The following is a 277,518-nucleotide window of genomic DNA, read 5'->3' on the forward strand; positions in this document are numbered from 1 at the left end:
GTAGAAAATGGCAGCAATCATTGACCTCATCTCGAGAGAGAATATACATTGGGGAAATGCAAGTCCTCTGCAGCTATTCTATGTTCAGATCCACCAAACTTTATGCTCAAAGTTCAGATCCAACAACTACAAAACAAACACCAACGTTAAAGCAACACACAAACTGGAGAAACCAACCGTCTCTGCATGACGTGGCGCCAATGTGGCAATCCGACACTCTCTCTTACCATCTCGGATGAACTTGCCATGTCAGTGATGCTCACATTGTGTTGCCATGCATCTGTGGTGTTTGCAATGCCAAGAAATTGGATTGGAAAAAACTATTAAAATTGTTTTTGGAAGGAACTGCAGGAACAGGCAGTTCTTGGACGCCCATGGATTCCATTTTGCCTCAAATGATTGAGCAGGAGGAGTAAATAACTAGAGGCCAAGTTTTTCTATGGCTCCTTGATTAAACAAGTACATAGGCTTGTACTATATTAGCTCATAAGATGCCCTAATCTACTACTATTTATTACTGTATATTCCTAGAAGATCTGTTCCATCGTACAGTTGGTTGTAATTGTCCCTTGAGCAATTTATAATCAAGAACCGTGTCAAATTCACTTTCACCTACTTGCTTGTCCAGTTTTTCGACGGGTAGTTGCTGCGAACATAGCCTTAATTTTTCCCTGAGAAAAAAAATGGAGTCTTCAATTTGGACAGTGGTAGCAGTAGCTGGCAATGCGAGTTTGCAAGCTAAGATGGTAGATTCTTGGCAATATATTGTAGAACACGGTTCAGAATACTTCAGATCATCTGTAGACTATAGTGTTGTTCAGATATTCATCAGTAACACGTTTTCGAAATCGACAAAATCCAGTTCTTTTTTAGTTTTTGATCAGCACAAAAATTTGCCAATCTCTAGTTTCATTTTCATTTGAAATCAGGATCTATTCATGCTTTACTGATTTATAAACCAAGATTACAATCGAAATGCAGAGACAGTTACAAAATGAATTACCATTGTCTGCCCTTGCTTCAGAAAGACATTTCTTCTGGAATACGCAATAGTTTTGCACCTCATTATTCTTCAGAAGAGAAGAATTTACATTGCTCAAGACTGACATTTCCTTTCCCCAATTGTTAATCGTGCAGTCGTATATATACAGTTCGTGAATTCGAGATTGTGACCACAAGCAAAATATACTACTCTACTTCAGTTTGCAAATTAGTATTTGTCAGTACAGTCGACGACTTGTTTAACGTCCTGATGCATGTGACTGCTGCAGCGATCCCGATGCAGATTAGAATAAAGATGCAGTGATTAACTAGAATAATGTGAGCTCTGATTGGGAACAGTTTTGATTGGGCCAAAGATCTGTTTATTCTATTGTCAGTTCGTTTGTTTATTCGACTCTGGCTCTGCATTCCGTTGACAAAAGAATGTATAGATGGTGCCTTGAGGGACAAATATTCAAATGAAGGCAACTTGTGAGTTTTGAAATTATTGGCAAGAAACTCATTGCAGTTTCGGCGTAGGAAACTAATACAGCTAAACTTGGTTTGAACGCGCAGTTCACATTTGTTTTCTAGAGAGGAAATTAGATGCTCAAAGCCACTTGAAAATAGTTTAGTCATGATCTTGCAGGTGTGAAATGATTTGGGGGAACAAGAACATATCTGAAGTAAAATGATTGTGCCCGTAGAGAACAATGTCGTGGTAAAATGTGATCCCTTATCATTGCAACTTGGACAATTTGATTTTCCTTCTAACTTATTCTTTTCAGAACATTATAAACTAGGCTGAGGTTCGCTGAAGCCAAAACGCTGCATTTCTGCTGGAACAAAGGTAATTGTAATATCGATCAAGCTCTGTTTTCTCTTTATAATAACAGTTTCAAGTAATTGTGTGAGAGGACCATGTTCATACCAGCTACTTCACCGATTTTTTTTTTTAAAAAAAGATAATGACTTCACCGAATTATTATCGTGAATTATTTGACCAACTCTTCTAAAATATGTTTTCTTAAAAACAAAATCTCTCATATATTGCTGAGACTATTTATTCTAAATTATTTGTTAAGTTTATTTCTCAAAATATTTAATATATTTGTACGATGAAGTAGATAATCCACGATATTAATCTAATCAATAGTCTGTCTCATTTTTTTTTGAAAACATAATCTATCTCATTTGTTGTACTATTTTCTTAGCTTATGGAGTCATGGGAGCCGTGAGATTGAATCTTCATGGGGTTAACCCGTGGTCTGCTAGCTAAGTAGTACAATTGTGTTACAAACTCATTACAATTCAGATTCTAGATTTATGGCTTCATCTTTTCGCTTATACTTAAGCTTATCAGCCAAAATTTAAATTTTCAACTTTAAATTTTGAGGTCTTTTCATCGAAGTTTATTTTCTAGACTTTGCTTTTAGATCGCTAAGAACACGTATATACAAGTTTTATTTATAAATTATTTTTCGTTTGCAAATAGTATGCCGCTTCGGCGGTTAATGTTGGCGTTCACCAATTGTATCGATGTAGACTTTAGTGTGTTGCATGACTGTGCTTTGCGGGGTGGTATCTGATGCCTCCGATAATATTTGAGTATGGATGCGTCATGCGTGTGCACCTAGATGTAGTTTCTTTAAAAGAAAAGCCTACATGGGCTTTCTATTCCTGATAATAGGAGTAATATTGGCAGCTCTCTGAATCTCAACATAATGCATGCACGAAAATGCAGATCTCTTTAATGAAAACAAGGAACTGATAAGAAGATGGTGAAATGTTAGGCAGATCTAATTATCCACGAGGATAAACCTGAAACGGATGTGAGCCATTGAATTCTAAAGAAATCGATGGTCCTTTTCTAAATGCTACTTTTGGCTAAACAATTAGGCAATAGGTTTGCCAAAAACCATCAATTTTCTGTTGTTCAGAAGTAATGGTAGACAATTAAGCTGATGCTATATTCTGTGGTCTAGTATTTTAGTGCCTATAAGGATGCATAAATGACTATTGCCTAGTGCCTATTATCGTGCATGTACAAATTTGGCATACAATACCTAATTTTCTCATATACAAATAGACCCTGCATTTTGCATTTCACTTCAGATCTGCAATAACTAATAAATACAAAACGGAAGGAAAAGCATAGATTTGGCTCATCCTTTATGAAAGTACTTGTAGGGGCATGTAGCTTGTGCATAATACAATTAACTTGGATGTCTGCAGTGTGCTTGAGGGATAAGACTGCCGGTGTTTTACAACACCATTCTTCTTCATTTCCATTCTATTTCTTATTTTATTATCTAAAAAAAATTCTATTTCTTATTTTATGTAATACATAAATCACATCTTGAAGTACTTTGAGGTATGTGTATGTTAGTCCAATTTACTTTTTTCTTAAAGAGATTTGAAATAACCTTGAAGGCATGATGTGGTTTTCTAAGGAAAATTGACAATATAACACGAAAGTTCTACTTGGAACAAAGAAATGAAAAACACGGAATTAGGATATGGTGTAAAGTGGAAACTAAGGAATTCAATCCAAGCGAATGGTGAAATTTGAGTTGTTTGGATGAGTGAAAAAAAATCTAGGAAAGAGATAGATGCAGAGCCATGAATGACGCAAAGGAAAAGTTCCTTTGGCTCACATTGGATGTTTTCTTTCCCAAAAAAAAATGTAGAATTGCTACATTTTCAAAGGAATTCAACAACATTTCCTTTGCCCCAAACAAACCTATATTAAAAAAAAGATAATTCCAAAGGAATGCAAACCTCCGAAATTACTTAAAAGATACCTTGTTCCAAACAAAACTTAAGTTTGTGTGTATTTGCTCTTTTGCCATCAAGTAGTTTAGGAACGATGTTGTTTCGTTAGACGAAAGGCCATACTTTTTCTCTCTCTTATTCTATATTTCTTTCTTATTATCTTCTCCCACTCTCTTCTCTTCTTTCTTCGTTGCATCTGAAGTCAATTGTCATTTGAATACACTGCTGGCCACAATCTCCTCTTTCATTGCTCAAGCTAACCCTTGACAATGGACAACCCCCGTTGCTCAAGCTCATCGGTGGCCTAGCCCTTCCTCTACTCGAGCTTACGGTCGATTGCACCTTCTCTTCTATTTGAGCTCACTGCTAGCTAACATTTCCTCGTCTCGATCTCGCTAACCATAAGAGCATTAAAGAGGAAGCTAGGAGAGTGAGGGCTAAAATATAGGGAAAGGTGTGCAAAACTGCACATTGTCTTATAAACGCTACATCATTGCATTGTACATGATATAGAACAATGTATCTTCAGAACGAATGCGATGGCTCCGTTTTTCTCCTACAGATAGAAGATTTATTACCAACGTACTCTTCCATCTAGGGATGAAAACGGTATCAGAAACTCTCGACTGACCAAGGATCATTTGTGCATAAAACGGTATTTTTCAATCCTGGCCACATATAAATTTCTTTCAATGTTGTAGTACAATCTCTGAAACAATTAATTTAATAAATATAATAAAAATAACGACCAATCAAGAATCATTTCTTAAAAATTAATATCACTTCTAACCGTTTTCGTCCCCCTACTCCCACAAAGAGATCCGTCTGACTAACGTAGGACAGTGACATGTACACCAACTAGTCGTGAAGACCACATATCAACCACTCAGTGTCAGATGCCAAAATATTTCTCTCTACGCTCACTCTAGAAGAAACTCATCTAACATACTGCCCTCTAACATGGATCACTAACATATGGGCACACAAGTTATAGCATCTATATGTCATCTACTCAAAATCAGAGAGCAGTAAGTTAGACAATCTTTTTGCCTCCCATCCTAATCCCCTCCATCTCGGATTGAAATCCTTTGCCTTCAAAGGCACTGTGCCTTTGTCACTTACAGGCGACATATCGGTGATAAAGGTACCTACCTTTGACGGTAGAGGAGCCTGATCCCTCCATCTCCACCAGACGTTAGAGCTCGGTCACCGTGCCCGGAATTTACCACCACCCGTTAGAGCAAGTTTAATAGTATAGCTAACTACTAGCTCCAAATCGAGTCATTGTAATAGCCAATTCATACAATAGTTGCTTACTATATTATTAATACCTGGTCCCACCTATCATACACACGTTACGTCTTAGAGTCCATGCTGTAGCTGGCTACAGATCTGTATCCCGCTGCTCTTCTCTCTTTTTTTTTATTTCTTTAAAATATATTTATAGCTGGCTTATAGCCTGCTACTGTACCTGTTATTATGGCGGGTAGAAGTGGAAGTGGAAGTGGAAGCGGAAGAGACCCACCCCCGACCTTAAAAGGCACCGGGGGCAGTGTCCGCAGTCTGGAAAAACAGCTTCTTCTCCCCTCTAACCCAAAAAGGCTGAACCTCCACCTTCACCGCCTCCGCCTCTTTGACCTCCTCCTCCGCCATTGCCGACCACCCCAAGCTCTCTCCCCCCTACAGGAGCCAAGAGAAGGGGCACCGTGCCGTTTCTTGGACGGCGGCGGCGATGGACGGCGGCAGGGTCGGGGGCGACTACATTTCCAGCCTCCTCAGCTCCTCCCCCCGGCTCGACTTCGGCGTGCCGGTGCTGGACGCCGTCGTGGCGCCGGGAGGCGGCGGCGGCGGCGGGGACTGCGGCCTCGACAAGCTCTGCGGCGACCCGGGGTTCGCGGAGCGCGCCGCGCGGCTGTCCAGCTTCAACAACGGCGGCGGCGGTGTTGGGCAGCGGTACGGCGGCGCGGGGGCGGGGCTCTTCGGGATGCCTCCTCCGGCTCCCGGCGACTTCGCCGGAGGTGGCTCCAGGGAGGCGTCCTCCGTGTCCGACCCCGCCTCCTCGGCGATGAAGGACGCCGCCGCCAATGCCAAGAAGAGGAAGTACACGGCGGCGGCGGCCGCCGCCGCCAAGGGCAAAGGCAAGGAGCCTCCGGTGAGCGAGCTCCACGTCTCTGTGAATTCTGCTTGTGGTGTCACTAGCTTTACTTACCTCTTGCTCATGTCACTGACACTGAATGGATTCGCGAATTCTCCGGGTTCAGGTTGGGGAAGAGAAGGAATCAGATGGCAAGAGGTGCAAGACGGGCAATGGCGAGAAGGAGAGCTCGGTGAAGCCGAAGGCGGAGCAGGCCGGGAGCGACAGCTCCGTCGAGGACGGCGGCGGTGGCGGGCAGAAGCAAGGGAAGGGGAAGAATGCCAAGCCGGTGGAGCCACCCAAGGACTATGTCCATGTCCGGGCGAGGCGAGGCCAAGCCACTGACAGCCACAGCCTCGCTGAGAGGGTACAATTCTGTTCATGATGCTGTCGAATTCGCTCGATTTTCGACCCGGTTCGATCAAATTCTTCCGCGGTTTGTGCTGAATTGTGTGTTTGTTACATTTGGTTAGGTCAGAAGAGAGAGGATCAGCCAGAGGATGAAGGTTCTCCAGGACCTGGTTCCAGGATGCAACAAGGTATATCGACTAACTAGTGATTTCAGGATGAGAATCTGTAGAAGAAAAAGAGCAAGTGTTTGCCAGCAAAGTTTGTAGAAGTTTTGTAGTTTTGACGCGCCTAAATGTTGTCTTGAATTGCAGGTAATTGGCAAGGCACTCATGCTTGATGAGATCATAAACTACGTGCAATCGCTTCAACGGCAAGTTGAGGTAATAGTCATAAACATGCGTGCTGAAACTGTTACATGCCATGGAATGCGGAACTCGAAATTCTGACCAATTTTGCTGTATTTACTTTTTTCGCTTCAGTTCCTGTCCATGAAGCTAGCAACTGTGAATCCACTTGATTTCAGTAACCTGCCTACTCTGCTGCAGAAAGATGTGAGCTTGAATCATCTCCTGCTTGTCATACCTTCGTGATGCGCTCAATGACTTGTTAATTACTCACATTTTCCATGATACAATTCAGATGTTCCAAGCATGCGGCCCTTCAGCGAGCTCGGTTTTCTCATTAGAAAGCTCCAATTCTGCTTTTCCGTTTGCCGAACAAGGAGATGTTTTCCAACAGTTTGCTCAAAACAGCATGGAAAGCCAGTGCACCCTGAATCAGTTGGACCTGGCTCTATCTCAGGCTACAAATGCTGCACAGTATGCTTTTCAGGATGGAACAGCCGGCGCAAACTTGCAGGTGATTATTCGCGCCTAAACTACTTATCATCCAAGTAACTTAACCAAGAATCATTAGAAATAGCATCCTAACAATATAGCTGGTGTACTTCTCTCAGCAAAGGAACTTCTGGGAGGATGATCTCCAAAGTGTTTTCCATATTGAGAATGGACAGAGCCAGGAGAATGGGGTTTCAGCACCAAACTTCCATGGTTGGTAAAACTAACTGATAATTCTCTGCTCAATTTTGCATACCTTGGCTAATAACATTTCACTGACGACTCGCGAATCATTGAATCGCCACAGGTCAGCTGCAAGCAGGCCACATGAAAATGGAGTTCTAACCTGCTTAGGCCACACTGATCAAGGAAAAGAATGACAATCTGTACATAGGGAAGAGACCCAAGTGCAAAACTCCCATTGGCAAAGCTAGTGAAGCTCTCTGAACTCTTGAAGCTAACAGTCATCATTAGGCTCTTAAGAGAGGATATTTATTAATCATAGTCTGCCTGTAGGGCGATGTGATTCTTTTGGTACCTACTATTTGAGATGATTATATTTTGATATAACCGTAACAAATTAAAATAGTTAATTTGTGTATAAAGATATGGTGCAGATATTACAAAGCACCCTCTTCTTCTTCTTTCTGATTATGTATGAGCTGGATGGATGGAACCATGTATTACCACTGTTGCATTTTGTCTATGATGATAGTTATCCTCACCTTATCACTGATGGTCCTGCATTTCATTGCCTGTCCCCATCATTTTTCCATTCGAACTTAGCTACAGTTTGACATTATTTTTCTAGATCTGATATTATATTCCGTTGCTTAACTGAACTACAGATGTAGATCAGCGTGGGGCCCATACAGTCAGTCACATTGCTTTAGGTCGAATTTGCTCATTAAGAGATTAGTTATGCATGCAAAAAATATGTAGATTAACCACAAGAAAGGCAATTAGGGTTCCATCTCAATAACAAAAAAAAAATTAGTATTAGATTTTTTCCGTACAAAATGATTTCGACTGTCTAGTGTCTACGTAGTCAAATGACTTTCTCGGCGGTAGGTTATGCGTCGCTATTCGGCGATACCTGGCTGGATCTCATTATGCAATGGCATTATTTACGATTAGCTGCCAATGCATGCAGGAGGAACGGGATTTTAGACAGGTTTTTGTGGTCAGGGAGCTCATTTCAAAGGTAATGCTAAAAATAAATCACGATGAAGAAAAAAAACTCTCAAAAATCAACTTTAAGATGATGCAAGATTTGTTTTTTAACGATTCGCACTAGACAGTGCGACGTTTATATTGATAGAGCAGAAAAAAATTTATAAAATTATAACCCTAAAATAAGGTATACATAGTCATATCTCTATACAATTACTAGTCATAACAAAAGCAGAGTCGTCCTCCTACCTTCCTGTATATAGCACATCGCCGCAAGAAAAAAGTTACCAGAGAAAAAAAAAGAAAACCTGGTTAATTTGAGAAAAAAATACCTGAGAAAAACAAGAAAGGGAAAATGTTTCTTAAAACGATCATGTGCTTTTAAAATAGATTACAAATTCACAACCAACCCATTCTCTATGGGCACGGACATATTTACTAGTCTTTTTTTTTAAAAAAAAAGGAATTCTGATTGTCACACTCGTTGAGAGTACAATCATGATCTGAACATGTCACGACGAGCAATATATATTTCTTCAAGAATAAACGTGATGATTACTACTCGCAAAAATTGAAATGCTTTTAAGTTATAGTCGTGTCCGGATCAATATGTACGGCTTCCTTGCACCGGCAAGCATAGAGGCTAAGCTCCTCTGCAAATGGTGTTCCACGCTCGTGTCAGCATCAAGGGTCGGTTTTTTTTTTGTTGTCTTTGTCCAACCTCATGTGCCCAATCTCCTCGAGATACCTTAAAAAAAAGGCAATTAAGCTTATGTATTTCCCCTACTAATCCTCCGGGATTAGGTTTCGCGTCACCCTCGTATCCATCTTGTACCTTAATAACAACGGTGGTGTAAAGAAATAAGAATTATTTTCGCCAAACGCCGTATTTAATATATAAGTGAGTATTCGAACCTGGGAAAATAACAGTCACTTTGCCCTGTTTCTTAGTCTCATATAGTGGAGAGCGCCACCTAACCGTCCATGTATGTTTGATCCTACTAGTTTTTTTCAACTTACTCATCAGATTATTGACAGGGATTATTTGCTCTACACTAGTGAAAATACGATTTTTTAGGAAAATTTTCTTATTGTATTGTTTAGGTCACCTATCCTATGTTAAGTTATTTGTAGGTTTATTTCTTAAATCCTCCATTTTCAAATAACTAATATTGGGCACTATTCATCTTTTTTTTTTTTGCGAGGGAGGCACTATTCATCTTTAATTTATTGTTCTAAAAAACATTACAGATACTAAAAAAACACCATATAATCAAACTGTATGTTGTCTTGAATATAAACATGATCTCATTCATCGTAGTCTAATCATTTATGGGTAATTAATGATAAGAGTTGAAACATTGACGGTTATTAAAAAAAATTGGGATACTCCCTCCGTCCCAAATTAGATATTGTTTTGACTTTTTTTTTACTTGCAACGTTTGACCATTCATCTTATTTAAAAAATTAGTGCAAATATAAAAAATGATAAGTTATACTGAAAGTATTTTTGATAACAAAGCAAGTCACATACAAAATAAAAAATAATTCCATAATCTTTTGAATAAGACGAATGGTAAATTGTTACAAATAAAAATTCAAAACTATAAGTATTTTGGAACGGAGGTAGTAATAAATAGTCCGTAGCAACAATTCGGTGAATATAATTCCTCGTATTAAGTAATATCCTCCGTCCCAAAATATAAATGATTCTAGGTGAATGTGACATATCCTAATATCCTCCATCTTATATCTTGGAACCGATAGAGTAGTAGTTAATTAATATAACTATTAATGGACACTAGCCGAACATGCCGTCAAAGATTGATCTCACTGAAACTCTGAAAGCCGTAGCTTGAAGCTACTAGCAAAATTCAGGATCGATCTGTCACTCAGGGTGTGTTTCTCAGGGTGGTGTGTTTAGTTCACGTTAAAATTGAAAGTTTGATTGAAATTGGAATAATGTGATAGAAAAGTTGAAAGTTTATGTGTGTATAAAAGTTTTAATGTAATGAAAAAGTTGGAAGTTTGAAGAAAAAGTTTAGATATAAACTCGGCCTCACTTCACTCCACAGCAATTCACCATCCATCAGCATCAAACTACTACTGCCACACAAAATGTAAGTAGGAGTAACTAGCTAGGCAAGATGGAGGCACTAGGAATCTTATCACAGGTTAATTACTATCGCTGAGTGAAGACTTTACACTCCAACGAATCATGAAAGGCTTGATGAAGCTGTACCTGATCTGTACGGTTGATTTGGGAAGGGTTCTTTTTTTTCTTTTAATTTTAATTTTAGCCATGGATGGAGCTGGAAATGCATGGCGATGGAGAGACGCGTCGTTATCCTGCTCGACATTCTGAAGGTTAGACGTCGCTGTGAGGCGCCAAACTCTGCACCAATTTATCATGCAGAGGCGAAAGCTGCCGGACAGTGGCGTGATCAATGCTGCTGCCTGCCCATTTTTCTGAATTTTTCTTCTTCTCATCTTCTTCTTGTTCTTCTTGTTAATTCCCTGATCTGATGAGGTTTGGTTGGTTGGTTGCATGGAGATGGGAGACTGATTATAAGACGAAGCAGGTGATGGATGATGTAGCGAGCAGTGCTGTGCAGGAGAAAATGTTGGTTTCTGTTTCTGTTCTTTAGCTGTGGCCTGTTCGACGCTTCTGCTTACTCTGTTTCAGGGTTTGAAGTCACAGAGACCATCCAATTGTTAGGGGAAATGTATCATAGACATCACATTTTTTATGAAAACTTGTGAACTTTTTTATACTCCTTACGTTTTTAAATATATGATGTTGTTGATTTTTGAATATAACATTTGAACATTCATTTTATTTAAAATCCATCTGTTATTAAATATATGATGCAGTTGACTTTTGAATATAATACTTGAACATTCGTTACATTTAAAATTTTAGTATGAATATATAAAAAAATATAAACCATGCTTAAAGGTTCTTTAATGCTAAAATAGTCCACGACAAAATAAATGATACTTATATAATGGTCCGAATAAGATAAAAGGTTAAATGCAATGTCTAAAAGTCAACAACGTTACATATTTAAAATGGAGGGAGTAGAAGTTTTTGGAAAAAAAATAAAAAAAATTCACACATGTAGGGGGATATATGCAATAATTTATTTCAAATTATTTGAGAACTTCTATATCGTGGTTTTCATATTATCCACCTAGCTATGGTTCCCATCGTATATTTACCCCCACGTTTTGTGTCAAGCGTGTAGACCTAGTTCCTTTACGGTAAAATTGCTTATTTACCGTATCCAGATAATTAATGACAACTAGACTCATGGACAACATGTCATATTATCACACACACTTATGTGGAAAACAAGAAAAATGCCATCCACTTAATTATGAGGGGCAAATCAAAAGCCAAGATAAAAAGAAAGTCACCGTAAATTGCCCATCCTCATCTTTTTATTTCTCACGTAATAGAGATGCCAAAACTCATAGACATTAAGCAAGAAAAACTTATAGTACCATATCAAACTGAATATAAAAAGACATTTTCAAAGGAACACATCATCTCCTAGCTCGCTATCAAGATTTAAGCCCTGACAGACATAACGATACACTCGTACCTTTGTCAGTACAGTAACAAAGAAGCTGCCTCTAGTGTGCAAAAATTTCAACTCTCTTTTCGCACTCATCTCATCTACTACTTTACTCTCTCCGTTCCAAAAAAAACTCTACTTCTAGAGTTTAAATTTTCTCCCAAAAAAATCAACTTCTACGATCATATCTAACCTCGGTATATAAAACGATAAGTTTTCTCCCTTTAATACCCTTTACCTACCTATTAACATTACTACTTTTCTAATAATGAGGGGTATTTTGGTCATTCTTATTCTTCACTAATCCCTCCTTGGGATGCTAGGAATGGTTTTTTTTGGAACGGAGGGAGTAGAATTATAAAAACATTCTACTCCTTCAGTTTAAATAATATAAGGATTTTTAGGTTATTTAGTAAATGTTAATGTTACATCAAAAGATTTTTTTAAAAATAATGATTGTCAAATTTTGAATTTTGGATGGTGTAGATTTCATTTCGATTCGAAATTTGATTGGCTTAAAATTATTGAAATGATAGAAATCGTGGAAAATCAAGAAAAAAAATACTTTTATATTATAGTCTAAAACTTAAATACAAGAAATCCTTATATTTGAAAATGGAACTAAGGAGCAGTAGCAAAAGCAGTACTTAACACAGCCCATTGCCTTTTGCCTAGAGTCCAAGACATACATGTCAGAGATCTCCCATTATTTTCTCGAGGAGTACTGAATTCGTGCAAAGATTTATCACAAGTCAATGAGCCAGCTGCTTTCTGCCGGAAACATGCAACCAAGAAAGGCAACCAAAGAAACCAAACCTTGGGCTGTGCTTAGTTCAGTGCAAAGTTTAGATTTTGGTTAAAATTAGAGATGATGTGATTGAAAAATTATGTGTGTATGACAGGTTGACGTGATGGAAAAAGACTAAAGTTTGGATCCAAACTTTACATCAAAACACAGCTACGTGAAGCGCATCGCCGGTGCTCGCACCGCCATTCGAATATCGGCACAAGCATCACATGATATGCTCATCTCGACCCCAACAACAACAATAACCAACTAGAAGAAGCTACTGGCAAGCATGTGTACGTCTCGGTTGAGCTGGAGCCTGGAGCAGAGCTTGCACTCAGCTCGTACGCACGTACGATCGATCGGTCTCTCGTAATTTTGTCCATGGATGGATCTAGAGAGAGATCGATCACCAGTAGCTGCATGTATGTCTGCTAGCTTTGTTGCCTACTCCCTCCTTTTTTAAATATTTGACGCCGTTGATTTTATTAAACATATTTGACCGTTCGTTTTATCCAAAAACTTTTGTGAAATATATAAAACTATATGTATACATAAAAATATATTTAACAATAAATCAAATGATAGGAAAAGAATTAATAATTACTTAAATTTTTTGAATAAGACGAACGGTTAAATATTTTTAAAAAAGTCAACGGCATCAAACATTTTGGGATGAAGAGAGTATATCCCAATTAGGTTCACACTTTTAGAGCAGTACTGATGTTGGCATCAACATCCTCCACTCGAGAATGCCTTTGTCAGATTCTCGCTAATTGATTAATTCGTGTAAAATTCCTGTATTCTAAAGACGGCCGTAGTATGTGTTTATAAGGATGCATGCATGTATGTATATTGGGATCACCTACTTTTCCGTTGACCAAAAATACATATAAAAGTCAGATCATGCCAAGCTAGATTCGTGCAGTTAGTAACATCTCTCCCACCTTAATTGCCTTATTCTCTCTTTCTCCCCTCATTCCTTACACGACGTGTGATGCTTGACGGAACCCCCGCCTCCCTGCTCTCCGGTACCGGAAGCCACCAGCAAACCCTGCCCGACCGGCCTCCTTCCTCCTTCCGGTTCCTCCTTGCTATGCCCAAGCAGCAGCAAGGTGTTCCTCTCCTGTCCGTTTTCCTCACCTTTGGTGGTTTGCGCCACCACCTCCTCGACTCTCTAACCATTGTAGATCTAACATCCTCACTGTCGGTCACGCCTACCACCCTCCTACTACCCCATGGCTCTAGCACCAACGCCGTTGTATAACCACTCACCGTCCATGTCTGCCGTCCAAGGACATCCCTATAAAGTTACCCTTACCACCTCCCAAGTCTCAACCCCAACCATACTAATCGATCGATCGCATGCGCATGCACATCTCCTAGCCTTGTTGCCTATCCTAATTAAGTTCACACTTCTGATGTTGCCTAAACAATATCCACTCGAAATACATTTGTCGGATTCGTATATTGATTAATTCATGTAAAATTCATGCGCTCTAAAGGCGGGCCTCTTTCACTCTCATGCATTTAAAAGGATATACATGGTTTACTTTATTTGGTCAAACATCTAAAACTATGACTATCAATAATTTGCAAATATTTAGTATGTAAACATAGTTATCAATTTCTTTATAACTAATTTTATAATATTATAATTTTGGTAGATACCATATGTCATATCGATCCTAATGAAAATACGCCAAAGACAAGATAAAATTAACAATGTCGCACATTTAAAAACAGAGATGATATATAATGGCAATTGCATCAAGCTTTATTTGTTTGTGAATTAATCCGGGCGTCGGCGGCTGCTGTCGACGGGCCGGCCGGGTTGGATTGAAAGCGACGACGGCGACGGCAACCGGATTGGCCATGGAAATGGATGGATCATGCATGGATGCTCATGCTCCTGCAGGTATAGCAGTAGCAATCCCCAGCATGCAGATGATCCAAAACGGTCGTCGATCGGTCCATGCACTCAGACGCAGCACACAGCACTGTTGCATGCATCATATTAACAATTGAGCTGGTGAAGAATGAATGGATGAAGAGATTTGCTCATGTCCAGCAAAAAGTATCTCGAGGTACCGATATCTGATGGTACCAAATCGTTTCCGATCGTTGGACCTAAATGGGTAGGATGGGTATTGTTAGATCCAACGATCATATCCTGCCCAAATAGATTTAACAATCAGAAATGATTTGGTACCGTGAGATAGCTATACCTCGAGATACTTTTTTTTGGACCGGAGTAAATCTCATAAATGAATAATATATCGGCTGCTAGATCTGAGAGGGTATGGCCCTCATGCATTTCTCATCACTCTCTGATCGATGAGATGGTGATGATAATCCATCAAGAATTCAATTGAACCCCATGCATTGCAATTGCCTCATCATCATCTCATATATAGCCATCTTGATCCCAATGGATGATTGATTGATTGTTTGATCCCAAGAGAATCTGGTCCTATCTGGAACACAACATTTTTTCTGTTTTGCTAGCTAGCCCATCTGTAGGGAACTAAGGATTGAACTGTTTTGTGTGAAAATCATTTAAACCATCGGAAACGACCAAATAGGATTCACCACATATATTTTTTTCGCTGCATAGGACTTTCCTAAGGCTCACCAAATTATTGTGAACCGTCCATTGCACACACTGATCCAAACTAGACTTATAGGCTCCATTCGTTCGTTCTGCTTCCCAACACGAATAGTGCGCACAGAAAATATAGCGGTCCATTAATACATAATTAATTAATATTAGCTTTTTTAAAAAAAAATAGATCAACATGATTTTTTAAGCAACTTTTGTATATAAACTTTTTATAAAAAAACGCACCATTTATCAGTTTGAAAAGCGTGCGTGCGGAAAAGGAGATGGGAGAGTTGGAAACTGGCTGAACGAACGCAGTACCCAGAAATCCAACATAGAAATTTCAGCAATGGCGGCTTGGAGAGATTCAGACTAGTCCAGAAATCCAGTTGCTGCAAGTCTAAACGGTAATTAATAATCACAAGACTGGACCAGTGAAGAAATTAAATTGATTACAGGAAAAAGGCCAGCTGAGGATAATTCGGAAGAACCCGGATGAAGTGGCTGCAATCAGGGCATGCATTAGGGGATCGAGCTGAGCTAGCACCAATCCCCATCGTGGCCATGCTTGATGTGTCCAACCACGCAAAAGGATCGGAAAAGAGAAGAAAACGAAGGGGAAAAAACTCAAAAAGAGAGGAAAAAAAACCCAAAAAAACGGGATGGATCGAAGGTATAATCATTGTGAGTTGCAATGATCGACTGCGAATTTGGCTGTTAGGTTGGCCGTCGCCATCGAACCGATTCGATCGGTTCTTCTTCCCTGCTGATGACAGCATGCGATGCATCTAACTAACTAATTGTCTTCCTCTTCTACTCTGTCTGTGCCCAAAGTAAGACAATATTTTGGTGGAATCCTGAGATGCCACAGCTAGCTAATTCTCATTTGGAAGGTTCTTTGCTAGCTACACTCTTTGCAAAGCCATGGATTTTTTGTCTTAGCGCGCGCAGATCGCTATAAACAGTCACTGACAGATAGGTCCAGATATTGAAGTATTACTTTAAGATGATCCGGAGTTGAGAGTGATATGTATGTGTGATTTAAAGGGATTGTTATGCTAAAATATCAGCTCTTTAAGTGCTATTGTATATATGGTCCACAAGGGGCATTGATGCCATGTTAAAGAGTTAAAAGGGCAGTGGGGTAGCCAATTGGCAGCTTATCTACTGGCAGCATAATTAAGCTTGCATTAACCTGGCCTGTGGGGCTAGTGCCAACTATAGTTCCTGTGATGCCATGGCCCATGGACCAAGTGCGGACGCCATGGGAGATCAAGCAAGTGACCTACCAAGATGATGATGCCCTTATCCACTAGTGCTAGCTAGGGATGTATGGCTTCCCTATTGCTCTTGTAAAAATGGTATTTGGATCCGGTGCAGTTGGTAGTGTCGATGCAACTTATGCAGTCCACTGCTAGCTGTTAGATCCGAAACCGAGGATCAAGATGCATCTGAGTACTGTAAATCACTATTGCAAGAATTGTTGAGCACTTATAAATCGATATGTAGCTAATGATATGGTTCGTTCATCAAGAAAATGGAGGGCTGCCATTGCGTGCAGTAGCTTAAATTGTAGTTGCTATTCAAACTGCAGGTGATCCCAATCCGAAAAATGGGAGTCAGGACCAATATATATATATATATATATATATATATATATATATATATATATATATATATATATATATATGTTATTTTGGTGAACCTCTATTATTATTATTATTATATTTTTTTCCCTTTTTTTTGTGTGTGTTTGAGTTCAATGGATCATTTTGGTGATGATGCCCTTATCCGCTAGGATTGGGGTTGAGTGGTGCCTCTATTGATCACACAAAAATAGGAGCAAAATGACTCTTTTTTTGTGTGTTTGAGTCGAATGGATTGGAATCATGTCGATATCTATTTAAGGTAGTTGTTCACTCTGTACGTAATTTATATATAGTTATGTGGTTCAAAGTTTCAAGATCTATGATTATTCATGCCTGATAGGTGTCCTGTCTCCCATGTCTTTGGGGTGCTGAGAGTGCCCCTTAGCTTCCCCACGAGGGTTATGCATGGGTCGGTCTTCTCTCCTTTTTCTTTTTGTTAATGATGCTATGATTACCATCATTGTGATCTATGTTGTCTGAATCATAGATGTGTCCTTTTTCTGGCCTTGAAAATTCATACTACTCCCTAATATAATGTATGATGCGCATGCGAGACATTAGCAAGACTTCAGTTATTTGATTCTTTTTCTTTAACATTTTGTTTTGTTATATCAAATGTGTGAATTGAAGCCACAAAACTTCATGTCCACATTCATGGTTCAATCAATTAGGCACGTAAAAACGACATCCATGCATACCAAAAATTTGTTCCGTAAAAATAACTTAGCATATATCCAAAATGACTTGTATTTTGTTACCAGATTATGCGTCCTCATCCTTTGGAAGAACCGCTTCAAAATAACCGGCCCTAAAGTTTTCAGCCTTAGGACGTCTTTAAGACCGAGACACACAATGGCTATAAGATGGAAACACACAAGCATACGTTTTCTTTTTACTTATACCAAATGCTATCATGTTTATGTCCATTCTTGACATTAAGCTAGGGCCCACCAAGAAAAAAGAATTGATATTCATCATATTAGCATGAAGATTCAATACCAACATCCATAAACATATTCTCTTGTGAGTCCGTCTTCCAAGGCATAAAATTGAATTACAAATATTAAATTTTGGAAAAGGCTACACATACAAACTTTTTCTTTCTAAATTCTTACTAACACTAATGTGTCATGCTATGAGTGCATCTAGATTTTTTATAACTTCTATATACTTAAATCAAATGGTTGAGATGATTGTTAGCAAAAGTTTAATAAGAAAATTTAGTATATGTAGTAGTGCTCTTAAATTTTTGCTTAAGGTTATCTTTACATGTATATTGGAGAGTCCCAGCATGATATTGAATTAGGCCCCGTTCAATTCAACTTATTAGCTGATTAGTTGATAAGTTGATACAAAGATTACTTAAATATTAAAATAAAGTTAACAAATGCTTATAAGATAAAATAAAAGCATGTTAAAATCGTACTATTTAGAAACGTGACAAGTATAATCCATACCTCCATTAGCTTAAAAAAACAGTGCCTTAAAAATTACAGCGTGAATTGAACAAGACATTGAAAATCAGTGGGCTATGCGCTACCGTTAGACTTGTCTACCGGAGATATATGCAACCATATGCATATGCCCACAATATTGCAGTGGGCGCACACTTGTACAAACACAATTGGCGATCGATTGGCACACACCACTCTAGCTTGCAATTAGCATGCATGCATTTGACACATCCCCCACGCATGTCTCAAGGAACAACCTACCACTACTCTACCTAGCTAGCTTGTACTTGTGCTATACTCCATTATTATTATTACTACCATCTAATGCGCTAAGGATGAGAAGATATAATAACTGAATTTGAAAGTGATGCATCATGTTAAATTCTCTGGTATGGCGTCTCAGTCCATTGCACCACATTTCCTCCCCTACCTTGGTGTCACAATTTTACCTCTAGCTAGGTAGGTAGGGGCACTCCTATATACAGAGCTTGGGACCATGACCATCTTCAAGGAACCCCCGCCCATTGGATCGCAAACGTGGCACAGGGATGACATATTCAAAAGGTTGTTATTATATACTCCATTCGTCTCAAAATAAATTGGCTTTTAAAGTTTAAAATTTGTTTTAAAACAAATTGAACCACAAATCAAGAAGTTCTATGTATCTCTACCGATCCACCAAACTACATTTTCTATTAATGAAATGTGCTTTAATCTTTTTTACTACTAGAGCCTTCTTAGGCTGCGAGGAATCTATATATTTCAGGACGGACATAATAAATACGCATATAGAACATGTGTTTAGTCATGAGCCACACTTTCACATCTTCTTTTTGGTCATTGTGCCATTTGTGAGACTAGTAGTGGGGCGAAGCTAAGCTAGGGTTAGGTAGAGAGGGGCGTATACGTGCGTGCATGCATATGAGCATGAGCTAATTAACTCTCCTCGATCATTTGCTTAATTTCGGTGTTGTATGCATGTAATGGTCCATATCGACAATCCGGCCGGTTCAGTACTATGTCATGTGTGTCCAGGCCAAGGAAATATTTTTACAGAAAAGATAGCAACATTGCTAGCATCGCGTGCGACTACGTACGCTTGACTCGTCTGCAGGTACATGTACGTTTGGTTGGTTGGTTGGTTGATGCGGCCACGCGCATGTGAGATCCCTCCCCCTCTCCATGTACACTTGTTTGATACTACCTCCATATTTTAATGTTTTACAATTCGTCTTATTTAAAAAAATTATATAATTATTATTTATTTTATCATGACTTGATTCATCATCAAATATTCTTTAAGCATGACATAAATATTTTCATATTTGCATAAAATTTTTGAATAAAACGAATGGTCAAACGCGTTGGTTGAAAAGTCAACGGCGTCATACATTAAAATACGGAGGGAGTACTATTACTATTCCCTCCATCCTAAAATATAAACATTTTTAGCATAGTGACAAGTTAAATATTTTTAACTTTGATTATTAATAAAAAAATAAAAAAGATTAATCACATAAAATTGATGTTACTAGATTTGTTATTAAACAAACTATCATAATATGCAACCCATTTTATTTAAAACATCTTATTTTTATAGATATTGTTGGTCAAAGTAGCATCTCGGAGACCATGTTAGGGTCTAAAAAAGCTTATATTTTGATATGGATGGAGTACTTTATATCAGCTTTGATCCTGCTAGGGAAAGATACATTATTTCCGGTTGACAACCCATTTTAAGCCCATTTGTATGATCGAGACGTACAATCCCGAACTAAAAATAGGTATTTTTAGTCTAGGTTAAAATAACCGGGACTAAAAATCATCTTTGAGTACCGGTACTAAAGATTTCTTTTTCACTGCATTTTTTTATGACCACTCTTTTTTTAAAGAAAAGTTTATGTGTAATTAAAAAAAGAGTAAATTGTAATTTGCACCAGGACATATAATTTACGCTAGGTTGAACATGTACTTTCACTTTTCATTTTGCACCAGGACATATTGAAATAGGTTTCGCTTTATACCAAGTTACTTCATAATTAATTAAAATCGAAGGGAGATCTTATAAAATATGATTAGAATTCTATAAATATTCTTGAAACTAGCTACACAGTTATTAAAAAAATAAAATTAAATGGAGGAAAATTACAATTGGATGAGAAATGTAGATAGTCAGTAACATTGAATGGTGTAGAGTTACAATTGATTAGAAAGAGATCGTTAGTGAATAAGTTAATTATATTTTAAAACAAATTTTAAAAACTAAAAATTGTTATATTTTAGAACGATATTTTAGGATAGAGGGGAGAACTTAGATAGATCTGCTCAGCTGTGACGCCAGGGTGGTCGTCATCTATCCGATCTTGACGTAGGTGCCAACCGCGTCGAGACGGCGACCGGAGCGCGCGTGGAAGCCGAGGATCTTGCCGCCGCCGCCGCCGGCGGCCGGGAGGTCGAACGCGACGCCGTCCTCATGGCCGAACGGGCCGTACGCCCGCATGTTGCTGACGAAGGTGAGCGACCTGACGACGAGGTCGCCGTCGAGTCGGCCGTAGTGCCCCGCCACGCTCGTCAAGTACTCGCCCGGCTGCAAGCTTATCTGGGGAGAAAAATGAAAAACAGAGAGAAAGTTCCATCACGAATTTGAGTGAGATCAGATTGTTTCGAAATACAACATCAAACTCTTCAAATTTTGAGTATCAGTGTCGGCAACTATTCTAATTAGTAATTAACATAGTGGCTCGTATAGACATATATTAGTATTGACATTAGTGATCAAGATTACATGAGAAAAATGTGTCAACGTCTCAAAGACTGGAGTACTTGTTTATTGTTACCAAAACACTAAACCACAATTTATAGGTGTTAAGTGAGTATCCAGCTAGTAAGAATATGAAAAATGCTTATAGTTTCGAAACTAAAATAAAGTTTTAAATTATTTTGGGAGCTAAAGATTCTCGGATTAATTAGATGCAGCTACCAAAAGAACTACAAAAAGAGAGTTAATTATCATCCGGATACAACAATGTCCTCCTTCCATATTCTAGCACTACAACGGAACGGTGGTAATTAAGAATTTAGGGCTCTGTTTCAGGTTCGTTTTAACTTTGGTCAAAATCAAACGGTTTCGATCAATTTAAAAATTTATAGACAAATATAGTAATATTTATAATATTAAAATTAGATTCATCAAATCAATAATTGAATATATTTTCATAATAAATTTGTCTTGGATTGAAAATGTTACTAATTTTTTTTACAAACTTAGACAAACTTAAAACAGTTTGACTTTGACAAACGTTTTATAACCTGAAACGGGGTAATTAACAACAAAATTATAGTACAATTAAGATCGTGTATACCTTCTCCATTCTATAAAAAATAAACTTCTAGCTTTCACATTCATAATCCAAAGTTCCACGATTTTTTTAAGGATAAATGAAGTAGAGTAATGTAGTACCTCGGAAAGTGTGCCACCAGGGCCGCCCCACAGGTCGGTCCACTCCTCGTGGCCGTTGCGCTCGTACAGGACGGACATGGCGTCCACGGCGGCGCCGTGCCGAACGGCCACCCTCACCACGCGACCCACGCCGCGCATGTCCATGTCCCTCGCACCGCCACCGTCGCCGCCGCACGGCCCCATCCTCACCACCACCGCCGACGACGACCCGCCACCCCCACCCTTCTGCATCTGATCAATCCGTCGGTCACCGGAGCTGGAGACGACGATGCATGCAATGTTTCGCATCCTGCATGATCGAACGAAGATCAGTATGTATACACACAGGAGAGCCAGACATGCGATGGAGTTCGTGGAATCATAGAAGAAGTCAACTAGGGTTCGTGCTTGGCACTACTTGTACCATTTCGTATGCACGTTTGTTTGTTTGTTTGTTTGTTAATTGTGTTTGCATTTTGTATATATAGGTATGTGTTGGGAGGAGGAAGGACAGGACAGGACAGGCAATGCCATCTTGTTGACAGGCTAGCTGTCCAACCATTTTCTTATCCATTTCTTGAATTTATCCATCTCACGTTTAATCACTCCCTTTGTTCTATATTTTACATGCGTTTTAATCAGACATTTATAGTGAACTTTTAAATAATTTGAATGGTCAAACGCAATAAAACTCTACAACTCATATATATTTCCAAATGAAAGTAATATTATTGGTCCTATAGCTCTCCAATGCAATTAAGGAGTGATTAAAATGTTGATTATGACGAATACTCTGCTTTGTGCTCCAATCGGCCCACCCTGGTATATGGCCCAAGCCCGCAACACAACAACAACAGTCCATCCTTTCCAGGCCCGTGAATCGACGGCCCACGCATTTTTCAGCCCATTTGCTCCAATCCTAGAAATAAAAACAAAACTGAAATTTTCCCCCAAACAAATACTGAAGACTCATACACACCAGTTTATTTTATCTACTCGTATATACGGCACTACACACATACAATCGCAAGTACGGTCTTTTTAACATACGTAAAAAAAAGTTAGGAATAAGTTAATCCATGAACTACACAAAATTCATAGAAAAAACTGACTCAACACAAGAGGTGTCCTGTATCCACCGATTTCAAGTATGAACAGTGAAATATAGTTGTGAGGGAAGATACAAAAGGCTAGCACACTTTTGCAAGAAATTGACAAAGTTGGGGATCATGAATTTTTCAGGTAACAGCACAAAGCAGTCCTCTCAACTATTCATTACCAGCAACTATTCTTCTCTCACTTTGTATCTCAGTGTCACAGTGTGTACCAGAGTAACCAAACCAAAAAACAATTTGGATTACAAGTTTACAGATAATAATAATAATATTAATGAACAAAAAACCTTCATATCACAGTGAATCCAATAATAATAATGTACTAAAACCCCTAGCAACATCCAAACCGGTTTGACTGTTTCTGATCATCCTTCGAATCACCCTCAATGCTTACCCTATTGAGGGATAGCTCCGCCTTGTAGGAGTCCGAATTCAAGATCTTCCTGCTCACGTTGCTGTAGATCTCCTTGATTACGATCTCGAAAGCTGTCCTCACGTTTGTCGAGTCCAGAGCAGAGGTCTCCATGAAGAACAGCCCTTCAGCTTCAGCAAGTGCTTTGCCTTCCTCTACCGGCACTTCACGGATATTATCCAGATCACACTTGTTGCCCACCAACATCTTGGCTACCGTCGTGTCCGAATGTGCTGCATTGAATATAAGAACAGTTATTCGCTACTCCAGCCAAAAAATACATTTCTACATATGAATGAAAAGAAGCTATATTCAGATAGAAAAATCTTGTGGAACAAATGCAACAGCACACAACCATAAGTGCAACTCATGACTTCTTGTGAGTGGGTGGTGAGCATGCATGGAACAAAGCTGTAAAAGCATCAAACAAGAGAAGACAATAGCTGTAGCACTATAATACTATATGCGTCTGTCACTCTGATGGCAAGAAACCAAAGCTTATGCACGACACATTATTATGAGTGCATAGTAAGTTGCTTCCAGAAAACAGTGAGTATTACTTGCTTTGGAATTATTAATTAGAGCTCTTTTGAGTCCTCCCTTGAAGTCTACCAAAAAAGGAAGAGATTCTTCGGAACAGAGAACAGAACATATATATAGTACAATATTAATTCCTGACGAACAATATTAGACTTCTTCAGTAAGCAAATCGATAACAGATAATCAAGGATATCCTTAGTAGTTTAAAGGGTGCAATAAAGTAGCATCCAAAAAAATCATAAGGGAGCATACATAGACAAACATAGCATCATCTTGAGCGCTCATAAGATAACTTACTAGGCTACAAGTTTATGATCAAGATACATAGAACCAAAATTTCACTACATGTAAGGTTGTATGTATGTTCACGAGCCAGTGAAGGACACTACAGAAGGATAGATGCCGACTGAGAAAATACAGGAAGAAACACACAAGTAATGTGCAGTTTGACAAAATTGTGTTCTGGAGTATTCTGAAATTTCTTACAGTGAATAAAAAAAACTAGCACACAACATGAATTATTACAATGTATCATCCTGAGGTTCATTGCATTACTAGCTGACTGTTGGTTAGGCCACAGTTTGTAATTTGGATACATTTTGTACCTGCCTCATAAATTGCATTAGTACTGTAGTTTTGCTTTACACAAAACTTTACCTTTCCAGATAAGAGTCATGCATCCTACATAAAGGATACATAAAAGGGAAGGACCTAGACAGTACATTACTGCATTTATTCCATGTTGGTTCCAAGTTCCAGCACAAAAGGCTAAATTTTTGCCTCCAACAAGAGGAAAGACGGAACCAAAAGGTTCCCAACACAAGCACAAAGGTCGTGTGCCGAACTGCCGATTTATCAAAGTAGAGTACTAATAGTGACTGAGATCATGATCTTATCTGTAAATCCTATTGTGAGTTGTGACTAAGAAAATCGGTATCCAACTATCCATGATTCATGCTGCTTCAACCATATTGACAAAACTTAATCGGAATAACCGGAGGACATATATCACTCATAGGGTCAAGGCATTTCTAGCAGGGTCAATATTGCACGAACCAAGACAGCAATTACTACGCTTAACATCTCAAGCACTGATGAACCAACTGAAGTTAATCAGCTTCCTCACTTCATAAATCTGCAAACCTACCTTGGACACCCAAATAATTTGGTACCAAAAAAAATTGTCTACAATCACTACACTCCCAAATCAGTAAATCGCATAATCACACCACACCCTCATAGTGGTCCTCGCATTCATTCCTGGAACATTCCCCCACACACCACTGCTGCCTAAGCATCAAGATTCAGATCCAGATTCAGACCAGGTCCTGCAATCCGTCCGGTGTGTAGCGACACTCCTATCCCCAAAACAACCCATGCAAATCACTATCTAGTAGGAACCCAAAAATGGTGCTCCCTTTGTTCGCAAATTTGACAGTGAATTGTTAACTAACACTAGTACAGCTCCCTTTCGAAGAACAACGAAATTAACAAAAAAGAATCAATCAGATCTATCCATACGCGTGGTTGGCAAAATAGCAGTGAGAGAACAGGTTGAGTTAAAAAAAATAAAAAATGTTGAAGGAGGAGGAGGAGGAGGAGTGTATACTGTTGAGTTCTTGGAGCCAGCGGCCGACGTTGTCGAAGGTGGAGCGGCGGGAGATGTCGTAGACGAGGAGGGCGCCGAAGGCGCCGCGGTAGTAGGCGGAGGTGACGGCGCGGAAGCGCTCCTGGCCGGCGGTGTCCCAGATCTGGGCCTTGACGTCCTTGCCGTCGATGTCCATGCTCTGCGTCTGGAACTCGACGCCGATGGTGGCCTTGGAGTGGAGATTGAACTCGTTGCGGGCGTAGCGGGACAGCAGGTTGCTCTTCCCCACCGCGCTGTCCCCGATGATCACCACCTTGAACAGGTACTCCTCCGTCTCCCCCTCCGACTCGTCCCCCATCCCTCCCTCCCCTCCGGAATGCGAATGAGCTCGAGCTCGCCGCGGCGAGGCTTTTGACCGAACACGAGCGCTGCTGCTCTCGCGGCGAGAGGTAGTGAGGTGGTGGGAGAAGCAGAGGAGGTGAGTGGGAGGCGAGTGGGACGCACGCACGGGTGGAAGACGGCGAGGCGGGTGAGGCTGACAGGTGGGGCCCACTGCGTTGTGAGGTTGGCGGTGGGGCCGGGGTGTCGGTGACGCGGAGGGGTGGGGGGTGAGGAGGATGACGGGTGGGGTCACCGGGTTGGGAGGAGGTAGTGCGCGCACGCCAAGCTTCTTTCTGGCTGCTTTGTTGAGTTGGCGCCTCGTCGTCGTTATCGTGCCGACCAGACCAACGCGGCGACCGCGGGCCGCGGCGAAGACAGCTCGTCTCCCTCGCCGCCGGCCGCGTCAAAGGCCACTTCGTTGTATTAATATTACATAATATTTTTGTGTTTTTTAAAATATTACATAATAAATAAAATATTTAATTGATGGGTTGAAACAACTCATACAATGTAATGTATTGTTTTGTTTGTATTGTTTCGTAAGTAGTACTTTTAAGGGATAAATTGTAAAACTCATTTTATCTAGACGAAATGTTCTTGTCATGTTATAAAAAATGCTAACATAGCATCTTATTTAATAGGAAAAATTTGCCACAGGACACGCAAAAAACATGTAATTGGCTGAGAGACACCGTTAAAATGTGACACGGCTGATAGACACTACAAAAACGTGTAATTGGCTATAGGACACCGGTCGCATTATTTTATTATTTCTGGTTCAAAAGAGGTGAGATATTTTTCTAAATGCCCAGATTGCCCCTTTTCTTTCCTTCTTTAAACACCAGTGGGTCCCATATGTCATAGACAGTGTAGGTTTAATCTAATTTTTAATAGGTTTTTAACCACCTGGCCTCACGCATCATGGACTAATTTGTACCTAATTAATAGGGTGATTACTATTTGCTAATCATAAGTGGGGCCCACATTGCTCTCCTATCCTTCTTCTTCCTCACACACGCGGCGGAGCGGAGGAACGGCGCGCGAGCAGCGCGACGGCCCGAGTAGGACGGTCGGTGTCGACGGGTTCCTCAGCGGCGGCGGCTTCAGCCTGATGCTGTGGAAGCACGGCCTCGCCTCCGACCTCGTCGTCGATGCCAACATGGTGAACGCCGAGGGGGAGGCTCCTCAACAGGGCCGCCATGGGGGAGGGCCTCTTCTGGGCCATCCGAGGCGGCAGCGGCGGGAACTTCTCCGCGTCGTATTGCAGAACCAGAACGCGCAGTTCGAGTCCCTGTACCTCGGTAATCGGCACACGCCTTGGCCTCGTCGCCGCCATGGCCGACACCTTCCCAGAGCTCGGGGTGACGGCGAGCGACTGCATCGAGATGATGTGGATCCAGTCCGTGCTCTACTTCGCGTTCTACGGCACGGGGAAGCCATTGGAGATGCTCCTGGATAGGGGCACTAGCAAGCCGGACAAGTACTTGAAGGCCAAGTCCGACTCCGTACGTCCAAGAACATGCCCAGCCAAGTCTGGGAGACCACCTGGAGCTGGCTCCTCAAGGACGGTGCTGGGCTGCTCATCCTCGACCCCTACGGCGGCGAGATGGTCCACGTCGCGCCAGTGGTGATGCCGTTCCCGCACCGGCAGGCGCTCTACAACATCCAGTACTATGGGTTCTGGTCGAAGAGCGGGGCGGCGACGGAGAAGCACATGGGCTGGATCAGAGGGCTCTACGGTGAGCTGGAGCCGTACGTGTCCAAGAACCCTAGGGGCGGCGCAGTAGCCATCGCCGCCGTCACAGGATCTCTCGCCGTCTGCCGCTCCTGGCGCGGGGGAATATGGCTGCGGGGGAATATGGCTCCAGGGGCAATCTTGTCATTTTGAAAATTTTCCACCTCTTTTGACCCGGAAATAATAAAATAATGCGACCGGTATCCTACGGCCAATTGCACGTTTTTTGTAGTGTCCATCAGCCGTGTCACGTTTTCACGGTGGCTCTCAGCCAATTACACGTTTTTTGCGTGTTCTGCCTATTTAATAGGCCCTTTGTTTCATAATGTAAGTCAAATTTTTCCTATTTAATACTCCATTCGTTTCATAATGTAAGTCTTTCTAGCATTGTACACATTCATATAGATATTAATGTATCTTTTTTTATAAAAGGGTTTTTTTTTTACCCGGCCTCTACATCCAACTGGATATATACGGCCATTGAAATAGGAAACTTAGTCCCGCAAACAACCCAATCTGAAATTCGCTCCTTTGGAGATTTGAACTCAGGACCTTGGGGTACTACTCAGGTCACTGCAACCACTAGGCTACATGCCCTTTCGTGGATGTTAATGTATCTAGTCACACATGTGTTAACATCTATATGAATGTGTGTTAACATTTATTTGAATGTGGACAATGGTAGAAAGTCTTATATTATGAAACGGAGGAAGTAGGAAAGAAACTCTTATTGAAAGTGGTCATACCTTCATCTGCAGGTAGCTAGGGGTCTCTCTCTATTCCATAAAATACTTAATCCTAGCTACAAATCTATACTTTCTATATAGTTGATATCCACTAACAATTATTAGAAGCTAAATCTCAACATGCAAGCATGCCACATCATCACCCACTAGCAATTACTATTCTAGCCTATTTTAATCCATACAAGCATGATACATAATCTACAATATTATATTATAGAGATCAACAAGTATGTGTCAAATCATCTTCCTCACATTATTTTCTCAACATTTCAACTATCATCATTTCTACAATATTTAACATATATTTATCCATGAATCCCGCAGCAAAGCGCGGGGTATCACCTAGTTTCAATATATGCGTGTATAGATTCATAGCTAGGATTGATTTTTTATTAACTTTTTTTTATTTGATGGAGCAGTATTTGACAGGGCTCAAACTCCTAAATCTACATCTACGTCATTTCAATACAATTACTTAATTTCCTTTTCAGCTGAAGCTAAGATCATTCTGTTAGATTCTAACTTAAAAAAAAAGGGTGAAGTTGGAGTTGAGGGGCCTATTTGATAGAGCTCTAACTTCTAAATTTAGTTTCAGGAATTGGGTCTAGAATAGGGTTATGGAGTAGCCTAAATCCAACTCCACCTTTCTAGTTTATATTGTGAGAATGCTCCACCCAACTCCGCTTTCATTTTAAATAGAGCTGAAACTGTTTGGCTAGAGCTAGAGCCGGAGCTGTAGATGTGCCAAACAGGTCCGAAGTTTTTAAAAAATATTCTGATTTCTGGGTTTATTGCTCGCTCACATGTATGTCAGTGAGAGATAAGTTGGGAAATTCTAAATTTTATTACATGGAGAAGATATGTAACTAGATGAACATATTATATATTGCAGGAATCTGGATGTTCAAAGCGTGATTAATTGTCTTATCGACCACAATTATTCAAGAACCGAACCACACGACATGCACGACGTCCAAACTAAATTAAGTGCCATGGCATTAGCATGCACAAACTTTTATTAAAACCACACCCGGGGCGGCCTCCATCGATCGGTCGATCACAACAACAATTACGCATGCATATGCTAGCTAGTTAATCAGAACTTAGAGGTGGCAGATGCATCTGTAGTGGTAGGCGCTGTTCATGGGATCGCCGGCGTCGACGGGGACTTCCTGCACGCTGCACCGGCGGCGGCAGCCGCGGCACTCGTTGTAGGTGCACGTCGGAGCCCTCGACCCGATCGCCATCCTCCTCGCCGCCGCCGCCGCCGACGCCCGGCTGCTCCCGCCTCCCCGTGCTTCTCCTTCTGATGATGATGATATCTCAGTTTGGGCCTAACAAGAAACATGGCAAGAACACAAAGTCAATTAAACTGAAGCAACTCACCTAAGGCTATTCGACCTTTAACATCATCTTCGTCACATTGGTATGCATCTTTTACTTCTTATTATCTTATATATATAGATCCTATTTTGAAGAAGCTTAAAATTCTTAGAAACTACCAGTCGGTAGTCAGTTTCTAAGAATCTAAACAATCTTGGTTTCTTAGCTTCTAGTTTTTAGTTCTTTTTTTTTCTCTAACCTTATATTTCCATATATTTTATCAAAATCTAAGTGAGAATATAAACTGTTTGAAGACCTAGAGACTTTTGAAGAAGATGCAGTGGTTAGAAGCTCTCCATGACATATATAGCCATGTATACTCGATCATGGAGCTACAGCTAGCTTGCTTTAGATTAGATGCATCAGAGAGATCGAGCTAGCAGAAGTTACGTACGGGCAGACGTACACTTGTTACCACCGGTACTTCTTCTGTCGTCGACGGCGAGAGTACCCGAGCAGCAGCAGCTAAAACGACACCAACTTCTGTACAAAAGCATTCGAGGAATCGAGGGATCAAGAACGCGATCGAGAAACATTGATTCATTTGTCAACGATACATATATAAGCCTGCAAATTAACTTCAAATACTCACGAATTATATATACCTGCAGTAATCACAAGAGTGGCAACGATCAGGAGAAGAAAGTACAGCAACATCTTCAGTTTATTCGTTCCTGGCTCAGCGGCCATTTTGCTATTCCAACCTGCCCTTTTTTTTTTCTAGCAATACACACACACGTAGGCAAAATCAACAAGAAGAGATCGAGAGATGCTAAGCTTCCTGCAATATAAACGTACAGATATGAATCATGGACTCTTATATATATATAGGTGCATCTCATATAGATACAGTTGTCTGAAGATGTGATCAGAGGAAAAAGGATATGAGATGATGCATGAATGCATGGAAATGTGGCATCAATCGGCGACAGAGAAGGCCGATGCATAGTGCACGATTTGTACGTAGTACGATTCTAGCGGATTCCTGAAATTACGTCGCAGGCGTGCAGCAACAGTATCCTTTGGATGCTTTTGGTTCTCTGAACCTTTTTCACCTTACCTTTCATTTAGATCGATGGCCGAATGAGAAGAACAGACAGCTGGAAAGTAATTTCTACTCCCTCCATCCCATAATATAACAATATAGGACCGGCTGTCCAAATTCGTTGTACTATAAAATGTCTCATCCGGTCCTAGTTTGTTATATTATGGAACGGAGGGAGTAGCTTTTGATTCACAGGGTAGTGGGATATGTATAGAATAATTGAGTAATGTCTGCTGCTCTCCGTCGTAAAATGTAAGAACTTAGAATCGGATAAGAAATATTTTAATACTATAAATATTGATAGTAGTAATACTATGATGTAAATAGTAGTAGTATTAGGATGTCTAGACACGTAGTAATATGATGTATTCTATTTTATCCTAGTTTTTTATATTTTAAGACGAACATAGTATTTTTTTTATAAGATAAAAATTGGTTCCATTGTAAAAAAATGAGAACCATACAAGGTCTATATAAACCAACCCTACGAATAGACTAAGATCATGTCCTTTTCTTCAACTTTCTCATTTTCTATTAACGCATTTTTCAAAACTGTTAAACGGTACGTTCTTTTTTAAAAAAAGTCTATATAAAATTTGTTTGAAAATTCAAATAAAACCATTTTCAAGTTATGTCTCTATAATTTATTTCTTTGATATGATCGTTTTTATTCTATATTAACTTTAAAAAAACAACTCTCCATCTTTGCTAGATCTCAAGTGTCCGAAAAATTGTAAAATTGCAATCACCTAAAAAATATATCAAATTATCATGTATAAATCTAGAAAAAATAGAGAAATGATCACACTTAAATGCAAATTAGTAGTAATTGATCGAGTAAATTGCATCAGCGATACACGAACTTATCAGGTAGGTGCAATCTAGTACATAAACTTATAAAACACTTATTTTGATGTATGAATTTGTCTAGTACGTGCAAACCAAAACCAAAATGGCACGACAAGGCTGATTCTTCAAAGTTGAACATTACAAATTATTACATGACATGCTTGGTGCACGTATGGCAGAATGGTTATATTTATAAATTTGCTTTCTACTTTATCTTACTTTGTTTCTATTCCTTGCATCGTTACTCGATTTTTTATCTCTTTCTTCATGCAATCAATATGTCTTATTATATGTTTTGCTAAACAGATCTTTATCTACGTGATATTTTTGTGAGACACATGTTTACATAGCATTCAAATCAATAACAAAAACAGTAAAATTAACCTTGCCGTACGATTTTGGTCTTGTTGGCATGCACCAAACAAGTTCATGCAACAGATTGCATTCACTTGACAAGTTCGTGTACTACTGATGTAATTTTTTCCCCCATAAATTTGATAAAATCTAACGAATTTTGATTAAGAAAAAAGTTGAAGGATTTATAATATGAAACAGAGGGAGCACTAAGTAATTAAACGCAGCGACGGAATTTTGCATGATAAAATTAACGATGTCAAGTACTATTTGCGTATAATGGTTAGCCACCTTGTGTGTCAAGCTGCCATAAACACCCCCCAATCCCCATCAACGATCTTTGGAAGAATCCAGCGTCATGTATATAATAAAAAAAGATTGGAATATATATATGGTGGTTTGGACGACAAATTGAAACGCTGAGATACAACACAACGATATGTTTCATAGATCTTGCAGTACTGTGTATACACATGCCCAGCTCGGACCCAAGAGAATCTATCAAGCACGTCTTCCCTGCACATATAATGCCGTGAGAGTGTGGCTCCACTGTTTTCCTTTTTCGATCATATACATGACATACATCTAGCTAAAGTGCGCCTTCGTTCTAATTTAACAAACGTTTATATAAGACGAACCTTACTTAATTTAAAAGCAGTCTCTCACGTGCACACATATGTAAATTAATATGGACATAGATTTAACTATGATGAATGATTAATACAGTTATTTACATACCAAGCTCGTCAGTTCCATTCCAGTGAACATTCTGGGTTGGATCTTGGAATTAAACTTTCATGTACGAGCTGATACGGCCATATGGGTGTACTATTATGTGCTTCAATATACAATATTTTTACATTAATTATATCTAGAAGTGGTAATAATAGGAGCAAAACGTTAAATGATTTTGCTTCCTGATCGATATTGAGGATCGACAAAGTCACCACACTATCGGTGGATATGTTACCTATCATTAAAATATATATATATATATATATTGTAACCATAAATACGAGCACATATTTAAAGTTTAGAACTTAAACCTGGATAGGTAAGTTTGAACATAGAGAAGATAAGCAATTAAAAGCTAAGCTCATTTTGCTTACACCCTAAATTTAATGATGGCCGCCAAACACTCCAGCTTTTTATCTAGCTAGATCCTGAAAAGTTATAGTTGTGAAATTTAGAAAATAAACTAGAAGTTAAAAGCCAGTATTTTTAGACTCTCAAGCAATCAAATATTTATCAGAATTTTAAGCTTCCTTAAACAAATAAGCTATATACATGTTGGTGACTCGTCAAACAACAAATCAACAATCGCAAGGCTCCAAGCGTGAGCTAGCTGTACTCCTATAGTCCATTATAATTATACATACTGCAGCTGCGCCGCGTGTTGATCATGTGGGTCCACGCCGTCACAGAGAAAAGCTGTAGAACGTTGCAGATGTTTTTTTGGCAACACTAGTCATACACGTCGTCGCAGTGTTGTTGACTCTAGCTATAGGCCGGAGTACTCCCCATCTGCAAGCATATGGCGCGAAGATCGCGACCAAAGCGCGCCCTCATCTGCAGCGTATCTTTGCATGCCGCTGTTCATCAACAGCAAACACACAACACACGCTGTTCGTTTTTTCACTTCTTAAAATTTCCACGTACTTACTACCGTGCATCGATCGATCCGTGTCAAGTCAAGTGAAACAAAACCAGGGCTCCCTGCTGCAACGTGATGAGGCCGGCCCTAGCTCAGCAGGGGCGGCACAGTTCTGGCATCGACAAGAAGAAACCAACAATGAGAAAGCTCCAAAGACCAAAGCTAGCTGCTATAGCTTGCTTGATCCAATCGGCAGGGACGACGACGACCATGACTCGGATGCCTGTAACACAGGGGTGGCGATCTAGCATGAAAATTAAGGACGGGATTTCAAGCCTGTATTGCTCACGCGAGAATCATGAGTCCCCGTGAAGTTCTCACTAAATCTTTTCTTTTCCTTGCTATACGCAAATGAAAACACGGGCTATAGTTTTATCTAATTTATTTAGATATATTGTTATTTCTGGTTAGATCTGTCATTGGTCGCATGGTAGAGGTGCTCAGGTAAATAAGCCATAGACGCAGTGATGAGCCGAGCAACAGTGTAGCAGCAGCTAGCCAGGCAACTGGGGCCGACCTACCTTGCAGGCGAGCGAGCAGCGGCGATGGCCAGCGACGACATACGTGCTTGGCCGGCTTCTGCAACGACGACGGTCGCGGGGAGCAATAATTGTGGGGAGAGGCAGGCATACGACTGTACGAGCAGAGAGAGAGAGACCCGGAGATCTGAGCAAATGCCGGGTGTGGCATTCGAATTACTACAGTAATATGCATATGTGTCATTGACATATGTGGGTTTCATGTGTTTTAGTCCTATAAGTAAGTGACACCTACCAAGTACTATATATACAGTACAATATAGGATTTATATCAATTACACACGAAACATATATTTTTTTCGTCTCGAAAATAAACAAACTTTATAAGAGCGGTGACACATGTGTACATGAAACTTAACCTTTTTTTAAAAAAAATATACATGCAACTTTGCTAGCTTTGTCTCGATGCGTCGACGGCCCTTGATTCCCTGACCAATCGTGCTGTGCAGCTGGATGCAATGCCTGCCTTTTACGGCATGTACAACAATAGGAATAAGTTTACTTTTTGATCCGCTAAAGTCATCGAAATATAATCCGTAGCCCTAAACCACAAAACCAGATATCTCGACCCCCAACTCTTAAAACCGGTGCAATTTGACTCCCTCGGCGGTTTTGAAGGGCGGTTTCGCTGATGTGGCACCTACATGGCAGTATTGACTCGGTCTTCTTTTCACGTGGCGTTGACGTGGCGCTCAGGTAGCATTAGAAATAAAAAATATGTGTAGGGCCTATTTGTCATCCACAAAAAAAAAAGGGTGGGACCCACTAACATGTGGGGCCCACATAAACCACTCCTCATCCTTCTCTTTCTCTTCAGCGAGCGGCGCCCGAGGGACGGGGCCTAGCGGCGGCAGCAGCCGGCGGGCAGCGGCGGGCGACGGCGGCAGGCGACAGCATGGGCGAGGCCAGGCTGCTGCTCGCCATCATCGGCTTCTTGGTCCTTCCCGTCATCTGGAGCATCCCGGAGACGCTGATCACGGCGGAGCTGGGCGCCATGTTCCCGGAGAACGGCGGGTACATCGTGTGGGTGGCGTCGGCGCTCGGCCCGTACTGGGGGTTCCAGCAGGGGTGGATGAAGTGGCTGAGCGGCGTCATCGACAACGTCCTCTACCCCGTCCTCTTCTTGGACTACCTCAAGTCCGGCGTCCCGGCGCTCGGCAGAGGCGCGACGAGGGCGTTCGCTGTCGTTGGCCTGATGGCCGTGCTGACATTGCTGAGTTATCGGGGGCTCACCGTCGTCGGATGGGTGGCGATCTGCCTGGGCGTCTTCTCCCTCCTCCCTTTTTTCGTCATGGGGCTCATTGCTCTCCCCAGGCTCCGGCCGGCGAGGTGGCTTGTGATCGACCTCCACAATGTCGATTGGAATCTGTACCTGAACACCCTGTTCTGGAACCTCAACTACTGGGATTCAATCAGCACGTTGGCCGGCGAGGTGAAGAATCCCGGCAAGACGCTGCCCAAGGCGCTGTTCTAAGCGGTCATCTTCGTGGTGGTCGCTTACCTGTACCCTCTCCTCGCCGGGACAGGAGCCGTCTCGCTAGACAGGGGGCAGTGGACAGACGGCTACTTAGCGGACATCGCGAAGCTGCTCGGCGACACGTGGCTGATGTGGTGGGTGCAGTCGACGGCGGCGCTGTCGAACATGGGCATGTTCGTGGCGGAGATGAGCAACGACTCGTACCTGCTGGGCATGGCGGAGCATGGCATGCTCCCTCGCCTGCCCGCCCTCTCGCCGCCGCTGCCGCAGCCTGCTTCTCCTGCCCGCCGCCGTTCCCCTCGTACTCCCACTGCCACGAGCCTCCGTCGCCCTCGCCCGCCCGCCCTCCCACCGCCGCCGCCGTCGCTCGCCGAAGATTGAGAGAGGGAGGTAGGATGAGGAGTGGTTTATGTGGGCGCCACATATCAGTGGGTCCCACCCATACTTTTGGTGGATGACAAATGGGTCCCACACATATTTCTTATTTCTAATGCTACTTGAGCGCCACGTCAACGCCATGTGGAAAGAAGACCGAATCAATACTGCCACATATGCGCCATGTCAGCGAACCCCTCCTCCAAAACCGTCGAGGGAGTCAAATTACACCGGTTTTTAAGAGTTTGGAGTTCGAGATATCCGGTTTTGTGGTTTAGGGTAAGGGATTAGATTTCGATGACTTTTGAAGGTCTCAAAGTGAACTTATTCCACAACAATAAGGCCAGATCGTCCAGCTGTTAATCTGTTAGACAGGCCGATAGACTTATACGGCCCATCAACCAAACTGTTCGAAGCCCATATAAGCCTACTAGCCCATTTAAGCTTCTCAGCTAATGGGCCCAATCCTAACCTTACACCGCCGCCGCCCACTTCGATCCATGCCGCCGCCCGCCGCCGCCGCCGCGTTGCTGCGCCGCGTCGGACTTGGCCTCGGCGCCGGCGTCGGCGTACGCGGCCTGGCCACGCTGCCCGATGCCGCGCAGCCGCAGCACCCGACCTCCAAGGACGCCTACTTCGCGGCGGTGCACCACCTCTCCACCGTCGTGCGCCGCGACTTCTACCTGGAGCGCACCCTCAACCGCCTCCGCCTCCCGTCCCCGTTCCCGTCGGACCTCGCGCTCCGCGTCATCCGCGCCGCCGCCCCCGCGGAGCCGCTCCACGCCGCGCGCTTCCTCGCCTGGCTCCGCGCCAAGCCCTCCTTCGCCGCCTCCGCCGACCACTTCGACGCGCTGCTCCTCCCGCTCGCCCGCGCCCGCCTCTTCACCCATCTCTGGTCCCTCGCCGCCGACATGCGCGCCCTCGGCCTCCCGCTCTCCCCCTCCACCTTCTCCGCCGTCATCTCCTCCTACGGCCAATCCCGCCTCACCGACCAGGCCGTCGAGGTGTTCAACCGCCTCCCGCGATTCGGCTGCCCGCAGACCACCCAGGTCTACAACGCCCTCCTCGACGCGCTCTGCGCCAACGGCAGCTTCGCCGGCGCGTACAAGCTGCTCCGCCGCATGGCGCGCAAGGGCGTGGCCCCCGACCGCGCCACCTTCAGCACCCTCGTCGACGCCTGGTGCGCCGCGGGGAAGCTCCGGGAGGCGCAGGCGTTCCTCGACGACATGGCGGAGCGCGGGTTCCACCCGCCGGTGCGCGGGAGGGATCTCCTCGTCGACGGCCTCGTCCGCGCCGGTCGCCTCGAGGAGGCCAAGGCCTTCGCGCTCCGGATGACCAAGGAGGGCGTCCTCCCCGATGTGGCCACATTCAACTCGCTCGCCGAGGCGCTTTGCAGCTCTGGAGATGTGGAATTCGCCGTGGCGCTTCTCGCCGATGCATCCAGCCGCGGCCTGTGCCCGGACATCTCCACCTACAAGGTGATGATACCAGCTGTGGCCAAGGCTGGCCGAATTGATGAGGCATTTCGGTTGTTCTATGCAGCTCTTGAGGATGGCCACCGGCCATTCCCCAGCCTGTATGCAGCGATTATCAAGGCGCTCTGTAAGGCGGGGCGATTCGCCGATGCTTTCGCATTTTTCGGTGATATGAAGTCGAAGGGGCACCCGCCAAATCGTCCTGTGTATGTGATGCTTGTTAAAATGTGTGTGAGAGGCGGTCGGTTCGTGGAGGCTGCAAACTACCTTGTTGAGATGAGTGAAGCTGGATTCGCTCCTCGTGCTCCGACCTTTAATTCTGTAGTTGACGGGTTGCGGCATTGTGGGAAGCATGATCTAGCTCAGAGGATGGAGCAGCTTGAGATGTCGATGAATGGGAATTGAATGGATTACGAACTGTATCCAGTTCTCTTTTTCCATTGGGCCTTGCAAATGGCATGGCAGTGCTCCTGGATTTCCAGGTATGATTGGAATATTGTTATTTCCTCTTCTTTTGATTGTATGTCTTGCCATAAGAAATGCTGTTGGAGCATGTCTAATATGCCTGTGATGTGCTGATGTGTTTGCTATATTTTGTAGTAAGGCCGCGGTTAACCTCACTAATCTGTTAGAAATTGTGTAGTGAAGGCAAACAGGATGACAGATTTGTGGTTGCATGCACAATAGATTTTAAATTTCTTATGTCCTGACACCTGAGGATGTTCAGCAGCATACTGGAACAAGTTCTTTTGCTATTTACTTAAACACCAGTTCTTGGCTTCTTGAAAATTCATGTGTCTTGAAACTGGGAACAAGTCACCACATATTATATTAGAGAACCTAGCTTAATGTTGTCAAAACCCCAGATGCATTTTTTTATACTAATTGAGATGCAATGTACTCCTACGTTTTGCATAGTATTTAAGGTAGACAGACTAGATAAGAATGGTAATATACTTCAGTGATGAGTTGCAATGCCACCACTAAAAATAAGCTCCATATTTAGAAATTCTTTAAATTCTGCGTGTTGCCATAAGTGAATCCTATGCCGTTGGATCATGCCTAATATGCCTGTGATGTGTTTGCAATATTTTGTACTAAGGCCACACTTGGCTTCAGCTAATCTGTTAAAGTCGTGTAGTGAAGGCAAACAGAATGAATAATCTAAGGTTTGTGGTCATGCCCACAGTGGGATTTAAAATTTTCATGTCCTTAGGATGTTCAGCAGCGCAGTGGAAGTGTGGAACTAGTGCTTTTCCTATTCAAGTTAACACCAGTTCTGGACTTGTCGAAAATTATTAGAGAACCTGGGAACAGGTCACCTTGTATTATTATTAGAGAACCCAGTTTAATCCAGATGCATTTTTATATCTAATTAAGATTCAATGTACTATATAGTATTTAAGGTAGACAGACTTGAGAAGGATATGGTGTTGTATTTCACTGTTGAGTTGCAATGCCTCTACTAAAAATAAGCTCCATATTTAGAATTCTTGGTTGCTTTAATTTCCCTTATTGCTGAATACATGATATTGTAGAAGGTCTCATGCCGTAATTGGTTCATGCATCTCTTGCACTGCATCATCAGCACTCTTTGTTGGAACTGAGAATGAAATTGCCCACTATAAATCAACATAGTCCATGAAATGGTGTTTTCTTTTGAAATCATTACAGATGTTGTGTTCTTTGTACAATATTGTGCATAGCTCCTAAATGCTGCTAAACTTTCTATTATGTTGTTGGCAGGATCTCAGGTTGGGCTTGATGAGGACTCCATAATTATCTGCAATCGATGGGGATGTTTGAATGTTGCACTTTGCTCGTGCCGTTTAGAATATTCTTACATTTGGATGTTCTAGAGCTAAACATAATCACGAGAATTGTGATGCTTCTATGGAATTGATCCTGCATCCAATAGGATAACACTGTAAATGAATCGATCAGACTGGCAGCAAGTCATAGAAAAGGGTGAATTCCTTATTGTACCAAAATTTTCATTTGGTTGCTGTTGTCTTGTGCATTAATGTAATTTTCACAATCTTGTAAGGAAGTGAGGTGAGTGTGGACTATGAGGAATTGTTGATGTAAACAGCGAAGCATAATCCTTGTGAACTGTGATTATCATTGGTTGCACTAAATAGCAGATTTAGGCATGCCTTCAAAACTGGGAAGTAGAGAGTGGGCTAAAGTAGGCACTAGGCAGTACTGGAATGTGGATACTGGATGTCTGGATGTTGAAGAAGGTGCAATCAGAACCCAAGATGTAAATGATGCAGTGAAGAGTGATGCTGACGATCTTGTTTTGTTCCCTTTTTCTTTTTCTCTTTTCTTTTTTACTTTCAGTTATTCTTTATGCTTGGTAATCAGGTCTTAAAGGTACCCTACTGTTTCTTACTACCAAATGTTAGAGAAACTGATTTTGCATGTATACTAATCAGCTCAACTTTGGAGTTACCACTATACCTCTTACACTGTGTTTCATCATATTCTAATCTTAGCTGCAATCTCAATGCCTTAATGCTTATCATAAGGCAACATTACATTGACTCCTTTGGAACTGTTCCTTACAAAAATTCTTGCAAAAAATACTTCACATTTACTCCTTTCGAAACTGTTCCTTATCGAAACTCTTGCAAAGTTTAGTATGACCTTAACCGAGGCACCTACAAACCGGGCACCTGATTTTTTTTTTCAAAAATAGGGCGCTGTTTCACCAAGTAGATCGAATATGTTTCACTAAATAGATCAAAAATGTTTCAGTCTCCCAGGTCAAAAAAAAATATTTCAGTCTTTTAAAAAGTTGAAACACAACCAAATCACCTCATGAAACATTTTGCTACAACGTATGAAATGTTGTTTCACCTTATATAAAAACAATGTTTTAGCAAATAGCGAAAGAATGTTTCAATTCTTAAAAAAAGTGAAAACATACGATTTGAAGCCATTCCAACACTTAAATTCCGTGTACATCAACAACCAACGTGTCCATCAAGATGAAAATATTAAATAATATCAAAATCCATTACATGATTCATACACAGTGAAACATCATGAGTACACTAGCTGAAACACTATTGGTGAAAAAAATATAAAACATATCCTTTTAATAGGGCATTTTCGTTGTATCCGGACGGTTGTTGCAACGGGACGCGCGTGGTGGGGGCAGCGCGGGAGCCACGGCGTGGGGGCACCCAATTTTTTTTTTTTTTTTTGCGTGCATCAGGCGCCCGACGCTGAGGATTTTCCGACCCTAACCAACACATTTCAGCCCATATTTTCAGCGGCTGCTCAGTTAATCAAAAATATTTGATGCGATATTTAAAGAAGTGATTAATCGGAAACAATTTATTAATTGATGCTTTGCTTGATTACTTGAGTCAGATCCAGAAGCATCCATCCATCCATCATCCATCCGGGCCGTTCGCTTTCCGTTTTTATTTTCCTCCTCGGAACACTCTAGAAGCCCACCACCTGATTCTCTCACATCCATTTAAACCCTCCTCCTCCTCATCATCATCGCCTCGTGCTCCTCTCGAACCTTCCAAAGTCCAAACCCTAGTGGTGACCTCGCCTCGGCCTCGAAACCCTAGCCGCAGATCTCGCCTCTCCTTGCCCCGCGCCATGGACGACGACTTCGAGATGCCGCCGCCCGGCGCCGACGACGACTTGATGATGGGGGAGGACGGGATGGGTGACTTCGGCGGCGCCGACGGGCCGCCGCTGAAGGTCGGAGAGGAGAAGGAGATCGGGAAGCAGGGTCTCAGGAAGAAGCTGCTCAAGGAGGGCGAGGGGTGGGAGACCCCCGAGGTCGGCGACGAGGTCGAAGGTATTGCGTGGTTCCTCGCCTCCTCCTCCTCCTCAAATCGTGGAGTTGATCCAACCAGTGCCTTGCGTGTTGGGGTTTAGAACTTTAGATGTGTTCGTTGTGGGATGCAGAGTTAGTTTTGGACTTTGGCGTGCCATGCGTTGGGGTTTATGGGATATTTGGATGCGGAATTAGTGCTAAATTTAGGTGGAATTTGGTGTTATCTTCATTGCTTGGTCTTATGATGATGTCGATTTCGAGTTAGATTGGGACATCTGCTTAGTGTTTATAATCTGATCATGTGTTTTGGTTTTGCTAGCTTTGCAACAGTGCGAGTTTATATTTAGGTGAAATTTGGTGCCATCTTCACCACTTGTCTGATCGATCTCATGTTCATTTCGAGCTAGATTGGAACATTAATCTAGTTTACTGTTTAATCTGATTACGCATTTTGCTTTTGCTAGTTACACTTACACCGCGACATTATTGTGAGTTTATGTTGGCAGAGAGAGTATAAATTCTGTTGCAATTGCTTGTACGGTTGTGTGACCTTACAGTTTCGGGGAGATGGTTTCTGAAGGAGGGATGGTTGTGGCATACCTACAATGTTAATGTTGTTGCTGATGTATGGTTTTTTTTAGGGAAAAACTAAATGCCTGTATTATTTACTGTTTAACAACTTTATTGTTCCATGATGATAGCGGATTGATTTATAGATCAGATTTATCCTGTCATTAGTGTTTATCTTATAATTTGTGTAACTGAATCGGACTGAACCTTTCTTCTATGTTTCAGTACACTACACTGGCACACTGCTTGATGGAAAGAAGTTTGATTCAAGCCGTGACCGTGGGACACCCTTCAAGTTTAAGTTGGGACAAGGTACAATTCCTTCTCCATTCTGCCTTCTTACTTTTTGATGCACATCTCATAGCCAATGTGATCGCAACTTGTGCCAATCACCATTTCGTGCAAATTTTTGGGCGTGTTTTCAGTCATCTATTCATATTTCTGTTTACATGCTTCTAGTTTTGATGTCTAGTCTTTTGATATGTTATTCTTCTCAAATAAAAATGACTGTATTACAGATACCTCTGAGATAAGGGCTCTTAATACCTAGTTCGTTTTTCACTGGGAAGTAAAACCGTGATTGTTTCCAGTCCCGGAGCATGTTTAATGGCCCTGTGGCTGATATCACCCAGTGATGCTCAACTGTAACACTGCACTGATCACTTTAGTCTGTCAATTGCTGGTGCTATTACAATTTTGGGGATCAGCTTTTTCATTAGGTAGAGAATGTAGCAGCAGTGGTGTTTAACTTGTTGACCTTACTAGAGGTTGAATGGACTGTTTCTGTTTAAAAAATTGCTCTAAATTAATTCAGAGACCAATATTGTTTTATTCTCAGTATAGACCCACATACCATTTCACAAGTTTTTTTTTTCTCTGCTATGTGCTTGTGATGGGATTGCAAAATCTATTTTTCTGTTAAATGCTCACCAGCTATTTCTTGAACTTGTATCCAGGTCAAGTGATAAAAGGTTGGGATCTAGGTATCAAGACCATGAAGAAAGGCGAAAATTCTGTTTTCACCATTCCTCCTGATTTGGCCTATGGTGAATCTGGTTCACCTCCAACTATTCCAGCCAGTGCCACACTGCAGTTTGATGTTGAGTTGCTTTCTTGGACAAGTGTCAAGGACATTTGCCAAGATGGTGGTATATTCAAGAAGATACTGAAGGAGGGAGAAAAATGGGAGAACCCAAAAGATCTTGATGAAGTATTTGGTAATATTTGCTAATTGAAACATATTGCTATCTTATATATTGCCCTGTAGCTGACCCTTTGCATTGCTGTAGTGAAATATGAGGCTCGGCTTGAGGATGGCACTGTTATATCAAAGTCTGAGGGCGCTGAATTTACTGTTAAAGATGGTGATTACCCATAATCTCCTTGTCAACATTTCCTGTTCATTATTGAGCAATCAGCTGCTTGCTAACGAAATAAAGTTTGGTTCCAGGTTTCTTCTGCCCTGCGCTGGCGAAAGCTGTCAAAACCATGAAAAAAGCAGAGAAAGTGCTCCTTACAGTTAAGCCACAATGTAAGCTTCTTTGGTTTCACACCTTTTCCATGGTTTTCCATCTCTTCCTTCGAGTTGATTGAAAAGATTTAAAACTTTGTAATGGCAGATGGATTTGGTGAGAATGGTAGACCAGCAGCTGGTGAGGAAGGTGCTGTGCCACCAAATGCCACTCTTCTTGTTAATCTTGAGTTGGTTTCATGGAAAACAGTCACAGAAATAGGTGATGATAAGAAAATCTTGAAGAAAGTTCTGACGGAGGGTACAGGGTATGAGCGGCCCAATGAAGGTGCAGTTGTTAAAGGTATGCCAAAGCGTGATGCTTACTGATCTTACTATTTTCTTTCCTATATGTCAGATAGAGGTCAACAGTATCTGATTACTACCTGTAATGACAAAGTTGCATTTACTGTTGACAGTCAAAATAACTGGAAAACTTCAGGATGGTACAATATTTACAAAGAAGGGGCATGATGAACCAGAGCCATTTGAATTCAAGACTGATGAAGGTGCTTTGTCAACTTCCTCTATGCTGGCCATACACTTTTAAGTTCAAACAAATAATGTTTACTCTGATAAGTAGTAACAACTTGTTCCCTTTTGATTTACTTTCCTTCCAGAGGAGGTCATTGATGGTATTGACCGTGCTGTGCTAAACATGAAGAATGGCGAGGTTGCTCTTGTAACAATTCCTCCTGAATACGCATTTGGTTCTACTGAGTCAAAGCAGGATCTCGCTGTAGTTCCACCAAACAGCACTGTGATTTATGAGGTCGAGCTTGTATCATTTGTGAAGGTGTGCTTCTCTTTATGCTATATATTTGTTTGCATTTCTTTTAGTTGCTATGATGAGTGCACAGGAAAACCAATTATTATTCATGGTACACAGGATAAAGAATCATGGGACTTGAACAATACCGAGAAGATTGAGACTGCTGGGGCAAAGAAAGAAGAGGGGAATGCATTGTTCAAGCTGGGCAAATATGTCAGGGCTTCAAAGCGTTATGAGAAGGTATGGCATGCTTCTTTTGTTGAACACTTGTTCAAATAACTAAATCTTTTGTCAAGATTTTCTTTGTTTTCATAATCCCTTACTGACTGATGATCTATCTATTTTATTCCAGGCTGCAAAATTCATTGAGTATGACAGCTCATTTAGCGAAGATGAGAAGAAACAATCCAAGCAACTGAAGGTTACCTGCAACTTGAACAATGCTGCCTGCAAGCTGAAGCTGAAAGATTACAAGCAAGCTGAGAAGCTTTGCACCAAGGTATATTCAGTTCTTCCTGCAAAAGACCCATTTGTTATGTGTTTTGGTAAACCAAGGTAACATTCTGGTGTTTGTTGCCAGGTTCTGGAACTTGACAGCCAAAATGTCAAGGCTTTATACAGGAGGGCCCAAGCTTACATGCAACTTGCTGACCTAGAGTTAGCAGAGGTGGATATTAAGAAGGCACTTGAAATTGATCCTGATAACAGGCAAGTTTTGTATATGCGTCTCCCCAAGGGAGGCATACTAGTTTTAGTAGTCACTCCATTTTGAAACTGATCTTGTCACTGCTTATCTTCAGGGATGTGAAGTTGACATACAAGAACCTCAAGGAAAAGGTCAAGGAGTACAACAAGAAGGATGCCAAATTCTACAGCAATATGTTCGCCAAGATGACCAAGCAGCCAGCCGAAGACGGCGTAAGCAGCTCGTCCCATCTTAATTGCGAAACTCTGAAGCTCTATACTTTTCACAACCCTCAAGTCTGTTCTAATTCGGTTTTCTTCTGATTCGCAGAAAGCTGGATCTGGAGCTGAATCGAAGCAAGGATCGGAACCTGTTACTGCTGCCTAAGGACAGGACACTCACGACATATCTTAGATTTTGTGTGCTGGCTAATCTTTGTTCTAGTGGTGCACTGATGAGAAACGTTACTTCCCAAGTTGTCGGGCGATGATGATTCTTGTTGAGATTTTCAAATTGCAATCCATATTTGAACCAATCTCGTCAAGTTTCTAGTGTCTTTCTGGATGAATGTTACAACCATACGCCATGTCGGGTCCAGTTTGCCACGAAAGATCAAGAGAGCATTAGCTGAGATGTGAACTAGAAGTGCAGATGTCTAATGCGAGATATCAATGCAGTTGCGCAACATTAGATCACCAAAGACAGCTACGTATAAACTGACACTGCTTTAATACTTGCATGAAATGCAGAGGTAGAATAGCATGTAGCGTGCATAAACAAAATGCAATTCTTCTTAGTCCACGAGCAAAATGGGTAAAAAAAAAAAACGAAACAAGAATGTGGCACACTAAAGATTTAATTCATATATAACATCATCGATCGATCAACTCATGGAGGGGCAGCAAATGAAGGGCACCCACTGTTGCTTCTTCCCCTTAGGCTTCTTCTCCACCGGTAACCTCGCCGGAGAGTTCCAATCCTGCTGCTGCCCTGAAACCGCCGCTTTGGGAGAGCCTGGCTTCGCGGGAGAGCCGCCGTCTCTCGACACCCGCCGCCGGAACGACAGCACGCGATCCTTGGTGCTCGGCTTCTTCGACTCCTTGGTTTCCGCGGCCTTCTCGGAGAGGAGGGACTTCAGTGAGACGTGGTTCTTGTCTGAATTCACGATCACTTCCTTGTCGGCGATCTCCTCCTTGTCCTCCTCCTTAGGATCGTCGACCACCGTGCCGACCGTCTCCTCCTCCTCCTTCGGCTTCGTTTCTTCAGCGTCATCTGTGCTGGGTGGCGCGTCGGTTTTGCCAGGAGGAGGATCTGCAGCGGTTTCTGCGTCCTGTTCCTTGTCTCCAGCACCGTTTATGATCTGCGGCGTGTTGCTTTCGCTCGGATCATCTCCTTTGAGATCATCATCCGTGCTGACGGTCGCCTCATGCTTCTGTTCTTCAGCATCATCTGCGCTCCGTGGCACATCAATTTTGCCAGCAGCGGGATCTGCAGCGACCTTCGCATCCTGTTTCTTGCTTTCAGCACCGTCTGTGATATGTAGCGTGCTGCTCTCATGAGAAGTAAGGTCTGTTGCGATATCTTCACTCTGCACTTCCTCTTCAACATTGTCTGCAGGTTCTGAAGTAAGATCTTTGTTCATCTTCTTTTCGACATTATCGGTGGTGTGTACTAATATTACACTTTCCTCATGAGTATTCGTGCCTGAAGTTACTTCATCACCGTGGTTCTGTTCTTCAACGCCGCCACTAGTGCTTACCATATCAGTTTTGTTGGATGTAGGGTCTGACATAGTCTCCTCAGTCTTCTCCTTAACACTGAATTCGCCATGCGGCACAGTAATATCATCGGAACTAGGGCCAACAGAGAGTTCTTCACTCTGCTTCTGGTCATCATTAGTGGCGCTCGATATCGTGTTGATATGAGAAGTGGGCGCTACAGCGATTTCTTCCTTCTGCTTCATTTCTTCAACATTTTCCATGGCATTCACTGCATTGGCCTCATAAGCAGTATGGTATGTGCTAGTTTCTACATCAAGCTTGCTTAATTCAAGGCTACTTGGCAAGTTTGCCACTTCAATCTCAACTGAAGGGTCTGCAATGGTTTCTCTATTGCTCTGCTTTTCTTCAACATTTTCTAGGCTGCTTGCCACATTTATCTCATCTGCAGTGTCCACATTAACATCAGTCAGTTTTGTTTCTTCAACGCCCCTGCTGCTTATCTCATGGATCTTGTTACAGGAAGAATTGCTATCGAATTCTTCAATCTGTTCCTTTTCTTCAACATTACATGTGCTCTGTACAGCAGTGATATTGTGAGAACTAGCTTCTGCAATAATTTCTTCATTCTGCGTATCTTCTTCAAAATCACGAGTACCACGCACTGTATTAGGCTCTTGATAATCATTATATGCAGCAATATCTTCAACATGTGGAATTTCCTCAACATCTATGCCATGCACCTCATTTACCTCATCGGAAGTAAGGTTTACATTTGGATTTCTTTCATCAATACCATCCTTACTACTTACTTTATCGATCTCATGAGAAGTAGAGGATGTGCTAACCTCTGCTAGATCAACTTGAGGTGGCATGGGAGTGATATCAATTGTTTGCCTGATACTATCCTGTATGTCATCGCCCACTGTCAAATGAGGTGAACAAACATTCTTTGAAAGGTTAACAGCAGTAATATTTTCATCAGCATGTCCAACTGCACTTGACAAAGTTTTGATGCCCACATCTGAAAAATGATCATGAAATTTCAGGACGTAAACAAGGAACATATGGGACATACAATAACTGCGAGGTACAGATGGACATGTTCCCAGAGATCTCAAATTTAAGGCAGAAGAAGTTGTTAATTCTACCTAACATAGACAACTTTTACATAAGAAAGGGGGCACCATGATTGCCTATATATACCAAGGCACCATGAGCTGGCATGCCATAAAATTCAAGAAATGATTTTGGTAATCTGGATAATAAGAGTGTGACATTGGCCATGTTGGTGTATTTAGGCTAAGCATTTTCACAACTGTTACTGCTATGAGCATAACGAGTAACATAAAGACTGTCTGATAGCCAAAATAGACTAAATCAACTAAATAAAAGAATCTCCGCAAACATAGAACAAAAGGACAGCAGTCAAAACTCAAATCCTCACCTGCATCAGTACAATGAAGTCCTTCAGCAATATCCATCTCCTTGGGGATTACCAACTGATCTGGCGTCAGAGAGGCACAATCAGCTTGATGCCGGGGTTTGTCAATGCCTGATGCCTCTGAATGGCTACCACCACTAGCAAGTTGGAATAAATCATTACTACTAGTTTCGTCTAGGCATACATGCTTCTCAATACAAGACATCTTATCCTCAAGTAAATTGACAGGTTCCTTGGTTGAACTAGAAACATGGTCCACTGAGTTAGTAAACATAACTTCACTTTGCTCCATGGATGACACAGTTTCTTTGCAGGGGATTTGCTCTTTGGAAACCACATTAGAATCATTGACTAATCGATCTTCCTCCACTGCCTTTGGTCTCTCCACACAGGACAAATCATCCTTATTGTTTCCAATAGTAAACATAACTTCACTTTGCTCCATGGATGACACAGTTTCTTCGCAGGGGATTTGCTCTTTGGAAACCACATTAGAATCATTGACTGATCGATCTTCCTCCACTGCCTTTGGTCTCTCCACACCGGAGAAATCATCCTCATTGTTTCCAATACCATCTTTACTTAATCCAGTAACTGTTTCTAGAGACATCACACTTGACTTATTGATTTCATCTGCAGAGAACTCTGAGCTCAATCTTGCACCATCTCCATGCTCAGGCACCAGACAAGAAGTGCTACCCATACACTGATCAGAACTAACAGCTGACTCAGAGTGATGCCCATCTTCAAGATGTGGTACATTTTCGGTTAACCGCGTAACGACTCCACTCTGAATCTCATCATTCTCAGTTCCACTGGCCTTAGAGTCGTTTCCAGAAGGAGGGATGTGGTCACCACTGACGACACAATCTTCCGTGCATTTACTGAGGCCGACTTGAACCTCACTAACATGAGGAGGAGAAGAAGAACGCTCTGAAAGAAGACAACCAACCCAATGAGCACATGTATATGCCGTGAGAGTTGTACTATAGTGCCCAATGTATACAAAGAAGTTATACGCACTTGCGAAAGCAAAACGCATTCAAGAATGCGTAGGGGAGTACGTATGTAGCACAATGAATGTTTACATTGATGCAGGACTTTATGCGAGTGAAGTTAAGCTACCAGCACGGAATGGGGACAATTTTGCAAGATGGTGAAAATCCTACGACTAGTACTACTAAAGTATACAGAACTACACTAAGCAACAAGAAACAAGCTGAACCAGCCTCACTGATTAAACTGATTAATGAAGTACTATTCCGCCAAGATCAATGCACAGTTCGGGAGTTAAATATATAAAAAAACACTAAGCCATGCCAAATCATCACTAATCCAACAGAACATTAGCCTAACCCTGAAGATGACAAGAACACCCCACATGCTCTGAACATTTGCATATGGTAATAAAAAATTTCACCACAGACCTCAATTCCAGCCTCAGCAACAACAGTACAATTTCACTGATTGATGGAAGTTGTTGTCAATAAAAACATAATTGGGAATCAAACAACAAACCCTTCACAAATCGAATCTCTACCAAAATTTTCCTTTTCAGAAACCAACAAAAACAAAGGAGAAAAAACAAGAATATTCAGGGGGGGGGGGGGGGAGCAAAATATCCAGAAAGAACCTGCATTGCCATCGTCATCCGCTACATTCCCAACCTCCCGCGCAGATCCGGGCAAGACGCCACCGGAATCCGCCGCCACCGCGCTCGCGCCATCTCCCACATCTCCTCCTCCTCCTCCTCCTCCTCCCGCCGCCGCCTCTTCACCGTCATCTGGAAAACGCAAAACCGCATCAATCACCCGCGAACGACGGCGGCGGCGGCAGCAGTTCTTGCTTTGTACCTCGCAGCAGCAGCAGCCTCTTCCCGTCGCCCTCCTCCACGGCGGCGTGGGCAGCGGCGGCGGTGGGGGACGGCGACGACGGGTTGCCGCAGTTCTTGCGGTGCGCACGCCGCTGCTTCGCGCTGGGGTGCGCGTTCGGGTACTGGTACCCGCACAGGTGGCACACCATGTGGTTCCCTCCTCCTCCTCCTCCGCTCGCCCCCTCCCCTCCTCCTCCTCCTCCTGCAGCGCGCACAAACCAAACACACAACCACCACGCCATTAGAGACAAACAGACACATCCACACAGAGAGAGAGAGAGAGAGAGAGAGAGAGAGAGAGAGATTGAACCAAAACTTCACAATGCGGACAGCACGGGATGCTCACCGGCGGCGGCGGCGCCTCTGCTCTTGTGGGCGCCGCTCTCCATGGGCGGCGAGAGCTCGAAGCTTTTCTCAGTGGTCGGCAATGGCGAGAGCGAGGAGAGAGTGAGGAGTTCGCTTTGGTGAAGACGACACGAGAGGAGCCCCGGCACTGCGTTAACTCCATCCACCCCCGTGCCGGAGAAAGTGACACGTGGGGCCCACGGGGCCCACCATAAGTGGGCCCCACTTGTCAGCGGGAAAGTTACCGAGGAGGGGGGGATAAGGCCCCCACGGCCCCACCACCACCTCGCTTTTGGTCGTTTTCGTGATGCTGCGGTCTGCGTGGGGTGAGATCTGGGCCGTCGGTTGGTTGGTTGATCGATCGATGGACGGAGATGCGGGCGTCAAAAAGGCGGTAACAAACCAACCAACCAAGTAACCAACCCGTCAAGATTCTTTCACCGGTGACGGTGGGGCCCACGTGACAGGCAGCCAAAAGAGAGAGAGAGAGAGAGAGAGAGAGAGAGAAGGGAGGATCCTTTGCTCCGGCCGATTTGGTTAGGTAGCCTGTGTGACTGTGTCCTGCTTTGTGTTTTGTCTCGTGATTTTGCATTCTTCGTATCTAAAAACAAAATAGGGCAACCAAATAATTAGAAGAATTTATGGGCCTGTTTGGGGAGTTTAAAATTCTGAGAAGTAATTGGTTGATAACCAGCTTCTGAGAATCTGAAAAAGCTGGGTTTTCTGGCTTATGACTTATAGTTTATTTTATGGATTCTACGATTATAATTTCTTAGAATTTGGACTAAAAATTGGGCTGTTTAAAGGAGCTTCTAATTCTAGGAGAAATTGCTCCAGCTAGAAGCTTCCCTATAGTCACACGTTTGCCACCTCACTTTCACTATCAAGTGCGTCTCACATTCTTTGTATTTGGAAATCATACGCATACAAAAATTTGAAAATCTGATGTGGTATATTATAACTGAATCTTGATTTTCAACCAACCATTAATTGAATTCAATGGTTAAATTATTTTTTTACCAAGAGTTTAATAAAGATTCTTTAAAAGGTGCATTATGACATTACTCTTTCGCAACCATTAATGACCAAAAAGGGTTAACTTCGGATAAAATTTGTCAACCTTTTAGTTTAAATTTGACCGGTTCGAGTGGTTTCTAAATTTGCAAGTGCAATAATTGAGCGGTTATCGTCGCATTTGCGAACCCTGCTCGCCATCCGGGCCGTTGGATATCAAACAGCCAACGATCGAGGGCCGTCGGATCGGGGCCCTACAAAGCGTGCATCAGATCACTCTCCATGTGATTGGGGAGGAAACATGGGGACAGCCATTGGAGCCGGCAAGGACAGCTTGAGTCTTGTCACGTTGCAACAGCTCACGACAAAGTTTCTTCAGAGATTGTTTGGCCATGTTTGTTAAGTACAAAAAAATTGTTTGATTGATTTGCCTACTCTTCCAACCAACGAACGGTCACCCACAATTTCGTTTTTGATGCTACGCTTTTGTAGTTTTGTTTATGTTATTTTGGTTGTGTCAAAGTTGCGTATCAACTAGGTTTCCCTTACATACGGTTATTGTCCGGTTACTTTGCTAAGCAAAGCAGACTTAAGCTGTGTTCTTTTGGGTTGTTCTCAACTAATCTACATCGTTTTCTACTAGCACACTTTTCAAACTACTAAACGGTATGTTTTTTACAAAAATAAATTATAGGAAAATTGCTTAAATAATTATATTAATCCATTTTTTAAGTTAGTTTTAGCTAATATTTAATTAATTATGCGATAATAAGCTATTTTGTTTTTCGTGCCGGAGGGATAGGCTCCCAACAGGCACAAACTAGCACAACCTTACTCCTCTTTTCTTATTATAAGAGGATTGAGGAGAATTGTTTAATCCCATCAATAAGAGGATTGAGCAAAATTTAGAGAGGAATAATTCCACATTAATTTCCATCAGTCACACTAATCTTTTTCTCTTGGGGATTAACCGAACAATGTCTAAGGGTAATCCTGGTATCTACCAAACAAGCAGAACTTGAATCCAAGTGAATGACGTATAATTAAAGCTACTCATTTTGGGTTTTGAACTAACATTTTCTTTTACCTTTTGAGGAGAAAGATGAGGAAACAAAATTTAACTTGGTTAAAAAAAGTTATAAAAAAACTTGGTTAAAAACTGGATCAATTTGAAGCTGATCAATCACAGGTGATTCTTTGCTTGCTTCAGAGGCATGTAGAACAATTAATCTGAGGTCATATAGGCAATGACCTTCATTCCTCCTAATCCAGTCATCGTGCTCTGTCAATCTTCTTTTGCATATAACTAATCCAAAGAACTAATGAACTTGCAAGATCCATGGCCTGCAAAACACACCCTTGTTACTACATTAGCAACCAATCATTAACCAGTAAGGATGTAAACGGAAGATAAATATCTTGCCGGGATATTATATTCTATTATCTAAAAAAAATATCTTGCCGGTCTTTTTTCCCTTTTCTCTAGAGGACAAAAAAATTGTTCATGGAAATAGCAGATCTAGTCGTACCATAGTTGACAATGACATAAGAGCATACGAGTGAAAGACTGAAGATAAAATTTCTATACATTTTGCTTCTGAGCACAGTTTAGAGCTGAAACTCTGAATTCCACCAAGCTAGGAACTGCGCGATCACATTGCAGGTTAACAAATGGTTTTGCATGTTTACTTCTGAGTGCAAAGGCTGACATGCATATAAATTGTAAGTTGTTGGGTAGACACTTTATCTAACAAGAGAAAAGTCCAGGAGTTTTCCAGCTAGCTTAATAAGATGGTGGTCTAAACGATATCACTCCTTCTAATTATTTGATATTAGGTCCTTTCCTAACGTTCGCGTTTTTTTTCACTTTTATCTAACAAGCTAATGCACTAATGCATGAGCGCCAGCAATTAGATTGATCTCATTGAAGGCGGAAAGACGTTGAAATCATTAATTAGCAGAGCTTTGCAGCAGATACTTTCCACTGACAGGAAATTAGGAATAGGCAGGGTTTCAAGAATAATGTGCAAGGCAAATTGGATCACACTAAAACTAAACTAAAATGCTAAAATCAATTGATAGACTGTTGGCCGTTTCGATCAATTGGAAATCCATCATAGTTAGTTTTTGGGCATGCCCTTTGCAAAATTAAAAATACAAGCATACATTTGCAGGTTGCAAGTTGGCCACATTCCAACAAGAATTTATGAATGAAGCAGTGGATGGCACGGCATTAATATACAGTACATGATAATAAACATGTAGCTATCTATATATTAGTTGAAAGCAACAGCCACTAATTATATGATTCTGTTAGATTGATGCAGCTGTGCTCATCCCAGCTTCCAACATCCCAGTGAAGAGTGATGGGCCCCGGAGGCTCAACTATATTTGTTTCTTAGCCTCAAGATCCATAATTTTTATTTTATGATACTGCAATTGGTCCTTACGTTTTGCAGAAGGCATTAACACATTAAAACCTTCTCCTCACTAATAAACACCGAATTTAACCTACTTCATCGACTAACCATAATGAGCACAAATCTAAAACAGTAATGCCAATCTAACTAGCAAATCACCAACTTGAAGATTAGCTTAAACAGCAACCAATATCAATATAGCAATCACCAATTTCTATAGATTAGTTTGCTTGTTTTGAATAACACAAATGGATAATTAATAACTTTGACTTTTTTCATAGTCAAACTTCTTTATGTTTGAGGAATTTTATAGAAAATTTTAACAACATTTAAAACACCGAATTAGCATCATTAAATGTAACATTGAATATATAATGATAATATATTTGCTTTATGTTTGAAATGCTGCTATATTTTTTTATACAAATCTAACTTCAAAAAAGTTTAGCTAAAAAAATTCAAAACGATTTATAACACGAAGAGGGAGCAGTAACTTACTTGGATCTTTGGTGGTCTTCTCTGCAAGGCCGTTGAAGTAGCAGGTGCCACCAGCTTTCCTGAACAGCTGCCAATACGCATTGAACGCGTAGCTCGCGTGCGCGGCGAGCGTGTCCGGCTGGTTGCACTCGCCGCCGGCCTCGATGGCGGCGCACGTCCCGCTCCGCTGCCGGCACGCGTACTCCACGGCGGCCGTCACCGCCGTCTCGTTCGCCGCCTCGCCGCCGCCGGCAAGAACGCACCACACGGGCGTCCCGTCCTGGACCGGCGCCGGCGGCGTGGGCGCCAGCGGCGGGTACGACGCCGCCGGCCGCCGCCCGGCGAGGTCCACCTCGTAGACCCACGTCGCGTTCGGGTAGTAGAGACCCCAGTGCCGCTCGGTGCCCGGCCCCGGCTTGCGGTTCTCGTTGTAGAGGGAGAAGAGGAACACCGGTATCTCGGCTCCCGGCCGCGCCGGCGTGCCGGGGTTCTTGGCCATCCGCGCGGCGAGGTTGCGGTTGTAGGTGGCGGCGTTGTGGACGTTCGCGCCGAGCTCGTCCGCGTCGCCGGCGGTCGGCCACCCGGTCTCCGAGACCGCCAGCTTCACGTTCCCGTACCCGAGCCTCGCCATGGCGGCGACGACCGCGTCGAGCATTTGGTCGAACAGGTTGGTGTATGTGAGGCCCGTGCCCGGGTCGACGTAGTGGGTGCTCGCCTCGCCCTGGAACAGGGCGTAGTCCAGCGAGATGGAGCGGTGGTTCGCCGCCCAGGCGAAGTACGGGTAGGCGTCGACGAAGTAGTACGAGCCCGTGGCGTTCAGGAACTCGAGCAGCGGCCGCACGACGGCGCCGGCGATGTCGTCGCGGAACGCGCCGGCGGACGGCGGGTAGGAGGCACCGAGCGCGTCCATGGCGAGCGTCGTCCCGACCTTGACACGGCCGAGACCGCGCGCGGAGAGCGCGCGGCGGAGGTTGGCCATCGCCGGCACGAGGCTGGGCCACGCGGTCCCCGCGGTGGCGCGGTCGGAGAGCACCTCGTTCCCGACGAGCAGGCACACCACCCGCGCCGCCGGGATGTGCGGCGCGAGGTTGCGCGCCACCCACTCGTCCGCGGCGGCGGGCGACGCCGCCGCGGCGAGCGACGGGATGGCGTCGTTCGGCACCGTGACGGACACCGGCACGCCCGTCCCGGCGAGCGCGCGCAGGATGTCCGCGTTCGCGTCGTAGATCCTCACCGCCCCCGCGCCCGCCGCGCGGAGGAGCTCGACGGAGCGCGCCGCCGTGGGGAGGTCGTCGGCGACCGTGCCGTAGTTGACGCCGAGTCCGCCCCACCCGCGCGCCACTGCAATGCAAAGCAACAGAAGCCATTAGGCATTAGCTCAACGCCATGAAATCGTCGAGGCGCGAGGTGAGGTGATCATCACCATGGCAATGGCACGACATGGCGACGGCGAGGAGGAAGGCGGCGGCGGCGGCGGCGAGGGAGGAAGAAGACATCTCTGCTTTTTTTAAAAAAATTATTTTTTTTCTTTTCTTTTCCGTGTTTTGTTAAGTTGTTATGATTTTATTGGTAGGTTGTTGATCACTTCGGTCTGAGGATTTTTAGGAAGAGATAGTTTTAGATAAGCTTTGAATTCAAAACGAAACAAAATTTAGCAAAAAATATGGGAGAGATTCAATTACAGGCACGTAACCTTGCAGGCTAATTTGAATTTGGGCTTGCAGAGACCGGCCCAATAGAGTGTGTGCTGGATTTTAATGCTTGTTCGAAGCTTTCCGATTTTATTGGAGTTTCACATGAATCAATTCATATATCACAGAATCAGAAATCACATCGATAAACATCTCCAGAAGTCCAGACACTCCATCGTGGAATCTTGTTCAGATAATCACAGTATTTATGTAGAAAGGATAGTAAGATACAGAAATGCAAAAATAAGCGTTTGTTACTCCTGCAAATTGCAAGTGAACAGAACAATCTCAAGCTAAGCTGTTCTTTAATCAGAAGAACAGGATATGAACAAGCAGAGTTTCAAGATATTTTGCGGCGCCGGTTTCGCTTTCTTACCTCGCTATAGATTCTGTGAAAGATCAAATTACATGACCCAAAAATTGTAGAGCAATGCAGGAGTAACACTCTCAGCTGAGAAGTTGTTTGATGTATAACACTCTGATCTTCGATCTTCGTTAGGCGATGCAATGGGAATTTAGAATTATTTTGAATGACCTCATGTGTACAGCCAGCAGGAAGCAAACCGAACAGGCGAGTTCCAGATCACATCACAAAATCTGGAAGTTTTTCGCCATGTGCATCATGATGGGAGTACCACATTATTATAGGGGAACAACGTAAGGCAAGGCAACTACGTCTGCAGAATCGATCAGTCGCGCTTCAGCCCAGACTCGGGGTGATTCTGCAGCCTCCAATATCTCTGATTTCCAGTCAACACTACCCCTGGACAATAGCCAGCTTTGATCAATGCACTTAGACCAGTCATCCATTGCTGGTATAGAGTACACTTGGCCCAGATACTTGGCATCAGGATGAGGCAGTTTCGGAGAGACTTGGCTACTTCCATGGTTGGATGAAGAAACCGAAGTTTTCGGTTCCTTGAGATGATGAGAACCAGTGACGCCGTTATTGTAGCATTCCTTGCTATCTTGAAATCTATCTGCCTTATAAGTATTCGTCCCAACAGGTGAACTAGGTCCACTCCCTTGAGAATAGTCCAATATTTCACCATTTGTACGAGGATCAGTAGGAGATATCCTTGGCAACTTATTCATTCGCATACTATGCTCTGCCACTGCCAACATATTGTGAGAGTAAATGGAATTAAAATAATATCTAGTGGACTATTCAAACATACTATTATGTGTCAAACATCAAATGATTCAGTTATCGATAACAAGAAAAGAAATGCTCTTTGGGCACTCTTAAGGAAGAGGATCTTACCAAGTAGAGAACTGTTAGCCTCGGCATCTTTCCTTTTCTTGACATCATCAGAAGTGAACTCCTCATTAAGTTGACCCAACTGCCGCTGCAAACCATCTATCTTATTCTTGCTTGCGCCAAGAGAATCAAGTTCTTTGCGTTCCTGCTTACTTACAACAACTTTTCCCACCTTTTCTTTCTCTTCAATTCTGTCTTTAGTCTTTCTTTCATTTGCAAGCCGATCCCTATCTTTGTCTTCAACATACTTGTGATCATTACTTTTCAGCTCTTTAGTCTTTCCCTTCCTTTTAACTGCTCCAGCTTTACTGCGTACTGATTGCCGATCCATTCTGATCTGGAAATCGCTATTATTTCCATTCCTGATCTCCATCAGCCCTCTGGGGCTCATGCTGTCACTATTTCTAGAAGGAAAATGGGAAGAAACCACTGGATCTTGGCCCACTTGTTCTGTTCTCAGCAAGGAATTTGGACTTGGTGTAACTACGCCATTTGGAGCCCTCTCTGCACCTGATACAACCGTGGTAATAGTACTTGTACCTTCAGTATTTCTTTGTGGTCGGTCCATTCTGTTATGACTGTGCTTTCTATTTGTATTCGAGTGCTTTTCGGCAGATCCAACTTGAAGGCTCCTCCCATTCTGTAATCGAGGTTTAGACCCAAGGCTAGCACAGTCATAAGCAACACTATATTTCTTCTCTATCATCTCATGATTGAGATGTGTGGGTTGTCTGGATTTCTCAATCACACTGCTCAAAGATCTTTTCTTCCCTTTAGAACCTGCAGAACCAAAGCTTTTGGTACTAGGGAGCAACTTGCCAGTACTACTGCTTGTGTGGTTTGCATGACCTTCTTGATCTAGGATTTGGGTAACCAACTCATTTGCAGGTTTAATATCTTTGACAGCTTCGTGTTGTATTTTTTCTTTAAGCCTTCCATTGTCGAGATCTGCATTCCTCAGAGTTGCTTTTTCCAAAGTTTGATTTGTGTATCTATCATCATCCTTGTTCTTTCTCTTATCTTTGTGCTTCTCTCTTTTGTGTTTCTTGCTGTGCTTATCTTTCCTACGATCGCTATTCTTTTCTTTTCTTTCTCGTCCTCTCCTTTCCTTACTTTCCTTTTTGTGCTTCTTCTCCTTGTGTTTTCCCTGGAAAAAACGTGGTGCATATTCAACATTGATTGACATATAGCAGAAGAAATAAACATGAAATTCACATGTTTACCGAAAACCATTTTCCTAGTAACCAGTTAATCATAATTTTTATCATTAATGAAGGAACCTAAATCGGAATGCACATAGTATACCAGGTTTGGTGGTGGATGATATGGCAATACATAAATATAAAACAGAATTTAATATCTAAACCAAGATCCACAGAGGGAACTTACTCCAAGTAGAATGCATTTCAGAGAAAATATACACACTTTAGTAAAAGCCTACCCAGTTAAGTGAGAAACTAAAAAAAGGCAATGGAAGCACAAACATGTTTTTTTCAAATACGACAATAAGAACATTGTAAATACAGAAGCATATCTGAGGTAAAAACAACATGGTAAAAGGTTTATCATAATATATACTAGCCAACATATCGACAGAAAGCTGTGAAAACAAATGATATATAAGGAAACATCCATGAGAGAATCATCACTGGAAACAAAGGTGGCACAGGTATTTTGCTCCTGTTGGTTTGTGATATTAAAAGAAGCATAGCTGTGAGTACACTTCAACTATTATTTTAGCCTCTGGTGAAACTGGGGAGATGCTACTTTTCTGCTGAATTTAAATTGCAATATTACGTTTTCTTTTTGAAAAACAGTTCTAATGCTTAGTAACAAGTTAATAATGGGTCGTTTTGGATTGAAGCCAAAACGTGACCCTACCAAAATTTTGGTAACTTTAATAGTAAACATGCTAGTTGGATTGAAGCCAAACAATTGGTAGCGCCCACGCTCAATTTGGCTACATTCTAGAATCTTCTTCACTCTCATACTAAATTTTGGCTTTATATTGGTATTAAACCAAACATAGATTAGCTAACTTTGCCCTACCAAAAAATTGGTAGTGCCAAAATTTGCCTAGATTTTGGTACCAATTAATTGGTAGGGTAGAGAACCAAATAGGCCCTAAGTACCCAGTAAGTGGCTTTACAGTGGAACCTTTTCATATGAGCAAAGAATAAAAATTGACTAAATCTAGAAATGCTAACTACTCATAGATGCAAACATTTGTCAAAGCAATGTTCATAAAAATGGCAAATCTATTTAACAGGTAATCTATGGCTCCAACAGATGGAGAATATGGATCGTTTTGGATTGAAGCCAAAACGTGACCCTACCAAAATTTTGGTAACTTTAATAGTAAACATGCTAGTTTGGATTGAAGCCAAACAATTGGTAGTGCCCACGCTCAATTTGGCTACATTTTAGAATCTTCTTCACTCTCATACTAAATTTTGGCTTTATATTGGTATTAAGGGCTTGTTTGGTTTAGTACCCTACCAATATATTGGTAGTGCCAAACTCTAGGCAAGCTTTGGCACTACCAATATTTTGGTAGGGTAGAATTGTAAATGAGTGTCTTTGGATTGATGCCAATTGAGAGCCAAATTTCAAATTATGGTGAAGAACATTCTAGAATTGTGCCAAATTGAGTATAGGCATTACCAAATATTTGGCTTTAAACCAAATCATCACATTTACTATTTAAACTACCAAAACATTGGTATGGCAACATTTTGGTATCAAACCAAAACGGCCCTAAACCAAACATAGATTAGCTAACTTTGCCCTACCAAAAAATTGGTAGTGCCAAAATTTGCCTAGATTTTGGTACTACCAATTAATTGGTAGGGTAGAGAACCAAATAGGCCCTATATTCCCTATTTTCTTGTTTAAAGGGCACTCATACACTGCCTAGTTACTCTACCATGTACTAGCAGCATTTAGTTTGGGCAAGAACAGGGCCATTTCTGCAAGTGATTTGAAAGGCACAAAATCATATGCACCTTCTTTAGCAGATCATTATGCTCACTCCTAGGCTTCGCCTCATACCCAGGCGGCGGGAATGGGAAACACCTGGACATTGTGCCCCTCCTGGAAGATCAATCACAAAACTGAATCCCCAGCAAAGCAGCTCAACAGATTCTCCCAACAAATGCTTGAATTCTTTCTCATGCAACATATCCCCTCTCTAGCATATCATCCCCAGCGCCGGCAACTGCGCGAGGCCGGTGCGCCGTAACCCCGATTTCCAAACACTCAGATGCACAAATCAATCCTCAAAACACAAAATACTATATCTAGACCTAAACAAAAAAATCTCCCGATTCTGTGACTGCTTGGAGCGATCCAGCTCTCAGAAACACCAGATTGCTCTTGATTACTCTCTAATTTGAGGAGAATCCAAGTGGTGGCATGAACAGTACGTGCAATCCTCTTCCATCTGCTCACTCCCCACCACCGATCCCCAACCACAGCCACAGCAGATGAAACTGAAACCCCGGCACGGCACCGCCGCGATCTGAGTCGCTGCAATCTCCACCGGCGCCGCCGACCGCAGCAGTGGCGCCGGAGACGCAGCGCATCAACACCACCGCCGCCGCCGCCGAAGCTTCCGGAAAAAAAAAGTATCGGGCACCGGAAACCCTCACAAACTGCTTCCTCTCGATCTTGAACCAAAACCTACTAGGAAGAGGCCCCCCGATCTAGCGAATCTTTGGCACTCCACGCCTCCAATCCGTCGTCGTGGTCAGTGGCGGATTCTTCCAAGAACTCCCAGAAAAATTTCCCAAGAACGCGAACTCGATCAGCGGGATTTCGCCTATCTCTCTCGGTCCTGAGACTTTCCTCTTCGCTTCTTCTCTCGCTCTCTTTGGGGATTGGTTGGTTACTTCGCCGCAGCGAAAACCTGCGAGTGCGAGGCGGCGACGCAGGAGGAGGAGGAGGAGGAGGTGAGGTGTACTACTTGCTACAGCTGCTGCTGCTGGAGGAGGAGACGTGGAGGAAGCGGACGAACACCATGTTTGGGTTACAGGTGTCGAGCTACCACTGCAGTGATTCATCATCCTTCCGCCATTCGGTTTGTTGCATGGTAGACTGTAGACTGGATGTTTTATGGAGTTGTTTTATACAGTAGCCCTCTATAAAAAGTTATTTTATAAATAAATTTTTAGAAAAAAATATTTTACAAATAGACTCTTTTCTTAGGCTGTGTTCTTTCCTTCGAGTTCCCAGCCCCTCTCCCTCGTTTTCCGCGCGCACGCTTTTCAAACTGCTAAATGGTGTGTTTTTTGTAAAAAGTTTCTATATGAAGGTTGCTTAAAAAATAAATTTATCTATTTTTTAAAAAAAATTAGCTAATACTTAATTAATTATGCAATAATGTGTGTTTCGTTTTGCGCGCCGGGAGGAGGAACGCAGCCTTAGCCTCTCGCAGTGCAAACTATGGGACCCATACCCCTAACACAAAAAATTGGTCCAAAGACAGTCACCCTACAGTGCAAGCACCCATATGTATGTGGCTTAATTGAATGGAGACACAAATGAAGAAAATAAAGCCCACAGTGGGCGTGACCCTAGGGCGAGCAGCCGGTGGAGCGCAAGGAAATTTATTTCCTCACCTACCCCTCTAGAGCTTCTCTCTTCCTCGCCCTTCTTTCTCGACCTCTTCTCCTTCTCCGCTCCATCTCGTCGCCTACCTCTCCTCCCGGGGCGGTGGGAGGCGTCCCCTGTGGTGGCGGCTGGCGCGGCGACGGGAGGCGTCCCCGGCTCGTGCTGATGCCGCTCGCTCGCCGAAGGAGGTCGGTCACCAGCTACATCGGGCTCACTGGCGTGCGGGCGAGGGAGTAGGACGTCGGTGTCCGTGGCAACAGCGTGAGGTGTCCCCGACGGCGGCTGCTGCTGGCGCAGTGTGGCGGCGAGCAGCCGGAGCGTGGGGCAGCTTAGCGTTGGATCTGGCCAGGGTCGGCGGGAGTGGACGGCGCGACGCCGACGGGCGGCCGGCGGCGGGAGCGGACGGCTTCTCCACCTCGCTGATTTCCCCCTTCCTTTTCTCTACCAAATGACTCAGAGAAATTTTGTTGCTTTGCTTTTCTCTACCAAATCTGTGGTGGGCGTTTGGGGGGATTTTCCTGCGCATTTGGGGGGATTTTTGTTCATCGATGATTTCTTTGGAGGGCGATTTGGGGTTTTCTACAGGTGGATTCGGCGCGAGGGCACGGGGCAGCGAAGAAATGCCCACAGCGCGCGTGCCTCCCTTTTCCCCGGCCGCTCGCGCCCTCGCTGCAACGAAGTATTGCGCCGCTTAGGTAGGGGACGGGAAACCTAGCAAAGGCGCGGTCCCTCCCTCCACGTCGACCAAAAACTGAGCTGGCGCAACGAGGTTCCGCGCCAGCTCAGTGCACTATGAGAGGCCTTAGTGTAATGTTATTGACGCCGAGATTTAATGTCTCGTTGATATCCTCGTTCTCCTGAGATATGTTATTGATGTGAAAAGGGATTGATACCAGTGATAGATTTGTTTGTAAATGGATCTGAGAATGATTAGAATGTAAATATTTTTTTCTTACATGAACGCAGAGCAATATTTTTTTTTGAGGGATTATTTGTAAGTTTTAGGAAGGACTAAAGTATAAAAGAACCCAGTCGGTGTAGACTTGTCGCTGCTACGGACGAATGACCGTACGATTTAGGACGACGACGAAGGCGGCGCCACGCGGAATAAGTTCACTTTGGGTCCCTCTATTTGTCGCCTGATTTTCGTCCCTTGACCGTAAAACCGGTACGACTCGTCCCTCAACTTACTAAAACCAGGTAAATGAGATCCCTCGGCGGTTTTGAATGCGGTTTTAGCTGACGTGACGCTTACGTGGCTTGTCTGACTAGGTCTTCGTTCCATGTGGCATTGACGTGGCGCTTACGTTTTAATTATATCTCGGAAAAATAATAAAAAGCGTGGTCCCACATGTCAGCTGTACACACACCTCTCTTCTTCCCTCTCCCTTCTCTCTCTTCTTCCTTTCCCCTCTCTCTCTCCTTCCCGGGCTGCCGACGGCGTGGGTGGGCCGCGGAGCAGGCGAGCTCCGGCGGCGGCGGCGGGCGTGGTCGGTGCCGCCCCCGACCGGAGCGCCGCGGAAAGCGCGGCGTTGGCGGCGGGTGACCGGAGAAGTGCGCACGCCGGGCGGTCGGAGTCGGCGAGCGCCGCGACGTCGGAATCGGCCAAACCAACCCTTCCTCCTCCCCAAAAATACCCTCTCTCTCTCTCTCTCTCTTCGCCCCAAATCCCCCACCGCCTCCCCCACCTCCTAACCCTCCTCCTCCTCGTCGTTGCCGCCGTCGGCGTCGCCGAGTCGGCTTCCGAAGCGGACGCCATCCACGACCTGGCCAAGTCGGTCCCGGCCCTAGGGTGGGATGGCGACAACGTGTGCAGCTTTGAGGGTGTCACCTGCGAGCGGGGCGGGTCGGGGAAGGTGACGGAGCTCAACCTCGCCGACAGGGCGCTCGCCGGCACGCTCTCCTCGCTCACCGCGCTGCAGCTCCAGGGGAACGCGCTCGCCGGCGCCGTCCCTTCCCTCTCCGGGATGGCCTCCCTCACCCGCCTCGCCCTCGACGGCAACGCCTTCACCTCCCTACCACCCGACTTCCTCCTTGGCCTCACCTCACTGCAGTATCTCAGCGTCATCGCCAACTGCTCCTCCCTCGAAACCTTCTTTGCCTCCAACGCGCTTCGGTCAGGGGGCGGCGCCGACCACGCTCGCCGCCGCATCCCGCCGCTGCCGCCGGAGCTCGCCTGCTCCGCCGCCCACCCGCGCCGTCGGCAGCCCGGGAAGGAGAGAAAGAGAGAGGGGAAAGGAAGAAGTGAGAGAAGGGAGAGGGAAGAAGAGAGGTGTGAGGTTGACATGTGGGGCCCACGTGGGCCCCACCATTTATAAAATATTTTTGTGTACAGCTGACATGTGGGACCACGCTTTTTATTATTTTTCCGAGATATAATTGACACGTAAGCGCCACGTCAATGCCACGTGGGACGAAGACTGGTCAAACAAGCCACGTAAGGACCACGTCAGTCAAAACCGTCGAGGGACCTTGTTTACCCGGTTTTCGTAAGTTGAGGGACGGGTCGTACCCGGTTTTGCGGTCAAAGCAAGGGACGTAAATCGGACTGGGCGACAAATAGAGGGACCCAAAGTGAACTTATTGCGCGCCACGCTAATACCATGGAGGCCCAAACCCAATCTGGGCCGTCAAATCAGCCACGGTCAGGCCCAGCCGGCCCATCTCCACCTTGCAATCGTGCCAAGGCCTCGTCACCGCGGCGGCGGCGCCTCCGGCGTACGGACACCTGGTGATGATGATGATGATCTCAGGTGAAAACGACGGTGAGCCACAGCACTGAGCCTTACTTTCTCACAGTCAACTCCTCTCACTACCAGTAGTGGCTTCTGACTGATCAGTGAGTGACTGAGTTAGTGAGTGACAGATATCAAGGCTGCATCTTCCAAGAATCATGGCCACCAAAAGGTCTCCTGATTGCGTTGACATATGCTCTGTGATTCATGATCTCGCTTCGTTTTCAAGGGACAGAAACATGAATAACCAATGCAGATTCAGACATTCAGTAGAGGCCAGTTAGGACATACAGAACAGGCTGTGATGGTAGATGAGTTTGGTTATGTGTTCAAAGGAGGGAAAATTTGGCTTGGCTTGGCTTTGCTGGCCTCTGCTAACTACCAAGTGTGTGACAGTTGAGATCTCATTAACTCCCCAGGTTTTCCTCCAGAGATTCAGAGTGCAGAAGTAGATGCATCATGTTCATTGTTTTCAATTTACAGTTAGGATGGACAGCACAATCTCACGGAGTCAATTTTGATTCAGAGTTGGGAGATCTGGGAGGTCGGTCTGACTGATCACTTTGCTTTTTATTTCATTGGCTAAATGTACTCCATTGTACAGACGAACCATCATTGTTTCAGAGATTAGGGTTCAAGAGAAAAAAAACCTGAAAAAAAATATTACTGTCATGTTTCAGAAAAAAGAAATCGTCCTGCAGGAAAACACACTCATTTTAGCTCCGTAATTGACAGATGGGGCTGAACTCTGAAGTCTGAAGTCATGAACGTCTAGAAGAAGTCATTGCAACGTGGCTTATCTTTACAAAAGAAAAAAAAAGATGAAAAAAAAAAAGAGAAGATAGCAAGACAGCAAAAGCGAAAGGTAAAATGGAAGGTGGCTCATCTAGATAGTTAAAACTGTAGATGATGAATTAGGATATCCTTTTTCATCAGACAGTGGTGTCCCTTGATCCAAGATCGATCAGGGAAAGCGAAAGGTTGAGCCTGCCCATTCCTGCACCGATCGATGCATGGCTTGAAACTTGTGATCGAGATAATGGTACAAGATGAGTGAGCAAGAGAGCATAGGTGTACTACAATATCACCAAAAGAAAAGGCTCCAAATCTTAGCTTTTGCCACTGTCCACTCAACTAGTGCAGGTCCAAATGGTGATCTTGGAAGCTGGAATCCTGAAATTAGCTAATAAAAAAGCATTAAAGCTTTAGAAAAGCAACTCCTAGTACGATGTTTCTTTTCTGAAAGATATGTAGTTTGCAACTAGGCTTCTCGGATACAGAGAGGATGCGATCAAAGATGTACGAGTCATTTTCAGTTAACATATGAGATTCATCCTGCCCAGCAAATGGTTAAGAAAAGAAAAGGTGAGCTTTGAATGCTGTTTGGAAGGCACAGGTAGTGGTACTGTAGTAGCAGCAGTACAGACAGAGTTAAATCCATTAACCAATTCTTTGATGATCAATGGGTCAGGGAGCTGGCCACAATTTCACAATCTGGCTCCATATGTACAGTGCCGAGGTACAGACAACCAATTTATCACATGAGATTTAGGATGAACAGCACATGAGGGAAATCAATTTAGACTGGATGCAGTTAAAGGAAAAGACAAGCAACAATCTCAGCAGTACATAAGTTGTCTCCTACCTGTGAAAAAGGGTCAGAAATTTGCAAGTGGTGAGGCACAAAGGGGACCAAAGTCTGGATGAGGTCAATATTTGCCTAACCTTATGCTTATACTAGTCAATGACTGGCTAATTTCTCCAGCTCACCTTGTCCATGGGGACCAAGCTTATGATACAGTAACAGCCAGGCTAGATCGGTAGTACCAATCCGGTGAGCAATGCAGTTCAAGAGGTGATACTAGATATTTATTGGCCTTATTGAGTAGTTTAGTTGAAATGTGATAGGTTATAGAAGTAATGCTGTAATAAAAACAGGACCCTTTTTGACATGAAGCAGGTGAATAACATGTTCAGTTACTTCAACTAATAAAGTGATTGTCCTGGAGCACAATGCCAAACCTGAACTTTTTTTATTAGTATTTTTAAGGATGGCAAGCATCAGGTCCAAATTGTCTCCCTGGCCAGCTGCTGATAGATATTCCATTTTTCATATGCTGAAAAAGATGTGCAGGCAGGCAGATTTTGTTCTTCATCATCACCACAGCTCATCAGACTTTCAGAGGGCTCCATGTAGTTTTTTTGTGCATAATGTATTATTCTCTGTGGTCCTATCTTGCTAGCCATGCCCAATGCATTTCTCTTCACACTTCACAGGATTGCCTCAGCATGACATGAACACATTAGCTAAGCTTATCTAAGATCAATGGTGTGAACTGTGAAGGCAGGAGTGGACAAGAGCAAATTGGGTTAAGCAGGAATCCAATGTGTACACACGTTGCAGCAATCTTCCACTCACACTTCCCCCTTATGAATTCAGAATTCACACTAATGCATCAGTCAGAATGTTAAATATAGATAGTGAAGGCTGTGTTTAGTTCACACCAAAATTGGAAGTTTGATTGAAATTAGAACGATATGACGAAAAAGTTGAAAGTTTATGTGTGTAGAAAAATTTTGATGTGACGGAAAAGTTAGAAGTTTGAAGAAAAACTTTGGAACTAAACACGGCCGAAATGAACATACAAAACAGCTTGAAGCTCAAGAATTACTGTATTTGGTAGGAGATTTTTGATGATGGACACATCATCAGGAGTTGCTTTCTGAACAGCATGAACTGGGGGCTGCATCACTGTAGTCAGTCACTGTACCAAAATGCTCAATGCTCCCTTCAACCTTTCATGGATGCTATCTAAAAAGCAGCAGCATCGATTCCCAAACGATTGTATTCCATTCCATCACCAACTATCCAATTCCACTACCAATCTCTCACAGATAGTGCCAGAGAAATCAGAAGCAAGTCACACACACACAGAATTCACAAACACTCCACATGCAGTAAGATGCTCTGGTTCAGAGAACAGTGCCCAAAACTGGACAGGTTTTATAAATGCAGAAAGAAATCGCAGCAAAGTCCACCGCCAAAATTTAAAGTATATATATAATTTTTTTTATGGCAGCCTGAAGCTGCTTGGATTTACACCCACTACAGCATCTTGTGTTCTTGTTGCTGGCATGATCATTCAGGAATAACACCAAATGAGACCAAATGAACAAGAACAAGATGGTAATTAACTGAAAAGAATAAGTTCAGAGGAAAATATTCTAAACCAGAAGGATTCCAGTGACATCATCTTTCTTCTGCCCTGGCTCCTTCCTTTTTTTGCTCTGTCATCTTATCTATACTCCAGTCCATTTCTTTTTCTCTCTACTAGCCATGGATTTTGCTTAAGCAGCATAAGCAAAATTCAGCATGGTTGATTGCATCCATCATGGAGAAACAAAGCAGCAATCTTTTAAACAAATTAGCACTGAAAAAAGTTGCAGGACGAGTGCTAGCCTCCAAGGACAATTGGGTGGACACGTCACGACGCGGCGGACATGGCCATGGATTTCCTCTTGCCCTTGGCGATCTTGGCCGTGTCGAGCTTGTAGTAGTGGACGAACCAGTCGACGAAGCGGCGGAGGCCGGCGTCGAGGGGGGTCGCCGGGCGGTAGCCGAAGTCGCGCGCGGCGTGGCTGACGTTGGCGTGGGTGAACGGCACGTCGCCATTGCTGGGCATGGTGACGACGCGCTTGTTCGCCTTCCTGCCTAGGAGCTTCTCGAGGATGGCGACCATGCGGGTGACCGGCACCGGCGAGGTGTTGCCGAGGTTGTAGACGCGGAGCGGCGCCGGGCCGCGCTTCTTGCCGGACTTGGTGCCGGTGCTCTCGCCGGCCGTGTCGAGCGCGCCGAGGCAGCCCTTGACGACGTCGTCGATGTAGGTGAAGTCGCGGCGCGCGTCGGCGCCGTCGGCGGTGCGGAACAGCGTGATGGGCTCGCCGGCGACGATGCTGCGGGCGAAGGAGAAGTAGGCCATGTCGGGGCGGCCCCACGGCCCGTACACGGTGAAGAAGCGGAGGCCGGTGATGGAGAGGCCGTAGATGTGGTTGTACGCGTGGGCGATGGCCTCGCCGGCCTTCTTGGTCGCCGCGTACAGCGACGCCGGCCGGTCGGTGCGGTGCTCCTCGGAGAAGGGCGCGTCGGTGTTGAGCCCGTACACCGACGACGAGGACGCCCACACGATCGCCGGCTGCGGGTCGGCGTGCTTGGCGGCGACCTCGAAGACGCTGACGAGGCCGGCGACGTTGGACGCGACGTACGTCTGCGGCGCGCGCATCGCGTAGCGCACCCCGGCCTGCGCGGCGAGGTGGAGCACGTGCGTGAAGCGCGCCGCGTCGAACAGCCGCTCCAGCAGCGCGGCGTCGTTGATGTCGGCGTCGAGCACGGCGACGCCGCGCGACGCCAGCAGTCGCTGCCGCGCCCGCTTCAGGGACGGGTCGTAGTAGGAGTTGAAGTTGTCGAGCCCCACCACGCCGTCCCCGCGCGCCCGGAGCGCCAGCGAGCAGTGCGCGCCGACGAACCCGGCGGCGCCCGTCACCAGCACCGACAAGCCCCCGTCCCTCCTCGGCGCCGCGCTCCTCCTCACCTCCTTCTCCCACGCCGCGCCCCCATACGCCACCGCCGCCGACGACCCAAGCAAGCTCCGGTGCGACGACCGCGACGCCGCCCTGTGCTTCCCGTTCGCGGCGGCGGCGGCGGCGGAGGAGAGGTGGAAGGAGTGGGACAGCAGCGACGGGTAGTGCACGGTGAAGAGGCAGACGAGGCAGAGCGTCGCCAGGATGGTTGCCCGGAACAGCAGGTGCGACGACGCCGACAGGAGCTTGCCGCTCGCCACCCGGCGCACCATCAGCGCCCCGCCACCACCGCCCCCCAGCTTCACCCCCTTCGCCGCCGCGTCCACCACGCCGGAGTGCGGCATCATCTGCTGCTGCTGCTGCTGCTGCTGTTTGCTGCCAAGGTGTTCGACCGCGTGCGCGAGAGTGGGAGAGTGAGAGTGGAGTGAGGTGAGTGAGAGGTGGTGGCTATAATAACACGCGGCGTGGTGGGCAGCGGGCGGAGGAGGCGCGGGAGGGACCGCGGATTTGGGTCGTTTTACCGGCAAAACAAGCTGAGTTTGGGTGCAGCGGCGATGCAACCGTGTGTGCGTGTGGGTTGGGGGAGACGCGCAGCTGCGGCGTGCGGGCGTGTCAGAAATCACCGCGTCGAGGTGAGAGTGGATTTATCTGGGTTGCTTTGCCAGGTAGTGGCCGGCCAATCAACTCAAAGCACTTGCCCACACGGTACGTAGGAGTACTGTACATATACACCCTCTCAAAAAGAGGGGGAAAAAAGCAGGTTGGACATGAGCCTTGTAGTTTTGTAGTCCAACGCGGTTTCATTTCTGAGTTGATGAAAATGTAGTTATATCTTTTTTTTTCCCGTGTTGGGTAGAGTTGGAGTGAGCAAGAAATGGTGAGAAAATTTCTTGTTTTCTCTGCGCATGTTTCCAAACTCTTGAAACGCTGCGGTTTTTTAAAAAATAATATATAGTAAAGTTACTTAAAAATTGTTTTAATTTATTTTTAAATTTAAAACTATTAATTCTTAATTAATAATATGCTAATGGCTCATATCAATTTACGTATTAACTTTTCGCTCCTCTCAAACTCAGCGTTAGGATGGATTATAAGTGAGGTCGATAACAGTTGTACCATTTCGAGGAACAGAAAGAAAATATTTATCAAAATAGGACAAAGAGACTCCAGGTGTGTTTAGGCCTGGTTTAGTTCCCAACTTTTTCTTCAAACTTCCAACTTTTCCATCACATTGAAACTTTCCTACACACACAAACTTCCAACTTTTCTGTCACATCGTTCCAATTTCAATCAAACTTCTAATTTTGACGTGAACTAAACACACCCTTAGTTCACAATAAAATTGGAAGTTTGGTTGAAATTGGAACGATGTGATGGAAAAGTTGGAAACTTGTGTGTAGAAAAATTTTGATATGATGGAAAAGTTGAAAGTTTGAAGAAAAAATTTAGAACTAAACTCGGCCTCCATATCTCAGAATGCTACAAGAGATACTATCGCCGTGTTCAGTTTCAAAGTTTTTCTTCAAACTTCCAACTTTTTTATCATATCGTTTCAATTTTAACCAAACTTTCAATTTTGGTGTGAAATAAACACAACCTATAAGAGACATTAACCTACTTGATCTAGCACCTGAAAAAAGTTTTTTGAAGAAAAACCAAATAAATAAACGCTGATCACCGTCTTTATTCTTTCGACAGAATAACAAACCGAGGTCATTGAACAAGTTGGAAACCTGAACCCAAAGTTAGCACCACCGATTTGATCATCGACGACCCGATAGACAAACCTCCACAGGTCTTCATTGATGACCTCGTCTACGGGATAGTTACCAACAAAGAGATAAAAAAAAAAAGCAAAATGACTATTGGCAGACCAAACTCCATGAACATCATGGAAGGCAAACATCATGTAGTTATAACAGTATCATTTACTCATTAAACAAGTTGAAATATAAGTATTTATGTGCATATATGAATATTTAGGTGCAAATTGCCAGTGCAACTATGAGCATTATGAACAGCGTCTAGAATGGAGAGATCAATCGAGTACCTGAGAAGCGATCTCTTGATCTAGACCTAATTGGCTTAATGAATAATGACATCTAGGTGAATAAAATAGATCAAAGTGGAAAGGTCCAAACTAATATGAAATTTTCCATTTGGTATATAGCCCACGATAACATGGTGAGCATTGATGGGGTCTACCTTATAATTAGCTAGCTTATCCTCGTCTTTGTGATTAATCGTGCTCTCCCTCCTTCCGATTTTCAATGTTCGTTGTTATCTACTTTTAGACATATGTTTAATTATTCGTCTTATTTTAAAAGATCATGTTATTATTATTTATTATATTTAATTTATTTTTCTATTAGAAAAATAAACATAACTTATATTTTAAAGAGAATAAGATGAATGGTCAAACATAAATTAAAAACTGAACGGCGTCAAACATTAAAACCCAAATTGAAGGGAATATATACTCAGTACTACTCCCTCCGTTTCTAAATATTTAACGCCGTTGACTTTTTTAAACATGTTTGACCGTTCGTCTTATTCTAAAAATTTAAGTAATTATTAATTATTTTCTTATCATTTGATTTATTGTTACATATACTTTTATGTATACATATAGTTTTACATATTTCACAAAAGTTTTTAAATAAGACGAACGGTCAAACATGTTTAAAAAAGTCAACGGCGTCAAATATTTTCACTGTGTTTAGTTTTAAACTTCCAACTTTTCTATCACATCAAAACTTTCCTACACACATAAACTTCCAACTTTTTCGTCAAATCGTTTCAATTTCAACTAAACTTCCAATTTTGGCGTGAACTAGACACACCCTTAGAAACGGAGGGAGTATCTAGTACTAAATATTTGCCGTTTTCTTATCTTTCATAAAAGTACTTGTCTTTCTTAACATGCAATGCATACTATGTACGTTGTACTTTGCCCAGTATTCAACTCTGATGAGTTGGATGACAGTTTGGAAAGGGTGTGAACGGATGAACTGATGGTGCTTTGGAGACTTTTGAACATGGTTTAATTTGCTGGCCGGGTTTTCTAATGCATTTTCCTTTTAATTTAATTACATTTACCTCCATACTTCATCAACACGAAAAGGGAAAGTCTCTTCCCATAGGCCAATCTGACAAAGTTAGATAATCCTAATGACAAGCCATACAGGAGTCAGGACAAGTAGTAGAGTATCAGTATAGCCTAAGCCCCTATGCAAAGCTTTGAGTTCATGAAGTGATTATAATAAATCACAGCGCTTAATTAATCACATCATGGCAATGGGCTAGCAAATTAGGGCAAGTTGAGCCGATGGACTCACTTGTAAATCACTCCTGTTTAGTATAATCAATGCGACTCTGAAGAAACTTTCTGCATTTCTGTATCATTTCTTTATGTCAAACTGATGTGTGATTTAATTAGTAGTTGCTCTTCCAAGACTCCAAAAATTGGTATTCTAGTCCTGAATTCATGATCGATTTGATGACAAAGGTCAGCAACTCACATGCACGCATGTACTACAGCATTCTTCATCCATCCAACGGTTGGTACGTGGTAATAGCTAGCTAGCTTCGTACCAAGCTAGCGCCATTACTGTCGTCGCCGTATGCTCGATCGATCGCAATGTGCAGCCACGTGCGACCCCACGCGCGCGGCGGCCGCACGCCGGAAACGGGAGACGGTGGTTGGCCGCCGGGATATCAGACCGGCGGCGGCCGGCCGCCGCCGGCTGAAGTAGTCCGTGTGTGCATCCAACACACAGCTAGCTGCACGCAACTATAGTCAGTGTATGGTCTAGTTGAGTTGTGTGGCAACGATGACATCAGTCTAAGGGCCCGTTTAGTTCCCCGAAAATTTTTTCTAAAAACATCGCATCGAATCTTTGAACACATGTATGAAGCATTAAATATAGATAAAAGAAAAACTAATTGCACAGTTATGGGAGAAATCGCGAGACGAACCTTTTAAGCATAATTAGTCCGTGATTAGCAATAAGTGCTATAGTAACCCACATGTGCTAATGACGGCTTAATTACTCTCAAAAGATTCGTCTCGCGGTTTCCAGGTGAGTTCTGAAATTAGTTTTTTTATTCGTGTCCGAAAATTCCTTCCGACATCCGGTCAAACGTTCGATGTGACACTCAAAAAATTTCTTTTCCCCAACTAAACACACCCTAATTGAGTTGCGCTTCGACTAGGTTGTTGTCCTAACCCTGGTATTTTCTGATGAAGTCGGAGTCGCCCAAGTATTGGTGTGATGACGATAACATCGCGTCTTTGCCAGTGTATGGGAGCCCTGTTTTTTTTAGCTTGTTGTACATGAATGGCTTTTGTTGAGTACGTAGAGCTCGGTTGTCCTGCTCTCGTTTTCTTGGTAGCTTAGTTTAGTTGGTTGAATGTCGTAATAGTTGTGGTTTTTACCTAGTTTTCTCTAATTAATAGTGCATTGTACGGTTTGATCCCGTTCTCTCCTTAAAATGGGACACTTCTTCTATACATAAAATGTCGGTAATGGTCTGACTGTTAGAAAAAAAAGAAGTCCGTGTATAGTCACGAAATTCCTAAGTCGGTGGGATCGAGAAAAGTGATATGCTACTTATGAGATGTTTTTACATGATGGGATGAAAATGTCCCCCGTGTTTTGGGACGGTATTCCGGACTCGAGGAACACTACATTCGACCATGTTCTTGTGACTACAAAATACTTAGTAGTATTGTCGTTGCGTCCTCACTGCCAACTATTTTCTCGAATATCGTTGATATTTGAAAAAAAATGGCTGATCATCGAAAAACACTATTTGTAGTTCAGGTTCAACGGTGTTGGCGTGTCGCTGGCTCTATCACCGTGCGTCCATAGTGCAAAGGTGAATAGTAGTAGTGCTTCCAGTGGTAACTGATTGTCTGAATTAACTACAGAGAGATATTAGTGTGATTGATGAGACCTTGGTATAATAAGGCAGTGATAGTGACCTTAGTTTCTGAGAATTTATAGTTTAGTTTATAATGGCACGGTCGTGCATGCATGCTGATGAAGTGATGATCATTGCTGATCGATCGACCATGGCACTGACCAAATTAAAAAGAAGGCGAGACCACAACAGGTAGCGATATATATGATGGTCCATAAGAGTCGTATCATGCAACAAATTGCAATGTCTGAATTAGTTAGGCAGGGCCATTATTAACCAATTGCATCTTCCTTCTTTTGCTACAGCAAGCTGTCAAGCTGAGCATACGTCCTCCTCTCCGCCTGGCCAATAAATCCTTCATAATGTCAGGATCAGTAATCACTTCAATGACCATCTTGAACACTGCCTCCAGTGCTCACACAAAAACTTGTCACTTTTCTGAATCATTTTGCTGTTCTTGATCCAGGGAAAGTCTGTAGCTAGGGACAAAATCGATATTATGCTATCATAGATTTCATCAGAATGTCAACTTTTTAGCGTGTTATTTCTAAAATACCTTCATAACTAATATTCTAACATATTATTTTTATTTTAGAGTGATATTTTAGCGAACCAGAATACATTCTACTGAACCCTCTTTCTACTATGGTGGTGGGCTTTTGAGAAGTGATGGACCTACAGAGTACAGCTCATTCCAAAGTCTGAAGATCCAGAGACAGACATCACTCGGGTATCGTAGAGATCACTCATATGCACATCGCAAACGACAAGGCGAGATGCGCGTCGAAATCGATTCAATGCACTCGGAGGACTCACCTAGCAGCAGACAGCAGCTCAAGAAATAAAAAAAGAAAGATTCAGATTTTCAGAAACTGACGCGCTTTTCAGAGGCAACAAAGCAAAACTACACGGGATGTTTGTCGCTGACCTCTGAGATTACCACTAAACTCTAATACTCCCTCCGTCCCATAATAATATAAGGGATTTTGAGTTTTTCTCGTAATGTTTGACCGCTCGTCTTATTTAAAAATTTTTAAAATTATTATTTATTTTATTTGTGACTTACTTTATTATCTACAGTATTTTAAGCACAACTTTTCGTTTTTTATATTTACAAAAAAAAATTGAATAAGACGAGTGGTCAAACGTTGCAATAAAAAACTCAAAATCATTTATATTGTAGGACTGAGGGAGTAGTAGGTTTTTTCGATACGTTGATGGAGCTAAACCAAGTTAGGTTGTGTTTAGTTAATTCTAAAGTTGGAAGTTTGGGTTAAAATTGATGTGATGCGACTAAAAAGTTACGTGTGTATGATAGGTTGATGTGATGAAAAAGTTGGAAGTTTGGATCTAAATATAGCCTTAGTTCCAAAGTTTTTCTTCAAACTTCTAACTTTTCCATCACATCAAAACTTTCCACACACTTAAACTTCCAACTTTTCCGTCACATCATTCCAATTTCAACTAAACTTTTAATTTTAGTGTGAACTAGACACATCCTAATGCGTAAAGATTTGCATAAGCTACACGTAGTCCATTTATGGTGCTTGTTGTTTACTATTCAGGATCGTACGAGAGAACGCGTCCTTCTCTGTTCATCGTTTTCTGAACTTTGCAGAGATCAGTTTTTGTCCACATGTATTCAAGGGTTTTTGACGAGTTTCTGACTGTATTGAATGCTTAGCTTAAGGAGGGTGTGTTTAGTTGGGGAAAATGAAATTTTTGGTTGTCACATCGAACGTTTGACCGGATATCGGAAGAGGTTTTCGAACACGAATGAAAAAACTAATTTCAGAACTCGCCTGGAAACCGCGAGACGAATCTTTTGAGACTAATTAAGCCGTCATTAGCACATGTGGTTACTGTAGCACTTATGGCTAATTACGGACTAATTAGGCTTAAAAGATTCGCCTCACGATTTCCTCCATAACTGTGCAATTAGTTTTTTCTTTTTATCTATATTTAATGCTTCATGCATGTGTCCAAAGATTCGATGTGATGTTTTTTGGAAAAATTTTTGGGGAGCTAAACGGGTCCCGTTAGTTCCCAAAAACATCACATCGAATATTTGGACACATGCATGGAGCATTAAATATAGATAAAAAGAAAAACTAATTGCACAGTTAGGGAGGAAATCACGAGATGAATCTTTTGAGTCTAATTAGTCCATGATTAGCCATAAGTGCTACAGTAACCTATATGTGCTAATGACGGATTAATTAGGCTTAAAAGATTCGTCTCGCGGTTTTCAGGCGAGCTATGAAATTAGTTTTTTCATTCGTGTCCAAAAACATCTTCCGACATTCGGTCAAACATCCGATGTGACACATAAAAATTTTCATTTCACGAACTAAGTAGGAAAAATAGAAAAGGAGAACCGTACCGTTTTCTCCCCCTATCCTATCGATGTATCCGCGTGCGTGGATAAAGGGCGAGAAAAGCGACCGGTCAACCTCCCTATCGCTTACACTCACCCGGATCTTTCCCAAACCAACCTTGCCAACCGCAGATCGAGCATCTGAGCAGCCGCCGGCACACTCTACCTCCTCCTCCTCCTCACATCTTTCACCTCTCAAGTTTCTCACAAGCAAAGTGGAGGCCCACGACGGAGGGCGGCCAGCAATGCAAAGCTTGCGATGGGCAGAGGCCGGCGACCACCCGATCTTCTCTTGATATGGGCAGCGGTGGAGGAGGAGGGCGCATGCGGCTAGTGACCACAACATCAAGCGATCCCTAGCCGCCATCGATCCAGCAGCAAGCTTGAAGAAGGAGGTCAAGGTGGAGTTGGAAATTCTCATATCCGATTTTTGATTGTTTCGTGTTGCAGCGCGATCGACCCTCTGCTGATTTTATTGTGGTGTATTGGACTTCTCTTGTGGATTTCTCTTCTGATGATTTTATTATTTATTTGGTTGGATTAGAGTCTGATTCTCTTTTAGTTTCTTCTTCCAGTTGGAATTAGTTAGAATTTTAGTTGAATTAGAGTCCGATTCATTTAGTCATTTAGTTTCTTTTTTCCAGATGGAAATTTGGATATGGTCTTCTCCTATGTATCCTTGTGCTGATTTTTTATTGGGTGGATTAGAGTTTGATTCCTTTCAGTTTCGTGTTTAACTCGGAAAATTTAGAATTTGGAAACTACCTAAGATACGGGCTACATGCGCGAGGCTGAGATGACGCACCGTGATGGATAGAGTTGGGAAGCGCGTTTTGTGCAACCGGTTGCAAACCCAACTCATATCTACACCGTTCAATGTTCATTGAGATTCGTGCGGAGAATCTTAATCTTAACTAATTAAAAGATTATTAGTAATTTTACCGGATAGCTAAATGCCCGTGTTTCAGTACGGTGTATTAAAACTAAAAATATTTGTTTTTAACCAAAGTTATTTTTAACCGAAGTCTCCAATGACAGAGAGTAATATAGTAGCTCATAATAAATTATTATTTAATAGTGCGTTGCAATGGAAAAAATACTGTCATGATAATGATTACAGTTATTTTATAGTTCCATGGGAGTTATAAGATATAGTTCTGGACATAAACAATACCCCTTCTCTCCCAACGTAAGCGACAGTAGCTGCGCCTTTTCCCACCGCAGGTTGTAAAATAATATGATATGGTTGGATTTAATTTTTATTAAATTAACCATGATTAATAACGCTCTTTGAAACTTTTTTGGAATTTTCGGAGCTTCATTGCTAATTTTGACAATACAAACATCATTTCAGCATTTATTTAAATAAAAATGTAAATAAAAACCCCAATTTCTCTATGGGCCATTTTTAGTCTTTTTACTGTCTCATCCCGTAAATAAATTCTAATTTACCTCCTTTAACTCCTTCTCTGATTGCGCAAACTTGCAGGTCTATTTGGAGGCCCAATAGTCCGACGGCCCGAGCGGGAGAACCCGGAACCATCCGATCGAATGGATGGTCCAGATTGATCCAAACATACATAAATATCTGTAGCCAAACCCTAACCCTAGATTTTATTTCCCTCCCCACCTCCCCACTCGCCCCGATCCCCTCTCTCCCTCGAATCGAAAAGCGATGGCGGCCTTACCCCCGTAGTAGCGGCGACCTCCCCCACCGAGCAGCGTTGGCGGCGCCCTCCCCCCACGAGCGGCTACTGTGGCGCCCTTCTCCCTCTCCCCGCGAGCGGCAACGGCGGCCGCTCCCTCCACGCTATCTCGCCTCCCTCGCTGGCAGCCGCTCCCTCTACACTGTCTCGCCACTCTCGCCCCCTCCTCCTCTCCCTCGGTGGATACAGCGGCGGTTGCGGCGGGTTGATGGTGGCCGCGGCGGATCGGCGGCGGCTTCCTCCACCCCCGTTTGCCTTCCTCCCGCGGCAAAGGCGGCGGCGGCCGCGGTCGGATCCGGTAACGGCGGCTCCCTCCGACGGCTGTGGTGGCGTTGGCGGCGGTTGCGACGGCCGAGGACGGCTGTGGCAACGGCGGAGGGTGGCTGTGGCGATTGCTGGTGGCGGATCCCGCGGCTTCTTCTTTTTTATGTATATTTTTGTGAAGTTTTGTGACGTATTTTGTGATTTGGTGATTATTGTGGTTGTTTTTTTTGGGCAAAGAGTGGTTGAGTTTTGGTTGTGTCGATTTTGGGATGTGTTTCCTGTATCCGACTCTGAGAGCTATTGATTTGGAGGCTGCGAAGACACCCCGCCAACGGACGAAAGCGCCTTCGTGACGAACAGAAAAATACGATAAGATAAGATTTGCTTCCTTTTTTCTGTGCAGTAGTTTTTTACTTTGTGGGAGCCTACATAATAAAATAATAGAAAAAGAACAGGAATATAATGGGTAGGGATGGCAATTGTGCCCGTTTGCCCGTTTACCCGCGGGTAAAAAGCCTATTAGGGTTGGGTTTGTTCTCCATTTTATACCCATGGGTATCTTATTGGTTCAAAAGCTATGCCCGATGGGTAAATGGGCATAGGTAAGTTAGATTTCGCGGGTAAACGGGCAAAGCGGGCATGGGTAGTGATTACATAAGCCACGTTCTTTGTTTTGTACGGTTTCCCTTTTATTTCCCTTATTATTTCTCTCCTCTTACTCTATCGCCGCCAGAGGAGAGACACGACACTGAGGCGGAGAATATTTGATGTTTTAAGTTCGATTCGAACTTAGTAGCTTGTAGACTTTTTGTTCCACTGCTTTTGTTGTGGCGGGTAAACGGGCACGCCCGCGGACATAAGGCGCCCGCGGGCAATGGGCATGGGCAACCGTCCTTACCCGTCATGTAGTAATGGGTATACCCACGGGCACAAATAATCTCACGGGCATAGGTATGGGTAGGCACTACCCGTGCCCGCCGCGTCCGATTGCCATCCCTAATAATGGGTCGGTTTCCATGTTCTGAAAAGAACCGGTCTGTTGTAAAAAAAGAACTGGTCGGTTTTAATTTTCCCGGTGAAGAAAAACCACTCCTTGGTTCGATTAGATCAGATCGATCCCCTTTCTACTTTACAGTCCTTTTCCAGTCCGTCGCTTTCCTTTTCAGATCGATCCCCTCCTTCCCAGCGCGGAGCGCGCCGCCTTGCTTCCGCTTCACACGATTGCCACCGCCGCCTGCTTTCTCGACGTCTTCGCATGTGGGAGCCGCCGCTCCTAATGCGCCATCCTCCAGGAATCATTGCCTGGCTCCCTCGACACCCCAACATCCAGGAGCTCGCCGTTGAGGGCCGCCACGTCCTCATGGCCTCCGCCCCATCGGAGGCGGAGCCCTGCCGCCGCCTCCTCGCCGGAGGCCCACCGAACCCCCTCCACCTCCTCACGAACCAACCGCCGCCTACGACCTGTCCCATCTATGGGGAGATGAATTAAACCCGCCTCCGTGAAATCAGGTCAGATATCACCAATTGCTCCGTGACTTGTTCGATTGCTTGTAGTAACTCTTTCGTGTATTTATGGGGTTAATTTTATTCGATTTTGAATTCAAATCGAATCCGCATCCAACTTCCTTTCCTGTTGAATCTGGTATCCTCCCTGCCTGTCTTTGTTCAATTTTGTTTTTGTTTGCCTCTATTAAAAATCGATTTGTTCAATTTTGTTTTTTTTGGATTATTTGTATTTGATGCGGACTCCTACAAGTCGTGCAGAAAGCATGCGCACTGAATCGGTCAAAATTTGGAGGACGGACGAAAATTTCTGTGTGACGAACGGGAAAATTTGTTATTTACGCGAAGGATTTTGAATCTGTCTCTGTTTTTTTTGTTTGGCGACGCAATGAACACATGTGTGCGGGACGGAGGATGCCACTCGGATTTACGGACGATAATTTTTGGGTGACGATCGGAAAAATATCAATCTTTTAATAATTATTATTATTAATTATTATTATTAATTAAGATTAAGATTTCTCGTCCGTCAATCCGTTTCGTCCGTGCGATTCTTCCAATCGTCAATGTCTGATTTTGTCGTTGGCGTGTAATTTTCCGATCATCACAGTATAAAGGAGGGGAGCGCCAGACCACCACACATCGCTCCCCCGTTCACCAAGACCACCACCACCTTATCCCTTTCGCACGACCGCATCTCCCGCACACGCGCACGCACGCTCGCACGCAGGGATCCGGCCCCTTCCCCCGTTGCCGCTCTCTTGTACTACCAGTACCTGTTGCCTCGCCTAGCTAGCTGCTGGCCTGGCCGGCGTCGCGTTCCTTCATGGCCTCGCTCCTACCCAGTCCGGTGTTCCCCGCCGCCGCCGCCGCGGCGTCCACATCCTCGTCCTCGAGGTGCCGGTGCCGGTGCCGCATCACAACGTCATCTTCGGCGCGCGGTTGGTCCAACTGTCAGGGCTGGAGACTCCATCACCGGGTTTGGGCCGCCCAGGCTGCTGATCAGCAAGGAGGGGTGCAGCAGCAGCAACAACAAGAAGAAAATGAAGACGGTGTAGTCGACAGCAACGTGCTCCCCTACTGTAGCATCAACCGGAAGGAGAAGAAGACTATTGGGGAGATGGAGCAGGAGTTTCTCCAGGCGCTGCAGGCCCGTGCCCTGCCCTGCCCTTCCCTCTTGTTGAATCCGGCTACCTCCTACCTTACATACACTATACTTACAAGTCAATTGAGTCACAATTTAATTCGATTAGATTCCTCTTTTTCCTTCTCTTTAGGCCTTTTATTACGACAAGAAGGCCGTAATGTCGAACGAGGAGTTCGATAACCTCAAGGAGGAGCTTATGTGGGAAGGAAGCAGCGTTGTGATGCTAAGTAAGTGGTATAAAATATTCCTTTTCTTCTTAGCTTGTACGAGATCCCGGCCCTTACTGTACACTATAAGTGTGCATGCCGCTGAAAAGAAAAGATTATTGTTGGAAATTCAGAGACAAATCCTATCTATATCCCTGTAGCTAGTTTAGCTGCTATCATTTTCTGGCTGTCCGGTTGCGTGGTGAGCATGTCATGTCATGCGCCCTGATCGGGGCGTGTGGGATGGCACACACTGAGAACCGATCATGGTGCACTTAGGTGTGGATCTTGGCGATTTGCCCATTCGCATATATCGCAATGGAAGAGAAACATAAATACCTTGTGTTCTGGATATAGTTCATATCGCCTTGTGTTCGATATACGACAGTGAGTTTGTGATAGCGTTCGCTGGATTGGTGCCGTTGTATTATGTCCACCCAATGCAAGTTACATTGGAAGCTCAATTCTTAAGACAACATATATCCATCATTAAGTGAATGCGAGACATCCCTGCTTATTTTCAGGAAAAAGAGAAAATGATTGTAAGCATTCTTATCAACACTGCACACTTCACCTGGCTATGTGTAGGCAGGCAGGCTCGCGATAAGATCGCTTATCAGGATAGTTATTCTCCAATATTATGCATAATAATTTGGAGCAACAAACATTTGGATGCTTTTCAACATTAAAATTGTCGACAACTGCAAAAACATGCTGGAATTAATCAAACATAATAGGTGGGATAACTGGCAACATAGGATATATATATTTTTGAGTTTCTCCAATAACATTAAAATGATAGGATAGACAGGAAAATGGATGAACTGCAAACAGAGGAATGTTTGTGTCCAATTTATATATAAAAAAAAACTAGGAGAGGTTTTTTTTAATTCAGTCATGCTAATGTTGTCATGTTAATGCTTAATCGTTGCTTTTTATTTAATATTTTTTTTCGTTAGGCCCTGATGAGCAAAGACTTTTGGAAGCATCCATGGCTTATGTGGCCGGCAACCCCATTATGACAGATGCTGAATTCGATGAACTAAAGCTGAGATTAAGGGTTGGTCTTTCTTGTCCCTAGTAACCTTATACTTGCTAAATTGTGTAATATTAAGTGCTGTAAAAAATGAATGCTATTCTACCTTATTATTTAATATCAGCGACAGATTTGGGGCTCCGCTAATTGTACTTCTCAGTGCTGTAGCATGGTAATGATGCTAAAGTTGCCTTATAAAAAACATGAGTTATAAGACTCAGCATTTTGAGTTAAATGGTAAATTTTAGTAATTTCTATCATGATATTTGGTTGTCAGTTAGCTTCAGTGTAAAAATGAGATTTAAAGATGAAACCATACATATAAAAGACATACATTGTAGCAGTAATGTAAATCCGAGACTGAACTTACCTGTCAATCTGTTATTATTTTTTTTCTCTTGGCCAGAAAGAGGGAAGTGAAATCGTACAAGAAGGTCCAAGATGCAGTCTTCGAAGTCGAAAGGTTGGGATTGACTTATTTGTTTTATTATACTAATTCATTTTTTTTTGTAAACTGCAGTTTAGTTATTACACTAATCTATTGAACATAACAGATATGGGGAATTTACAATAGTAAAGCTTCAGTTTAGCAGCCCTAAAAAGTAGTTAGCCAAATGGCAGTCCATTGTTGTGGAATAAAAACTGTTGAACATGAAAAGTATGGTAAGCAATTTCCATTTTGATAAGCATGCTGCAATCATCTGGTTAACAAAAAGTATTGTGTTTAAATTATGCCTCTTCGAAGAACTCGGCCCCAAAGCGAAAGACCTCCCCAGGGTAGTATAATTAAGAAGTATATGAAACCGGGGCCAAGAAAGGTCACGAAAGCCAATCCCCCCTATGATAAATCCTAAGCTCCATTCGAGACACTCATGGCTATGATTGACCCGATCTTTCGGTGAGTTGAATATAACTACGATTTGGGAGAAACGTTGACGACCCCCCTACAACCGTACGAGACATTGTTGTGTTGCGCCTTAGTGATCGATACACCTCTCCGTGGGTTGTTGATCTAGCCGGTGTAGATCAACCTTAATCCTGCAAGTAGATCGAAGAAACAAGCAAGAACAAGCTAAAAGCAATCTGAATTGCAAATAAGAATTGAATACAAATGATAAGTTGGGGTTCCGTAATGAGCAAATCAGCGATTTAACCGATCACGGGATTACACAGCAAAGTAGCGAAACTAAACCTTAATCTAAACAAAACTCTATAAACCCTGAAGGGGTACCTAGCTATTTAAGGCGGTGGGTTGACGACCTAGGGGCCCCTAGGGTCGTGTTACACCTGGTTGGGGTGCACCCCACATGGGCCCCACATGGGCCAGGGTCCCAAACAAAGTTACAAGCCCAAAGGCCCATGACAAGTGGCGCAATACCTTATTTCTCTATTTGCCGATGACTTACTAGGAATTTGGAGATGAGGTTGGATCTGTTGGAAAGAGGATTCCAAATGCTTTCCATCAAGTACTCATGGACCCAAAACAGAGCTTGTATGCACATTTGGCGGTAGTTTGAAGTCAGCACCGTAGCAGGTGGCCGGATTAGATTCCAGAACTTGGTCAACTTGATCTTGATGTGAGCGATGGTTGTATTAATAGTAACCATGGTCACATCTCCCTACATGGGGAGCTTCCCCTGTGTAGATATCTATAAGAATATTTCCAGCAACATGCTATGATCTAGTGTCAAAAACCATGTCATGTCAAAATTAAAACAAGAATAGTTTAGCTTAGAGAACTATTTTGTAGAGACATGACCTTATTCACATCATCACTATTTTGGGTGCTAATGTGATGCTGTTTAGTTAATCTATCCTGGAGTAACAAATTTGTTATTTTCGCAGGTCTACAGTGACTTGACTGTCGATTACTTCAAGATGTTCCTGCTAAATGTTCCAGCAGCAGTTGTAGCTCTGACACTGTGAGAATCATATGACATGATGTCAGAGATACATTTTTTTTTTTGCATTACGCCATGTTTAATATGTTTTTTCTTGACTAGATTTATGGTCATTTTTCACTTTGATGAAGAATCATTATTGTTTTTGGCAGTTTTGTTTATGTGTACTAAATACTGTGTTTATATCTAATCTAGATTTTGTCTTCACAGATTCTTCTTCCTGGATGATTTGACAGGTTTTGAGATCACATATCTTCTTGAGGTTAGTTCTAACAAATTCAAGATAATATACCAATTGAGATCCATACAGTACTGCTCACTGATATGTGGGCCCGAGGGTCTGTGGGGCCCTCTCTCATAATAATACTTCTTCCTTCCCATAATAAGTTCATTTTTGCCTCCCATTTGTCCTAAAATAAGTTCACTTTTAAGCAATCATTGTATCGTAATTTGTGAAAGTAGGGTATAATTGCACTAGGATTTGGTAAAGTGAGAGTATTATAATCTTTTTTGGTTTTGTATTTGTATGTGTGGGATGGGTAAAAAATGAACTTATTTTAGGATGGAGGGAGTAGCTGAGTCACCAATATATAATGTATCTTTAGTTCTTTACATGTATAAAATTCTGAGGATGTTATATATATGACATCCTCGGGATTTTATGCATGTAAAGAACTAAACATACATGCACTGTTTGAAAGCATCCATGCAATGTGGGCCCTCATACAGTAGAACGTGCATCATCACCAGTAAGGGTAATATGGAAAGTATGGGAATATAGTGAGGCACCTATGGGAGGTAGAAAAGTAAAAATAAAAAATAAATGGTTTATAATATATCAGAAATTGTGTTGGTCTTTTTTTCATGAACATCATTTACCCTCTACATAAGCAGAGTAAATATCTTTAACTGTTTTTTGCCAACCTGCTAATGTCCTTATGCTTCTTCCATATTTTCCAACAAGCTATAAGAAATATGTTCACGAAACATCTTCCTTGTAATTGGAGTTTGGCTTGTTCAAATAACGCCATTGTTTTAACTGTTGGGCTTAATTGATGATGCCATACCTGATATGTGCTTTCCATGTCATGTATGGATTTTTCCAGAAAATAAATATTACAGCAGTGCCACGATAACCATCTAATAGTAACCTACAATGTTGTTTTTGAAATACTGAGCATGGTAGACTCCTGTAATTCTATATCATACGTCACTTTTGGAACAAACTGTCTAATTCTACATCAGACCTTACAGTGGATCTGATGCCATAAAACAAACTTTGTTATTTACTGATTTTTTTAGATAATAAACATTGTTATTTACTGATTACATCCATGAATGATGCAGTTGCCAGAGCCTTTCAGTTTCATCTTCACATGGTTTGCCGCACTGCCTCTAATATTTTGGGTAGCACAGGCAATTACGAGTGCCATAGTGAAGGACTTTTTAATTTTGAAGGTATTTTCATTGTCTTATCATACATCGTGGGCATGTTAAGTATGGTACAAAATGACAAATTTTTTGATAACTAGGGACCGTGCCCGAACTGTGGCAATGAAAATCTTTCCTTCTTTGGGACTATACTGTCTGTGCCTAGCGGTGGTGCAAGAAACAGTGTGAAATGTGCAAAGTATGGATTTGAAATCTAGTCCTCGGTTTCTGATGCATTCTATCTTATATTTTAACTAATGTGGTTACTTTGTATGTTTATCAGTTGTAGCAGTTCATTGGTATACGATTCTGCATCTCGATTGATTACACTCCCAGAAACAGCTGAGGCTTGATTGAAGATCACTTCGGTGAGTCATTACCCTAATGACCTGTCTATAAACTGCATATTTCTGGATACTTTTAAGCATTTGAACTGTTGATAATGTGAAGGCTGAAGATCATCCAATAATTTTTACAAATGTAAAATTTCTGGAGAAGAGTAACTGAATCGACAACTTAAAGAAGTTAAGTGGGGAAGCATCATGTGGAAATGGTACACTTTTTGCAAATTTCATTTCCACTCGGTCTAGAAATTCCCAAGCTAGGACAGACAAAATTTCTAGTCCAAATTCAAACTTAATTGGACAGATAAAAAAATACATACATACTGAACAATGAACTTGTCCTCTATTTTCTGAGTATTTGTTTTATTAAAATCTAGCAAATGAAATTGATTCTCATAATAAAATTTTGCTTGAATAGAATATGTCTACCCTGTGATTTTTTCAATTTTGTTATGTATACCTAGAGAAAATAAAATTTGCAACACTTGTGCTAGTGTGTAGTTAGGAAACATATTGAATGTGAACGTGGTAATTAATGACAGCTTGCTTGGTGGCATCTAAAAAATAACGGAGTTGGAAAATGCCAACATATATGTTATTGACATTCCCCACATGCCATTCTCACAGGCGATGATATCTTGCAGCTTGTATCTTTTCGATGGCATTTTCCTTATTCTCTTAATAATATGAAAAACACCAATTTACATTAGCAGGACAGGAGCTGCACCAAAGCAATTCCTTGTATCTACCATGGAGAGCAAGATGAACTTTTCATCTTGTGACAATCGTGTTGTGAAGCATCTTTTTTTATACTCCTTAGTCTGCCTCTTTAAATATTGTATATATTTGCATTTCTTAAGAGTTTAAGAAATAGCTATGACTATATATACTGTATAAACACTTTGGAAAGTTTATATTGTACATGAACTAAACTGTCGTCATATCATGATGAATGTCTGACTGGCCCATGCTTATTGAGTAAATTAACCCATGCTTATTGAGTAAATTAAGTTAGCAGTACATGAAGACGCAAGGTATATGCAATAGTGCACAGACTGATGCACGAACTTGTGTACTGCGTGCGAATCAAGGCCAAATGACATAACAGGGCTGATTTTGCTGTCTTGGACACTGCCTTTGACACCACGTAATCGGGGTGGGTCTAGTTCGCGGATGTTCGTGGGACGCGAACAGTCGATAACCTCTTTCCTTGTTCGTTCTAATGATACGGTTAACTATGAAATGCTTCTTTTCCGTTATAATGACATGGTTAACCATATAATTTGCTCCTATCGAGCACTAGTATTTCATTGTTTCAGTTAGATGTTGTTCCCTCGCATGAAAGCTGTCTGAGTTGGTCTCACTATTTATACGATTTGCCACCGAATTGATTCTATTAGTGGCAACCTTGATGAAGATTTGAAAGCTAGCATTTAAAAGACTATATCGGTCTGTATATGTATTCGGTTAGCCTCTTTTACTTTGGGTATCAAGGTGATTACCCTAAAATTAAGGCTAAAAATTGGGAACTCTCCAGCATAAAATTTATTGAACATAAGCAATAAATCATGCTTGAGAACATCCTAAAATTTTTCCTAAAATTCAGCGGGAAAGCCATCTGGATCTGGCGCCCTATTTGTTTCCATCCCAAAAACCGCCTCTCTTACCTCCTCCTCCTCGGAGAGAGGGGCAATAAGATAATCATTTTCTGCCTCTGACACTTGGAGGATGTCATCTAATTTGGAATCATCTAGGGAAAGGGAACTTACTTCCGGTGGTCCAAAAAACTTTTTATAGAATTTTGTGATGTAATTTTTTTGAAGCATCGTTCCCCTCAATTTTTTCTTCATCCCGGTCTAGGCTAATAATCTGTTTCTTTCCATGTTTGCCATTAGCAATCAAGTGATAATATTTAGTATTATTATCACCAAGAAGAACATCGGTAGATTTACCCCTTTGATACCATTTAGTTTCTTCTCCCCCAAGTAGGTGTGCCAACCGATCTCTGGATTGAAAGTGTCTGTCTTTCTAGATCAGTTAGGACACGACTTTCTGTGGTGATATCAGGAGTATAAATGGTGTGTTGCAATTGTCCTTTCTCTATATGATAAAAGCCACTAGTGTTAGTTGCCCAGCCTTTTAGATGGCGCCATAAGGCACTCATCTTATTGTTCCATCTTTGGATAGCGTTTTGCCCTTTCACCGGCTTATCCCATACCTCTATCACTCGATCATGAAAATCTTCCCGCACTTCAAAAATCTCGCTTGTGGGTGGTAATGACATGATTGATGATGAAGACTGTCTCACCGGGCATACCAAGAGCGTGTTACTGTGAAAACACGGTAGCCTGGGAGATCTACTTAACTCCAGTTTAGGTCCAAGGTTTGCCTCGATTGCTAAAGGCATACTTGTATTACTGTACTCCAGTAATTTTTTAGGCTCTCTCGAGTAAAAAAGAAAATGCTGATAGTATTACTGTTTTATACTATGTTCGGTGAAAACGATATTATTGGGCATTGTGATCGCTGCCAAAGATATGAAAATGTGCACAAAACGTTTTTCTGGATCAGCTGCTAGTGATGTGCTGTGAACCCGATCTCCGTTCTATTCTTTTCAACTACTCAATGTCTCCATTCGTTCTAATGAATAGTAAGCTTAGCATGGGACTACGAATTTAGATATAGTTTTGTCCAAATTTATAATTCTACAATATGTCAAATTCGATTCTAGGTTACTATATATTGAGACGGAGGAAGTACTCACATGATTATTATCGAGAGAATTATTTGATCCACATATCTAAAAATGTTTCTTAAAAAAAATTTCCTAATGCATTGTATGCATTTCTTGTTCTAATGCATTTGTTCTAAGTCGTTTGTTAAGTTATTTATCAAAACATTTAACTTACTACCCCGTCCCAAAATACAAGCATTTCTAGCTATGAATTTGGACAATTGTGTGTCTAAATTCATAGCTAAAAGTTGCTATATTTTCTGGATCAGCTGCTAGTGATGTGCTGTGGACCCGATCTCCATTATATTTCTTTTCAACTACTCAATGTCTCCATTCGTTCTAATGTATAGTAAGCTTAGCATGGGACTACGAATTTAGATATAGTTTTGTCCAAATTTATAATTCTACAATATGTTAAATTCGATTCTAGGTTACTATATATTGAGACGGAGGGAGTACTCACATGATTATTATCGAGAGAATTATTAGATCCACGTCTCTAAAAATGTTTCTTAAAAAAAATTCCTAATGCATTGTATGCATTTCTTGTTCTAATGCATTTGTTCTAAGTCGTTTGTTAAGTTATTTATCAAGTCATTTAACTTACTACCCCGTCCCAAAATACAAGCATTTCTAGCTATGAATTTGGACAATTGTGCGTCTAAATTCATAGCTAAAAGTTGCTATATTTTAAGATTGGTGTGGTATATCATATAATCTACTATAATAAATTAGTCAATAATCTATTTTAAACTAGGCCATAATCTAGTATTTGAATTCTGTATGCAGATGGAACATTAATCATCTGAACTGCACTCTTTTTCTACGAGCGATTCTGTCAGTCTGTCGGTGGCCGCTCCTGTCTCACTCCATGAATGGAGCTGAACTCTAGTGTTAAAACTGCATTTGACAAAGCTCATCTGCCAGATTAACGTGGATGAAAGTTCTGAATATATTGGCCGATGTACAAGACTCGTGGATGATCCTGGCAACATGTCCACTTTTGCTAATGTTGATGCCATATGCAAAGATTAAAAGTAGATTTCTTTTTTTTTTCACTTTTTTCACTTGTTGTAGTGTGTAGTGACGCCTGATGAGAGGAGCAATAGGTCACCAGTCAGGGGGGTGGCCCACTGGCTAGGCTCACACATGGCCGGGGCCCACAGCTTTGGGGGTTCATGGGTTGATGATGGAAGGTTCTGTTCTTTAGACCATGATGGAATGTTGATCTTAAGGTGCCATTGATCCCACCTCTATTATTCTCATGGCATGTTGTGGAAGAAGCTTCAGGTTCAGGCCCATGCATTTTGCATTGGTGAACATGAGCAAGGATGCATGAATCATGATGAGTGAAAGATCCATCCAAGGAGTGTATACTCAATGATTAATTTCATTTTGCTCTTGATCTTGTTTGGTTTCTCCGGCCAACACATGGCTGTCCAAATCCAGACAAGCCCAATCAAATCCAATGCAGCATCTGGTCCGGACAGGGTTGTCCTTGTACTTAGCTCTGTTGCTGATTGAAATGGACTAGTATTTCTTGACACTTTTTGCAGAGGAAGGGCATATTGTCATGTGAGATTATGCTGCATCCGGCTAGTCTTTTGCTCTTCTTTCTTGATGCCAATACTCAAAGGAAAATAAGAAGATACAGTAAAAAAAAAAGATGAAGAAAATTACAAAATGGAAAAGAAAAGGTATGGATCATGCAACTTCTCCTGAACCTGTTAATCTGCTCGAAAAGAAGAAGATAATACAAAGAGGAGATATTGATTTGTGTTCACCGACATGCATGGTGCATGGACAGAAATGACACCAATGAATGATCCTTCACCAATGTCATTTTCTTGGATTAAGTACTGAGCACGTCCTACTCTCACATCATTTCAGTTCAGGGAAGCTGGAACTATAGAAGCGGATAAGAGAGCCGACGGTTGTGTCATCATCTGAAATCGGAATGAATCGATCAACTTTGAGATATCTGGCATTGACTGAACTGAATTCCATGCAGGTCACGGAGGATTAATCCCTAATTTCTGTTGGAGTGTATAAAGTGAATTGCCCGTCTTTCCCTATCAGCTTAGGCTTTAGGTACAACTGGCTGATGCATGCAACTTAATATGGTATTAGAGCCAAAAGTCTTGAGTTCGAATCCTGACTGGCGCACAATTAAATAAAATAATTGCAGCCCACTCCAATCAATATTCCAACGGATCTCATGGACTCGACGGGAGGTCGGATAAGTGCCATTGCGAGATGATGTTCGTCGATGGTGGAAGTTAGCCCAGATTTCTTATCGTTTTTAATTACCGACTCAATCGTAAAACTGAATAATTCAAGACCCCATGCATGGCCTCATACTGAAACTGTACTGGTGATTACCGGCGGATCGATCGTCTTTCGAGTAATTCAGAGTTGTTTTCTCCCTATATCTTCACAGTTTTACCCTCATCATGCATGTTCATGTGGATGGATGATGCAACTTTTCCTGAACCTGTGTAACCTGTTAGATTTGCTCGAAAAGGAGAAAACAGATCGAAAGGAGATATTGGTTTGGATTCACCGACATGCATGGTGCATGGACAGCAATGACACCATCACCATGGATGATCGATCTTTCATCCATGTCATTTTCTTGGATTATTAAGTACTCAACACGTCCTACTCTCACATCATTTCAGGGAAGCTGGAGCTTGGAGCCTAGAAGCAGATAAAAGAGAGCCGACGGTTTGGATCCACAATGAGCTTGAGATATCTCGCATTGACTGAACTGCATTAATTCCATGCAGGTCACGGCGATTTAATCCCTAATTAGCTGTGGAATCAGAAGATCATCAAACCCCCAAAGTATAGATATCAAGCTTAAGTTATCAGTACACAAGAAGTCAAGAAATATACGGACACTGTGTGCCTGATTGTTCACCGCATCATCACAATCCAACGGATTTCACGGACTCAAGGGGTTCGGAGGCATCGCCGCACTTTATCCGCATGATTTTTGACCGCACATTCTCGATCGGACGATTCCTGCGATCCAATGGCTCCCGTGAACCAGCATCAGCGGCTTTTTTTACCCCTCTTGCATCTGGACCGTACATTCTCGATCCAACGGTTCCTGTGGACCTTGTTTGGTTCACTCCCAAACATTGCCAAACCTCCATGCCAAAACTAGCCAAATGTGTGGCTTATAAATTGATGGCCACACCTTAGACAAGGTTTGGCTAAAAGATGAGTGTATAACATGTGGGCCTTTGAATTGAAAATCTTTGGCATACCATAACTTTAGAAGTGAAACAAACAAATATCCTAGAAAGTGTGGCAAAGTTTGGCAAAGTGAGAGAGTGAACCAAACGCCCCTAAATCTCCGACCCTCCCCGGCGCCTCTTCCGGCTATCTGCTCCGTGAACTCAGATGAGTTCATGAGTTCATCATAAAACCCACAATTCTTTTTGTTTTTATATAAAGACTCAAACATTCAATATCAGGTTGTTTTCAGTTCAGGTTGGCATCGATTAGAGGTAGAATGAAGATGGTGAAAGCGAGCAACAAGTTTGTGCCGATAGATTACAGTAGAATTTAGCATCTCACATCACATTGAGTGGCTGTACAGTAGTTAAATCATGAATCAATTCACGATCGAGTCAGAACAGCGGTTTGTAACACTTGTAAAGGAATGCCATTGTTATAGTGAACCTCATGGGTCATGCCGTCATGGAAAACTTGATATTTTCCCTTTTTCAGAACCCACAGGAGAAAAATGCACGCCATTACATACAAATCAGATCAGATGTAGTCAATGAGCTAAGAATCGTGTTGTGCACTTCTTACCACATTGTTAGCCTACAGGGCTAACAAATAAAGACTAAATGTCTAACTCTAACTACTGCTCAAGTTCTTTTGCACACAAGATGAATGTGCAGGAGTGGACTAGTGAGGTTCAGGCCAGCAGAAACTAATTAATCATAATCAGGAGTAGGGAGGTAAACACGATGGAAGCTCTTGATCCCTAGACTCTTCCTACAAGTAGGGCATTTCTTCTGAGCCTTGAGGCATGCCTGGATGCATTTCTCGCAGAAGATATGACCGCAATTTGTCGTGGATGGTTTGTCCAGTTTGTTCAGACACACAGGACAGGTAAAGGTTGGTTCCTTTGGAGCAACCTTGGCATGCGTCGTACTGGTTTGGGCCACATTTTTCGGCTGCAAAGGTGAGAGCATATTATGAGTTGCATGTAGGAGTACAATACTAAGCATTAAGAAAACAATATACATACACCAGCCAATGCGGAATTGCAATTATCATCACAGTACAAAGAAGATCAACTTAAAAAGATTAACAACCTTGCTGGTCCCTTCTTCCCTATCTGGAGAAAGGCATATAACATGTACAGCACCCTGAAAATTTCTGCCCCGGGAAAATATAGCTCCAGCAACGCCATAACCTTGGGGAACAGGGAAAACAGGGAATCATGATGAACATTTGTGAGGTATGAATCATAATTATTGTATATGTTGTAGTGTCTTGTAATAATAATCTATAAGACAGTACACCGATGTACTATCAAGTTTCAGTTTCACCTACAGTACAGAACTATGGGTTAGAATTAATGGTGCACATTTCTTATGTCACTTGGAAGTATCCAAATGTTTCTGAGTAACACAAGACTTCCAAATAGTTCTTTTAGACTAAGCTATGTGGAGTTCAAACATAAGTAATGTACTTACCTCCCGGACCAGTATCCTTCTCCAGATCCACTACAGCCACAGAGCGCCTCATAATTTTTCTGCTCCTCCTCTATCAAAAAGAAACATCAGCTTCAGCTTCTTGTAAAGGTTTCAGTTATTCATTCGCTTAATTGGAGACAGAAGAAAGCAAAAGCTTACTTTATCATCTAGAGCTTCAACATCGATGGGTGAGGTCCGTGTACCCCTAAGGATCAGAGCCTCATGCTGGCTCCCAGTGTTCACCACTGGAGCAGTTGTTTCCAAGTTTATAACATCAACTTTTTGTCTGGATCCATCATGGGCTCGCTTCCTAGAGCGTGCAGTACTTGCAGTACTCATGATTCTTATGATATTTGGAATAACCTGGAAATCAGTGAGCCACAATTACTTATTGCTGAATCTTCAGCTTAAGTACCCTAATTCCCTTAACAGTTTTTACAAGAAATGCCCATTTTTTGGCAACATGCACAAGATTTGCGTATCATTGCATTAAAGATAGATAGGCACCAAAAAAACGCAGATTGCGATCCTGGGCACGCCAGAAGAGCAAAAGAGGGGGAAAAAAACAAAACTGAGAACCCTGGAAATTTGGAAGGAAGGGAACAATTCAACAATACTTTGGCAAAACAAGAGTCGAGATGAGAAATGCCTGCAAGCACTGGGAAATTTCAAGTATGTGGTATATAAAGAACCTGTAAAGATCATCTAATCAGGCAATTCTCATGCTCCTGCCGACTTAAAAAACTTCTTTTTTAGGTGTTGTCAAATATCAATTACAATGATATCCTCTAATCTCAGCTCTCTACGATCTATACACACATAACTTTATATCACATTTCGCAGAACTTATCACAACACACAGATGCGCAACAACAATAAAGAAAGAAAGATTTGGGGGGAAACAAATGCTCACCGAGACTGCTAAACCCCAAACCCTGATCAAGAGTGCCTGAATTTTTCCCGAATCCGTCACAATTCACAACGAACTGAGGGGGATCAGCTTACTAAATCAAGAAAAGTCTTAGCGAGCCCGATCCCAGACGCCGATGGAAACCGGACGAGCTTGCTTCCGCGGCGGAATCCCAGAGCAAAGAACAGATGAATCAGATGAGGCAAATCATCAGAGCAGTTAATAAACGGAAGGGGTGAATTGGCGAGGGGGAAACCTTACCCGAATCGGTCTCGAACGAACAACCAAAACGAACCGCGGCGCAAACTCGCTAGGGTTTCGCTTCGAGTTCGGGACGGATCGGAAGGAAAGGGGAGTCGCTGTGGACTTTGGCGCCCTCCTCTTCCTCTCCTCCCGCGCTGGGCTTCTGATAGGTGGGCCCCGGTGCTGACCACTCCTCGTCTCGGACTCGTTTTGATGGGCCTCAATCACGGCCCACACACGTAGATGGGCCGGATAAAACTGTAAAACTAGATTTGAATCCAGATGGACTAGCTACGCTCACTAGGCCATCCGATTGGGGGCTGTTTAGATTGATACCATTTTTAACCATACTATATTTTTTTAGATAAAATTACCAAAAAAAGTGTCTATATTTAGTTTGTTGTCAAACTTTGGTAAATACATAAGAAATTCTACTAAAATTTTAGTAATATTGTCAACTTGCCAAAATTTGGTAAGGTTTATTTTAGCTACAATCTGAATAGCCCCTGGGTTTTGAGTGTTCTTGATCCAGTACGCACCGTATGTGCATTTCTTTTTTGTATGATAATAGTTTCAAGCAATTCAATTTACACTGTTTTTGTTTAGTAAATTCAGAAGGAAAAAGAACAGATTGCTTCTAGAACTTTTGAGGATCAGAGTGCATGTGATGCGACCGTTCATCAGTCTTCGATTAAGGGAGCTCTGCAGCAGACTGCCAGCTTCAGCAATAATAAGCTATCCAAAAAACAAAAAACTCCAAATCTACCAGAAATCTAGTTTCATAGATTAATACGTGCATAATGGACTTTCTGTGTTGACAAGGGACAAATTAAATGACGATAAGAACAAGAAACAGCCCAAGCTTTAACCTGCCATTACAAGCATGTAAATCCAGTACAGAAGGAACCAAACAATCCAATACGTAATCTACCATTACAGCAGGCATGAACTATACTGTAATGTATATTTCCCCACTTCCAAAAAAATAATCTATGACCAAATGCAGTTTCGAAGCTGATGAATCGCACTGGGGAAACGAAAATCCCATTCTCTGCAATTTACAATCACATTGATAACAGCCTCAAAATCCATCTCTATTTGCACCATCCAAAGCAGGAGCACTTCTGCAAATTAAAAAAAAAATGCAGAGCTCAAATGAGATCAGAAATGTAAAAGAAATCGAGAACCTAGCGGAGCCATCGTTTCGCTTATTCGCGGTATAAGTGAAACACTATATTTACAAACAAAAAATAATTTGTTAATAAAACTTTTATATACGTGTTCTAGCGATTTAAAAGTAAAGGCTAAAAAATAAATTTCGATAAAAAACCTTAAAATCAGCTAAATTTAAAGTAGAAAATTTAAATTTTGGTTGATAAATATAAGCAACTAAAAGATGAGGCCCCTATGTGCAATGGTTGGTTGGTGGAGTGGCTCACCGTGGAGGCGAAGTCGTCGTCGTGGTATCGCTTGGCGGCGTTGCCGTGGCCGGCGGCGGCGGCGCCGCCCTTGCCGAGCCCCGCCGCCGGCTTCCCGGCGGCCTGGCCGGTCTGCTTCTCCTCCCTCACCTTGTTGAAGATGTGCGTGTAGCCGTCCGCCGACGCCGGGTTCGAGTCCCAGTCGCCGAACCGCGGCACCGCCGACCCCCTCGTCGGCTGCCATTGGCGATCACAACAACAAGGTCACGAAGCTCGCAAAAGCGTCATCAATGGCGGAGAGGTCGAGCGGAGCGGAGGGAAGCTAGCTTACTGTCTCGTTGCCGCGCGGGGCGCCGCCGCCGCCGCCCTTGGCGCGGGAGTTGGCGACGAGGCCGCCGCCGTAGCTGCCGCTCCCGCTGTCGGAGTAGGGGTGCAGCGGCGACGGCGACGGCGAGTGCTCGACGCTGTACGACGACCCGCCGCCGCCGCTTGTCCGCCCGCCTCCTCTTCTTGCCGGCGGCGTCTCGCCACCACCAGCGGCGTGGCGGTGGTACGGCGAGCCGCCGGCGTAGGGGGCCGGCGCCGGCGGCGGCGGCGCGTCGCTCGGGGCGCGCTCGTGGTGGGACGGCGGAGGAGGAGGGGCTCGGCTCGGCGATGGCGCGGCGATGGAGGAGGAGAAGGCCTCCGGGTTGTCGACGGGGTCGTTGGGGTTGAACATCTTGCCGGCGGCGGCGACCTTGCCCTTGCGCGCGTTCTCGAAGTAGACGGTGTACGGCACGTTGCCGCCATTGTCCCAGTTGCCGAATTTCGGCACGTGCGCGTTCTTCTTCTGCTGCTGCTGCATAAATGCAAAGCTATATATGATCAGCCATTGCCGCCATGCATTTTCTTCCCCTTCTCACAATTTTGGGGATTTTTTGACCGGGGCATGAAACTATTTCGCACGAAAAATTCAAAAAAAAAAATTGCGTATGTGGCAAAATGTATTTAAATTCGGTCAGAATTTGTTTAATGTTTATTTTTTTTCCGATCCGAAATTTAGGTATACTGAGATAGTGGATCCTGAATCCCAGTAACTACTATACAGTTTTAGTGTACTAGATGGTAAAACAAAAATTAGACTATAAAATATGGTATATCACGATGTCTTCTTAAGAATTATAAAAATCGCTGACATGACCACTGCCACAATTTTAACCTAAAAAAGAACATTTTCTTTTGCATGTCAGATCAACTTCTACAAGCAGCCATATACAACTACAAAAAAAACAGCTGTGCGAATTCATCAAACATATCGAGATTTTGATTTTGTTTTCAAAAGTCATACTCATAAGGACATTGCTGAAGTAAACATTACTGAACATGCCAACTTGACAGAGCTGACTTGCTGAATCATGTACTACTGCCTACTACAAGTGGTTGTAAATGAGCAGTCTGACCAGCAAAAAATTAGCAAAAGAAAAATGGAGACCAGGAACTGGTCAATTGCACACACACTGCATACATTTGATGTATATGGCCGGACTAATCAAATGGAACGTGCAGATTTTCTAATCGGAATTAATCAATCGTTCACATGCTGTGGTTTCACCACTTGGACTGATTAATCAGGCTGGCCAGACAGGACCGGGCTAATGCGGCGGTTGGGTGTTCAGGTCTGACAATTAATCTCTTTTGTGTGCCAATTTGTCAAAGCTTCTGGAGAAATGACAGCGCAAGGTAGGTCTACCTTGCTGACACCCTACGTTTGATTAAGATTACAAAAAGTGGGAGAAATTTCAAGTCAAAGAGACACAGATGCATCATGCATGATGCATCCCTTATCTCTTCAGTTTTGGTTATATACAAATTCAATCTTCAGGTTAGAACAGATTTTGAATAATGTAATCTATTAAGGGAGAACAATTGATTATCCAGGACGTCGTATTCCAGTGAGTTAAGCAGACAACATCTATCTTCTATGGCAGTTTCATTAATTGTGGTATGAATACTATGGAGACAATACTACAACTTAAATGTTTATTCGGAAAGAAAAAAAAACAACTTAATGTGATGGAACGATACATCTCAACCATCAAGAAAGACTTCTTGCAGATGAACACGTCAAGGATATTCCTTCGTTCACACAAGCAATAAGTTATTCATACCATTCAAGTTGAGCAAACTAGGTGGATTCAAGCAGAACAAGAGCACAGCAACAGAGGACTTTGTTTTCCAAGCGATGAAACCGGTGTTCCAACTAATTAACTAGCTAACACTGGATGACAAGAAACAAAATCGTGGTGATCCTGTTACGGTTCTTTCAGAAAATCCAGGCTCAGATTTCGCATCCAAAAACCATGGACAGATAAAAACGAGTTACTCTGAAGTTATTAAGAAAGTGAGAACTGTTCCTTCAGAAATTTCAGGTTCAGATATTGAACCAGAAAACCATGGACAGATCAAACTTAGCCTACGCCTAACGGTAAACTGTGGCAGAAAGAGCGATGGAAGAACATGGTCGCATGCAATTGCAAGGTATGCCCATGCCCAAGAACAGAAGAGCAAGAAGAAAGAGCAAAGAAAGCTTACCGCCATGGCCGACGAGGAGATCGATCGATCGATCAGACGAGGTAGCAGCTAGCCGTCGAGGAGGAGGGGATGGGTATATGTACGCCTCGTTTCTTCCTCCTTGGAAGGCAGGGGCTAAGCTAGCTAGCTATAGCTATAGCTAAGCTTAGCTTGTCGCCAATGGAGTCCCTCTCCTCTCCTCTCTCTCAGGCCGGCTGGCTTGCAGCTGCAGCCTGGGATTATAAACTCCACGAAAGGGACCCAGAAGGTCCAGCCAAGTCGCTTCTTTGCTATGTACCCTCTCATTTCTCTGATTTTGCTTAATAGTCCTCGTAATTAATGTCACTTCAAGTCTTCCCTAGTCTCTCTTGATGATGATTAATATTTAATCGTTGCAATTTTTCAGTGGTTATGGAAGATGGCAACACCTACTCCCTCTGGTTATATAATTGACAAGTTTTAAATAATGATACGGTCTCTGATATATATCTTTAACCATGTTCTTCTATTATAATATATGTATCACAAGTTTTTGTTTTATTACAATACTTTGTAAATTAAATCTATATATGTTATTCTAGTGTATTTAAAATAATTAAACTTAAAACTATTGATACTCAAAGTTATAAATATTTAACCTTAATTTTGTTTAACACATCGAAACCGGAAGAAAAACTACTACTTCCTCCATTTCATATTTTAAGTTGTTTTTTCTAATCAAACTTCTTTACGTTTAAAAAAAATAGTAACATATGTAATATCAAATTAGTTTAGTTTAGTTAAATATAACATTGGATATATTTTTATAATATGATTGTTTGTGTTGAAAATACTATTATATTGTTTTTATAAACTTGTATATGTAACGGAGGGAGTACTTCAATAGTTCACTGCTTATCGCCAGTAGGTAGCAATTATAAGGCCGCGTCTGCATATAGATCCTTATCATAGAGCCAAGTTCATTTCACGAAAATAGTCAAAATATAAGGGGTCTTAGTGAAAAAATATTGGTCAGATGGAACCGTTGACTAGCACACTATAGCTCGAACGATTTAACAATTAACACCTTAAAACCAAAGTTGGCCATCTTTGACCATTCGCCGGCTCGCCAACTCCATCGCTGTCTTCTTCCTCTAGCTTCCCAATCAACGGATGGATTGTTCGATGCTTCCAAGCTAAACACCTCCATCTCATTCTCATTTTGTTTCTTTGTTTACTCGAACTAACCACACGATTAATTCTGTCCTGTTCTATATGCATACGTACACTGCTGCAACCTATTCGTAATTAATTAACAAGTTAATTTAACCATCATCTGGTCCCATCCGGCGACTCTTTCCTCCCTGATTCAACGGTGAGATTACCGGCGATCAATCGATCGATTGATCAACCGGTCGTTGCACCGGCCGTCCTCTTGCTGCGACGACGACGACGAGGAGGAGACGCATGGATGGATGGCAAGTCAATGCTCCCGCGTAAGTGTAGATACAAGTGGACTCCACGGTTGGTTGGTACAACAAGTGCCTTGAGTTGAATGGTCTCCTCTCCTCTCCATTGATCACCTCTACCTTGCATAGTCAAACTGTGCATTGACCCCCATTTCATTTATGTAGTTTGGTTTCTTGCTCACTGTCAAATTCAAGGGATTTAACTTTATGCATTGTTTGAATTTGGTTCCTAGGGCTTGTTTGGATTTAGGCTAATTTATGTCTTACCAAATTTTTGGTAGTTTCAACAGTACTTTATGGATGTTTGGTTTGATATCAAATGTTCGCCATACTAGTATAAATTGTATTGTACTCTCTCCGTTTCAGGTTATAAAACATTTTGACTTTAGTCAAAGTCAAACTGTTTTAAGTTTGGTTAAGTTTATAGATAAATATATTAATATTTATAATACTAAATTAGTTTCATCAAATTAATAATTGAATATATTTTCATAATAAATTTGTCTTGGGCTGAAAATGTTACCACTTTTTTCTACAAACTTGATTAAACTTAAAATAGTTTGACTTTGATAAAGTCAAAATGTCTTGTAACCTGAAATAGAGGGAGTAGCAGTTTGACTCCCAATATTTTGGTATGGCAAAATTTGGGTTCAAACCAAACAAGCGCTTAGAGTTGTGGAGCCAATTGAGCTGGGCTAATTTTGGGCCAGAATATAAGTTTCAGCTATTTTACTTGATGGGCTTTAATTTTCAAAGTCCAGCCCAGTTAGGCCCAAGCTCATTATATTATTTCCCCTCTAAAAAAATGGAAAATTAATGTTTTTTTTTCCCTTTGAAGGAAAATTTCCGAGGAACACCTCCACGTCGCCCCCTTTTCCCATTCCGCCTCCTCCGGCCTCTCCACCGCTGCCCCCCTCGCCGCCGACGAAAGCCCTAGGGGCATCGCCTCCGCCGCCGCCGCGATGTACTCCGATAGGGTCTCCGGGCGGAAGCGCTCCGTCATGGACCGCCTCGGATCGGGCGGCGGTGGCGGTGGCGGTGGAGGCGGCGGAGGCTCTCGCCCGCGGCCTGACTCCGTGAAGAGGTGCGAGTTCGAGCTCGCTATAGGCTCAAATCGTCGCTTGCTTTTTGTCTCTGTACATGCGCTGCTAGATGTTACGGGCTTGCGACTCGTGGTTGGATCGTATGGGGATCGAGGTGGGTTTGGGAAATGCCGCTTAGGGCGTGGAAATTAGGGAGTTCGTGGCTTCGTGCGTGGTGATTGTAGCTTTAGGGCGCACTTAAATGAGCATTTTGCATGTTGATTCCAGGTTGACCCACTTAGAGGGGAGACATGTGGTTGCGACCAGCGGATTGATTAGTCAGACTGAGAGGAAAATGTGTTTATTTTTGTCTCTACTGCAAATGTGATAGCCAGTGACCTGGTTAGAATACTGCATTTGCTTTAAATTCGTTTTGAAACTGTGGAGAGTGTAGCATTTTGGACAGCCGTGTCGCCTGTTGTTGCTGCAGCTAACCTTTATCACTATCTGCCAGTCTATATGCATGCACGCCTTGGTATAGTTACTATAGTATTGTCACTTTTCTTGTGTTGTCTTTAGTTATCGCATCATTAAGTCATGTTTAAATTGCTGCATCACTGCAGTGTTTCCACCTGATGTGTAAGATTCACAAATGGTTGGTATGATCGGTTGGTTTATATGTTCCCAGATTAATTGTGAGCACAGAAGCAAACACAATCCTATTGCTTATATCTTCTACTTTGTGGTTTGGACAGGTTTCGTCAGGCAGATGGGACTTGGAGACGTGAACTTTATATGGACTCTGTGGGAGTTCAAAGTTCATGTAAGGGACATTCATAGTATATTTTCTAAACATACAATTCATTTTTGCTTCCTGCATGATGATTTACCATTACTGTATTACTTTCGTTTTGCACGGTGAAGCTGGAGTTCCTTCCAGAAATATCCAAGGAAACCAGAAACCACATTTGCAGCAAAACACTCAGGTTATGAGGAAATCATCAGTTCCAGATCTTCGTGAAAAATTGTCTGGAGTTCAGCGGCCTCAGTTGAATAGTACTGTACAGATCCCAAAGTCTGTACCGGAGATATCAACGAGCGCTAAACCTGTTCAAAAGAGGGAACCTGTCCAAAAGAGGGAACCCCCTGTTAATGCGGCCCTTCCTGCTACTAAGAAAGTGAATGAACCATCTGCACCAAAGCAATGCCAGGAAAAGGTGGTGACACTGTCATATTATCTTCTCACAAACTCTCGTCCTGATCAACTAATATGCTTTCATATTTGTTCTAGACTAATGGGACAATAATGTATCATTATGCTACATCCCTTTTATGTATTTCGCGTGTGTAATGATGTGATGGTGGTGTTCTTGAGCATTTAATGTTTCTCCAACCTTTATTCTGAATTATTGTCTTTTTGTATATAATCTTATCTATGTTTAATCTGCTTGACTGCTTGTTAAAAAATACAAACTTCATCTGCATAGTATTGTACCAATGTAATTATCTGTCCAGATGCTTTTATGATTACTTTGGGTTTCATCATTAAATATTATCAGTTGAACATTTTAATAATGTGTTTGTTTAAAATGTGCAGACTGATTCCTCTCTTGATAGATTACTGAAGTCTCTTGATCTAGAGAAGTACTCAATAAATTTTCAGGCTGAAGAGGCATGTTTGACTTATTTGGGTATTCAAGTTTTTCATGTGTTACTAGCCTACTACATTTTGTTAATGCTTAATCATTTTTCAGGTTGATATGAAGGCTCTGCTTCACATGAATGAGGAAGACATGAAGTCTTTAGGAATTCCAATGGTACTGTACGAATTTGGATTGGAACTTTGTTTTACATGCAGGAGCTAGTCCATTCTTTATTATTATTTTTTTTCAAATGAGTGTCTAGATGCCTCTGTATTGCCACCTTTCCTACTGTCATAATTTTAAATATGCAAGTTGGTAGAGCAGGTTTAAGTTATATAACTTCCCTGAAGAGTGAGGATTAACTTGATTTAATCCCCTATTCTCCTGTGTGTTTGGGTGAGCTGGGGTGGGGCTAGGGGTTGTCTTGCAGAATTATTACCAAGATGTTTCAAATTATTTAGAATTATGATGCATTCTTTATAAGCTACCTGTCTCTCTTTTGACATCTTGTTAGATAGTATAATCTAGATCGGTTACTAATCCAAATTTCTAGTAGCTTTTAATAGAGTTAAATGATGATTCTCTAAAATGAATGAAGTGGTATAAGTACTGTCATATGTGCCTTTGTGTACCTTTTGCATCTTTCAGATTTTATCCTAGGGTTTAGTGTTCCACTAATGATATTTCATAGATGACATGCGTCTGGTTGCAGACAAAGCAAGTACAAGTGGTTATCTCCTGTGTGTTATTTCCCCCCGTTTTCTTTTGTATATATAGCTAAGTATTCCTTCACTTTGGCTTTTTATTATTTCGTAAAAACTTCATAAATGTTGGCTTTGCTAACTGCCTATAAGCTCTAAAATTTAGCAATTCCGGTGTGCCCTTGGTAGATGCATGTCGGTGATTTTTCTTGTCTATGGTATGCGTGCATGCCGTAACGAAACTGAACAGTTGCTAGAGTGTCCATTGTGTACTAGTGTACAACTATCCTTCCGATTGCAATCTACTTACATATATTTATTTTTCAAGTTTGTCAGCCTTTATGAGTAGCGATATCATTGAGTTTTGCAGCATTATATGCCTTGATTTTGTGTCCATATTTATTAGATATCTTGATTTGTTTTCAGGGGCCTCGGAAAAAGATATTGTCAGCATTGGCTTCCAAGAAGAAGAAATTATCAAAATCATTACCTACCAGTTGAATAGTTGATGCATCTTTAAACGTAGTAGCTAGATGACATGTTGATTTGGATGTGTGCACTGCCAGGATCAACCCAAGTAACCCCATTTCTTGTATAAGATTTCCATCGAGATGATGTACAAATAGAGAACTGTGATCTAGCAGTGCTGTTGTGAGGCAATTAACAGCTTGTCAATAGGAGTTATGTTCTGATATTATGCGGATATTTAGATGCCAACATATGATGCATCGGAATTATTTTCCCGTATCATGTAAACCCAGCCCATTATTAGCGTGCACAGCTAGGGAGATAAGGAGATTTTATTTGTATCGGCTTTTGGGGGTTTCCGTGGGTTTGTGCATCTTTTCCTTAACTTGTCATTTATCTTTTCGCTTTATTCATAGTCAGCTAATGTGCTCAGGTGGAGCCGTGGAGCCGTGAGGTTGAATGAGATGTCTCACTCATTTCTTTTGGTTAGCAAACTGGTGCATGCTTATCGTCTGCTCTCTGTATTTTGGATGCCTGCTTCCAAATTGGAAGATGGAAAAGCTTTACTCCGACCGATGCGTGAATGTTTGGAGTAATCTGAATATAGCGATGATTCCGAACACTTGTAGCAATGCAGATTTCATGATCTCTGGAGATTCAAAACTGCTGTTCTGCCATGACCTTCCAATGTTTTGGCTCGAATTTACAATGAAGATTCAAACAGGTTAAGGTTTCACTAGAAAATTTAGTCGAAGTTGAAATACATGTACACGATATATTTCTCCGTAGCTTCAAGCCTTCAAGACACTGGGGGAGAGAAGGTACTTGCCAAGTTGCATTCTCCATGACCTCAAATATAGGTCATGCTATTGCTGCCGATCACGATGAGGGCAAGTACCATGATGCTTAATGTGTTGCCCCTGAAAATGGCATGTAGGATTGGATGATGAGGTGGAAGTAATAATTGAGAAAAGAGAAGGTGCGCCACCTCTCATGCAAGGGGCAACCTCCACATAAACCTCAAGAAAAAGGAAATGAACGAAAGAGGGGATTGGACAAACAAATAAAATAAAATTATTTGGGTTATAATGATAGAGGTGGTGTAGATGTGTATTATTTTCCCTTGTATATATCACCTCTTATCTTACATGGATAAAATTAGATGTGACAACTACCTCTACTATAAAACTTGCCCTGACGCGGTTTCTGTAGGTGGGGCCCACTGTCGGTGAGACAAAGGGTGGGATTTGGTGGGCTCCGTTTGTCTCGGCACAGGAGGAGAAAACAAAAAAGGATAAGTATATGTTGGCTCCCTCAAAAAGTATAGGTTGAATATAATTTATATCGCTTAACGAGAATATTTGATATTCTGGTTAAGAGATATTGAATCATATTCGACCTATATTTGAGGGTGTCGACACCAAATCAGTTAAAGCCACCCACAAAACCACCGATGAAGTCAAATCGTACTGGTATTGTCAGGATATCTGGTATACTACTCCCTCCGTTTCTAAATATTTGACGTCGTTAACTTTTTTTAAACATGTTTGACCGTTCGTCTTATTAAAAAAAATTAAGTAATTATTAATTCTTTCCCTATCATTCGATTTATTGTTAAATATACTTTTATGTATACATGTCACACCCCAATCCGGCACCGCCGTACAACGGCACCTAATAGGAGCGTGTCGTAGGAATAACGGTGCGAACCGCTTCCTACGAAACCGCGATCTCGGTACCAGTCCCAGGACATAGTGCTGGTACCCACGGTGACAAATATGAATCATTGCAAATCCTTAAAATAAATAGAGGACTTATTTACCTTAACTTAGATTGCAGCTCAGAACAGCCCGAGAATGCAACCGACGACACGGACGAGGAAACACCAACAACAGCAGCAGCAGCGGAGCCAACGGACTAACACCCAACACCACAGGCGACGGCTGGGAACCAGGACGAAACCCTAATCTTCACTTCACTTCATCTTCAGCTTCAGAGCGAAGGAACTATATATATTTATATAGAGCAAGGGTGAGTACTTTCGTACTCCGCAAGTCACGGGAATTTAGGAGTTTAATGCAAGCTTGGAAGAGAGGCAATGTTGCTTTGCAAATCTTTTGTTTGAAAACATTTTGAAATCACTAAGTGATTTCTTTCCTTTTAACTTTGGGCCGAAAAGAGTCTTGCGTCTCAATTCGACTTAAGAGATGCTTTTCAACAACTCAAATGGTAATGTACCGACCTCCCGGGTTAGATCATTACTTATCGGCTCCCAGAGCCATTTCACTTGATTAAGCGGCTCCCAGACCTTTTTCATTTTCTCGGACTCCCAGAGTCCAGCTGCCCAGCAGCAAAGCAATCCGCTTCCACTCGGGAAGCCTAGTCTATGATGCCCGCAGACATCCCGAACCACACAGATTCGTTTCTGACCACTCAAGTCATCCATCTGCCACGTAGGCTGATTCTGGTTACGATTCCCGCACCACAACAACTTTTCACAAAGCACAGGCAAACAAATCTACGCAACGGGAACCACCTCACATCCGCCCATGACCGTGGGCACGGCTGTTCAAACAGTTAGTTAACCTCTGCAGAGGGGTACACTTTACCCACAAGATACGAACTTATTCCGAACACCCGTCGGTATCGGAGGTTCGCAACAAAGCCTTTCCCAAGCCGACCCAGGGATACCTCATGCCACATAGAAGGATCAAATCCTCACATAAATATAGGCCATTTTAGTTTTCACAAATCAAACTCCCACCACCTCGATCGGTAATCTGGCAAGCTTCTCTTCCTTGCCTTACCAGGAACCCGGTTTGGCTCCAACCGACCCCGCCCCGGCGTTCCCAACTATTGGCATGCGAGGTTTCCCTGAACCGACTAGTTACTTAGCCAGGGTGTCCCATTCCACCTTGTGGTTGCACTTTGATTATGTTCGATGAGTTTCCCACAGGAATCGGTCCTTATATGCGAATACGGGACAGTGCCACATAGGCACAACCCCCGCATCACGAGTTTTCGCAGTTCATTTTATTTTCAAACCCACCGACGCCACATGTCGGGTTTTCAAGGCTTCTCAAACCCATTTCCCAAATTTTCGACAATCAACGGTGTATGTGAGATATTTGGTATACGCGCTCAGAGAGCACGGATACCGAGGTACCACAAGGGTGGAGCGACAAGGAATCAGGGTAGTACAGCCTACAGGAATTAGTGCGACTACTGGGTAGGTCCGTCGGTTTGACATGCAAACCGAGGCCAAGCATGTTATAGGAGTGATTCTAATAATGCAAGTTGCAAACAAAATAATAATGATTTTCCAATTATAGGAGCAATTGATCAAAGGGTGACTTGCCTTGCTCAAGGTCTTCACAAAGCTTCACGAATCTTCAAGAAAACCCGCGATCGACGAAAATCCGGTAACCGCGACTATACGCAAACAATCAAAAACCTAAAAAAAGACCAAAAGAAAAACCCTATTTAGACTAATTAATAGTGCCATTAAATAGATCTCAATTTTACGGAATTACTAGAAGTTGAACGGAGTCAATCGGAGTTGCGAATTGGGTGATATGAATTTATGAAGTTTAATTGGAATTTCTGGAATAGGAGAAATGGTTTATGGAATATATAGAAATAATATTCTCAAGAATATTATTGACAGTCACTGTCACGCGGGACCAAAGGAAATGGTTTATGGAATTTTGGAATAATGAATTGATTTATGGGACAAAGGAAAAAGGATTTATTAAATCCCTGGAAAAAGAAAAGGATGGAGGGATGTTAATTGGACTTGGGCCGAGCGAAGGGGCGCGGCCCGAAGAGATGCGCGGGCGCGGCCGAGGCGAGCGGGCCGGCGCGCGGGAGGGAGGCGGCCCAAGGCCGAACTAGGCGCGGCCCACGCGACGCAAGCCGATGGACGCGGTCCACCGAGTCGGGCGCAAGGCGGGACCCACAAGGCGACGATACGGCTCACGCGAGCGGGGTGCACGCAAGGCGACGCGTTGGATCGGTGGACCGGGAGACCTTTGACCGGTCTCCGCGGGGCCGGGCAGGTAGATGTGGCGTCCACGTGGACAGCCACGTTGGCACGGGCGAGGGAGGAGGCCGGGCGGCCAATCCGACGGCTCACGGCGTGCGGCGAGTTCCGGCGAGCAGCGGCGAACCGGAGTGGGCGGCGGGCACCGGAAGTGAGAGGGGATCAAGGCGGGATGATTCAACGGTGCGGATGAGGGAGAGGCGGCGACACGGCGGCTGGCGACGGCGGCCGTGCGGCGGCGGGATGGGTGGCACGGCGCGGCCGCAGTCGGCGAGGCGGGCGGCCGCGGCGGCGCGCCGGGGAGGTTCAAGAGGACACGGGGTGGGTCACGGCGCAAGGAATCGGCGAGAGAAGGGCCGACGGCGGCGGATTGCGGCGGCGGCCATCGCCGGCGGAGAGAAGGGGAAAATCTCGCCGGGGCAACGGGAGTCCAATTCACCGGGGAAGGAGCTTCTACACGGCTCCGGGAACTCGTTTCAAGCCACGGGCGGCGACGAGCTAGCCTAGGGAGTCATGGCGACAGCGAGCGAGCTCCGGGGCAGAGCAATGGCGTGCGGCGGGCTATGGCGTGCGGCAGGAGGATTGATGCGGTGGGGAGCTCACCGACGAGGGAGGAGCAGCGTTGGCGACGCGGAGGGAGTCGTGGCGAGGTGGTCGCGACGGCGGGACGGTGCGGCACCGAGTGGGCGCGGCCGGGGAAGAAGAGAGGGAGACGCGAGGATGGGGGCGGCGCGGAGCTCCTCGTCGACTCCTCGTGCTCGCCGGCCTCCCGGGCACGCGCGGCGGCAGAAAGAGCGACGACGGCGGCGAGCAGCCAGGCGGCAGGGACGGCAATGGCGCGTGGGTGTGAGGTGAGCAAAATGGGAGGGATAGGGAAGCGGTGTGGGGTTTTATAGGCGCCGGAAGGCTTCATGTGGAAGGAATTGGGGATGTCGGTTTGGAGAGGGCGAAACCGACCTCGACGGCCAAGGGGGCGAGGCAGCTGGCGCGGGCGGTCAAGCGGCGCAGAGGCGGACGATGGCAGTGGTCGGGCAAAAGCGAAGGAGGGAGGAAGAAAGGAGCTTTGCACCCTTGCCACTTTGGGAGGAAAGAGGAAGAGGGGCGTGAGCGAGAGAGAGGGGCACGAGCTCTCTGTCTCTTGGTTTTGGAAGGATGCGGCATGGGGCATCGGGGCCGGGCGGCTGCGCGGCGCAGGCGGGCCAGGGCGGTCGGCCACCGCGCATGGAGCAAAATCGAACAGCGGCGGCGGGAGGGTTCAAACCGCGGCGGCGGGAAGCGGCGGGCGATGACGAAGATCGAAAGGCGGCGACGGGAGATCGACACCGCAAGAGAAGGAAGTGGGCCAGGGAAGGAATTCGGCCCACAAGATTTGAGGGAGGCGAAGTAGACTTTTACTGGGAGATCCGGTTTGGAGAGAAAAAAAAGAGTTTGGAAATGGAATTTGAATATTTTTGGAGTCGGGCGAATATTTGGTGAAAGGAGGCGATTGAATTTTTGAATTTGATTTGGAGACTTGAATCGGAATTGGAATCTTGAGGTGGGCGATTTTGATGGCGACGAGGGGAACAAAGATGGAGATTGAATTGAGATCCATGGCACGACTTAGACTCGCACACAAAGAACTAAATTTTCGCATATAAGATTTTGTCGAATTAGTTTTTAACTTCTCACGAGAAGCGGAGCGTTACAATACATATAGTTTTATATATTTCACAAAAGTTTTTGAATAAGGCGAACAGTCAAGCATATGCTAAAAATTCAACGGTGTCAAATATTTAGAAACGGAGAGAGTACAATTCTGGTTGAGGGATATGAATTAAATTCTACCTATAACTCTAGGGAGCCTAAGTGGACTTATTCCAAAGGAAAAAAGGAGTGGGTTTCGGCCCATCTCAATTCTCAAACCGAGACGGGGATTAGGATCAGAGTCTGGATTCCGATAAGGCCTCTCCGTTCCCTTCCCCCTACAACTACCAGATCGATCAATCAATCAATCAATTAATCTCTTGTTCTTCTTCTTTGGACGCTCGGTTGAATCTCAGCGAGAAGCGATGGGATCCGTGGTGTCCTCCGCCTACGCCGCGCTGCGCTCGTTCGTGGACGCCCGCATTGAGAAGGTGGGGTGGTGGGCGTGGCCCATGGGCGAGCGGCGGCGAGAGCGTCCCAAGACTGACGCCGAGTTCGCCGCCCGGATTGCTTGGATTATTGAACAGTCGAATCGCTGCAATCACCGGGGTCGCCGCCACCGCGAGGAGGAAGAGGAGGAGGAGGAGGAGCGGCCGGTGGGGTGGTGGGCGTGGCTCATGGGCGAGCGGCGGCAAGATCGTCCCCAGACCGACGCCGAGTTGGCCGCCCGGATTGCTCAGTCGCATCGCTGCAATTACCGGCATCCTCGCTACCGGATCGATAAACAACAATCGCCACGGGATCGATGAATATCCCCCATCGCTTATGGATGTTATGTTAGTCTAAGTTTTTTTTTTTTCATTTTCTGAAAGCCTAGAGGAGATCTCATTAAGGGGTTGTTTGGTTGATGCCTAAACTTATCATAACTAAGTTTAGGCAAGTTGTGGCATGTGGCAAAAGTATGGCCAAGAAATAGTTAGCCACAAGTGTGGCAATGTTAGCTCTAATTATCTGACATGTGGAACCTAAGGGTAGGAAAGTGTGGCATGAGACAACTATGACATTGAAAAAACACACGCCTAAAAAAACTGTGGCAAGTGTTCTTTGCAATTGCTTTACAAATACTTGTTGTAGGTAGTGCAAGTGTTTTTTGCAATTGCTTTACAAATACTTGTCGAACATTTGGACCAGCCTTAAACTTTGCCTCAATATTTTTGTCAGGGCAAGCTACATTATTAGTATTACATCCGTTTCAGATTATAATACTTTGTAGCATTGTCCACATTAATATAGATGCTAATAAATCTAGATATATCATTAACATCTATATGAATGTGGGCAATGCTAGAAAAAAATCTTATAACCTGAAACGGAGGAAGTATTATATATATGCAAGATATAACTCAGATTCACCTTTTAAGTCCCGTTCGTTTCTTCTGTTATGGATGAAAATTTAGATACTCGTGGCACACTTTTTAAACTATTAAACGGTGTGTTTCGTGTGAAAATTTTCTATATGAAAGTTGTTCCAAAATATCATATTAATCCATTTTTCAAGTTTGTAATAATTAAAACTCAATTAATTACAAGTTATTATCACCTCGTTTTACGCAAAATACTTCATCTTCATCTTCAGGAGATTCAAACAGAGCCTCAGGCTGTTTATTTCCAATGTTCTCCGTCGATGTTAAATGGGCATGGCCTCTGTTACGCCGATGGAATCTGGAGGATATTTTCTTTTCGATTACACGTAAAACATCCACTAAACCTAACACATCTTCTTTTCTAGATAATGGATAAAAATTCAGCCTCTAAGCAGCCGCTGAGAGCACGATGCACGCTGCACCGTTGTAACACGCTGCAGCCACCGCCGCCCTCCGCCTACGCCTCCTTTTGCCGCCGCCTCGTGCACCAGCCATGACCATCTGAGGCCCTCAACGATATGCGGATCCCCTTTCCCTTTCCTAGAGCTGAGAAGCCCTACATCGCCGGCGCCCCTTTCTGCCAAACTAGTCACCGCCACACAGCTGCAGCGCTCTACTACTTTGGCCTCCAAGCACATGGCTTCATATTTCCGTGGCTACCCAGAACCCTAAAACCATACCCTTACCAAGGAGGAGCTCCGGCGTGCAACATGCCCGCCGAAGCTTTGCCTCCTTCAGGCCATCTCCCAGCAACATCAACTGTGCGTAGCCACCTTGCCCCCCTCCCCCCGATGCCTCGCCTCTGCCTTCACCGCGTGGAGGGGAGCTCGTTTCAGGCAAGCGCAGCCAACGGAGGAAGGGAGACGAGGCAGTACGGCGGCGGTGGAGGCGGCGATGAGGCACGAGAGGTAGGTGGGGAGTGGGCACGCCACGAGAGGGATGGAGGCTGTGGTGCTAGTGTAGCAGCGACGGAAGTGGAGAGGGGTGCCAAGGAAGATGGGAGTAGCGGCGGCGGAAGTGGAGAGGGGTGTCGAGGGAGATGGAGACGAGGTTGGAGATAGGATTGGGAGGTAGTTTTGCAAAATTATCCTCGTGTTTGTTAGTATTACAGTGTTATCCCTAAAATTGGAATTTTCTCTTCTTCATATTATATTTGTCGGAAGTATAGTTGGTGTCCACCTGCACCGCCGACCTCTCCCTCAACTTCGGGAGTGCGGCAGCGACGGCCGCCACCATCCCCTGCTTCTAACAGAGTACGTCACGTGCATCTTCTTCCTTTATCGCTGCATGTCGCCCACTTCCCAGCCATAGCGTCTTCGTCTCACAGGCTGACACGTCAGCGTCCTTCTTCTCTTCCTCCTCTGATGTAGGATTCCTCCTCCCAATGACGGCCCGGCATGGAGCAGATGGGGGAAGAGGGGGCGGTAGAGAGGAAAGTGAATGAAGAGAAAAAAAAACTGAAGGGTGGGCCCCACAAGATGATTCAGCAGATTGGACCAAGTCAAAGCACCACATCAGCGAAAACGATATCCAAAATCACTTAAGGAGACAAATTACACCGGTTTTAATAGTTTGGCGGGTTCAAGGTATCCGGTATTGCGGTTCAGGAATATGAATTAGATTGGAGCTATAATTAAGGCAGTGAAAGTGGACGTATTCCCAAAGGAGAAGGCCTGTAGAGCAAGATGAAAGCCCATCCATGAACTGGGCCCATGACTCCATGAGTCAGAGTGATCTTGGCCCAGTGAAGAACACGGGGGAGCATCCCGAGGTGATTAGCGCCGCAAATCAGCCAAGCCCAATAGGCGCCGTCGTCTTCCTCCCCCTTCCCTCCGCTCTCGATTCCCTCCTCTTCTCCAACTTCTCGGCCTCGTCGCGGTGCTCGCCGCTCGTGGGGCGCTCCATCTCCGGCGGCTCCCCTCCTCGCGTGCTCCTGGTGGTAAGTTCTCCTCCCGCATTCGCATTTCTTCTCCCAGTCCTGCCTGTTCGTCCCCGACGCCCCGGGGAGGTCGCTTCATGGGTTTCTTGGTTGCCGAATCCGCGGCGGCGCCGTTCTTGGTCCTCGCCGGAATCTTCGGGTTCCACCCTTTTCCTATTAGTGGAGTTCAATCTGGTACCCCTGCTTCTTTCGGTTTTCTTGGTTTATACACGATACATGGAGTTCCTCGCGCTGTTCTTGATTGCTGCTCGCTTTATGGCCCAAATGATGTCATTCTTGGTGAAATATATCTGCTTTTGTAGGAAAGAAATTTACTTCTTCAAACCTTCGTTCATGAGTTCATTCCTATCGCGTACTGGTTCCTTGAGGTTTATGGATTTACACGAGATTTTTTTTTTAATCTTGTGGTTCTTGCAATTTCAGACGCGATGGACGAGGAGAGCCAGCCGAAATCCCCGAGCCTGGAGCGGCCAGCTGCAGCGACAGACGCCAATTCCGGCGGCGGCTACCGTGCTCGGCATTGCCGGCACGTCTTGTATGGGGAGGATGACATTAATTTGGCCATAGAACTGATCAAGACCTGCGATGACACCCCAATGTGTAATGCTGACAATTGTGACAATACTGAGGGGAGGGAAATCTCGGTGTGCTTGGATTGCGAATCGCGTTTCTGCACTACACACGGGAAATGGCACGCCTCGATCAACAAGCATTGGGTTGCTTTGGTGTACAAAAAGCCACATGTGACGTATTGCTTCGCGTGTGAAGAGTGCTATTTCATCAGAACTGAGAATTTTGGGGAGGTAATGGACAACGAGGAGGATGACTATTTCATCAGTTTCCGTGAGGAGGATGAGAAGGGAATGAGAGTTGACAATGAGGCAGGTGATCATGCATCTGGGTCAGTTATTGGGCATGCCTGTCCTATTAAAGGGATACCAAATCTTGGAAATACATGCTACTTGAATTCATTGCTGCAGTGCCTCCTTGTGCTTGGAAGACTGCGGGCAGGGATATTAGGACTAGATGCTCCATTGGGGCTCCTTGGTAGCTCACTGCGATATCTCTTTGATGATGCAGACAGTGTAAATAATGCAGGAGGCCTGCTGGACCCAGAGAAGCTCTTGGCTTGTGTACGCATGCTGAACCCAGAGTTTAAAGGCAATGGTATGCATGATAGCCAGGAAGCACTTTGCATTTTGCGCACTGGTTTGGACAAGGAGGAGAGGGCAATGAAGCTGTCTAACATGCAAGCCGGTGCTCCCAGTGCAGTGGCTCCTACAGTTATTGATTCCATTTTTGGCGGTCAGCTGTCTGTTACCAGTTCATGCAAACATTGCTCAGTTAGATCACTTTCCCATGATGTATTCCATGATCTCTCAGTGCCACTACCACAGAAGGAGTCTCCAGCCAAAAGTGTTGAATTATCACCATGGACTAAAGGTCACAGATCTCCACGGAAGATTCGTATCAAGCTGCTTTCAGCAATAGACAAACACAAAAGTGACAATGAAAAGACTCATAAAATTTCTGAAAGAGGTGATTCTCAGAGTCCTGCTTCAGAATTGGAAGATGTGTTCTTGGTGAAAACATCAAAGCCTTTAAAAGTTGGTAAGCTTATATGCTCATGTGCTTAATTAAAGGAAGGGAAAACAATGTTGAACAGTCCTACAATGTGCATGCTGTCTCAGAAGTCAGAACATAGAACTTTTCATGAATGAGCACAGCAACCTTTGATAGTACCAGTATTGTTTGTTAGTTTTTGCTCAAGATAAGAAAAAGGGCATTTTCTGGAACGGCGCTGTCGTGCTAGCTTCATGAAGAAAAATGTTTAAAGACTTGATTCATACATGGACTGCACAACAGGATGTTTACATTAGCAGGATGTTTCGGCAGTTTTAACATGGCATAGCTTTTTGTTACAAGTGTGGCAATAATTATCACTAAGGGAAAATAGCTCAGGGTTTTGAGTCCTTGTTTTCGTATAATAATTTTTTTCTCCAAATTGTTGGTTAACTTAAGTACATGTGGAGATCTTTGAAGAAAAGAAGCTTCGAATAATCAAATGTAGAGGATAAAGGTTCTCAAACCTTGTAGAGAATGAAGATTGCTGGTTTCATGAAGTAACTGTTGAGGACAAAACTAAAAATTTATATGCTTGATTCTGCAGATTCTACCAAAGTGGAACAGATATCTCATAGCAAGGATGCTATAGGTGGTCCTTTGCAGACTAGAAAGGATAAGGTCCAAGGAAAGGTTGTTGATGCCCTTCCTCAGAAAGTGTTGTGTGATGCCAAAGTTGATGGAATGGATGCAGCAACAGCAGATTCCCGCATTCCAGAAGATCGTGCTTCACCATCATTTGTTTCTCCACTAAGCGAAGAGAATTCACTGATAGCATCAGGCAGTGATGTAAAGATAAATGACAGTGCTGTTCAACCAGAAGTTAGTACAGAAGCCAAGATGACCGCCTCCTCAGCAAAAGTTACTACAAAAGACAAGGGGAAAACTCAGATTAGCGATGTTGTTTATGACAAGGCACATGATATCAACTCTCTTGCATCGATTGAGAAATGCTTGGAATTGTATCTTGAAACAGAGGAGATAGAATGGACCTGTGAGAACTGCTCCAAAGTTGTTGAGAAGCCAGGCATCATGTCAAGTACCAAGGAGGACACAACAGCTGGAGACCAGAGTGAACAGTCAGAGAAGAGTGCATACCAAGTGGAAGAAAACCAAAATGAGCAGAAAGATAAGAATGAATGTCCCATTCAAACACGTCTTATTCGCAAGTTGCCACCTGTATTAACCATTCATCTGATGAGATATTTGGAGGATTTTAAGAAGGTGATAGGACATGTGAGCTTTAAGGAAATCCTTGATGTGGGGCAGTTCATACAGGACTCAGAGTTTGAAGGCTATTCTATGCAAGACAGCCAACAAATTGCTGAAAGAGGTGATTCTCATAGTCTTGTTTCAGAATTGGAAGATGTGGTCACGGTGAAAACATCAGAGCCTTTGAAAGTTGGTAAGTTATGCACTCATGTGCTGAACTAAAGGAAGAGAAAACAATGCTTAACAGGCCTACAGACGTGCATCGTGTGTCAGAAGTCAGAAAATAGAACTTTTCATGAATGAGCACAGCGAATTGTGATAGTACCACTATTGTTGTGTTAATTTTTGCTCAAGATAAGAAACAAGGGCATTTTTCGGAACGACACTCTTTTACTAGCTACATGAAGAAAAATGTTTAAGGACTTGATTCTTACTTGGATTGCAGTTCATCATGTTTACATTAGAAGGACGTTTCAGCAGTTTTGACATGGTATAGCCTTTTGTTACAAGTGTAGCTGTCATTATTGCCACAGGGGAGATAACTCAGGGTTTTGAGTCGTCCTTGTTTTCGTATAATACTTTTTCTACAAATTGTGGAGATTATTGAAGAAAAGAAGCTTCAAATAATCAAATGTAGTGGATAAAGGTTCAGACCATGTAGAGAATGAAGGTTACTGGTTACATGAAATATCTGATGTGCGCAAAACTAAAAACGTATATGCTTGATTCTGCAGATTCTACTAAAATGGAACAGATCACACAAAACAAGGATGCTGTTCATGGTCCTTTGCAGACTCAGAAGGATAAGGTCCAAGGAAAGGCTGTTGATGTCCTTCCCTAAAAAGTGTTGTATGATGTCAAAGTTGACAGAATAAATGTGGCAACAGCAGATTCCCTCATTCCAGAAGATCCTGCTTCACAATCATTTGTTTCTCCACTAAGGGAAGAGAATGCACTAGCATCAGGCAGTGATGATGAGAAAAATAACAGTGCTGTTCAGCCAGAAGTTAGTACAGAAGCTAAGAGAACCACTTCCTCAGTAAAAGTTACTACAGAAGCCAAGGGGAAAACTCAGATTAGCGATGTTGTTTATGACAAGGCACAGGATATCGAATCTCTTGCATCGATTGAGTGCTTGGAACTGCATTTTGAAGCAAAGATGATAGAATGGGCCAATGAGAACTGCTCCATCATTCTAGTTGAATACAGGGAGCCCATCATGTCAAGTACCAAGGGGGACACTACAGATGGAAACCAGAGTGAACAGTCAGAGAAGATAATATGCCAAAGTGAGCAATCTTATGAGAAGAAACTATTCCCAGAGGTTGGCACATGTAACACAGATATTGTTCAAGCAATAGTTGAAGGCCGTGATTCTCATATCACTGGTTTAGAACTGGAAGATGTGACCCATGTGGCCATAGAGGAAACAGATGATCTGAAGAGATCTTTGGGGTCTCGTAAGGTTATAGGACATGTGAGCTTTGAGAAAATCCTTGATATGGGACTGTTCATGGACCCCAGGTACTGACAACTGCATCTGTTTTTTTTTCTTTTCGAAAACATATAACAATTGGCATTTATATACAGCAAATTAATCAAGTTTCTTATTTGCAGTAAGCTAATAAATATTATTTTTCCTAATTTGTTCCTTTTGCTTTAGAAGACATCTCTCTGCAACAGGCTACTTTCAGATGACACAAGCATTGATGCTTGATGGCCAATCTTTGTATGTCCATTTTTCACATCTTCTTGCTATGGGTATATGAATTATTGTACTGTGTGTGTCAAGGTGTCATCTAGATGCCTCATCTAATGCTAACCACTAAATGTGCGAAGGTGTCATCTAGATGCCTCATCTAATGTTAGTAATTTTGAATGGTGGTTCTGTTATTTTGTGAAATGGAAACAATTAAACAAGGCGACAATCTGAATGTTTTAACTGTATTTGGGGAATTGGTTGTGATTTGGATTTTAGAATAATTTGAATTTGTGTGATGTTAAGAACCTGATTTGATTCTACTCTACTCTTGCTCTTTCCTACCTTTTAGAGTCAGATTATACATCCTTAGAACAATTATTGGTTTGTTGATAATATCCATCGTTCTGGCCAAAGTCAATTCACTGTAGCATAGTATCATTCACTATTCTTTGGCTACCTCTCTTTTTGGTGAAGAATCACAATCTCCTTAAAAAAAACCTTCACTCTGATATTTAGCCAAGAAAGATGTGCTATTGTTTACATCGAGCTATATGAGCTGAAGTCTTATGTCTGCTTTGATCATTTTTCTCTCTAATCTTCAGCTCTGGCGACAAAGATAATTCGCATAGTCCAGTTGGTGTTGTTGAGCACCAGGGCCTAAGGGGACCTCTGAATTTTCTAGGAGCTACAAAGTAAGTTCACACCTTCACCTTTTATTTTCTGTCCATGTTCCTCTTTAACAAATTTTGATGCCTTTCAACTGAATATTACAATGATGGATGTTTCTATTTGTTAGACTGAATAACTGATTTGTTTGTTAATTACACTCAGTTTCAGAGAGGTCATCAAGTAAAAGCAGCAAGTTCTATTGAACCACCTGATGTCCGAATCAAATCTTTCTTATCTGCACTACTTGCCACAATAAGGATTGGGCAGCTGGTTTTTCTATCCTTATATGATTCAGTTCTCAGCTGGCTCCCGTGCGGCTTCTTTTGGAGAAGAGGAGGGCCACAAGCCCCTGAGCCTGAATTTAGCTGGATCTCTGTTATGGTGATCCCGTTATTAACACTGATGGTAAGTGTTGCTATCAATGCTTTCATTTTCAGTTATTCCTATCTTTATATGGATCATTAATTGAATGAATTGTTTTTATTTTAGGAAGCTGCACCATCGCAGCTGCCACAGTGTGCATAGAGGCCCAACACAGGTTGGCCTTTGAACGGCTGTACGGAAAAGGTTCTTTCCCATGCAAAGCTAAAGTGCCTAAAGAACTGAAGAAGGCCTGCTACCGTCAAGGGATTTGGAGCAGCGAGGAAGGGGCCTGGACTCCCGACGTTCTTTTAATGATAATGGAGAAAGGCGGTATCCTCGCGCAGCGAGTACCGAATAACATCCAGCTTGCAATTGATGGATTTTTTTGGCTAGAGAGAAATGCAGCTTTTGGAAAACTTGAGTTTATGCGCCTGCTGTATGCCTATGGTCCTCTTCTCAGCACCCTTTGGACAGATGATGGTTATGCACAAACGTTTGGAGACCGTGTCTACAGAGGGCTACAAAAGGATCCAGATTCGGGGGACCATCATTGCGTTGTCTGTTTTGCATACCGGGTTGACAGCAGGACAAATGAGCTCTACGTTAGAATTATGGACAATTGTGCAGATGATGGACCTATCAGATGGGTATTATTTGATGTGTTTGATAGCTTCTACGTTCCACTGATAAAAAATCCTATAGAGCCTCATGAACTACGGAGAAAGAAGAAGAAGAAAGAGCATAGTATCTTTGCTTACGCTTCCAGTTATTTCTCCACATTGAAGAGAAACATTGTTGGATGGGCTGTTGGTAGAGAGATTAGGAGATATTATTATCCTCCGAAGCAGAGGAATGTAGTTCTGTGTTGATAGAAGTTGACTTCTGGAGATATCCTTTAGAGAGAAGTAACGATGTTGTTCTTGATAATGCGTTTAATTTTCTTTCTTCCCCTGTTTGTTGGATAGACATGCAATTAGTATAGTAGGACATGTGCAAGTATAGAAACTGAGAAAGATGATTGTATAGCCGCTGGTACAGCTTGGTCGGATGGTACTGTTATTTTGCAATTGCTTTTTACAGCACTGTGGAAATATCTGGAACATATTGTTTGAAACATTGAGCTTTGCCTCTTTTTTCTTTCTGGTGGCAAATGTACAATGTATGCAAGATGATTAAGAACCACATTTTTTCATTCCTCTCGTTTTCTGGATGGATACACTGTGAAACGATTTTTCTCTAATGTAATGTGTAAAGAGAACCTACAACTTTTGGTCTGACTTTGAATGATCTCCATTGATGAGGACAAGTACTTTCAAAGCAACATTACAAATTACTACTACCTCCGTCCTAAAATACTTGTCATTCTAGATTGTTTAGCATGTACTAAGATTAGAAGAAAAAGACTATAATACCCTTAATAAAATATTATATAGTTAAATGTGGAATGTTGGTTGGGGGTATGATGGGGAGATATTTGAATTTGAAGTAGTTGATGTGATAAATACTACTTGCAAGTGATAACTATTTTGGGACAAATTTTAAATGCCAAAGAGACAAGTATTGTGGGACGGAGGAATTACAACTGTAGAACAACACAGCTTCCCCAGGTACATGACGTTTGTCTGAGTTCAGTACAAACGTTCTGCGCTGGTAGTATGTACAGAGTACTGAAATGAACGAGAACAGTTGACTAGCTGTTCCAACAAATCATCTAGCTACCGAAGAAATTAGTAAAACATAAGCTAAAAGGCAAAGAGGCTATGCCACTACTCTGATTGTTTTTCTACATCTCCGTTAGCACTCAAAAGATTCCAAGCATGGTTAGTAGGCCTTCACTCCATTTTTACGGCTTGAGTTGGTGGAACCTTAGCTGCAAGTATTGGATTTAATTTTGAACTGTCATATTCATCCCGTAATTCCTCAAAAAGTCAGCGCTTGGATGAGCAAGGAATGTAAAACTCCTTAGGCTCTGTTCGGTTTCAGGGGATGGGAATAATCCCTCCCTCACGGAAAACGGAGCAATCGATTAGCGCGTGATTAATTAATTATTAGCTTTTTTTTCAAAGAATGGATGAATTTGATTTTTTAAGCAACTTTCGTATATAAACTTTTTACAGAAAACAAACCATTTAGCAGTTTGAAAAACGTGCGCGCAGAAAACGAGAGAGAGGGGTTGAGAAAAGGGGTGCCGAACACACCCTTAGCAGAGGTATAAACATAGACACAGATGAAAACCAACTGTGAAGCATATTGTAAAGAAAATGATTCAAAACAACTACCAGCAGTTGAGCTTACAACTCTGCTTCAGCAGTGAGTAAAATTTTAAAAACATCCAAAAAGAAGAACTATCAGCAGGCCCATAGTATATCTTATATAATGAAAGCAGCAAACTTTCTTATATAAGGATGTGCCACATCATAAAAAATATATTGGCCATTGGATAAAGAGTTTAGATAAACAATGACCATCGGATCAAAATGATACATGCAATAATAAAAAAAGACACAAATGAATTGATATATATATATATATATATATATATATATATATATATATGGGAATTTCTAGAGTTCTCTAGTGCTCCTATTAAACACATGATACAAGAGAACGCAAAGACAATGAAGGAAGAAAAATACCTAGAGGGTTCCAATGATTCATTTTATAAATATGTAGTATAACTTAGCTAAATCTGTAGTAGGTTGGGCCATCAATATTTTATAAATAAAAAACTTATTAAAACCACCTTCTTAGAAGATAAGCTAAACTAATAAACCATATACATAAGTTTTTAAACGGGATTAAAAGTCGTGCAAAGTGCGACTACGTGGCTAGTACAGGTGAGACATGTAAAGGTGGGTGCTTCAAATAACAAAGACATGTTGAACCCTATGAATGGCAAAACTTTGTAACCGAGGAAATTAGAACATTCAACAGACTAGCAAATAATACATAAATGCAGAAACTCTCATTCAATTATCCAGCAATGTTTAGTAGTAACGACCTCAAGACCTTGACCGCATTTACCACATTATTGTTGAGAAGAGCCAATATCCATGGATTATTGATTGGACTCTTCATCTGAGCCCAAATCATAGTAAGAAACCGCCTACATAAACAACAATTGTGTCAAGAAAAGAGTCTCTCACAATTAGCTCTATCGATTTGTTGTCATAAATGACCTAAAACTTCAACACAGGTAAAATGCAAATGAAGAAATTCCGAAAGGAAGCTTTGGCTCTGCGAACATGTTATGATATAGTCAAGAAAGCGTTTTTCACAAAAACAAACATTCAAAAAAAGAGTGGAACTATTTCTATCATGCATATTTGATATTTCAACCTATGCCTCTACCCAAAATGTGGTTACAAAAGCTAGGACACCAAAGGCTTAGGGCTTTAGGGGAGCTTAAGATTCTGAGAAGCGGCTGGTTGTTAGCTAGCTTCTGAGAATCTGGAAAAGCTGGGTTTCCTAACTTCTAGCTTCTAGTTCATTTTCTGGATTTTATAACTACAGCTTCTCAAAATCTGAACCAAAAGATGGACTGTTTGGGGGAGCTTCTGATTATGGGAGAAGCTGCAATAGCTAAAAGCTCCCCCCAAATAGAGCCTTAAACTCATTAAGGATATAGATGTGAAGGGCATTTTGGTCTTTTCCTCTAGTCTTGTAATCTACTATATATGTGCCTATTAGGCTAACTCCAATTAAAACTGTTCATTCATTCCCCAAATTGTGACATGGTATCGTAACAAAAGATCCGCCGCCGAGCCGCGAGCCATTTTCTTGTCATCCAGTCATCAGTCGTCGTCATTTGCAGCAGTTTTTGCCATCATTTGTATTCATTCTCTTGTGTCAAAGCAGCAGCAGCAGCATCAATCGCCTCCTCTAGTTGCAACCATCGGCTGCCTCGTCCATCTGTCGTCCAACGCGCCTCTTCACTTCGTCCTCTGCCACGTCTTGTCGATTTGTCTTCCGTCAGCAACGGAGTGAATGGATCTCTGCCAATAGGCTGCTCCTCCCCGAGCCCAAACAGTGAAAATACTGGAAGGAGGATAGGGATTAGGAAAAAGCAAATAAAAATGAAACAAATGGAACAGTCAATAACAAATACTCTCTTCATTTCATATTATAAGTTGTTTGATTTTTTTCTTAGTCAAAATTATTTAAGCTTGTAGGAAAATGTAGAAACATTTTCAATACAAAACAAACATATTATTAAAATATATTCAACGTTAAATTTAATTAAACTAATTTAGTATTGCAGATGTTATCAAACGTAAAGAATTTTAATTAAAAAAGTCAAAATACTTATAATATGAAACGGAGAGAGTAACAGTAACACTAACTACTGACACAGGCATCTATTTGTTAAATTGCATTCAAAATAATCAGACAAACATCTCTCATCTGTCTATCAGTTTCGTCCAGGCACAACATAAGTAGAAATGAATAAGCTTCAGCGAAAAACAACAGAAATATGAGAAATATCTGCCTTCTATAAGGTGCGAAAGAGGGCCTTTTTGAAAACAAAATGCAGGGGTATTTGTGAAAAAAATATGGACCGTTAGCAATGGTAGCGGTAATAAGGGTTCCTTTTTGAAAAATGCAGGAGGGAAGGAATCCTGGCCATTGGATCTATCACCAACGGTTAGATCTCCAGTACAAGCCATTCCGCCGCCGCCGCCGCCGCCGCCGCCTCCCCCACCGGAGCCGGCGAGCCGCCGCCTCCCCATCCTCACCGCCACCACCACCACGTCCTCCTCAAGGTCTACGGCTCGGCGCCGCTGCCGCCTTCCCCCAACTAGTGAAGCCCCCCCCCCCCCCCCCCCCCCCCCCGCCTCTCTGCTCGCCATCCATGCCCCCTCTTCCTCGCCGCCATGCTAGCAGAGTCGGGGGTGGGGCAACGATCGGCATCTCTGCTTGGCGGCGGAGATTGCAAGCGTTCAGCCGGCGACGAGGTTGTCCGCCGCTCATGCTCGCCGTATAGTTCTTGTTGCCTTTGTTTATGGGTCGAAGTAGTGGTCACATAGGAATGGGGATTTTAATTCCAAATGTTTGTGCCTGCAAGTTAAAGGGTTTTCGCTGCTAATTATAATATACTCCTATAAGACAATGCAATGCAGCTTCCTTGACGAAAGCACTAGTTCTTGAGATGGTGAATTGGTGATGGCACGATAGGCTTTGGCGATATGTGCAATATAAGATTGGTCATTCTAAAGGGAATTATGGTTTTGCTCTTGGAAGTCTTACATGCACTTTAAATTGCTTTCTTATGTGTTTTTGGACAGTTTTGGGATCCATGAACAGCATAATGTGGCTGCACTGGTGCAACAGTTAGTATGGACAACAGTCGGTGATTCATCAAGCATTGGGCAGCAGCTGCAATGGCATGGCCATGCTCAAGGAAACAAAGCTAACCTATGTCCCATCTTTTGAAGCACTGCTACAAAATTGCAAATTGAAATTTACTCCTCATTAGTCCCATTTCCTGCTGAGTTGTTGCCTTATTGGTCTTCCTAGTGATTTATTATGAGCTTTTCACCCCAGAAGAGGTTACTGATCCAGCTGTAAGCATGGTGTTGATTCAAGAGGAAACTTAAGTAGGAAGAAAGGTATAAGTAACCGCAGGAAGGAAGATGTCACTAGAGTCTCCTGAGGTCCAAAGAACCATCTGGGAAGAAAAGATAAGAATGAAGTGCAGAAGAAGCAAAAGCTCTGATCCTCCTCAAATAATTTTCTTACTTCCTTCTGCATTTGGAGTAATGCATTGCTTTCTGCACTACTTATAGAGGATTCGTACAGCCACCTGGGTCCAAAGTTTGAAAGCGAAAAGAAATTTTGAAAAGGTAAGAAATTCTGTTCACCATTCATCTTGTTCATGCAGTCGAAAACTTTCAACATTTTCCTTTGATGTTCTGTCAAGATAACCTGGAAAATGCTTTGATTATTTCGCCCAACTACTTGAATCCTATGTTTTGCTGTTTCTACCATATTACCATCCTGTAAGTATGCACAGGTGTGATGCCAAATTATGCAAATGTCTCAGCCTTCTTCAGTTCCCTAACTGTGCCATAATAGCCTGTAATTCTAGACTATGCTTACCAGGCAGTTTTCCGTTCTCCTATTCAACCAAGAATGATAATTACACAAATAGGCTATGGAATGAGATCAGTGCGTGGACAGATTGTAGACATTAAACTTCAGAATGTTGTAACTTTACTAAACATGAGTTAGAAGTATTTGCATATAGATCACTCCAAAGATATCTCAACTTCACTTTACTGGTAACATTTGCTAATTCTTTGTCCTTAAAAAGGCTAGTTCGCAATTTAGATCTTTAATTTTTATGGGAGATCTAGCTTCAAGTGTACCAACTTTTCTCATGAGGATAACATTTCATTCCTATTTTGTTCTAATTTTGCATTTATGGTCAGTAGAATGCGCTTATTCTTATTCATATATGTATCTTCTAGGATGGCTACCCCACAATTGGACAAGAGAATTCTTAGCGAACTTGAACTTATGGGATTCCCTACTGCTCGTTCAATTAGGGCACTCCATTTTTCTGGTATGTCTATTTCAAAAGGAATACAAGGTAGACATATTGTAATAAACTATTTTATGGCAGGCTGAATGGCATAGTATTCAATTAGAACAGTAAAGGATATTTAATTTCGTCTATGGTTGCATGGCTGTAATCCTGTTTGTGAATTTCTTCAACACATATCCGAATCGGTTTGGTTAAAACAATCGGTCTTTATCAGGTAATTCCAGTCTTGAATCTGCAATAAACTGGCTTCTGGAACATGAAAATGATCCAGACATTGATCAGCTACCACTGGTATGTTATTTATAAAAAAATAACTGTTCAACATGAGTTCATTGAAATATGCATTGTTCTGCAATTGGTGGAATAATTATCAATCAGGAAACCTATCAGAAGTTTTTCACTTCAAGCATTTTAAAAGAGATCTTCCCTCTATATCAGTTACATACTTACATAGTATTGCACATTGTCATGTAAAATAGTGCTTTTGTTAATTTTCACCTTTTGTTCTGAGTACTTGCTTTCATTTTCTAGATTCCAAGAGAAATCAACATTGAATGTGGTGATACACCAAATGAAGCGAGAAATGACATTCAAGGAATGAGGTCAGCTCTTATTTCTTAAATGGTTTCAGATGAGAGCTGATAAAATATCAGAGTATTATTTCAGGGAAAAGGCATTTTTTTCCTTCCCTGTTACATAGCTACGTAATCAATCAAGAAATCTGCACTCTACATATCCACTGTATTTTTCATATGGCAACAGCCAGATATGTCCTAGTAATGCTGTAGGTTCAGAATCTGATATACCTCAAGAAACAAGTGTCTTATTGGGGATGCCTTACAAGAGCAATTGCACATTTGACCTTTGGTACTGCTATTATAATTGTAAAATGATTGCTATATGGACCTGTCCTTTAGCCTGTGCATTTGATAAATCCGAACAGTTCTGATGTTATCCATTAGTTCTCCTAACTGGTACAAGTACACTGTATGTGTTGATTTCACCATGCATTTTTATCATGCCGTATGCCATTGTCAAATGCTTTATGTTACAAAATACAAACAAGTGGAGACAAAAGGCACCATCTGTTAATCCATATAGATTTGTGAAACTTGTATACTCAAGTAACTCAAAGAATGTATGATCGCATTCTTTTCTTCGATATGTGCTGCACTGTAAAATGTGTAATAGGCATGGTTGTTTTGTAGGGCTAATGCCCAGGAGAGTAAACCAGAAGAGTCAACAGCAGCTGGAAGACAGAAGGTTTACTCAGAGAACTTCCTAATTTTGACACCTTAACCATTTTCCATTACATCAGTGTGTTATGGACAAACCCTTTATTGTTATACTTGAAGGAGTAAAACCTGCAAAGTGCATCATGTTGAGGCAACTCTTATAGGAAAGGTTAAACAAGGTGGCAATTTGCATCAGTTTCTTTTCCAATTTTGTCAGAACACATCCTCAGATTCTAATAGTACACTGGACTAGAAGTTGTGCATAAGAACATACAAGGGGCAATAGCAAATATATTCCCTTATCCTTGTCTCAAAATTGTACTTGATTTGCATATCCTGTTTAGTAGTCTAGTGTTATTACATTAGACAATTTGGGTCATTGTTAGATCTGCTTACAGCATAGTTAGACAGAAAATTAAGGAATATTTCAGTATAATTTGCAAATTTATATGATTGACCAAAGATATTGGTCAATTAGTGGGCTACTTTACTTTCGTTGTTACTGCCTAATGTGAAGGATGCCAATATGGAACCCATTTCACTTTCTAGCAGTTTGTTTTTCTACCTGATTAATTGACCTGGATTCTGCAGCCAGTGCTTTATACTTTCATAAACTGTTGTCACACCTCACACCTGAACTTCCTGTATCAGGAAACATCACAGGTAGAAAGAGAACTTAATGCAGATCAAAACGAGGACGAAGTCAGAAGGAGGTATGTAATTTGCTTTGGACAGATATCATGTCTTTGATGATATTGTTTATCGTTCTGGTAAGTCTAGCGTGCGTGCCGTTTCAGGATCATAGAATTGTTCAAGTCAAAACAGGATGGTCAAGAAAGAGAAAGAGGTAGAATCCGGAATCAATTACAAGAGGATAAGGTCTGATAAAACAAAATACACTTTTTTGGGTCTTATTTTTCATCTCACGTCATTTTGGTAACCACGCAATAAATCCATGCTGGCCTGCACTGTCCCCCTTTGGGATGCCATATGCATGTGATATGCTGCCTTAAGCCCTTGAAGCAGAAAGCTACCAAAAAGTATTAGGCAAATTAAATGGGAACTATTCATATGTTCCCTATCATGTTTTTTTACAGCATATTCCTCATCCCTAATTGTTACTGGATGGTTGTTGAAGCATCATAATTGAAGGCTATAGTACGACATGACTGGAATACTATTTGTTAAGAAACAACAAGATGTTTTTTTACAGCCTATTCCTCATCCCTATTTGTTACTGGATGGTTGTTGAAGCACCATAATTGAAGGCTATAGTACGACATGACTGGAATACTATTTGTTAAGAAACAACAAGACATTGTCTCTTTGAAATTTTTTATTTGATTGCAAGAATGGAAATCTATTGTGATAAACGTATATATTATGCTAACTAACAACTGAATCATATAGTATGCTAACTAACAAGTGAACCATATAGTCTACATGATACAACCGATAATAACATATACTGTGGTCTACAATGTGTAGTGCCGCTGTGCTGACATCATTTTTTTTCTGAGAGAGATTGTAGGACTGCATCACATCCTTCAGCATTTCTTGTCATGCAAAACTTACTTTTGTCATACATTGTGAAGAGGGAGAGGATTCGAGCTGCTAAAGATCTTATGGAAGCAAAGAGGACTCTTGAGGAAAATCAAAGAAAATGGTTTGTTTCATATGCAACCTGTATGTGATATTCCAACTTAAGGGTGCTTACTTAAGACACGGTTTTTTTAGTGCAGTGTGATGGAGAGTCGAAAAGCAGATCAAGAGGAGGAGAAAAGAGCAAGAGAGAGAATCCGGAAGCGTATTGAAGATGATAAGGTCCCCCTGATCCAATGGTTTTAACTTTTTTTTTTAACTTCAAAATTTCCCTTCATCAGTTTTTTTTTTCAGTTCAATCCAATGGTTTTCTAGGATAGTTCAATCTCCTGGTGCCCTCACAATTGTTCATTTAAAGTATGGCTATCTGAAACCGTAAATTCATTGATCATTGTAATTGTCTTTTTATTGTTATTGGATTTCCACATTGACTATGTTATTGCCATGTATATCACCTCAGACCACAGTCATATGCATTAGTACAGCCTACATTTTACAATTGCAGTTCATTGCATGACCTCCAAACAACCAGCTAGTTCAATGATGACATTGCTTATTGCCATAGTGTGATTACACTATTACTCCATGACCAGAGTGACATGATTTTAGTACGCTTCAATCAGTGACATGCTATGTTACTTGTTGAAGTACCAAAGAGCCTTAAATCCTTATCTCCTATGCAGGCAGAAAGAAGGCGAAGGCTTGGTTTGCCAATGGAAAACCCAGTAGCTTCAGTCCCAACCTTAACTCCAACGAAGGTCTAAAATTTCCAGAGCACCTCTATTTTTCATGCGCAAGACCTTGAAACAACATTTCTCACCTTTTTAGCTCCTTAGATAAAACCTGTTGAACCTGCTGTGTCACCAGAACAACTGAGAGACTGCCTACGAAATCTGAAAAAGAATTACAAGGTAAAACAGTATTCTGATTGCAGATACGAATTATGCCTGCGATCATTTTGACACCGAAGCATTGAGCTATTGACTGTTACTGGACACTGTTGATATGATGCTTCGTAAACACAATTGTAGTTTATCGTATATATGTTCTTCCACATCATCGTTCAGAGAAAATGTTGATATGTTCTCAAAAGCTCACCCTCGTAGAATCCAACAATTTGTGCCTCATAAATGCAAAATAGCATTGCGTTAGGCAGCAAAACTCTTGTTTCATGTTTCAGATACCGTTTCATGAGTTACATACATATCAACTTTATTTGTAGGATGACACTACTAAAGTCACAAGAGCATTCCAAATACTGCTGAAGATAATTGCCAACATAGTGAAGAACCCAGAAGAGGAGAAGTTCAGGAGGATTCGACTAAACAATCCTGTTTTCAAGGTAACTATGAAAAGCGATGTGCAAGGAGGCATAGAATTCCTTAATTATTTCATAAAAACTTTTTCATTCATTTCTCTTATCCTGAATCCACCATTCTCCTCTTAAACAGGAAAGAGTGGGCGATTTGCAAGGGGGCGTAGAATTCCTGGAGCTGTGCGGGTTCATGAAGCTCGCGATCAGCGGCTACCTGGTAATGCCGAGGGATAAGATCAACTTGGCACTTCTCAATGCTGCTGGAGTTGAGGTAGCATCTGCCATGGAAAACCCCTACTTTGGCCTACTTTCCAAGTGAATGGAAGATCCTTTCGGCTACTTCATCATGAGGAGGCAGCTGCTGCTGCTGCTGCTTCTCTACATCGTACAATCCTCCTACTAGTGATCAGTGAATGGCCGCCACTACAATGGGTCCATCACAGCTGCTAGAATCTGTTTCCTGTCGCCAACATTCGTGTACGATATCTCTCGGTTAATTTGGAACTAACGACAGATCTAACACCTGGGTAAAAAACACTGGTGCTTCTCAAGTTGTAACACATACGATGTGTCATGTTTATGTTCATCCAGGAGGAATAAAAAATGAAAAATATATGCATCACCTGCAATGCTGTTATGGTAACTACAGTAAGTTGCATTGGTTTCTCTCTTGTTACTGACTGAATGACAACCAGATCAGGACCATCCATCCATATAAATGGACAAGTAGCTTTGTCTCAAAATTTCTAGCCATCCCAAAGAAATCAATAGAGAGGGAAAAAAAGATCAAATACCCATTGTTAATAGAAAATTAGTATTGTCAGGTGGTGGATAAATGGTATCGAATGGATAAAATTTCTCGATTTGTGGACCGGAGGTAGATAAAAAAACAGAAACAACTCATTTTAAGAATAAATTTTGAACTCTAAAAATCTAAATTTTATTTTTTGCAACTGAGGGAGTATGTCACTGTTGCTTGTGGAGAGAAACATTAATTGGCATCTGTCCTCAAGGGAGGTAGGAATGAAAGATGAAAGAAAGAAAGGGAGAGGTGTGCTAGGTCAGCTGCATTGCTGCTTGCCGGCACATGACATGCTTGGCTCAACTGTACTGTCTCTACTGTACTTGGTGGGCTTCAATTCTGGCAGATGAGAATTGAGATGTGAGAGGAACCGTCATCTCATCTCACCTCCCTCCTTGCTGGTCCCTCCTCTCTACTAGTCTCCTGGAAGAGAAGAGTGAAGAGAAGGATAGTGTGGAGGCAGGGGACCAGCTTACTCTGAAGTCTGAAGAGAATTGGGAGATTGCTTCTTGTCTTGTTGACAAGCTGCTTCTGCTGCTGCTGATACTGATAATGATGAGTTGGTTCTAATCATCTGGCCATTAGTAGGATCTTGAAGTGAGAAGTGTATACATGTGAGTTGGGTTGTGCAAGTTTTTTGTCTTTGAGCAAGGTTAGCTAGGAATGTTCAGGGTTGAAACTTGGAAGTAGTGAGGCAAGAATCCAAAAAACTTTGCAGGCAAGAGTACAAAAAAACATTGCAGGTAGGCAGGCAGGCATGCTGATGAATGGAACGTACGTACACATGGGCAGATCAATCATCAATCTTCAAGTCATCAAGGAGCCCTATTACATGTCTGAGAACCGTGGCAAAATCACTGTACCAGCCTGCTATCAATTCCCCGTTTTAAAATATAAGCATTTTTAGGATTTAAAATTTATGTAACAATATAAGCGTTTCCAGGACACTATTCGTATGTATAAAAATCCAAGCATTTTCAACTCGTCAGAAGCTTAAAAAGAAAATCTAAGCAATTTAAAATTCAACCAATAATACGATTGAAAGAGAAATTTCCCATCAATCTTAATCATTGCTAAATGATCTTGAAATGTTTATATTTTAAAACGGAGGGAGTATTAATTTGGGAGGTTCTGTTCTTGTATCTATGGTCCATGGAGGCATGGAGCAGTACTGCAAGCACCAGCAGTGTATAGTACTGTGACTTGTTAAAAGCCCTGGATCTGTCTGCAGCCTGCACAACCCATCCGATCTTCTTGACTTGAATACTATGGTTGTGTTTAGTTGGATCCAAAGTTTGGATTTTGATTGAAATTGGAGATGATGTGACTGAAAAGTTGTGTGTGTATGACAGGTTGATGTGATGGAAAAAGACTGAAGTTTGGATCCAAACTTTGGATCTAAACACAGCCTATATCATCATAATGTATGATCATATCATATCATCGAGATAAATTTCAGTACCATACTACATGGGTCCATGGCAAATTCTCTCGAATACTCGCTCTCCTAAATGCATATCTGCCACGAACTAATTACAATTTTTTTAGATAATGGAATTTATATCCCAGCCTTGACTCAACAGAGCTACAGCCAATTATTATAAAATATAACTCATACAAAGAGTGTAGTTCAAATGTAATCAAACACACTCAACAAAATAAAAAGCAAACCAAGATAAAGAGTACACATTTATTCTAGTCTATTTGTGAATCTCCATCCATAGTTTGCAAAGAGTTGCATCACCGTCGTCTCGAGTTTGCGACATGCAACCTTCATAAGTTCACCATCCTCTTCACACTTTTGCAGCTTTGCCCAAAACCGGAGCCAATATGTTACCTTTAATATTACCTGCATATATGAAGTATATGGTGATTTGTTAAAAACTAAATCATTCATGCTCAACCATAGGGCCCAGGATATGGCAGATGCTCCTACAAGTATGAGATTACACTTCTTCTTATTAACCCCCATAAGCCACCCATCAAACATATTAGATATGGTACTTGAAAGGTTTAAACCAAAAGAGAATTGTATTGCTCTCCAAACAAATCTTGCATAATGACAGTCAAGAAAAAGATGTTGTATGGTCTCATTTTTCATGCAGAAACAACATCTTAAACTGCCATTCCAATTTCGTCTTGCCAAATTGTCCTTAGTCAGCACAACACCTTTAAGCAAGTATCACATAAAGATCTTAATCTTGAGTGGCATCTTAAGCTTCCAAATAATCTTATTTCTTTCAATATATCCATTATTAATTAAAGCTAGATACATTGACCTAACAGAAAAACTACCACTCCGATGATAATTCCATCTAAAGTAATCAGAAGAATGGTTCAATTGAATATGTATAATAGAAGTACACAATTCATGCCAATATGTAAGATTCTGGCCAACTAAGTCTCTCCTAAAGGAAACATTAAGTGGAACAGAACTCATAACACTAGCAATAGTAGAACTTTTCCTTCGAACAATAGAATATAAAGATGGATATTTATCTTTAAAAGCCAAGTTACCTAACCATTTATCTTCCCAGAACCTTATTTGTCTTCCATTATTCACAATCCAAGAACCCATATTTAAGAAGGTATTTTTGACCTTCATGAGCCCTGACAAAAAATGTGAATCCCCTTGTTTCCTATTAACTTGGGTTATAGACTGATTATAAAGATACTTTCTCTTTAATAAGGTCTGCCAGACCCCTTCCTCATTAATCAATTTAAACAACCATTTACTCAAGAGGCATTTATTCCTGATCTTTGTGAATCGATAGATTCATCCATTCATCTCCGGTTCTGCACTGTGCGAAGCTTTCAGGCAGCATCATCGCCAAGATCAAAGAGGAGGCACGGACTTGGATCACAGCGGGAGCGGTGAAAATCACAGAGTTAATTCCGGTAGGAGAGTAGCGCCTTCTGGTGGTATTTTTTTTCTTTTCTATCAACATAAAAGTGATAAAGCTTTTGCCCTTTCTTACAAAAAAAAAAAAAAGCTTGCAGGTAGCAATAATACACGGAAATCGGATTAGGCTCCGACAAAGGCAAGCAGGCAGCGATTTGACACATATAGCTAAGCTAGCCGTGGCGATCGATGGATGATTGATACTACTATAAACTGGGGATGGGCGCACGCTTGCAGATGCATAGAATCCAATGTCGCCGTCGGCTGCATTGCTTGCTGTTCCTCGCCAGCGATCGAGATCGAAGAAGAATTAGGGCCGGGCAGTAGTGAATGCGAGCGTACGTGAAGCAGGAGGGGACATGGCCATGGCTATCCTGCAGCTTCTTGAATGCCTCCGTTGATGAATGATTGATCCATTCCAGAACCCCTGGACTGGACCTAGCTGGATCTGTTCCTTCTCCTTCCATTGATCCACTGATTAGGGTTTACCAGACCGATGAAAACCAGGTAGATTTCACAAAACCGGATTTCCCGCCGTGGGGATTGGGGTGCTAGAACGGAATGGCGGGAGGTACAACTCGCTTGCTTTACTCTACTCTATTTATATCGAGTTCACACTGATGCAGGTGTCTGAATTTGCCTCTATTTCCCGGACTAGTTGGAGATTAAAACCGCTCAGTTTGTTTATCAAGTAAAAAAATTCAAACTTAATTTTAATATTTTTTGACAAAATCCGACCTGATTTTTTTCAATGCTTTTCAAACGGTTTTCATGAACCCCTTTTTGGTGAAAACCGTTGACCCCCTTTTTTTACAATTTGGTGAACCCTGCCACGGATCGATCCCTAATGTGCTAGGATGATACTAGTAGGAGTATAGTACAGTATGTAATATGCATGCTAGTTTTTTTAACTCGTCAATTTTATTTCCATTTTAGAAATATAGTAGTACATGATTTGAAATGCAATTCATTGCACTGAAATGACTTCTCAAAGATCTAGCTCCAATTAGTTGGCCATGAGTTAATTTTCAGCCAAAATAGCTTATCAACGATAAAAAAAAAGTAATTTATGACTAAAATTTTTTATACGTTTCTTTTGAGACTTAAAATCCAATATTGAGAACGAAAACTATGTTGAAAACTAAAATAAACTCCAAAGTTACGTTTTAAATTTTAAATTTTGCTAGCTGTTGATTTTATATAGGGGAAACGATGAGGTTGCTAGTAGCATAAAAAGGGTTGCTAGGATTGACAAGATGCGAGATGTTTTGACATTCATAATAGGATTGACAAAGCTGCAAGATGTTTTGACAATCATAAGCTAAAGGATTCAACTCCTGCATTTTTATAAGGACTCAAATCGACGCATGGGCTCTTGTGTAGCTCCCATGCACAGAGCGACCCAGGAGTGTCTTGGCTATGGTGATAGGGCGAGGCCGTGATGGATGTGTCAGTATTCAACAATGGTGGCGGTGGCCGATCGACTAACGTCAACAGCAATGATATTGTAGGTGGTACAATGATTCCAATGGCATTCGGGGTAGATGGAAGGCGGCCATTGGTGTCCGAATCTATCGTGCCTCGGCAAGCTGCATTGGAGTGGCTTCTTCTTCTCTGCATTCATTGGATAGTATCGCCAAGCAAAGGCACTAGAAGGTAGAGACATGATGGCAAAGGAAAAGGAGCCAGCCAAAGGTGGATGAAATGTGGAGAGGTGCAGGAGCTTAGACTACTTATATGTGGTGTTCTTTTCTCCTCTAAATAAAGATAAAGATAGAGATTAAGTGTTTTACGTAAAACGAGGTGGTATTAACGTATGGTTGGTTAAGTTTTAGTTATTACAAACTTGAAAATAGATTAATCTGATATTTTAGAGTAAATTTCATATTAAAAGTTTTCGCACAAAACACACATCGTTTAGTAGTTAAAAAACATATCACGAAAATTTTTATCTTCATCTAACTCTTGTTGGAAAAATGAACAAGACTGTAATGATCGATTCCTTGCGATTTTTGATGTAGTAGGTCTCATCATGCAGCATAAGATTGAAGCCTAGTATTTCCGTTTTCTCTTAAAACTAGAATATAATTATTAATGTAACTTTTGATTGTGTGTATTCATTTGTGGTTATAAATAATGACCGAACTTTCATCCATTATCTTAAACAATACTGCCGCATTCTCACATCCTTTATCCGCTAGACGATTCATTTCTCTAGCTAAGCTGTTGATCAAGTGACTGATTAGCGCACCTCAACAACCACCGGTAGCTAGCTACTCCCTCCGTCCCAAAAAAAAAAAAATAAACCGCGTGCCAACGTTTGACTGTCCGTCTTATATAAAATTTTTTTATAATTAGTATTTTTATTGTTGTTAGATGATAAAACATGATGAATACTTTATACGTGACTTATCTTTTTAATTTTTTTCATATTTTTTTTAAATAAGACGGACAGTCAAACATTAGACACTGAAATCAGGGTTTGTGTTTTTTTTAGTACGTCTGTCACTCACTCGACCTGTCCGATCCAACCGGCCGAACGGACAGACAGCCATCCAGCCACCCAGCCAGCTAGCTAGCCCTCTTTCTTTCGATCTTTCTTGTGCAGCAACACGGCAAAAATGCAGCCACGAATAAGATGGCCCGGCCAGTCGGTGCACACGCCGACTCATCGGTCAAGCCAACCGCTCAACTTCATACTCCTTCCTAATCCAAAATAAAATCAATTCTAGCTATTCATCTGAATGTACTAATGCATAGCTAAATATATTCATATTTAAAATGTTACTATATTCGTCCTAAAATATAAACATTTCTAGCTATAAAGTTAAACAATTGTTTATTTAGATTTATAGCTAGAAATGCTTATATTTGAGATAGAGGGAGTTTTTTTTTTGAAAGGAAAAATATTTATATTTAAAAAGTTATCGAGTTGTACAGTTATAAACTTTTTCTTCAAACTTTCAACTTTTCCATCACATCAAAACTTTCCTACACACAAACTTCTAATTTTTCTATCACATCGTTTCAATTTCAACCGAACTTCTAATTTTAACGTGAACTAAACACACCCGATGTGTGTTCTGGTTACGTGTCAGCTGCTTATTGTTGTTGGAACACATGGTTGTGGTTGCTCTTCAATGGGAATGGGGTTGCATTGAACGTTCAAAGGCATTATTATTAGCACATGCTGCACATTCATATATAGGAGATACATGCATCAAGCAAACATGCATAAGTATGTGGACAACAAGGGTAAAGCAAATGTGTGTCGAGATGTTGGTGCGATGCATCTCGATCCATGTGAAACGTCACCACCGTCTAGACGGAGTAACATAGGTAGAGAGATCCATTACAATTTCAGAGCTCATTCGGAATACAGGATTGAAAAAATATAGGAATAGGAAAAATATAGGAATAGGATAGGAATGCAAGTGTAAAATAGAGAATTTAAAAACATAGGAATTTCATGTGAGTAGGTGTTTGGATGGAGTAAAGGAAAAACATAGGAATCTTTAAGAAAATAGGTGCACTATTACAAAATTATCACATGCTACTAGTGAATTAAACAACATTAATCAACCTAATAATATGCTTTAGTTGGTTGATGGCATGATTTGCCTCGTTCCCACGCAGAGGGAGAGAAAAAAGAGGTCAGCGTGGATGTTTTTTTCATGTGATCTTCCAGTGATATGGCTAGCGCAGGAATTTTCCCTATGTATTTCCTACGGATGTTTTCCTGTGATCCGAATGACGCCATAGTAAAGTAATCCATAGGAACCAAAAACCTTCATTTTTCGTGTGTTTCTCCTCCATTCCGAATAAGCCCTCAATGGTTAACGGTATAGTTTTGGCCGGAGGTATAAACGAAATATAGTATTTTTTTATGAATAAAGTCCAATTTACACCGTTAACTTTGCGGGAAAAAAATAATTTACCTCTCAACTCTTTAATACCATATGAATTATCCTCTCCTCCCATCCAAATTCGAAGCGGTTCTAATCCTATGTGATGCACAGGACACATGTCCATGATTTGACATGTGTCGTCATAATCAGCTTGGTAGAAATAGACATTATATCATCTCTCTGCTTAAATCCACACCATTGCCCATCCTTTTTCTCCTATTGTACAGGCTAGCTCAAGCTCTAGTTGTCTTTGTAGGTTGCCATCTACAGCTTGCACATCGTCCTGTTTCTTAAGCCATCACTATTTGTTCAGCCTTACTTCTTCCGTTTCACAATGTAAGTCCACTATAAAACGGAGAGAGTACTTAAGTTGTTGATTGGATGGAGGTCCATGGATATGGAGGCTAAGATTGAGTCATCATTTTTTTGTGAAAATGTGTCATCGGGCTTGTTCACTTTGCTACTATTTTTAACCTTACTTTTTTTTTTGGTAAAGTTACAAAAAAAAGTGGCTATATTTAGTTTGTTGCCAAATTTTAGTATGTACATATGAAATGTTGTCAAAATTTGGTAACCTTGTCAAAATTTTAGTAACCTTACTAAAATTTGGCAACGCTAAAACTTGTTAAGGCTGAAAATGATAGCAAAATGAACAAGCCAATCATTGGAGGGAGTATGTGGTGGAGGTGGCAACTTGATCTTGATCTAGCTACTATGAGCTTGTTGTCAATTTGTCATCAGATTTGCGCTAGCCGCTGCCTAGTCATGGCTCTAAGCGTAAGATCTGAGGCCGCCACCATCACAGGGATCCAAACCAAGATTCATTTTATTGTCGACTTCTTTCAAGCTCTAAAGCTATCTTCAGCTATGGGTCTCATTTAAGCTCTAGAGCCACTTCTAGTGGTACACTTGTAAGTTACTATAGTCATTTTCCAAGCCATCCGAGAGCATCTATATACAACATATACTTCTTCCGTCCCATAAAAAACCAATCTAATACTGGACGTGACACATCTTATTACTACGAATCTGGACAGAGGCATGTCCATATTTGTTGTAATAGAATGTGTCACATCCAGTCCTGAGAAAGAAGAGGGAGTTGATAATAAGAAGATAGATAAGAGATTGACACGTGGGGTAAACCACAGTTGCTAGCTGGATTGCGAATAGATGGGACCAAAACCATACTGCACAGTACTTTGGGGGTAATTTGTCCAGTGTAAAAGAAATTAAGGGTGAAGGTTATGGAAGTACAGGGTAAATTAGGCTTTTGTAAAAGTTGCGTACTGTAAATTGGACTTTAACCAAATCTTTAGGCTGTATTTAGTTGGATCCAAAGTTTGAATTTTGGTTAAAATTGGAGATGATGTGACTGAAAAGTTGTGTGTGTATGACAGATTGATATGATGGAAAAGGACTAGTTTAGATCCAAACTTTGGATCTAAGACCCTGTTTAGATGGGACTAAAACTTTTAAGTATCTATCACATCGGATGTTTGGACACTAATTATAAATATTAAACGTAGACTATCAATAAAACCATCCATAATCTTGGACTAATTCGCGAGACGAATCTATTGAGCCTAATCAATCCATGATTAGCCTATGTGATGTTACAGTAAACATTCTCTAATTATGGATTAATTAGGCTTAAAAAATTTGTCTCGCAAATTAGCTTTTATTTATATAATTAGTTTTATAATTAGTCTATATTCAATATTCTAAATTAGTGTCTAAATATAAAGACTAAAGTTAATTCCCTGGATCCAAACACCACCTGGCCACAGCCTTATTCGCCCGAAAAGGAAACAGTACTACAACACTTGGCCTGCAAATTCTGCACTCGATGGGTCCGATTGCTCTGATGAAGCATGCATGGGGAGAAGAATAATGCAGCTAGTAGTACTTGTCGCTGCCAGGGTTGTTTTTACCATTGTGTTTGTGTCATCTGTTGTTGGTTGTTCGCAGAATTCCAAGGGAAAGCGTCAAACAGCCGGATTTTGGGCAGCTTTCTTCCTGCGAGATTGATGATTTTTTATCTACTTGTACAGTTCTACTCCTACTAGGTTGATAGGGTTGGTAGCAGGGTGTCAGCTGAAGTAGTAGTATGCTTTTGGTTTTGGACCATCTAATTAAACATTTTTATACTCCTTCTTTGTTTGATCCTTAAACAGGATGCAATAATGCTAACAAGGTTGGACCATGTTATACAGATTTTGGCCTTAGATGGGGTTTCTGTGATGTTGATGTTATGTCATTATTTTCAGTATATACTTAAGCTTACCTACCACCTTGATTACTTAAGCAGAAAAAGATCAATATTACCCTGAACATGAACTCTCCAATTGTCAAAATCGCCTAATTATACACATACCAAGGTTAAACAAACTGAGGGCTCACAAATCAAGTGTAATCCGGTTCGAATTTTGCGAAATATGGACTTTTTGGACCGGATCCAAAAACACAAACCACTTAATTTTTCGTCATTTTTTTAAAAAAAATCAAACTGAAATTTTAATTTTTAACAAAATTTATTCAGAATTTATTGGTTTTTGTCGATTTATTAATGGATTATGCGAAATCCAATGATACAGCTTGCAAGCAAATTTTGATTCAGTATCGGGACTGTGAACCCTAAACATAGAATACTAAAGAGAAACGTAGTATCGCGTATCAATATCAAGAAACAAGTTGAACACATCGGGAACGATCCAACACGGACCGTCTAGCAGCACGACGGCTACTCTCGCCATCTGCACTATACACAGTCTCATACTCTCATCCATAAAATAAAAACCTTGGTTACGTCAGATTGCACTCGAGAAAGATCACACACCTTGCAAAGTAAAAAATGGACCAGAGGGAAAAAGGGAAAACTTCCAGCACAGTGGCTTTGTGCCTTTGTTCTTCTTAAAGAGCTAGGAGCTCATCTTCCTAGGGATTGCAATTTTGCCCATGGGTCCGGGTATCCGCGATACCCGACCCAATGGACACGGGCGTAGGTGTGATATTTTACCCGTGGGCACGCCCGCCCGAGACCCGTAGATATCGTGGGCAATAACCAGGTTTCATTTTTTACCTGTGGGTAACCCATGCCCGACCCGATACATATGTATTAGCTAATTTTGACTTATTTCTTAATTCTTATACTCCTTTCTCATGATTCATTTGTGATACTAATTAGTAATAAGTTGTGATGTAATTCAAATTATTGTTGATAACTGATAATTTGGTAAATTGTTGATTTTATTTCTCTTTGTTAAATTATATATCTTTCGAGTTATTATTCATGTGAGATCCATTGGGTACCCGCCGGGTATACCCGTGCCCGTCGGGCATGGGTACGGGCATAGAGTTTTGCCCGCTAACCCTAGTGGGTAGGGTTTGGGCGAGCGACGACGGGCATGGGGTCGGGCATGGTTTTGCTCTACCCGTGCCCGACCCGACCCATTGCCATTCCTGCATCTTCCACATACGTAAAACGGAACGACTTATTAGTACATAATTAATTAACTTTTTTAGAAATAAATTAATGTAATTTTAAAATCAACTTTTCTATAGAAATTTTTGCAAAAAACATAAGCTCTGTTCGGCAACAATACTCTGCAGCTGTAACCGGGTGCGTTGTATAGCCGGTGTATATATTTTCTTTACCATGCACTGTAGCGGCTGCTGCTGTACAGCTGCAGTTTAGCTATATTGAACAGACACATACTTTCTCCATCCCAAAATATAAGAATCTAATATTGGATGAGACGTTTTCAAGTACATAGTATTTGGACAGGGAGTCCGTCTAGATACGTTATACTAAGAAACGTTTTAACTTGTCCTAGATTCTTATATTTGGGGATAGAGGTAGTACCGTTTAACAGTCTGAAAAAACGTGTGAAAAACGAGTGAGATAAAGTTGAGAACACGAAGGAAAGAACACATCCTGAGTCAGTCAGCAAGTGCGGTGTTCTTTTATTTTCGTTAAAGAAAGAAAAAAAAGAAAAATTGCGCGGATCAAACCCATCTCCTCTCCACAATCCACATGCGCGCAGCCGCGCGTGGCGTGGCGTCCGGCTTGCGACCGCACGCCAGGAATCCCGCGGTCTCGATCCACCACCAATTCACCGTCTTCCACCGGCACAAGCACCCCGCGACGCGATCCATCCCAATTTTTTTTTTTTTGGCACCGCGATCTCCTCCTCGCAAAACCCCGCGCGGCGCCCACGCGCGCGCGCGCGGGGAGGCGTGGCGTGCCGGCCGCGGCCACCGTTTTTTGCTGTCGCGCTCCACGGTTTCCTCCGCTCGGCGTGCGCGACGCGGTGTTGGGGTTGTGTTGCCGCCCGCCCGCCCGCGCCGCGACGACAGAATCATTGGCGGATGCACACACACATGCATAAAAATGCCGGAGCGTATGATTGCATCTTGACCAGTAAACGGGCAAGCGTCCAAATCCACGGAATATTACGTACTTTGTTCCTGATGCTGGAACTTTGCTTAACTAACCAGATCAGAACGACCCTACTTCTTCCCTCCCAAAAATACCCAACCTTACATTAGAACGTAATAATACATCAGACATATTCTATATCTAGATTCGTTGGTCTATAGTATATCACATCCTAGTATTGGATTACCTTCTCTAGGATGTAGGGAGTACTTCTCAGCCAAAAAAAGGAAGATACTCATGAGCAATATATAGCATACACTTCGTTGCATAATAAATCAATTTTTATAGAAGAAATCTGAACATAAATTATACTCCCTCCGTTATATAATATAAGAAATTTTGACTTTTTACTTACACTGTTTGACCACCCGTCTTATTCAAAAAATTTATGCAAATATAAAAAATGAAAAGTTGTGCTTAAAGTATTTTGGATAATAAAGTAAATCACAAATAAAATAAATAATAATTTTAAATTTTTTTAATAAGACGAATGATTAGATAGTACAATTAAAAAGTCAAAATTTCTTATATTATGAGGGGAGGGGGGAGGGGTATTCAGATTCGTATGTAAAAAATAATTTATTTTCGAGAGAGCAAATTCTTGTACCAAATCAGCCTTTAGAAAATTGTGGGATTGTAGGACTGGTTGCTCTTGTTTTTGGCCAAAAACCGATCACGATTGGTTGACATTTGCGAGCAAAATTTGGTCATTTGGTGCATCTAAATAAACATTTCTTACGCAACCTCGTACCAAAATGGATGGAGGTGGCAATCTGCTCACACCCTTTTTCAAAAGATAATACCCCCAAAATCGAACCTAATTATCCAATTATGCTACATTGAGATGGATGGATATAGACACATCGCGACAGTGCTCTATCAGGCTTAACTCTGTCACATACATATGACCACCTGTCAGGCTGTCACGGCCCCAGCATTGACATTTGGATGCTCTCGACCAAACCTTTTGGCGTCTGCTTTGCCACATTAGTCCATTATTATGAAGAAAAAGAAAGGGAGGATTAGTGCAAAGGAATTCTATTTATCAGGTCAACATCATTAGGCCGATGAGTAGGACCCCTAGAATGAGATTATACTAGTATGCTATTAGAGTATTAGTGCTATACTGCTACTAATTGTACTCCTGCGTCGGTGTCGCGCAAATTTATGAGATTTCGACTTCTGGTCATAAATTTCGCCAAATCATGTGACATCAGAGGGCAATCAGCATTTGAAATGGCGCTCCCTCCGTGGAAGTAAATGAGTTCATACCATAGGAATGCACAATGAAGTGAGGTTGATAATTGGAAGCTTTGGAGCAATAAATTTGGAGTTATTTAACGCACTAGCACTACACGCAGTATATTGATTTATTTCTACTATTACTCAGGATTTACCAAACCATTTTGGATATGGTTCCCGTCACCTAATCCGTTTTGGATATGGTTCCCGTCACCTCACAGTTTGACTGGTTATCGGATACCAAACACGATGTTATTGCGAGGCATATCATGGTTTTAAAAATTGTATTTATTATTTACCAAACCGTTTTAGATGTGGTTCTGATCACCTCACAGTTTAACGGTTATCGGATATCACGAAAAACACGTGTTACCGCGAGTCACATCGTGGTTTAACCATGCGAAAAGTTACCGCCCGAGATAACCGTGCGGTTTTGTAAACCTGCTCTTACTATAGATCTTCAAACATTGCATAGCTGGAGCCTGGACAAGAACTGAAAAAAAAAAAAACTCTGCCAGATTTACAATTACTACTAATCTGTACTCCAGTAGTCAAAAGTTTTACTAATTTTTAACCTACCACCACCCAGGCAAGCAGGCACCCACCCACCATCTGCTGATCTTGATGGTTGAATCAAATGCGTTCCTACAGGACGCAAGAACAAACCTTTTGATCGATCCAGGGTACTAGGTTTTTGAATTTTGGGGGGAATTGAAACATGAAGAGAATGTTTGATCTCTTGCAAGTTGCAACAAGCTGATGAACAGGTTCTAATCTTTGCAGTTTTTTTTTGCATTTGCATTTGCGAAGAACTGAATCAAGAACAGAGGGGAGAGGAGAGGAGAGATCTATCTATGTCTGGATCAGTGGGGTTCTTGGCTCGAGCTGAGGGAGGCAACCTTGGTCGCCGGCGGCGAGGTCAGAAGATGTCGAGGACGTCGAGGATGGCGGCGTTGCAGAGCGGGCAGCGGCCGCGGCCGGCGAGGAGCTCGCGGGCGCAGGTGCGGCAGAAGGTGTGACCGCACGGGATGAAGGCGGCGCCCTTGGCCCGCGCCATGCACACGCAGCAGCAGCCGCCGCCCGCCGCCCCCTTCCCCGCCTCCGCCTCCGCCTCCGCCTCGTCCTCCGCCGCCGCCGATGCCGATGCGGATGCGGCGGCGGAGGGAGACGCGAGATGCTGCTGCACGGTCGCGCCCGAGCCGGCGCTCCACTGCCGCTCCGTCTGCTCCAGCAGCGCCATCAGGGACACCCTCTCCCCCTGCTCCTCCTCCTCCTCCTCCCCCACCGTCGGCGGCGACACAGCCGGCAGCTGTCGCGGCGGCGTCTCCGGCGGCGGCGGCGGAGGAGGAGGAGTCGCCGTAACCGGAGCAGGCAGGGAGACCGCGCGGCGGACGAGGGGGTCACCACCTTCCCCACCACCACCGGAAGACGTCGGGAGCTGGTCATCCCGGATGATATCCAGCAAGGTGCGCGCCGCCGCCGCCGCCGCCGCCGCGGCAGCCGAGGACGCAGGCGCCACCGTCAACCTCTCGGCCGCCATGGCCGACGCGAGGGTGACCGCGGCGCGGCGGCCCGCGGCGAGGTCGTCCTCGTCGCGGAGCTTGAGGAGGTCGCGGAGGTTGCAGGACCCCGCGGCGGCGGTGGCGGCGGCCGTCCCCGCGGGCCCCACGGCGGCCAGCTGGTCCGCCAGCGTGACACTCCGCCGCAGCACCCTCCCCTCCATGGATGGATCGAGCTCACTCTCTCGTTCTTGCTGCGGCCAAGCCTGCCTCGCCGCGTGTGTCCGGACAAGGCGAGGGGGAGAGAGAGAAGCAGCTGCTGCTGCTGCTGCTTTGGGTTAATAAAAGCAAAGGAGGAAAGGGAGGGAGGAGTGGTCGCTTGGATCTCGGCGAGGTGGGGGATTTTTCTTCGTTTTGGGGGCGAAATGGGCGTAGTTTTGCGGGGGTTTTTGTTTGTCAATGTGTGCGCCGGTGCACGGCACGGTTGCGTTTGGCGTAACCGGTTTTGGTTTGGTTTGGCAGGTGGTGGGGGTGGTGGTAATGGACGGACGGATGGGGTGCGGCCGTGCGTGCGTGCGTGCGGTCGGAGGCGTCGGCCGGAGACGGTTTCTGCGTGCCAATTTGGCCCAAATGGCACGAAACCAGCGTGCCAATTTGGCGGGTATACTGGGCTGTATGCCCGTAGCCTACTTTGTTGGTCGTGGAACATGACGGCGATGATGATACTGCTGCATTGTCTGCCCAGTGTTCACAAAACTGATCTTTTTTTAAAAAAAAATCGCTAGGTCCCGGTTTATAAAAACCGATCAATATTAACCTTTTTTAATACATTAAACAAAATTTATAAGTTTTTATTGGTTTTTGGTTGGTTTACGGTAAACTGATGAGGGGCAGTTTTCATTTAAAAGTTTTTTTAAAAAAAATATCGCCAAGTCCCGGTTTATAAAAACTAATCGAAATTAACTGTATTCTACTACGTTAAACAAAAGTCACCAGTTTTTATTGGTTTCTGGTTGGTTTTCGGTAATACAATGAGGAGTGGTTTTCATTTAAAAACGGAAAGGTAAACCCTTCTCCTGACTCTCTTCAGTGAGAGTTTCAATGCGAGCTGCAGTATCCAGTAGACATCAGAATTGATTGAAAAAATGAAAGAAAACGATTAGAATCTGCCGCCGAATCCGCGAGGACAGAATCGAAGTTGCTATCCTGTATTGATTGATGCATCAGAACACCGAAATTCTAGGAGAGTTCCAAAGCAGCAAACGAGCAAGTACTACTCAAAGCATGCTGCACATTCTCCATCAAGGAAACAAGAGGCCTGAAACAATGTTGCTTAGCTTGCACATCCAAAAATACTTGGGGGACCAAAGCTCAAGACATATCAAGTAGTAATATCGTTGTATTTTCTACCTAGTGTAAAGCATTACCAAGCATTAGTACAGTCCTGTGTTCTTCTTCATTCTTTTCCAGGGAAGAAGAACACGTTCCTCATGAAAAAAAAAAGGAGATTACGAATGTGATCAGACTAGCTGATTAAGAACACCGGCCACCATCTATTCAGCTGGGCAGGAACGTATTACAGTCAATTTGCAGGTCCTACAATGACTCAGCCAAAGCAAACAAAATTGGACTTGATCACGACGTCTACTGAATGGATCCTTGTCCATCCAAAGAATGCTTGCTAATCTAACAAATTTACTTCCTTCGACGTTAGCCTCCAATTCTCTCATAGAAGAAAAGAGAGGCCTCGCACTTGAGAACTTCTTCTAGAGATACTTGTCTGATGTCGGTATCACTTGCACGATACCATGGGGAAGTGCCACCGTCAGGCTGCTCTTGATTTGGTCTCACGTAAGCAACCATGTGCCCTGAACTGGTGCTGGGGCCAATGTGTTCAATGACACCGACTAGGTGATAGCTGGAATTGTCTTTGTCCTCAGAACTGAAGGTTACAGAAAAACAAAACCAATCAAACTAGATGTTAGGCATGGTTATTTTGATCTCATATCCTCAATGCTGCATATTGCTAACAAGAATCTCATATCCTCAAACATTTAACGAATAAAGGCCCTTTAATGAATTTCAACATGCCATTAAAACATGTTGGTGTGAAGGCTGGGATATTTATTTCAGTACCTAAAAAATCTATATAATTATACCCTTCTAATGCCAAATACTAAAACCAGAATAAGGCCAAACTAATATTTTTGAAAAAATGCATTTGGAGGCACCTAATCACCTACAAACAAAAAGGCAGTCATCTCTAAAACATAATAATTCTGATTTTCTAATGAGATGTATCAGTAAAGCTAGTCAAAATATACAAACAAGAAAAATTGCTTACTGTGAATCATAAATTTATTGGAACTGCCACATGCTTATATAGATATTGCCATGCAGAAATGCTAATACGCAATACCTGGGGTCCATGAACTGTCCTACATCAAGGATCTCCTCAAAGTTCACGTGTCCTCTAACTTTACCAGTCTCCTTGGATCTCTTCAGATGAATGGCCAATACAGGTGGCAGCTTGTTAATAACACGAGTTTGAATCCCACCTTGATTCCTATTTTCCCGCTCTTTTTGTTTTGCATCCACTTGGTCTGCACTATGATCCACCTTTACTTGTTTCCACTTACCCTGATCTAGACTGCTGGTATTTTCCTGGCCACTCAACAGGTCGTCCGGTTCCTCAGCTGGAAGGCAACTAGATACAGCTTCTTGAACACGTTCATGGCAATCAGTTTTTTTGTTGGCTATGTTATCAGAGGCCAAGTCTTGTTCACCATGGATCATCCCAGAAGTGATTTTGTTATGGCTTGGTGGTCGACCTCGGCTGCGCAATGAGTACGTGTGCTTGACAGGAGGTAGTGTGTTGATTCCTTCAGTAATGCTGTCCATTGCGAGCATAGCTTTACGTTCTGAATCAGAACCATGTGGTTGCTTACTTGAAGTGCATTCTAGTGCCAAACTTTCCAAATTTTTAGATTGCTCGCTCTGGCGTGCTACCTTGTCCAACTGCACAGTCTGATCTCTGTCAATTATTGTGTTTTCGTTGGTGCTTGCCATTATCTGTTCACCATCTTTACTACCAGTGGTGCTCAGATGGTGAGAAACTCCAGAACAGTTATCACATCTCCATTCCAGCAGCTCTTCTTTAAAAAACAGTGCTAGGCACTCTTCAATCGATGCAAGAGAGTCGTTATCCTTTGCCTTGCCATAAGCCATATTGCTAAACTGAGCTTTCCCCTTGTCTTCTGAAGCACCTTCTACAGAGCAAGCATTTTTCTTGGCTTCTATACTAACTTGGGGCTCACCGGACGTATTCTCAAAACCAGCATTGTCATTTTGCCCTAAATCATCAGCCTTACTTGGCGAGCGCTGTTCCACTTCAACAGAATCTGCAGAATCAAGCATATATAAGGCTATAATTTATCTGCATCAGCAACAACACACAACCATCAACCTCCATTCTCTACGATCTGAAGCTGCCTTTCTTCGAGAATCACCATACTTGATTAAGTAAACCAACCTTCTAGAGCAAAATTTTATGTATGAAGACAAGGACTTAACAAATAAACAGTCTTCCACTCTAAGGTCTTAACTGCTAGACTACGACAAACAACTCTGCCATGCTAACAGTGCTCAAATATCATACTTCTTTTATGTAGCCATCCTGAAGGTTTACTAGATATTTCTTCAGTCCATGTGTTAGTAAGTCCTTACAAATTTTTCTCTGTTTGACTAGAATTGGAGCTCCATTCCGAAAAAAGTGCCCGTTTTCTCGTTATGATGAGAAAAACAATGGTGGTGTGACTACAATATTCCTCTGTTTCTTTCATTCATTCCTCAAAAGATGTACATGGTCTGGGAAACCCTCTATACCTGCATATCTGTTCAAAAATGTTCTCTCTCCTTTTATTTAGAAACACAATGCATAAACTTACCACCATCCAAAGGCTCAGATGTTTTCTCTTTGTCCACATCTCCCAGTTCTAAACTAGCGATATGAGAAACACTGCCTTCAGCAATTGCTTTGACAATTTCGGTGTTACTCGTGTCAACCTCTGGGAATAGTTTGATACCAGTCTTCTCTCGAGACATGCAACTTATGTCCCTTGGTGGCGATGCAATACTTTTTGGCGGAGGCCTCTCTGATGGCAGTGGAACTGAGAGCTCATACATTACTTCATGGGAAACTGAATTATATGAGCAATGGCTGCAGGAAATGGTAGCAGACAGCTGAACACAAAAAATGGAATCAACAACTGTAGGAGATACTGGAGGCACCATTGACTTCTCCTCCTTATCCAATTCATTGAGTAAAAAGCAAAGCAATTCATGGCTATCTTGCATATCACTGCTTATGAACCGTGCATCCAAAACACGAATACAAGCAAAGAACTTCGTGGGGTTCAGTTGGAGTTGTGCGTTATCAACGTTGTTTACCTCCTGAAAGAGCTCTTTCAGTTCATAACCAAGGATATACGAAGGAGCATCTGGTGCTAACATCCTTGCCCGCAGCTTGCCAAGCACAAATAGGCACTGCAACAACGCATTGATGTAGCAAGTGTTTCCAAGATTCGGCATCCCTCTGATAACACAGCCATGCCCCTTCACTAATCCAGATTCTTGACCAAATAATTCCTTGCCAAACACCATCCCCTGCTCAACAGTCAGTGCACTGAGGGTCAAGTCAAATTCACATTTGAAGCAATACCCCTTATATGGATCACTGTACCACAAACCAACCCAATGGTGTTCAAACTTCCGCGCATGCAGCCGGGCATGTCCATGCGGTTTTTTCTTGGCCTCAGCTCTAGTGCAGAAATGCTTGTTGCATCCCGTGCACACCATGATACGGGTCCTCCCATTGATCTTACACCCGGGATGTTGGCACGCCGGAATGTTCTTGGAGGTGGTGACCTCTGACACAATCAGAGTAACGTCTTCCTCGTCCAATAAGTGTCTGCATTCCGCTCTGTCGCTTTCTGATTCCGTGTCATCGACCTCCATATTCAGACAACGTTCACAAATGAAGCAGTACAGAGTGTCCGGTTTACTGAACAATGCAGCGACACAATGCTGCTCCAGATCGGCGTGCCACCGGGCGTGTCCCTGCGGCTTGTCCATGGTCCCGTCCCCAATGCAGAAAGGCAAGCTGCAATCGATGCACACCAAGATACTGCTCTTTTCCACCTTGTTCTCACACAGGTAATGCTCACACCTCGCGGCGAACTTGGAGGACCTGAGCTTTGATATGAACTGTACCATGTCTTCCTCGAAACGTACGAAGTGGGCGCATAACTCCTCATCGGTGTTGCTGGTCGTCGCCGCCGCCTTCTCTCCCGGCTTGCTCGCCCCCGGCAAAGCCGGGTCGCCGCATCCGGGATCGGGTACGGCCGGAGCAAGCAGGTTCAGGTCCAGGTCCAGGCGGGGGGCTTTGAGCGGCCTCCCCTCGCTCGCCTTCTCTTCCGGCATGCTCGCCTCCGGCGAAGCCGTGTCGCCGCATCCGGGATCGGGCACGGCCGCAGCAAACAGATCCAGGTTCAGGTCCAAATCCAGGCGGGGGGCATTGAGCGGCCTCCCCTTGCTCGCCTTCTCCTCGTCCATCCCGCCTAGGGGAGCAAGAACCACAAGAAAGAATCGAGTTAATCCATCCATAAAATCCACAACGAATCAACACAAGCCATACGAAGATTAGCATGAAACAAGAAGGCTAAACGATACAGGCAAATCATCAAACAGGTTGGCCGTTAGGCGAGGACGACCAATCCAATTCCAACAACCTCGACGCCACGAACCGTAGTCATACTAGGGTGAACTACGAGAGCTCAACAAGCGGGAAAACCACGAAGAACATTCCGGCGAGGAACCACGAACGCCGCGCCGCCGCGGATTCCGGCACCAAGTAAAACCCCCACCCCAACCCCCACCGCCACCGCCACAACTACCACCACCACCAACAACAACAACCGAGCGATCGGCCCCGCGTCGGCGACGAACAGAGGGATTTTTGGGGGGGAAGAAATGGAGGGGAAAACTCACCGGAGGATGCGAGGAGGGGCACGGAATCGGCCGGCGCGCGAGCCGCGGCGTCCTGCGACAACGACGACGACGAGGAGGCCGAGGAGTTGGGAGGGAGACGGTGACGTGGCGTTGGGCGGGTTGGGTGGTGGTGGGCTTTTGGGCGTGTGAATGCTTCTGATCCATTTGGCTTAAATAGCCAGGAGGGGAAATCAAGGCCCGGCCCAGTAGGTGTCAACCCTCTAACAGGCTGGGCTGATCCAAACCAAGGTCCTGAGTAACACGACCTTAAGTTCTAAGTTTAGAAGTGAATTTCAAATTAGATTGTTTATAAGAGGCTGTTTCTAATTTAAAAGGTTCATTAGGTTGTTTGATGGGCTAAGTTCCCGATTTAAGACTCCATATATTTAAATGGATATAGAGGCCGGATAAAAAATACCCTTCTCCAAAAAAAAAAACAATGAGAAATAGCCACTATCCTGCTGCTGATGGTTTGCTCTCACACAAGCAACGGAGAGCTCAATATCCACTGTGGTCAGTTATATATAAACTTCAATGAATTGAGTCTGGCAACCGTGAATCGTGATGGGTGATATCATATAAAAACGAACCAAGAGTTGCTCTACTGATGTAGACTGACTCTAAGCTATAACGGGTTAAGAAGAGCATAACATACACAAGGCCCAAGTTGGAGGGATGCAGTTTATCTACTGCAGCTTTAGAATGCCTATTCACTTTACTGCCCATGATATTACAGTCACACTTGCCTCAAGGCTAATTATGCAGCTCCTCCAAACAAATGTTTTGATCATAGATAGAACATGGGGGGTTTTTTTTGTTTCTATTTCATTAACCTAAACCATGCTATTCTGCCAGAAAGAAGCGAAGGGCAGTTCTTCATGGCAACAGAGAATTGTCCCTACGGCGAGCTGCTATGGCGCTCCAGGGCACCCTCGTGCGTCCGCTTCTTCATGTGGATTGCGCTGAAAGATCGGTGCTTCACTGCTGACAACTTTGACCGACCCGGCAAAAAAAAAAAAAAAAAGAGGAAAAGAAAAGGAGAGCAAAGGGCAGGACAGCGCTATCATAAGTCGAAAACATGTTTCTATGCTAAAGAAAACAAGCAAACCATGCCAGGAAAATTCATTTGTGCACCACTGTGGAAGCATGGTTACTTTGATTTACTAGTTTATTTCGACAAACAAAAACAAATGTGCACACAGTATGCAATAATTCACATGCTCAATGCATTCAGGTTTTATATTGGCTATGCTGCAAGGTACTCCTACCACAACTCATCCCTAAAGTGTATCCTTTGGTATCTGTGTCCACTGCGGGTTTCTGTTCAAAATCGCTGGATAGCTCACATTGTGGGATCTGGCCCGGTTTCTGCGGAATCTAGCCCAAATCGCAGAGGCCAGAGGCTGGAGGTCCCAAAGTGGAGATGCAAATAAACACATTACATGTATCCACCGTCCAGAACACCGTCCAGACTGGAGAGGATTTGTTCACCAGAGATTCCAGTCATCCTTTCTTGTTTGATCCATCAGAACACCAGAAACTGTAGGGGACTTCCAAAGCAACAAGCAAGCAAGTACTCAAAGCATGCTGCACATGGTCCATCTAGGAAATTATATGCCTGAAACCATGTCGCTTAGCTTGCACATCCAAAAAATTTGGGGGACTAAAGCTCAAGATATATCAAGTAATATCGTTCTGTATTTTAGACCTATTGTAAAGCATTATCAATCATTAGTACAGTCCTGCTCATTTACAAATGGCACATGTCCTATTCCTTCATTCTTATTCCAGGAAAAGAAGTACGTTCCTCACGAACAAAAAGGAGATTATGAATGCGATCTATTTGCAGTCCTACAATGACTCAGCCAAAGCAACAAAATTGGACTTGATCATGACGTCTACTGAATGGATCTTTGTCCATCCAAAGAATGTTTGCTAATCTAACCAATTTACTTCCTTGGACGTTAGCCTCCAATCCTCTCGTAGAAGAAAAGGGAGGCCTCGCACTTGAGAACTTCTTCTAGAGATACTTGTCTGATGTTTGTATCACTTGCACAATACCATGGAGAAGGGCCACCGTGAGGTTGCTCTTGATTCGGTCTCACGTAAGCAACCATGTGCCCTGATCTGGTGCTGGGGCCAATGTGTTCAATGACACCTATAAGGTGATAGCTGGAATTGTCTTTGTCCTCAGAACTGAAGGTTACAGAAAACAAAAGCAATCAAACAATACTCTCAGATATAAACAAATACGATTAATCAAAACTGCATAATAGTGCAAGGATAAAACATTTAACGAATGAAGGCCCTTCAATGAATTTCAACATACCACTGAAAGATGTAAGGATTATCTATACGATTATATGCATTTGCCAGTGCAAAGGCTGGGATATTTATTTTCAGTATCTAAAAGCTTTATATGATTATAACCCTTATAATAACAAAAGTACTAAAATCAGAAAAAGCCAAACCAATATATTTCAACAAATTCATTTGGAGGCACTTAACCACCTACAAACATAATGGCAGTGATATCTAAAGCATAATAAAATTCTGATTTTCTAACAAAATGTATTAGTAAAGCTAGTCAAAATATACAAACAAGAAAAAAACTACTTGCTTACTGTGAATCATAAATTTATTGAAACTGGCACATGCTTATATAGATATTGTCATGCATAAATGCCAATAGTCAATACCTGGGGTCCATGAACTGTCCTACATCAAGGATCTCCTCAAAGCTCACGTGTCCTCTAACTTTACCAGTCAGCTGGGATCTCTTCAGATGAATGGCAAACACAGGTGGCAGCTTGTTAATAAAACGAGTTTGAATCCCACCTTGATACCTATCCTCCCGCTCCTTTTGGTTTGGACCCACTTGGTCTGCACTATGATCTAGCTTTACTTGATCTAGAGAGCTGGCATTTTGACCCTGGCCACTCAACTGGTTGGCCAGTTCCTCAGCTGCAAGGCAGCTAGGTACAACTTCTTGAACACCTTCATGGCATTCATTTTTTTTGTTGGCTGTGTTATCAGAGGCCAAGTCTTGTTCACCACTGTCCAAATTGCTATATTGCTCGCTTTGGCATGCTATCTTGTCCGACTGCTCAGTTTGATCTCCATCAATTATTTTATTCTCACTGGTGCTTGCCATCATCTGTTCACTATCTTTACCACTAGTGGTGCTCCTACGGCGAGCAATTTCAGAACAGTTCTCACATTTCCATTCCACCATCTCAGCTTCAAAATGCAGTTCTAGGCACTCCTCAATCGATGCAAGAGAGTTGTTATCCTTCGCCTTGCCATAAGCCATATTGCTAAACTGAGCTTTCCCCTTGTCTTCTGCAGAACCTTCTACAGAGCAAACGTTTTTCTTGGCTTCTATACTAACTTCTGGCTCACTGGGCGTATACTCAAGACCAGCATTGTAATTTTTCCCTAAATCATCAGCCTTAGTTGGCGCCTGAATAATCTCCCCTGGGACCTCATCCTTCTGAATTTGGGAAGGAACATGTACACCATCCTTGCTTTGCGAGTGCTGTTCCACTTCAACAGAATCTGCAGAATCAAGCATATATAAGGCTATAATTTATCTGCATCAGCAACAACATGCAACCATCAACCTTCATTCTCTACGATCTGAAGCTGCATTTCTTCGAGAATCTCCGTACTTGATTAAGTAAACCAACCTTCTAGAGCAAAATTTTGTGTATGAAGACAAGGACTCAGCAAATAAACAATCTTCCACTCCAAGCTCTTAATTGCTACACTACGACAAACAACTCTTCCATGCTAACACTGCTCAAACGTCATGCTTCTTTTATGTAGCCATCCTGAAGGTTTTCCATATATTTCTTCACTCCATGTGTTTAGCAAGCCCTCACAACTTTTTCTGTCTAACTAGAATTGGGGATCCATTCCAAAAAAAATGTATGTTTTCTCTTTATGATGAGAAAAATAATGGTGGTGTGATTACAATATTCCTTAGTTTTTTGCATTCAATCCTCAAAAGATGTATATGGTCTGCACAATCCTCTATACCTGCATATCTGTTTAAAAATGTTCTCTCTTCTTTTATTTAGAAACAGGATGCATGAACTTACCAACTTCCAAAGGCTCAGATGGTTTTTCTTTGTCCACATCTCCCAGATCAAAACCAGTGATATGAGAATCACGTCCTTCAGCAATTGCTTGAACAATTTCGGTGTTACTCATGTCAACCTTTGGGAATAGTTTGATACCAATCTTCTCTCGAGACATGCAACTTATGTTCCTTGATGGCAGTGGAACTGATAGATCATACATTACTTCATGAGAAACTGAATTATATGAGCAACGCCTGCAGGATACGGTAGCAGATAGCTGAACACGAAAAATGGAATCAACAACTGTAGTAGACACTGCAGGAATCATTGACTTCTCCTCCTTTTCCAATTGATTCTGTACAAAGCAAAGCAATTCATAGCTATCTTCCATATCACTGCCTGCAAATTGTGCATTCAACATACGAACACGATCCAAGAACTTCGTCGGGTTCAGTGGGCGTTGTGCATTATTCACACTGTTTACCTCCTGAAAGAGCTCTTTTAGTGCGCTACCCACGAACCCAGAAGGAGCATCTGATGCTAACATCCTTGCCCGCAGTTTTTCAAGCACAAAGAGGCACTGCAATAACGCATTCACGTAGCAAGTGTTCCCAAGATTCGGAATCCCTCTGATAACACAGCCATGCCTCTTTGCTAATCCAGATTCTTGATCAAATGCCTCCTTGCCAAACACCATCCCCCTCTCAGCATTCGGTGCACCTAGGATCCATTCGAATTCACATTTGAAGCAGTACCCCATATATGGATTACTGTACCACAAACCAACCCAATGGTGTTCACACTTCTGGGCATGCAGACGGGCATGTCCATAAGGTTTTTTCATGGCCTCAGCTCTAGTGCAGAAATGCTTGTTGCATCCTGTGCAAACCATGATATGGGTATTCCCAGTGATCGTACACCCGGGATGTTGGCACGCCTGAACGTTCTTGGAGGCGAAGATCTCTGACACGATCAGAGTGATTTCTTCCTCATCCAATACAAAGTGTTCGCATCCCACTTGGTCGCTGCTGCTGTCACTTTCTGCCTCCATGTCACTCATCTCCAAGTTCAGACAACGTTCACAAATGAAGCAGTACAGAGTATCCGGTTTACTGAACAACGCAGCAACACAATGCTTCTCCAGATGAGCGTAGAATTGGGCGTGTTCCTGGGCGTGTCCCTGCGGCTTGTTCATGGTCCCGTCCCCAATGCAGAAAGGCAAGCTGCAGTCGATGCACACCATGATACTGCTCTTGTCCACCTTGCTATCGCACATGAGACGCTGACAACTCGGGGTGAACTTGGAGGCCATGAGCCTTGATACGAACATTGCCATGTCTTCCTCGAAACGTTCTAAGTGGGGGCATAACCCCTCCTCGGTGTTGCTGGTCGGCGCCGCCGCCTTCTCCTTAGGCTTGCTCACCTCCGGCGGAGCCGTCTCGCCGCATCCGGGATCGGGCGTGGCCGCAGCCAGCGGGTCCAGGTCCTTGCGGGGGGATTTGAGCGGCCTCCCCTTGCTCGCCTTGTCGTCGTCCATCACGCCTGGGGACGCAAGAACAACAAGAAAGAATCGAGTTAATCCATAAAATCCCCATCGAATCAAACAAAGCCATACGAAAAAAACAGCACAAACCAAGCATGAAACAACAAGGCTAAACGGAACAAGCAAATCATCAAACAGGTTGGCCGCCGTTAGGCGAGGGACGACCAAAATCCAACTCCAACAACAAACCACGCCACGCACGAACCCGTACTCAGGCTAGGGCAAACCACGAGAGCTCCACAAGCGGGGAAACCACGGAAATTCCGGCGAGGAACCACGAACGCGGCGGATTCCAGCACCAAGCAAAACCCCAACCCCAACCCCTACCCCCACTACCACCACCACCACCACCACCACCCCAACCACAACCAACAACAACAAAAAACCGAGCGATCAACCCCGCGTCGGCGACGAACAGGGGGATTTGGGGGGAGAAATGGAGGGGAAATCTCACCGGGAAGACGCGAGGAGGGCGCCGAATCGATCGGGCGCGCGAGCCGCGGGCGTCTCGCGACGACGAGGTCGAGGAGGAGTTGGAGAGGAGAAGGGGAGGGACCGAGGGAGGGAGGGAGAGCTGGTTTGGTGGAGAGGGTGGCGTTGGGCGGTTACTTGGCGTGGTGATGGGCTTTGGAGTTGGGAGGCGTAGCGCGTAAGCGGGCGTGTCGTGTGAATGCATCTTTCTGCCTTGATGGGGCGTGAATAGCCAGGGCCCAAGGGAAAGGAAATCAAGGCCCGGCCCAGTAGGCTTCAGCCCTCCAATGTGCTCTCTGAATAAATCTACCTTCTCCTCTTCTTTCTATACTTTTTGCCAATAAAGTTTGCTCCTGCTTTTATTACTACTATACTGCTCCTTATAATTTTATAATTATATGAGAGCTGAGGCAAGCCTCCTGCCCTTTCTTGTTTACAGGAGCAAATCCATCAACAGTTCAACATCGACCACACAGATCAAGATACAGAGCTGTTGAGCACTGGAAAAAATAATGCACAAGGTATTGTTCTTTTCAGTCAACGATGGTGCATTTTTTTGTAATAACTTTCTCTATCAACATTTTTTAGAATATTCTTTGAATCGACTTTTCAACTTTTAAGTTTTAACGGTTAATTTAACCGTCCATGTCCCCAATTATTATCAAGAACTCAGTTTCATCCATCATCCGACACCACTTTAGCAAGCCATGATCTTTACCCAGAGAGTCAAAAGGCAGTAGGTTGGCAATGCAGTATCTGAAATTCTGAATCATGTTGCAGCATATAACAGTTGTATAGATTGTCCATCACAGAAGAAAAAAATCTGGAGTAAAGCTCATCGAATCAAGTACGATCTCACAGAGTGTGCGCACTTAGAAGTACAATCTCACAGAACCGTACCAATGCTGATATGATATACACAACTTTCTCACTTCATTACTCCTGCTTTGTTTTTAAGTTTTTCTTTTTCGTTCAAGAGAACCCTAATATATTCCTCATGGACAAAGGAAAAAAAAGAATGTGAATGACTGTAACCAGATCAAATGATCAAGAACACCAGCTAATATCCCCAACTAGGTACATGTTGGCAAAGCCCTGCAAGGACTCAATATCATTCAGCCACAACGACAAAACTGGACCTGATCACGAACCCACGTCAGTATATACAATGATTGGGTCACTGTCCATCCAAATAAACCTTGATACTCTCAAATATCTGCTTCATTTGTGATTGCTCTTCGGATTCTTTGGTGTGTATAGAATTCAAGACATGTCTTACAGTCTTAGCAGCCCATTCTCTCATAGAAAAGAAGGTAAGCCTCGCACTTGAGAACTTCTAAAGAGATTTCTTTGATGTCGTCATCGGTTGCACAATACCATGAGGAAGAGCCGCCCTGCTGCTGATTGTTTGCTCTCACATAAGCAACGCACTGCCCAATATCAATGCTGAGGCCACGGTTCTCAATGACACCAACTAAACGATAGCGGGAACTGAATTTGTCCTCAGAACTGAAGATTAGAGAAAGTTAAAAAAATACTATCAAACCAGATTCAAGGAACTAACTCATCATAGGTTGATGTCAACAACTTGTCTTTGTTGATCTTATATCTTAGGAACTGAATATTGTTAAAAAGAAATCTATACCTTATCTAAAAAATACACCTCTATTAGATATGAGTGAAAGACTGGTATAGATCATGTTGAATGAATAACCATGTAATGTGTTTAAACATCGACCAGCTATTTAAACAGAACATTGGATATAGATTCACATATATCCATGGTAGTTAAAAGCTTCCTTTATCTAAAAAAATATCCATCATAGCACTTGCACTTAAAAACCATGAAAATATATCAAACAAGTTGGATTCAAGGTACGCATCACCAAAAATAGAAAAGCAGAATGCAATCATATACTAGTTCAGATTATTTCTAATGGTATGCCACAGTGGTCAATTATAAACTGCTACAACGAATTGAGTTTGGCAGCCATGATGGGTGATTTCATATAAACAAACCAAGAGTTACTCTAAAGATGTAACCTGACTCTAAAGGGTTAGAAAAAGCATAACACACAAGGCCCGAGGGGATGCAGTTTCATCTGTAGCATCTTTAGAATGCCTATTCACTCACTATAAAGCCAAGCAATTCAGTCCACTTGCATCAAAACTAATTACAAAGCTCTCTAAAACAAATGGCTCCATGATGACTGGAAAATGAGTTCTGTTAGTTTCTAATTCTGTAACCTAAATCATGCTAGTCTGCAAGAAAGAAACAAGACCAGTGCTATCCTAAGTCGCAACCTGTTTCTACACCTAAGAAAACTAGCTCACAGTGCCAGGAAAAATCATTTTAACATGGCTACAGGAAGCATGCTTATTTTGCCTTACCGGTTCAATTGGAAAAACAATAAATAAAAGTACATACAGTATACAGTGATCCACAAACTCTTAAAAAGGTCACAGAAAAAAAAATAAACAGACAAAATTACTCAGTACCTGGGGTCCATGAATGGCTCCACATCAAGGATCTCCTTAAAGCTCACATGTCCACTCACTTTAAGAGGCCCCAAAGATCTGTTGAGTTGAATGACTAATACGGGTGGCAGCTTGCTAATAAGACATGTTAGAATCGCACCTTCATTCCTATCTTGCTGATCATATTGGTTTTCTTCCAGTTGGTGTGCATTATGACCCAGATTTACTTGATTCCCCCTTTCCTGATCTTCTATGCTGATATTTTGACACTGGACACTCAACAGGTTGGCCTGCTTCTCAGTCAGACGGCAGCTAGATGCATCTTCTTGAGCACCTCCAAGGCATTCAGGTTTTTCATTGGCTATGCTGCAAGAGGACGAGTCTTTTTCAACAGAGCTCATCCCTGAAGTCTCTCCACTAGTCTTTATGTCCACTGCAGGCATATCATGATTTTGTACACCAGAACCATGTGGCTGGCTACTTGAAGAACTGCATTCTACAGAAAGTCTGATCAAATCGCTAGATAGCTCCCTTTGGCATGTTTTCCTGTCTGACTGTTCAGCCTGGTCTCCATAAACCGTCCTATTCACATTGGTACTTGCCATCATCTGTTCACCGTCTTTACCACTTATAGTGCTTGCCTTCTGGTCAACCTTGGAACAGTTCTCACAGGTCCACTCTATCATCTCTGATTCAATATGCAACTTCAAGCACTCCTCAATTGACACAAGAGAGTTGATATCCTCTGCCTCATCATTAACAATATCAAGACTTCGAGCTTTCCCCTTGTTTTCTGAATTAATTTCTGCTGAGGAAATGACCATCTTGGCTTCTGTACTAACTTTTAGCCCACTGAACGCATTATCAAGAACAGCAGTGTCAGTTTTCTCTACATCACTGACTGATGCTATCCATGTATTCTCTTTCATTGTTGGGGACTGCAAAGGACAATGTACAGCGTCCTTGCTTTGCACGATCTGTTCCAATTTATTAGAATCTGCAAAATAAAGCATATAATTTTTAGTTATGTCCTCATCAGCAACTTCACGAAACCAGTACTCATCATTCTCTACATGGTTTCAGAATATGTATCCGCTACATTTGATAATTAGGAGCTTCTTTTTTTCAAGGACCTCAGCATGTACTTAAGTTAACCAACAATATGGAGAAAATTTTATTATATGAGGACAAGGAGGACTCAACACTCTGAGATATCTTCCAGTGGCAATAGTAACTCCTACAGAGCTTTGCCAAGTTAAATCTGCTGAACTATCATGTTTGTTTAATACGTTTGTGTAGATATCCTGAAGGTTTTGTTGTTTCTGCAATTAATATATGAATCAAATCCTTAGACATTTTCTCTATTTAGCTAGTACAAGACCCTGCTCTGATAGTTACCATTTTCCAATGCTGAGCAAACCAATAACAGATAATAGTGCTGCTATCACGGTTTGATTCATTCACGAAAAGTTCCATTTTCTGATACACCATGCAAGTTTGGAGCCCTGCTTAAATCACTTTCATTTCCTTTAGTTAGGCACACAAGCACATAAACTTACCAACTTCCAAAGGATCTGATGTTTTCACCATGACTGTATCTTCCAATTCTGAAGCAGGAATCTGAGAATCACCGCCTTCAGAAAGTACACAAATCTTACATTGAGATATAGGTCTTTCATTCTGTGGTGGTGATGCAACACTATTGGATGGAGCACCCTTTGGTGGCAATGGCACTGAGAGATCATAGAATACATCACGGGAATAAGACTTAAACGAGCAACGTTTGCAAGAGGTGGTAACAGACAGCTCACCACCAAATGTGGAATCAATGACGGTAGGAGCCACAGAACTAGGAGCACCCTGTTGCTTGTTTGGAGGCCTTATTATCTTATCCTCCTCATTCAATCTATTGCGCAAACAGCAAAGTAATTCATGGCTGTCATGAATTGAAGTGCCTATCAACCATGAACCGAACCTTCGTACACAAGCCAAGAGCAACGCCCGGTTCAGCGGGCCTGGTGCATGCCTCACGCTGTTTGCATCAACAAAGAGACCACGCAGTATTGTACCAAGGATCCCCAATGGAGCATTCGGTCCAAACATCCTTGCCCGCAGCTTTCCAAGAACAAGGAGGCACCGCAACAATGCATTCAAGCAAGTGTTTCCTTGATTCGATATCCCTCTGATAACACAGCCATGCCCGTCAGAAGACCCAGATGCATGAGAACCTGCCTCTGCGTTGACTGCCAATCCCTCCTTGCCCTCCTCACCACCTATGACCAAGGAATCTTCACATTCAAAGCAGTAACAACAGATCATTGTGCCACACTGCAACCCAATGCTCCTGAAGCAATGCATGCTCCCGGATGTGCCCTTGCGGCTTAGCCTTGGTGGCTGGCTCAATGCAGAAATACCCTTTGCATTCTGAGCACACCATCATGTGGTGCTCCCCGGTGGTTAGGCACGTTTCATTATCACACATTGGGTCACCCTTTTCAGATTCAACGAAATCCTTGATGATAACAATGTCCTCCGTGTCAAACGAATGATGATGGCACACGACAGCATTCTTGGAGGAGCTGACATCTGACTCGATCCTATCAATTTCTTCCTTGCCACATGAGAAGTCTCCACGCTGCATGTTGCTGACATCCAAGTCCAGAAGACGTTCACAGATGAAGCAGTACAGAGTTTCCGGCTCACCGAGCAAAGCACCTACACAATGCTGCTCCAGATCGGCATGCCACCGGGCATGTCCCTGCGGCTTGTTCATGGTCCCGTCCCCAATGCAGAAATGCAAGTCGCAGTCGATGCAAACCAGGATACTGCTCTTTTCCACCTTGTTCTCGCACAGGTAATGGTCAAACCTCGGGGCGCAATCGTAGGAGTAGGACCTGAGCTCCGAGATGAACTTGAGCACGCCGTCCTGGAAAGGGTCGAAGTGGGGGCATACCCTCCCCTCGGTGTTGCTGGTCGACGCCGCCGCCGCCTTCTGTTCCGGGCTGCTCACCTCATCCGGCGGCGCAGTGTCGCCGCATCCAGATTCGGGCGCCACCGCATACTGCGGGCTCATCCCCTTTCCTGTCTCCATCGCGCTCTTCTCCTCTTCCATCACGCCTGGGGCGCAAGACCTGAAACATGCGAATCCATAAATCCCCAAAGAATCAAACAAGATATACGAAGAAGAGTACGAACTGCTACTACTGCTGCTGCTGCTGCTGCTACCAGGGATGAACAATCCAAGGAGCCTAAAGAAGACAGCGGACTATGGCGGTGAAATTGACCGAAAGGCGAGGGTTCCATGAATTGTACGGACTATGGCGGTGAACCATGAAAGCTAAACGAAGCGGAAAACCAAGAGAACTCTACTAATAGGACAAGGCGAAACCGACCAAATTCCGGCGAGGACCACGAACAGCGGCCGCCGCGGATACGGGTACCGCAAAACCACCAACCGATCGAGTGAATCCATAAATCCCCATCAAATCAAACAAGCTAGACGAAGAACAGTACGAACAAGGGATGAACCGAGAAGGGCTAAACAAGGCAAGCAAATCATCAAACAGGTTGGCCGTTAGGCGCGACGACCAATCCAACCCAACCACAAAACCACGCCACGAACTCTAGTTAGCCAGGCTCAACAAGCGGGGCCAGGCAAACCCAGAGAGATCACAACATTCCCGGCGACGAACCACGAACGCGGCGGCGCCGCCGCGGATTCCGGCACCAAGCAAAACCCCCCACCCCCACCCTCCCACACCACCACCACCCACCACCAAACCGAGCGATCAACCCCGCGGCGGCGAAGAACAGCGGGATTTGGGGAAGAAATGGAGGGGAGAACTCACCGGGAAACGCGAGGAGGACCCCGAATCGATCGCCCCGCGAGCCGCGGCGTCCCGCGACGGCGAGGCCGAGCCGCCGAGGTGGGTGGGAGGAGAGAGAGAGAGAGAGAGAGAGGTTGGGGAAGAAGCGCGCGTGCGAAGAGAGAGAGGCGGAGATGGTGCGCGTGCTTTGCTACTTAACCCGGCCCTGTTTGGATGGGCCGTAATGGGCCCATGAGGGTGGCCGACTGGTAAATGGGCCGTAAATGAACAAGAGTCCTACCGGGCAGTGGCCGTTCTTCTCAGAAAGCTATTTTCGTTCTTGTGTTCTTCCTAGATCAACTTGTTCTAGTTTTTCGCTTTTTTGATGATTTTTATTTCTTTACCCATCATATGTAGGCAAACTTGCTCGCTGGAAATTGGCAGGTCCCGGAGAAAAATGTTGCCAACAAAAACACATGTGGATAATTGCAAGCAATTTATATACACTTATCATCATCCATGCAGAACATTGAAAGCAAGAGGCTCAAAGAAGTAGGATCTCATTGCATGTTATAACACTCTCCATACAGGAAAGCAATGGAAGAAAGAAAGAAAAAAGCTCTTTAGAATTTTTTGACAGAAAAAATGCTCTTTAGATTGATACTTCAAGGTGTATATCTCAATCATCTTGCCACCAGAAAAATATACAGGCAAAGCTGAAAGTTTCAAACATTATGTTCGAAAAATTTCCATGGTACTGTAAAGCAATTTCAAAATAGTACTCCCTCCATCCCAAAATGTTTGACGCCGTTGACTTTTTTAAAAATGTTTGACCGTTCGTCTTATTCAAAAAATTTAAGTAATTATTAATTCTTTTCCTATTATTTGATTTATTGTTAAATATACTTTTAATTATACATATAGTTTTACACATTTCACAAAAGTTTTTGAATAAGACGAATGGTCAAACATGTTTAAAAAAGTCAACGGCGTCAAACATTTAGAGGAGGGAGTACCATCCAACAGATGTACAGTAACTGAACTGTACCAATGCCTATACAATCACCTCGGTCAATTCTCTAATGGCACATGTCCTACTATGCTGTTTTTTTTTTCTAAATGAATTCCTAATTATCCATTCCTCATGGACCAAAAAAAATGGATACGATCAGTTGGTCAAGAATAACCGAAATTTCTCAATTGGTATGTACATGTTGCGGTCGAATTGAAGTCCTGCACTGACTCAGCCAAAGGCCAAAGCAACAAAATTCAACTAGATCACGAGCCTACGTTGGTATCTACATACTACACTGATTAAATTGGATCGTTGGCCGTCTAAAGAATGCTTGACAATCTGACATATCTGCTTCCTTTGTGATTGCTATTCGGATTAGCTGAATTCCAGGCATCTTAGCCTTCCATCCGCTCATAGAAAAGAATGTAAGCCTCGCACTTGAGTACTTCTTCTAAAGAGACTTCTCTGATGTCGGTGTCACTTGCCCAAAACCATGAGGAAGAGCCATTAGTCTGCTGCGGAGGACTTGGTCTCACATAAGCAACATAATGCCCTGAATACATGCTAGGGCCCAGGTGCTCAACAACACCAACTAGACGATAGCTGGAATTATCTTTGTCCTCAGAACTGAAGATTAGAGGAAACAAAAAAGGACCAAAGCAGATGTAAGGCTGTAACTCATTATAGCTCTATGTAAACAACATCATGAATTTCTTGATATTATTTAATATCTTATGAACAGGATATTGTTAACAAGAAATATCTATCTCATCTCACAAAAAATATATCAGTTTAAGTAAAATACTACTCCCTCAATTCCAAATTGATCTACATATTTCATAGGTACACCAAGACCAAGAAAAGCTAATAACTCTTTCATACTATATTTACTCTAGCAACAAACTCTATGCATGCACCATTCCCAATATTTCCTAGCCAATAGCAAATCAAGATATTACATGTGGGTTATAAATACTTGTGTGCATGGATGCATACATCAATGTCTATTTACTCCAATGCACAAATAACGAATAGACTTAATAAATAAACACAAATATGTAGATCATTTAGAAATAACCTCAAAAAAAAACTATATGTAGATCAATTTGGAATGGAGGGAGTAGTATAAATCATCCTAAGCGAATAACAATGTAAAGTTTTAAAAAATAAAAAAAAATCATCTGAAAACTATTTATACATACCCAACATGTACTAAAAATATTAAAAAAACACAAATATATCAAACAAGTCATATTTTAAGAAATAAAAAAGGTTGGCAGGTTAGGCATTTCAAGGTACACATCACCTACAAATAGAAAAGCAAAAGGCAATCATACATACTAACTCGGATATTTTTCACAGGATGCCATTTTCATAAAAAAAAAGAAAATAAAATAAAAAGGAGGATAACCACAAGGGTTACTCTAGAGTTACTCTATGGATGTAGCCTGATTCTAAAGGGTTAGAAAGAGCATAATATACACAAGGCCCATGTTGGAGGGGATGCAGTTTCATCTGCGGCAGCTTTAGAATGTCTGTTCACACACTATTACAGTTAACTTGCCTCAACAGTCAACACACATTACGGAGCTCCTCCAAAAAAATGTTTCAATGATAAGGTTTCGTTTGTTTTTGTTCCTTTAGCCTGCCAGAAAGAAACTAAAGCAATGCTATCCTAAGTCGTAACCTGTTTCTATACTAAACAAAACTAGCTCACCAAGTCACCATGCCAGGTAAATTCATTTTTACATATCGATGGCTGCATGCTTGTTTTGCTTTTCTGGTTCAATTCGATAAACAAAAACAAATGCGCACACAGTATACGGTAGCCCACATGCTCATAACAAGAGTGCAACAAAAAAGGACAGACTAAATTACTCAGTACCTGGGGTGCAGGAACAGTCCCACATCAAGGATCTCCTTGAAGCTCACGTGTCGCCTCACTTTAATAGGCCCCATATGTCTCTTGAGCTGGATGACTAACACAGGTGGCAGCTTGCTAATAAGAGATGTCTTAATCGCACCTTCGTTCCTATCTTGCTGATCATATTGGTTTTCTTCCACTTGGTGTAGATTTACTTGCTTCCTCCTTCCCTGATCTTCAGTGTTGGCATTTTGGCACTGGCCACTCGACAGGTTGACTGGCTTCTCACCTAGATGGCAGTCAGGTACATCTTCTTGGGCACACTCAAGACATTCAGGTTTTTTATTGACTATGCTGAAAGAGGATGAGTCTTTTTCACCGTGACTCATCCCTGAAATGTCTCCTTTGGTCATAGTGTCCTCTGTTGGCATAACTTGATGCTGTGCATCAGCAACATGTGGCTGCCTACTTGAAGAACTGCATTCCCCATCCAATCTGACCAAATCGCTAGATTGCTCACTTTGGCATGTTTTCCTCTCTGACTGTTCAGCCTGGTCTCCATCAACTGTCCTATTCACATTGGTACATGCCACCGTCTGTTCACCATCTTTACCACTTATAGGGCTTGCCTTCTGAGCGACATTGGAACAGTTCTCACACCTCTTTTCTACCATCTCTTTGAAATGCAATCCCAATAACTCCTCAATTGATGCAAGAGAGTTGATATCATCTGCCTCATCATAAACTACATCACAACTTCGATCTTTCCCCTTGTCTTCTGTAGTAACTTCTCCTGACAAAGTGTCCATCTTGGCTTCTATACTATCTTCTGGCTTGATGCTATCAAGAATAGCACTCTTAGTTCTCTCTAATTCACGGTCTGATGTTATCAGCACATTCTCCTTCCTTATTGGACTCTGCAAAGGACAATGTACATCATCCTTGCTTTGTGCGATCTGGTCCAATGGGTTAGAATCTGCAGAATCAAGCATATAAGTTTTAGGTATTCTCTTCATCAATAACTTCATGAAACCAGCAACCATTGTTCTCTACATGGTTTGAGAATCTTTATCCCCTACATTTGATTATTTGAAAGACTATTTTCTTCAAGGATCTCTGCATGTACTTAAGCTAACCAACAATTCGGAGTAAAATTAATTATATGACAAGGATTCAACACCCTGAGCTATTGATGAAACACTGTAGCAAACTGTTTGCCATGCTGAAACTGCTGGAACATCCTGTTTGTATAATGCTGACATTCTGAAGGTTCTGGTATTTCTGCAGTCCATGCATGAATCATACCTTAAGCAATTTTCTCTATTTAGCTACCAAAAGAGTGCTGCTCCTAAAATATCCTTTTTCTCATGTTGAGCAACAAAATAACAAACAATAGTGGTAGTATCACAGTTTGCCGCAACCATCAACAAAATGTTCCGTCTTCCAATTCACACGCACGTTTTCAGGCCTGTTCAACATCATTTTCCTTTATTTAGTTAGGTACAGGAACACATAAACTTACCAACTACCAAAGGCTCTGATGTTTTCACCATGACCATATCTCCCAATTCTGAAGCGGGAACCTGAGGATCACTGCCTCCAGAAATTGCATGAATCTTTTCGGTGTTAGTCTTGTCAATTGTTGGAAATTGTTCGATGGCAATCTTCTGTTGAGATATGCATCTTTCATTCTGTAGTGGTAATGCCACACAGAGGTCATAGAATGCATCCTGTGAACCCTGTGAAACTGACTCAAATGAGCAATATTTGCACAGAGTGGTAACAAACAGCTGACCACGAAATATGGAATCAATAACTGTAGGAACCACAGCACTAGGAGCATCCTGTTGCATGTTATCAGGCCTCGTTTTACTTTCCTCCTCAATCAAACTATCACGCAAACAGCAAAGCAATTCATGGCTGTCTTGCATAGTATTGCCTTGGAACTCTGATTTATAGTGGCGCACACAACCCAAGAGCATCACCGGGTCCAGCAGGTCTCGTGTATAGCTCACACTTTCTGTAGCAACAAAGAGATCATGCAGTATTATACCAAGCATCCCCGATGGAGGCGGAGCGTCCGGTCCAGACATCCTTGCCCGCAGCTTTCCAAGCACAAGGAGGCACTGCAACACCGCATTCAAGTAGCAAGTGTTTCCAAAATTCGGTATCCCTCTGATGGCACAGCCATGCCCACTACCAGACCCAGATGCGCCGATGACACAGCCATGCCCACTATCAGACCCAGATGCGCGACAGCCTTCCTCGCCTTTGACCTTCATTCCCTTATCACCCTCCTCACCACCAATGGTCAAGGGATCCTCACACTCAAAGCAGTAACCAGTATACGGATCTTCGTACCACAGCGCAACCGGATGCCCATCGTCGAACGCATGCTCCTCGATGTGTCCTCGCGGCTTAGACTTCTTGGCAAACCTTCCAATGCAGAAATGCATATCGCATTCCACGCACACCATCATGAGGTGCCTCTCGGTGCACATACAGGTTTCATCCTGGCACACCGGGTCGCCCCAGGACGCAATCTTGGACACGATTTCCGCAACGTCATGCTCGCTGCAGGTCATGTGCTCGCACCGCTCGCCGCCGCCGCCTCTGGTTGCCACCGCCGCGGCCTCCCTGTACACCTCCAGCGAGGCATCGCCGCCCCATCCAGAATCATCCGCATCCAGCGGCTCGATCCGCGGGGCTTTCCCTTTCCGCGGGCTCCTGACGATAGCCCTATCCCTTTCCGCCGCCCTTGCCCTCTTCTCCTCTTCCATCGCGCCTGGAACCGAAACAACCACAAGAAATCAGCACGAATCCGTCAATAAAATCCCCCCCAAATGCTGTGCGCGGGGATTACGGAACAAGCGAAGAACCACCAGAAAATAAAAAAAAATTGCAAGAATCCGGTAATAAACCCTAGCCCACCGCGCGGATTAGGGATGAGAGACAAGAACGAGAAATCGGGCATTTCCGGCGAGGAGCGACCAAACCAAAACCGAAGCGATCAGCGGGTGGGGGATTGCTGGGAGAAAACGCGCGAGGGGGGACTCACTGGAATACGCGGGGATGGCTCCGAATCGGCGAGGGCGCGATCGGCGACGAGTCATCGACGCTGCGGCGCCCGCGACGACAACGCCGACGAGATCACGAGAGGTTTTTGGAGGAAGAAGAAGAAGCGGCTTCGCTGGCCGGAGCGAGTTGAGGTGGAGAGAGGAGGCGGTTGCTACTTTGCCTGGGCTTATACGGATGGGCCAAACGTGGGTGGGCTGGTATGGGCTCATAAGCATGGATGATGGGCCAAGAGTTGGGCCGTGCATGAACTGGAGGCCTAGCGGCCGTGCTTTTCCAATACTTTTCGTTTGGAATAAGGCCCACTTATGTCCCTCGTCTTTACATCGAGTTTAATTGATGTCGCTAAACCACAATACCAGAAATCGATTGATCATTTCAAAACAGTGAGTCAGGTCCTAAAATAGTATCGATGTCTATTTTAGCTAACATAGCATCCTAGTCAATAAAATAAAAAGATTCACAAGTAAGTGGGCTTCCACGGTTCTACCTCTCCCCATCTCTCCCCTTTCTTTCCCATCTCTCCGTACTCTATATGTGTCTGGTCGAAGAACGAGACATGTGGGGACACGGCGAGAGCTTCGCGACGTGCGTCGGTACGGCGAGCTCGAGGGAGAGGTCGGCAGCCGGAACCCACCGCCGCCATCACCGTCAATTAAATACGAATAATAAGAGAAATAAAACAAATACATAATCAGTCTTTCTCCTAGCTTTTCATACGAAATTAAATAATAAACAATACTCAAAAGATTTCTCTACGACTAGATTATATTATTTGTTCATTAAAGTTAATCGACACTATATGATCATACTATTACTAGTCGTTAAATTTAGAAAACCATTAAATAGTCTTTACTCTTTTTTTTGTTAGAACTAGTAGTAATAATAGTCTTCATTCATTCACTATTTAGGAAGCACTAAATAGCAAATACTCTATCCTTTCCAAATTGATCATCATATATATTTATGCACCAAGACCAAGGATAATTTAAATCACATCAATCAAGACATCATGCACATATTCTCTCACAATGCATGCATCGATTAAAACAACATGCCAATTACATCTTAGCATGCACACATTCTCCCATGTTGTATTAATTATATTATGATAAAATATGTGTCCATGCGGTTATATGATGATCAATTTAAGAAATTTTGAATTTTATTATATGATGATCAATTTTGGGAAGTAGGGAGTAAAACCCACGCGTTGGCACGTCCATTAGTTTTGAATAAATACGGCCATTAAATAGGCCCAATCTTAATCCGGCACTGTAGAAAAGCCAGGGCCGGCCTGAGGTTTTGGTGGCCCAGGGTGAAACTATAAACGGGGCCCTTAATATCACATACAAAAAATAAATAATATAGATATACATATATGAATATATTGCTTGTAAATATTTAAAGTTCATCCAAAAGCAATATTTATATGAAGAACTTCACAAATATTTCATTGCAAATTTCTTGAGATATTTTTAGACGCGAATTCATTGGTGATAGTAATCTCATCTAGCAATTCGCTTTTCATAAAAACATCTAACGATTCCTTCTCATTTAATCATTTATTTTCGAGGCGACATAATGTGAAGAATGGACTAAGAGTTGTAAAAATAATGTATTAGTGTTCGAACTCATATAGATTATACAACTTAAATTATTAGCACCGATTAATCCAAACAAATATTTTCTTTTCTCAAGCACCAAGAGGATTGCACGTTAATGTTAATATATTACTAGAAGAAAGCAATCAACAACACTAAAATTGCCAATCAGCTAGCTAGAAGCCCTTGCAGAGAAGAGATAAGAAATCGGGATCAGCTGGAATCAGGAATAATATAGTTATCTACACGTGCTGTTGCCTTTGGCTTTTGCGTACAGCGTAGCGCTAATCTCTAGTCTAATTGCATGATCGCATCCCTAATCACAGAGGGGTAGGTGGAGGGCCCCACCATTTTGGGGGGCCAGTGCGCGGCTGCCCCGCTGAAAAGCGATACGTATATATATCTCACACTCACCGCCACTGATCAAAACCCTAATTAAACCCGTCGTTAATTAGCATTCTTTCGCTAAGCCGGCAAACTCAAACTCTTAAACCCTAAACCCCCCGCCGCGAGCAGCTCAGCATCTTGCCGCGTCGGAGATTTGAGCGGCGGCGGCGCGCGCGCGGGTCCTGCGCGGGCATGCGGAGGAGGCTTGGTCCGTGGAGGTAGTGCGGCGGCCGGTCATCATCCAAGCTCCGCCCCCGTCTCCAAATCCTGGTATGTATATATCCATCTTTCTCACCCCTTTCGATCGGCCTCTGTTATGATGGTCTCCAATTCTTTCTAAACCCTAGCTGATGCCGATTCTCTCTTTCTTTCCTCTTTCTCTCCCTCTCTTTTCTCTCGATGTGACTTCGAATCCTAGATCCTAATCTCTCTCTCTCTATATATATATATATAGGTAAATTAACTGGTGCTACATGAAGTATGCATGCTCCAAGATTCAAATTGAGTATATACCCAATTTTAATGAGTATGAAATTTTTTAAAATGTTTAGATATAAACATTAACTTCTTTATTAACAAGTTCAAGTTTGAACTTTCTTTTTATTAGATTTTGGTTCTAAGTATATAACATCCAAACATATAATTAGTTAGGTATGTAATAATGAATTGTGAGATAAAGTTGAGTTTGAGTTGTTTTGTTATTAGGTATTTGTATGAATCAAATTCATATATCTAGGTATATACTCACAATTTGAAAATTTTTAAAAATTTGAGAGAATTTTTGTGTTTTATACCTTGGAGCCTGGGCACCATGGAGTCCCATATGGGTATCCTATATATATGTGTGTGTGTGTGTTTATATATATGTTTATATGTAGATTTGGATCCGAGAAAACTAATGCCCCGTTTATTTCGGTTTAAGATTATAATAATATAGATTATTGAGACATATTACTATAAGCTGGATTATAATAAGTCGACATTGAATAAGATGTTCGCTGCTTGTTTCTCTGATAGTTAGCTCTTAGCCACCTAATAATCTAAAAAAACATTTTGAGTGGATTAATTACCAGATTATAGTAATTTGGCTTATAGATTGTAATGATCTATTATAATAAACTATCTGTTTGTTTCAGCTTATTTCTAATAATCTACATTATAATAATTCTAAGCTTTCAGTGCCTAAATGGAAAGGTATAGATTTGTGCGATCCGAGAATGAGGGCAAGCCTGTTGGCCTTGCTTGCCACGAGGCGTATTCTTGTTCGATTGCTCTGTATAACTTCGCTCTACTGACGTGGATTCCCTTACCACTGATAACACCCCGATTTGTGACTGAGCAAGAGGTGAAATATTCCATCATCGCACTCGTAGAACATAAGATCAAAGATCTTGAAAAAGGTTGGAGCTCAAATTTCGATTATCTGTATGAGGCCGAGAAAGAATGCAAATGTCTTGTGCATGCTCTTCCAGGTGGACTTCAGATCTGTCCAGCTCTTGACAGGTGCAGATATATATATGTAGTTTCTGTAGATTTTGTCGTCTTTGTATTTCCTTTTAATTGTCTTGATTCAAGTTGTGCTATTTTTTTCTTTCTTTTTTTAGCATCACATCGTTCAAGACAAATGGTGGACACAACTTATTTAGTTTGCTGGAGATCCGAATGGTGCACGGTTGGTTAGCTAATCCCGAGGATAACATCTATGAGACGGTCAGGTCCTTCTCTTGCGATGATCTGGAGTCACACATTTCTGATGCTCTGAATGATAATTCTGAAGCTGCACAGAGGAATAGGGATGCAAGCAAAAGTAAGATTGTATCATCAAACATGTTACTCAATAAATCCCACGATTTGATTTTTTTTTTGTTCTACTAATTTTTGTGTTGATTTCTTATTGCAAGATTTATTGGGTGCAAAGAATCAGATTACAAGTTATGGGTATATATGTTGGTCTCACTAGGGACTACTATACACTTTTATTTGATGAACACTGCAATTCACTCATTTAATACATTATCATCTGGACTACACAGATATCAGTCTTTGTGCCAAGGATTACTGAAGGATGAATATGCTATCCTTTATCGGGGGAGTGACACCTTCAATCTTATTCGCGAGGTATTAACCCTATAGATAGCTATAACGTCGGTCATCTTATTATTTGAAAATATGATGACGTTTTGTTTTAATAAGCTGTCCCTCTAAATTGTTGATGATATTACCGCAGAAAGATGGATCCATTTTGATCCTGGAAACAGACATAAATATATTAGATGCTTACCCCCAAGCAAGGTGGAGGATTCTGGAAGAGGTAAGGATATCCTACAACTTCCTTAACTCTAATGATACAAAACTCTCCAATCTACTAATTTTCCTATGTAACAGGCGGATGAGGAACCAATTTACTTGAATTGCAAATACATTCCACTTAAGAATCAACCCCACATCGCTAAAGTAAGTTGTAGACTTGAGAATGTACTCCCAACTCACCAATTTCATGCTAACTCTCTTGCACTTACAAAAATTATAAATAACAAGTCATTTGATACTTATTGTCTGACAGGCAAAACTATGGTACTATGAGAAGTTGAATTCAAGAAATGAATATGCTCCAAGAAATGTAACAAAGGATGAAGCTTCTATTCAGAAGCCAACAGGAAATGAGGGAAAACTCTCAAATCAGGAAGCAATATTGCAAACGAAACAGGCTTCTGATGAGACACTGCACTATAGAGTTGTTCAGTTCAAGCATGAGAACTTGCTTACTAGCATTATTTGCCACAAGGGATATTCACTTTGGACTGCTCTCTATAACCATTTAGTTTTGAATAGAGCTCTCGCAGTGAAACCATCGGAAGTAAAACTCCAATTTCTGCCTGAGAGAGAGGTGAAAGACGCGATCATTGCACATCTCAAACTTGTACTTGGTGAGATAGAAAAAAGCGAGAAATCAAAACATGAAAAGCTGTATAACTGTGAGTTTATCTGGAAATGTTTCATACGTTCTACAGCAGATACTCATCAGATCTATCCTGTTCTTGACAGGTGCAAATAGTTACTGTAGATTGCTTGTCATTACTTCTGTATCTTTGTATTTCTTTTTAATTGTTTTGATTCATGCCGTGCTATATTTCATTGCAGCTTCACATCATTCAAGGATTCTTTTGGACGTAGCTTAATTTGTGTGCTGGGGATCGAATTGGTGCATGGTTGGGTAGCTAATCCCGAGGATAACATCTATGAGACGGTCAAGTCCTTCTCTTCTGATGACCTGGAATCACACATTTCATCCCTTGATGCTCGGAGTGATAATTCTGAAGCTGCACAGAGGGATAGGGATGCAAGCAAAAGTAAGATTGTAATATCATCAAACATTTTACTCAATAAATCCCATGATTTGATTTTTTTTTATTTTACTATTTGTTATGTTTGATTTCTTATTGCAAGATTTGTTGGCTGCAAGGAATCAGTTTACAAGTTATGGGTATGTTGGACACTAGGGACTATACTTTTATTTTATTTGATGAACACTGCAATTCACTCATTTAATACATTATCATCTCAACTACACAGATATCAGTCTTTATGCCAAGGATTAGGGAAGGATGAATATGCTATTCTTTACCGGGGCGATGACATATTCAATCTTATTCGCGAGGTATTAACCCTATAGCTATAATGCCGGCCATCTTTTTATTTGAAAATATTTTGTTTCAATATTTTATTTAATATGCTGCCCCCTTTAAATTGTTGATGACACTACCGCAGAAAGATGGATCCATTTTGATCCTGGAAACAGACACAGATATATTAGATGCTTACCCCAATGCAAGGTGGAGGATTCTGGAAGAGGTTAGGATACCCTACGATTTCCTTAACTCTAATGATATAAAACTCTCCAATCAACTTATTTTCCTATGTAACAGGTGGACGAGGAACCAATTTACTTGAATTGCAAATACATTCCACTTAAGAATCAACCCCACATCGCTAAAGTAAGTTGTAGACTTGAGAATGTACTCTTAACTCACCAATTTCATGCCAGGCTCTCTTACACTTGCAAAATTTATAAATAACAAGTCATTTGATACTTGTCTGACAGGTAAAACGATGGTACTTGGAGATGAAGTCAAAGAAGAAAATTAATGAGGCTTCAAGCAACGAAGGTGCTGGTCAGAAGCAGTGTTATCGAGACACGCGTGTCAGTGTGTCGACTCGTGTCAGGCGTGGCAAGACACAGCTGTAGTGACAATGCTGAACTTGGAGAGACTAGAGAGAAGAGAGGGATGAGATAGAAAATGCATGCAGCTAACATGGTAGCACCCCTCGAGATGAAAGAGAGTGGCAATGCACATGTTTTTTTTTTTTTGATAGATCCACTCTCTTGTCTCCTCCAGTTTTCTTTATTGTCCTTTTTATCTTGTACTACTATTCTTTACTATGGTAGATAAAAGGACACATGCAACCGTCATCGTGTACAGCTGCAAACAAAAATATATGATCTTTTATGCAAATTAATGTCCCATTCACTTATTAAGAGACCCCAAATTTCTCTTGAGATGGAGGGCTAACACAGGTGGCAACTTGCTAAAAAGACATGTTTTAATTGCACCTTGCCACAAGAAAAATAGAGGCAAAGTGAAGCGGATAATATACTATTCGAACTTTCCACAGCACTGTAAAGCAATTGCAGATAACAGATCATCCGACAAAACTATATCGATGGCTAAACAATCACCTGCTCAAGTCTCTAGTTTGTTTTTTTCAACGAATGCAAAATTCTCAAGGTGTATCTCAATCATCTTGCATACAATGTCTCTTTGCCATAAAAAAATATTGAGGCAAAACTCAACATGGCGAATGATATTTTCCACAGTACTTTAGTGTAAACTAATTACAGGTAACAGTAACAATCGACAAAACTGTGCCGGTGCTTCTACTTCAAAAAGAAGAAAAAAAACCTGTGCATGTGCCTACATAATGATTTTGCTTACTTCAAAAAGAAGAAGAAAACCTGTCCATGTGCCTACATAATGATTTTGCTCAAATTCTCTAATGCAAAATGTCCAACTATGCCGTTTGTTTTCAAATAAATTATTAATACACTCATGGACAAAAAAGGGATATCAGCTGGTCAAGAACAACCGAATTCTCTCAACTGGTATGTACATGTTGCGGTCAAATTGGAGTCCTGCAATGACTAAGCCAACGCAACAAGATTCAACTTGATCACGAACCTACGTCAGTATATGTACACTGATTAAAATTGAATCATTGGTCGTCCAAAGAATGCTTGTTAATCTGATAGCATATGCTTCCTTTGTGATTGCTACTCTGTAGGATCCAGACATCTTAGCCTTCAATCCTCTCATAGAAAAGAAGGTAAGCTTCGCACTTGAGAACTTCTTCTAAAGAGACTTCTCTGATGTCGGCATCACTTGCACAAAACCATAAGGAAGAGCCATTGGTCTGCTGCGGGCAACTTGGTCTCACATAAGCAACAAAATGCCCTGCATCCATGCAAAGGCCCAGGTGCTCAACAACACCAACTAGACGGTAGCTGGAATTATCTTTGTCCTCAGAACTGAAGATTAGAGAAAACAAAAACGATCAAAACAGATATAAGACTGTACTTCATTATGGCTCAATGTAAACAACAGCATGTCTTATTTTATCTTATATAGTTACTCCCTCCGTCTCAAAATAGAAGGGCTTTTGCCCGGATGTGACACATCCTACTAATGTGTAACATCCAAACAAAAACCCTTATATTTGGGGACGGAGGGAGTATATCTTATGAACAGAATATTATTAACAAGAAATCAGTATCTCATCTCATGAAAAAAAATCTGTCAGATCTAAGTAAAAGACTGGTATAAATCATCCTAAGAGAATAAACATGTAAAGTATAAACAAGTAAATCCCCTACAAACTATTTCAACATATCACTTTATATATATCCATCATATATTAAAATATTAAAAAATACATAAGTATATCAAACAAATCAAATTCTAAGAAATAAAAAAGGTTCAACAGGTTAGGCATTTCATGGTACACATCACCTACAAATAAAAAATCAAAAAGCAATTATATATACCATTTCAGATTTTCTTTAATGGGATGTCATTTTCCAAAAAATATCCAGTGGTCAATGATGAACTACTACAGTGATTGAGTTTGTCCTTCAAGATGGGTGATATCATATTAACGACCATAGAGTTACTCTACTGGGTGTAACCTGACTCTATAGGGTTAGAAAAAGCAATAATATACACAAGTCCCATGTTGGAGGGGACGCAGTTCCATAGCCTTAGAATGCCTATTCACTTTACAGTCCACTTGCCTCAATGCAAACTACGGAGCTCTTCCAAACGAATGTTGCAATGATAACTACAAGATCGGTTTTGTTTGCATCTATTTCTTTGTCTTAAATCATGTTAGCCTGCCAGAAATAGAACAGAGCAGTGCTATCCTAAGTCGTAACCTATTTCTGTGCCAAAGAAAACTAGCTGACCATGCAAGTGAAATTCATTTTTAGTTTTTACCACAGCTACGGAAACATGCATATTTTGCTTTTTCTGGTTTTCAATTGGACAAACAGAAACAAATGTGTGCAAGGTATACGGTTATCAACATGCTCATAACAACAGCACACAAAAAAATGGACAGACTAAATTACTCAGTACCTGGGGTGCATGAACAATTTCACATCAAGGGTCTCCTTAAAGCTCACATGTCCACTCACTTTAAGTTTAAGAGGCCATAAATTTCTCTTGAGATGGAGGGCTAACACAGGTGGCAACTTGCTAAAAAGACATGTTTTAATTGCACCTTTGTTCCTATCTGGCCGATCATATTGGTTTTCTTCCACTTGATGTGCACTATGACCCATATTTACTTGCTTCCCCCTTCCCTGATCTTGTTCATCCTGGTCTCCATCAACTGTCCCATTCACATTGGTACATGCCACTGGCTGTTCACCATGTTTACCACTTATAGGGCTTGCCTTCTTATCAGCATTGGAACAGTTTTCACACCTCTTTTCTATCATCTCTGCTTTTAAATGCAATTCCAATATTTCCTCGATTGAAGCAAGAGAGTTGATATCATCTGCCTTATCATAAACTGCATCACGATTTCGATCTTTCCCCTTGTCTTCTGTAGCAACTTCTGCTGACAAAGTGTCCATCTTGGCTTCTATACTATCTTCTGGCTTGATGCTATCAAGAACAGCACTGACAGTTCTCTCTACACCATGGCCTGATGCTATCAACGTGTTCTCTTCCCTTGTTGGAGCCTGCAAAGGACCATGTACATCACCCTTGCTTTGCGAAATCTGTTCCAAGTGATTAGAATCTGCAGAATCAAGCATATAAGTTTTAGGTTTTGTCGTCATAAGTAACTTCATGAAACCAGGAACCGTTGTACATTGTTTGAGAATCTTGAACCTCTACATTTGATTGTTTGAAGCTTATTTTCTTCATGGACCATGTACTTAAGTTAACCAACAAAGCTGAGTAACATTTATTATACGAGCACAAGGACTCAGCAAAAACTGCTGGAACATCCCGTTTGTATAATGCTGTCATCCTGAAGGTTCTGACATTTGTGCAGTCCATGTATGAACCATACCAAAGAAATATTCTCTATTTAGCTACTAGAAGGGCTCTTCTCTGAAAAATGTCCTTGTCATGTCAAGCAACAAAATAACAAACAATAGTTGTACTATCATGGTCTGCTCCATTCAATCATTCATTAATGAAAAATTCATCTTCTGTTTCACCTTGCGTGCTTGAAGGCCCATTCAACGTTGTTTTCCATTATTTAGTTAGGCACAGGAACACATAAACTTACCAATTTCCAAAGGCTCTGATGTTTTCACCATAACCATATGTTCCGATTCTGAAGCGGGAACCTGAGCATCACCGCCTTCAGAAATTGCATGAATCTTTTCGGTGTTAGTCTTGTTGATTGCTGGAAACAGTTCCATACGAGTCTTCTGTTGAGATATGCATCTTCCATTCCGTGGTGGTGATGCAACACTTCTGGCTGGAGTCCCCTTTGGTGGTAATGGCATTGAGAGATCATGGAATACCTCCTCTGAATCTGACTTAAACGAGCAACATTTGCAAGACAAGGTAACAGACAGCTGACCAGCAAATATGGAATCAATAACCGTAGGAGCCACAGCACTAGGAGCACCTTGTTGCATCTTACCAGCCCTCCATTTCCTTTCATCCTCATCCAAACCATCGCGCAAACAGCAAAGCAATTCATGACAGTCCTGCATAGCGATGCCTCGGAACTGCGGGTAACGAAAGCGCACACAACGCAAGAGCATCGCCGGGTCCAGCAGGCGTCGAGCGTAGCTCGGACCGTTTGTACCAACAAAGAGATCATGCAGCAAGTCACCAAGGACACCCGACGGAGCGCCCGGCCCCAAGATCCTCGCCCGCAGCTTCCGGAGCACAAGGAGGCACTGCAGCAGCGCGTTCAGGTAGCAGGTGTTCCCAAGATTCGGCATCCCTGTGACAACACATCCATACCCTTCCTCGCCGCCTCCGGCGCCATCATCGGCCACCATCTGGCTCTCAATTGCCAATGAATCCTCACACTCGAAGCAGTAACCCTCACACGGATCCTCGCAGCGCAGCGCGACCCAATGCGCCCTCCGGTAGGCATGCTCCCTGATGTGCCCCAGCGGCTTGGCCCTGTGGGCTAGCCCTCCGACGCAGAAGCACCAGCCGCATTCGGGGCACACCATCATGAGGTTGCTCCCGGTGGCCAGGCACGTCTCGTGCTCGCACATCGGGTCGCCGCGGGCGGCCATGCCCATCTCGATGTCAGCGATCTCGTCCATGTCGCAGCTGAAGTGGCCGCAGTCCTCGCCGTCGGTGTCCCTGATGGCCACCGCCTCGCAATCCCCCGGATCCTTCAAGGGATTCCGTGACGGAACGCAGCCGCCGCGTGAAGGACCGGCCTCCGCCGCCGCCGCCGCCGCCATCGCGCGTGGCGGTGTCGGCGGCGGCTCCAGGCATGGGGCCTTCCCCTTCCGTCTCTCGGCAGCATCCCGATCCCCATACCCATCCCTCGCCCTTGCCTTCTTCTTCTCCGAATACATCGCCGTCTGGACTCTGGAACAGGAAGAAAAAATCGCAAGAATCCGATAATAAACATTCCGGATGAACATGAACCAAGAAAGGCGAAAGAAAGATGAGAACAAGAGAGGAAATCGAGACAATCCGGGTGAGGACCAACCAATGGATCAAGCGCGCATCGGGCAACGCCGCAACGTGCAGCGGGATTTGGTTTGGGGGAGAAATGCGCGACGAGGGCTCGGAATCGACGAGAACGATGCCGAGAGGTTTTGGAGGAGGGAGGGAGGCGGTGGCGTTCCGGCTCGTGTTGGGTTTGGAGGACACTGGAGTCGGGCAGAGTTGGGGTTGGAAAGAGAGATTGAGATTTGAGGTTGGTAATTAACAAGCATCCAATTTCAAAAATATTAGTATTGAGTTGCATGCAAGTGTGGAATAGAAATGGGCAGCAATTTTTATTTAATTGCGCAACAGCCAGGATTTGAACTCGAGACATCTGACTCTAATACCATATTGAGTTATATGCACCGACCAGTTCAACCTAAAAATTTAAGCTGATGAGAAAAGGCGGGCAATTCACTTTATATTCCAACAAATATCATGGATAAATACAAGTTTGATGTAATATCAATATACAAGCAATTTTGTCTCTAAAATATCATCGATGTTAGGGTTCCGTTAGCATCCTTCTATTAAGTGCTATAGAATAAACAATGCATTTAACGGCGTAGGATGGACGAAACCTTAACGGCAATGGCATTTCTGATACTAAATCATTTGTACAAATATTTTGTGGAAACTCGGACTCGTCAATAGCATGTTTTAGATTTGGGTGTTTGTCAATGGTATTTCTTGGATTTTCTCTTGAGATAATAGGTGGGTCCATGGTTCATTGGGTTCACAATGACAAACACACGTTTCTTTGAAGGTAGAGGTGCCTAATCCCGAAAGAAAGAGGGAGTGGATTTTAAACTCTCGAGAAGGCATATCTCTATTGTTTGCATGCTATCTAAATAATTATAAAAAATTAAGAAGTATATGTGATATATCACTGTTAAAATTTAACTTCTACAAATTAAAAAAACAAATTAAATTATAAATTGTTAATGTATATTAACAGTAAAAATAGTTTTTTTTGGCAATATGTAAAAGTTAAATTAAGAATGTTTGTGAGGTGATCTATCGTATTAATTTATCTTGTTAAAAAAATTAAAAAAAATTTAAATAGTTTCCTGTTAGAGAGGTGGTCATGTGCGTGGATCGCATGGTTGCTACCTAACCCTGCTTTGTTTTGGATGAACGCCAATATAATGGAAGGAGTACATGGAGGGGTGGAATTGAGGAATAGCGGCAGTTCTTTTGTGTTTTGTTTTGTTTTTTTGTTTTTTTTTTTGAAAAGTTCACTTAACTGCAAAATCGAATATAGAGTACAACTAAGGTATAAAACTAAGTGCAAATTAAGTTCCCCTTGGTCGCTGGTTTTGGCTAAACTACTTACGTGGTGCATTGATCTGGTCTATCGTCCTGCGTGGAGTCTTATTTGATGCATACAGTTAGAAAGAAACTAGTACTATTTCTGTTTCAAAATAATTATAATTTTATATTGTTTTAGCATATATCTTGAAGAAGCAATCCTTCTTCAAGATATAACTGGAGTACTAGCAAGTTTTTACCCAAATGACTGCTTTGCTTTTGAGCATGCCAGTATGGAATGGAATAACTATGAATTAGAGGGTGAATTATTTACATGATGCATAATCAATTAATCAGTCTGCAATCTGGATTGTCTGTCCGTACATGCATCGATCCGTCGTACTAGTATCATGCATGATGAGTATTAATACTACTGGTGTTTGATGGTACAAGCAGCGTCTTGTTCCTGTAGGCGTACGAGCGGGCGAAGCAGAGGAACATCGCGAGTGCGACGGCGCTGACGCCGGCGAGCAGCCAGTAGAAGTAGTCGAGGTGGCCGCGGTCGAGGTCGTCGGCGAATCACCCCTCGCCGCCGTCCCTCCTGGTGACGCCATCCAGCGCCGCGATGAGCGCGGCGCTGACGAAGCCGCCGATGCCCACGGCGCCGCAGTAGAGCGCCAGCCCGACGCTGCGCCGCCCCTCCGGCATCTCGCCGTGGAAGAACTCCTGCATCCCCACCGCCGCCAGCACGTCGGCCACCCCCATCGACGCGTACTGCGGCACCAGCCACGCCCAGCTCATCGCCGGCCGCCGCCCCGCCCGCGCCACCCCCAGCCGGCGCCCCTCCACCGCCGCCGCCGTCGCCACCGCCGCCAGCGACGTCGCCAGCCCCGCCCCCGTCCGCTGCAGCGTCGTCAGCCCGCTCGGGTTGCCCGTCGCGCGCCGCAGCGCCGGCACCACCGCGCGGTCGTAGATGGGCACGAACAGCACGATGGTCGCCGGCCCGATCGTCTGGAGCGCGGCGGGCGGCAGCTCCACGCCGCCGATGCGGCGGTCCAGCATCCGCCCCTGCTTGTTGAACAGCGTCATGATCTGCGCGTCCGCCACGCCGTACGCCACGCACGCCGCCCATATCGGAAGCAGGCGCCGCAGCGCGCCACGCGCATCCTCCTCCGACGACGACGATCGCTTGCCATCCATGGCGGTGTCGGGACGGGGCGGCGCGTAGAGGCGGTAGGTGGGGGTGCCGAGGAGGAAGACGGCGGAGGCGCAGGACACGACGGCGAAGGGGACGCCGAAGCCGACGCCCCAGCCGACGTTCTCCTGGACGTAGCTGACGGCGGCGATGGCGACGGCGACGCCGACGGCCATGGAGAAGAACCACCAGTTAAGAGGGAGCTGCGGGCGGCGCTCTCCCTGGGGTGGCCCGGGTCGAATTGCTCGGCGCCGAACGCCAACCCGCATGGCTTGTCGAATCCCTGAGCGAAGGCGACGAGGTAGAGCGAAACGTAGACGAAGATCACCTGTGCCATGGAAGGACGGCAGGCGGCGGCGGTGGCGGCGCACGCCGGCAGCGAGGACGCCACAGTCAGCATGCCAAGCCCCTGCAATCATGCGCCCATGCGCGTGAAGTCCAATCAAATTTGTATTTATCCGTTCTAAAATATTTGTAGTAATAAGTTTTTACCTTTAAAATTTATCATAAAATATAACTCCTTTGTACGTAGTTTATATATATCATTTTTTCAACCAATAATAATCTTCCGCCGTTCAAGTTTCCCTACCTAATAACTCCTCTTCTCAAAACCTTTGTCTATTTAATTCTACTTAAGATATAGATTTTTCTTAGCATTTTTTAAATGGTTAAAATGGTGTGTTCTTTGTAAAAAATTTTATATAAAGTTGCTTGAAATATCAAATTAATTTATTTTTAAAATTTGTAACAATTAAAACTTAATTCTAATAGTTTTCTCAGTTGAGTTTGAATTTTTCGGAGAAGGGTACTGATCACTCTCGAACGGACGTACGCACGTTCATTTCAATTAAATCACATTTGTTGTTTATTTTAAGAATGCACGCATATTAGTGAGTAAGATTAATACTCTACCAGTGGGAGTAACATTTTTAAGATAGGATTAACATAAGGTGGAGCAGGGAGATGGTGACAGTGTTTGATTTGATCGCTCAGTTGCGAAAGGGTCAGATATATAAGTACTTAAGCCATATTTGTTTCAGCTTAACATTATTATAATTTAGATTATAGAACTAGATTACTATAAGCTGGATTATAATAAGCCAACATAAAATAAGCTGCTAGTTAATTGTTTCTCTGGATTATTATCTGTTTGTTAGGTGTTAGTCATCCAATAATCTAAAATAAGCACCTTTAAAGTGGCTTACCAGATTATAGTAATCTGGCTTATAGATTATAATAATCTATCATAATAAGCTATCTGTTTGTTTTAGCTTACTTATAATAATCTAGATTATAATAATTCTAGGCTGAATCAAACAGCGCTTAATTAATTGGATGGACCAAACGTGTGAGCAGAGAGTTTTCTTCTTTTGACAGTGCTTGTACTAATTAATACGCGTCATCCACGTCTTTGTTGCTGGCAGATGCAGATCGATATGCACATTTCTATCTTTTCCATTATATTTTTGTCCTGATGATGACTACTAGTACTGTACTATCAATTACTAATTGTGTTCGTACGTTAATGGGCAATATAACAAGTGGTCAGAGGAGTATTAGTAGAAGTAACACGAATTTCATGGCAGACATGCTGGCATATACGGGGTGCTACTCCATTATTATTCATCGAGGAGTGGTAAGTACTAAATTAACATTGACAAAATTGAATAAACCACCAAATTATCACTTCTGTTTTGAATTTACCCTCAAAAGCTGATTTGTTACAAAGGCCAATCACCCAAACCCTTTTGTTGATAAATACTTACCATTATGGAGTCAATCAGCCAACGTGTACCCATAGTACTACCTTTATCCTAAATTACTTCTCTTTAGAATTTAAATTTTGTTCCAAAATACTTATCATTACGGAGTGTTAGTTGTCTTATTCAAAACCTTTTCAATTTTATCCTCAATAATAATTTCACTTCCTATAATGCATTATTCAATAAGAAGGAAAGAGCATGACCGTAGTTGATTGTCACTACTCATCGGCTCATCGCCATTGCCTTCAACCCTTAAGTTATTCAAGTTCATCTTTCTGCTTCAAACTACACTATCCGTCTAAAAAAATTAAATATTCAGAATCATAGCTAGAATTTATGTTTTTTGTAAGACAGAGAGTACAACAGGTATCGAGCTGGCTGATCTAGCCTTTGTTTATTTGCGTGCATGGATGGATTTGGTGGGTCAGCCTTTGCAGCAAATTGACTTTGGGTGGGAGTTGGAAAAAACAAGAGTGACCGTTGGGGTAGTTTTATTTACAATCTTAACAATAAATAATAACAAATGGATGGAGGAATATATAGTAAATAATAAATAAAATATTACCATGACGTAGAGGGTGCAGGCGAGGAGGATGGATGGGTAGCGGCCGAGGAAGGAGTCGGCGAGGACGGCGCCGAGGAGAGGGAGCATGCGCGCCGTCCCCGACCACGCGTTCGCCGCCGCCGCCGCCGACGCGTTCGATTGCCCCAGCGGCCCCGTCAGGTAGCTGATCAGGTTCGCCGACACGCAGTAGTAGGAGAAGCTGCAGCCCATCTCCAACACTGCAACAATTCATTAATCAATTAATTCCTCATGAAATCCAATCAAACTTTGCAAATTAAGGAACAAAATTAACCAAACCGAACAAACAAACATCGGTATACGCAGTACACACTCACCGGCGACGAACAGTGCGGAGCGCCAGCCGCCTGAGGTGGCGCGGTAGACCGGCCGCCCTCGGAAGTCGGACACGCCGGCGAGCGGCGGCTCCGGCGGCTGCGGCGGCGGCTCGTCACCCTCATTCGGAATAAGCAAGGGACGGCGACTGTCCATCGGATCGGATCACTCGTTGGTCGCTTTGGGTGTGCTAGTGCTAGTAGGATTTATAGGAGAGCACTGAGCACTCTCTCCAATTGAGAAGAATCAGAAAATGCTGCTGCTGTTATTGCCCTCGTCTCCTCCTGCTGCTGCTGTTCTTGTTCATGTCGAGTGAGGCAGAGAGGCCACCAACTATGGCACAATTATCCCCGAAAAAAAAACAAAAAACAAAAAACAAAAACAAACTATTGCATGATTTGCAAAAGATAGCGAAATCCAAACCGTCCATCTCCTTAACCCGTGATATATATGGGCATGAACCTTACCAAATTTTGGTAATGCTTGGCAATAGCAGCAAACTAAATGTATCAACTTTTTTGACAACTTTACTAAAATTTGGTTTGGTTGAAAATAACATCAACAGGCCCTATATTTCGGAGATATTTAAGAGCACCACGAACGAATCGACGACAAAGGAGTGAAGGACTGAGTAGTGAGTACCTAGGATGTACTACTGGACTATAGCAAATTAAAGGAGACGACAAGTAGCATCAACTGGGCCTTCTCCCCACCGATAATTCAACCACAGAACCAGCATCTTTAACTTTTAAAGCTGATGCAGGGGTGTTAGGTTTATGGCCACATTTTGCCACACTACATTTTTTATTGCCACAGTTCGTTAGATATGTGTTTAGTTCAGTCACAGTTGTGACTCGCCACACTTTTTCAATAGCATGTCCCATATGTCATAGACTTAATTTTCTTACCAATTTTACCACACTCTGTGGCTAGCAATTTATTCACCACACTTTTGTAACTACTATAACTTGCCTAGTTGTGGCAAAGTATGGCCGACAACCAAACACACCCTTAAAAGTCCATAGATAGTTTCGGATGGTGCTTTTTGATGATTAACGTGACACCCACATGGTGTATTGAACCGGTTGTCATCTCCTACGTGACGTCTATTGGATGAATACAATTAGAAAGAAAATAGTGGACCAATATGTCATTAACATCTCTTCCTCCTCTACCCTTGGTGCATGCAGATGAATAGCGATTGGCTTAAGCAGCCACGTTAGCTCGAGCTCCTTGTCTCCCCTTCCCCTAGCATCATGATCCGTTTCCTCTACTCTATCTCTAGCATCCCAGGCAGAATTAAATCGGGCCACATCGTGATTTTGCAACTTGACTTACACTGGTTTAGACTTATACTAGTTTTGACAGTTTAACGACAATTGATATCTGATTTTGCGATTGAGAAATATGAATGGAACATATAAAATGGACCCTTTTTTTTGTTCTTTCCTCTACCCATGATGGGGCCTGTTAGGGAGAAAATATTTTTTGCTAACACAGCACATGTCTCTCATCATCAATGGAGAATTGGAGATCATTAGGTGTTACATAATGTCCATCTAGGAAACAAGGGAAGAAAGAAAAAAAAAGTGCACTTGTTATTGCTATTTCAAGGTTCAAGTTTGTATCATCTTGCATATGATGTATCTTGCCATCACAAAAATATTGAGGCAAATTTCAAAGTAAATGTTCCATATCTCTATAGTACTGTAAAGTAATTGCAAATAACAGCAACATCCACAAAAACTGTACCAGGGGTGTAACTGTTACCTGTGCCTATATAGTAACTATATAGTAACCTTGTTCAATTCTCTAACGCTATATGTCCAACTATACTAATTTCTGTTTTCAAATGGAATCCTAACGCATTCATAACATAAAAAGGATGGATATGCATGCATGTAAGCAGATCAGATGGTCAAGAACAACTGAAATCCCTTAGCATGCCCATGTCGCGATCAAATTGAAGCCCTGAAATGACTCAGCCAAATTAACCTGATTAGAATTGGATTCTTGGTCGTCCAAAGAACGCTTGACAATCTGGCACACCTGCTTCCTTTGTGATTGCTATTCTGATTAGTTGAATTCTGGACATCTCAGTTTTCCATCCTCTCATAGAAAAGAAGATAAGCCTCGCACTTGAGAACTTCTTCTAAAGAGACTTCTCTGATGCTGTCATCACTTGCACGAAACCATGAGGAGGAGCCACTGGTCTCCTGCCGAGGACTTGCTCTCACATAAGCAAGGAAGTGCCCTGCATCGTTGCCAAGGCCGCGGTGCTCAACAACTCCAACTAGACGATAGCTGAGATTATCTTTGTCTTCTGAACTGAAAGATTAGAAAAAATAAAAAACGATGAAAAGCAGATTTTAACTCATTATAGCTACATGTAAACAGCAAACATCTTTCTTGTGTTAATATCCTTGTATTGAATATTGTTAATAATTATTCTATTATACAAAATACTACTAGTATAGATCATCTTAAGTGAATAACCATGTAATGTTACAAAAATAATCAACAAATAAGACACACTGATAATTTAAACAGGTATTAGGTTTACGAGTCCACCATACACTAAAAATACTGAAACAAAAAGTATTTCAAACAATTCAGTTTTTTAACAAATAAAAGTGCTGCCTGGTTAGTTATTTGAGGGCACACACCGACAAAAGAAAAGGAAAGAATAGAAGTTCCTAGATATTATAAATTGGATTTTAATTAGATTGTGATTGAAAAAATCCAGTGTAGTCAATGATACTCTGTTACAGTGGGTTGATTTAGGTAGGAAAATGAGTGTGATATCATATAAACACACCTAGAGTTACTCTAAGGGTGTACAATAGATGACTCTAAACTCTAAAGGTAGGATGAGCAAGAAAGCAGAGTACAGTCAAACCATGCTGTTAAAATCAAATCGCACTTGACTCCCCACTACAGTTGAATCATTCACATTATCACCTTGTTTTCTTTTTTCACATTTCACATAATAAGAGCATAACCATTGAAATTTTACTAGCAAGGGTGCCAGACAGCCATTCAAAATTTTACTAGCAAGGGTGCCAGACAGCCATTCACAGGTGCACCTAGGGAAAAATCCTAAATGGGTTAATAATGTTCAGTAAATCCCATGTGGGAGGGGGTTCATTGATCTGCTGCAGCTTAAGAATGTCTATTCACTTTACTGCCAATTTGTCATAGTCCAAATTGTCTCATTGCCTACTTAATGAGCTATTCCATACCAAATGCTCCCATGACAATTAAAACATTGGTTTTATCATTAATCCATGTTGGTCTGTCAGCAAGAAACAAGAGCAGTGCTATCCCATGTCCTAAACAACCTTTATGCTACACAAAACGAACTGGTTATACCAGGAAAATACAGCAGTCTGGTACTCTGGTGTCAATTCATTTTTTGCGTGGAACAGGAGATTGCTCAATTTAGAGCTTTACAGGTTGAATTGGACAAATAAAAAGCATTGCACACACAGTACAACAATCCACATGCTCATAACAGCAGAACAAGGAAACATAAATTACTCATTGATATGAAATGCTGGTGTCATCTAAAAGCATCACTTTGTGCTAGAGGTGTATTCTTAAAGTAGGAACAAATTAATAAAAAAAATATTAATTGGCTTACTGCCAATAAGATAGATATTTAAATTGGCTTAACACAATTAGAAGTTGTTGAACGCCAATGCCAATATATTTTCAAAAAAAAAAAAAAAAAAACAGAGATGAGGTATCGGTACGACGGTACCTGGGGTCCATAAACAGACCCATATCAAGGATCTCCTTAAATCTCACATGTCCTATCACCTTATGAGGTCCCAACAAAGATCTCATCAGATGAATGACTAATACAGGTGGCAGCTTGCTAATAAAATGTTTTTTAATTCCACCTTTATTCCAATCTTTCTGCTCATTTTGGTTTTCTTCCACTTGGTGTGCACCATGATGAAGCTTTACTTGCTCCCCCCTTTCCTCACTTAGTATGCTGGCATTTTGATCCTGGCCGCTCAACCGGTTGGCCTGTTTCTCAGCTGGAATGCAACTAGGTTCAGCTTCTTGAACACCTTCATGGCATTCAGGTCTTCCGTTGGATTGCTCGCTTCGGCATGTTATCTTCTCTGACAGTTCACTCTGGTCTCCATCAACTGTTATGTCCTCATTGGTACTTGACATCATAGGATTACTGTATTTACCTAGATTGATGCCTGGCTTCTGAGCAACCTTGGAGCAACTCTCACAAGTCCATTCTACCATCTCTGCTTCAAAATGCAATTCCAAATACTTGTTTATTGATGCAAGAGAGTTGATACCCTGCGCGTTATCGCAAGAAATGTCACTACTCCGACTTTTCCTAACTTCTACTGAGAAAGTGTCAGTCTTGGCTTCTGAACTAACTTCTGGCTCACTGAACACATCATCAAGAACAGCACTGACATTTTTCCCTACATCACTTCCTGATTCTATCCATGCATTCTCTTTCCTTAGTGGAGGCCCTATATCTTCTGGAACATGGGCATCTGTTTTTGTCAAATCCATTTCCTCAACTTTGACATCAGGTAACATGTTTTGAGGAAGGAAATCAACAGTCTCCCCTTGGACTTTATCCTTCTGAGTCTGCAAAGGGCGACATACAGCATCCTTGCTATGAAAGATCTGTTCAACTTTAGTAGAATCTGCAGAATCAAGCATATAATTTTTTTTGTCCTCATCAGTATCTTCATGAAATCAGCAACCATCATTCTCTACATGGTCTGAAATACAGTCTTTATCCTCTATATTTGATTATTTGAAATTTCTTTTCTTCAAGGATTTCTGTGTACTTTAAGTTAACCAACAATTTGGAGCAAAATTTATTATATGAAGACAAGGAGAACTCAAACACCTAGAGCTATCTTCCAGTGGCAAGAATAACTACTGCACTGTAACATACAGCTATGACATGCTATAATTGCAGAAACATCCTGCAGGTTCTAATATTTCTGTAGTATATTTAACAGTCAAGCCATTAACTCTTTCCGAAAAATGCCCTTTTTCTTATATTGAGCAAAAACTAACAAATAATTGTGGTAATATCAGAGTTTTCTGCATTCACTCAAGAAAAATTCCATGTTCTGAGACACCCAACATGTTGCAGGCACTGTTAAAAAAAAATGTTGCAGGAATGTTGAACATTGTTTTCCTTTCCTTTCATTAGGCACAGGAGCACATAAACTTACCAACTTTCAAAGGCTCAGAAGTTTTCACCAATACCACATCTTCCAATTCTGAAGGACTTTGAGAATCACTGTCTTCAGCAATAGTATGAATCTTTTCTGGGTTACGCTTGTCAACTTCTAGTTCAGCATGGATCTTCTGTTGAGATTTATATCCTTTAGTCCTCGGTGGAGATGCAATACTTTTGGATTGAGTTGGTGGAAGGGGCACCGAGAGATCATGGAATGCAACATGTGAAACTGAACTAAATGAGCAACATTTACACGATATGTGAGAAGACAGCTGACCACCAAAAATGGAATCAATAACTGTAGGAGTCACTGCATCATCTTGCATGTTAGGAGGATTCGTCCCCCTGTCCTCCTCATCCAATTTTTTTCGCAAACAGCAAAGCAATTCATGGTTATCTTGCATAAAAGCTCCTACGAACCGTGAGTCCGACTTGCGTACATAAGCCAAGAGCCAAGTCATGTCCAGCAGGCCTCCTGTATTGTTCACACCGTATGTCTGATCAAAAAGATCGTACAGTATTGTACCAAGGGTCCCCAGTGGAGTGTCCGGTCCTAACATCCTTGCCCGCAGCTTTCCAAGCACAAGGAGGCACTGCACCAATGAATTAAAGTAGCAGGTGTTTCCAAGATTCAGTATCCCTTTGATAGCATGGGCATGCCCATCAGCTAACCCAGACACATGTGACCTCTGTCGTAGGCTTTCCCCCATCATCATCCTTAACGCTGATTTCGCTGGGCTCTCTTCGCGCGGCACCCCATTGTTGTCAGCCATCCCCCCATCATCATCCTTAACACCGATGTCATAGGCTTCTTCACACTTGAAGCAGTACACCCGATTCAATCTCTCATAGTACAAAGCAATCGAATGCTCTTCTTCGTGCATGGCGTGGATACAGGCGTGGTTGGCGCAGAGGCGCAACTCGCATTCCAAGCACACCATGATATCGTTCGCCGCGGTGACGTCGCAGGTGTAATCACCGCACACCGGGACGTCCTCGGAGAACCTGAGCCCCGACACGATGTAATCGACGTGATCCTGGTCAGACATGAAGTGCTCGCACCGCTCAACGCCGGTGCCGCTGGCCTCCAGCAACATCGCCTGGAACCACTCAGAATCGTCCGCCGCCGCCGACGCCGACGCAGCCGGCGGCTCCAGGCGCGGGGATTTCCACGGGCTCCCGGCAGTATCCGCCGCCCTTGCCCTCTTCCCCTCTTCCATCGCGTCTTAAACCCCAATTCAAACCCTACAGATTAGCGAGATCAATCAACATAACCAAAAAAAAAAGTGAGAATCCACCAACAGGATCGGAAATCGAACATGAACAGCGCCGCGGCGAATCCGCACACCAAAAAAAAATAGAAAAAAAAAACACCAACACCCACCGATCAAACCGCCCATCGGCGACGAACAGCGGGGTTTAGGGGGTGTGTGGAAATGTGGGAGGAAACTTACCGGAAGAAGCGAGGAGGACCCGGAGTCGACTAGCGCCGCGGGGTGAGGCGTCCGCGACGGCGACGGCGAGAAGTTGGAGGAGGAGAGGAGGGGGGGAGAGCGGCGAAGGCGGCGTCGCTGGTCGGGGACGGCGGCGCTCGGGTGGGTGTATATTGGGCTAAATGGGCCTAGGTGGCCGTCGTGAGTTCAACGGAGCCCATGGAAAGTATATATTTCCTCCTGTGAAAAATGAAAGTAAATTTCGAAATGCCACGTATACTACCTTCGTCCTAAAATGGTTTGACCACGGATATTAAAAAAGTAGGTGAAAATAATGAAGGAAAGTTGTGATTAGTTAAGTAGAGAAAGTAGATGAGAAAATTAGTGGATAATGTGTGTGATTGGTAGAGATGATGACAGGTGGGTAGATAAATAGCTTCATTTTTAGAAAAACTACTATGCTAGAAATAACATAATTTTGGAACAGAAGTAGTATCTTTTTAATAGAAAGCATGTATATACTCATGGCATATAACCGCAGAGTTTATGATATGTGAAATAATATTTCAAAGTAATAGAGAGTTAACCCAATCATCTGAATTTTTAAAAAACAAATAATTTAAAATTCTGTAGACACCTTATGGCATGAAAATTTAATTAAATATATTATCTGGATTATATGGGTGTGGATTTTCTGGAATCCTGGGACTATAATATCAGAAATTCAGGGTTGCATGCCACAAGTTATACTAAGGTTGGATTATGCAACTTTAAGTTATCTTAAATTTACTTAAAAGAACCCTCTTTCCAGAATTCCATGTTCTCCTTTTTATGCTTTTCTTTTCCAAATGAGGTTCAGTTTTTTCATTCGTGATGTCAGGCCAACTCGATTGCACAACACTTGGGCAACACCAACGCTATAAATTGACACCTCCAAGAGAGTTAGTTAAAAACAAATCCTCCTCTTGATTGCTTCAGAAGAACAGCAGTGATGCAAACAAAGCAAATGTCCATCTCATCATCAAGACATCAGCGGAGCAGTAGGGTCTCATACTCTAATTGCATGTCACATTGTATCCATTCTTTCCTTTCAAAAAAAAACATTGTATCCGTTCAGAAAAGATAGGTCCAAAGAATTGCTCTTGTTATCTCTACTACTTCTCAAGGTATATGATTGTATCTGAATCATCTTGCATACAATGTATCTTGCCATCACAAAAATATTGAGGCAAAGCTCAAGGTATAAAAGAAAATGTGTTCCTGATTTTACAGTACTGTAAAGTAACTACAAGTAACAGTAACATCCGACAAAATTGTACCAGTGCCTATATATTCATCTTGCTCAATCCTCTAATGCAAAATGTCCAACTTTGATGTTTTCTTTTCAAATGAATTCCTAATATCGTCCTCATGGACAAAAGAGAAGTGGAAATAATCAGTTGTTCAAGAACAACCCAAATCTCTCAACTGGTATGTACGTGTTGCGCTCATGCAATGACTCAGACAAAAGCAACGAAATTCAACTTGATCACGAGCCTACGTCAGTACAGTATGTACACTGATTAAAATTGAATCCTTCGTGCCCAAATAATGCTTGATAATCTGAAAACATCTGCTTCCTTTGTGATTGCTATTCTGATTAGCAGCTGGTGGATACAGGATTCCAGACACCTTAGCCTTCAATCCTCTCATAGAAAAGAAGGTAAGCCTCGCGCTTGAGAACTTCTTCTAAAGAGACTTCTGTGATATCGGTATCACTTGCACGAAACCATGAGGAAGAGCCATTGGTCTGCTGCGGAGGACTTGGTCTCACATAAGCAACATAATGCCCTGCATACATGCTAGGGCCCAGGTGCTCAACAAAACCAACTAGACGATAGCGGGAATTGTCTCTGTCCTCAGAGCTGAAGATTAGAGAAAATAAAGATGATCAGAGCAGATCTAAGGCTTTTAACTCATTATAGCTCGATGTAAATAACAGAACGCCTGTCCTTGTAACTGAATATTGTTAGCGAGGTATCTGTCAGTTAAAAAGACTGGTCTAAATCATCTTAAGCGAATAACCATGATGTTATGAAAATCAACAAATAAACAGTCATAATTTCAACAATCCAATGGAAAATGTTAGGTTTGTTTATATCCATCATACACTAAAATACTAAAACAAGAACAGAACTATATCGAACAGCCCGGACTTCTAACAAAATAAAAAGGTTTCCAGGTTAGCCATTTGAAGGCACACCCCTAAAGAAAAAGAGCTAAAAGCTTCTAGCCTAGAGTTAATCTAAGGATGTATGATCTGATCTGACTGTAAAGGGTAGGCAAGAGCAAGAGAGTACAATCAGATCGGGATGTTAAAATCACCCAAAATTCAAATTATTTGATTACCCAAATCACAATTAAATTCCCCAAATGTAGCAGAATCATTCACGTTGTCACCTTGTTTCGTTGTAATCATTTCATAATATCAGCGTAACAATTGAAATTTACTTGCAAAGGGAGCTAGACAGCCATCAAGAAGCACACCATTTCTTATTTAACTATGGTTAATTTTACAGGAGACATCTAGAATCTAGATTACAACTTGACACACCATACAATAATCCACATACTCATAGCAAGAAAACATGAGAAATGGACTAAATTACTTTGACCTGCAATGCTAGTGTCATCTGAAAGCATCCTTTTAGGGGAGAAGTGTAAAACAAATGGGAACAAATTGAGAAAAATAACATTTATCAGCTTACTACAAATAAGAAACTTAATTACACGGGCATAGAACAAACAGAAATCTAATAAACATCATCAGTCATATGTTTTCGGAAAAAAACAGATGCGGTTGTCACTTGTCACTACCTGGGATCCATGAACTGCCCCACATCAAGGATTTCCTTAAAGCTCACATGTCCTATCACCTTCGTTAAATCCTCCAAATATCTCATCAGATGAATGGTCAATACAGGTGGCAACTTGCGAATAAGACGTGTTTGAATGGGACATTCATTCTTATCTTTCTGCTCATTTTGGTTTTCTTCCACTTGGTGTGCACTCTTCTCTAACTGTTCACTCTGGTCTCCAGCTGTTGTGTCCTCCTTAGTACTTGACATGATGCCTGGCTTCTTAAGAACTTTGGAGCAGTTCTCACAGGTCCATTCTATCTCTGTTTCAAGATACAATTCCAAGCATTTCTCAATCGATGCAAGAGAGTTGATATCATGTGCCTTGTCATAAACAACATCGCTAATCTGAGTTTTCCCCTTGTCTTTTGTAGTAACTTTTGCTGAGGAAGCGGTCATCTTGGCTTCTGTACTAACCTCTGGTTGAACAGCAGTGTCATTTTTCTCTTCGCTTAGTGGAGAAACAAATGATGGTGAAGCAGGATCTTCTGGAATGCGGGGAAGGACATCAACAACCTTTCCTTGGACCTTATCCTTTCTAGTCTGCAAAGGACCACCTGCATCCATGCTATGAGATATCTGTTCCACTTTGGTAGAATCTGCAGAATCAAGCATATAAGTTTTTAGTTTTGTCCTCAACAGCTACTTCCTGAAACCAGCAATCTTCATTCTCTACATGGTTTGAGAACCTTTATCCTCTACATTTGATTATTTGAAGCTTCTTTTCTTCAAAGATCTCCACATGTACTCAAGTTAACCAACAATTTGGAGAAAAAAAATTATTATACGAAAACAAGGACTCAAAACCCCGAGCTATCTCCCCTTGGTGATAATTATTCCCACACTTGTAACAAAAATCTATGCCATGTTAAAACTGCCGAAACATCCTGCTAATGTAAACATCCTGTTGTGCAGTCCATGTATGAATCAAGTCTTTAAACATTTTTCTTCATGTAGCTAGTACGACAGCGCCGTTCCAGAAAATGCCCTTTTTTCCTATCTTGAGCAAAAACTAACAAACAATACTGGTACTATCAAAGGTTGCTGTGCTTATTCATGAAAAGTTCTATGTTCTGACTTCTGAGACAGCATGCACATTTGTAGGATTGTTCAACATTGTTTTCCCTTCCTTTAATTAAGCACACAAGCATATAAGCTTACCAACTTTTAAAGGCTTTGATCTTTTCACCAAGAACACATCTTCCAATTCTGAAGCAGGACTCTGAGTCTTTTCATTGTCACTTTTGTGTTTGTCTATTGCTGAAAGCAGGTTGATACGAATCTTCCGTGGAGATCTGCGACCTTTAGTCCATGGTGATAATTCATCACTTTTGGCTGGAGACTCCTGTGGTAGTGGCACTGAGAGATCATGGAATACATCATGGGAAAGTGATCTAACTGAGCAATGTTTGCATGAACTGGTAACAGACAGCTGACCGCCAAAAATGGAATCAATAACTGTAGGAGCCACTGCACTGGGAGCACCGGCTTGCATGTTAGACAGCTTCATTGCCCTCTCCTCCTTGTCCAAACCAGTGCGCAAAATGCAAAGTGCTTCCTGGCTATCATGCATACCATTGCCTTTAAACTCTGGGTTCAGCATGCGTACACAAGACAAGAGCTTCTCTGGGTCCAGCAGGCCTCCTGCATTATTTACACTGTCTGCATCATCAAAGAGAGATCGCAGTGAGCTACCAAGGAGCCCCAATGGAGCATCTAGTCCTAATATCCCTGCCCGCAGTCTTCCAAGCACAAGGAGGCACTGCAGCAATGAATTCAAGTAGCATGTATTTCCAAGATTCGGTATCCCTTTAATAGGACAGGCATGCCCAATAACTGACCCAGATGCATGATCACCTGCCACATTGTCAACTCTCATTCCCTTCTCATCCTCCTCACGTAAACTGATGAAATAGTCATCCTCGTTGTCCATTACCACCCCAAAATGCTCAGTTCTGATGAAATAGCACTCTTCACACGCGAAGCAATACGCCACATGTGGCTTTTTGTACACCAAAGCAACCCAATGCTTGTTGATCGAGGCGTGCCATTTCCCGTGTGTAGTGCAGAAACGCGATTCGCAATCCAAGCACACCGAGATTTCCCTCCCCTCAGTATTGTCACAATTGTCAGCATTACACATTGGGGTGTCATCGCAGGTCTTGATCAGTGCTATGGCCAAATTAATGTCATCCTCCCCATACAAGACGTGCCGGCACCGCCGAGCACGGCAGTCGCCGCCGACCGATGCCATCCATTGTAACGCCACGACTTTCTCCCACCAATCGTTCACATCCAGCGCCGTTGCCGCAGTATCCCCTGGCCTTGCTGCCTTCTTCTCCACGTCTATCACGCCTGAAATCGCAAGAATCAAAAGCCAAAAAAACTCGCGTGAATCCAGAAACCCCAAATAATCGGTAAGGACTAGGGATGAGAACATGAACCAAGAACTGAAGAAAGCGAAAATAGGAGGAGGAGGAGGAGGAGGAGAACAAGATCATAGAAGTTCACCGAGAGAGGCAGCATTTGGGTCATCGAGCTCCTTGCTCGGATTGTTTTTGATCAACCCAAGCAAGGACTTGAGACCGACTCCAGATTCGGCCTGATCTGTCGTCGTCGGAATTCGGTGCACCAGGCGCGGGGATTTCCGCGGGCTCTCGGCAGTATCCCCCACCCTCGGCCTCTTCTCGTCGTCCATCACGTCTGCAATTGCAACAATCACAAGCCAAAAATTCTCGCGTGAATCAATAAACCCCGAAGAAAACCAGAACGAATTAGGGAAAAATCCATAAACCTCAAAGCACGCCGCATGAGTTCACCAAAAAAGGAGACCGCGAGGAGCAACCAATAACAGAGCGAGGAGCAACCAAACCAAGAAAAAACCGAAAGAAATCGGGAAAAAAATTCCGAGAGAACTCCACCATAGGAGAGCAAGGGGCGAGCAGCATTTGGGCCATTAATTAAGCAAGGGAAGAACAACGCGAGGAGATTCTAGGGACTAGAAACCGAAATAATCGGAGAAACCAGAGAGAACTCCACCAATAATCGAACCATTCCGGCGAGGACGACCAGCAACCACCCGCGCCCCGCCGCGGATTCGCGAACCAATAAACCCCCACCCAAAAGCGCGCGATCAAATCAAACCCCCCGCGTCGGCGACGAGCAGCAAAGCATCACAGAGAGAGGGGGGGAGGAAATGCGGGTGCGAGAACTCACCGGAGCACCGCGCGCGTGCTCGGAATCTCGAACCCCGGCGCGCGCTCGAGCTGGGGAATCCGGCGACGAGGGCTCGCGAGGAAGCTTGGAGGAGAAGGCGGAGACGGAGGAGGGAGAGAGCGAGAGGAGGAAGAAGAGGGTGGCGGTGGCGTGCGGCGCGTTGGGCTTTTTGGCCGGTTTGTGTTAATCACCTCCGGGATTCGTGACCGCGTGAGCCCTGCGTTTTATTCATCGATCGTGGGCCTAATGGGCCGAGGTCGTCCTGGCCTCGCGGCATGATGGGCCGGGCCCAACGATGAGATGGGCTTTCGTCTTGCTCTACTGCCGTAACGATATTGAGGCTGTGTTTAATTGCTAGGATTGGAAACCTTCTATGATTAATTAATTAATATTATTAAAAATATTTTTAAAAATTATTATTATTAAAAATACTTTAGAAATAGATTAGTATGATTTTTTTTAAATAATTTTTTTACAGAATTTTTTTGCAAAAAACATACCGTTTAGCAGTTTAGGAAGCGTGCGCATGGAAAAGGAGTAAGTAGAGGTCAGGAATACGAAGAAACAAACTCACGCCGAGTGTTGTCTCATTCTGTAAAACTTATTCTTTTTTTTTATATGTTTTTCATATCTAGTCTGATTTTTTGATCTGTAGAAAAATAAAGTGTGTGGTGTGGTATGCGTCAGTGGTGGTGTGTTTGCACTTTCCACATGCCTCCATGTAATTAAAAATGAAAAGAAAAATAATCCTCCCCTCATTATTCCTTTGGGAGAACGGTGATGCTAAACAGAACGCACGATATCTCAGAATCAACGGTGACCATTGGAACAGCATGTTCTCACCCTCCCATGTTGGCATGTTATGTCATGTTCATCCAGATTCCAGAAAGCAATGGAAGAAAGAAAGAATGCTCTTGTTATTGCTACTTCAACGAGTATCTGAATCACCATGCATACAGTGTAGCTCAACAAATCAAATGATATGTTACAAATTTTCCATAGTACTGTACAGAAATTGCTAACAACAGTACAATCCGACAAAACTGTACCAAAGGCCTAATGCATTCTTCTCGGACAAAAAGGAAGATAAGAATGCCTGTAACTAGATCAGCTAGTCAAAGAACAACCGAAATCTGGAACGTATATGTTGCGGCCAAATTGAAGTCCTGCAATGACTCAGCCAAAGCAACAGAAATCATCTTGATCGCAAGCCAACAGTCAGTATGTACAAATTTGAACTGGATTCTTGGCCATCCAAAGAATCCTGTGTGATTGCTATTCTAATTAGCAGCTGGTAGATATAGAATTCCACACATCTCAGCCTTCCATCCTCTCATAGAAAAGAAGGTAAGCCTCGCACTTGAGAACTTCTTCTAAAGGGACTTCTCTGATGTCGGTGTCACTTGCCCAAAACCATGAGGAAGAGCCATTGGTCTGCTGCGGACGACTTTGTCTCACATAAGCAACAAAGTGCCCTGAATCTTTGCCGTGGCCATGGTGCTCAATAACACCAGCTAGACGATAAATTGAATTATCTTTGTCCACTGAGCTGAAAATTAGAGGGGGGAAAATCAGACCAGGCGTAAGACTTTTTTAATGTAAACAACAGCACGTCTTTCTTGGCTAAAATATCTTTGTAAATGAATATAGTGTTAGCGAGAAACCATTGTGGATGGTTTTTTTATGTAGGCTGTTATTTTAAAAGACAAGGATCTAAAGAACAGTGAACGATACTCTGCTACAGTGAATTTACTTTGGCCAACATGATGGATATTATCAACAAGCCTAGAGTTACTCTGAGGATGTATAACCTGACTCTAAAGGATAGGAAAGAACAAGAGAGTAGAGAGCAATCAAAATTGGGTCCTTAAAATAACATAAATTCAAATTACTCTAAAATCCAAATCGCACATAATTCCCCAAATACAGTTGAAACATTTACATTGTCACCTTGTTTTCATTTCGCAGGAAAACAGCTTACTGTTGAAAATTACTAGCAAGGGGGGCCACAAAACCGTCAACAAGCAATCCATGTCTTATTTAGTTATGGTTAATGTTACACGAGGCATCTAGATGACACACTGAAATGCACAGTACAAATAATCCACAATTCCACATACTCATAGAAAGAAAGCATGAAAAATATGTCACCCAAAAGCAACCTATTGCAGGAGAGATGTATTCTTAAAGCAAAACGAACAAATTAGGAAAAATAATATTTATTAGCTTACTACAAATTAGAAACTTATTTAAACTGGCAGAGAATCATTAGAACGGTTACATTTTTTGTCGAAAAAAGAAATAAATGCAGTAATCAGTACCTGGGGTCCATGAACAGTCCCACATCAAGGATTTCCTTAAAGCTCACATGTCCTTTCACCTTATCAGACTGCAACAATGATCTTTTCAGATGAATGACTAGTACAGGTGGCAGCAGGCTAAGACGTGTTTGAATTACACTTTTATTCAGCTTCTGAGCAAACTTGGAGCAGTTCTCACAGGTCAGTTCTACCGTCTCTGCTTCAAAATGCAGTTCCAAGCACTCCTCAATCGACGCAAGAGAGTTTATATCCTGTGCCTTGTTACAAATAATATTGCTGCTCCGAGTTTTCCCCTTGTCTTTTGCAGTAACTTTTGCTGAGGAAGTGGTCACCTTGGCCTCAGTACTAACTTCTGGCCGAACAGCACTGCCATTTTTCTCCACATCAATACCTAATGCTACCCGTGCATCATCTTCCCTTAGTGGAGAAAAGGTTGGAGCTGGAGCAAGATATTCTGGAATGTGGGAATCTGCTCGTGTTGCATCCATTCCCTCAACTTTGGCATCCGACAACACGTTTTGAGGAAGGAAATCAACAGCCTTTCCTTGGACCTTATCCTTCTGAATCTGCAAAGGGCCTTGTACAGCATCCTTGCTTTGTGAGATCTGTTCCACTTTAGTAGAATCTGTAGAATGAAGCAAATAAAATTTTAGTTTTGTCCTCATCAGCTGCTTCATGAAACCAGCAAACTTCCTTTTGATTATTTGAAGCTTCTTTTTTTTTCAACGATCTCCGCACGTACTTAAGTTAACCAACAAATTGGAGCAATATTTATTATACAAGGAGGACTCAACTCCCTTAGCTATCTTCCCAGTGCCAATAACTGCTACACTGTAACGAAAAACATTGCCATGCTAAATTTGCTGAAACATCCTGCTTGTCTAATGTAGACGTCCTGAAAGTTCTGGTATTTCTGCAGTCCATGTATAATCAAGTCCTTGAACATGTTTCTTCATTTATCTAGTAAAACAGTGCCATTCTACAAAATGCCCTTTTTCTTGTCTGGAGCAAAAAATCACAAATAATAGTGGTACTATCACAGTTTGGTGTGTTCGGTCATAGTTTTACGTTCTGACTTCTGAGACACCATGCACGTTTTTGCAGGCCTGTTCAACATTCCCTTCTGTTCCTTTATTTAGGTACATGAACACATAACTTACCAACTCCCAAAGGTTCTGATGTTTTCACCATGACATTCTGAGAATCACCGTCTTCAGCAATTGTACGAGTCTTTTCTGTGTTCCTCTTCCGTTGAGATCTGCGACCTTTAGTGATCCATAGTGGTTCAACACGTTTGGCTAGAGGTTTCTTCGGTGGTATTGGCATTGAGAGATCATGGAATACTATACCATGTGAAACTGAACTAAGTGAGCAGCATTTGCATGTCTTGGTAACAGACAGCTGACCGCCAAAAATGGAATCAATGACGGTAGGAGCCTCTACACTGAGAGCACCATACTTCATCAACCTTTCCTCTTCATCCAAATTAGTGCGCAAACGGCAAAGCGCTTCATGGCTGTCATGCATAGAAGTGACTTGAGACTCTGGGACAAACATCCGTACTCTACGCAAGAGGCCACTTGGATTCAGCAGGCCTCCTGAGTTATTCACACTGTCCGTATCCTGAAAGAGATATCTCAGTACTGTACCAAGCCTCCCCGTTGTATCTTCAGGTCTTAACATCCTTGCCCGCAGCCTTCCAAGTGCAAGGAGGCACTGTACCAATGAATTCAAGTAACAAGTGTTTCCAAGATTTGGTATCCCTCTGATAGCATGGGCATGCTCAATAACTGACCCAGATGCATCACCAGCTGTTGCATTGTCAACTGGCATCTCCTCCTTATCCTGACCACCGAGGAAAACGATGCCTTTACACACAAAGCAGCACACTATATATGGGCTTTGGTAAATCAAATAATTCCAGTGCTTGGTGCTCTTGGCATGCACATCGGCATGTCCACTGCAGAACGGGTTTTCACATCCCAAGCACACCAAGATCAGGCTCCTCCCAGTGGTATCACACATGGAATCACTACACGCCGCGGCGATATCGCTTAACATGATCCTTTTTATGACCCGAGCAACATCACCCTTCTTATACACATGACAGCACCGCTGGGGACTGACATTGCTGGTTAACACCGCCATTGTGCCGCCTCCAGAACCAGCCCCTGTCGCCGCAGATGCATGACCACCTGCCTCATTGTCAACCTTATTTCCCTTCTCATCCTTCTTAGGGGTACTGATTGGGAAGAAATCCTCATCGGCCGTCCCCCCAAACCTCACACGGCTGATGAAATAGGTGTCTTCGCATGAGAAGCAATACGCCACATTGGGTCTCTTGTGCATCAAAGCAACCCAATGCCGGTTCATCCGGGCGTGCCATCTCGCGTGTAGAGCGCAGAGACTCGAACCGCAATCCAAGCAAACCAAGATTCCCCTCTCCTCAGTGGTGCCACACTTGAAAGAATCACACGCTGGGCCATCAATGGAGGCCTTGATCAGTGCTATGCCCAGATCAATGGTAGCCTGGTCACACGAGACGTGCCGGCACCGCCGAATACTACTACTGTCGCTGGTTAACCCCGCCGCTTCCTCCAACGGATCGCTTCCAGAAGAGCGCCGCTTCAGGCGTGGGGATTTCCCGGCCCTCGCTTTCTCGTCCATCAGGCCTGCAATTGCAAGAACCACAGGACTAAAAAAATTCGCTTAAATCCATAAATCCAAAGAACCAGTACGGATTAGGGGATGGACTCATGAAACCAAGAAAGCAAATGAGGAGAAACAAAAGAAAAAAAAACAGCATTTGGGCCATCAAGCTCGCATCAATCAAGAACTTCGGGAAGAACACTACGGACAAGGAATGGACCAAGAAATCGAACGAAGAAGAGATGCAGAGAGAACCCCGCCAACAATACAGGGCGAAACCGGACATCCCGGAGAGCACCAAGAACAGCGCCGCGGCGGATTCGGGAGCCAAGAAAACCCAACATGCGCGATCAACCAACCAACCACCATTCGGCGACGAGCAGCAGGACCAGGGGAGGAAATGCGGGGGCGAAGACTCACCCCAGAGCACGCGAGGAGCCGCTCGGAATCGAGCAGAGAGCGAGATGGAGAGGTCGCGATGAGGCGAGGAGAAGTTGGAGTTGGAGGGAGGAGGAAGCGAGAGGCGAGAGCGGAAGGGCGGCGGCGGCGGTGGTGGTGGTGATGAGGATGGTGGGCTTGGACGATTTCTGTTAGAAATAAGTCCACTTGTCATCCCTCTTCTTTACATCAAGTTTAATTAAAATCCCTATAAATACTAGGAATCTTCACCAATCACCACCCTTCATTTTCGCAAAACCGTCTAATTTAGGTAGAATGAGCACTGGCATCCTAATCAGCAAAAGAAGTAAAAAAAACATTGGATTCACATGTCAGCCACAACTTCTTTCTTCACCCTCTTTTTTTTCCCCAAACCACGCATGCTTGTTTATGGGGTGGCGGTGAGGAAGGCGGCGAGCGAACCTATCCAAGCTTGAGCTCAAGCGGCCTGCGTGCGAGAAAGGCGGAGGCAGGATAGCTAGGGGGAGGTGGTCGGCAAGCTCGTCCGAGCTTGAGCTCACTTAGCCTTCATGCGAGTGAGATGGAGGTGGCCAACGAGCTTTTTCGAGAAGAGGAGGGAGACAAGGGGGCCAGCGAGCTTCCTCCACTATGGCACGCCGCTCCTTATGGTGCCGAAGAAGATGGGCATAAACTCCAAGGCGGAGGTGGCCCCGTGAGCCCTGCTCCGTCCTGGAGGGCGACCACCATGGAGGAGGAGAGGCATCTCCGTGACGATGCCATTTATCATGCCCATATCCACACCACTCCTCAGATGAAAGCAATGGCCATTCTCACCGTCTAGCTACGGTCTTAACTCATGGTGGCTGCCGACGCGGTTGGCTCCTGCCCCGATGAGCAGGGATGCCAGGCCACGCGCGTATTGCTACTGTTATAGGACTCAAGTTGTATGGTTATGTATAGTTTAGGGGAAAAGATTTCTCGTATTGAGGATAAAGGATGTCAATTAAACTCGACGTAAGTTGAGGATGGCAAGTGGACTTATTTCTTTCTGTTAATCAGCCGGGATGCGTGACCTCGTGAGTAAAAAGCCTGCTTATTTTAATCGTGGGCTAATGGGCCAATATCGTTCTGACTCATGGAGTTATGGGCCCAATCTAGGTATGGGTTTATCCATAAGCCCACAAGGCCGACAACAAACAGGCTTTTTTTTTTTGGAGTAATGAAGAAAGGAAAAAAGAAGGCAAAATTAATGCCATCATGTTCAGGGTTTATAAAACCGTGCGGTTATCATGTGTGATAATATTTTCAATTTTTAAAGCCATGGTATATTTCGCGGTAACCGTCAAACCATAGAGTAGCGGTAACCCCACTCTAAACGGGTTTGGTAACACTGCTCCTGTTACTGATACTTCAAGTTCAAGGTGTATTTGAATCATCTTGCATACAATGTAGCTTGCCATAACAAAAACATTGAGGAAAAGCACAACGTATCAAATCAAATACTCCAATGTGTTCCAAAATTTCCCCGGTACTGCAAAGCAATCGTAAATAACAGTACCGTCCTACAAAACTGTACCAAGGCCTATATGTCCTACTATGCTGATATTTTTCCAAATGAAACCCTACTGCATTCCTCACTTATCCAAAAAAAAAAGAGGAGAGAATTGGATATGCACAAATCAGACCAGCTATTTAAGAACAACTGAAAGAAACAAAACTCTTCTTGATTTTGATCCAACGTGAGTACGAACAAATCAAAAATTGGATATTTGGACATCCAAAGAATCCGTTTGATTGCTATTCTGATTAGCAGCTTGTGGATATAGATTCCAGACATCTCAGCCTTCCATCCTCTCGTAGAAAAGAAGGTAAGCCTCGCACTTGAGAACTTCTTCTAAAGAGACTTCTCTGATGTCGGTATCACTTGCACAAAACCATGAGGAAGAACCATTGGTCTGCTGCCGAGGACTTGGTCTCACATAAGCAACAAAGTGCCCTGAATCTTTGCCGCGGCCATGGTGCTCAATAACACCAGCTAGACGATAAATGGAATTATCTTTGTCTTCAGAGCTAAAAAAATAAAAATAAAGCAGATGTGGCTTTGGTGGTGTTTGGATCCAGGGACTTAACTTTAGTCCCTATATTTAGACACTAATTTATAGTACTAAATATAGACTACTTATAAAACTAATTACATAAATGAAAGCTAATTCACGAGACAATTTTTTTAAGCCTAATTAATCCATAATTAAATAATGTTTACTGTAGCATCACATAGGCTAATCATGGATTAATTAGGCTCAATAGATTCGTCTCGCGAATTAGTCCAAGATTATGGATGGGTTTTATTAATAGTCTACGTTTAATATTTATAATTAATTTCCAAACATCCGATGTGATAGGGACTTAAAAGTTTTAGTCCCATCTATACAGGGTCTTAACTCATATAGCTCGATGTAAACAACAGCACATCTTTCTAGGTTAAATATCATTGTAAATGAATATTGTTATCGAGAAATCGTAATGGATGGTTTCTTAAGGAGATTGTGATTTTTCAAAACAAAAGGAGGTAGGTATCCAAATAAAAGTAAATGATGTTCTGCTGCAGTGAATTAACTTTGGTCAGCATGATGGATATTATCGACAAACCTAGATATAGTCTAAGGATGTATAATCTGACTTTAAAGGATAGGAAAAAACAAGAGTAGAGTACAATACTACAATCAAATCTAGTTCTTAAAATCACACAAATTCAAATTATTCTAAAATCCAAATCACACCTAATTTCCTAAATAAAGTTGAAACAATCAAATTGTCACAAAACATCATAATTTGTGAAAATTACTAGCAGAGGGAGCCACATAGCCATCAATAAGTACATCTTGTCTTATTTAGTTATGGTCAATATTACACGAGGCATCTGGACAACATCTTGTCATGCACAATAAAATCATCGACATACTCATAGCAAGAGAACATGAAAAATGGGCATACAGATTATTCATTGACCAGCAATGCTTGTGTCATCTGAAAGCAACTCATTGTAGAAGAGATGCATTCTTAAAGCAAAGGAACAAATTAGGAAAAATAATATTTATTAGCTTACTGCAAATAAGTAAAATGATTAAACTGGAATAGAATCATTAGAAGTTGCTGTATAGAAATGCTAACAGTTACAATTTTGTTAAAAAAAATGCAGTAGTCAGTACCTGGGGTCCATGAACAGTCCCATATCAAGGATTTCCTTAAAGCTCACATGTCCCATCACCTTATCAGGCCCCAACAAAGATCTCATCAGATGAATGGTTAACACAAGTGGCAACTTGCTAATCCGTGTTTGAGTAGCACCTTTATTCTTATCTTTCTGCTCATTTTGGCATTCTTCGACTTGGTGTGCACTATGATGAAGCTTTTGCTTACCCCTTCCTTCATCTAGTGTGGTGGCATTTTGATCCTGACTGCTCAACAGGTTGTCCTGTCTCTCAGCTGGGACACAATGAGGTACAGCGTCTTGAACACCTTCAGGGCATTCAGGTTTTTTGTTGGATTGCTCACTTTGGCATATTATCTTCTCTGACTGTTCCCTCTGGTATCCACCAACTGCTGTGTCCTCATTAGTACTTGACAGCATCTGTTCACTGTATGTACCTTCAGTGACATCTGACTTCCGAGCACCTTTGGAGCAGTTCTCACAGGTCCATTCTATCATCTCTGCTTTAAAGTGCAGTTCCAAGCACTTGTAATCGATGGAAGAGAGTCGATATCCTGTGCCTTTCCACAAACAACGTCACTACTGCAAGTTTTCCCCTTGTCTTCTGTAGTAACTTCTGCTGAGAAAGTGTCTATCTTGTGTTCTGAACTAACTTCGAGAATAGCATTGCCATCTTTCCCCACATCATTGCATGATTCTAACTGTGCATTCTCTTCCCTTAATTGAGAGACAGGTGGATGTGGCCCTATATATTCTGGAATGCGGGTATCTGTTGTTGTCGCATCCATTCCTGCAGTTTTGACATCAGCCAACACATTTTGAGGATCTTGTACATAGTCCTTGCTTTGTGAGATCTGTTCCACTTCAGTATAATCTGCAGAATCAAGAAAATAGGTTTTTAGTTTTGTCCTCATCAGCCTTCATGAAAGGAGCAACCTCCATTCTCTACATGGTTTGAGAATCTTTGTCCTCTACATTTGATTATTTGAAGTTTCTTTTCTTCAAGATCTCTGCATGTACTTGTCAACCAACAACTTCGAGCAAAATTTATTATATGAAGAGTTGAAGCAATGAGCATTCAACACCCCTAGCTATCTTCCCCGGGTGAATAATAAGTGTTACTGTTACACTGCAACAAAAAGCCATGCCATGTTAAATTTGCTGAAACATCCTGCTTGTCTAATGTAGACATCCTGAAGGTTCTGGTATTTCTGCAGTCCATGTATAATCAAGTCCTTGAACAAGTTTCTTCATTTATCTAGTACAAGAGCACCATTTTGCAAAGTGACATTTGTCTTCTCTAGAACAAAAGCTAGTAACAAATATTTGTGGTACTACCATAGTTTGGTGCTTTCAATCATGAAAAGTTTTATGTTCTGACTTCTGATACACCATGCACGTTTGCAGGACTGTTTAATATTGCCTTCCATTCCTTTACTCAGTACATGAGCGGAGCGCATGAACTTACCAACTTCCAATGGCTCTGATGTTTTCACCATGACCATATCTTTCAATTCTGAAGCAGGATCAGAATCGGCATCTTCAACAATTCTATGAGTCTTTTCTGTGTTCCTCTTATGTATTGCTTCAAAATGGTTGATACAAATCTTCGGTTGAGATCTGTGACCTTCAATCCATGGTGTTGATGCAACACTTTTGGCTGGAGGCTTCTTCGGTGGTACTGGTACTGAGAGATCATAGAATACAGCGTGGGAAACTGAACAAAACGAGCAACATTTGCACGATCTGGTAACAAATAGCTGACCACCGAAAATGGAATTAAAAACCGTAGGAGGCACTGCACCAGCAGAACTGTCTAGCATGTTAGGAGGCGTCCTCATCCTCTCCTCCTCATCCAAATTTTTACGTAAACAGCAAAGCAATTCATGGTTATCATGCATAAAACCTCCTACGAACTGTGGGTCCAAATTGCATACACAATCCAAGAGCAATGACGTCTCCAGCAGGCCTGTTGCATTATTCAGACTGTATGTTTGCTCAAAGAGGTCATGCAATGCAGTACCAAGGGTCCCTGATGGAGCGTCCGGTCCTAACATCCTTGCCCGCAGTTTTCCAAGCACAAGGAGGCACTGCATCAATGAATTCAAGTAGCAAGTGTTTCCAAGATTCGGTATCCCTTTGATAGCATGGGCATGCACAATAACTGACTCAGATGCATAACCACCTGCCGCTTTGTCAACTGGCATCCTCTTATCCCCCTCACCAATGAGGACAAAGGTTTCACTACACAGGAAGCAGCACGCCACATACGGGTTATGGTACACCAGACCAACCAAATGCTTGGTGCTCTCAGCATGTAAACTGGAGTGTACAGTGCAGAAAGGCTTTTCACATCCCAAGCACACAAAGATCATAAGCCCACTGATGTTGTCACAATCACTACACATTCTGGTGATATCGCAGAACATGATCCGTCTTTGGACCAAATCAACCTCATCCTTGTTATACATGTCATGTCTGCACCGTGGAGTACCGACATCACTGAGTAAAGCCACCATGAGGGCGCTTTCATAATCAGACACCATAGATGCATGAACACCTGCCTCATTGTTGACCATCGTCATTCCCTTCTCATCCTTCTTATGGGTACCGATGGAGAAGCCATTCTCACCGACCGCCATTCCCTCCCCGAGACTGTCGGTTCTGATGAAATAGCACTCTTCACACGCGAAGCAATGCGCCACATTGGGCCTCTTGTACACCAGAGCAATCCAATGGTCGTTCATAAAGGCGTGTGGCTTCCCGTGTGCCGTGCAGAAACTCAACTGGCAATCCAAGCACACCGAGATTTCCCTCCCCTCAGTATCATCACACTTGTTAACACAACACACCGGGGTGTCAACGCGGGTCTTGATCAGTGTTATGGCCACATCAATGTCAGCCTACTCACACAAGACATGGCGGCACCGTCGAGTACGGCGGTCGCCGCCGGATAGTAATGCCGCCGCTTTCCCCCACCAACACCAATCGCTCACATCCCGCGTCGCATTCTTCTTCTTCTTCTCGCCCATCACGCCTGAAATTGCAGGAACCCAAAAAATCTCGCGTAAATCCATAAACCCCAAATAACTGATGAACGTGATGAACCAAGAACTGATGAAGAAAGCAAAAGACGTGTTGGCACCGCAGAATACTACCGTTGCTGGTTAACGGCGCCGCCGCCGCCGCCGCCGCAGCTGGCCGATCCAGGCGAGGGGATTTCCGCGGGGTCTCGGCAGTATCCCCCACCCTCGCCCTCTTCTCCTCGTTCATCACACCTGGAATTGCAACAACCACAAGAGAAAAAAAACTCGCGTAAATCCATAAATCCAAAGAACCAGTACGGACTAGGGGATGAAATCGTACAAAGTGAATCGAGAGAGGAAAAGAGGAGGAGAACAAGAAAGAAAAAATCGCCAAGAGAAATCAACATTTGGGCCAACTCGAACCCGTCAATAATCGCAAGAGGAACCCTACGGACTAGGAATGGATCAAGAAAGCGAACGAAGAGGAGAGAACCATATGGAGAGGCTCCAACAAGAAAAAAAAAAAGGTCGGCGAGGACCAAGAACTGCGCCGCCGCGGATTCGGGAACCAAGAAACCCACCAAGCGCGCGATCAACCAACCCCCGCGTCGGCGACGAACAGCGGGACGAGGGAAGCAAAATGTGGGAGGAGAACGAACCTACCGGAGTACGCGAGGAGCGCCTCGGATCGACCCACCCCGCGCTCGAGCTGGATGCTGGAGAATCCGCGACGAGCTCGAAAGTTGGAGGAGAGCGAGAGCGGAAGGAAGGTGATGGTGCTTTGCCGTCTTGGGCTTGGTCGATTTGTGCTGATTAACCAAGGCCCAACCGGATAATGTCGAACCTGATAGGAATAAGTTCACTTTGGGTCCCTTTATTTGCAGCCCAGTCTGATTTTCGTCTCTTGATCGCAAAACCGGGTAAGACAGGTCCTCCAACTTATGAAACCGTTTAAATAAGGTCCCTCGGGACCCCGGTTTTGGCTGAGGTGGCGCCTACGTGGCTAATTTGACTCGGTCTTCATTTGACGTGGCATTGACGTGGCGATTACGTGGCAATTCATTAAAAAATAATAAATCCTATGGGACCCACATGTCAGTTTCACACACACAATAATAGATAATTGGTGGGGCCCACGTGGACCCACCTGTCATCTTCACTACCCCTTATCTCTATCCCCTCTCTCTATCCTCTCTCTCCTCTCTATCCCCCACTGCTCCCCATCGCCATTGTTGCTCTCCTCTCCGTCTTCCTCCGTGGCGGGCGGCGGCCGGAGCGACCGGCCGGCGGAGCGGGCGACGAGCGGGGCGGAGCGGCCCTCTACCACCGCCACGACCTCACCGCCTGCCTGCTCCCCCTTCGCGCAGCTCCGCGGCCATTCAGTGAGCTGCTCCGATGACGCTGGAGTCCGCGCCGGTGCGAAGAGCCCGGCAGCCGGCTTGCGGAGGCGAGGTGCGCTCCTCCGCCGAGGCCGCTGGTGGTAGGCCGAGGTGGCCCGGCTGTCACCGTGCTCGTGAACGATGGTTAAGGAAAAAAGTGAAAAGGATGTGTTTATTTAGCCGGTAATTAATTAACAGAGCTAACCAAAATCACACCAGGTTGCTTCTGGTGTCCGCCGAGATTTCATGCAGCATTTCGCCGACGAGAATTCAGCCATGGCGGCGCCGCCGCTGACGGCCCGCGGCGAGCCGGTTGTTGATGGGCGATGCCGCTTCTGCCATGGAGATCCGCCCGCCGCTGCCTCCCGCCGGCGAGTGGCGACATCTCCGGCGCCACCGCGAGGCGCCGAACTGCTGCTGCACCCCTCCGCCCACGTGCACGGCCCTGAACTCCTCGAGCCCCCGCGCGGGCTCTGCGCCGGCGCCGCGGACGAAGACGAGGAGTAGCTTCTCGGGGCGGGCGGCGCCCCCCACGCGGAGCCCCTCCCCCCAACGCTCTCGCCGCCGACACCCAGCCATCTCCCGTTTCGTCGTTGTCGCGTCGTCGGCCACCACCACCGGACCTCCTCGTGACGCCGTGAAGAGGGAGGGAGGAGAGGAAGAAGAGAAGGGTGATAATGACATGTGGGACCCACGTGGGCCCCATCATTTTATTAATTTGTGCGTTAAAGTGACATGTGGGTCCCACGTGGATTAATATTTTTCTAGATCGAATTGCCATGTCAGCGCTATGTCAATACCACGTCAGATGAAGACTGAGTCAAATTAGCCACATAGACGCTACGTCGGCCAAAACCGCCTTTCATACTGCCGAGGGACCTCGCTTGGGGGACGGGTCATACCCGGTTTGCGGTTCAGGGATGAAAGTCGGATTGAGAGACAAATAGAGGGACCTAAAGTGAACTTATTCCAACCTGATAATGTCGGTATCAGGCCTGATGGGCCCATTTTCTGGATGGGCTTCATTTGATCTGTCGAGAGGCGGCGTCCTGATCGAGAGGCCTGATATTCAAGGAAACGACCAATCGGTTCATTCCAAATTACTATTCCCTCCATTCCAAAACGATTTTGCTATATATTTAACGACAAATTCTCCCAAAAATTTGAAAAATATAATTACACTACAATCGTAGTGTAATTACACTGTAAATAAAGTGTAACTTGTATGTAACTTTCAAAAATCTCTCTGTAATATGTTATTTCGGTAAAATGGAGGTTGTGAGAACAAATCCTTATACATATTTGTGTGCTGTGATTTTTTCTTCATCACCTAAACAAATCTTGTAATAGATTTAACGATTCAAAATTACGTGAAACTTATATACAAGTTACGCTGTAGTTACATACAAGTTACAATGTAATTACACTACGATTATACTATAATTACATCTGTCATTTTTTTAGGAGAAAATTTGTCGACAAATGTATAGGTGGTCCCTTCCAAAATATAAGCCACAACCACTCTTAACCCAAAGACCAAGAAATAGTTATTATTATCTTGTAGTTTGGATCATCCTAATAAATATAATGCATGCATCCAATAAAGTTAAAGAATGTGACAGTGAAGGATTTTAAAAAAAGTAGTAATTTAATAAAGAATATGTTATAGTTTAAAACCTTATATTATAGAATATCTAAGAAAAGTGGTTGTCTCTTATATTATGGAATGGAGGGAGTAGCTACGAACAAGTTTAAATCCTTGATACATTTGGTCAAAATATCTCATATTTCTCATCTGCATTCAGGTGTGGTCACTTCCTAATTTTGACACGCCACCTCGTCAACCACACGATAAATTAGAGGCTTCGAGGAGAGAGAGGAGGAAGAAGAAGAGCAAAACTGAAGCATTTTCTACAAGAAATTAAAAGTACATAATAAATATGGAGGAGAAGAAGAAGGACCTGCTCCGGCGGCTGACCATCATCTCGATCCCGTTCGTGTTCATCGCCATCCCGTCGATCGTGATCATCGTCGGGATGCTGTCGCCGCACGCGGCGGAGCCCCGCGACCAGTCGTCGCCGGCGGCGCCGGGGCGGAACCACTCGGTGTCCATGCTGAGCACCATGACCGGCGGCCAGATGATCCTCAGCTGCCGCACCGCCTTCTCCGGCAACTGGGAGTACTTCCACTACTTCATCCTCGACCCCTACAAGCCCCAGCGCGCCTTCTTCCAGCCACCGCCGCCGCCGCCGAACTCCGCCGCCGCCGTGCCGTACGCCATCCTCTGCAAGTGGGGGTACATGGGCAACTTCCTCCAGGACGTCGTCGTCTTCAACAGCAGCGCCGCCTACGCGCCGCGGTGCCGCGTCGAGGAAGGCGGGTGCCACTACCTGTTCGAGGACGGGAAGATGTTCCTCGTCACCGGGCGGCGCGCCACCAGGGCGGCGCCGGCGCGGCGGAGGGAGAAGAGGCTCGTCGGCGACGTGGTGCTCAGGGAGTGCGCCCACGTGCTCGGCGTGTTCCCCACCGTGTGCAGGTACAAGCCCCATGAACACAACTACGTCGGCAAGATCATCGGACGCTGGCGATGGTGGTTCAACTACTAATTAATTGTTATTATGATGATGATTATTGATAGCATTGTTAATTGGATGATTAATTACTACTAGATTAACTAGCTATTGTTTTACTAGCCTATTATAGCCGGTTAATTTAACTGTTGATCTTCTGGCATTTGGCGATGTGATCTCTTCAAACAAAAGGTGTGTATATACATATGGGCTAGCTGGATTAACAATGAGTTAGCTGGATTCGACATGGGCCAGATTTCGGCCCAACTAGAACGCAGGCTCAATTACATATGTGCCCTGCACGTCAGCCCATGACAACTTATCCATCACCTGCAAACATCACTATTAGGAATAAGTTCATCTGAGGTCCCTTAACTTGTCAACAAATCCGATTTTCGTTCTTCAACCGGAAAACCAGATGCAACGGGTTCCTCAACTATCAAAACCGATGCAATATAGGTTTCCATGGCGGTTTGGACGGAGGTTTTAGCTGACATGGCGCCTATGTGGCTAATTTGATTCGGTCTTCATCTAACGTAACGTCTGAAGCAAAATTTAACAATTTTTTTTAAAAAATAAAATACATGTCAGTAAAATAATAAAATTAAAAATAGTGGGACCCACATGTCAGTGGGCCCACTTCCTCCACCTCATCCCATCTTTTCTCTATCTCCTCCCCTTCTCCTTCTCCCTTCTCCACGACTTCACCGACGGTCGGTCACGGGCGACAGAGAAAAAGGTGGCTAGCGGGAGCACCACGCCAACCGAGAAGGAAAGGTCGCTAGCATCTGGCGGTCAGCCGCGGGCGGAAGAGAGAAGGGTGGCCGGCAGGAACATCGCGCTGGCGGAGAGGAAGAGGTCGCCGGTGAGACCCATCGCGCGGAGGTCGGTGTCGGTGTCGGCCATGGAGCGAGCGAGCTCGGCGGCGGAGATGAAGCCATTGTCGTCGCGGTCAAAGGGCCTGAATGCCTCAACGAGCTCCACCTCTCTTCATCTCTCTCCCCTCTCCTCACTCCAGGCGCAACGAGGAGGCAGCGGCGCGCGGCGGCTGGCAGGAAAGGAGCTGCACAACCTCGGCCCCACCACCGCCAACTCCTCTCCTTCTTGGCGATTTGGGAGAGGAGGGAGTGGCCCGCTTGGTCCTCCGCGACGCGTGTCGCCGTTGCCTCTTCTCCTTTTCCGCGGTGTCCTCTGTCACTGCACCCAGAGCCCACGGAAGCGGCGGTGGCGCAGGGATGGGGACGAGGGGGATGACGAGAAGGAGAGGATCCAGCCAGCCATCACCACCGTCCGCGGCGCAGCAGGAGGAGTCGGCGCCGGCGGGCCGAGGTCGTGCAGATCCTCTCCCACAACAGGCAACCGCTGCCCAAACTGAAGATCAAAGAGCATTCCTGTTGCTTTGCATAACAAAAAGTAACAAAAGATGTGTGTGATGTAAGTTACAGAACATGCTACAAAGCTTCCCGTTATATTGTGCTGAAGAGATGCACTTGACAGTGAAGTGGTAAGGGGCGTGTAGTTTCACCCGAGATTCTGTATTCAATTTTCAACACGCTTACATTTTTTTCTTAAAAAATGTTTAGAGGGGGCCTCTCCTCCTCCAAATCTCTTTTTTTTTTCAATTCTGTGCTGAATAAAAATGGTGGGGAATTGGGGATTTTAAATTGGTAAAATACTTTGATAAGCATTAATGTTTGACAAGGTGGGGACAATCCGCCACGATCAAGAAGAGATGGCAGAGGTGAGCACAGATTATAAATCAAACAGACCTGATAGCTACACTAACTTTGCAAGCTAAACCGAAATTATGTCTGATTGTCTCAAGCACAACTGCCTGACTGACTCGTTTTTCATTTCAAGTGTTGATCCAACTTGCATTGGCATTTGGAGTAACAGATGGTAGCAGAGTGCCATTCTCATATGACCATGTCAAAAAGTTTTGTCCATTGTAATCCTTATCATGAAACTCTGAATAATGTAGGAGAAAACATGTCAATAGAGACCAGCTTAGTTTTTGCAAGAGGTTCCAAATTGTACATCTTTTTCAGGCGAGGAGCTTTCAAGGGATTCCAAATTTCTCCTGAAAATGCAATCAACAAAACTACTCCTGAAAATGCCTCTGGGAGAGCACAGAGCAGTAAAAACTACTCCAGTCGAAACAAACTCTGTTCTCTGACTTCAGTCTAGGGTAGTTTAAAATTCCCTGAACAAGATGATGGATCAATGCTGAACGATAATACAATTAGCACGATTAGAATCAAACCATAGCAGGAATATAAAAATTAAGTCAAACCACAGAGTCGCACAGCGTTATTACTACTACTAGTACTATTATTATTATGCTGATAAATAGAGGGGAAAAATATAATTTCCCCTACAACTAAGATGGATCCATGCCAAATACTAACGACGATTATTCAGTTTATCTTCCTAATACTTCCTCCTCCTGACTGATTCTTCTTCACGACAATCCCGTTGCGGAATCTTCTCCGGCCAGGGTGAGCAACTCGTGCAGGAACTTCATCGTCTTCATCGACATCGACATCTCCATCGTCAACAACAACCTCGTACTCGGCATAGCCTTTGGCGTAGTACTGCTTGAGGACGTCCTGCGGTTTATCGGGGATTTTGTAGATGTTCTCCCGTTCATTGTGGAGACTTCCTGTAGCTTCTTCCGTCTAACAATCTGCTCCTCCTCAGTACGTTCCATAGCGTACAACTTGTCTACTTGCTCCTGCCCCATTCGGGCCAGGCACTCCTTGCTCAACAACTCAGTCAGCTTAATGACTTTGATGTCCCACAACTCCTCTGGGATAGCAATGCAGTATTCGATCTGCTCTTGAGTATAGCGAACCATCTTTTTTTTCTTCTTCTTTTCTATGATTGGCGCCTTACTTTCATCTGATACAACCGTAGCCTGTTTAGCCTTATCCTGGTTAGAGTCATCAATCGCCAGAAGATCATCTTTCCCTGCACTTGTTTCCTCAGATGGATCCATCGCCAGCGCCAGAATTCCTGTTATTTGTTTAAACATTATTTTCTTCCATGCTTAATGAAAAAGAATTCAGAAACGAGAAAGGAGATGATTTTTTTTAATCTACTGTCAACTACGGAAGATCATCTCAACACATCGATCTACTCTACGTTCGCACAGAAATTCTACAAATCCAGAACGAGATTCGACAATGAAAAGGAGCGACACCTAAGCCCCTCTTAAGCCTCCAAAAGCCAACAGACGAGAGCAGAAGGCGCGCACCTGATGAAGGAGACGGACGAGCTTCCCCCCCCCCCCCCCCCCCCCCCCCTTCTGGATTGTGAATTTGTGATAATAAATAGTGTAGTATCCGACTCCAAGCCGAACAGGTTGCTGTGGGCGCAGGCCTCAGGTGCGGCTTCGACAACGACTCGAATAGTCGAATCCCATCAACAAGATTCCACGCCGGACAAAGGCAAACTGAAGCTTTTGTATTATTCAATTATTAATAGGAAAGATGAGCACATCTCTATCTCTATCTCTTATATATACTACTTGAAAATAAAAGAAATTTCCATCGTCTGTAAAAACGTAAAAAAAAACGCGTGAAAAAAAAGTTCCGTCTCCACTCTTTCCGTTAAAAAAAAAGCAAACAAAAAATGTGAAATTTTTTTTCTGTCCGATTAAAAAAAGACGTCCGTATAAACCGGTCAAAAAAAACGTTAGTGGAGAAAAAAAAAGTTATGTCATCCCTACCGTACCGGAAAAGAAAAAAATGCGCTTTTCTAAAAAAGGAAAAAAATAGTGCGAAGAAAAAAGGTTTCGGTCCGATTCTTAAAAAAGAGTCTGTATAAATCGGCCCTCCCAAAAAAGGTTAGTGGAAAAAAAAAGTTCCACGCAATGTTAAAAATAAATCCGATTCCACTAAAAAAACCGGCTGATTTTCCAAAATTACCTCAAGAAAAAAAAGGTTGGCTGAAAAAAAAAATCCCCTTTCGAATTACTTTTTTTATTCATTCAAATTTTCATATATTAAAATCGGCCTAAAATGTCAACGTTAATATAAACCGCACGAGAAAAAAAATCCCTTATAAAAAACGCTCCGAAGAAACTGTTAGAATAAACGCTAAGAAACTGTTAGAATAAACGCTCCGAATTAACTGTTAGAATAATACGCCGTTTAGAAAAAACGTCCGACTCAATGCGAGAAAAAAAACCCATTGAGAAACCGTACGATTCAACGCGAAAAAACATCGCCATTTATAAAAGAACCGCTTTGAAAAAACTGTCTGACTCAACGCGAGAAAAACGCCACCGTTTGTAAAAAAAAAAAATCTGGTTTGGCACCGTGCAATGCGAAAAAAAAACTGTCCGAATTTAGAAAAAAAACATCCGATTCCATTAAAAAGATTCATAACATTTCTATCGTCCATCATCTCCCACGTCCGTTTGGTTTTTTTCGAAGCTTTGGTCCAATGTTCTGACATCTGGAACTAAGACCAATCTTGTTTGGGCCTTTTTTTTAAGAATTGATGGACGTTTGGGTCAGATAGGATCCATCGATTTTTTTCATCTTTTACACGGCTATTGTTTCCTCATCTATTCTCCTATATTGGTGGTCCTGTATGTCTCTGTAGGCAATTACCATACTACTATAGCTACTATTCTTTATAACATATTATATGAAAATAATATTAAAAAATAATTATGTTTTAATTGATATTTAGAGAATAGTGCATGGTGGCTCTATTTTGTGTAAACTTGACCATACGAGTCAGCGTTGGATTTAATTGATCCTATTTTTTATTGCAAAAATAAGATTGAAAGGGTATTTTAGATTATATGCATGCTGCCACATGAATAATCCAATTCTTTTGGGTAAAGCAAAGCATTGGTAAGGTTGGGCCATTAATGGAAGATGTTCTAATTTTTCTTATGATATGTATTAGCTACAACAATCAATACAAATATTATTATGGACATGGTTATTCATGAAAATCATATATTGTCATTGGAATTTTTCACCCGTTGTAATGCACGGGCATTTTTGCTATCTTAAAAAAAAATAACGATGCTTCCAATCAACGGGCTTGCTTTCAAGACTTACTCCCTCCATCAAAAAAAAGAAAAAAAAGACCTAGGACGGGATGTAACCTCTCCTAGGATAACGAATTTGGATAAAGGATAGCACAGATTCATTATACTCGGAGGGGTCACATCTTCTCCTAGGTTGAGTTTTTTTTTGACGGAAGAAGTACAGCTGTAGCTTCATTTGAAGCGATAGCCAGGTTTAATATCCATTATCTGTGCTGAATGAAAAAGGTGGGGATTTTAAATTGATAAAATACTTTGACAAGCATTGATGTTTGACAAGGTGGGGACAACCTGCCACGATCAAGAAGAAATGGCAGAGGTGAGCACAGATTATAAATCAAACAGACCTGATTGCTACACTAACTTTGCAAGCTAAACCGAAAATTATGTCTGATTGTCTCGAGCACACTGCCTGACTCTGACTGACTCATTTTTCATTTCAGGTGTTGATCCAACTTGCATTGACATTTGGAGAAACAGATAGTAGCAGAGTGCCATTCTCAAAAAGTTTTGTCCATTGGAATCCTTATCATGCAACTCTGAATAATGTAGGAGAAAACATGTCAATAGAGAGCAGCTTAGCTTTTGCAAGAGGTTCCAAATTATAAATCTTTTTCAGGCGAGCTTTCAAGGGGTTCCAAATTTCTCCTGAAAATGCAGTCAACAAACTACCCCTAAAAATGCCTCTGGGAGAGCAGTAAAACTAATCTAGTCAAAACAAACTCAGTTCTCTGACTTCAGTCTAGGGTAGTTTCAAATTCCCTGAACAACGATGGATCAATGCTGAACTAGATAGAAACATAATACAATTATCACGACTAGCATCAAACCGTAGCAGGAATATAAAAATTAAGTCAAACCACAGAGTCACAAAGCGTTATTATTATTATTATTACTATTATGATAAATAGAGGGGAAAAATATAATTTCCCCTACAACTAAGATGAATCCATGCTAAATACTGATGACGATTATTCAGTTTATCTTCCTAATACTTCCTCCTCCTGACTGATTCTTCCTCATGACAATCCCGTTGCGGAATCTTCTCCTTCCAGGGTGAGCAACTCGTGCAGGAACTTCCTCGTCTTCATCGACATCTCCATCGTCAACAGCAACCTCGTACTCGGCATAGCCTTTGGCGTAGTACTGCTTGAGGACGTCCTTGGGTTTATCGGGGATTTTGTAGATGTTCTCCCGTTCATTGCGGAGGACTTCCTGTAGCTTTTTCCATTCAACAATCTGCTCCTCCTCAGCACGTTCCATAGCGTACAACCAGTCTACTTGCTCCTGCCCCATTTGGGCCAGGCACTCCTTGCTCAATAACTCACTCAGCTTAATGACTTTCTTGTCCCGCAACTCCTCTGGGTTAGCAATGCAGTATTCGATCTGCTCTTGAGTATAGCGAACCATCTTTGTCTTCTTCTTCTTCTCTACGATTGGCGCCTTACTTTCATCGGACACAACCCTAGCCTGGTTAGAGTCATCAATCGCCATTGCCGGAACTTTCCCAGCACTTGTTTCCTCAGATGGATCCATCGCCAGCGCCGGAATTCCTGCAGAAGCATCAGTACAATACAAAATCGATCAGAATTCAGAAACGAGAAAGGAGACGATTTTTTTTTATCAACTGTCAACTATCAACCACGGAAGATCATCTCAACACATCGATCTACTCTATGTTCGCACAAAAATTCTACAAATCCAGATCGAGATTCGACAATGAAAAGGAGCGACACCTAAGCCTCCAAAAGCCAACAAACGGGAGCAGAAGGCGCACACCTGATGAAGGAGACGGAGGAGCCCTTTCGTCTGGATCGTGAATTTGTGATTCTCAATAATTCTCAATAAATAAAGGTCCGATTATAATTGGATTCGGTCCCAAATTGGCTGGCCCGTTTGATGTATCCGACTCCGGACCGAACAGGTCGATGTGAGCGCCTTGTTTGGAGGCCTCCAACTTCACTAGGCCTTGTTTGGATGGATGGGCCACAGACCCGGCCCATCCACGTAGGTGGCCCGAAATTGGAATAAGTCCATATTTTTTCCCTCAGCTTATGCCCCGAGTTCGATTCACGACTATTGAAACGGGACTACCACGTAGGAGGAAAATATCATCAAAACCATCCAGCATGAAATAGGTAACTTGATCCGATTTTAATTGTTGTGGCAGCCTCTATACATAGCTTTACAGTTCACGGATACGAATCGAATTTGACCTATAGTCGAGGGAGGTAAGATGCACCCCCACCCCATCTCTAAAATTTACTCCCTCCGTTTCAAAATGTTTGAGACCGTTGATTTTTTAAGTACGTGCTTGACCATTCGTCTTATTCAAAAAATTTAAGTAATTATTTATTCTTTTCATATCATTTGATTTATTGTTAAATATACTTCCATGTACACATATAGCTTTACATATTTCATAAAATTTTTTGAATAAGACAAATGGTTAAACATATGTTAAAAAGTTAACGGTGTCAAACATTTTGAAACGGAGAGAGAGTATATCGTAAATGTACACAGGTTGTCGCAAACTAATTCAATCGGAAACCTACGTAGAATAGATTTGTGATTTCAAACAAACAATAAAAAGGTTGCACACTGCTGCACATATGTAGCGCCTGCGTATATATTTCGGGGCTTTTAACTATTTGCCACTTTTAGATTTGGCAAATAACTATTTGCCACCCCTATCGCAATGACACGTGGGTCCACATGTGTCTATGACATGTGGGTCCAGTGGCAAAAAGTTAATTGCCACATCTAAATGTGGCAAATGGTTAAATATCTCATATATTTCAAGCCAGCATGCTTGGCTGCAACGGAATATACACCCTCTTGGTAGGATGTCATCAGTTCATCACAAAATTCACAATGGTGGGTAGAAATATGATGACAGAGAGAAGCCAAGGAAGAGGAGGCCTCCAATGGTGGCCACTGTGCCCTGAGATATCTTGGATGCCAGCATGCTGCCACCCACCACAGCGAATGATGTGCAGATGGTGTGCCCCAAGGTTGCTCCCACAGCGACCCCTACCGCATTTTTGTGAGTGGCCAACTGCATTGGCAAGAAATGCAACAAGTTTACGGTTTGTGAACAAGAAAAGAAGTGTTGGGGAATTGAGCAAGAAGAAAAGTGTTGGAAAATTGCTGAAAAGGGACTAGGCCTTACCGCAATTGTGGCAATCTGACTTCGGTCGCCCCACTCCGCCAGGAAGGTCAACACAAACGACTGCATTTTCAAGCCATTCATGCACATTGGATGAATTCGTTTAAAAAGACACAAATTGGATGATGTGTTTATCAACCATTTGTTGGTGAGTGTTTGGTAAGTCAGTATCCATCTGAAATCAGATGACAGTAAATGTACTTTTGCCAAGCACCAAAATTTATAACGATAAGAGCGGAATGTACCTCCAAAAAAATAGGAGTACAGAACCTTGAGAAGATGCGTCTAAATGTTGATTTCCCTTGTCCTGCTTCCAGCTTTTCCTCTACCTGTGTATGTCAAGGGATTCAAAATATATAAGATGGTTCAAGTAGCATACCAAACAATTGGTCGATATCAAAGGTCAGAGCCAATTATAATGCATAATATAAACAACCAAATAATAGTAATTAAAAGGACTACCAATAGTCCAATACAATAAACGTGTATCCTCCCAAATAACTAAATATCTTCAGCAGTCTAGTTCTATTTTTTAAGCACGACAGGGCAAAGAAAAGCTGAAATTGGTCCAGGAGAGAGTAATCCAAAGTCAGAAAGCTCCAAGAGATATTCAGTTACACTGGATACAACAACAATAGATGCTGCAAATTAGAGATTCTAGTATACTGAATATGCACAAAAAAGGATAAAATTAACGCAACAAAATATAAACTAACAATATTAAGCTAATGCAGTTTTCTCTCAAAAGAAAAATGCTAATGCAAATCTGTAGAGGCAAAGAGTAAATGTAATAAAATGTGCGTACTTCTTCAATTTCCTTCTTTTGTGATGCCTTAGAATCTGACCTCCAAGCAATGTACAGCAGCCGTAGCCCAAAGAACGCATATAGGACTGAGTACAAAATACCAAAGAGGATACAAAATATTAGGTGAGCTGGTGAATTGTTAAAATTAACTGTTTGGTATACAAACAGTTGGAATGCCAAAGAGGAGTTGGTTTCTTAGGGAACTTTTCTATACCAATGTGGAGGCCCTTGGACTCCTTTCAAGTCGGTAGAAAAGCATATATCTTTAATTACCGCAGCATGAGATTTCAAACTGCTTCTATTTGTTTCTATATCTAAGGGACACTGTTTTTGAAGCAAGTAGTAGCCAATGCGGGTGCATGCCTAAATGTCTGAACTTTCATGTGATGTACTGTGAAACTGTAACATCTGATTTTCTGACAATGGTCCCTTGATAACTATGGCATGCTGACTATCTAGTGCACAGTAGTATAGTACGAAAACTTGAAACAATAAATCCAGCACTACAGTCTTAATAATGTTTGTATGTCTGTAGATGCTTTTGGAGCAATTAACCATACCACTTAATTTATTATGATGATTCGATCACTTTTCTCCGACTTCCAGGCTCGTGATACATAATTCAATAGAAAAATCTAACACATCACTCCATACTAGGCTTTATCACGGCGCAATAATGTAGCAATCAGATCAGTCATACCAGTTGCTGCGCTGTTAGTGTGCTTCCTGGATATCAAATTTGGAACGATTCTGCCAAGCCCGGTGGACAAGATCTACAACAGTAGAGCCAAGTAAGGATTAGTTAGACTCTACACTGCAGCCCAATCTTGCCTTGACAGACAACCGCTGCAAGCTGCAGTTTCACCTACTGTCATAACGACCAGCGCCGACAGAGCGCCTGAGAGCACGGTGGATTTGGGGTGGCGCATCGCCATTAGTGCGGCAATGATGAAGGTCTCATCCCCAATCTTCATCCAGCAATGCATAAACAAGCAGCACTAAGTAATAAGTAATCACTCCACAGATACAGATACAAAAAAGGGAAAGCAAATTCAGAGCAGATAGAGTAGTAAGACTAATTTCCACCCCGATTCGAAATGTCACCACCTATTACCTCGCTGACCAAAATCATGGACAAGCTAGCGAAGAAGGCGTCGAAGAGCCCCAGCCCGGCCTTCTCCATCCCCGTGGCGCCGCCGCCGCCGCTCGCGCTCGCCGCGTGCAGGAACATCTGTGACGGGGATCGCCAGTGCCTCGATGAGATTACCACCAACCCCCACAGCTCCAAGAACAGAATCCGGACATCGAAACAGACGCACACGCGCGGGTCCTAGCTCCTCACCTTGGTGCGGCGATCCAAGCGGGCGGTGCCGTTGTCGCCGCCGCCACGCGGGTCCTCCTGGAGAAAGGAGATGAACCACGACGCAGGGTTTAGATAGAGTGCGAGAGACAAGAGGTGGTGCGCGGGGCGCGAGGAGAGGCGAGGGTGGAATGCTGACCTGGTCTCCGGCCGCCGCCGCCGCCGCCGCGGCGACGAGGAGGAGGAGGCGGGTGGTGCTGACGCGTCTAGCCATCGGAACGAGAACGAGGCGGCGGAGGCGAGACGTCGGCGCGGCGGCGCGGCGAGGGGGTGGCGGCCGGAGAGAGAGAGAGAGAGAGTTAAAAAGAGGAGGGGCCGAGTGGACGGGCCACTGACCGCCGACGCGCCAGTGTTTGAGATGGATTAAAATTTTAAAAAAGAAAGTCAACCACATGTTTATACACTATTTGAAATTCCTATGTTAAATTATAGTGATTCAAAATTTTATATTTCACCTAAAATGAAAACAAAACGATTGATTCAAATGTTATATATATAATTATAGATCTAGCTCTATGAATTTATGGAGCTAGAAATGCTCGGCGCTAGAAAAAAATATTGGAGCTGGAGTTGTGCCAAACACCCCCTTATTATCGCATAATTTATTAAATTTTACTATTATATATTTTAAAATTTAGATTTATTTGATATTTTAAAGTCACTTCTAAATATAAAGTTTTTACAAGAAACAGTAGTTTGAAAAATGTGTCAACAAAAATCGAGATAAAATCATCTGCATCTTAATTAGAAAAAAAAAACAGGGCTACAAGAGAAATTCTTGGAATTCCTACCAAAAATGAATTTCTCCAGTTTGTAGGGAAAACCTTGCGAATTTCTGCGTTAATATGAAAAATTTAGAACTTCTTTTATACTTTTGATATGAATAGTTTTATACTCCCACCGTTGAGTTGACTGGATTAAAGTGACTAAAATCTTAGCTCGTTTTCTTTAGCTGTTGCAAGTCGAGCACTCGCTGCATGTGAGTTGGATTGAGCCCAACTTTGCCGAACATCCTACTCCAATAGTAATTTATTTGTTTCTATTTGCCACTTTCCAGTTCCATTAGGTTGGATCTCACGTAATAACGACATTAACGCGTCCGCACATGCGATGGTTTGATCATGTGTTTTCTTCAATGATAGTGCACCGTCAACTAGAATCTGTATTAGAAGACCTCTTTAACATACACGCAGTTTGACGCAAAGACCATACGAATTTCGAAGACAACTGCAAGGTGATGGAATCCCACTTCACCTAAACAAATTAATCCATCTGCTGTCCATATATCCATGAAGGCAAAGCTGGGTTTGAAACCAATGTAGGGATTTTACATGAATTCATACGAATTTGAATGGTTCATTTACTAGAGGATCAGCTGCCATTTCGCCATCCTTATTTATAAATAGCTGTCCCTCATAAACGGAATTGATTCAGGTATAGAACTTGAAGCCTGACATGGTGCAGGTCTGCATGAGCCATCTCATTTAGCCAATGCATTTCAGAGTTTTGAGCAAAACTGAAGAATTTGACAGTCAAGGAACTGCATAATATTAAGATGACCCAGTTTCACTTGTATGTCTATTTAATTATGTATAGAAATGGATATCAAACTTCCAATACAAGTATTGGGACTTGAATAACCATCCAGTACCACACTACAATGACAATATGAGCCTATGACTAAGATGAAAATTTCTGTTCTTTTCACAGGAATTACATACATATAGAAATTTACCATTCTTAAGAGGTGGTCGAGAAGGCAAGATTTACAGTGAACCATATAAACTTACAGTACAGTTATAACTTGAGAGGAGGTGCAAAGATTGAAATAGGCAACATTGAATAGCTGACCCAACAACTATAAGCCTAACAGGACAGGTTTCATGACAAAATTAGTCTCAGAACCAAAATGACTGACTTAGGGGGTGTTTAGATTCAGGGTGTAAAGTTTTGGCGTGTCACATCGGATATACAGAGACATATTTGAAGTATTAAACATAGTCTAATAACAAAACAAATTACATAATCCGCCTGTAAACTGCGAGACAAATTTATTAAGCCTAATTAATCCGTCATTAGTAAATGTTTACTGTAGCAACACATTGTCAAATCATGGCGCAATTAGCCTTAAAAGATTCGTCTCGCAATTTACACGCAAACAATGTAATTGGTTTTTTTTTCGTCCACATTTAATACTCCATGCATGTCTCCAAACATTCGATGTGAAAGGGTGAAAAATTTTGGGGTGGGATTTAAACAGGGCCTTAACAAAAGAAGCAAGGTTATCAAAACATCAAACACCAAGCTTCTCTCAGGACTGATGGGTATGGCTATCACAATTCACCCATAAAATTGGACAGCAACATGGTGCAAACAAGGGCTGTTGGCAGTAACTTCAGCATGACACTTAACAAAATTCCAGCAGTAAGCTTGCAAACAAGAAGAATCAAGACCCATACCAAGAAACCATGCCAATAGCATTAAGCAAATGATTCTTTCAGAAAACCAAAGAAGGCAATTCATCAAAAACTATATTCATCATCTTGAAAGATAACATTAGTAGTCATAAGAACTGAAGTCAAAGAAGCACCTCAAAAGTGTACTTTGGGCAAGAGGAAAAAGAACAACATTGATCACACTACACAAACATTACATGAGTCCTGGCCATCTCCCATCTAGATCAGGCTTCTTGACAAAGATCGAGTTGTACTCTGGTCGTGACATCTGCAGGTAAATTCATTCATTCAATAGTTAAAGAAGACATAACTCCAGCCCAAAAAAGACCTAAAAGACTATGATCCAAAGTACACTTGATGTCAAGGTTTAACAAAATGGACCTGATTTGCTATTCGGGCATATCAAGGCAACAACTAAAATATCACGCTGATACAGTGGCGTTGCCAGAAAATTTCCACGCCTAGGGCTGAGCTAATGGGATCTCAAATATTTTCATAAATTACATAGCATTTTTCAAGATTATAATAGGGATTATGGAGCTAGGCATGGGGCCCAAGCCCTAGCTGCCCCATGCCTGATTCCGCCCCTGCGCTGATACACGTGAAAGGTTATCTTTACATTTTTATAGAGAAATCATCTACCAACGACAAAAACACCATTAATCTACTTGTCATTCAGCAACATAAAACAAAAAGTTATGTATCGAACAGTAGTCGGCAACATCAAACAAGATTTAAAATTATGTATTGAACAGTAGTGTTTTGCATCTACTAAAATACCCAATCTTCTATATTTTCAGTTCACCTTCAACTAAAATACCCAAATCTTCTAATATTTTCAGTTCACCTACTTTTACAGACAACAAATTTTTTATCGAACTGATCCCCATCTAATTATTCATCAAGGCCATGCTGTACCAAATTGATCAAAGCCATGCAAATCGGTCACGAACCAACCTATCTCTATAACTAAACATAACCTGTTGTTACTAGAGGTGAAATGTGTAAGCGAGAAGAGAGACGAGGGGGGAGGGGGGTGCGCGCTTACGAGATCCTTGAAGAGGACGAAGGCGATGAGGAAGAAGAGGACGAAGAGGATCTCGAACTCGGCGAGGCGGACGAGGCGGAACACCTTCTCCACCGCCCTCGTCAGCAGCCCGGGATCCCCACGCCCCACGCCCCTGCCCCGCTGCTGCCGCATCCCTCCCTCCCTCTCGATCCCCTCGCCGTCAACTCCTCCTCTACCACCACCAGCAGCAGCAGCAGCAGGACGAACGACGGCGACCCTGCTCGATCGCTCGCGCGATGGATGGGGATCGGCGCAGGCGGCGGTGGAGTAGGATGTGCTCACCAGGATGGATGCGGCGGAAGCAGCAGGATGAACGACGGGGCCCTGCTCGCTCGCCGGATGGATGGGAATCGCCGGAGCCGGAGGCGGTGGGCAACTGGGCAAGGGCAAACTGACGAGACGACAGAGGCGTCAAAAAATCGAGGGTACTTTAGTAATTTCGCCCCATCCCCACCCCTACCCAAAGATCCCAAACATGTTTGGTGAAAATCTGAAAAATAAAAATAATAACTTTAAAAAACGTGAATATACTAGAGAATGGCCCAATATAAAATGAATTGAAGTTGTGAGGCTTCGAACGTATGCTAGCTAACCCACCATCATATAGAGCTAACCGGAACACTCCTGAACGTTTCTAATATTTGTCCTAATCCCATTTTTCAAATAGAGCTCATGTGGCTGGAATTTCTGAGATGGTGAATTTTTATTTTTTTTTCTATATATAGTATAGGGATAAATAATAGGTACGTTTGTGCGCTGCCCGATTAGGCACGACTCACCGAACGGACCGTGCCGTGTTGGCCCACGTGCTAAGACCAGAGCCCATACACGGTCTAGTGAGATGTTTGGTCATGTTATGTTGGCCTGGCTCAATTAGGTACGTGGACTCATTTGACTTTTTCCTAGTCAAACTTCTTTAAGTTTGACCAAGTTTATAGAAGAATATGGCAATATTTTTTCAAAAAATAAACATATTATCAAAATATATTCAATAAACTAGTCACAAATATCTTACACACACATAATCCCTTTCCAGTGAACGATCGTAAGGATAAATTAAATATTTTGAGAAACAAACTTAATAAGTACTAGCTTAAAAGAAATGAGCTAAGCAATATAGTAGAATTTTTTTTAGATAAAACATAGTTTTTCAAAGCACAGAGCAAACAATCCAGTAAATAATCTAGAGAGAACAGGGAAATGAAGCGAAAATGACATTTGGAAAATTATCAGAACAAGAACAAAATGGCAGAAGCAATAAGACCTCACGTATTCACAGGAGCAGCAGAGCATCAAAATTAAGATAATAAAGTTGCTGCATACTCCACGAATTGAACTTGCATAGCACTAAGAAGGATAAGATAGTTAGTTGTTACTATAATACTAAAATCAAGATTTGGAAGACATTACAAGGAATTACATTAACTCAGCCAGGTTTACAGCGAGGTCTTAGCTATGAGCCTATGAGCCAGAAAGATGGAATGAATCTCCAGTATCTAGGTCCAGATATGCTAAGCTAAGGCTTTTGTAGGCACTTTCCCAGCACAAACTGCAGCATGACCATCTGCTAGTCCATGAACAGTACTACCCTTGCGATGGTCAATGTATCTTGCTAAGAAATCGTTCTCACCAGAAGAGATTATGGTTCAAGTCAACATCTTTTCCATCAACAACTCCACAACATTATGCCTTGGCACCAACCACTTCTCTAGGCTGAACAAGAGCATCATCTCCAGGCTGAACAAGAGCATTGCAGGCCTCACCATGCAACCCAACTTCGGTAACCAAGAACTCTTTATCTTTCTGTGGAGTTTCTCATCAGGAAAAAAAAAAGAGAGAGTAGAATCTGTGGTTGTTTCTCAGAATGCTGCACAAAGCCCTTCACTTGATATGGATAGAAGTTGAACCACATCGACTTCAAACCAACCATAAAGCCTTGGTGTTCTACTGATTTCCTAGAGTCTGACATCACATAATCGCCACCCCTTAATATGTTATACGCTATTTTACAACTTCTCATCATTTCACTTCATTTCTTCATGGTCAGGACTCATGAGACCTTTTTAATCCTACCGGCTGCAGGATGGAAGATTTCTTTTAACCTAATAGTACTGCAAAACCAGTGTGAGACTGCACTTCGATGCTTCAGGCATCTCTACAGAAGGCATGGCCTATTTTTTTGGCTTGCCTTCAACACAAGGAGTGGCAGCCATCTGTTGCAGCAACCAAAGCAATATCACCTTGTTCCATCTTCCACACCTGTTCCTGATCAATTGTCTAGGTGTAATTGTGGTAGGCATCCAATGAACACTTTTAGTTAGCTTTAGCGTTCAGCGAACCTTGGAAACATCAAATTTAACATATTGTAATTTTGAAGTGGATAATTGGAAGGTTTTATTAGTGGTAAATAAATGACAGTACGATTAGAGACAATCTGACATGCATAGATGCTTTTTCAGTGATAGCCAATGAAAAATGAACCAGAGACTGAAAAAGACACTTGAAAAATCACCCTTATCAATTATCATATCCCCACACCCTTCATTTTGCCAGCATGATATTTCTTATCTATAATTACTACAGTTCAATCCATCATGGTATTTCACCATTCAAGAATGGTTTAGACTGAACTTGGACAACAACTGTACACTATATCATAGCATATGCAGTTTGATGCCTGCGTTACACTTTCCAATAATCTTACCGAGCAATGTAAACCTCAACATGCAGGTAATGAGGCCAAAATCATGTTTGCTCAAAGTACCTGAGCAGGGAAATAGCTGTTGAAGTAACGATCCATGAAATGAGAAGTAAGGGCTGCAACATTAAAACAGTCCAGTTGCTGCGTAATATCGATGACTGAAACTTGCCTAGCATTATGAGTGATCAGATTATTGGTAGTGGTACTGTTGAAACCAGAATTTCAAAACAGACATTACCAGGAATTAACATCAACTAATGAGCCTCAGAGAACAAAGTGGTGCAGTAGCTCTAGGCTTGAAAGATAATTGATCTCCAATATGCCCATCAAAATAGGCTAATAGTTTTACTTTGAAGGCACTATCCACTGATGAACCTCCAATATCTCTGTCCAAAGATGTAGAGTTAGACCAACGCAGGCAATTTCCCAGAACAAACTGCAGCATAGGCATCTGTGAGCCCTGGAACAGCATTCTCATGGTGATCAATGTACCTTGCTACAAAATCTTCGTTGCTCACACATACACTACCGTAAAAGTCAACAGTTCTTTTTATCAATCCCTTCACCAGAAGGACTTCTACAACATAATGCCTCGGCACCAACCGCTTCTCCAGGCTGTATGTAAGCAGTACAGGCCTCTGCAAAATGTAGTCAGGCTCCAATCCGACTTTGCCAACCAAGAACTCTATTTTACTGTGAAGTTTGCTCTCAGATAATCCCAGAATTTGTGGACACTTGCAGACCGCAGAGCGGAGCTTTTCCATGGAGCAACCAAGAGAACTGCTCAAGAACTCCATCCTCGCATTGACAATGCCTTCATTGCTACGGGCAACGGCGCCCACAGCGTTCTTGAATGCCCATGAGCAACCCGGCATGCGGAGTTTCTCAGCTTGCTGCACGATAACCTTCAATCTCTCTGGGCTGAACGTGAGGACCCGCGCGGACGTCTGGGACATCTGGACAATATCACAAACACTTAGCCCGCACTCCCGGAGCAGCGCGATGTTGGGCTTGATAACCTTCTCGAGGCTCGAGCTGACGATCGCGTTGTTCCTCTTCAAGATCTTGAGGAGCATCTCGAAGGATCCCAAGAAGGGGATCCAGAACTCGAGCCTCGGGGCCATGTCGCATGTGTGGAGGCCCTTGGCGCCGCCGGGCAGGAGGAGGAGGCTGGCGATCTGGGGGTCGGACAAGCCGACGCGGTGGCGGAGGGAGGCGACGCGGAGGGCGACGCTGGGCGCCTTGGTGCAGAGGAGCCGTGGCTCGGCGGCGACGACCGCGGCGAGGTCCGCGCCGGAGAGGCCGACCCCGGAGAGGATGGCGAGCACCGCGTCCGGCTTGGTGGCGGACTTGAGGTGGGAGACGTTCTTGGAGGCTTTGAGCGCCTGGGCGGCGGTGAGGCCGCAGGTGTCGACGAGGTAGTCCTCCATGGAGAAGGGTGTCGCGGTGGTGGTGGACCTGGCGGCGGCGGTGGAGTGGAGGCGGCGGTTGGGGTGCACAGAGGAGGAAGAGGATGCGGCGGCGGTGGATGGGATTAGGCGGCGGAGGTGTAGAGGGGAGGAGGAGGAGGCGCGGAGAAGTGGGAGGAGGTGGTTCTGGAGGCGGAGCATGGCGGCGCCGGCGCCGGCGCCGGCGAGTGCGAGGCCGCCGTCGGCTAGGCTATGGGCTAGGTTTTAAGCCCTGTTCGGATTGATATCATATTTCAAACTATCTTTTTTTAAAAAAAAATTGATAAATATGTAGATGGATTAAGGCTGTGTCGGGAGGTATGGTTGGCGCGCACGTGAAACGGAGCGACATATTTTCTTATAAAAAAAAACACGACCTTTAACAGTTTAAAAAACATACGCGCGGAAAACGAGGAAAGTGAGTTGGAAAAGTTAGAGAAAGAAGTCAGCCTATTTGTTACCAAATACACATAATCCTAGAGAATTTTAACAATAGCACATTTAACCTATTCTATAAAACTTGACAATGTTATCAATTTATCAAAATTTGGTCATTGCTAATTTTTGGAAGCGTTTATTTAAACACTAAACTAAATAGGCCTTAAATTTCTGCCAATGCCAATGTGTTAAGAGTAAAGTGCCAAAACAATACTCACTTCATCCCACTATAATGCAATTCCAGATTTATTTTTTTCCCAAAATAATACAATCCTACTATACTATTTACTATCACATCAATCAGATCCCATTCAAATTTCTCTCCGTCTTACTCTCAACTACCCTCTCACTTCATATCATCGCCCATTCAATAGGGGGTGTTTGGGTGATTTTCTCTCCATCTTATTTTCATTCTCTCATTTAGTAATGGGATGGAGAAAGTAGTGGGTGTTTGGGTGATTTTCTCTCCATCTTATTTTCATTCTCTCATTTAGTAGTGGGATAGAGAAAGTAGTGTTGTCTACTCGTCTTATGAAATTTTATAAAAAAAAATAAATAAAGTGCACGTTTGATCCCTAAATTTGTTCGCTCATCGTACTCTCAAAACACATATCTATATCTCATAAACTCATTAAAATGTTTCATTCAAATCCTGAATTACCACGATCTTCCAAAATTTTACGTGGTATATCACACAGACGCTAATGTGGGTAATTTGTGTGTTTTGAGAATATGTTACCAGTCGAACAAGTTTAGGGATCGGTTGTAACTTAACTCTTGAAGAAAATTTTAAATCATATGACATTTGTTCTCATCCTGGTAGTATTTTTTTCCTTAAAAAATCATGAATATGTGCATACAATTATGATCTGCCATGTCATGATGAGCATATTGTTGCATGTGCATCAAATACTCACTGTCATCGAGAGAACTGCTGATTGCTTTGGCACTTGACATTTCAAAAAGTGAACCATACCAAACAGTTTCAAATGGTGATGAACCACTTTGGGGTGTTCCTGCCAAAACTGGACAAAAAATGAGTGCAGAAGAAACAGGGCCAAAAAAAAAAAAAAAGGAACTCCTATAGCACTGGAATGTCCTTGCATTTGATTTTTCTGAATAGATGTAGAAAAAAAGCCAATTTTCAAGGAGTTCTGTGCTTCTGTATATGACGAGAAAGCTGCACTGCTGCAGAGGCATTGGCTTATCCAATTATTCTCCTCACAGAAATGGAACACCACTTATCCAATTATCCAATTATGCAGCTTCATGAGTAGCTCAGTCCTGCTTCTTGTGCCAATGAATCCCAGTTCATTGTTGGGAAAAATAAAGAATGCTCAGTCCATCCTCCATGGCTACCTGTCGGACAAAAAACTACATTTTGTATGATAATTGGTTTTACCCTTCATTGGGCAAATGCACGGTAGAGAGAAAAGAATATAAGCTAGATTATGTTACACTGAAAAGAATCACTAGAGAATATAGTTTGACTAGAATACATTTACACCATACAGTTACAGAACTAAAAAGGAAGTATTTTGTGGAACCGGTTGAACCAAAAGATGTTGCTATCTTTGTATGGTTTGAGGAAAGTTGGTGAGATCAGATGATCCACTTGGAGGTAACTTGAGCACTTTGCCGAGGTTTCATGGGAATTTGTGATAAATTCCTCTTTTTCATGCTTGAGGAGACAGTAGGACTGAAAAAATCTTGGCTTTTCTGCGAAATGGCTGCAGCCTGCAAATGTGGTTTTCTCAAAGGAATGAAGGTGTGTGACTTTGAGGGGGCCCCTTTCGAAGATTCAACACTTTTGGGGGAATCCCACTTGCTATGATTCACAAAACTCTGTGATCTCCCAACCATCTTGGGATTCTTTTCCTTTGGGCTAGGGATGTTTCTGCTTTCCCTAGTTTCAGCAGAGTACATTGTCTCCTCTCCACTGCTAAAACCGCCCCTCTCATCCCCCAACTCTGATATATCTGGTGGAGAGGAACTGGACTGAGCCTCACTCCAGCAATTTTCCTGGTAAGCAACATTGTGAAGAGTGCCACAATTGATCCTCACATTAGCTAGCTGTGCTTCATGTGAAAATGATGGGTTCGGTTTTATCTTATTCTCATGGGACATCATGTGCTTTAGAGGAAGTGGCAGGCGAATTGATCTTGGATGCCCTGGAGGAAAGTTATTATCCATAAGTGAAGCAGATTGCTCAATCTTAGGTTCATGCATTTGTGAGGTCAGATCTTGTTGTTCATGAATAGAGTGCGAGTCAACAGAATCATTTTCACCGCATGAAATCTTCGCAGAAGCTGAACTGCATGATCCATGATGCTGTGTCAGCCTAGGTGGTATTTGTGATGATGACATCCCATCACCACCCTCTCGCTCCATGGTCTTGATGTAGTTAAGACGACCAACAGAAGAACACTCACTTCGTTGCCCAGTGGATATTAATCGTGCAGGAGGCATCATTGGCTTGCTAACATCTTCTAAGTTACCATTCCAATGCTGCTTCAACCAACCACAGACTGCAGGAATGGGCATCCCAAACTGTGTTGGCACATCCTTCTTTGCTGAAAGGAGTGCGGCCGAAGATGCAGAAGCGTATCCAGTAGGTGTAGAAGGTGCAAGCTTCATTGGATCACAAACCATGAAAGCTAAATTTCCGTGCATATCAAAACCAGCAGATCCAGGATACCATGCGACTTCATCAGTTGAGAACTTTATAAGGTTGTCTGTTGTAATTATAACCTTCCCCTCGCCTATTGTCAGGTCTTTTCTCTTTGTGTGGCCCAGGAGCAAAACTGTACTGCCAAGGTCCAAGCTGGGGTTCAGGCAGGTCTTTAGGAAATGAGGCTGTTGCCCGTGTGAATTTAATTCATCGTTCACCACATCAAGACCCACTATTGTAAGGTCCAAAATGGGGCTAGTGATAAAGAATCTGGAATAATGAAACAAAACAAATAACTGTAAAATTTTCATAGTAAAAGATGGAAATAAAAGGCCCACTTGGGCAAATAAATGTTTCAGTACTCCAAAATTTCAGAGTAAAAACTTGCTAAGTTTCCCGCTCTAAAAGCAATAGAGATGCACAGCACATTTATTTATATTCCAGTTCTATACGGTCACCTTTTCATTTCTTGTTATTACAATTAAGTTTCGAATGTTGGGTGGTTGCCCAATAAATAAAGTGTTCAAAAAGAAATCCAGATTGACCCTACATTGATTTTGTGTAAAGAAACAAAGAATGCATTTAAAACATGTCCTATGCCCAGCAATCAAGTGAATAAATTGAACCATGGACCACTTTCAGCAAATATTGCCTCCCATTTTAAATTTTCTAGTCAGGCATCCAGAATTCAATAGAGTTTATGTCTACTTGTACAAAGATGTGAAGTAATCCTCGATGCTATATCTGCTTCTCGCAGCTATTGCACAAAATTGACTTTACTCAGCCAATAGCAATAATGCTTCCTGACATACATCTGCTGGCTCATAAATCTGTTCGGTGATCCACCAAAATCGTATGAAGAAGATAAATAAATTTATTTGTACATAGTTGCATTTGATCCTGAACGACCAAACAAAGGAAATATATTATCCCCACTACAAAAGTACGGATGCTACAATAACAGAATGCATTAATAACATCAAGATTGTCTAGGTCCCATGGTAACAAGCCCCAAATGATAGTATCATGAACCATATGGAAGTCAACCCCACCCCACCACAATGTCCCCAAGTCTTGAACTTTCGAGCAAGCAAAAGTTTTCTTTTTCTTGTAATTCAGAAGCCCAAAATGACTATCTCATGAACTCCCCTAAAGACTAGATTCATTTGATTTTGAACAAAATTGCAGCAGCTTTACATCGAATGATGAAAATTAGATCTTTCTACACCATAGTGCAAACAAACATCTAGCAATCCTTGCGGGCGTGCAACCCAAAAGGGAAAAGAAAAATGCTAAAGGCGTCGCATTAGGTTTCAAAACCGAATCCTCTCATGGCGCAATGCAGCACCAATCGATTCCATTCGAAACCCGCAAACCCACCACAAAAAAATGTAAAATCATTTGGGCACCGCATTTGAACAACCCAATAGGATTATTATAGGAAGCGGAGGAAGAAATCCAAGAAATGGCGGAGAGGGGGTTCACTACCTCTGCGGCACGAGGCGAGCCGGGAGGCGGCCGTGGCTGAGGCGGACCTCGGCGGCGGCGGCGGCGGCGGCGGAGGGGATGGTGCCGTGCGTGGTGAGCAGGAGGGCGCGGTGGATGAGGAACCCACTCCCACCTCTGCCCCCTCCTCCACCTCCGGCGGGGAAGGAGACGGCGGCGACGGCGGCGCCCTTGGCGGCGAGGACGGAGTTCTTGATCCGCTCCAGCTTCGCCCCGCCGGAGCAGAAGCACCACCCCGACCCGTCCCCCAGCACCCCCATTGGTTTTGCCTCGCTGAATCCCTCCCAGTCACCCTGCTACTCCGGCGACCGGCGCGCGGCGGAGAGGGAGGAGAGGAGAGAAGGGGAGAGGAGGAGGAGGAGGGAGAGGGGTGGTAAGCACTAGCAAGGAGGAGTAGCAACGAACGTGACACAGTGTAGGCAATGTCGCGTCGCATGTGAGCCTTGGCGTTCGTCTTGTTCCTTCGTGGGATACACACCGATGGCAACGGGTCTCTCCTTCGCGTTGCGCTTCCAATTATGATTTGATAACCACATTTTACCGGACTCACTTTTTTTTCATTTATACTTATACTTGTCGGTTAAAATTTAAATTATTAATATTAAATTTGAAGTTAATTTAAGAAATTTTCTCATCGTAGTTTATTTTTTAACCTTTAGGGCCCCTTTAAATCACAAGAATGAAAAACGGAGGAACAGAAAAAACATAGGATTCTGACAGGAATGTAATTGTAAAACAGAGGATTGCAAAACACAGGAAAAGCGTAGGAATGACCGTTTGACCATAGGAAAAACACAGGAATTTTAGGAGAGATAAAGACTCAAAGGATTTTTTCCATGAGGTTCTACCTCTTGTTAAAATTCCTCCAAAACTTATATGGGAAGAGGCATTTCATAGGAATTTCATAGGATTCGATAGGGTTCATTCCTTTGATTCAAAGGACTTTGTAGGAAAAATTCCTATAGTAATGAAATCCTCTAAAATTCCTATGAATTTCCTTTGAATCAAAGGGGCCTTAATTTTATATCGAAAATTCCTATGAATTTCCTTTGAATCAAAGAGGCCTTAATTTTATATTGCCAAGAACATGTATATAAGTTTTATACACAGATTTTTTTTTTCATTTGCAAATAGTATATTGTTTCTCTTTTTTCCTTCGATATGCGAAACGATAGGGCTGCATGTTCCCTCTCAATCCCATTATGGTATTTTATCGTCGTTTTGTTTATCCAAATTTTCTCTTGGATTACATTAGAGAGAGAGAGGGGATGTTTGGCGAAAAACGTTTTTTTTCCCAATAGGGGTGTTACTCTATATGAAATGCTTGGCATTTTTCAACACATCATTTCCTTAAAAATACACTTAAAATAAATCCATTCAGAAGATACTTATTACTCCATCCGTCCCAAAATATAAAAGATTTTGAAGAGATGTAACACATCCTATTACTAAAAATCTAAACATGTACTGGATGTATCATATCCCTCTAAAATCCCTCATATTATAGGAAGAAGGGAGTAATTATGGCGGTGAAACCTGCCCACGGTTGTTTGTATTTATGGCTAATTAATTTTTAGTGGTAAACGATGTATCCGTCAATACAGAGATATATGCAATGAGTTCGTCAATCTTAAATCTTAATATATAACAGTATAGTTGTTGTGCTTGGGAGGTAAAGTGTGCATATATACGTTCGTATGGATGAGTACACGTGTGTTGTGAATACATGTGTTTGTCCAATGTTTTTTAAGAAAATATATGCCTTTTTGCTAATAAGATTTTAGTGAGATAAGAGTTATCATAAGATTTTAGTGAGATAAGAGTTATCATTGGTCTTCGTCATTATAACTACATGTTCTTATTAGAGCGCACTCACATGTGTGCGAATATGGTGTTAGGGTGTGCGGTTGCAAGCAATTTTACCACTTATAATTATTTTTTGTTTCATTTTATAGGGGACAATTCGTTACTTTGACTTCAGCGGGATAAATATACAATGTATTCAATCACGGTCGTGTTTTTTGTGTTCTCGACTTTGAATTTTCGTTTACACGCTTCTAAGCTTATGCCTCATGTAAAAGAAACTATATGGTATTCTAAAACAACATTTCGACTCCTCAGACAACTAGAAAAATTAGATCATTTCAATTTCAGCAGTCTCAAATAGAGCCTAATAGATTACATAGGATATTCAAGATTACATTTGACATGCAAAAATTATACTAGTATATAATAGATTGCATAGGATATCGTGCTAATTATTCCCTTGGTCTAACAAAATCAACTTAGAAATTGATGAGACACTTCCCTCAATCTCAGAAAAAAAAAACCTAGAGATATACTCCCTCGATTTCATATCATAAGACTACAAATGCTAGAAAGTCTTATGATATGAACGGATGAAGTATGAGATATTTTTTATTCAGATTCGTTGTATTACAAAATGATCCATCTACTTTTAGGTTAAGTGATTAAGCAAGATTGCCGTCTGTTTTAAATAAATATTTTATAACATTTTCAAATAAACCAATTTCTACCTTTTTGCCTATCATCGATCTGTAAATTGAAAAATTTTATCTTTTCAATATCTCTCACCTACCCACCTATTATATAACCTTGCTATTAATTAGGGGTATTTTGGTCCTTTTATATTCACCTTGGAAAATTATCTTTAATACCCCTCACCTACCCACCCCATAATATAACTTTACTATTAATTAGGGGTATTTTGGTCCTTTTATATTCACCTTGGAAAATTATCTTCAATACCCCTCACCTACCCACCCATAATATAACTTTGCTATTAATTAGGGGTATTTTAGTTCTTTTATATTCACCTCGGAAAATTAGGGTTGGAGATTTTTTTTTTTAAGACAGAGGTAGTAAAACATAATCCGATTGTCCTGTGAGTGTTCCCCTTCTCCATCTACCTGTCTGTCCCCCAATTCCCCACTTCCCCAACCCAGGCGATCCTCCGCCGCCGCCGCCGGCGGCCGGCCGCCTCCCTCCGCCGCCACGCAGCCGCGCCCCCTCCGCCGGACACTTCAGACCCCGGTGAGCCTCCCCTCCTCCGCCGGCCGCCTTGCCCGCGCCCGAACGCCACGCCAAGCTCAGGATCATTTCGTCGATTTCGTGGATTGGATGGCCAACCTTGGCGGTGGCGCGATGCCGGCGGGATCCTCGGGCGGCGACGGCGAGGTGGAGGCCGGGTTCGCGAAGCTCCAGGGGGAGGATTTCGAGTACTACATGCAGACCTACTCGATCATGCTGGGGCGCAACAGCAAGAAGTCGACGGTGGACGTGGACCTCTCCAGCCTCGGCGGCGGGATGAACATCTCGCGCCACCACGCCCGGATCTTCTACGACTTCCAGCGCCGCCGCTTCGCGCTCGACGTGATCGGCAAGAACGGGTGCCTCGTCGAGGGCGTCCTCCACCTCCCCGGGAACCACCCCGTGAAGCTGGATTCCCAGGATCTGCTCCAGATTGGGGACAAGAAGTTCTACTTCTTGCTGCCCACCCGGTCCATCTTCGCGTCCGCCGCCGCTGCTCGGCATCCGCCTATCATCCCGCAGCAGATGCCTCCACCATCCTATGTGCGGACAGGCCGCCCTCGTCTGTCTGAATTTCATGACAGGTCCTTTGAGGGTGACTATGGCCGGGAGGGTGATGAGATTGGGAATGGTATCAGTGAGAGTGGTGGGATGAGGGGGAAGTTGATTAAGAGGAACAAGAAGCTGTCCGCGGAGTCGGAGATGTATGGCGGGCACCGGATCAATGTTGAAGCAATCGGGACACTCGGTGAAGGTGGTAATCGTTGCTCTCCACTCTTACTAGATATCCTTTCCATTTTATCCTGGTGTCATTGTTTTCTTGTAAAAGATAGTACATGTTGATTCTGCATTGATGGCGTTGCTGTTTCGATATTAAATATATGCGATTTTGCTTGATCAATCAGACGATCACTAAATATATCTGTACTTTTTGCTCAGTTCATTTACATTGTGAAAATGAAACTCAGGGTCATCAATGTAAGATAAGGTTATTTCAACCTTCTGTACTGGGCAGAATGAAGATTGTACAGTTTACACTATAAGCAAGATAGAGTATAACAAGACTATACCAATTTTAGATGCAATTGCATAGCCTGTGCCAATAAGTAGTTTCTCTAAGTTGTCTAAGTTGAGTATAACAAGACTATTTTATGGTGTGCGTCTTTCAATTAGCAAATGTAATACATCTCTCATTTTTTGTAAACGAATGTGAATGTTCAGCAATAAGTTAAATGCATTACCTGTGCTACTCCTATCAGCAGGAGAGAATGAGATATTCTATTTCACTCTAAGAATTACTAGATGGTGTGGAATAAGTTTGGATCACCCCTGCTATCCCTTTCCAGTTTCCAACTCCGAATATTCAACTTTGGGGACTGTTAGTGTGTGTTCTGGTTATTCATAGCTGTGCCATTGAAGAAACATCTTATAGTTTGATCTGATCTTAACCGCCTTCCTTTGTTAATTGTTTGTGCAGACAGCAGATCAGAAATAAGATCAAGGGGTGACAGGGATATGGATAACCAGCACATCCTGCAAGCAGAAGAAAAGGATGTAGTGTCATCTGTTGCAACAGTGTTATCTGACCTTTGTGGTCCTGGAGAATGGATGCCTATGGCAAAACTCCACACAGAGGTTTGTCACAGATGAACTTAAATATTTCATCCAATTTCTATACAGTATAGGTAGAGGCTAGATTATACTCTGGCATGTCTTTTTAGTCCCTGTCTTCTGTGAAACTTCACCGCCTTTTGGCTTGGAAAAAGCAAGTTTTGGGGTAGATAATTTCGAAAATTGAGGAATGGGCCTTGTGAACTAAAACAAGCTAAAACAAGAAGAAAATGATATTTTATTGAAATGCATGATAAAATGAACATATATTCGAAAGATTAAATGGAGCCGTCACGGTCAATGAGAAAACTTGATCAGTAAGGGGACTTGTTGGCTGATGTCGTCTGGGGATAAAAATTGGATGACAGCATCCCTGCCGTGTCAATCATCATAGTAGCTGATCCTGCAATCTGAACCAGATGATTCAGGTCATCAACACACAGCATCCCAAATATCCATGTAAAATCTGGTGTCTTGTCTAAAACACGGGTTATAGTGCATCTTGTTCTGCCGGTGTGTATAAGTTGATAGTCAGGAGACAAAACAATTATATAGACATGTAACTTTGGTCCTCTCAGCTACAGGACTGTTAGGATTTCAAATGCATGTGTTTGCCAATACAAGTACCAGAGACATACTCTAGACAATAGTATGATTACATACAACTTATCACTTTGAACATGTTTTGCACTTAACCTTGTACTGATACTCAGAGAGTTGCTTCTGCTAGTGATGGGATGCCTAAATGTAAACACAGTAGTTAGGCTTTGGTATTCAACAAAACAAACAAGGACAGATGCATGAGGAAAACTAGTGTTAAAATGTGTTTACTTCTGCTAAGTTATTATTAGTAGTAGCTTGCATCCAAAGTCCAAATATATGGAAAAGAAATAAAAGATAAAAGTTTTCTGTTACTTGGAAAAGCTCAGATTTTTCGATTTGCCATAGTGGGCATTTCTTGGATTGCACCAGCACCCGGAGAGATTGAAATGTTTGGCTCTTGTGCTTGTCGTTAACCATTTGTTGTTGTACCTATAAATGTCAGAACTCTCATATAGTGTCATCTTTTCTGATTCTCCTCTTTGCCTTCAACCAGTGATCTAAAAAAATAGCATAAATCATGAGTACAGTAAGGCTACGATGGCAATCTTATTTGTTCAACTGGCACAGTTGGTGTATGTATTTTCATTAGCATATGTGCACTTGTTGAGAGATCTTCGTTTCACCTAGCCATCTCTTTTTTCTTGCTACCTTTACACTCAAGCATGTTTCCTCTTTCTTGGTATGCAAACTAACTAACTCGTTTGGTTACTTGCAGCTTCTTGAACAGTTTGGCAATGTGTGGCACCACAGCAGGGTCCGGAAGTACCTTTCACCAGAGGACTGGTCGCCAACTGAAACAAAAGGTAGGCCATGGTACGGTCTCCTTGCATTGCTGAGGAAGTATCCGGAACATTTTGTCATCAACACAAGATCGAAAGGCAGGGTAACATCGGAGTTCGTCTCGCTGGTCTCTTTGCTCTCCTAGAGGTAACCTGGACCGTGGCATAATCTGTTCTCACCGTTCTGGCCCTGCTGAAGAATGATTCGCATCTTCAATCGCTGAACTGAATTGAAGCCTGTTGTACTTTACTGGCCTGTGTTTACCCTTAGCTATGTAATCCGGAGAAATACATAGGGAAACAGGATTTTAACTTATGTTAGTAGCTGGGTTCATGTCTCACTGTTGTGTGGGGTGAGAATGTATGTCTAGTGTTGTTGAGACTGGAAGCGCGAAAGTTCACAGCACTTTGCTGATTGGAAGATTTTGAAACTTTGCCGTACTCGAAGAAGTGTAGTTGTTCATCCTTCATATGTATGTTCTGAAATCTACATGCTGCAGGGTGAAACCTTGGACAGAAGAAAACTGAATGAGTGCTCTGCAAATGTTTGGTCATGGATGCTCCCTAGCTCCGACAAGTTGATGCTCGTCGATGCACTGGTGGTCTGGCGCGCGGCCTGGGTGGGGATCAGGGTTTATAAAACTGTGTAGTTATCACGTGAGGTAATTTTCTCAGTTTTTGAAATTACAGTATACCTTGTGGTAATCACATGGTTTTCGTGGTAACCGAGCGGTTACCGCGATAACCACTAAATTGTGGGGTGACGGTAATCTCATCCAAAACTGTTTGGGGAACCCTAGTGGAGATTGATCTCTCGCTAGCTCGCTCGCTGACCTGGCATGGCGACTCGGCTAGCCCCATCGTTTGGCCTAAATAGTCAAAGAATAAGTCAAAATTTCAATTTTTAAACTTGATTTTGAGGTTGATTTTGAAATGCTTTTAACGTAATTTTTTTTTGTTAATGTTGGCTTTTAAGTCGCTACGAACAAATCTACAAAAGTTTTACTTATAAATTAATTTTAATTTTCTAATAAGCCATTTTGGGTCAAATGGGCAACCGATGGGAGCCGGCGAGTGATGAGTTGAGGGAAAGCTGGCGCGTCGGCGCCAAATTCTTCTGGAATCTGTCTGTACTGTACTCGATCGATGGATGGATAATCCACTTGGATTTCTCGAGGAATCAAACATTCCGGCAATCGTGCGCGCACACCCAAGTACGCAAAGTATACCGATCATCTGAATTCGGAAGCACGCTGCACCAGCTGTGGTCGGCTCTGGAGTCTGGACTGATCGGTCTGTAGCATCAGGAGCTGGCTGTTTGGTTTATCCGACGGTATATCCGTCCATCCTACGTAGTACTCCTCGATGATACTTGTAAGCCGTATGCTTTTTTCAAGTCAAACTTCTCTATGTTTAATTAAATTTATAAAAATATATATGATACTATTTTTAACATAAAACAAACATAGTGTCAAAATATATTTAATGTTATATTTAATAAAATTAATTTGATATTTTAGGTGTTACTAAATTTTTTATAAACTCGGTCAAACTTAATAAAATTTAACTAGAGAAAAAAAAGTCAAACGAATTATAATATGAAATGGAGGGGTATATCCCAACCTAAGTTCTTGTTCGGTCTACTGTTCTCGTCAAGCTAGCCAAGTTGATGGACCAGGCCACGAGCCCACGACACGGACGGTGTTGATCACCAAACAGTTTTAGAAAAAAAAACAGCCCGTATAGATGTTGTACCGTGTTTCGTGTATGGATGAGGTGGTGCACTTGTGCCTGCAAAGTGCAAAGGCCATGATCAGCCAGCGTCGTACGCGCTCGCGTACGTACGTTGTGCATTTCACGCCAGGAACGCACTACACTACGGCCGCGTGTCTAAAGTGCGTTCTAAAACGGATGTTTATCAGATGCACGCAAAACAAAAAAAAGATTAGTATATTATTAATTAAGCATTGATTATTATAAACCTAAAAATGGATTTATTTAATTTTTTAAAATAATTTCTATACAGAAAAGGTTTCATCCGAAACACCCGGCCTGTTTAACCGTTTGAAAAGCGTGGTGATAAAAATCGAGCAAGTAACCAATCACAAAACTCTTAGAACGTACCCACCTCTTCAGTTCGCCGTCGTGTGATACTACTGATAGGTACCCCTTCGTCATAAAAAAAAATCTATGATTAGGTATGACATATTACACGAATATGAGATAGCTCAGTTCTAGATTTGTTTTACGTGAGATAGAGGAAGTACGTGTAGTGCGCGCCGTGATGATTTCCCAGTAGAAACACAAGTACGCTACGGATCAAGATGGTGATCTGCGACCGATCGACGAGATATGGATGGATGGATAATGAGTGAGTCACCGTCGACGGGAGTGGCACCAATGGCCGGTCTGAAGCTGATCGATCGATCGAGTTGGTACGTACTAAGCTGTAGGCATCGCACCACTGAAGAACATGCCTACTTTAATCTGCCGCATTTTCAGATGGTAGCCAGTAGGATCATATATGATATATCGGTGACCTGTGTGCCTCCTGCAGATCGGTCGGAACAAATGTGAATCACTTTGGGCACATTCAGTTTCTCTATGTGATTTTTTTATTTGAGAATGTATGGTAAACTAATTTAATCGCTCGAGTGGATCCTCCTTACCATCTAAATCTCTACTATTATAAAAATTGAAGATATTTTTACCGGTAATTTGATAGGTCATTCGTGTTTGACTCGGTTTTTATGCTTATTCGCTTTTGAAAATACATATATGTGTTTGAGTCGGTTTACAAATTCGTTTGCTTTAGGAAATACAAAAGACGTGAAATCTCTTGGGACGCTTTTGGAAATACAAAAGTATAAGAAATTATTTTAAAAAAACTCACATGCTAACTTGAAAGAGTCGAACTCTTAACTACAACTCATGATTTTCTATAAAAAAAAATACCAAGCGAATTCCTACAATGATTTTCACCCTAGTTAAACCGTATAACAATAATAATAAAACTAAAATAGCCTTCACCCAATACAACGCACGGGCATTTTTTTCCAGTATATATAAAAAATCTTTAAAAAATTTAACAATATGTATATACCACTCCACAAAATTATTTCATTTAAACTTAATTCACACATAAAGATAAGAAAAACAAACCTAGCGTATATATAAACGAGGCCGGTATTATTCACGTCTGAATTTGTTTTTTTCTTTTATGTACAGACTAATTTTGAGCTTGATTTTTGGTGGAGCGATTGATGTGACTGCATTTTTTTTTTCCTCTTGGTGGGGAAATGGTGAAATTGCGTTGTGAATGACTCACTCCTCTGTATTAAAATAAGTTAACTTTTGTATATGAATCTAAATATGGAGTATATGTCTAGATTTGTATATAAAAATTTATTTATTTTGGAAAAAATGGAGTGTAACTGTGTAATCTTTGATGGAGTGGTCGATAGGCAACCATGAAACCGGTTTCTTGGATAGAGCTAAAAACCTGTTTTACCAAATGTAGCTTGATAGTGTTAAACCAAGTGTGCATAGCTAGTATTCTGATATTTGGGTTGATGAATCACCTAGCTTTATCCTGAATTTGTTAGTGAACAATGTAACCATTTTGTCTAATGAATAAAGCTCGCTGAATGACTTTCCCTAAAAAAAAAGAGTGTGCATGGCTAGTTGTCTACGTAATCCGCCTCTGCTTTGGAGGCAATGGGAACTTTGTACCAATAAATTGAGCTTTTTCCATCGTCCTTCTTCCTAATGAAAGCTAGAGAATTTTTCTTCAAAAATAAAAAAAAGGCTAGAGACATAATTAACCTTTTTTTTTTCTTTTGTCATCACGTGTACTGTTATTTGTAGTCATTTGATGAGCTGGTGACTTTGTAAACAGCTTCTTTTGAAGCAAATACCGAATTTCCTATAATAGAAAAATAAGGCTTTCTGAATACAGGATTTTAGTTCGTTTCCAATGAAAATCCCATGAAATTCTTTCATTTTAAATTGGGGAGACCTTAAACACACGAATTTTGCACACATGCTCACAAAGCGATCTCGACGTGTATGGTAATTTCCCTGGTGCTCCAACGTACAGTAATATTAGGTAGCAAAACTGTTGAAAACTTTATTATTTACTTTGCTCGAAATACAATATCGACTAATTGGAATATTAGATCATTAATCAGAGCTTGCAACACTGAAGCTCTCTATTGCTGAAGTACTCTGATTAATTAACATCCTTCTGTTGCGTCATTGACGCTCCACATTGGTTTAGATCTCAGCATCCAATGTAATTAGAGGTTTGTTATCGTCCAACAAAAAGTATGTTAAGATACCGGTACCTCACGGTACCAAATTATTTTCGATCGTTGGATCTAGCTGAGCAGATGAGTTATCGGTACCGTGAGGTATCGATATCTCGAGATAATTTTTGTTGGACCGGAGCAAATCCAATGTAAGTAAGCATGCCGTGCTGTAAATGCATGTTAGACAAAGCCCAGAACCGCGTAATATGCAATCAGAATCGGCAGAGAGATCAATGTTCCGAATATAACCCTGCATTCAAAATTAGATTTTCGTTAGTGATTAATCAAGTTATTAGTACTTCAACGGCAGACTGATACTGTAATTAATCTATAATCCAACGCAGTTAAGGAAAACTCGTACGGCATAATTAATCATCAGGTTGATACTAAATTAATGAAAATTAATTAACTTACGCCGTGCTGAGTACATCGGCATGAAGCCCATACTCCTTTGCGAAAACGAAGGAAGCAATCGATTGAGGCAGTGCGGCCTGCATATATGTACATGAAAATTGATTACATGATCAGTATTAATTAAGATCGGAATGCATGCTAATGTCTTATACATGCGTGTGTATGCATAGAACCTCTAAATACCTCTCTTTTTAGCACTAGCAGTTAAATTTCACCATATATATGGAGTTGAATGAAGTCATGAACCCACAAGCCATTTCGAAAAAGAAAAAAAATAGTTTACATCATTTTAAAAAAGTTCAAAGAAGTAGGAGTATTAAACCTCTTTTAAGGAGTAGTGACTTAGGAGTGATGAGGATTATCATTTAAGAGATGAAAAAGGTGGCTGAAATTTTAAAACTTTAAGCACCTTACATATTTGTTAGATTTCAGGGGCGTTAAAATTTGTCGCTTGCAATTACACATTGCTAAAGCCTAAAATTGCATTGTTATGCGATGTGCAATTTTAGTTTAATTTATCTGGAATCTCGGTGTTATATTGAATTATAAATGTAATTTTGCATTACAATAAAAGAAAATGTAATTTTGTATTATTTTTATCAGTTAGAATAATTTATTGTTCAACCTTTTATCATTTTATCTAAAGAAGGGATTAACTTTGTTTAAATTAGTAATACAGGGGAGATGAGAACCATTGAAAATATCATCCAATATATGGACAAGAAGAGAGTGATGACTGATTTTTGAAAATTTCCAAACTCCTGAAATGCAAGCCACGATATATACTTGTGACTTATCTGGTGTATCCATGCATGCATGGCACACTAGCTAGTTCGTTTACTGCTGCTGATGCACTACACATACACATCCCCAATGTGAAAAGTTGGGTACGTATATACCACTCACCAAGTTGCTTAGTTGCTCACTGGTTAGCACGAAACAAGAGTTTCAGAAAAGCGACAAATCGAAGTGATCTGCAGTTAGCATGCACTAGCTGCCGACCTCTCGAGCTCATTTGTTTTCTCTAGGAAGCCGGATATATATAGTTTATTTAATTGAGATCGGAGAAGAGACAAACTAGTGAAAGCAAAAGGCGAAACTAAACTACCACTGTCGAGAAAATATCTCGTTGTTTTTTCATATCATCTAAATAGTTATAAAAAAATTAATGATATAGATTAATATAGAATATATCATTTCAAGGCAAACAAGACTAAATTTGACTTTTACAAATTAGAAAAAAACAAATTAAACTCAAAATATTTATCGTACATCCGCATCTATATTTGTTTTTTTTACAACTTGTAAATAAAAAAATTCAATTTGTATATTTGTGGAGTGATATATTTTATATTAGTCTATCAAGCTAAATTTTTTTAATTATTTTATGACTATTTAGGTGACGTGTACACGAAATCACTTTCCCCTGCATGTATCTAAGTACACGGCGAAAAGCGCCGGCGATGTGACGTGAACAGTTTGTGTTCCCGACAAGGCAAAATTAAGGAGGTGTACCTGTATGATGGCGAGGTGCAGGACGTCGCCGCGGAGGCCGAGGGCGGCGGCGCCGACGAGCGTGGCGAGCGGACCGGCGACGAACCGCAGCGCCATCCCCAGCGCCGTCAGCCCCGCCCCGCACGCTATCACCCTCTCCTGCTGCCCCATGAACAACCCTGCATCTCATCATATATCATATCCAATCACTACATATGATATCCATCAGCAATTATTCAGCATATGCAACAACAACCATTATTACAACAACATTTCTCTAACAACTTGAATCATCAAACATAAATCCAGTGGAATCTAGTTCGAATTACGTGAAATCTGAACTTTTTGAACCGGGTCGAAAACACATACCGCTCGGTTTTTCGATCTTAGTTTTAAAAAAATTAAACTAAGTTTTAATTCTTTTGGTAAAATTTATTCGGATTTCATCAGTTTTTATCCCTTTTTATGGATTATGTGAAATCCAAAGAAACCGGCCGTGAGTGGACTTCGATCTGGTATCGGGATTTTGAACCCTGCAACTGGCCTCCTAAACGGTGCGATTTTTGCAACAGCTTTAAACCTATTTTCCAACTTTATAACGCAAAATTATTCGGCTATTCAGAAAAAGAAAAACTTTATGCCGATGCTAGCTTACCCATGCTGAACATGGACATCCCCGTGCCAGTCCTGGACATCACCTGCAGCGACCCCGTCACGATCCCCGGCAAGCTCAGGTGCCACCTGCATGCATGTTCACCGGCGACGGCGACGTCAAGAAGCTAGTAGAAACTTGAGTTTCACTTCACGGCGATGGCGATGGCGCATGCAATGCATGGCTGACGCGTATATACCTGTACGCGATGCACGCCCACACGACGCCGAGAACGCTGGCGTACACGTTCGGGTTCCTCGCCAGCTTCAGCCCCACCGTCCTCGCCGTCGCCCAGAACGGTAGCCGGACGCCGCCGCCGCCGCCCGGCGCCGCGACGACGGCGCCGTTCATCTCGACGTCTCTCTGCTTCTCCGGCGGCGACGACGACGACATCACCGCCGGCCCGACGCCGCCGCCGCCGCCGACGACCCAGGCCTTGCGGAGCTCGAACGCCATGAGCAGGAGCGGGAACCACACCATGGACTGCACGACGGCGATCTGCACCACGAGGTCCTGCGCCCACCTCCCGTACATGGCGTCGAGCAGCGGCACGCCGACGACGAGCGTGTTGTTGAGCGCGGCGAGGGAGAACCCGGTGATGGACCACGACTGCGCCCCGGCCTTGGCGGCGGCGCAGCCGCAGCGCGTGCGCGCCCACGCCGCCATGGCGGCGATGGCGATCGCCTTGGACACCGCGTCGGCGGCGATGACGCGGTAGTTCATGGCGAACGGGTCGGTGCGGACGACGAAGTCGAAGGTGAAGAAGGGCATGGAGAAGTAGACCACCATGGTGTTGATGGCGGCGCACTGCTCCGCCGTGAAGAACCTCCACCACCTCACCGACCCGTACCCTAGCCCCAGCGCGAAGTAGAGCGGCGCCATTGCCGCCACCACCTTGTATACATCTCCCCATCCTATCATCTTCACTAATAAATTAACCTCCTCTAATTACTACTTAAGCTCACTCTAATTATTTCTCAGATTGAGAGTACCTGAGCTAGGAACTGGATGACCTGAAACTCTGAACTGGGAATTGAATTGAGTGAATTTGTGTGCTGCCATTGGAGTGGTTTATATATAGCTAGAGCTGGGGAAGAAGAGGAATCAAAATGGAGTATCAATTATCAAATTGTGTTGGGTGATTGGGTCCCAATGGCCATATGAGCAAATTAAAGATGTCTCTTCTGATGAGTTCCTGACTCCACTCTCTTATCTGAATATTGGCTACTAGCTGTGCTTGCTCTGTTTGGCTCGGCAAACAAGAAAGATTGAGGATGAAATGTGGGGTTGGAATTGGATGGTACAAAGGTGACAGGAACAAACAAATGCAGATGCAGCTATGTGCATGTATATATCAATCGATGGATGCAGTTGCAGTTTGCAGAGCATATATGTGGAGGAATTGAGTTCTGATTCTTACTGGGAGCAGAATGCAGCTGGTTTCGTCAGTGCACGATGGATATTGGATGGATTGATGATAGCTTTAATATGGAGGTAATTAGTAAATGGAGGGTGCACTCGGTCGATATCGACGCGGTGGAGACATTGCTAGCTAATAGCTTTTACCATGGAATTTAGGCCAGCTTGGTTCGTTTGAACTCAGTTATTTTAATGAGCTAGTTCGTCTCAGTTTGTTAATTTTGATGAGCTGAAAGGTAATTTTTACCATCATTGAGAAGGTAACTGGAGATACGTGTAAAATTCGATACCTCTAGACAGTGTAGATAGTAAGTACCTTAAGATACTAAAAATAATAGTGTAAAATTTAAGTACCTCGAGGAATCGCAAAATTCCTTGGAGCTAAGAGGCTAGCTCGGCTTGACTTGCGAGATGGCTCGTTAAGCTCGTTAGCCTGGTTAACGAGCTCTATCTTATTTATATCATGTTAATAATTTCAAATTTATGATTTTGTAATATATTAACATAATAAACATTAAACTCACTAAATACAAATAGTTTTGATGTAATTAAAAAAATGAAGGACTAGTTAACAAGCACTAAGTATACAAAGATATGATGATATCATTTACAAACGAGCTAAACTCAAGCTTAAGTAGTTCAAGCTAGCTCATTAAACTCACGAGCTAAACGGCTAGCTCAGATCAACTCATTAAGACTATGAGTTTGAATCGATCCAAGTGACAAGCTTCGAGTTTTTTTTTCCACCCCTACTTGAATGAATGGTGGTGCACACTGGTACATATTTCTAGCTGAATATATATAAGCAATGCGTTGGAGATGGAATTTCATCCTTAACAGGACATCCACTTGTTTTTTTATGTCATAGTCATAAAAAATAAATTGATAAAATAGATTAATATTATATATACCGCTCCATAAATTTGTAAGTTGTAACAAAAGGAATAAATTAAACTGAAACTAGTATACATATATCCACAGTTATATTTGTTATAACTTAAAGAAGTCGAATTTGTTCAAGAGTATTTGTGAAGTGATATATATTATATTAATTTATCTTTTTTTATAAAAATATATAATTATTTAGGTGAAATGAATGGATGCAATGCAAGAAGGGGATGATGCAAATACAAATCAAATAATAGATTTTTTAATCGTAGGATATATTTCAATTAAAAGATAAATTTACACCGTGCCTCTGCATCTATCATGCGCAAAAAGAGAGAAAAAGAAGCTAATACAAAGATGCAAATCACTCGCGGCAGCTCACTCTCGTACATCCAGGACGAGTACACCAAGTCTAAGACTACTCTTAAACAACACATTTATGAAGATCCGGTGAATTAATGCAGCCAGAGCTAGATTTTTCATTCAAAAAGCTTGAAACGACACCTTCAACCCAGGGAACGACAAACAAGCGCTGCGCTAGACCGATAGATTCGATTGACTACGCTCGACGTAGACCTGAATATATGACGTGCGAATTTGATTCTGATCTGACAAGCTAGCAAAGCATTTCGCACTTGTGGTAGAGACACGGTGAGCGATCGGATTGAACTCACATATTTACATGCGAATTTGATTCTGATCTGACAAAGCTAAGCTTAGCATTTTCGCATTAGTGCTACAGAGACAGGGAGTGATCGAATCGAAGTCGGGAGGTTGGTAATAGTTAACCTGGAAAACGTGAACGACAGAGACGCACGCACGGACGCATTGATGTTCAGAACTGCGATGTTGATTTCATTGTAGCATTTGAGAGAATGTTGGCTGCTTGGGAACATGGGAAAAAATGGAGGGATTTTGGAGGATTGAAATCCATTGGAAATAATTTCTACATGCCCCTTTAAAACGAAGAAATGACCTCCACAAAATATTTTGAAATTTCTATGGGATAGCTAATTTCATAAGTATTTTAAAGGAAAATTAGAAAGAGACGTCAGACGTGAGATTTTTGGGCCCAATTTTCCCTAAAAACTAGACAAAACCTTTTATTCTTGAATAAAAACATGTGCTCTCTGTGCTCTTTCGAGGCTTATCTTTAAAAAAAAAATTAGAAAGAGACATGACCACATGTTTTCTCTTAAAATTCCTATGTTTTCATGTAGTGCTAGGTAACAACATTTTTTACAAATACTTGTGAATTCACCTCCAGTAGTATTAAATGAGCCGTGAATTATTTTATTTCTACAATTTTCCTATTCTTATATGTTTTTTTTTCCTACGTTTCAAAATAGCCCTACGAATATGTTTTCCTGCGTCAGAACTCCACTATCCGAGAGCAGATCAGCACATGCTTACCATTGATGAGTGGCTTCGATCAACTTGTCCTAAAAACTCCAAAGAAACTAGTACTACTACCCCAACATATCCGAGCATCCACCTGAAGAAAAATTTGATCCCACACGCAAGAATTTATGCTCTGAATTCTGATCATTTAGTTCATCTGCCATTTGCAAGCTCCTACTACCTCTGTTGCTAATGGTTTTGACATAAAAAAGGAAATTGCAACTAGGCCGCCATGGGAGATTTAAAAAAAGAACAGAGAGAGAAAGACAAGATGCAAACAACGGCTCTAGCTGTTTTTTACCATACCAAGAGATTTTTTTTTAAAATGAGGGCTATAAACTAGTATGAAGCATGGTGACTTTACAATGAGACTCAACTCAGAGATTCTGTGAAGCGAAAAGAATGAAAAGATGAACGGAAACAAGTAAGCTAGCACATATATAGACGGCTACTGCTTTGGCAAACAATCTTTTCATCCTGAAACAAGAGAAGTCTGATCAAAACATGTTGGATGGCAATGAAAAAGGGAGAGAATTAAAGAGGAGCTAGCCTGCAGGTAGGTCAGCGCACTAACTTAACAGTGGTGGCTCCTCTAAACCAAATTTAGCACAAACTTTGATCTTTCCATTCACGGACAAGATTAAAACCTGGCAACTAAAGCAAAAGAAAGCACTTGGCGTCATGGCTCGAGAAATAGACTAGTAAATTTCCTTTGACGTTAAAGAACGGAGTTGTTTAAACCCAGGTGTTCTTTTGCTGGTGAACTGAATTTGTTTTTGGCTGCAGGGGAGCTGAGCTGTTCCACCGTTCTGCCCACTCGATGTGACGCGGACCTCAACCCAGTTGCTCATAGAGTCATATACGCTTTAGAAAAGAAAATGATCGCTGTGTGCGTACCAAGGTGGATGCCTTGGCTGATCAAATGAAAACATCCCAGCTGGTTTACATAAAATTCACTGAGTTGCACGTATTTCAGAGCCTCATCGGTTGGCATAATAAGCCAAAGCAAAAATTAAAATTTGAATTTTCAAACTTAATTCTGAAGTTGATTTTAAGATGTTTTCAATGCAAACTATTTTTAGCATTGACTTTTAAATCGTTATGAACAAATATATTAAAAAAATTATCTATAAATTAATTTTTATTTCCTAGTAAACTGTTTTGGCTTATTAGGTAATACAGGCAACTGGTCAGATTAATCTGGGTTATCCAATCTAAACTTCATATCGTACATACAAAAAAAAATCAAGGTTTTCATGTGAAATTCTTGCAAAATTTAATTGTCCCAAAACGATACAACTAATAAGGGACCTTATATTGTCTTTGCCCTAGGAAAGTGGGACTATATTAATCTTGCAACTTACACGAATGGTATCAATAAGCTACTACTACTATTAAACTTTAGTAACTTAGCCCCATTCGAATTCATGTCAGATAAAGATGAACTATGGGCACATAAGGGAAAGTCATTACCGTATAGTTAGTTGAGTTTTAATTATTTTAAACATGAAATTGAATTATCTAATATTTTAAAGTATCTTATGTATAGAAAGTTTTAGCATGAAATACATCGTTTAGCAGTTTAAAGAGTATGCTAATGAAAACCGAGATAATAAAATGTTAATGTTAAAAGAGTAAAAACAAACAAGTAAAAACGTTCATCTATGGCCATGGGCTAAGCTAGCTTCCCCTAGGCCAATGAAGAACATATAAACCGGCCCAATTTTAGGCCGGGCTTTTAAGCCCAAACATCTCTTACGGCCCCCAGTTTTCCAGCCAACTCCAAGACGGGCCGTTCCGGGCCGGACCGAGCCTCTCTTAGCTTCTTCCGCGACTCGGACTCGGCCCACTGGCGAAGCAACCTCCGAGCCGGTCTCCCTCTTCTTGCAGCACAAGAAGAAGAAGAAGAAGAAGCCGAGCCGAAATAAAACTCGCCTCCCCGCGACGCCGCGCCGCCCCGCCCCGCCCCATCGCCGCCGCACTCGCCGCCCGTCCGCCTCGCCGCAACGCACCGCGCCAGCCTGAGGGAGAGAGAGAGACGTCGAGGTTTGAGGTTGGTGAGGGAGCTGAGGCGGCGGGAGAAGGAGGAGGAGCGAGAGCGAGGGAGAGAGATCGATGGCGAGGTTCGAGGCGTACGAGAACAACGGCGGCACGTGCGTGGCCGTCGCCGGCGCCGACTACTGCGTGGTCGCCGCCGACACGCGCCTCTCCGTCGGGTACAGCATCCTCAGCCGCGACAGCTCCAAGATCGCCCACCTGTATGTTTTCCAAACCCTCCTTCCTACCTACCTACTCACGTTTGATGATGTGTGGTCCGATTTGCGAATTGGACTCGGTTGGATTCGGCGATTCTGATTAATCCCCCGCTTATAGTTAGTTAGTTAGTTAGTCAGTTAGTCAATCATGGATGCGTTGCTAGGGATGAATTTGTGGTTTTTAATTACCAGAGAGACAGAGATTTCACATGTTTTCTTTTTAGAAGGGAAGGGAAGAGACTGCATATGTTGTGAATTTGAAAAAAATAAAATAGGCCTAGCTGAAATTTTGTGGAGTGCGCATGAATTTATTGGGTAGTATTACTGATGTTGATTTTCTGCACCCGAAATTATACGTGAGGAGTAAATTGAATCTGAATGTATCGTTGGATGAAGGTTCAGCCCAAATCCTCTGTTTCAGTGCACAAACTTTCCTATAGTAACTTCTGCAAACTATCCCTTAAAATATTGCTACCAAATAATCACGACGCAGCTGCGCACAACATATTTGTTGGAAAGCTCTCTCTCTTTTTTTTTCTGAATAAAGTGCTAATGCCGTTTCCCTAAACCTTCAATTAGAGCGTATAAATGTGTTTTGGCCTCATCTGGATTTCAAGGTGATGTTAAAGCTTTGCAGAGGAACCTTGCTGCCAAGGAATTGGTAAGTCTGAACAATTCTCTAAAACCATCTGTAACTGCAAGAAAATTTCATGATTAACCACATTTTCGACAACTTTATCGCAATAATCTGATCTACTATCTGGCCTGACCCTGAAGATTATCTGATCTTTTACATGGTTCTTTGTTTATTCAAAGTTTTGATCATGAACAGTGTTTCTATTCAGTACAAGCTTATGATCATTTCTGCTTTTATAGCTTTATGAACACAACCATAACAAGAAAATGAGCTGCCCTGCGATGGCGCAATTACTGTCCAACACGCTCTACTACAAAAGGTTCTTCCCATACTATGCCTTCAATGTGTTGGGTGGACTTGACAGCGAAGGTATGATTTGGGGTTACTTCTTTATCTCTTACAGTGGCCGCTCATCAGTATGAATGTATGATCACGACCTGTGAGAATATCTTTTCTTCTTTTGCAGGTAAAGGATGTGTCTTCACATATGATGCTGTTGGGTCTTATGAAAGGACAGGTTATAGTGCTCAGGGGACAGGTGCAGCTTTGATGATGCCTGTTCTGGACAATCAGCTAAAATCTCCTAGCCCATTACTACTTCCAGCTCGGGTGAGTTATATAATTTCAGCTAGTGCTTGACTCTCTAGAAGAATTGTGAAAACAAAACAATATAATTCGTTTATGAGATACAAGTATGTTTCTTCTGACGAATGAGAGCTCTAATAATTCACTGTTATTATGCAGGATGCAGTGACACCATTATCTCAATCAGATGCTGTCGATCTGGTTAAGGACGTTTTTGCATCAGCCACAGAACGAGACATATACACTGTATGATGATTTAAATCTCTTTGGTTGCTCGAAGTTAATCACTAGTGGCCAACTAAACAGTATTGATTCAAATTCTAATTTTGTTCCATGAATTTTGCAGGGAGATAAACTGGAGATCGTTGTCATCAACAGCGCCGGCTCTCACCGTGAGTTCATTGAGCTAAGGAAGGATTAGCGTGGGATACTATCAAGCCACCTCGTACCTGTGCAACAACAATACCATTCAGTTACTAGCAGAATGTGCCTTTTCCTTGCCAGATGTATTTAAATTACCGTCGTATTATTCAGTGTTCACCATTATTACGGAAGTGGTTACATAAGACATTTTGTAGTCTTTCTATCTGAACTATGCGTATCTGAATTGCTCACTGAATTTTTCTTGCATTGCCTGAACCCCTGAATGAAGCTCGAGTAACAAGCTGTCTGAAATAGTCAGAAGATAACAGAACTGAAATATCTGCTCAAATATGGAGAAACTTCACAGTTACAAAACAGCTGCCATTGCCCATTGGGCAATCCCTTTTATAATTCAGATCACTTCGTCAGTTCATCACTCACCCATCTAAGCAAAACAATTATAATAACTGTACAGCTAATTAACACATTCTAATTACTAACTCAAACAAGAAAACAATACCATCTCCAAAAACATCTCAACAAACAATAAAATCTACCAAAATTTGTTTAATCCAAACTGGATTTGCAGCCAGCAGTCAAGCCGGAGGAACAACAACACCTCTAGTGACCGCCCTGAGGATCTCCATGTACCCAATCATGCCAACCAAGACGGCGCCTTTGTCGGCGTCGCCATCCTCGACGACCCAGAGATGCGTGGCCCTGTGCGACAGCATCTGCGCCATGACGGCGGCGAGCGAGCTCGTCGCCTTGCAGGTCAGCACCCGGTTCTTCCGGTGGCTCACCATGATCATGTTCGCCAAGCTCGCCGAGAACCCGATCTTCCTGCTGCTGAACCTCGTCAGCCTCGGCACAGGCGCGATCTCCTCCTCGACGCTCCCCATCCGCGCACGTGCGCCGCCGCCGCCGACATTGCCAGCGGCGGCGGCGGCGGTGGCGGTAGGCGACGGCCCGCTCTCGTCGACGCCGGTGGCGAAGTCCATCGCCGACATGGTCGCCATCGCCTCCGCGGCGGCCGCGTAGTCTTTCTTCCACAGCTTGTGGCCGGAGATCTCGCCAAGAATCACCCGCGAGCCGTCGTGGCCAGTCCGCACGACGGCGACGGCGCGCGGGTCGGAGGGGAGCTCCCAGGCGGCGCCAATGGCGGGGGAGGAGTCCTCGACGTGGGAGTAGGCGCGGCTGATCGCGCCGAGGGAGGCGATGGATTGCATCGGGATGGGGGCGAGCGCGCCGAGGCAGTTGATGAGGAAGCGCACGATGTCCTCCCGCGTGAGGCAGCAGTATCTGTCGCGGCCCAACGTCGTCGACGGCGACCTGGTGGCCGGCGACGGCGACGGCGACGGATTCCGCCGCGGCGTCCCGGTGATCTTGAGCACGGCCTTGTAGAAGGGCGCGAATGGCTGCTTGTTGATGGAGCATCCTTCCTTGATGTTCTTCCCAACCAGCACTCGCCTCGCTCCCCGCTTCATCAACTCCACTATTTCTATCAATCTTCATCACAAAAAATCACAAAAATATATGCCATGTTTAGTTCCCATGTAAATTTTGTTTACCCTGTCACATCGAATGTTTGGATACATGCATAGAGTATTAAATATAGACAATAAAACTAATTATACAGATTGTGTGTAAATTGCGAGACGAATCTTTTAAGCCCAATTACTCTATGATTTGACAATGTGTTGCTACAGTAAATACTCCCTCCATGGGAAACTATTTTAACAGCTCGAGTGGATGTCCCCTCCATGGGAAACTATTTTAACAGCTCGAGTGGATGTCCACCCGTTTATTGCATGTCATCTAAATGGTTATGAAAAAAATTTAAAAAATATGAATAAGATAGATCAATATGTAATGTATCAATCCACAAACATGCAAGTTAAAATTCAACTTCTACAGATTGTAATAAAAATAACAAACAAAACTCAAATTACTATATGTATATTTACAGTTAAATTTGTTATTTTTGTTACAACTTGTAGAAGTTGAATTTTAACTTGCATGTTTGTGGAGTGATATATTACATATTGATCTATTTTGCCAATTTTTTTGAAAATTTCTCGTAGTCATTTAGTTGACATGCAATAAACGGGTGGACGTCCACTCGAGCTATTAGAATCCATCCCCCTCTCTCCATTTCTAAATATTTGACAATGTTGACTTTTTAGCACATGTTTGACCATTCATCTTATTCAAAAACTTTTGTGAAATATGTAAAACTATATATATATATATAAGTATATTTAATAATAAATTAAATGATAGAAAAAGAATTAACAATTACTTAAAATTTTTGAATTTGACGAACGGTCAAACATGTTTTAATAAGTCAACAGCGTCAAATATTTAGAAACAGAGGGAATATTTGCTAATGATAGATTAATTAGACTCAATAAATTTGTCTCGTAGTTTATAGACGAAATCTATTGTTTTGTTATTAGTCTATATTTAATACTCCAAATATATGTCCGTATATTTGATATGACACGCTAAAACTTTTGACCCGTGTAACTAAACATGGCCATAGTCGCAATTATCTCATGGATGCACTGCAATGCAGGATATCTAGATCATGAATTGATGGTGACCTCGTGTCGGGCTGGACCTCGCGCACGAGGGCGTGTTCGTGGGGCACGACGTCGCCGGCGGGGGTCATGAACGCGGCGGCGGCGCCGCCGGGGTGGTTGGCGAGGAAGGCGACGACGTCGATGGAGCTGAGCAGGCCGACGACGGTGGCCGCCGCGGTGGGCGCCCGGTGGTGGTGGTGGTGGGAGGCGCCGTCGACGCGCCAGACGGCCACGGCGGCCTCGGACGACGCCGGGATGGCCGCGGCCGCCGCGGAGAGCGGCGCGGACGCCGGGACGCCCGCCAGCGGCGGCTTGCCGGCGGTGAGGTCGGCGGCGGAGGCGCGGAGGAAGACGATGTGGGCCATTCTACGTTCGACGCGATGGCGACCTCTCGTTTTTGCCAATCTCGTGTCTGACGAAGTCAGACCAAGCAAAGGCCGTGAGGCTTTTTTGGGCTGTCAGTCCTGGATGGGCTTTAGTAAGCTGGGCTGATCGGTGGGCCGCGGCCTGTATGTACAACAGCTGCACGTTTTTAATCCAACGGTTGGTGACGGCTTGAGGCTCCGTTTGGCTAATGGCTAAAATTGCTGCTTTACCATTTGCTAGTCCTGACTCCTGAAGATATTGGTGATTAGCTCGTTCTTGGATATCGCCCAATCGGCATAACTGCATACGGCTATATGCAGGTTGCACTCAACCTGTATATAATCAACATACAGCACCATACTGTGCCATAATGTGCAGAAAACACTGGTCAGGAGAAGAAAACAAACAAGAACAAAGAGCTATCTAGTCTCCTGCTATTGATCAGACACCGGGGGAAAAAAAATTCAGAACAAAGAACGTACTGAACATGAAACAAATTAAAGAGCTCTAATATATGGTCGGCATGAGATGTTCAGAAACACTCGTCAGATGAAGAAAGCAAACAAGAACAAAGATCTCTCTACGATTGATCAGAACAAATGCATTTTCTCAACTTTGTTGCAGAATGCTTCAGATCCTTGCACTAAAGACTGATCAGACACTGGAAAAAGGAAAAGAGATTCAGAATGTGACTAGATTCAATGAGAGCAAATACATTCATAAGGGAGCTCCACAAAATGGAATTCAGACATTCGGTGCGTATAATCACGTCGTCATTGAGTAGGACTAGTACTACTCTTTGCTATAGATTTTAAGCAATGCACCGATCCCTGGGGGTTCGGAATTTTATTCTCCGAACACCCTCACTAGTCATAAACCGAGATTTCCCCGAGATTTCTATGGTGACAAGCGGCCCAAGAATCTAAGCCCATGACAGTATTCAGTTTATTCTGCAAAATATACCAAAAAAAATCTTACTTTATAAATCATTTTTCATCGTTAATAAGTTGTTACGCTTATAAGTGCAACAACAATGTATATGGCAAAAGTAGTCCATAGAGATGAGACTCACATATATGAATTTTAACTATTATAACATTCATAATGTATATGTATAACAAATAGTATTAGCAGGAGAGAAGAGATAGAGACAAATAATATATTTTATTCTCTATGGGCAGCCCATATGCTTATGGGTAGCTTTTGTTATTTCTTTCCTATAGACTAGTTACACAATGTTGCTAGGTGGCTGAATCAAATATTATATTGCTTATGGACCACTTTTGGAGTACATTGTGAATGCCCTAATGATATAATCAACCTGTAGGCAAGAGCTATATACCCCCTCTGGTTCTATATTAATTGACGTTTTGGACAAGGTTGAGGTTAAACTTTTATAACTTTAACCATTAATAACTTTAAAAATATTTCGTTTAAAGAAACTAGAAAAACATATATTGTCGACGGGTGATACCTGTAGACCGGATATAGAGGGTATTGGGGTACGTTGGTACAAGGATCTACGTAGTACGACATCGAACAATCAAAAGACAAGAATTATACTAGTTCAGGCCCCTTGATAGGTAATAGCCCTAATCCAGTTGATATGGGATTATATGGTGGAAAACACAGGTTACAAAGGGAACGATGGAACTTGTCGGATCCGGCGAGATCGTAGTCGAGTAGATTCGACTAGCTCTCGATGACTTGGCTCCTCGCAGACTTCGGCTTTGTTGGCTGTGTGGGTTGTGTTGGCTCTAAGATTCGATCATCTATGCCCTCCCCGAGGGGGTCCCTTTTATATCACAGATCTGGAGGTCTCCAAGTAGAACTCGGAGATATCAGACCCAATACGATACGTCGACGACCCAGTTCTGTCCGAGAAGGACTCTTCCCATCTGTAGATTTCGTGAAAGGTTTCCTTAGGATATGTAGAAAACATCCGCGTGCGCGTGGGTATGTCATGTCGATATGTAACGTATATCGAAGGGTAGAGGGTATGCCTGACCCGTAACTCTAATAGTAGCCCCCCGACTTCTGCTTAAAATGAACTCGTGCAACCATTTACGACTTTGGGTGTCGAGAACGTTGTCATTCCTGGTGCGAGGACGGCGGAGGTAGAACGTAGTCGAGCATGCCGTTTGAAGCCCAACGGTCATGAGTGAATTTTGAAGTGAAGTCCAGAAAACTGCCGCGCGTAACGGGCCCAGAGATTTCCGGCGGGGATCTCTCTCCGTTCCTTGGAATTCGCACCGTCGGTAGTGCGCTTATTTAAAGGAATTTTGGGAGCCCATTTCGAAGTCTGCCAATCTTGTTGAACACACACCGCCTGCCAGCGCTCCTTGCCTTCTCCGCCGCCGCAAGAAAACCTAGTTCGCCAACTCAGGCTCGTTTTCCGGCGATCTTGGAATAGCAATGGATCTTGGCAAGTCGTCTTCCACCGGCGCGACGTTGAAGAACCTTCAGGAGGACGGTGCCCTTCCCGGCCATGAAGACATGGAGAGAGAAGTAGGAGGTACTGATCCTCAGCCCCTCTTGGGTCGCATGGTTGCGATCGAAGATTACGTTCTCTGCGGTTTTCTTCCTCCACCTTCCGAGTTTCTTCTCCTGGTGTTGAATTTCTATGGTCTTTCTCTTCTCCATTTGAATCCTAATTCCATCGCCTTTCTTAATATCTTTGTTCATCTCTGTGAGGCCTACATTGGGGTAGAGCCTTTTCTCGATCTCTTCCTTTTCTACTATGAACTGCGTTGGATGGAATCCAATAGGGTGTCTGGTTGCGTCGGGTTCCGACTTCGTGATGGCATGAAATCGCGTTATATCCCCTTCCAGTGTCCTTCTTCCTGCAGTAAGTGGCGGAATAGGTGGTTCTATCTTGAGATCTAGGACTCAAACCCTGTCTTCGTTGTTCCTGAGGATCAACCGGACAAGATTTCGGCATGGACCGCCAAGCCCCCTTTGACCCCCTCTCTTCAGTCGTGATATGAAGTCGCTGCAGACTTCATCGGTAGGCGGATCCAGCCGCTCCAGGCTCGGGCCCATCCAGCCTATAACTATTTCGGGCCGGATGACGCGACCCGGGTTTCTCCTCGGGGTATCTTTCTCGTATTCATCTTGGCGTGCTTGTACTCGCGTTCCTCTTGACTTATCAAAAGTCAGTTCCCGTTTAACAGGTCTGAGCAGCGAAGCTGTAGAGCGGCGCGTCGGTCAAGTGATGATCAGCGGTCCAACTACGGCTAGCGACATGCCCGTGCCCCTTTGTGAAAAGGGGGCGGCGGAACGCGATGAAGCCATCAACGTAAGTGTATTTGATAAGCATCCCGTATTCTCCTTTTGAAATCACCTTATGACCTAATTAAGCATAGGCCCTTCCTTTGACTGACATCATCGGGCCACTCGCGGACCATCAGGTGGCGACATCTCTAAGGGAGAAGGTTGTCAAGGAGGCATCTGATGCGGCCACCACTAGCGGTGGCAATGTCCCGACCAAGCCGAGGAAATTCTCGTCTGTACTCGGACATCGTCGCAAGGCAGCGACCCCCTCGGTAACTTTATCTCGTCATTAGATCATGCGGCAAGGAGGGTTTTTCCTTACTCTGTATTGATTGTCTTTCAGGCCTCGGACGCGTCTCCTCCACCCCCATGACGACAACGTATTGTGACGATCGGCGAGAGGTAAGTAGACAGATTCTTGAATCTCCGTGCTTCTCATTCGAGCGGTGTCTGACCCAAGGTTGTCCGTAGGGAAGCGCGGGCGAAGGTTGCCCGAGCTAAGTCTGGGGGAGCTTCCAGCGCGACACCTGCCGCGGCGTCAACAGATGTCGTGCCCGCAGCCGGAAGCTGGGAGGCGATGCCTAGCGGCCCCGTCAGCGATCCTGTGGGAGGTCGTGGTCTGCCAGCTGCCGTCCTTACCTGGGAGGAGCTCCAAATTGAGATGGGGTGCCTCCTCGAAGCTGGTGCTCGCGGCATCGGCCGCGAGATTGTGGAGGCGAGGTCGGAGGCGGCGACGGCGAACGCGCGTGCTGATCGACTGGTGCGCGAGTTGGCTGAAGCCCGTGAAGACCTCACAAAAATGAGGGAGCTGGTGGTCGGCAACGAGCGACAACGGAAGGGGCTCGAGGACCGCATGTCGGAACTCGGGAACAACTTGTCCGAGATCCAGGGCTCGTTGCGGGTTACCTACACTGGACTCCACCAACTCGCCGGGGAGTGCGGCATCAAGTCCACAATCCCGGTGAATCCTGATGAGTTCTCACTGACCTCCTCTCTCGCAGAACAGGCAACGGCGATGGGGGAGATCCCTTCCAAGCATGCAGCTAGGATCGCGGAGGAGACGTCGAACGGGATCTACACCGGGGCGTGTCATGTCCTTGCGTGTGTAAGGTTGTCACATCCTGAACTCGATCTGCGCGAAATCTTGGATCAGGGGGCGGCAAGTGACACGCGTAAGGAGGTGATGGAAGAAGTCGGTGATCTGGGGGAGTCTGTTCTCCCCCTTTTTGAGGAGTAGGACTTCTTGTATTTGTTAGATAATGTGTAAAAATTGAACTCTGACCGCCCTCGTGCGTGCAATTGCCATCCTTGTTTAGTTTTGTATGTTGATCTCGGAAACTTTTGTCCATTGTAGAGATGCTGATGTCGAGGATGTCCAGCAGCGTGTGCAGCCCGGGTCACTGGCGATAATTCCGGTACTCAAGCTTGGACCACACATCTCACCTGACAATGTGGAACAAACCCTTGATGCGGAGACGACGACTGCCTCAAGTGAGTAGCCCCTTCACCTCTTAATGCCCTCCTGATTAGGTCGTCCATGTTCCGAAAGAGGTATCCAGCGTGTCTTGATGGCTGTCGCGTTTAGCAGATCTCGAGGATGCCCTTGCAAGCCAAGATCGTCGTATCCAATACTGGAAGACGAAGTTTGAAGTGGCGGAACTCGAGAGAACCATGCTGGCCGTGAAGAAAGAGCAGGCTATGGAAACGCTCCGAGGTCGCGAGGTGTGGTTTAACTCGTACTTGAAGAGTTGCTGTGCCTCCATGGCGAGAGTATGCAGGGAACTTCGAGTAGTCCGCGGTGATCCCGAGGAATCGGCGGCCGGGTAAATCTCGTGGCTGAACGGGGCCTGTGCCCAACTCGATGGCATCGGCAAGCGTATCGACGAGGCCTTGAAATAGGAGTGTCGTCGAGCGAGCCGATACGCCGGAGGACACGTGTTGGCTTGCCTACGAGATCACCGCCCGCGCCTGGACCTTGAATTTCTCCGCGAAGGTTTTGCTCGTTCTCGGAGAAATCCGGCGGAGATAGACCATCTGGCGAGGTCGATGTCGCCGTTGGCCGAGAATATATTCCAGTCTATGGACTGGCGTTGGCCTTCTTGGTAGTACTCGTACCCTGCGACAATATCTTAGGGAAAGGTGTAAAGCAGCGAGAGATTTATGTAAAAATTGTAAGAAGTACTTTGTGAATAAAGAAATCTATCTTTAACAAATGTTTCTTACTCTGGATGTTATGTGTAAGAGTGTGTTCTCAGTTAACGACTTTAGTCAGCCGTTTGAGTCATACACTCTCTCTAGCCCCCAGCCTTGTCGTCGGAGGAATTTTCTCGGAGGATAAGGCTCTTGGACTCTTGACCTGCCTTGGTTGAATAAGCTCTGATCCTAGCCCCCAGCCGTGAAGTTGGAAAATTGATTTCCGATTTCACGACTTGGTTAATACGCACAGCGAGAACTCTGACACGACCAGATCTTACATGGTATTTTGTCTCTACAGGATCTGACAAGGCCTTATCGGCTCTGGGCGTCCCCAGCCGAAGATCCCTTAGGTTCCTCGGAGGCCTTGTCGAGACGGCGTAAAGGGACATAAGGACAGGTTTCAACACTAGGTGTCATCAGGGTAAGGGATCATCGGGTGAAAACACTTTGATTGTGATATGGGGCCTAGAAATAGGCTTTATTGATACTGTAAGGGTACTTACAGGTACAGTGGTATTGACTCATACATAGAATTTACGTAGTTGGTCAATGTTCCAAGAATTTGCTAGTTCGCGACCGTCGCCGTCTGCGATTTTGAATGCGCCTGGCCGCAAGACTTGTGTGATCGTATAAGGTCCTTCCCATTTTGGCGAGAGTTTGTTTCGCCCTGCTTGGGCTTGAACTCGTCGGAGGACATAGTCGCCGATCGAAAGTATGCGTGCTCGGATGCGCTTCTCGTGATAACGGCGGAGGGACTGTTGATAGCTGGCTGCTCGGACGGCAACTCGCTCACGATGCTCCTCGAGAAGATTTACATCGATGTCTCGCTGTTCCTCCTGGTTCTCGTCGGAGTACTTCTGTACTCGTGTACTCTGATGTCGTAGCTCGTCGGGGAGCATGGCCTCGGAGCCGTACACGAGGAAGAAGGGTGTTTCCTTATTAGACGTTGTCGGTGTGGTGCGTACGGCCCATAGTACTGATGGGAGTTCTTCAACCCACTTTTTGTCTTGTGACATGAGCCTGTCGCAGACGCGGGTTTTTATCCCATGTAGTACTATGCCGTTTGCCCTTTCGACTTGTCCGTTGCTTTGAGGGTGACCGAGGCGAAACATATTTTGACTCCCAACCCGATGCAGTAATCTTGGAAGTCGGTGCTGATGAATTGGGAGCCGTTGTCGGTTATGATGTGGTGCGGTAGTCCGTATCTGCAGATTATCCCTCTGATGAATTTGATGGTGTTGTCGGCCTTGATTTCCCCCGTGGGCACTGCTTCTATCCATTTTGTGAATTTGTCGATCGCCACGAATAGGAACATGTAGCTGCCCTGTCCTCGTGGGAAAGGCCCGAGTATATCTAGCCCCCAGCATGAGAACGGCCAAGTGAGAAGGATAGTTTGGAGCGCTTGCGTGGGTAGCTTTGTGTGCTTGCTGTGAAATTGACAGGCTTCGCACCACTGGACCATGTCGCATGCATCTTTGAGGGCGGTTGGCCAGAAGAATCCTTGTTGAAAAGCTTTCCCGACCAACGTCTGACCGGCGGCGTGTGACCCACAGATGCCTTCATGTATATCGAGGAGGAGGTGTCTGCCGTCGTCTGACGAAACGCATTTGAGAAGTACCCCGTTTGGCGTTTTCTTGTATAGATCGTTGCCGATCGTGCAATAGATTAATGCTTTACGGGTTATTTTCTCGGCCTCTGCGTCGTCCTCGGGCAACTCGTCGCTGTTGATGAATTTGATCAGTGGGGTGCGCCAGTCGTCTGTGGTTTCGATGTCAGCAACGGCGCGTGCTGCCTCGGTGACCTCCGAGCTGATGTCGGGGGTGTTCTGGCCAACTTCGCCGCTAACTTCTTTCACCGATGGCTTCGTCAGGATATCGAGAAAGGTGCCGGGCTCGAGCGGTTCTCGTCTGGACGTGCGTCGTGCTAGGTCGTCTGGCTCGACGTTGTCCTTGCGATAGACGTGGCAGACCTCGATCCCATCGAACCTCTTTTCTAGCTTCCTGACTTCTGCGAGATATTTGGATAACTCAGGGTTAGAGCATTTATAGTCTTTGTGCACCTGGTTCACGACTAGCTCGGAGTCCCCTTTGACGATTAGTCGCTTGGCCCCAAGTGCGGCTGCAGCTCGTATCCCGGCGAGTAGTCCTTCATATTCTGCAGTGTTATTGGTTGCCCTGAAGTTGAGGTGGATTGCGTGCTTGAATTGATCTCCGGAGGGAGATGTCAAGATAAATCCTGCCCCTGCTCCTTGGCTGTTGAGTGCACCATCGAACGCCATTGTCCACGTTTCGTTGTCGATTTGGTTGTTTGACTTGTTGTCGGGCATAGTCCAATCGGCTACGAAGTCGGCGAGTACCTGGGACTTGATGGCTGTTCGTGGCACAAAGTGGACATCAAACTGGCTTAGCTCGACTACCCATTTCGCAATGCGGCCGACAACGTCTTTGTTTCATTAGGTTGGGGAGCAACTAGTACAGGGGGGTTTGATAGGTAGCGCTTGAGTGCAATAAATGCCTCTTCGGCTTCCTATGTCCATATAAATTTGTCTTGTTTCTTCAATAGAGCGAAGAAAGGTTGTGCTCGTTCTCCCATCCTAGCGACGAATCTGCTTAGTGCTGCCATGCATCCGATTAGCTTTTGTACCTCGTTGAGTCTCGTGGGTGACTTCATGTTCTCGATTGCTTTGATCTTCTCGGGATTTGCCTCTATTCCTATGCCAGAGACAAGGAATCCGAGTAGCTTGCCCGACGGTACTCCGAACGTGCACTTCTCAGGATTGAGCATGAGGCGATATCGTCGGAGGTTGTCGAACGTTTCCCGCAGATCGTCAATCAATGAGTCGCTTGTCTTGGTTTTGACAACGATGTCGTCAACGTAAGCCTCGACATTGTTGCCAAGCTGGTTGCTAAGTGCGCCCTGGACCGTGCGTTGGAAAGTATTCCCGGCGATTATCAGTCCGAACGGCATCTTAACATAGCAAAATACCCCGAACAGCGTGATGAATGCTGTCTTCTCTTCGTCCTCTTTTGCCATGCTGATTTGGTGGTAGCCAGAGTAAGCGTCGAGGAAGCTCAATAGTTCGCAACCGGCTGTTGAATCCACCAATTGATCTATTCGAGGGAGAGGAAAGTGATCCTTGGGGCACGCCTTGTTGAGGTCGGTGAAGTCGACACACATTCTCCATTTTCCGTTGGCCTTCCGCACCATGACTGGATTGGCTAGCCACTCTGGATGAAGTACTTCTCTGATGAAGCCAGCTTTGAGAAGTTTGTCGAGCTCTTCTCGTATGGCTTGTTTCCGGTCAGGTGCAAATCTCCACGATCTTTGCTTTACTGGCTTGGCATCGGGTCGCACCATTAGTTTGTGCTCAATCACCTCCCTGGGGACCCCCGGCATGTCGGACGGCTGCCAAGTGAACACGTCGGCATTATCACGGAGGAAGGTGACGAGCGTGAGTTCCTATTTCTCGTTTAGTGTCGCCCCGATCTTGACAGTCTTGTCGGGATTGGCACTGGAGAGTGGAACGATCTTGATGGCGCCATCCGGCTTCGGCTTCTTATTTGTCTTGCTCACTTTCTTGGGTGGCTCAGTCGTGGCGGGTGGGCTGGGCGTTTGCTCGATCATGTCGAGGCTCCGCTTGTCGCACTGCACCGCCAGCTTTGCGTTCCCCTGGATAGTGATTGTTCCCTTTGGTCCCGGCATCTTGAGCACTTGATACGCGTAGTGAGATGCGGCCATGAACTTCGCAAGTGCAGTTCTCCCGATGATGGCGTTGTAAGCTGTATCGAATTCAACGACATCGAAGGTGATCTGCTCTGTTCGGAAGTTGTTGGCTTGGCCGAAAGTCACAGGCAACATAATCTTGCCCAAAGGTCTGGACGATGATTGGGGAGTAATTCCATGGAAGGGTTGATCGGTTGGTGTGAACTCACTTTGCGGAATTCCCATTGCGTCCAGAGTGCTGGAGAAAAGAATATTGATTGAGCTGCCACCGTCGATGAGAACTCGCGCTACCTTGATGTTCCGAATAGTGGGTTCGACCACGATCGGATATCGTCCTGGGATAACGGCGGTCTTGGGGTGGTCTTCTTGCAAAAACTCTATTTTCTGCTCAGACCACTTCATCTTAGGTGCAGCCCCCTGCCATGTCGAATAGACTTCACGTTCCACTTTCTTGTATTCTCGCTAGGAGGAGTACGTTGTGGAGCCGCCGAAGATGTGTGAGACGTGGAGGTCGGAGTCAGGATACGCAGAATCGGATTCGTGAGGAGCCGTCTCTTCGTTCTTCTCGACAACGCGTACTCGCTTGCCTTTTCATACGCCATGTGCTTCTCGAGGGACTTTTTGAAAACAAGGCAATCCTCCAGAGAATGTTTGTCCATCTTGTGTATGGGGCACCATGATTTCTTTGTGTCACTGCCTTGTGGGTCTGGGCGCTTGGGAGGGTTCACGTATTCTGCCGCGAGACTTCCGCTTGAGCTTTCCTTTTCCCGTTTTTGCGATTTTTCTTTTTGCTTGACTCAGATGCGTCTGTGGCTGGTTTCTTCTCTCCCCCGGTCTTCGGTTTATCGTTCTTGCGCCTTAGCGCATCATCCGCGTGGGCGCATCGTTCGACGATCTCGAATAATCTCCGAGTAGTTGTGATTCGTCTTGTCGCCAATTCCTGGGTAGTGTAGCGATCTTTGACACCGGATTTGAAAGCGCGAATTACAGAAGCGTCGGTGATTTCAGGAATTGTGTTCCTGCACTCGTTGAAGCGCCGAACGTATTCCCTAAATGATTCCCCCGAGTTCTGTGTCAACGCGTGTAGGTCGTCTTCGATCGTGTGGCGCTTGTATGTTCCTTGGAAATTGGTGACGAATTGTTGCCACAGGTCTGCCCACGAAGAGATTGAGTAGGGAGGAAGATGCATCAGCCATGAATGTGCAGAACCCTTCAACGTGGTTGGTAAATAGTTCGCTAACACGTTGTCGTCTGCTCCGGCAGCATAGAGTACTATGGAGTAGACTTGAAGGAATTCCTCTGGGTCGGTGCACCCATCATACTTTTCAATTGCTCCGGGTCAGAATCTGTCACACCCTGAAGTTCTCCTCCTAAGCCTAAAATCGAATTCATAAGAGACCCTAAGAAAATACCGGTGCAAAGCAAGAGTTAACCCTATTAAATCAATGCAAATAACAATCAGAATTGGCATGTGGAATTTTTCTTGAGTTCTACATGTCGAAATTCACTAACAAGATTTTTAGTGGAATTTTCAGAGCTCTCGAAATAATTTTAACCAATTAAAATCGAGCATGCAATATTTTAAATCCCAGGAAAAACCCTTTTTCCTTCTTTTTCCTTTTTCTTTCTTTTCTTTTCTCTTTTTCCTTTGAATGGGCCGCTGGCCCATTCCTCTTTTATTTTCCTTCCCCCTCCTCCCGCTGGGCCGGCCGAAGGCCGAGGCCCAGCTAAGCCGCGCGGGCCGGCCGCCCGTCTCCCCTCTCTCCCTAGGACGCCGACAGGTGGGCCCCACCTGTCGGGGTCGTCCCCTTCCTCCGGCCGCCCGTTCCCACGTCGCCACCACCGCCGAAATCGCCGCCGCGCCCACGCCTCCGCCTCCTCCGGGCCACGTCGGCCACGCCCGCGCGTGCGCCGCACCTCCCGCGCCCACTCCCCTCTCTCTCCCGCCCGCGCCCGCGCCTGAGATGGCCGGGATTCGATTTTCGAATCCCACCTCTCTCTCTCTCTCTTCTCCCACTCCCCCACGTCGGCCGGCGATTCCCGCCTCTCCCGGCCACGTCCGGCCCCCTCTCTCCCTATTTAAGCTCCGCCGTCGCCCCCTCTCTCTTTTTCCCCATCTCGCCGAACTCCCTCGTGCTCCCCATCGCTCCCGCGCCGTGCAACCACCCGCCGCCGCCGTTTCCGCCACTCCGGCCGCCGCTAGCCGCCGCTAGGGTCACCACCGCACCGCGCCATCGCCGCCGTCGGGTTCGCGAGGCTAAGCTCCACCCCGGCTGCCCCTTCCCCGTCGGGATTCATCGCCGGAATTCGCATCCCCTCGCGCTCCGGTGAGTTCAACCTCTACCGCCGCCTTCGGCCATGAATGCCGGTCACCGTGGTTCATCTCTCTCCCTCTAATCTCTCTCTTCTCCTTCCTTAGGGCACCCCGAATCCCGTCCGTCGGTTGTCGTCGTCCTCCCGTGGCTCGTCGTCGCCGTTCGCCATCGTCCTCCTCCGCGCCGGCCACCCTTGGTGAGGCATCCCTCCCTTCTTTTCCCCTTCCTCCCCTCCTAGTGCCGCGCCGCCGCTTCAAGTCGCGCGCTGTCCGATCGGCCGTCGCCGCCGCCTCCTGTGCCGCCGGTCGCCGCCGCCGTCGGCCGCGTGCCGTCGCTGCTAGCCCTGGCCGGCCGGCCGGCTTTGATGCCGAGCCAAGCCCGGCGGCCGCCTCTATCGCCGCCCGTCCGATCGGCCCCGAGGGCGATCTGGGCCGTCGGTCCCGTGGACCGGCGGTGGACCACCCGCGTGGTCCCGGTCCACAGTGAACCGCCCCCCCTTGAGTCGCTTCCCAGTGGGGCCCGCCTGTCGGCGCCGCGCCTCCCCCGTGCTGACGTCAGCCCTAGAAAATATTGCGCAATAAATTATTTAAGGATTTTTGTTATAGTAATAAACACAGTGAATCTTCTAAAATTCATAACTAATTCATCCGAGCTCCGTTTAAGCCCATTCAAGTCTCAGTAAATCAAGAAAAATGTGTAGAATCCATTAAAAATGGTTTTGTTCTCTGTTTCAGTAGTCTTATAGCCTGTTTGCAATGTTTGCCTTGTATGTCGCTAGATCCCAGTTCTTCCGACGCTCCGGTGTACTTCGAAATAGTCGCCGAGGTTCCTCCAGTAGCAGAGCAAGGCAAGTTATGCTTGTCACTTGATCATATTGATCCTGTATTGCAAATGTCCTAATGTTTTCTTTCAAATACCGCATTTGTTTTGCAATTATACTATGTGATGGTTACCTATTGTTACAGCCATGCTTTTTGATACCATGCTCCTTTGTTAGCTTGGGTTATAACATGAATAGACTTTGGACTAGGAATTACTTAGTCATGCTTAGTTTAACTAGCACACAATGGGGGAAATCACATTTAAAACCTAGACTATAGGTTTATATGATAATGTTGGATTAGTATCACCGCTCTGGTGTTGGTTAAATAAAATGAATCACATGGTGGGCTGTGGGTGCATGGTTTTGCTAGTCGCGCCCATGGCAATTAAGGACCGGTTCGCTGGATGCCCTGGAAGAACTTATCGTACTTACCACAAGCCAGCGTGGGCAACGGCTGGGCTTGTAGTGTAGCTTTTCTCTAGCTGACGCACCCAGGCAAGGGTGGGCGTGATGGAGTTTGGATGGGCCCTGCGATGGCCTATGCGGCTTCCGGATTCACCTAGGCACGAGAGGGGACTGCCCGTCGCCCGCTGGGGACGGGGGTGAAACCTGAGGTGTGGTGTGCTTGGCTAGAGGGGGTTATGCGAAGGGTCCTGTCACGGCCTCTTTCCGGTATGTCATGGTGGCATGTCGGCGTACGGAAACGTGTCGTGGGGCTGTGTCTTGTGGGTACAGTTGTACATCTCTGATCAGAGTAAAACTATTCGAATAGCCGCGCCCGCGGTTATGGGCGGTCAACCAGATTCACCGTGATTAGTCTTACCCTAGTTTAGTCTAATGAAATTGGATAGTATAGGTGGATGGTTGGGCCTGTTGCAACATGGGATAGCGTTGGACAGCGGATGATCAATATTAATTAATTATTGGAACTTTTTAATTCTTTCAACTTCTGTTTATAAATGCTCGCTTTATGCAAATGAACCACTCTAGCTTTCCTTTGATAATTTCGTGCATCATATCCCTATTCCGGTATGACTTGCTGAGTACAGTGGGTAGTACTCAGTCTTGCTCTATTTTTCCCAACCCCAGAGTACGAGTATGTGTCAGATGGAGGTTTCTCCGAGGAGTAGGCTTCGTCCGTGCCATCGAGGATGCCTGTGAAGTGGTGTTCCCGCTGCAGTTCTAGTCAAGGCTTAGCTCCTGTTGCCTTTCGTTTTTCCGCTGCATTTATGTAAGACTTTTATGATGTTTGTAAGACGTGGATCTGAATGTCAACATTGTCGTTTGTGTACCTCAGCCGGTCCTGGACGGGGATTTTAATGCACATTCTGCTTGGAATTCTATTCGGGAATTTCTGGGCGTGACAAGTTGGTATCAGAGCCAACTTTGACCGTAGGACAAGCCAAATGGAAACCTAAGAGCCCTCTGAATCCTTTTCATTGCATAAGTTCTTTGCAATTGGAATTGTTTCGGGAAAATTTGGGATCTGTTCTTGTGGTTCAAGGGAAAAATCTTGGTCGCTCATTTAAGTGAGATTTGTCAAAACAAGTCAGTCTAGGGTTTTAGTAAAATTATTGAGATTTATTCATCAGTCAGTTGGGATTTGATGGGTGAAATGCATTAGGTCCTAGCTCGGGAATATGGGTTGCAAGGTATTTATGCTCTTATTGTTATTATTAGTATGTACCTAATTTCCCCATTATTTTATCGTTATGTAAGTCTGTCTTATTTGTTCGCTCTCATGCAAAATGATCTATGCATAAAATTTCGCTCTTATTTGATTCTCTTATTTGAGTCCTTTATTGCTTTATTTAAATTTGGATTTGAGCATGCATTGATCCTACTCCTTTGTCTTCTCTAGATGGCCGGCCACCCACCCAACCACCACGGAGAAGGCATGATTGACTTTGTGGCAGAGTTAGCACGCATGACGCTGGTGGTGGGCTACCCCAACGCGCCAGAGTACACGACTGTTCCACCACTCAGTGGCGAGCTTCCTCACCGTGTCCGCTTGGAGATCCATGGCTACGTGGGGACCTGCCTCGCTAACATGGTGGTTGAGGCGTCTGGAGGCACAGCAGATCACGCCTGTCAGGAGGCAGCATACCTGATGATGGCCAGACTACGAGAGCGCCACAACTACATCTTCCACGACACGGCGTACCGATTTCACCCTCGTCGAGCCAGCGGTGATGATGTCAATACTTTCCGTCCGACACCCGGCGAGAACGACACCACCTTTGGTCACATGTGTGCTGTGATGAGAGGATTGGATAGGATGCACTCGGATCTGCACAAGGCGTCCAAGGCCTTGAATGATGGGAAGCTTATGAGGATCGTCGCTCTGAAGGATGAGATAGCGCGCCTGAAGAGGGAGAATGCTCAGTTAAAGGGTCTTCCTGCGCCAGGAGGAGTCCGGATCCGCACTACGCCCCGCAAGACGACGACTGCACCCGTGCGCATCTAGCTTGCGCCTAGGAACCCACCTCCGCCCGCAGTTCCCGCAGCTCCAGTTCCGCCTGCAGCTCCAGCACTTCCCGCCGCTCCAGCGCCAGCTCCAGCTCCTGTTCCCGCGTCAGCTCCCGCGTCCGCTCTCTCCTTCGCTCCAGCATCAGCCGCCAGGGGTCCAGCTAGTGGCAGCGGAGGTTGGTTGTCTGCTACTCCCAGTGGCAGTCGCGACCTCAGTAGCAGCAGCTCCAGTGGCTCAGAGCCGGGCAGCGGCGAGACTTATCTGCCAGGCTCCAGGAGTCGCTCAGAGGGACCTGGTGACGAGCAGGAGGACGCCTTCGACTCCACCGACCGCAGGAGCCGTTCCGAGCATTAGGCTCGTCTTCCATTAGTTTATCGACTGTCTAGTTTCTGCTTGTTAGTTTGTGTGTTTAGGTTGCTTGCTTGGGGTCAGTCGACGGTCGATATCATGTGCCTATGATATGGCTGTCCCAATAAGGATTTTTGCTTGCTGTTTAAAGTGTTTTAATTCAGATCAGAACAATTGCAGTTTAAATTCCTACATAATAAAGCTTAGTTCCTGAGTATCTGTTTTTCTCCGTTTCCTCGTCTACTCTTCCTCCAGATGGTCTACACCAGGACTGGCACCCGCACGACAGGTGAGGGCAGCAACGGCGAAGAGCGCGCTGATGGTGTGCATCCCAACGGTGATTCCGGCAATGGTCCACCACCACTTCCCGAGAATCCGACACTGGCCCAAGTTATGGCACATCAGACTCAGATGATGGTAGCCATGATGCAGCAAATGCAGCAGCAGCACCAGCAGATGCATCAGAGGATGCTGCAGCACGCCAAACAACAGCACCAGCAGTTTGGTCCCCCTCCACCTCAGTCCAAGTTGCCGGAGTTTCTACGCGTCAGGCCACCCACTTTCTCCAGCACCACCAACCCCATGGAGGCGAATGACTAGCTCCATGCCATAGAGAAGAAGCTGAATCTCCTGCAGTGCAATGATCAGGAGAAGGTCGCTTTCGCCACACACCAGCTTCAAGGTCCCGCGTCAGCTTGGTGGGACAATCACATGGCCACCCGCCCGCCAGGCACTGAAGTCACTTGGGCGGAGTTCTGTCGTAGCTTTAGGAAGGCGCAGGTGCTAGACGGGGTCGTGGCACAAAAGAAGAGGGAATTCCGAGCACTCCATCAGGGCAACAGGACAGTGACCGAGTATCTTCACGAGTTCAATCGCCTCGCGCGATATGCACCGGAGGATGTCCGCACTGACGCCGAGAAACAGGAAAAGTTCATGGCAGGTCTGGATGACGAGCTGACCAACCAACTGATATCTGGGGACTACGCTGATTTCGAAAGGCTGGTTGACAAGGCAATCCTTCAGGAGGATCAGCGCAACAAAATGGACAGGAAGAGAAAGGCGACGCAGTTCCGGTCCAACCAAGGTAGTCAGCACCGACTGCGCTTCACTCCCGGACAGCAGGGTGGACCTACCACCATGATCGTCCGCCAGTACCGCCCGTTCAACCCTAGCAACTTCCACCAGGGCGCCAGTGGCAGTCAGGACCCCCATGGAGGTCAGCCCATCCGCAGTGCAGCTCCACGCCCACCAGTGGCACCAGCACAGTCAGGCCCATCCGCGCAAGCCAAGAAGGAGACTGGAACAAAACCAGGGTCCTGCTTCAACTATGGCGAGCTTGGCCACTTTGCTGACAAATGCCCGAAGCCCAGGCGTGCCGGGCCAAGGTTTGTCCAGGCTCGTGTCAACCACGCGTCTGCAGAGGAGGCGCAAACAGCACCAGAGGTCGTACTGGGTACGTTCCCTGTTAACTCAATCCCTGCAACAGTACTTTTTGATTCTGGTGCAACGCATTTTTTTATTTCAAAGAAATTTGTGGGGATGCATGGGTTAAGGAAAGAAGAGCTTAGTACACCAATGAGGGTTCATACCCCGGGAAATAGTTCAACCTCGGTCAGTTTTAGCCCTTCAGTGCTAATAGAAATCCAAAGATCACCATTTCTAGCTAACCTCATTCTTCTTGAATCCAGAGACCTAGATGTCATTCTTGGGATGGATTGGCTGACCAAGTTCAAGGGAGTCATTGATTGTGCGAATCGCACAGTCACCTTGAACAACGAGAAGGGAGAAACAGTAGTGTACAGATCACCAGACTCACCAAAGCAAGGGGTCTTTTTGAATCAGATTGAGGTGGAAATCCCAGTGGTCACCGAGGAGAAGAATTCGAGGAAATTGGAAGAAATTCCCATAGTCTGCGAGTACCCAGAAGTGTTTCCCGAAGACCTCACTACCATGCCACCCAAGAGAGAGATTGAATTCCGGATTGATTTGGCATCGGGAACCGAGCCAATTTACAAGAGACCGTACAGGATGGCGGCCAACGAACTAGCAGAGGTCAAGAAGCTGGTCGATGAGCAACTGCAGAAAGGGTACATTCGACCGAGTACTTCACCTTGGGGTGCTCCGGTCATTTTTGTGGAGAAAAAGGATAAGACGAAGAGGATGTGCGTCGATTATCGCGCACTCAACGAGGTCACAATCAAGAATAAATATCCTTTACCGCGGATCGATGATTTGTTCGATCAACTGAAGGGAGCTAAGGTGTTCTCTAAGATAGACCTGCGATCAGGCTACCACCAGCTGAGAATTCGGGAAGAGGATATTCCAAAGACGGCTTTCACCACTCGGTACGGGCTGTATGAGTGCACGGTTATGTCTTTCGGACTTACCAACGCACCCGCATTCTTCATGAATCTGATGAACAAAGTGTTCATGGTATTTCTCGACAAGTTTGTTGTGGTATTCATCGACGACATACTTATCTACTCAAAGTCTGAAGAAGAACATGAGCATCATCTCCGTCTGGTACTCGAGAAGTTGAAGGAGCACCAGTTGTACGCCAAGTTCAGCAAGTGTGGCTTCTGGTTGACGGAAGTCAAATTTCTGGGTCATGTTATTACAGCTCAGGTGTGGCAGTTGATCCATCGAACGTGGAGTCGGTTACCAAATGGACCCCACCGAAGACCGTGTCGCAGATTCGGAGTTTTCTTGGACTGGCGGGTTATTACCGCCGATTCATCGAAAACTTCTCCAGGATCGCCCGACCCATGACTCAGTTGCTTAAGAAAGATGAGAAGTTTAAATGGACAGCTGAGTGCGATAAGAGCTTTGAGGAGCTCAAGAAGAAATTAGTATCCGCACCAGTTTTGATTCTGTCCGACCAGATGAAAGACTTCCAAGTCTATTGCGATGCATCCCGCCACGGGCTTGGGTGTGTTCTAATGCAGGAAGGCAGAGTGGTTGCGTATGCCTCGCGACAGTTGCGTCCACATGAAGGGAATTATCCAACCCATGATCTGGAATTGGCAGCAGTGGTTCATGCTTTGAAGATCTGGAGGCACTATCTGATTGGCAACCGCTGCGAAGTATATACGGATCACAAGAGTCTGAAATACATCTTCACCCAACCGGATCTAAATCTCCGACAACGAAGATGGTTGGAATTAATCAAAGACTATGATATGAGCATTCACTACCACCCGGGGAAAGCCAATGTGGTGGTAGACGCATTAAGCAGGAAGAGTTACTGCACTGCCCTATGTATCGAGGGCATGTGTGAGGAATTGCGGCAGGAGTTGGAGCATCTCAACGTGGGAATTGTTGAACACGGGTTCGTAGCCGCTCTGGAAGCACGGCCTACGCTCGTCGATCAAGTTAGAGCCGCTCAAGTAAATGATCCGGAAATAGCAGAGCTGAAAAAGAACATGAGAGTCGGAAAAGCTCGGGATTTCCTT

General features: G+C 43.2%; 34 protein-coding genes and 7 pseudogenes across 42 annotated transcripts; 14 read left to right on the plus strand and 27 right to left on the minus strand.

The window, feature by feature from the left end:
• Positions 1 to 5,308: 5,308 nt before the first annotated feature.
• On the plus strand, positions 5,309 to 7,806 carry LOC127781128 (transcription factor BHLH094-like). The gene is made up of 8 exons (XM_052308034.1): positions 5,309 to 5,908; positions 6,018 to 6,257; positions 6,364 to 6,429; positions 6,553 to 6,621; positions 6,721 to 6,792; positions 6,881 to 7,099; positions 7,197 to 7,290; positions 7,385 to 7,806. Exons 1-8 carry the CDS (start codon positions 5,489 to 5,491, stop codon positions 7,420 to 7,422), a joined length of 1,218 nt encoding a protein of 405 aa, XP_052163994.1. The 5' UTR covers positions 5,309 to 5,488; the 3' UTR covers positions 7,423 to 7,806.
• A 12,674-nt stretch (positions 7,807 to 20,480) lies between these two features.
• Positions 20,481 to 22,161, minus strand: LOC127782789 (jacalin-related lectin 19-like). The gene is made up of 2 exons (XM_052310057.1): positions 21,784 to 22,161; positions 20,481 to 20,922 (listed from the first exon to the last, which is right to left on the minus strand). The coding sequence occupies exons 1-2, from the start codon at positions 22,069 to 22,071 to the stop codon at positions 20,677 to 20,679; spliced, it is 534 nt and encodes a 177-aa protein (XP_052166017.1). The 5' UTR covers positions 22,072 to 22,161; the 3' UTR covers positions 20,481 to 20,676.
• Positions 22,162 to 22,996: 835 nt separating this feature from the next.
• LOC127782788 (ras-related protein RABA5c-like) lies at positions 22,997 to 25,892 on the minus strand. The gene is made up of 2 exons (XM_052310056.1): positions 25,439 to 25,892; positions 22,997 to 23,522 (listed from the first exon to the last, which is right to left on the minus strand). The coding sequence occupies exons 1-2, from the start codon at positions 25,773 to 25,775 to the stop codon at positions 23,209 to 23,211; spliced, it is 651 nt and encodes a 216-aa protein (XP_052166016.1). The 5' UTR covers positions 25,776 to 25,892; the 3' UTR covers positions 22,997 to 23,208.
• A 1,017-nt stretch (positions 25,893 to 26,909) lies between these two features.
• Positions 26,910 to 27,686, plus strand: LOC127783139 (berberine bridge enzyme-like Cyn d 4; annotated as a pseudogene).
• A 1,427-nt stretch (positions 27,687 to 29,113) lies between these two features.
• On the minus strand, positions 29,114 to 30,486 carry LOC127783240 (uncharacterized). Of its 3 annotated transcripts, none has more exons than XM_052310478.1 (3): positions 30,268 to 30,486; positions 30,057 to 30,142; positions 29,114 to 29,613 (listed from the first exon to the last, which is right to left on the minus strand). In XM_052310478.1, the coding sequence occupies exons 1-3, from the start codon at positions 30,350 to 30,352 to the stop codon at positions 29,383 to 29,385; spliced, it is 402 nt and encodes a 133-aa protein (XP_052166438.1). In that variant the 5' UTR covers positions 30,353 to 30,486; the 3' UTR covers positions 29,114 to 29,382. The 3 variants fall into 3 exon arrangements, with proteins under 3 accessions (XP_052166438.1, XP_052166439.1, XP_052166437.1); XM_052310479.1 differs by having other exon boundaries at positions 30,069 to 30,145; XM_052310477.1 differs by having other exon boundaries at positions 30,057 to 30,145.
• A 4,485-nt stretch (positions 30,487 to 34,971) lies between these two features.
• LOC127783140 (polyamine transporter PUT1-like) lies at positions 34,972 to 35,961 on the plus strand (annotated as a pseudogene).
• Positions 35,962 to 36,395: 434 nt separating this feature from the next.
• LOC127781337 (pentatricopeptide repeat-containing protein At5g18390, mitochondrial) lies at positions 36,396 to 39,722 on the plus strand. The gene is made up of 2 exons (XM_052308280.1): positions 36,396 to 37,912; positions 39,177 to 39,722. Exon 1 carries the CDS (start codon positions 36,411 to 36,413, stop codon positions 37,833 to 37,835), a length of 1,425 nt encoding a protein of 474 aa, XP_052164240.1. The 5' UTR covers positions 36,396 to 36,410; the 3' UTR covers positions 37,836 to 37,912; positions 39,177 to 39,722.
• Positions 39,723 to 40,918: 1,196 nt separating this feature from the next.
• On the plus strand, positions 40,919 to 45,316 carry LOC127781064 (70 kDa peptidyl-prolyl isomerase). Its single transcript, XM_052307967.1, has 13 exons — positions 40,919 to 41,256; positions 42,031 to 42,117; positions 42,762 to 43,022; positions 43,095 to 43,169; positions 43,256 to 43,336; positions 43,425 to 43,619; positions 43,735 to 43,824; positions 43,936 to 44,111; positions 44,205 to 44,327; positions 44,440 to 44,586; positions 44,668 to 44,795; positions 44,888 to 45,005; positions 45,103 to 45,316. Exons 1-13 carry the CDS (start codon positions 41,052 to 41,054, stop codon positions 45,157 to 45,159), a joined length of 1,743 nt encoding a protein of 580 aa, XP_052163927.1. The 5' UTR covers positions 40,919 to 41,051; the 3' UTR covers positions 45,160 to 45,316.
• A 166-nt stretch (positions 45,317 to 45,482) lies between these two features.
• On the minus strand, positions 45,483 to 50,286 carry LOC127781063 (uncharacterized). The gene is made up of 5 exons (XM_052307966.1): positions 50,154 to 50,286; positions 49,788 to 50,009; positions 49,568 to 49,717; positions 47,938 to 48,867; positions 45,483 to 47,514 (listed from the first exon to the last, which is right to left on the minus strand). The coding sequence occupies exons 1-5, from the start codon at positions 50,194 to 50,196 to the stop codon at positions 45,656 to 45,658; spliced, it is 3,204 nt and encodes a 1,067-aa protein (XP_052163926.1). The 5' UTR covers positions 50,197 to 50,286; the 3' UTR covers positions 45,483 to 45,655.
• Positions 50,287 to 52,224: 1,938 nt separating this feature from the next.
• LOC127783141 (probable glucan endo-1,3-beta-glucosidase A6) lies at positions 52,225 to 55,426 on the minus strand (the record flags this gene model as incomplete). Its single annotated transcript, XM_052310385.1, has 2 exons — positions 52,225 to 52,510; positions 54,085 to 55,426. Coding segments are annotated over 2 exons (1,380 nt in total), but the record flags the coding sequence as incomplete, so codon positions are not given.
• Positions 55,427 to 55,939: 513 nt separating this feature from the next.
• On the minus strand, positions 55,940 to 61,099 carry LOC127782260 (uncharacterized). Its single transcript, XM_052309384.1, has 3 exons — positions 60,021 to 61,099; positions 57,019 to 58,162; positions 55,940 to 56,869 (listed from the first exon to the last, which is right to left on the minus strand). Exons 1-3 carry the CDS (start codon positions 60,096 to 60,098, stop codon positions 56,397 to 56,399), a joined length of 1,695 nt encoding a protein of 564 aa, XP_052165344.1. The 5' UTR covers positions 60,099 to 61,099; the 3' UTR covers positions 55,940 to 56,396.
• A 6,296-nt stretch (positions 61,100 to 67,395) lies between these two features.
• On the minus strand, positions 67,396 to 69,526 carry LOC127783265 (UDP-glucuronate 4-epimerase 6-like). The gene has a single exon (XM_052310502.1). It carries the CDS (start codon positions 69,284 to 69,286, stop codon positions 67,847 to 67,849), a length of 1,440 nt encoding a protein of 479 aa, XP_052166462.1. The 5' UTR covers positions 69,287 to 69,526; the 3' UTR covers positions 67,396 to 67,846.
• Positions 69,527 to 79,752: 10,226 nt separating this feature from the next.
• On the plus strand, positions 79,753 to 86,721 carry LOC127781851 (PGR5-like protein 1B, chloroplastic). 3 transcript variants are annotated; one of them, XR_008019094.1, is made up of 11 exons: positions 79,753 to 80,865; positions 80,993 to 81,089; positions 82,028 to 82,128; positions 82,511 to 82,567; positions 83,950 to 84,026; positions 84,216 to 84,267; positions 85,353 to 85,463; positions 85,538 to 85,635; positions 85,720 to 85,804; positions 85,887 to 85,989; positions 86,494 to 86,721. XR_008019094.1 is itself a non-coding variant. In XM_052308914.1 (10 exons), exons 1-9 carry the CDS (start codon positions 80,542 to 80,544, stop codon positions 85,787 to 85,789), a joined length of 987 nt encoding a protein of 328 aa, XP_052164874.1. In that variant the 5' UTR covers positions 79,754 to 80,541; the 3' UTR covers positions 85,790 to 85,804; positions 86,491 to 86,721. The 3 variants fall into 3 exon arrangements, 2 of the variants coding, with proteins under 2 accessions (XP_052164874.1, XP_052164873.1); XM_052308914.1 differs by lacking the exon at positions 85,887 to 85,989 and having other exon boundaries at positions 79,754 to 80,865; positions 86,491 to 86,721; XM_052308913.1 differs by lacking the exon at positions 85,887 to 85,989 and having other exon boundaries at positions 79,755 to 80,865.
• A 5,583-nt stretch (positions 86,722 to 92,304) lies between these two features.
• Positions 92,305 to 94,527, minus strand: LOC127781857 (uncharacterized). Of its 2 annotated transcripts, none has more exons than XM_052308921.1 (6): positions 94,410 to 94,527; positions 94,152 to 94,304; positions 93,398 to 93,601; positions 93,239 to 93,308; positions 92,855 to 92,955; positions 92,305 to 92,713 (listed from the first exon to the last, which is right to left on the minus strand). In XM_052308921.1, exons 3-6 carry the CDS (start codon positions 93,575 to 93,577, stop codon positions 92,471 to 92,473), a joined length of 594 nt encoding a protein of 197 aa, XP_052164881.1. In that variant the 5' UTR covers positions 93,578 to 93,601; positions 94,152 to 94,304; positions 94,410 to 94,527; the 3' UTR covers positions 92,305 to 92,470. The 2 variants fall into 2 exon arrangements, with proteins under 2 accessions (XP_052164881.1, XP_052164882.1); XM_052308922.1 differs by having other exon boundaries at positions 94,152 to 94,300; positions 94,410 to 94,525.
• A 627-nt stretch (positions 94,528 to 95,154) lies between these two features.
• Positions 95,155 to 98,590, minus strand: LOC127781855 (RPM1-interacting protein 4-like). 3 transcript variants are annotated; one of them, XM_052308918.1, is made up of 4 exons: positions 98,381 to 98,590; positions 96,141 to 96,644; positions 95,831 to 96,046; positions 95,155 to 95,515 (listed from the first exon to the last, which is right to left on the minus strand). In XM_052308918.1, the coding sequence occupies exons 1-4, from the start codon at positions 98,384 to 98,386 to the stop codon at positions 95,486 to 95,488; spliced, it is 756 nt and encodes a 251-aa protein (XP_052164878.1). In that variant the 5' UTR covers positions 98,387 to 98,590; the 3' UTR covers positions 95,155 to 95,485. The 3 variants fall into 3 exon arrangements, with proteins under 3 accessions (XP_052164878.1, XP_052164877.1, XP_052164876.1); XM_052308916.1 differs by having other exon boundaries at positions 95,226 to 95,515; positions 96,141 to 96,647; positions 98,381 to 98,588; XM_052308917.1 differs by lacking the exon at positions 98,381 to 98,590 and having other exon boundaries at positions 96,141 to 96,653.
• Positions 98,591 to 100,650: 2,060 nt separating this feature from the next.
• Positions 100,651 to 103,837, plus strand: LOC127781856 (uncharacterized). The gene is made up of 6 exons (XM_052308920.1): positions 100,651 to 100,891; positions 101,585 to 101,652; positions 101,754 to 102,046; positions 102,427 to 102,501; positions 102,584 to 102,646; positions 103,600 to 103,837. Exons 1-6 carry the CDS (start codon positions 100,770 to 100,772, stop codon positions 103,672 to 103,674), a joined length of 696 nt encoding a protein of 231 aa, XP_052164880.1. The 5' UTR covers positions 100,651 to 100,769; the 3' UTR covers positions 103,675 to 103,837.
• An 8,734-nt stretch (positions 103,838 to 112,571) lies between these two features.
• Positions 112,572 to 114,310, plus strand: LOC127781848 (ubiquitin carboxyl-terminal hydrolase 1-like). The gene is made up of 2 exons (XM_052308911.1): positions 112,572 to 112,672; positions 113,096 to 114,310. The coding sequence occupies exon 2, from the start codon at positions 113,101 to 113,103 to the stop codon at positions 114,307 to 114,309; it is 1,209 nt and encodes a 402-aa protein (XP_052164871.1). The 5' UTR covers positions 112,572 to 112,672; positions 113,096 to 113,100; the 3' UTR covers position 114,310.
• Positions 114,311 to 114,772: 462 nt separating this feature from the next.
• LOC127781852 (uncharacterized) lies at positions 114,773 to 115,733 on the plus strand (annotated as a pseudogene).
• A 438-nt stretch (positions 115,734 to 116,171) lies between these two features.
• LOC127781850 (uncharacterized) lies at positions 116,172 to 119,486 on the plus strand (annotated as a pseudogene).
• Positions 119,487 to 123,216: 3,730 nt separating this feature from the next.
• Positions 123,217 to 129,586, plus strand: LOC127781849 (uncharacterized). The gene is made up of 13 exons (XM_052308912.1): positions 123,217 to 124,084; positions 124,712 to 124,806; positions 125,003 to 125,079; positions 125,320 to 125,390; positions 125,997 to 126,051; positions 126,675 to 126,736; positions 126,821 to 126,902; positions 127,619 to 127,689; positions 127,766 to 127,847; positions 128,309 to 128,383; positions 128,462 to 128,536; positions 128,848 to 128,967; positions 129,077 to 129,586. Exons 2-13 carry the CDS (start codon positions 124,713 to 124,715, stop codon positions 129,257 to 129,259), a joined length of 1,047 nt encoding a protein of 348 aa, XP_052164872.1. The 5' UTR covers positions 123,217 to 124,084; position 124,712; the 3' UTR covers positions 129,260 to 129,586.
• Positions 129,587 to 142,011: 12,425 nt separating this feature from the next.
• On the minus strand, positions 142,012 to 144,223 carry LOC127781853 (uncharacterized). The gene has a single exon (XM_052308915.1). The coding sequence runs from the start codon at positions 143,953 to 143,955 to the stop codon at positions 143,152 to 143,154; it is 804 nt and encodes a 267-aa protein (XP_052164875.1). The 5' UTR covers positions 143,956 to 144,223; the 3' UTR covers positions 142,012 to 143,151.
• Positions 144,224 to 145,002: 779 nt separating this feature from the next.
• On the minus strand, positions 145,003 to 149,907 carry LOC127781858 (ubiquitin carboxyl-terminal hydrolase 1-like). The gene is made up of 4 exons (XM_052308923.1): positions 149,780 to 149,907; positions 147,679 to 149,349; positions 146,151 to 147,132; positions 145,003 to 145,673 (listed from the first exon to the last, which is right to left on the minus strand). Exons 2-4 carry the CDS (start codon positions 149,342 to 149,344, stop codon positions 145,442 to 145,444), a joined length of 2,880 nt encoding a protein of 959 aa, XP_052164883.1. The 5' UTR covers positions 149,345 to 149,349; positions 149,780 to 149,907; the 3' UTR covers positions 145,003 to 145,441.
• A 1,535-nt stretch (positions 149,908 to 151,442) lies between these two features.
• LOC127781843 (ubiquitin carboxyl-terminal hydrolase 2-like) lies at positions 151,443 to 155,971 on the minus strand. Its single transcript, XM_052308907.1, has 4 exons — positions 155,862 to 155,971; positions 153,883 to 155,406; positions 152,479 to 153,337; positions 151,443 to 151,975 (listed from the first exon to the last, which is right to left on the minus strand). The coding sequence occupies exons 2-4, from the start codon at positions 155,399 to 155,401 to the stop codon at positions 151,744 to 151,746; spliced, it is 2,610 nt and encodes an 869-aa protein (XP_052164867.1). The 5' UTR covers positions 155,402 to 155,406; positions 155,862 to 155,971; the 3' UTR covers positions 151,443 to 151,743.
• A 512-nt stretch (positions 155,972 to 156,483) lies between these two features.
• On the minus strand, positions 156,484 to 162,317 carry LOC127781842 (ubiquitin carboxyl-terminal hydrolase 1-like; annotated as a pseudogene).
• Positions 162,318 to 162,702: 385 nt separating this feature from the next.
• LOC127781859 (ubiquitin carboxyl-terminal hydrolase 2-like) lies at positions 162,703 to 168,227 on the minus strand. The gene is made up of 4 exons (XM_052308924.1): positions 168,100 to 168,227; positions 166,564 to 167,826; positions 165,063 to 166,017; positions 162,703 to 163,804 (listed from the first exon to the last, which is right to left on the minus strand). Exons 1-4 carry the CDS (start codon positions 168,152 to 168,154, stop codon positions 163,573 to 163,575), a joined length of 2,505 nt encoding a protein of 834 aa, XP_052164884.1. The 5' UTR covers positions 168,155 to 168,227; the 3' UTR covers positions 162,703 to 163,572.
• A 6,219-nt stretch (positions 168,228 to 174,446) lies between these two features.
• On the minus strand, positions 174,447 to 179,556 carry LOC127781846 (ubiquitin carboxyl-terminal hydrolase 2-like). Its single transcript, XM_052308909.1, has 4 exons — positions 179,369 to 179,556; positions 177,965 to 179,244; positions 176,797 to 177,466; positions 174,447 to 175,691 (listed from the first exon to the last, which is right to left on the minus strand). The coding sequence occupies exons 2-4, from the start codon at positions 179,229 to 179,231 to the stop codon at positions 175,460 to 175,462; spliced, it is 2,169 nt and encodes a 722-aa protein (XP_052164869.1). The 5' UTR covers positions 179,232 to 179,244; positions 179,369 to 179,556; the 3' UTR covers positions 174,447 to 175,459.
• A 1,470-nt stretch (positions 179,557 to 181,026) lies between these two features.
• On the minus strand, positions 181,027 to 184,850 carry LOC127783142 (protein NRT1/ PTR FAMILY 5.10-like; annotated as a pseudogene).
• Positions 184,851 to 186,064: 1,214 nt separating this feature from the next.
• Positions 186,065 to 191,275, minus strand: LOC127781845 (ubiquitin carboxyl-terminal hydrolase 2-like). The gene is made up of 4 exons (XM_052308908.1): positions 191,168 to 191,275; positions 189,706 to 190,958; positions 188,238 to 189,162; positions 186,065 to 186,802 (listed from the first exon to the last, which is right to left on the minus strand). The coding sequence occupies exons 2-4, from the start codon at positions 190,931 to 190,933 to the stop codon at positions 186,571 to 186,573; spliced, it is 2,385 nt and encodes a 794-aa protein (XP_052164868.1). The 5' UTR covers positions 190,934 to 190,958; positions 191,168 to 191,275; the 3' UTR covers positions 186,065 to 186,570.
• A 1,004-nt stretch (positions 191,276 to 192,279) lies between these two features.
• LOC127781860 (ubiquitin carboxyl-terminal hydrolase 1-like) lies at positions 192,280 to 197,433 on the minus strand. The gene is made up of 5 exons (XM_052308925.1): positions 197,260 to 197,433; positions 196,555 to 196,746; positions 195,205 to 196,398; positions 194,003 to 194,642; positions 192,280 to 193,050 (listed from the first exon to the last, which is right to left on the minus strand). The coding sequence occupies exons 2-5, from the start codon at positions 196,739 to 196,741 to the stop codon at positions 192,819 to 192,821; spliced, it is 2,253 nt and encodes a 750-aa protein (XP_052164885.1). The 5' UTR covers positions 196,742 to 196,746; positions 197,260 to 197,433; the 3' UTR covers positions 192,280 to 192,818.
• A 727-nt stretch (positions 197,434 to 198,160) lies between these two features.
• LOC127781861 (ubiquitin carboxyl-terminal hydrolase 2-like) lies at positions 198,161 to 202,736 on the minus strand. Its single transcript, XM_052308926.1, has 4 exons — positions 200,741 to 202,736; positions 200,094 to 200,205; positions 199,581 to 199,997; positions 198,161 to 198,808 (listed from the first exon to the last, which is right to left on the minus strand). Exons 1-4 carry the CDS (start codon positions 202,245 to 202,247, stop codon positions 198,577 to 198,579), a joined length of 2,268 nt encoding a protein of 755 aa, XP_052164886.1. The 5' UTR covers positions 202,248 to 202,736; the 3' UTR covers positions 198,161 to 198,576.
• A 4,019-nt stretch (positions 202,737 to 206,755) lies between these two features.
• LOC127781847 (uncharacterized) lies at positions 206,756 to 210,878 on the minus strand (annotated as a pseudogene).
• A 1,265-nt stretch (positions 210,879 to 212,143) lies between these two features.
• On the plus strand, positions 212,144 to 213,147 carry LOC127782939 (uncharacterized). Its single transcript, XM_052310219.1, has one exon. The coding sequence runs from the start codon at positions 212,185 to 212,187 to the stop codon at positions 212,848 to 212,850; it is 666 nt and encodes a 221-aa protein (XP_052166179.1). The 5' UTR covers positions 212,144 to 212,184; the 3' UTR covers positions 212,851 to 213,147.
• Positions 213,148 to 215,042: 1,895 nt separating this feature from the next.
• LOC127783007 (uncharacterized) lies at positions 215,043 to 216,098 on the minus strand. Its single transcript, XM_052310302.1, has 2 exons — positions 216,071 to 216,098; positions 215,043 to 215,829 (listed from the first exon to the last, which is right to left on the minus strand). Exon 2 carries the CDS (start codon positions 215,810 to 215,812, stop codon positions 215,276 to 215,278), a length of 537 nt encoding a protein of 178 aa, XP_052166262.1. The 5' UTR covers positions 215,813 to 215,829; positions 216,071 to 216,098; the 3' UTR covers positions 215,043 to 215,275.
• Positions 216,099 to 220,348: 4,250 nt separating this feature from the next.
• LOC127782620 (GDT1-like protein 4) lies at positions 220,349 to 223,550 on the minus strand. The gene is made up of 9 exons (XM_052309891.1): positions 223,356 to 223,550; positions 223,199 to 223,255; positions 222,971 to 223,087; positions 222,726 to 222,824; positions 222,557 to 222,629; positions 221,857 to 221,942; positions 221,297 to 221,380; positions 221,055 to 221,114; positions 220,349 to 220,940 (listed from the first exon to the last, which is right to left on the minus strand). The coding sequence occupies exons 1-9, from the start codon at positions 223,428 to 223,430 to the stop codon at positions 220,752 to 220,754; spliced, it is 840 nt and encodes a 279-aa protein (XP_052165851.1). The 5' UTR covers positions 223,431 to 223,550; the 3' UTR covers positions 220,349 to 220,751.
• Positions 223,551 to 225,726: 2,176 nt separating this feature from the next.
• Positions 225,727 to 227,150, minus strand: LOC127781457 (uncharacterized). Its single transcript, XM_052308412.1, has 2 exons — positions 226,721 to 227,150; positions 225,727 to 225,940 (listed from the first exon to the last, which is right to left on the minus strand). Exons 1-2 carry the CDS (start codon positions 226,871 to 226,873, stop codon positions 225,866 to 225,868), a joined length of 228 nt encoding a protein of 75 aa, XP_052164372.1. The 5' UTR covers positions 226,874 to 227,150; the 3' UTR covers positions 225,727 to 225,865.
• A 2,091-nt stretch (positions 227,151 to 229,241) lies between these two features.
• Positions 229,242 to 231,128, minus strand: LOC127783271 (uncharacterized). Its single transcript, XM_052310509.1, has one exon. The coding sequence runs from the start codon at positions 231,050 to 231,052 to the stop codon at positions 229,847 to 229,849; it is 1,206 nt and encodes a 401-aa protein (XP_052166469.1). The 5' UTR covers positions 231,053 to 231,128; the 3' UTR covers positions 229,242 to 229,846.
• A 551-nt stretch (positions 231,129 to 231,679) lies between these two features.
• On the minus strand, positions 231,680 to 235,934 carry LOC127781114 (uncharacterized). The gene is made up of 2 exons (XM_052308020.1): positions 235,488 to 235,934; positions 231,680 to 234,269 (listed from the first exon to the last, which is right to left on the minus strand). Exons 1-2 carry the CDS (start codon positions 235,763 to 235,765, stop codon positions 232,931 to 232,933), a joined length of 1,617 nt encoding a protein of 538 aa, XP_052163980.1. The 5' UTR covers positions 235,766 to 235,934; the 3' UTR covers positions 231,680 to 232,930.
• A 2,478-nt stretch (positions 235,935 to 238,412) lies between these two features.
• Positions 238,413 to 242,014, plus strand: LOC127782929 (FHA domain-containing protein FHA2-like). Of its 2 annotated transcripts, none has more exons than XM_052310209.1 (3): positions 238,413 to 239,313; positions 240,034 to 240,191; positions 241,486 to 242,014. In XM_052310209.1, the coding sequence occupies exons 1-3, from the start codon at positions 238,647 to 238,649 to the stop codon at positions 241,693 to 241,695; spliced, it is 1,035 nt and encodes a 344-aa protein (XP_052166169.1). In that variant the 5' UTR covers positions 238,413 to 238,646; the 3' UTR covers positions 241,696 to 242,014. The 2 variants fall into 2 exon arrangements, with proteins under 2 accessions (XP_052166169.1, XP_052166170.1); XM_052310210.1 differs by having other exon boundaries at positions 238,418 to 239,310.
• Positions 242,015 to 245,634: 3,620 nt separating this feature from the next.
• LOC127781594 (probable auxin efflux carrier component 5c) lies at positions 245,635 to 249,760 on the minus strand. The gene is made up of 6 exons (XM_052308575.1): positions 249,412 to 249,760; positions 248,619 to 249,333; positions 248,423 to 248,508; positions 247,789 to 247,946; positions 246,274 to 246,350; positions 245,635 to 246,109 (listed from the first exon to the last, which is right to left on the minus strand). Exons 1-6 carry the CDS (start codon positions 249,479 to 249,481, stop codon positions 246,040 to 246,042), a joined length of 1,176 nt encoding a protein of 391 aa, XP_052164535.1. The 5' UTR covers positions 249,482 to 249,760; the 3' UTR covers positions 245,635 to 246,039.
• A 4,276-nt stretch (positions 249,761 to 254,036) lies between these two features.
• On the plus strand, positions 254,037 to 256,223 carry LOC127781639 (proteasome subunit beta type-1-like). Its single transcript, XM_052308637.1, has 6 exons — positions 254,037 to 254,385; positions 254,962 to 255,043; positions 255,259 to 255,388; positions 255,486 to 255,628; positions 255,764 to 255,850; positions 255,951 to 256,223. Exons 1-6 carry the CDS (start codon positions 254,243 to 254,245, stop codon positions 256,023 to 256,025), a joined length of 660 nt encoding a protein of 219 aa, XP_052164597.1. The 5' UTR covers positions 254,037 to 254,242; the 3' UTR covers positions 256,026 to 256,223.
• A 340-nt stretch (positions 256,224 to 256,563) lies between these two features.
• LOC127783143 (CBS domain-containing protein CBSX6-like) lies at positions 256,564 to 258,917 on the minus strand. The gene is made up of 4 exons (XM_052310386.1): positions 258,646 to 258,917; positions 257,327 to 257,476; positions 256,934 to 257,269; positions 256,564 to 256,813 (listed from the first exon to the last, which is right to left on the minus strand). The coding sequence occupies exons 1-4, from the start codon at positions 258,915 to 258,917 to the stop codon at positions 256,564 to 256,566; spliced, it is 1,008 nt and encodes a 335-aa protein (XP_052166346.1).
• Between the last annotated feature and the right edge of the window lie 18,601 nt (positions 258,918 to 277,518).

This window comes from Oryza glaberrima, chromosome 8 (genome assembly GCF_000147395.1).
Source record: "Oryza glaberrima chromosome 8, OglaRS2, whole genome shotgun sequence".
NCBI classification, from domain to species: domain Eukaryota; kingdom Viridiplantae; phylum Streptophyta; class Magnoliopsida; order Poales; family Poaceae; genus Oryza; species Oryza glaberrima.

Bases quoted from the DNA above. Each gene is read 5' to 3' on its own strand.
- LOC127782620 (XM_052309891.1), bottom strand. From the start codon at position 223,430: ATGGCTAGACGCGTCAGCACCACCCGCCTCCTCCTCCTCGTCGCCGCG. The intron at 223,088-223,198 runs GTGAGGAGCTAG...TCCCCGTCACAG, and splicing joins GCTTGGATCGCCGCACCAAG to ATGTTCCTGCACGCGGCGAG. The intron at 222,630-222,725 runs GTAGGTGAAACT...CTACTGTTGTAG, and splicing joins CGGCGCTGGTCGTTATGACA to ATCTTGTCCACCGGGCTTGG.
- LOC127781859 (XM_052308924.1), bottom strand. From the start codon at position 168,154: ATGACTCGTCGCCGATCGCGCCCTCGCCGATTCGGAGCCATCCCCGCG. The intron at 166,018-166,563 runs GTAAGTTTATGT...TTGATTCTGCAG, and splicing joins ATCAGAGCCTTTGGTAGTTG to ATTCTAACCCATTGGACCAG. The intron at 163,805-165,062 runs GTACTGAGTAAT...TCTAATCTTCAG, and splicing joins GGACTGTTCCTGCACCCCAG to TTCTGAGGACAAAGATAATT.
- LOC127781848 (XM_052308911.1), top strand. From the start codon at position 113,101: ATGGACGAGGAGAGCCAGCCGAAATCCCCGAGCCTGGAGCGGCCAGCT.
- LOC127781064 (XM_052307967.1), top strand. From the start codon at position 41,052: ATGGACGACGACTTCGAGATGCCGCCGCCCGGCGCCGACGACGACTTG. The intron at 44,796-44,887 runs GCAAGTTTTGTA...GCTTATCTTCAG, and splicing joins GAAATTGATCCTGATAACAG to GGATGTGAAGTTGACATACA. The intron at 45,006-45,102 runs GTAAGCAGCTCG...TCTGATTCGCAG, and splicing joins AGCAGCCAGCCGAAGACGGC to AAAGCTGGATCTGGAGCTGA.
- LOC127781855 (XM_052308917.1), bottom strand. From the start codon at position 96,653: ATGCAGCAGCAGCAGAAGAAGAACGCGCACGTGCCGAAATTCGGCAAC. The intron at 96,047-96,140 runs GTAAGCTAGCTT...CGCCAATGGCAG, and splicing joins CCCCGCGCGGCAACGAGACA to CCGACGAGGGGGTCGGCGGT. The intron at 95,516-95,830 runs GTGAGCCACTCC...TTTAATTTGCAG, and splicing joins ACGACGACTTCGCCTCCACG to AAGTGCTCCTGCTTTGGATG.
- LOC127781639 (XM_052308637.1), top strand. From the start codon at position 254,243: ATGGCGAGGTTCGAGGCGTACGAGAACAACGGCGGCACGTGCGTGGCC. The intron at 255,044-255,258 runs GTAAGTCTGAAC...CTGCTTTTATAG, and splicing joins ACCTTGCTGCCAAGGAATTG to CTTTATGAACACAACCATAA. The intron at 255,851-255,950 runs GTATGATGATTT...TGAATTTTGCAG, and splicing joins CAGAACGAGACATATACACT to GGAGATAAACTGGAGATCGT.
- LOC127781846 (XM_052308909.1), bottom strand. From the start codon at position 179,231: ATGTATTCGGAGAAGAAGAAGGCAAGGGCGAGGGATGGGTATGGGGAT. The intron at 177,467-177,964 runs GTAAGTTTATGT...TTGATTCTGCAG, and splicing joins ATCAGAGCCTTTGGAAATTG to ATTCTAATCACTTGGAACAG. The intron at 175,692-176,796 runs GTACTGAGTAAT...TCTAATCTTCAG, and splicing joins AAATTGTTCATGCACCCCAG to TTCTGAGGACAAAGATAATT.
- LOC127781337 (XM_052308280.1), top strand. From the start codon at position 36,411: ATGGGCCCAATCCTAACCTTACACCGCCGCCGCCCACTTCGATCCATG.
- LOC127781856 (XM_052308920.1), top strand. From the start codon at position 100,770: ATGTACTCCGATAGGGTCTCCGGGCGGAAGCGCTCCGTCATGGACCGC. The intron at 101,653-101,753 runs GTAAGGGACATT...TGCACGGTGAAG, and splicing joins TGTGGGAGTTCAAAGTTCAT to CTGGAGTTCCTTCCAGAAAT. The intron at 102,047-102,426 runs GTGGTGACACTG...TAAAATGTGCAG, and splicing joins CAAAGCAATGCCAGGAAAAG to ACTGATTCCTCTCTTGATAG.
- LOC127782260 (XM_052309384.1), bottom strand. From the start codon at position 60,098: ATGTCCAGGTGTTTCCCATTCCCGCCGCCTGGGTATGAGGCGAAGCCT. The intron at 58,163-60,020 runs GTGCATATGATT...CGTTTTTTCCAG, and splicing joins ATAATGATCTGCTAAAGAAG to GGAAAACACAAGGAGAAGAA. The intron at 56,870-57,018 runs GTAAGATCCTCT...ATATGTTGGCAG, and splicing joins GGCTAACAGTTCTCTACTTG to TGGCAGAGCATAGTATGCGA.
- LOC127783271 (XM_052310509.1), bottom strand. From the start codon at position 231,052: ATGCTCCGCCTCCAGAACCACCTCCTCCCACTTCTCCGCGCCTCCTCC.
- LOC127783143 (XM_052310386.1), bottom strand. From the start codon at position 258,917: ATGGCCCACATCGTCTTCCTCCGCGCCTCCGCCGCCGACCTCACCGCC. The intron at 257,477-258,645 runs GTTCATGACCCC...TTTGTGATGAAG, and splicing joins CCCGGCGGCGCCGCCGCCGC to ATTGATAGAAATAGTGGAGT. The intron at 256,814-256,933 runs GTCGCCTACCGC...GAGGTTCAGCAG, and splicing joins GGCGTCGACGAGAGCGGGCC to CAGGAAGATCGGGTTCTCGG.
- LOC127781114 (XM_052308020.1), bottom strand. From the start codon at position 235,765: ATGGGGGTGCTGGGGGACGGGTCGGGGTGGTGCTTCTGCTCCGGCGGG. The intron at 234,270-235,487 runs GTAGTGAACCCC...TCATTATTCCAG, and splicing joins GCTCGCCTCGTGCCGCAGAG to ATTCTTTATCACTAGCCCCA.
- LOC127783007 (XM_052310302.1), bottom strand. From the start codon at position 215,812: ATGGATCCATCTGAGGAAACAAGTGCAGGGAAAGATGATCTTCTGGCG.
- LOC127781843 (XM_052308907.1), bottom strand. From the start codon at position 155,401: ATGGACGACGACAAGGCGAGCAAGGGGAGGCCGCTCAAATCCCCCCGC. The intron at 153,338-153,882 runs GTAAGTTCATGC...TTGATTCTGCAG, and splicing joins ATCTGAGCCTTTGGAAGTTG to ATTCTGTTGAAGTGGAACAG. The intron at 151,976-152,478 runs GTATTGACTATT...TGTAACCTTCAG, and splicing joins GGACAGTTCATGGACCCCAG to TTCTGAGGACAAAGACAATT.
- LOC127781858 (XM_052308923.1), bottom strand. From the start codon at position 149,344: ATGGACGAGGAGAAGGCGAGCAAGGGGAGGCCGCTCAATGCCCCCCGC. The intron at 147,133-147,678 runs GTAAGTTTATGC...TTGATTCTGCAG, and splicing joins ATCTGAGCCTTTGGATGGTG to ATTCTGTTGAAGTGGAACAG. The intron at 145,674-146,150 runs GTATTGCGTATT...TGTAACCTTCAG, and splicing joins GGACAGTTCATGGACCCCAG to TTCTGAGGACAAAGACAATT.
- LOC127782788 (XM_052310056.1), bottom strand. From the start codon at position 25,775: ATGGGGGACGAGTCGGAGGGGGAGACGGAGGAGTACCTGTTCAAGGTG. The intron at 23,523-25,438 runs GTATACACTCCT...TATTCAATGCAG, and splicing joins CTGGCTCCAAGAACTCAACA to CACATTCGGACACGACGGTA.
- LOC127781845 (XM_052308908.1), bottom strand. From the start codon at position 190,933: ATGGAAGAGGGGAAGAGGGCAAGGGCGGCGGATACTGCCGGGAGCCCG. The intron at 189,163-189,705 runs GTAAGTTTATGT...TTGATTCTGCAG, and splicing joins TTCTGAGCCTTTGAAAGTTG to ATTCTACTAAAGTTGAACAG. The intron at 186,803-188,237 runs GTACCGTCGTAC...CTAATCTTTCAG, and splicing joins GGTCTGTTTATGGACCCCAG to TTCAGAAGACAAAGATAATC.
- LOC127781853 (XM_052308915.1), bottom strand. From the start codon at position 143,955: ATGGAGGGGAGGGTGCTGCGGCGGAGTGTCACGCTGGCGGACCAGCTG.
- LOC127781457 (XM_052308412.1), bottom strand. From the start codon at position 226,873: ATGCGGCAGCAGCGGGGCAGGGGCGTGGGGCGTGGGGATCCCGGGCTG. The intron at 225,941-226,720 runs GTAAGCGCGCAC...ATTTACCTGCAG, and splicing joins TCGTCCTCTTCAAGGATCTC to ATGTCACGACCAGAGTACAA.
- LOC127781849 (XM_052308912.1), top strand. From the start codon at position 124,713: ATGGCTACCCCACAATTGGACAAGAGAATTCTTAGCGAACTTGAACTT. The intron at 126,903-127,618 runs GTCTGATAAAAC...TACATTGTGAAG, and splicing joins ATCAATTACAAGAGGATAAG to AGGGAGAGGATTCGAGCTGC. The intron at 128,537-128,847 runs GTAAAACAGTAT...CTTTATTTGTAG, and splicing joins ATCTGAAAAAGAATTACAAG to GATGACACTACTAAAGTCAC.
- LOC127783265 (XM_052310502.1), bottom strand. From the start codon at position 69,286: ATGATGCCGCACTCCGGCGTGGTGGACGCGGCGGCGAAGGGGGTGAAG.
- LOC127781063 (XM_052307966.1), bottom strand. From the start codon at position 50,196: ATGGAGAGCGGCGCCCACAAGAGCAGAGGCGCCGCCGCCGCCG. The intron at 50,010-50,153 runs GTGAGCATCCCG...TGCGCGCTGCAG, and splicing joins CAGAGGCGCCGCCGCCGCCG to GAGGAGGAGGAGGAGGGGAG. The intron at 47,515-47,937 runs GTGAGGATTTGA...ATCATTTTTCAG, and splicing joins ACTTCATTGTACTGATGCAG to ATGTGGGCATCAAAACTTTG.
- LOC127781857 (XM_052308921.1), bottom strand. From the start codon at position 93,577: ATGAGTACTGCAAGTACTGCACGCTCTAGGAAGCGAGCCCATGATGGA. The intron at 93,309-93,397 runs GTAAGCTTTTGC...TCTTTTTGATAG, and splicing joins TTGAAGCTCTAGATGATAAA to AGGAGGAGCAGAAAAATTAT. The intron at 92,714-92,854 runs GTTGTTAATCTT...TCACCTTTGCAG, and splicing joins GGGAAGAAGGGACCAGCAAG to CCGAAAAATGTGGCCCAAAC.
- LOC127781861 (XM_052308926.1), bottom strand. From the start codon at position 202,247: ATGGACGAGAAAGCGAGGGCCGGGAAATCCCCACGCCTGAAGCGGCGC. The intron at 200,206-200,740 runs GTAAGTTATGTG...TTCATTCTACAG, and splicing joins ATCAGAACCTTTGGGAGTTG to ATTCTACTAAAGTGGAACAG. The intron at 199,998-200,093 runs GTTGTCGGATGC...TTCTCCACTAAG, and splicing joins GATTTCCTTCCTCAAAACGT to GGAAGATGATGCACGGGTAG.
- LOC127781851 (XM_052308914.1), top strand. From the start codon at position 80,542: ATGGCCTCGCTCCTACCCAGTCCGGTGTTCCCCGCCGCCGCCGCCGCG. The intron at 82,129-82,510 runs GTTGGTCTTTCT...TCTCTTGGCCAG, and splicing joins AACTAAAGCTGAGATTAAGG to AAAGAGGGAAGTGAAATCGT. The intron at 85,636-85,719 runs GTATGGATTTGA...TATGTTTATCAG, and splicing joins AACAGTGTGAAATGTGCAAA to TTGTAGCAGTTCATTGGTAT.
- LOC127782929 (XM_052310209.1), top strand. From the start codon at position 238,647: ATGGCCAACCTTGGCGGTGGCGCGATGCCGGCGGGATCCTCGGGCGGC. The intron at 239,314-240,033 runs GTAATCGTTGCT...TTGTTTGTGCAG, and splicing joins CGGGACACTCGGTGAAGGTG to ACAGCAGATCAGAAATAAGA. The intron at 240,192-241,485 runs GTTTGTCACAGA...GGTTACTTGCAG, and splicing joins TGGCAAAACTCCACACAGAG to CTTCTTGAACAGTTTGGCAA.
- LOC127781128 (XM_052308034.1), top strand. From the start codon at position 5,489: ATGGACGGCGGCAGGGTCGGGGGCGACTACATTTCCAGCCTCCTCAGC. The intron at 5,909-6,017 runs GTGAGCGAGCTC...CTCCGGGTTCAG, and splicing joins GCAAAGGCAAGGAGCCTCCG to GTTGGGGAAGAGAAGGAATC. The intron at 6,622-6,720 runs GTAATAGTCATA...TTTTCGCTTCAG, and splicing joins CGCTTCAACGGCAAGTTGAG to TTCCTGTCCATGAAGCTAGC.
- LOC127783240 (XM_052310477.1), bottom strand. From the start codon at position 30,352: ATGGCCGCTGAGCCAGGAACGAATAAACTGAAGATGTTGCTGTACTTT. The intron at 30,146-30,267 runs GTATATATAATT...GCTTTTGTACAG, and splicing joins CACTCTTGTGATTACTGCAG to AAGTTGGTGTCGTTTTAGCT. The intron at 29,614-30,056 runs GTACGTAACTTC...GTTTCTTGTTAG, and splicing joins TAACAAGTGTACGTCTGCCC to GCCCAAACTGAGATATCATC.
- LOC127782939 (XM_052310219.1), top strand. From the start codon at position 212,185: ATGGAGGAGAAGAAGAAGGACCTGCTCCGGCGGCTGACCATCATCTCG.
- LOC127781594 (XM_052308575.1), bottom strand. From the start codon at position 249,481: ATGGCAGCACACAAATTCACTCAATTCAATTCCCAGTTCAGAGTTTCA. The intron at 248,509-248,618 runs GTATATACGCGT...ACATGCATGCAG, and splicing joins TGGGCGTGCATCGCGTACAG to GTGGCACCTGAGCTTGCCGG. The intron at 246,351-247,788 runs GTACACCTCCTT...ACATATATGCAG, and splicing joins TGCACCTCGCCATCATACAG to GCCGCACTGCCTCAATCGAT.
- LOC127782789 (XM_052310057.1), bottom strand. From the start codon at position 22,071: ATGCGAAACATTGCATGCATCGTCGTCTCCAGCTCCGGTGACCGACGG. The intron at 20,923-21,783 runs GTACTACATTAC...TTTTCTCCCCAG, and splicing joins CTGGTGGCACACTTTCCGAG to ATAAGCTTGCAGCCGGGCGA.
- LOC127781860 (XM_052308925.1), bottom strand. From the start codon at position 196,741: ATGGACGACGAGAAGAGGCCGAGGGTGGGGGATACTGCCGAGAGCCCG. The intron at 194,643-195,204 runs GTAAGCTTATAT...TTGATTCTGCAG, and splicing joins ATCAAAGCCTTTAAAAGTTG to ATTCTACCAAAGTGGAACAG. The intron at 193,051-194,002 runs GTAGTGACAAGT...TCTAATCTTCAG, and splicing joins GGGCAGTTCATGGATCCCAG to CTCTGAGGACAGAGACAATT.